At 43.9% G+C, this 288,358-nt stretch overlaps 7 protein-coding genes and 1 pseudogene across 9 annotated transcripts; 2 read left to right on the top strand and 6 right to left on the bottom strand.

Annotated features, from left to right (window-relative positions):
* Positions 1-28,063: 28,063 nt before the first annotated feature.
* Positions 28,064-28,288, bottom strand: LOC101840086 (60S ribosomal protein L38-like). Its single transcript, XM_040729705.1, has one exon. The coding sequence runs from the start codon at positions 28,271-28,273 to the stop codon at positions 28,064-28,066; it is 210 nt and encodes a 69-aa protein (XP_040585639.1). The 5' UTR covers positions 28,274-28,288.
* Positions 28,289-52,492: 24,204 nt separating this feature from the next.
* Positions 52,493-72,236, top strand: Chrnb4 (cholinergic receptor nicotinic beta 4 subunit). Of its 2 annotated transcripts, XM_040730097.1 has the most exons (7): positions 52,503-52,644; positions 56,398-56,489; positions 57,211-57,359; positions 65,290-65,334; positions 65,437-65,546; positions 66,446-67,436; positions 70,855-72,236. In XM_040730097.1, exons 3-7 carry the CDS (start codon positions 57,246-57,248, stop codon positions 70,993-70,995), a joined length of 1,401 nt encoding a protein of 466 aa, XP_040586031.1. In that variant the 5' UTR covers positions 52,503-52,644; positions 56,398-56,489; positions 57,211-57,245; the 3' UTR covers positions 70,996-72,236. The 2 variants fall into 2 exon arrangements, with proteins under 2 accessions (XP_005069365.1, XP_040586031.1); XM_005069308.4 differs by lacking the exon at positions 56,398-56,489 and having other exon boundaries at positions 52,493-52,644.
* Positions 72,237-73,570: 1,334 nt separating this feature from the next.
* On the top strand, positions 73,571-87,729 carry Chrna3 (cholinergic receptor nicotinic alpha 3 subunit). Its single transcript, XM_005069307.4, has 6 exons — positions 73,571-74,026; positions 76,584-76,723; positions 76,829-76,873; positions 77,458-77,567; positions 82,688-83,699; positions 86,317-87,729. Exons 1-6 carry the CDS (start codon positions 73,960-73,962, stop codon positions 86,443-86,445), a joined length of 1,503 nt encoding a protein of 500 aa, XP_005069364.1. The 5' UTR covers positions 73,571-73,959; the 3' UTR covers positions 86,446-87,729.
* Positions 87,730-92,895: 5,166 nt separating this feature from the next.
* Chrna5 (cholinergic receptor nicotinic alpha 5 subunit) lies at positions 92,896-126,950 on the bottom strand. Of its 2 annotated transcripts, XM_040730042.1 has the most exons (7): positions 126,717-126,949; positions 102,764-102,915; positions 99,859-99,903; positions 98,135-98,244; positions 95,726-96,554; positions 93,344-93,496; positions 92,896-93,190 (listed from the first exon to the last, which is right to left on the bottom strand). In XM_040730042.1, the coding sequence occupies exons 1-7, from the start codon at positions 126,820-126,822 to the stop codon at positions 93,185-93,187; spliced, it is 1,401 nt and encodes a 466-aa protein (XP_040585976.1). In that variant the 5' UTR covers positions 126,823-126,949; the 3' UTR covers positions 92,896-93,184. The 2 variants fall into 2 exon arrangements, with proteins under 2 accessions (XP_040585976.1, XP_040585975.1); XM_040730041.1 differs by having other exon boundaries at positions 92,896-93,496; positions 126,717-126,950.
* Positions 126,951-151,564: 24,614 nt separating this feature from the next.
* On the bottom strand, positions 151,565-159,160 carry Psma4 (proteasome 20S subunit alpha 4). The gene is made up of 9 exons (XM_005069561.4): positions 159,025-159,160; positions 157,832-157,857; positions 157,567-157,609; positions 157,158-157,320; positions 154,886-154,963; positions 154,489-154,577; positions 153,344-153,474; positions 152,691-152,814; positions 151,565-151,968 (listed from the first exon to the last, which is right to left on the bottom strand). The coding sequence occupies exons 2-9, from the start codon at positions 157,832-157,834 to the stop codon at positions 151,814-151,816; spliced, it is 786 nt and encodes a 261-aa protein (XP_005069618.1). The 5' UTR covers positions 157,835-157,857; positions 159,025-159,160; the 3' UTR covers positions 151,565-151,813.
* A 1,482-nt stretch (positions 159,161-160,642) lies between these two features.
* Positions 160,643-186,452, bottom strand: Hykk (hydroxylysine kinase). Its single transcript, XM_005069560.4, has 5 exons — positions 186,362-186,452; positions 182,842-183,192; positions 182,050-182,189; positions 173,356-173,539; positions 160,643-163,368 (listed from the first exon to the last, which is right to left on the bottom strand). Exons 2-5 carry the CDS (start codon positions 183,185-183,187, stop codon positions 162,908-162,910), a joined length of 1,131 nt encoding a protein of 376 aa, XP_005069617.1. The 5' UTR covers positions 183,188-183,192; positions 186,362-186,452; the 3' UTR covers positions 160,643-162,907.
* A 2,978-nt stretch (positions 186,453-189,430) lies between these two features.
* On the bottom strand, positions 189,431-236,052 carry Ireb2 (iron responsive element binding protein 2). The gene is made up of 22 exons (XM_040729789.1): positions 235,885-236,052; positions 234,437-234,526; positions 221,713-221,878; positions 220,906-221,043; positions 218,992-219,210; positions 216,419-216,488; positions 215,766-215,949; positions 214,826-214,965; positions 210,931-211,102; positions 209,249-209,346; positions 206,349-206,465; positions 205,200-205,359; positions 203,933-204,068; positions 202,372-202,456; positions 201,750-201,906; positions 201,291-201,415; positions 197,977-198,081; positions 197,752-197,894; positions 195,340-195,487; positions 195,137-195,259; positions 193,006-193,191; positions 189,431-192,316 (listed from the first exon to the last, which is right to left on the bottom strand). Exons 1-22 carry the CDS (start codon positions 235,901-235,903, stop codon positions 192,206-192,208), a joined length of 2,892 nt encoding a protein of 963 aa, XP_040585723.1. The 5' UTR covers positions 235,904-236,052; the 3' UTR covers positions 189,431-192,205.
* A 12,625-nt stretch (positions 236,053-248,677) lies between these two features.
* Positions 248,678-287,178, bottom strand: LOC101839723 (annotated as a pseudogene).
* Between the last annotated feature and the right edge of the window lie 1,180 nt (positions 287,179-288,358).

Below are 288,358 nucleotides of genomic sequence, written 5' to 3'. Positions count from 1 at the left end.
TAGACAAGAGCCATCCCATTACTCCATTCAACCCCGAATTAGCATGCAATTTATCGCTTGTTTCTGAACCCTCTTCAGTTAATAGGCCACAAACATCCATCCACAGCAGAAAGGGTTCAAACTTTCCTCACGTCCATTTTTAGTTGTTTCGTTGCTATCCAAGCAAGGGATTTGTCTGAAGAGTCTTTTGTTGGGAGTCCTGTCCTAGAACTTGTTTTTATAGCTGGATTGTGCTAGTTAATGGTCTCTCTGGCACTCATACGTTGCTACAAATGACCTGGGGTGTCTGTCCTAACATAAATCTAAGTTAGAGTTAATGAGTTTCTCTCAACAACATAGATATGAGAAGCTTCTCATCTAAGAAGGACCTCAGGGTCACTAGCTCATGAGAAGCAAAAAAATGGGCTGTAAATATATAAAATCTAAGGAGAGGCCACATTCAGAGACAAGATTTTTTCTCTTTTTTTCCCCTTTGGTGTGTTTGAGACTGGATAGTGCTAAGCAATCCAAGAATGAACTTAATTTTTTTTTTTCGAGACAGGGTTTCTCTGTGGCTTTGGAGGCTGTCCTGGAACTCGCTTGGTAGTCCAGGCTGGTCTCGAACTCACAGAGATCCGCCTGCCTCTGCCTCCCGAGTGCTGGGATTAAAGGCGTGCACCACCACCGCCCGGCAATGAACTTAATTTGTAACTCAGGCTCACCACCTTACCAACTGCCTTTCCTTTTCAGTAAAATGTCTCTTCTCTCATCTCAGTGTCTGTATTTTCTGAAATTCGTGTTGAAACTTAATCTCTATGTGACGACATTAGGAGACAATTATATTGGTGAGAATAGGAAAGGGTAGGCAGTTTAGGGTTAGAGGGTTAAATCAGGTCCTTGGCTGGAAGCCAGCAACAGCTTGTCCTGAATGGAGGCCAAAAATACCAGAAGGACTCAAGAGCTCTGGCCATTGGTCTGATTCCTGATTGATTTGGGGTCTCAACTCTTGAGGGAGGATGTTACAGGTATCATCAGTCTTGGAAGCCATTGATAGGCCCCACCTTATGTTTTCCTTCTAACTCTAGAAAGGGAAGCCCCTTTCAGGACCTCCTTCACAATTACATGTGAAATCATGGCAGGATACAGATGTTGCTAGGGCTACACAGAGTCTAGGGCTACATAGAGAAACCCTGCCTCAAAAACAAAAAATCAAAAAAAGAAAAGAAAAGAAAACCCAAAAAGAATAGAGCCTAAACTCTGCCCCAGTCCTGGATATGGAGACCTGACATTTTAAGTTACCTATACACACCTGCACAGTAGTGTTCTCTCCTTTTTAAGAGTTAATCCACCTGGCCCTGTCAATCATGTGGCCAAGAGTTCCTCCTCCCCAAAAAAGAAAGCTAATTCACCTAAAAATGTCTTAAGAGCATTAGAGGATTGATTATCTCCTTAACGAGCTCATGCACTCATTCTCCCCGGAACGCTAGGATCCAATAGTTTCTGCTAGCCACTAAAGGCGGCAGGCACACATGGAACACACACACTCACACACACACACACACACTCTCTCTCACACACACACACTCACTCACACACTATCTCTCTCTCACATACACACACTCACACACACACTCTCTCTCACTCACTCACACACACACTCACACACACTATCTCTCACTCACACACACACTCACACACTATCTCTCACACACATACACTCTCACACACACTCTCACACACTCACACACACACTCTCTCACACACACAACACACTCACACACACACTCTCTCACACACACTCTCACACACACTCACACACACTATCTCTCACTCACACACACACTCACACACTATCTCTCACACACACACACACTCACACACACACTCTCTCTCTCACACACACACACTCACACACACTCTCTCTCTCACACACACACACTCTCTCTCACACACACACACACTCTCTCTCTCACACACACACTCTCTCTCTCTCACACACACACTCACACACACTCTCTCTCTCACACACTATCTCTCTCTCACATACACACACTCACACACTCTCTCTCACTCACTCACACACACACTCACACACTATCTCTCACACACACTCTCTCACACACTCACATACACACTCTCTCACACACACAACACACTCACACACACACTCTCTCTCTCTCACACACACACACACCTGTCACTAGTATGGTTGCCTGCTGAGCATCCATCACCCAGCAGCACTGAGTTCTCAGAAAATCACAACTTCTCCCTGTCTTTTTCCTTTGTATGCTGGCCTAAGTCCTAAGTAGGCTCTCCCTGACCCTGGCCTCTCTGAAGCCCTCACCCTCCTGCCATGCAGTCCCTGGATGAACTCTGGGCAGCTTGCTGATCTCCATCGCTGAACCTGCTTGTTTTCCTGGACCATAACTTAAGGAGTTCCATCTCTCCATTGCTCTCCCGCTGGCAGCGGGTGGGATTTCCAGCTGGCTATCCTGGTGTTTTCTCTCAAACCCCAATAAAAATACCTGAAAGCTTCTAAATGTCTAAATTCTCTTATCAAATAGGCTGAGAACCCCAAGAGGGAGTCCCCTATTTGGTAGCAAAATTACGTGGCTGAATGCTCATAGGCGAGATAAACTTCAGTGATGTGGAGAGTCTATGCAGGTCCAGAGGCGAATTACCTTACCTTGGATTAGCTTTAGCCTCCTCGCCCACTTCTGTGTCAGAACTAACATCCTGTCACTAATAGATAAACCTTTTGGAATTTATTAATAGGTTTTCTGCCCCAGCCCCATAATAAGTTTCTCTGCCAACACAGTAAGCCAGATCAAGCCGAATTGAAAAAGTATAACAACAGGTAAACTGAGCAAAGCAAACCAGGACTCAGGATTAAGAGGCAGTCAGATCTCCAGTAGTTCAAGGCCACTCTGAGCTGCACAGAATTGATCCAGTCCTAAAGAGAAACAGCTCACATAAAGGTGAACTCAGCACTTGGCATCACAAGCCAGGACTCATGAGAGGTATTTAAGACAAGAACAGGGTCTCAGAGCTGGCATTCATTCTCCAGCCACATTGAGGATAGGAAGGCCTAGATTCCCCAGCCACGCTGAGGAGAGGCAGCAGTCTGAGGCTTGGTAAGAGCTTTTGCCGCTGAGGATTCATGGAGACAGGCTCGCCATATCAGCTGGGTAGAGGTAAGATCTACTCGCTTGGCTGCTTTGCTTCTCTGATCTTCAGCTTGAAGCTTGAACCCCAATACCTGCATCTTATTTATCATGCTACACCATGGTCACTCAAAGTTAGCTCCAGAATAAACTATCTCTTATTCCCTTGAGATGAGAGCTGTATTCTTTGCGCCAACATACCAAGAGCCCACACAATCTGGTCTCAGACTAGGCCCCTCCTCTTGCCTTGTGTGGTTGCTGGGGATTTAAGAAACCTCTCTTCACTGTGACATCAGGTTAGGCACTTCTGTCATCTGGGTAACAAGTTAGATGTTTACTTATTGTGTGCGCGTGCACACGTGTGTGTATGCATGTGAGTTTGACTGTGGAGGTCAAGGACAACTGGAGGGAGTCAGTGTTTTCCTTCTACCATCTGGGTTCAAGGGATCAAACTTGCCTCGGCATCTCCCTGGGCAGAGACTTACACCAGAAATGGAAATCACAAAAGCAAATGCTTGCCCGGCAGTCATTGTGGTGCCTAGTGTTTTACACACCTGCTGGCTATTGAACCTTCTCATCAGCTCTATGAACAGGATAGCTTTATCAGCAGCACCATCCTTCAGAAGGGGAAACTGAGGCACAGAGGGTGAAGCCAGAATTTGAACCCGCTGTTGTCTGGCTTCAGGGCCTGTGTCTTTCACCACCACGCAGTACTGGGATATTTCAAGTATTTTCTATTAGCCTGGGAGCATTTTGTGCATAATTCAGATCTTATAAATTTTCTTCAAAGAAGGCAACTAAATCAGAATGGGAGATCTAATGTGTGGCATTCATGAATAAATTATAGGGCTCTCTGGTTTTAAATAAAAATGATTTGCTTATCCTGTGAGTGCAATCAGACAGAAATGTGATGTGCCAAGCTTCATTTTCGCTCTCCTCGATGTGAGGAGCTGGACTCAGCATGAGAATAACTCACAGTGAAGCCTCTTCACACTCTGCCTGGCCCTTTGTGGAACAGTGGGGGAGGGGACGTTGTGGAATCTTTGTTTGCTGAGAAAGAGAGAATGCTACTTTATTTTTTATTTTTTATTTATTTATTTTTTTTGGTTTTTCGAGACACGGTTTCTCTGTGGCTTTGGAGGCTGTCCTGGAACTAGCTCTTGTAGACCAGGCTGGTCTCGAACTCACAGAGATCCTCCTGCCTCCGCCTCCCGAGTGCTGGGATTAAAGGCGTGCGCCACCAACGCCCGGCTGAGAGAATGCTACTTTAGTACAGGGAGGGTGTTTAAGAAAGTTTTTCAAGCAGGGTCATTTGAGCTTTGGCCCTTAACTTGGGATCAATGATTTTCTGGTGTGTAGGTGTGTGTGCTCAGGCACATGTGCACACATATGTGGGAGCATGCCAATTCTCTCCTAGGGGTTAAACTTGGGTCATGAGGCTTAGCAGCAAGCACTTTTACCTGCTGAGCCTGCTCATCAGCTCTAGGAAATGAATGTTTCAGCTGAGCTTTATGTCTGAGAGCCAGCAACCTTGAAAAGACCAGATTAGGCCCCTGAAGATCTGTCTTGTTTCCCACCCTTAGCCAGAAGATTTTTTCCGGGAGGGAAACCAATGCGGCCAGTCAATCCACAGTTCAGTCCCACCCGTCTGGCCACGAGGTTGGCTTTGTGGCTGAGAGTCTGCTTTTCCCTCATTAGCATCTCTCTATAGAAGGGAAGCAAGGTGGTGCTTACACCAAGGCTATTTCTCCTGCGTGGCCATTTGAGCAACATCTAGACTTGGGCTAGCTCAAAACAAACAAACCAGTGTGTGTGCAGAGTCTTTCCTACAAAAAAAAAATATGAACATCTCTCTGTGTCACATGGGTGCAGGGGTACATGGAGGCCAGAAGAGGATGCTGAGTCCCCTGGAGAGGCTGTGAGCCATCTGCCATGGATGCTGGGAACCAAACTCAAGTCCTCTGGAAGAGTAGTAAGCACCCTTAACCACCAAGTCTTCTCTCCGGGTCCCCAGAGGTCCCCAAAGGTACTCTTAGAGACTCTGAAGTGTGCCTATCAATATGACTGGGATTCCAGATGAAATTCTCTTCAAGTTTTATTCTGCTGCTTAACTTTTATATATTCCTTTTTTTTTTTTTTTTTTTTTTTGTGACACAAGATCCCTCTACATAGCCCAGAATGGCTTTAAGCTTACCATCCTCCTTCTTTTACTCCTAAGTACGGCAGTCACAGGCATTTGCCACCATGCTTGGCTCTGTGTTTCTTTATTAATGAACTTATTAATCCTTTTTCACTTATTTTCACATTTGATTTCTTGATAAATGGTATGTATATTAGTTCACATTTATGTGTGTATATGTGTGTCTGCATGCATATGTGTCTGTATGTTCATATGCACTGTGTGCCACCATGTGTATGTGGAAGCCAACGGACAATTTTGTGGCATCTGCTCTCCCCTTTTGTGGCATCACCCTCACCTTTATGAGGGTGCCAAGGATAAAACTCAGGTCATTGATGGGTAGTGGCGGTGCACACTTTAATCCCAGCACTCAGGATGCAGGGGCAGCAGAATCTCTGAGTTCAAGGCTAACCTGGTCTACAGAGTGAGTTCCAGGACAACCAGAGCTACACAGAGAAACCCTGTCTTGAAAAACCAAAATAACAACAAATGCCAAACTTGGGTCATCATGAGGCTCGTGTGGTAAGTGCTCTATGCACGGAGACGTCTTCAAAGCACTGCTTCCTCAGTTCCAATTAGACACGTCTCTGCTCGCTGTGCTGTGTCCTTTCCCAAGCTTTGTTTTCTTCCATGTGCAAGATGGCTCACTGAGCGTTTGTCTCTCTTTAGTAGTCTCCCTACAAATATAAACACACACACTCACAAGATGGCTCACTGAGAGTTTGTCTCTCTTTAGTAGTCTCCCTACAAATATAAACACACACACTCACAAGATGGCTCACTGAGAGTTTGTCTCTCTTTAGTAGTCTCCCTACAAATATAAACACACACACTCACAAGATGGCTCACTGAGAGTTTGTCTCTCTTTAGTAGTCTCCCTACAAATATAAACACACACACTCACAAGATGGCTCACTGAGAGTTTGTCTCTCTTTAGTAGTCTCCCTACAAATATAAACACACACACTCACAAGATGGCTCACTGAGAGTTTGTCTCTCTTTAGTAGTCTCCCTACAAATATAAACACACACACTCACAAGATGGCTCACTGAGAGTTTGTCTCTCTTTAGTAGTCTCCCTACAAATATAAACACACACACTCACAAGATGGCTCACTGAGAGTTTGTCTCTCTTTAGTAGTCTCCCTACAAATATAAACACACACACTCACAAGATGGCTCACTGAGAGTTTGTCTCTCTTTAGTAGTCTCCCTACAAATATAAACACACACACTCACAAGATGGCTCACTGAGAGTTTGTCTCTCTTTAGTAGTCTCCCTACAAATATAAACACACACACTCACAAGATGGCTCACTGAGAGTTTGTCTCTCTTTAGTAGTCTCCCTACAAATATAAACACACACACTCACAAGATGGCTCACTGAGAGTTTGTCTCTCTTTAGTAGTCTCCCTACAAATATAAACACACACACTCACAAGATGGCTCACTGAGAGTTTGTCTCTCTTTAGTAGTCTCCCTACAAATATAAACACACACACTCACAAGATGGCTCACTGAGAGTTTGTCTCTCTTTAGTAGTCTCCCTACAAATATAAACACACACACTCACAAGATGGCTCACTGAGAGTTTGTCTCTCTTTAGTAGTCTCCCTACAAATATAAACACACACACTCACAAGATGGCTCACTGAGAGTTTGTCTCTCTTTAGTAGTCTCCCTACAAATATAAACACACACACTCACAAGATGGCTCACTGAGAGTTTGTCTCTCTTTAGTAGTCTCCCTACAAATATAAACACACACACTCACAAGATGGCTCACTGAGAGTTTGTCTCTCTTTAGTAGTCTCCCTACAAATATAAACACACACACTCACAAGATGGCTCACTGAGAGTTTGTCTCTCTTTAGTAGTCTCCCTACAAATATAAACACACACACTCACAAGATGGCTCACTGAGAGTTTGTCTCTCTTTAGTAGTCTCCCTACAAATATAAACACACACACTCACAAGATGGCTCACTGAGAGTTTGTCTCTCTTTAGTAGTCTCCCTACAAATATAAACACACACACTCACAAGATGGCTCACTGAGAGTTTGTCTCTCTTTAGTAGTCTCCCTACAAATATAAACACACACACTCACAAGATTCAGACAACATTCTGTGGCACACACATCAACACCCCCTCCAGTACACACTACCAAGACTCAGACAACGCTCTGTGACATACACATTGACCAACCCACACTTATCTTCTTAGGACTCAGGGCCCTCTAAGAACAGAAACTTGTGTGTGTGTGTGTGTGTGTGTGTGTGAAGTGTCACTCATGCAAGCTTTTTTTTTTTTTTTTTTTTTTTTTTTTTGGTTTTTCCAGACAGGGTTTCTCTGTGGCTTTGGAGGCTGTCCTGGAACTAGCTCTTGTAGACCAGGCTGGCCTTGAACTCACAGAGATCCGCCTGCCTCTGCCTCCCAAGTGCTGGGATTAAAGGCATTCGCCACCAACGCCCGGCTCATGCAACCTTTCCAAATCTCAATTTCCTCATCTATGAAATGAAAGCTAACAACACCACCTGTCTTAGTTAAGATTTCTATTGCTGTGAAGAGACACCATGATCATGGCGACTCTTACAAAGCAAACACATTTACTTGGGGTGGCTTACAGTTCAGAGGTTTAGTCCATTATCATCATGGTGGGACATGGTGGGGTGCGGGCAGACATGGTACTGGAGCAGGAGCTGAGTGTCCTACATCTTGACCCTTGAAGGTAACAGGAAGTGATCTCAGACACTGGACTTGGCTCGAACATATAGGAGACCTCAAAGCCCGCCTCCACAGTGATAAACTTCCTCCAACAAGGCCATACCTACTCCAACAAAGCCACACCTCCTGATGATATGCCACTCCCTTTGGGAGCCATTTTCTTTCAAACCACCACAGCATCTTGAACAACTCAGTTACAGATACTTTGATAATGTGGGAAGGACAGCAAAGTGATGACATGGTGTGTGTATATAACATTTGTTGTTGCTTTTGAAAAGATCTGCCCTTCATTCTCAGTTGCTGGGAGACAATCTCCAATATGTGACACTCCTTTGGAGCATCTGTGTTTCTTGGGGGTCTCATGCCCCAAGGGATCATCTACTAATATACTTTAGATGAGGCTTGGGATTACTGCATGGCTGTGTGGCAGCTTAGGAACCTTCCTGGTTGGTGATCACAGTCACTCATCAAGGCCAGGGGAGTGGTCAATTTGACCACCTTGGAGAAGACAAGAGGAGCTCTGTGTGCAGAGCTGTTCTGGCCCTTGGATGATTTATTCTGTATACTTTCCTGTTATAAATCACAGTGTGACTCTAACAGTTTCCAGTCACTTTAGACATCCTTTATGCCTGTTGAGACCAAAGCTGAACAGCTCCAGTGAATCTTCTAGATTTCCAACTCTTTGTTTAGGAGTTGAGCCCAAGACTGATGACACTCAGTCTGAGCTGAGCCTATCATCCTGAGAGGGATAGTTACTGTGCAGTTCTGTGAGAGAATAACTAGAAGTTGGTGTCTGCTTTCCCCAAAACTTCTGTAGCATGAATTCTAATTGTTCTTAATAATAAAAACTCAGAGACAGATATTGGGGTTAAAACTGAAGACCAGAGAAGGAAAGCAGCCACTAGAGAGTTCTCACCTCTATGCTCAGATCAAAGGGCGATTGTGTCCTCAGACTGCATCTCCAGACTGCACTGTCTCCATCAAACCTCAGACTGCACTGAGCTCCTGTCTCCTCCTGCCTTATATTCCTCTCTAGTGCTGGGATTAAAAGCATGGGAATCCCAAGTGCTGAGATTACCTTTGTGTGAGCTCTGTTTCTCTTTTAGACTGGATCAATTTTGTGTAGCTCAGGGTAGCCTTGAACTAACAGAGATCCATCTGCCCCTGTCTCCTGAGTGCTGGGATTAAAGGTGTGTGCTGTGTGCCTGGCTTCTATGACTGTGGCTCGCTTTGCACTTTGATCTTCAGGCAAGCTTTATTAGATCATAAACAAAATATCACAATTTTCTCATGCCCCTTTCTTCTTGCTGTGGTTTGTTTGTTTGTTTGTTTGAAAAGAGTCTACTGTAGCTCACTTAGTCAAGGGCGGCCTTGAACTTCTGATCTTCTTGTTTTTACCTCCTGAATCTGTACCACCATACTTGGTTCATATGGCACTTGGGGGTGGAACCTAGAACTTCATTGATCAAAGTCCTTTCTCCATAAAATGCAAGTGAGTTCATTTCTCTCCATGTCTATCTCTGCCTCTGTCTGTCTTTCTGTATCTCTCTCTCTCTCTCCCCTCTTTCATTGTGTGTGTGTGTGTGTGTGTGTCCCCATCTACATTTTCACGTAGTTCAGTGTGGTGGTTTAAGCAGAATTATCACTCACATTCTTGTGCATTTGAATTCTTGGTCCCCAGTTGGTGGCCCTATATGGGGGAGGGTTAGGAAGCATGGTTATGCTAGAAGAAGAATGTCAATGAGGAACAGGCTTTGAGAGTTCAAAAAACTCATGCCATTCCAGTGTACTCTCTTCACTTCCTGTTTGTGGTTGGAGGTGTGAGCTCTCAGCTCCTACTCCATCACTATGGATTCTAACCTTCTGGAATCATAAGCTCCCAATAAACTCTTCCTTCTTTAAGTTGCCTTGGTCGTGGCATTTTATCATAGCAGCAGAAATGTAAGGGTGACCTTGAATTTCCCACTCTCCTGCCTCTACCTTCTGAGTGCTGTAGTTGTACACTACCAGTTTTCTATGGTGCTAGGGACCAAATCCAGGTCTTAATGCACATTAGGCAAGCACTTTGCTAATTGAGTTACATGCACATAATTACAGCAGATTGGCAGCTTGCTTTTCAATCCACAGCTTTACTCTGAAGGACCACTCTGGAGCTCTCAAACGATAAGGACTATGCATGCATCAACCACCTAGATTCGAATCATTATCTCCAAAGGCCATTAAGACCATTCGTCTGCCTTTGTGACTGGCAGTGCCAAGTCCTTCTTTCCAGGCCATTTCCTGTCTCTCTGGGGAGCCTCTGCTCTGATCCCGCTGGTACCTGACTGATTGTCTCCATCAGGCCTTGATGATACCACTTCTGAGATCTTCCTGTCTCCAACCTGAGCCTGTACAGACTTATTGTTTTCTAAAAGTTCCCAATGGAGACTTCCCCTGACTGTGACCCCACAGATGAGCCCTGCCCTTGGGTCTCCGGTAGTGTTCACGACCTATTTTACTTTGTCCATTCATGTACTCATTCAAGTTACTGTGTGCTGTGATGTTCTGGGTGCTGTGAGGATCCGCATAGACAGACAGTAAGAGAAGCTCTTATTTGGGCAACCTAGCATATAATCCATGTCCTTCAAGTGAAGAGGGAGAGAGAAAGACACCACATGTTGGCCTCTGGGCTCTAACTTCCCAGTGTGCATGAAGCATTGAGTGTGTGGACAGCAAGGATGGACAGAAGGAAGCCTGGCCCACTGGGCAGCCTGTTGTCCTAGCCATCAGACAGCTATCACAGATTACCACAGACCTGGGGGCTTATACCACAGGCATCGACTTCTCACCATGCTGGAGACTGCAGGTCTGAGATCAGGTCACCAGCATGGTCAAGTTCTGGTGGACAATGATCCCTGTCCCCTCAAACTTGCTTCTTGGAAAGCAAGTCCTCAGGTCTTTTCTTCTTAGGTACTAATCTTTCATGAGAAATGCAGACACCAGGCTCAGAACCCCTGCATTCAGGAAGCCCAGAGGAGCCTGAAACTCCATGGCCTGTCTCTGGACCCCTCCCCACTTCCTCATTGCCTTCCAGTTCTCTACTTTTCCACCGAGACTTTCTTCACAGAAGCAGGAGGAGGTGCCTGAACTGGCCTAAATTGTCCAGATCTGGGAATGGCTTTCAGATCTGGGGCCCCTTGGCCCCTTCGTCCCATGGTTTTGTGGCTGGCTGTGATTAGCTCTCCAGTCTGGACCTTGACCTTGAACACTCTAAGCATTGAAGATGCTTTAGTGCCTCTTCCCAAGGGGATATGTCAAATGAAAACATATCAGTAATTCTGGAAAACATTTCTATTTATGCTTCAAAGACACTGACTGGTTTTTTTCTCCTGAAACTTTCTATTCACAAAAGTCTGAATAAATATTTAGAAGCAGATTATTATTATTATTATTTTTGTGTGTGGAATCAAATGCCCACCACTGAACTCACCTAGAGTCTCCAAAGAACATGTGTTATACTTACTCCATGCTTGCCTTGATTTACTTGTTTGGTGAATCTCCCACCCTGTGGACTTTTGGGACTGCCACACAAGCCAAGGGGTGGGTAGCACAGCTGGAGCCTCTAATGGCTTTTAGTGGGCATGGGCGACACCCAGAGATTCCCAGTGTTATTATTTATCACTTTTCTGCCCCTACCACACCCTAATGGCCCAACAGGTTCACCCAGGGAGGTTCCACCATTTCATCTGGGGTTCACCAGCCTCATTTGCTGACTTGAACCTCTTTGTGTGCTGGAACTGAGCCTGCCTCAGGGAAGATCCAGGCAAACAGAAGCATCCCTGGTGTGGACCCAGAGCTGGAAGGACAATTCTGATCAGCACTGTCCCTACTGTGTGGGCTGCAGGCATCCAGGAGCTCAGACATTATGGAGCTGGTCTGACACTACCCTAAGAACCTCGGAGAGTGGTATCTGGGAAGCAGGGAGAATGAGCCACTAATGCTGCAGCAGAGACAGATAGATGGTACCTGTGGGTACAGTGTGGGATGTCTGGGCAGAGCCACGGCCTAGCACATGGCAAGAACTCAAAAGCTAAGGGTTGAAGCAAATTCCCTCCAAAGAACACATTCAGGGGCACCAAGAACACCCTGATACCCTTTCCTGACACGCTGAAGCTCTGCCTTAGTGACACCAAAGATCTGGGACTACCCGTGGCATGCAGGCAGCAGACCTCTCCTAGCCTTCACCTTGGTGTCCCTTCTAGCCTTGGGCCACATACCACCTCCATGCAACTGCATCTGTCCTGAGAGAACACTGGATATGAATGTGGCCCTAGAAATTGTTGACTGAATTAAAACTCAATCTCAGTACACTGGTGCTACACACACTAACTGTGCAAACTGGGTAAGCTATTTAGTCCTGGGAGCCTTACTCCACAGGCCCTGCTTCATGGAGAGTGACAGTCATCTCTGTTTTCAGAGTGAACACAGCATGGTTGCTTGTCTAGCATATAACAATGTCAAATGTTTTAACATGATCCCAGACACTTGGGAGACTAAAACTAGAGGCCTGCCAAGTAGAGTGATTGCTAAGCTTGTGCAAGACATGGTGTTCAGTCCCCAACAACATGACTTAAGCATGGTGACACACAACCATAATCCCAGCACTCAAGAGGTCGAGGCAGGAGGATTGATGCAAATTTGAAGCCTACATAGGATCTAGAGTAAAGTCTTGTCTCAAAACAAATCAAATCCACAACTTAGGAGACTAAGGCAGAAGAATCATGAATCCCAGATCAGTTTTGGCTACAAAACACACACACACACACACACCAAACAAAAATAAATGCTAAATGTGTATTAATTGGATGTATGAATAGTGGAGGAGGAAAGGAAATGGAATCTGATGCAGAGGAACAGCTCAGAATAGCTTAGCAACCTTGGACACCTGACCCGCATCAAACTGCATGTACCCTCAGCTCCAAACAATGCCATGTGCCTCCTCCCTTGGAATCTCCCCTTTTGTGATCAAGTACATCCTACTATATACCCTGAAATCAAGGGAAATGAGATGCAGCCAGAGCTATTTTTAGGTACCTATACAGAAAGGCAACCTCTGTCCTCAGCAGGAGCTGTCAGGGAAACACCCCCATGTACATTGTATGCCTACACATGGTTACATGTGCCTATGATTAAAATCAGATATTTTGAGGGAAAGGGCATGTGCAACAAATACAGGCTTACATAACCCAAGTCTGCCAATCAAAGCAGGAAATCATCTCTATCCCATCCATAGAAGCGAACTCATCCTCCTGAACCATCAAAAGGAAGTGTTAAGAGGTTATCCCAGGCTCCCTTAAACCTCACTCAGGGCCTGGACTCTGGCAGTATCTGCCTGCATGTCTGCTCAGCTTCTGGCTAAACCCTTACTGTTTGGCTATTTGTATGTACTTCTTCAGTTTCTTGCATTCTTTAAACCCAACACCATGAACGTGAAACCCCCATTCTAGACAGAGACTATCTCGGACATACCTCCCTAAAAAGAGCTGGACCACATTCTCATCACTCAGAATGTTTCAATGGGACAAGGAAAAGAGAATGATGGAAAAGAAGATGTCTCCAGACCAGGAAGAGAGACCTTGAGGGACCCTGGCACCAGGCTGTGAGGACAAGAGGGTTAAAGAGAGCAGCCTCCTGGGACTGAAGGACTTACTATGGGATTTTACTGCAGTTAAAGCTCCATTTGCAATCCAGGTGTTGGTAGCACATGCCTTTAATCCCAGCACTAGGGAGGCAGGGGCAGGTGGATCTCTGTGAGTTCAAAGCCAGCCTGGTCTACAGAGCGAGTTTCAGGACAGGCTCCAAAGCAATTCAGAGAAACCCTGTGTTGAAAAACAAAGCAAACAAACATAAAAAGCAACATGTGGAATTAACATTGGCTTTGAGAAACAATTTATCCTCTCAGTGAAAGACTACCCAAAGCAGAAATACTTGTTAATGTGTAGCACAAACTGTCCCCTTATAAAGTGTCCAACTCTGTACCCATCCCCCTTTGTACTTTTAACTACCTCCCTTTGGGCTGTCTTGCTCATCTTTGTGACTCAGCCTTGGGTACGGACCCCATGTGGAATATGCATTCCACCAAGTGTTTATCGAATCGAAAACATTGACTGGTTTGTGTCAAGAGTGCCTACATTCTGCAGCCCTCTGGGCTCTTTTCATTTGCTGCTTCTATGTGAGAGGAGAATTTGTGAAAACAGTGTGCAGAAGTGTGGGATCTGAATAAGCTTTGAATGGTGGCCAAGGGCCTCTCTCCTAGCATAAAAATGTATCTACTTTGTGACAGCTTCTTGTGGTAGCTCAGAAGCCTGATCAGTGGGGGGAGGACTCAACCCATGGTGGGTGGTGTCATCCCTGGACTGGTGGTCCTGGGTTCTATAAAAAAAGCAGACTGGAGCAAGCCATGAGGAGCAAGTCAGTGAGCAGCATCCTCCATGGCCTCTGCATCAGCTCCTGCCTCCAGGTTCCTGTCCTCTTTGAGTTCCTGTCCTGACTTCCTTCTGTGATGAACAACACTGTGTAAGTGTAAGCTAAATAAAACATTTCCTCCCCAACTTGATTTTTGGTCATGATGTTTTGTCACAGTAATAGAAACCCTAACTAAGACACTTGGCTTGCCAGATCCCGGGAGGTGCGGCTGACATCCTGGAACTTAGGCTTCTCTCACTGGGGGCTTTAGTGAGCATCCCTTTGCCTTTCCCATCACTCAACAAGCATGGGGTGCACATGTGACACCAGGATCTTTGCCCCACATTGAGCAATGCCTCTACTGGGAGCCCCCTGCACTCTACTGCCCCCTACTTGTAATGTGAATCTTGGCACTTGAGTGCCAACTTCTTTCTTTGTGATGCCTACCATCAATGAACACACACACACACACACACACACACACACACACACATCTTTACAGATTCTATAAACCAAATAAGGGGGAAAAAGCCAGGCGTTGGTGACACACGCCTTTAGTCCCAGCACTCAGGAGGCAGAGGCAGGTGGATCTCTGTGAGTTCGAAGCTGGCCTGGTCTACAGAGTGAGTTCCAGGACAGGCTCCAAAGCTACACAGAGAAACCCTGTCTTGAAAGACAAAAAAAAAAAAAAAAAAAAAAAGAGGGGGATGGTGGAATGATGGCCAGTCACCTAAAGCAAAAGGACCATGAGTTTGAAGTCATTTTATTACCCAGTAAGAGTTTATTAAAGAAAAACAATAGATGAGGATATTTATGACACTGAATAACGGAGGGGAAAAAACAATCTACACATGTATTAATAGCAAAATGGATAAATGATGAGTCATTCACCTGGTGGAATTATCTGTAATTGTTGTAGAGCAAGCAAGCCTCAAGATGCTGTTGAGACTATCAGCAGGATGCCAGAACATGTCTGACTTCCCACCCCAGTGTGAACACAAGTTTACAGATATCACATGAACATGTGTAGAGTACCCAGACACCCAGAAGAACCCACAGAATACCAGTAGCTACTGTCATGGGAGGAGAGTTGAGGCACTGAGAGATTTGCTCTGCATGCTATGTCCTCTGTCTTATCTTGGTTTTTGTTGGTGGTTGTTCCTGTGTGTGTGTGTGTGTGTGTGTGTGTGTGTGTGTGTGTGTGTAGGCATGCATATGCATGTGTGTATACCATCTTCAGGATCACTGTCCCTCTCCTCTGAGAGAGGGTCTCTGGTCAGCCTGGAGCTTATCAATTAGACTAGGCTGACTGACTATCAGGTTCCAGATCTGCTGGCCTCTACATCCTCAGTGTTGGGTTGACAGGTAAGTGCCATTACCCCAAGCATTTTTACACAGGTTCTGCTATGAAACGCAGGTCCTCATGCTGGCAAAGTAAGCACTGGATGGATGCTCTGCCTCCCAGCCCCTCCTTTGTCTCATCTGAGTTTTATACTCTGTGTATCTTCTCTATTAACACACAGTGAGGCGTTACTTGGCTTTGAAAAAGAAACCCCGATACACCCTCAATATACATGGGCCTTAAGAACAGCATGCTAATAAAATATGGATCAAGACAGAGAGCTTCCCACTCAGGGGAGGCAAAGAGTTGAACAGTTAATTAGCAGTTGGAGTGGAAGGGAGTGGAGGGTGGGTGCTGAGCTGGAAGTTTCCTTTTGGAATGACGAAAGTTCTGGAACAGGGCAGTGGTGATGGTTGCTTAGCCACTGAACTGCCCTCTTTATAATGTCAAATGGGTCATTTTGTGACTGTTTTATGGTAAAACTGGGATATTTATTTTAAAATGCATATTTCTCAACTTCTTCATCTAATAACCACGGTGTAAAAAAATCTCCCCTCACACCCTCTAAAGAGTGCAACATCTGAGACTGTATCTTTGAAATCTGACTGAACTATGCTGGCTTCTGGCTGTAGCACTTACTAGGTTTATAACCCTTGGCAACCAAAAGAGCTTTCTAGATCAAGGTCAGCAAAGTGTTTTGTGAAGGGCCAGGTGGTAAATGCTGTAGGCTTTATAGTCACACGTGTCAGTTACACGCAACTGCTCAGTGTCAATGCAGCAGCCATGTGTGGCCTGAGTAACTGTGTTCCCACCAGGCAGCCCCAGTGGGTCACCTCATGCTTTACTACAGGCTAAGCCGTCACTTCATTTTCAAAGGTGGAGGACAGATGCTGAACCATGTTGTAGGGCTGCATGGGGATTTAGTGGGGGTAATGAGTCGGGTGTTTTGCTCACTGCCCAATATATGAGAGGGAACCAATAAGTGCTTGCTATTGCTCACAATCTGTCTTTGTCAGTGCTCTCTTGCTCTGAAGAGACACCATGATCATGGCAACTCTTATAAAAGAAAGCATTTTTGTTGTTGTTGTTGCTGTTTTCGAGACAGGGTTTCTCTGTATTGCTTTGGAGGCTGTCCTGGAACTAGGGTGGCCTTGAACTCACAGAGATCCACCTGCCTCTGCCTACCAAGTGCTGGGATTAAAGGTGTGTGCCACCAACACCCGGCAAAAGAAAGCATTTAATTGGGGGCTTTCTTACAGTTTCAGAGGATCAGCCCTTATTATCATGGCAGGGAGCATGACAGCAAACATGATTCTGGAACAGTAACTGAGAGCCACATCCAGATCTGGAGGCAGAGAGACAGAGAGACTGGAGCTGGCATACACTTGTGAAACCAAAGCCCAACCCCAGTGACACATTTTCTCCAACAAGACCACACCTATTCCAACAAAGCTACACCTACTCCAACAAGACCACGCCCACTCCAAGACCACAGCCTTCTAATCCTTTCAAGTTAGTGCCACTCCCTGATGACTAAGCATTTGAATACACAGGTCTATGGGGTCCATTCGTATTCAAGCCGCTACAAGGTTGTTGAGGTAGATGCTGAGAATGGAAAATCAAGTCCCTTTTATTGATTACCAGCTTCATACACAGGCATGTCATAAAGCAATAGTACTTAGCATTGTTTCTGTTACCGGCTTTAAAGGCTTAGAATCTTGTGCTTTTGACCCATCAGCTCATGCCCCATTCATGATTACTCTTTGGGGTAAAATTCCCAGATCTGGAAGCCTTACCTTCAAGTCTACTCTATTAGTGAAAGTAGAGCAAAGCTTGGATCCTCGGGTGACTTACTCCAAATGCCGCATGCTCAGCTTGTGGGCAGCAGAACTGCCCACTGCTTCTCCATCCAATTCCCACCACCACTGTGGGTTTGGAAATATCTGGGGGCCTTAAAATGAGGAGGCACAACTAGAGTTTAGTGGCCAGGGTCCATGAACACTAAAGGCCTCACGGTACCATGCAAACATCTGTAAAAGGTGTGCCAGTGGTGCCCCAGGGAGAAACATTCTCTATAGTGCTGTCAGGTGAGATCCCATAATCAGCTCACAGCTCCAGGGAAGGTGGGTTCCCTGATAGCTAAGTAGGTAGTGTCCAGTGTCTACAGGACACTGGGGTGGGGGGGGGGTGCATGGGATGAAGGTGCTGGTAGCTGTTCTGGGAGGACCGGCTGGGGACAGTTGCTATACACGAACTTTCTACTGTCTTTTTCTCTTCTTGCCTTTCTTTTCGATTCCTTTCTATAGGGTCTCACGTGTCCCAAGTTGGCCTTGAACTCACTCACAGCCCAGGATGATCCTGAAATTCTGATCCCCCTGCTTCTACCTCTCAAGTGCTGGGATTATAGGCCAATGCTACCACATCTGGTTCATAGAGTGCTGGGGATCACATCCAGGTCTTAGTGATGCTGGACAAGCACTCTACCAACTAAGCTATGTCCACAGCCCCTGAGTCTTCCAAACTTTGTGGGAAGGAAGCAGTATGGTGTGTAGGGGGGGGGGGGGGTCTCTGCCAGAGGCTAGAGGCATTGACTTGACTCACTTGATAGTCCCAAGGCACACGCCTGTTCCTTTACAGGCTTGTCTCCAGGGTCAGATGAGCCAACAGAAGGAAAGCACACAGTTCTAAAAGGAAATGGGATGGGGGCTTTGTATTGGGAAACAACTGTCAACAAAGCCTTCCCTTTCCAGTCTTGAAATCGGGCTACAAAGGGCACATGAAAGTTTCTCGGAGCAGCCCAGTGACAGCTTGCCACCACCTGCCCCTTCTGCTCAGCCACCAAGACTTAGCTCTGACTGCCTTTCCAGCCACACAGCCAGTGGGAAAAATGAGCCCCGGAAACAGCACTTCCCCTCAGGAGATGTGTCCCTGGGGTAGACGTGAAGCAAGGCAAGGGACTAAAACAGCTTGGTGGGGTCACCTGCCGGTCAGGCCTGTGGGAGGGGAGGGTTCACAGTTCCTTTATCCAAATGTCTAGTTGGAATTAATCTGTATAAATGTCAAGCCTCCTCTGTATGCGAGCAGCAGATGTTTTTTCTCTGCAAGGCTATGATTTTAGCCGTCAGCCTGGCCTCTGCCTCTTGATATCTCACAGCCTGTAGTTCCCAACTCTGCAATGCCACATGGGCGAGGCCACCCCCAAACTGTCTGCAAGGATCTGGGCAGCCTTTCCTGGTCTTTCCTGTAAGCCTCTGTCCACTCAACCACAACTCTAGGTCCTTCCTCTCCTACAGACAACAGAAAAGAAGGGCAGTTGTGTTGACATACTCCTTCATCCAAGCACTCAGGAAGTCACTTCACCCCTGGCTTCTGCATTTCCAGAAGGCTGCCAATCTTGATATTAAAATGCTCTTGTGAGGACTGAATTAGATTAACCATGTAAATGGCAGGTACACAGTATGTGCCTGTTTCAATTAGAACTCTTTCAGCTGCAAATTGGTTTAAGCAGGAGGAATGTGTAGACTGGCCAATAAAGTCTGGCAACCGCTCAAAGTTTGATTGGGACTTAGGGGGGTGTTTCATGACATCCCCAGGACTTGGCCCTCTTTTGAATAACCATTTACTTTTCTGTCCGGCTTTCCTCACAGTCACACAATGGTGGAAGCTACTTCAGGACTCGGTCCAGCCCCTGTCTCTGTCTCCCTCTTCTTCCTGCTCCTCCTCGTCCTCCTCCTCCTCCTCTGCTGCTCCTCTTCCTGCTCCCCCCCTCCTCCTCCTCTTCTTCTTCTTCCTGTTCCTATTCCCCCTCCTCTTCTCCTTTTTCTTTAAGACAGGGTCTCTCTACATAGCCCCGGCAGTCCTGGAACTCACTGTCTAGACCACTCTGGCTTTGACTCACATTAGGGACATTATGTATACTTTTTTTTGGTTTTACGAGACAGGGTTTCTCTGTATTGTTTTGGAGGCTGTCGGTCCAGCCCAGCCTTGAACTCACAGAGACCTGCCTGCCTCTACCTACCTACTGCTGGGATTAAAGGCGTGCACCACCACACCCAGCTCAGGTCTCAATTTTACCCTCTGTCCTGGCTGATCTTCCAGAAGACCCAGTTTTGATTCCCAGCACTCATATTATAGTGCTGTCTATAACTACGGTTTCTGGGGATCTGACACCCTCTTTGATCTCCACAGGCACCAGGGATGGAAGTAGTGCACAGACATCCATGCAGGCAAACTACCCATACTTATAAAATAAAATTAAATAGTTTTTTTAAATTGCTGTTTAAGCTGGGCATAGTGGTATATTCACAGTACTCAGGAGGCAAAGGCAGGTAGATCTCTGTGAGTTAGAGGCCAGCCTGGTCTAGTAAGTACCAGGTCACACAGGGCTACCTAGTAGGACCCTGCCTCAAACAAACAAACAAACAAAAAACTGCTTAGAAAAATTACTGATTGAGTGGCTAACTTGAATTTCATAAAATATCAAGTGAACTTAGGCTAAGTGTGCCAAGGCAATGACGTGCCAGTGAGGTATGAAAGAATTCAGGAGGACAGAAAAAGACTCAAGGATAGAATTTCTTTGATACACTGTGGCACAGACCTTCTGAGCACCTGTTCTTATGGGACCGGCATGAGGCAGATAATGCAGTCAATTAGCTGATGTTTCCATGTCAGTAGCCTAACTGTTTAGTTCTTACTGGGTGAGATACTTGTGTAGAGCTAATAGCTGGATAATTAGATGGACATTTCACTATTTTGTAGAGGAATAGGTTTTAATTTTTTACGTTTATTTATCGTGTATGTGTGCATTCACATGCCACAGAGTTTGTGTGAGATAAAAGGACAACTTGGGGGAGTAGGTTCTCTCCTTCTGCATGGAGATTGTAACTCAGGCCATCAGACACCTTCACTGAGTGATCTTGCCAATCTAGTAATACTTTTTATACTATGGGTTGTTTCTCCTTGGAACTGGCTATCTGTGTAAGACAGCATGGGCCACTAGGGGTCAAACTCCAGGTAATCTGAACCTGCCTTGTGGAATTCTCTATGGTAGTGGTGTGATGCCCAAAGACAGATCATTGCAAAGGCTTGTAAAGGCAATAATGTCTTTTGGATCTTGCTTATAGAGTACAGCCACCTTGCTCTGAGCCCCTTCTGCATCTGCCCCAGAATAGCTTCAACAATTACAACAGAGTTTCCAGTTTCTGTAATGAGCCTAAACATACTTCTGCCATTTTTGTACTGAATATTTATGTAATGTGGTATTCTCAGCTTTGCAAATTACAGAATCAAAACATCAAAAATGCTCCAAAAATCAAAGATGTTCTGTGTCCTGCAGCATTAGTCAAGATCCAATTCCTTCTATAAAAATAAATAAGCATGTTCATCTCATGTGGTATGCAACTTTGTTTTCATCTCTTATAGCTGTTAAAATTGTCTATATACTAAATATTTGCTTTAAAATAAATTTGTGATTTGTTATCAGTAAATGTTTGATTCATATACCTACATACTCAGGTTGCATAAAAATTCCTCTGAATGAAAAGGGTCCTGGTAGGAAAGAGTTTCAGTCCTGATCTAAAAAAGGTAAACTTGTACTTCCTTTAACTATTAAATGAAACTTTTAGTTTTGGCTCTGATAGAACACTTTAGATCAAGAACCTGCTTCCCAAGTGATCATTAGGGCTGGGAGTATGCCATGCTCTGGTTGGCTTAGGTATAGACTGTAGTGGGTGAGTTTCCTGTATCCTGAGGTACCCCAGTTTCTAGGGTTATCCATGTGGACTTCTGCTTCATACATGATGTAGACACTCGGGAGATACTGGAGTAATATCATTGAGGATTATAAAATCTAAAGTGTGTGTGTGTGTGTGTGTGTGTGTGTGTGTGTGTGTGTGTGTGTATTCATTTTCTAAAGCGGCTGTGCAGTTAGTGGCTATTTCCTAATGAAAGCCAACAAAAACCTTTGCCTTTCCCCAGCAAGCTGCTTGCTTCTTCCAGCATCCTCAATGAAAGCCTCAAGAACCCCCTTGCTAGGCATCACGCTGCATTAGGAGGCTGCCTCGTGTTGGCTTGATGCTGGTCACTTTAGCCAGGGAGCATGAGAATTAAAATTCCAATTTCAGTTTTAGTCATTGAATCCAAAAAGAAGATTAAATTTATCTTGAAGTAGTCTTTTTTATGGAAATGAAACAGAAATTGAGGTTTGAAAGAGCAGGACATTTTTTTTTTAATCTAATGGGTGGGGACTGAGTCCCAGTTTTCCATTCTGAGGAATGTTCTCAGAAGCCAGCACAGAGAGCCTGGCAGACTGTGGGCGCAGAATCCAGGGCAGCAGAACCAGGATGCCTAGCCCCAAACAAGGACACTTGCTTTGCTGTAGGATGGAGAAGCAGAATAGCCGGGTCCCCTCTTCTCTGCCTGGCGTAGGTAGGGTCCAAAGGACTGCAGTGAGTACAAACACCACTCAGCCTCACTGTCCTGCTTCTCCACTGCCATCTTTGAAGAAGGGGACACCTGAACAAGGAGTGGACGGGACCCTCAAGCAAAGAATGTGAGCCTGGGATTCTGACTCACGGGTCTCTCCGGTCAATCCCTGTGTTGCTCCTCAAGCATGCTCTGTGCACACGCAATCCTATCACCTTTCTCAAACCCACTGTAAGGCATTTCCTATTCCAGCCCCCAAACTCCCTAGCAAGCTGTTAGGGCATAATTCTAAACCATTCTCCCCTCAGCTATGGTCACGGTTTATGCGACTGTTGGCTGCACCATCACAACCTCTTTGACAATTTGTGGTGTTCTCTCCCATTCTTCCTAGGCCCCGGTTTGATCTTTCGGGTCTCAGCCCCCCTGGTCTTCTCCCCATGGTGTCTCCAGCTCTGTGCTAACACACATTGCCTCCTCAAGTCTTCAATGACTCTCCATGGCTAGCAGAGGTCTGTGTTCTTCACTAGGTACCTAACGCCCACGATTCTTCTCACTTAATTACATGAGGATCTCCCTTGCAGCAGACGACCCCTGTGTCTGGTCTTCATTTGAGTGGCTTTGGACACTGGGCCCGTCCTGCCTTCCTTTCTCCTCCTTCCTCCTGAGTCCCTGATCCTTCCCCAGGTTCCTGGCTTGTGTGTATGTGACTGTGTCCTCCCTGTGCCCCTTGCTGGTGACTATTTCAGAATATTAGCCATTTTTCCTTCAGCAAGGAAGGCAGTGAGTGTTCTTGAGTAGAACACTAACCAGTGGTCTGTACTGGCTCTGGTGAGGTTATAGACATACACAATTTCATTTAGGCCTCAGCTAAGAGAGGTAACCTACCCCACTTCACAGACAGGAATCCACGGCTCAGAAAGATGTGTGATATGACTTCTTTGGCAGAGTCCATTGAAGCTGCCCTCCACTGTACAGGGTCAGTTCCTGGGATGGGAGGACTCCCTGGAAACACATCTGTTATCAGTTTTATTTAAAGGGCCCTTGAGTTTCAAAGCAGCTGGCAAGACACACTCCCGTGATCACTAATTCATATTTGTCCTACCTCTCAGGCCCCGGCCTCGAAGGCCCACCATGAATCAGGGCCCCAGGTTCATGGCTGAGCAGGTCTGCATAATTTCCTGAATGTCACCAAACCCATCTGTCATCCCCTCAGCTTCCCAAATGCCATCCCTGGAGTACTCAGGAGGCACTGAGCCATATGGCCAGGGAGCCCCACTGTGAAATCCCGTTACTGCTTTCAGCTAATTAGCTTTAAAGCAAGCAAAGTAATTAGGAAGGGGCTGTGGGAAGCACACCACAGGAAGGGCTCTGAACTTCCTGTTTCCTCCCCACTGAGACCTCATGTCTACAAACACCTCCCTTCTCACCCAGGGCCTCCCTGTGCGGAGACAGAGGGATACTCAGAGAAACATCTCCACTCCCACATGCAGATAACAGTTACAGGATTTTGTTCTGACATACTCACTTTTTTTCTCTGCTTCTGTCCTCTCTTTTGTCCCCCAGGCAGGGGCAGCTCACCTCACTGATACGGATGGGGTGGAATATGACAAAGGAGAGGGAGGGAGTTAGGAGCAGGGTGGACCCCTCGCCATAGGCCCAGTGTTTCCTCCCTTGGCCAGCAGCAGTATAGTATATCAAAAACGACCCTAAGCTCCCCCCAGAACAGAAATGATGGATGAAAATAAAGCTGAGAAGAGGGTAAAGGTATCTCTCTCTACTCTACAGCTCCTGAGGTGGTGTTAGACCACAGACTGAAGGTCCAGCTAACTGTCCAGGGAAAAAAGATTTTGTTCCAGAAATGCAAAGGCTTCATTTGAGATCAAAGGTGGGGGCTGGGGAGATGACTTGGTAGGTAAGGATGCTTGTTGAGCAAGCAAGAGGACCTGAAGTCAAACTCTGGGGCCCAGTGCTGTAAACCCAGCACTGGAGTCGGGGGAGCAGACACAGACTGCTGGGGCCTGCCGGTTAGCCAGTCTAGCTTCAGGTTTGATAAGACGTACTGTCTGAAGGAATAAGGCAAAGACCAATAAAGCAGGACATCCAGTGTCCTCCCACTTTTAAGAGTGCGTGGGCATGCACACATGTGCTCTCTCTGTCTCTCTCTGTCTCTGTCTCTGTCTCTGTCTCTCTCTCTCTCTCTCTCTCTCTCTCTCTCACACACACACACACACACACACACAAACACACAAAGTGTGGCCATATCAGCTGTGCACCCAAGTTCTGGGTTTGCATTTCAAGACCCCAGTGAACCTAGTGCAGGGCCACCATTTTGTATCTACTCTCTGGCCTCCCAGCAGCCAACAGAGGAAGACATGGAAGACATTACTGACTCATTTCAGAGGTGGCCAGAGATGAGGTCATAATGAGGTCATTGAGAAAAGAAATAGGCACATTGACTCTGAGACTGAGCTGGGATTAGGCCAAGGACCCCCATCTTCCCAGAAGGCCACATTGGCAGAGCCAGAGCTGCCTGCAATGGACACAGGCACAGAGCCTCCAGTGTTGCCGGAGTAATGGGAGTACTGTAACAGTGGTGCGAGAGAGACCTTGGTGACTGGCAGAACAAACATGCCAGGCAGACACAGACAGAGGTGACTTGGAAAGTTGTATTTGGGGACCGGAGTGGGAAAGGGAAGGGAGAGAAGGGAGAAAGAAAGACAGACAGAGACAGAGAGACAGAGAGACAGTGACCTGCCTCCTCAGAGAAAGAGAGAGTAGAAGTGGGCAGAGTTTGTCCCTTAAAGGGACCTTTGCAACTGCATACAGAGGCAGGGTACTGCTCACCATGAGCAGAGGTGGCACACTTTGCCAGGTCCCCAAGGGGCGGGACCAGGCTTGCCTGGATTACAACATTCCTCCCTTCTTTTTTTATTAAAAAGGTGAGGAGTTAGGCATGGCAGGTTAGGGAATGAGGGTGTTGAGTTCTGAAGACTGCTTCCTGACTATCTTTAGGGGACCTGAGAAAGTTGGGGTATTGCCATGTCCTGGGGTAGCAGGTGGTTTCATTGTGGCCCAGACTCTAAGGAACTCTCTGGCACCTCTTAGACCTGGCAAGATGTTGGCAGAGCAGAGGACAAAGTTAAGTTTAGGGAATTTTTTTCCCTTAGGTCCTGGTGATTGAAAGGGAGGGTGTCAGGACCAGGGAAAGGTGAGGAGGCTTGAGCGGCTCGGGGCCTGGTAATTGAGGGGGGGATGCATCTGACCTGTTTGAGATGAATCCTCCAATTTGACTCCCAGGAACTTACAAGAATTCTTCCGGTTTGTGAAAAGACACATTAGCACCATGGAAGAACTTTTTATACTAAGGACACCTATCCTACTGGTCCTGATAGCCTATCGCTAGCTAGAATCCCATGACGCCACAGAGGGCCAGTGTGCACGAGGGCAGGCAGAGGTGGCATTCCACCTGTTCTCCAGCAGGTGTGCAGGAACCTGGGGCAAAGTGCCGAGGTCCAGGCAGTAGGGGCCTAGCGATAAGGGACAGGAAGGAGGGAGCTGCCTCAGTGGGCAGGGCAGGACCCCATCCGATTTGTCCTTGGCATGGGGTATCTATTCAGGAGACCCTGGACTAGGGAGACTGAGCTCTGGAGGTGACTTGTAAGGTGCCTCCCACTGCAGGCAGGCTTTTAAAATGGTTCACATAACCTGCAAAACAGGAAACATAGTATTTAGCTAAATGGACAGTGATAAAACCTACCAAAAATGTTTCTCTATAATTCAGGTGGAGCCAAGCCAACACACTACCAGAAAAAATAACCAGCCCAAGAGCAAGGGATCTGAGCTGGATCAGAATTTCCCAGTGTCGGTTTCCTGGGGCTCTACAGAGGAGGGGGCTGATGTCATACATCATGCAATCCAACATCCCTCACATCTCCTGGAAGTACTGCTGTCCCCAAGCCTCATCCTTCCAGAAGTATCCAAATCTTTCTCTCTCTTCATTATTTTCACCCAAACTCAACACCCTGCCCAGCCCTGTCTTCTCGTGCTTGCCCTGCCCACCCCTGTGAGCACATCAGCAGAGCACACTCTCTCAGGCCAACCCGTGTCCTCCCCGCTACCCTTCAGTTCCCCTCAAATGGACCGGTTTGGCCTCTCTCAGCTTCTTCTCTGCCCCCTTTCACCACACAACAGTACCTAGGAGGCCAAGAACTGCAAGCAAGGGACCCTCCTTTTGCTGAAGGAGGAGGGGCGGTGACACATATTTGTTTGTGATTTTCTTTTTTTTCCACACTTGTTTACACAAGTAGTGAAAAGTTTCCACACCCCGATAAGTCTCTCCACCGATGTAGCAATCCAAATCAGACCAAATCAAACTGAATTACAAAAAGCCCACATTTAATGGATATAACACTCCTGGATAGCTTTCCAGCCCCCAGAGAGGACATGGGAAAGAGAGACTGGAAAACCACAGAGTCTGTTTTCTTTTTTTTTTTTCTTTTTTTTTTTTTCTTTTTCTTTTTCTTTTTTTTTTTTTTTTGGTTTTTCGAGACAGGGTTTCTCTGTAGCTTTGGAGGCTGTCCTGGCACTCACTTTGTAGACCAGGCTGGCCTCGAACTCACAGAGATCTGCCTCCTGAGTGCTGGGATTAAAGGCGTGCGCCACCAACGCCCGGCCAGAGTCTGTTTTCTGGGGGAAAGTTTAAATACCTTGTGGGAGTGGTCTTGAGCATCTCTGGGGAAGGGGTCATTATTTGGCTGGCTTTCTGAGATGCAGCAGGGTTTGGAGGGATATAGGGGAAGGGGGCTTGGGTGGAACTTCCACCACAACATTCCAGACTCTTTGGGTCTATGGATGCCAGGGGCTGGGGTGAAGCTTCCACCATAGCAGGCAGTACAGAGCTCCTGTGCTAGAAACAGGACAGAGCCCAGTGCCCATGAGCCTAGGCAAGGGGAGCCCAATTGGCTCTGCAATTGATCTGAAAGACTAAACCCCTGGTGAGCACCTGTGTCCCACCCTTCGGTCACCCCTGCCTCGTCCTCTGCATCCCTCCATTGCACAGGCCACCCTGCCCTCAGCTGCCTAGGGAAGCTAGGACTTGAGGCCTTCAGGAGTCTCTCTCATGAGCAGGTCTGCTCCATCTGGCTCAGAGAGACAAGCCAGTAAGCTAACATGGACAGGGCGGGGCTGGCCCTCAGCAGTTCCAGAACCTTACCTTACCTAGCTCCAGGCACCTGGCCCTTGGCCAGTGCACTCACTCCTACTACAGCACAGGGGTCAGGAGGAGGGCTGAGGGTCGTCCATGCAGCCCACATCTGCTTTAAGATGGGGGTGTTGAAGCCCCAAGAGAATCAGACACCTTCATGATAGCTCACAGCTTTGACAGGAGCTCCTGAAAGCCAGGCCTCCTAGGTCTAGGCTGGTGTCTTCTACATGACACAGGGATGAAATCATTCCTAAACTAGTGGAGGGCAGATGGTCTGTGTTGTGGAAATGAATGAAATTGAAAATGCAAATTCTGGATCCTCTATGGTTATTTGCATTTTAAATGAAACACAAACATCAGAACATCTTTCTGTCTCGGGCAAAGCCATAGAGACACTGCCTTGGGGAGGGGACTGGGAGTGACACTACACGGGTTTGGATTTCTTTTGAAATAGTGAGAAGGTTCTGGAGCTAGATGGGGTGATGGCTGCCCAGCGTGGAACATCAGTGGAGTCTACACTGACATGAGTAAACTAGCAAGCTTTGTGTGTATTTTTTTTTTAACTTTTTAGGGTTTTCAATAGTCAAATGCAGGGGTCTGGTTCATTTCAGCTCCTCTACTGCCAAACCAGGGGGCAGGGACTGTTTCAACTTCTCAGCCTTCTCTTTGTCTGTGATGACAAAGGTGTAAAGGTACCTGCATTCAGCCTTGAACTTGATATTATCCTTGTTCTTCTTGATCTTGACAGACTTGGCATCCTTCTGCTGGGATGTGAGCAGAAAGTCCTTGATCACCTCGATTTTCCGAGGCATGGTGATGGGCGCTCAGCGCTGGAGACCACACAGCAGCAAGAAAGGAAGGGAAAAAGAATTGTATTTTACCACAATTAAAAAACGTTGTTGAGCCAAGCTTAATGGTGCATACCTGTAATCCCCTGCACTTGAGAGGCCGAGGCAAGAGGATCCTGAGTCTGAGGTCAGCTGTGGCTACATGGTAAATCCCCAAATGTTCTAGGCCATCCAGTGAGATCCCACTTCACAAACCAACCAGCTGATCATCAAACAAACCCTGCCTGACTTAAACACCCCCACTCCAAGTGAGAGGAAAGGTCAATTTGCTATGTCTTGTTCTTCCTTTCCTTCCTGTCCTCACCAGACCTAGCCTGGAGCTCCAGGTCTAAGGAAGGAACCCTACCACTACACAGGACAAGTACTAAACCAGCCATTCGGGAGTAATGTGCTAAGAAACAACAAAGCAAAATGCCTCAAAGTTTCTGAGAGAGGGGAAGGGGTCCCAGATCAAACTGCTGTTCTATGGCAATAGCTCATAAGATAGGTGCCATTGTCACAGTTCCAGGGAGCAGGAATCAGCAGGGTTGCCAGCCTCTGAAGCTCCCCTGCACCCCTGTCTTTCCCTGCCTCTCTTCCCTGTGAAAGAACTCCTCCAACCTGTGCCACCCCCCACCCCAAGCCTTGCTTTTCTTCATTCTCTTAGTTAGAAGAACATGGAACATGGGGCCAGGATGCTTTGCAAGTATTTACCTGCTTTCTCTAAGGGTTTTAACACCAGGCGACTTCCTACCTGTTTAGTCTTAAAATGGTTATCATCATCATCATCATCATCATCATCATCATCATTGCTTTTAGAAGCAGAGACGGGGTTTCTTCTCCACTACCCCTGGTGAGTTGCTGGCAGGTCTGACACTGCAGACAGTACTGGGGCAGGCGGTGCTTACTGGGGACAGGAGGGCTCAAAGCTGGCAGAAGTTCCTGCCCATTTCCAGAGCCTGATTCTCTTGTAGATGTTAGATGTGTAATGTAAGGTGTGTCTAGAACACAGGGCAATGTCAAGAGCCAGCTGGGAGAGCCACCACAAACAGCCAGAGATTGTCCACCCGTGGGGGACATTCCAGTCATCAACCAGCTCCTTCCTACTCCCTCCTCCCCCAAAGCTCTACTTGGTGCTTCTAGGGTTGTCCAGAGCTCTCAGGGAAAGCTTCGGCTCTAACTTCTCTTCGAAGCATGGGCCACACTGGCCCAGAGCCGTCTGTGCCTCCTCCTCCCTCAGGGCACAGCCTCATCTCATAGTAGCTTCCTGGCAACTGGTTGATGGTCATAACTTGTTTCCCCTCCTTGAATCCATTTTCCTGGGCTAAAATGAAGTAAACTCTCATTCTGTTTAGTGTGCTGTCACTCAGGTGGCCGTTCCCACCTGTGGGAGATTTGCCCGGTGTGTGGCCTTCAGAGACTTACCACTCCTTGTTTCCCTATTGCACCACTACTCTGCCACTGACCCCACTCCTGCCCCTGGGCACAAAATCCTCCAGGGCCCCAGAAGCCTGCCAGGAACCAGAACCAGTGACCTGCTCGCTAATGATACCCTCAGCTGACCACAGGGAAGCTTTTACAAAAGTGAACTTATTCTCCACGAGTCCATCTAGGGAGAGGCCTGACCTTTTTAGTTACATTAGCCGTTAGCTTTGGAGGTCTGGACCTTGCAGGCCTGGGCAATGCTGGAAGGGTAACCAATTCCCCTCTAGAGGCTCTAATTAGCTTTGCCACGGTCTAGCTTCTGGGAACTGACCACATTGGGTATTTCTCTCTGAAAGTAAGAGATTACGAACAGGGGAAGTGAGTGAGACTCGGAAACTGGAGGGAACTTTCAATCCCCTTTGCAGTGGCAGGGACTCTTACCTCAGTACCAGTAGATACTCAGGCCTAAACCCTTGTAGCATTAACTTGGCGCAATTAAGGGCAGAGCCAACTCCTCTGCCTCCCTGGGGGAGGATGTATCAACAGGAGGTAGTGGGCTCCCTGCAGATCCTTTCTATGAGGGACAGAGCAGTCACCCCAGGGGCTAGAGAGAGTAAAGAATGTGGAGATCAGGCGACCCAGAGGCCAGGAGGGTAAAGGGTAGACAAAAGACCAAGTAACTAAATGGTTGGATTACACAGGGAAGGGCAGCTGGGGTAAGCGCAGCCCAGCCCCTGGACTGAAAGTTAGGGTAGGGGTGGGGCATGCCAGCCATACCCTGTAGGGACTTTGGGATGCTGGGAGAACCTGGCAGCCAGGTCCACTTTGATATGTTAAATAGGCACCTCAGTTAGCCTTAAGTTTGAAACCTAACAATTTGCCCACTTCCTCTGGCTGAAAGTGATGGAGGACCAATCAGGACGAACTTTGGCTTGACATGTCAGTCAGTGCTACAGGGATGATGTGCAGGCTTGAGAGCACCTGCCCATCTGATAGGCTCAGAACTGGTCTGGTTCAGGAAGTCTTTGTCAAACTGTGTCACCTACATCAAAATCTGAGATTCTGTGCCCAGGAAATAAAGCAAGTAAGAGGCAGGAAGACAAAATAAGAATGAGAATCCAAGAATAAGGAAATGTTGCTGTTTAAAACCTTTATTACTCTTGATTGAGGCAGGAAGAGGCTTAAAGAATCTTCCAGTCAGGAAGAACATTTTCCTACTGTGCAGCATGAAGCTTGGGGTTCTCCATGCTCAGCACCCCAGGGGCAGAGGTAAGAGTCTCCAGTCACAGAGAGAACATAATGGCTGTGCTGTCTTCCTGTGCGTGGCCTGCTGTGGAATAAGCCTTCTGTGCACTGTGACTATGTGTTACTCTCAAGGGTTAATAAAAAGCAGACAGGCTGGCCGGGCAGCACTCGGGAGGCAGGCGAATCTCTGTGAGTTCGAGACCAGCCTGGACTACCAAGTGAGTTCCAGGACAGCCTCCAAAGCCACAGAGAAACCCTGTCTTGAAAAACCAAAAAAAAAAAAAAAAAAAAAAAAAGCGGACAGGCGGGTAGCCTGTTAAGAGAAGCTTTATCTTTGCTAGCCGCTTTGGTTTATCACCCGCCAGCCACCTGGGCTCTGCCGCGTTGTAGTCCCCAAATAAACACACAAGACGCTATATTAATTATGAAGCTGTTGGCCTTGCTTGTTTCTTACTGGCTAGCTCTGACTAAGTAATTACCCCATAATTGTTAATCTAAGTATTTCTCTTACCGGAGAATGGTTCCGGGTTTCCTACCCCCATGGCATTACATCTTGACTCTCCTGTGTTTCTCCTTCCCAGAATCCTCCTGGATTCCTAGCCCCACCTATCTAGATTCCTATTGGCCAGACAGTGCTTTATTGGCATATACACGGACTTCCCCAACAGTAGCCAGGTGGGAAATATAGACAGACAGCCAAAAACAGAGGACTCTGGGCAGAAGAAGGTAGAGTCAGAGGAGATGCCAGCTAGCTGCTGAGGAAGCAGGGCATGTAGAAAATGAGGTAGCATGCCATGAGTCATGTGGTAAGCATAGATTTAAAACAATGGTAATTTAAGTGTAAGAGTTAGCTAGTAATGAGCCTGAGCTATCAGCCGAATATTTGTAATTAAGCCTCTGAGTTGATTATTTTGGAGCAGGTGGTCAGAATAAGAAAACATCTGCCTACATATGGTATTCCAACATGTGGCTAAAATTTTTATATGAAACCTGACAAAGTTTAAAAAAGGATTCTAGACACACAACAACAGAATCAAACATGACTTCTTGGTAGCTGCATTTTCTTGGGTGGGCTGTTTACTGGCAGTGAGCAGAGGCACAACTGCTTTAAGAGGGAGCTTCCTGACTCAGTACTTGTGGCAAAAACGGGTGGCTCTTTTAAGAAGCCCTGCTACCAAACACATGGAGTTTATGAGCAGCAGGTGGCATACTGCTTGGTGACAGAATGAACTCAGAAACTTCCCAGAGTTGGGGTGGTAAACATTGCTCCCAGAGCTGACAGAAGTCTAGCCTCCCAGGGAAACAAAGGGGAGGAGCCAACCACCTACATGCCATGATTTAAGTTACACAGCAGTATTTTTTTGTGTGTGTGTAATTTTTTTTGCTCATACAGACAAAAAAGGTACAGTTACACAGCAAGGACAGACTCAGACAAAAAGAGCCTCTAAATGGGCCACAGTATGTTTAAAAACTGTACATAGACTTGGGAAAGAGAAGAAAAAGGGCATATACAGTCTTAGATTTTAAAACATAGTTTTAACATAATAAAGTCCTTAAAAAGCAATAGAGTAATAAAAATATAAACCACATAAAGACGGAAAATACAAAGAGAGTCTGGATACTGTATGCTATGGTGTATGTTTTAGTTGCTAGGATACACTGGATTGTGAGAACTGCTAGATTAAACCAAACTATATTTTTAAAAAAATCTTGATTTTAAAATTTAAGTCAAAAGATATGTTACTTTGAGGGAGAGGTTATGCTTTTGTTTCCACAGAAAATGAGAGGCTATGGATTCATTCTGGGTTAAGGAAAATCAGGTTTCATTGAGGGGAAGACTCTTGGAATCTGACTACAGCCAAAACCAAAAACCAAAAACCAAAAAACCACCAAACCTAAAAGAACTACAAGACACATGATGTATATTTTACCTGCTCAAACACAGAACAAAAAAGTCTAACTGACTTGTATACACAATCTATATGTGTGCTAATGCAGATTGTGTATGTTACCTTAAAAGTTTATATAGTTTCACAGCAAGGAGACCAGACACCAATGAAAACAATGGCCCAGATGATCCAACATCCAGAACAGCTTCCAGGCTGCTGGCTGAGGTGGTTCAGCCTCATAGAATACTACAGCCAAGACTTAACCATTATCCTGATTTTCTCAAATCCAATCAACAGGAAATAATCTAAAAAAGTATGCCCACACTCCCCAAAATGAGTTATAGATATTTATTATCATTTGGGGGGGTTGGTTATAAGTTGTTATTGGTAATTGTCAGGAAAAAAGCTAAACAAAGGATTCAGGGATCCCATTCTGAAAAGAAAATCTGGGATATAGAAATGATAGGATAAACAGGTAGATTATTGAATCTACTTTAATCAAAAAATAATTATTAATCTTAAATATTTTACATTGGTATGGATTTTGGTATTTGTAATATTGATAGAAATTGAAAGTTAATTTTGCTAAACTGTATGTACATTTCTACTCTTGTTTGGGGAATTGTGCTTATGCAGTTCACTTAAAAATGTAATGTATAATTAAGAAATACAGATTAATAGTCATCTAGAATAGTCAAACATATAGTCATGTTTTCAAGGTCATATAAAGATATATTTAGATAAATAGATGGTCTTCAAACACTTCAAAGACCTACAGAATAAGGTATTTAATATTTTTAATAACCTAAGGCTTTTCATGACAAGATAACTCTGCTCCCGGCAGCACCAATCTACTTCAGAGATATTGGGCACTGAAGGAACTCAGTATGGAGTTTGCTTTCTTTATAGTAAAAGCTAGTTATGCAGACAAAGAAGCTAGCCTTGCCTCAGTTGCACAAGAAAGGTGACTGCCAAACTTTGCCAAGAGAAAGTAGGACAGTCCTTCAGAAATTCCTGCTTCTGAAAAACATCTGTCAGATATGCTAGACCTGTAGGTCAGAGCTGGATGCCCCAATGTTACAGAGGAACTTTGGGTGACTGTCCAGGCAGAAAGATGTCCCTGTCATTAGGTAACATTTCACCCTTCTGGGGTCTTTGATGGAGTTGAAGACTAGAGAGTTATAGTTATAGTTTTCCTTAGTTATGATAAAAGTTAAATTAGATACAAAACTTTGGATTCACAAAAATAAGATAGATGGTAGACTATTTTCTCTAATTTTGTCAAATACAAATGGACTGGATATTGTAACTGTAATTCTTACTTAATAACTGATAACTGTTTTATATATGTATGCATACATATAGTTTTACTATGTTAAGAACCTTCATTTTTAATTAGATAAGAAGGGTGAATGCTGTGGAATAATCCTTTTGTACACTGCGAATATACATTATTTTCATTGTTAAAAAAAAGCTGGTAGGCAGGTAGGAAGTATGGGCAGGACAGTCAGAAACAGAGGACTCTGGGAAGAAGAAGGTGGAGCCAGAGGAGATTCCAACCAGCTGCTGAGGAAGCAGGACATGTAGAAAATGAGGTAATAGGCTATGAATAATGTGGTAAAACATAGATAAATATGGGTTAGTTTAAGTGTAAGAGTTAACTAGTAATGAGCCTGAGCTTATAATCAAGCATTTATAATTAATATTAAGCCTCTGAGTTGGTTATTTGGTAGCATGTGGTCTGGACAAAGAAACATTTGCTTACTATGACATTACCTACAGCCACCTAAACAGATGTGACCCTTTTGCTCCCAGCTGTGGCTGAGTTCTTCCACCATCCAGGACTTAACCTGCTTCTCCCCCAGAAGCCCCGTCCGCCAGTTCAAGCCCTGCTCTGGGCTCTCTTTTGATTGCTTCCACTTCCGGGTTTCTCTGCCTTCCCGCCTGCGTCCTTTCCTTTGGACTCTCTCTCCCCTTTCTGAGCTGTCCATATCCTTCTTTCTGTCCCACTCGGTTTAGATATCCCTCCACTCCCCTCTCTGATGTCTTTCTTTGCCTGTTCATCTGCTGCCATCTGAGGGTCTGTTTTGCACTCTGTCAAACACTCCCCATCTCCCTTTTTGTCAGCCTCTCCCATCCCATTTTCTGAATCTTTTTTTTATTTTCCTAATAGATTATGACAGGCCTCAGAAACATGAATGCCTGTGCTGAACTGTCACCCACAGCCACTCCTATAGCAATCTAACTGTTGTAGTTTATTTAAAAAAAAAAAAGCATCATGAGAGGAAAAAATGCCATTCAACAGAAAGATCACTTGGGTTTTTTATTATGAGAAGGGAATGGGAAAGGGGGAGGGGAGATCCCCCTCTGGGAATAGGAGCAGCAGAAGAGAAAAGGGGGGTGGACAGAGACAGGCAGAGAGGCAGAGAGGGAGGGAGGGAGGGAGAGAGAGAGGGAGAGGGAGAGGGAGAGAGAGAGAGAGAGAGAGAGAGAGAGAGAGAGAGAGAGAGAGAGAGGAGGGAGGGAGGGAGGGAGGGAGGGAGGGAGGGAGGGAGGGAGGGAGGGAGAGAGAGAGAGAGAGAGAGAGAGAGAGAGAGAGAGAGAGAGAGGAGCATACAGATGAGAAGGATGGGAGGTGGGCGGGGCCCTTTTAGAAGGGAATGTAGTGAATGTGCACAGGAGGTGCTCTTAGAGGCTGCAACTGAGGACATACCCTGTTAGAACTCCAAGGCTAGGCCAGTACAGATGCCTAAATACTAGCTCTAACACCCATGTGGAGAACGGATATTTTCCTAGCCCTCACTGCTACTCACCATTGGTTGTCAGGATTGTCAATGCACTGCTGACAGAGGCCAGATGCCAGACACAGAGCTCCTTGAGTTAGGCCACTCAGAGGGCCCAGTGTACCACAGGGCCATACCCTAGGAGCCAGGGTCACAGGCCTTCAGGCTAGGCTCATGGCTCCAGCCTTCCAACTCTTGTTTCTGGGAAGCCAGATTGAGTTAGCTGCTGAACCCATCTGGCCAGCTCTTGGCCTAATACCTTTTGGCAGCTCATGCCTCAACGCCAACCCCAGCCCCCTGGCCTCAAGGCCAGAAATCCAATTTTCCAGAGCTTAATTGAGCCCTGGACTCCCCAGGGCATTGGCCCTCAGGCCCTGCTGTTCAGCCAGCAGCAGATTTCCTGGTGATTAGTAGAGGAGGGGAAAACGGCAGGAGCCAAGTTAATTTCAATTACCCTCATTTTCTCCCTGGAGCAGTGCAGCTAAGTGCATCTTAGTGTCAGCTGCTTCAGACGCTGATAAGTATTAAGTATTTGGAACTCTGGGTGCTCCAGACACCTCCATCTATCTGCTGGTCCCAGAATGCAAGCTGTGCCTCCCCGCCACCTGTTGGCCCTCCATATTTAGCTTTATTTTACAAAACCCACAGAAGCAGGCTGGGATGCAATCAATGCCCACACCTGCAAAAAAAAAAAAAAAAAAAAAAAAAGTCATGTGTTAACCACCCTTTCAGATAACAGTGGATACTTTTAAATCGACACAAAACTCAACATTGTAAATTCTTCAAGGTTAGTTACAATGTAGAAAGCACATTAGCTGGGCGGTGGTGGTGCACGCCTTTAATCCCAGCACTCGGAAGGCAGAGGCAGGCGGATCTCTGTGAGTTCGAGGCCAGGCTGGACTGACAGCCTCCAAAACCATACAGAGAAACCCTGTCTCGTAAAAAAAAAAAAAAAAAAAAAAAAAGAAAAGAAAAGAAAAGAAAGAAAGCACATTAGTAAGTTGTGTACTCTGCTGCCTTAGCATTCAGGGAGTTCAGAAAGAAATTAGAAGCAAGGCTGAATTTCTATTTCATTCTTTTTTACAGTCTGGTTCAGTTTCCCTCCAGCTTTATAGAAAAGATGAAGTAGGAGTGGTAAGATGGCTCAGTGGGTAAAGGCATTTGCTATGAAGTCTGATGGCCTGAGTTCAGTTTCCACAAGGTAGGAGGAAAGAACAAACTTCTGTATGTTGTCCTCATACCTCCACATGCTTGCTGTGGCATGCATATGTGTATACATTCATACACACAGAGAAAATAACTAAACAAATAAATGTAATACATTTTTTTAATAAAAGATGGAATATGCATGTGTTAACTATGGAAGACCAACCCCTACTTGGGAAGTCACAGAGAGCTTTCTTGACAAGAACAGCTGAAGACCTAGGAAGTGGTGTGTGTAAAATGGGAATCTAGGAGTGTTTTATTAATGAATGTCCCTCTACACACAAGGAAGCAATGAGGATGGAGCATAAAGGTTCCTCCCCCCAATAAATGCCTTGAACTATCAAGGAATAAAGGGAGTGAAAGGGCATTCCACACGGTGGCCAGCATGGGCCAAGACTGGTAGGCCATTAACAAAGTATGGCTCAGTAAGAAACTAGAAAAAGACACAGGCAAAGGCCAGTTCTCCAAAGGCCTGTAATGTCATGCTCAGGGCAGCAGAACTGACTCAGCTTGCTCTAAAGGTCAGGGAAGAACTGAGCATCTGTGCATTTGGAAGGCCTCTGGCTGTGGCTATGTGTGTAGAAAGAAGTCTGGAGGTGGCAGGACCAAAGTGGTCCTGGGCAGGAAAGTGGGGCTGATGGGGTAGCAGCCACTGGAATCAGACTTGGTGGAGGAAAAAAAGCACTGCAAGCTTCCACAGTGAGGAGCAGGAAGGCAGACGCAGAAACCTCAGCTGGTGTAAAGTACCAGTGATTCCACCTTTATCTGGTGCCAGTCCCAGCCATGTGATTACAGGACAAGTGGTAAGTCCTCTTGACAAGCAGGAGCCAAGTCAAGTAATAGACCAGTGGTTTTTCTATTGAAACTTAACAAGAGAGAAGGGGATCGTTCACAAATAAATGGTTCAAAGTAGCTATGACAAACAGGAATGAGACAAAGACCTTAGGAGCAGAACACGGGAGCAGAGACCCAGAAAAGGCACAGGGGAACCTGGAGGTACTGGCCCATTGCCAGCACCAGGGAGTTTCTGGGCTGCGGGGCAGGGACCACAGAGGCAGAGAAAATGAAGATCTAAATGGGGACACCTAATGTTCCCTTCCTTCAGGTCATGGCTGCAGAGGGTCGTACTGTAAGGGAGAAATTCAGGGCTGTCTGTAAAGGGAATGAGCACATTTCCACCTGATGGGAGGAGTGCCATTGGTGTGACACTCAATGAAGTCAAGTCTCCTCCCTGAAGCCTGTGGGGTCCCCATGACTCTGCTTCCTCTTGTGTTTGCTCCCAGCTCTGCTCACAGGTATGTAACTGCAAGTTATATATAAGACCATACACGCAACAGAGACACCTGGTAGCCAGTCATTTGAAAAACACTTTTTTTTTTCAAGACAGCGTTTCTCTGTAGCTTTGGAGTTTGTCCTGGAGCTCGATCTGTAGACCAGGCTGGCCTTGAACTCACAGAGATCCACCTACCTCTGCCTCCCAAGTGCTGGGATTAAAGGTGTGTGCCACCACCGCCCTGCTTGTAAAACATTTTTAACATGATGGTGAAAGAGGTAAGTCCTCAGAGAAAATTCAAAAGAGGAAAAAGAAGAAAGGAAGGTAATTTTTGTTCTTGGGCAATCTCAGGAAAATACTAAATATTACACACACTACAGGAGCATACTGCCACTCCCTGCATATACTTGTGTGTGGTGGCATAGTCCTATGCTCTTGGGAGAATGAAGCAGAAGGGTATCTTGAGTTCAGGAGATCAAAACCAGCCTGGGCAACATAAATACACACGAGCACTTACACACACACACACACACACACACACACACACACACACACACAGAGCCAATAACTTGTCACACAATGACTCTCCATTTTCCCTTACCCTTCGCCTCCTTGCTATCCTAAAAGTAAGAAGCCAGATATTAGAAACCAAAGCAAAGCAGTCAGGTGTGGAGGCAATTCCCTGCAATTCCCACACTGGAGAGGTTGAAGGATGATAACAAATTCATGGCCAGCTTGGGCAACTTCTGGAGACATTGCTAAATAAAAAAGTCCTCATGGAAACAGAAAGTGTTTTCTATTCTTTCTAGACACCTTGGAACAAAACACAGGTAAGTTTAGCAGCCACCTCCTTCTGGTTTTAGGAGAAAGACACTTTCCACTCTCCTGCAAAGCCTAAATCCCTTCCCACCATTGCCACACTAGGGGGTGCTATGAGGCTCAAGGCAGCGAAACCCTTGGATAGGACTCTGTATCGAAATCACTGCTACTCTTACCAAATTTGACTGAAGGACTGGAGTGACCTTGGAGCTGGAGGAGAGATGGTGGGGTTGTGGCTACACATCTGGGCAGTCCCCATTTTCCACGCCCAGAGCCACTGTGATGGGGGCATATTTCTCCTCGTTTTCCACATGCCTGGCCACCTCTATAGGAAACCTTTTTTAGAAATGAGTTTTCTGGTACCAGCAGATGGAAGGGTCTTGGGCTCTGACCCCTAACAGTGACTAAGTGCCAGCAGGATGAGTGCCTCTTATTCAAGTTCTTCCCTCTCCTAATGTCCTTTCTGCATTATTCTTTTGATCTCAGGCAGCTTGGCAGATATAAATGTGTATCTCACCAGTCTGATTGCATGTTTCACAAATGGTTCATATACTTTCTGGTCATTTATACTCATTGTTAGGCCACACATCCATGCTGTCTTAATGTCTGTTTCCTATGGATTAGTACTGCTAAAAACCCTGTGTCCAATATTGTTGAATTCTCCCAATTTACTTTGAGCCTATTATATATATTTTTCGTGCGCAAAAATATTACCAGTCACATTTTCGATCTTTCCTCTATAATTTCTGATTTCTTTGTTAAACTGCAATTGGACAATGATTTTATAAAATGTTATCTAAACTTTGGTCTGTTTGATTGTTTGTAGTTCCTTGAGACAGGATCCCTGCTGTATTCATAGCCCAATCTAACCCTAACGCCAGTCTTCATCCCTCAGCTGGCTTGCTTTTTTCTATTATCTTTTTAGGATCATTTTCTACATTTAGCTCTTCATCTGATTTCAAGTTTATATTAATAGGTTGGTTGCAGAAAAATCAAATTCTGACTTGTTTCATATTCAGTTGATACCCATTTAAAATACTTTATTTTCTTGTATTTATGTTTATTTGTAGTGATGAAGGATGTCATGTGCATGCCATGGGACTTAGTTCTATCTTTCTACCATGTGGACCCTTGGTATCAAAGTTGCTACATAGAAAGCGACTTTACCAGCTGAACCCTCTTGTCAGACCTGATGCCCAGCCTCCATCTCTCTCTCTCTCTCTCTCTCTCTCTCTCTCTCTCTCTCTCTCTCTCTCTCTCTCTCTCTCTCTCTGTGAGTGTAGGCCATGGGTTGTTGAATTTCATACTCTCATTGTTCTCCACCTTATATTTTGAGGGTCTCTCACTGTTCCAGTTTGTCTTCTGTTGCTGTTGCTAAACACCATGAACAAAAGCAACTTGGGGGAAAAGAGATTTATTTCATCTTACAACCTGTCATATCACTGAGGGAAGTCAGGCAGGAATCTAAAAGCTCAGGTCTTCCTAACCAGGGAGGTACCACCCATATTGGGTTAGGTGACAGGACAATCTGATCTAGGCAACTCTTTGAGGTAGCCTTTTTTTTAAAAAAAAAAAAACTCTTTTGTAGCCGGGCAGTGGTGGCGCACGCCTTTAATCCCAGCACTCGGGAGGCAGAGGCAGGCGGATCTCTGTGAGTTCGAGGCCAGGCTGGACCGATAGCCTCCAAAACAACACAGAGAAACCCTGTCTCATAAGAACCAAAAAAAAAAAAAACTCTTTTGTATCCACCATCCAGCTCTCAAATAAATACTTATTTTTTCTTATGAATGCCCAGCCTTACCTTGGCTTCTTTCTAGCCAGCTTTTCTAACTTAAATTATCCCATTTCTCTTTAACTACATTTTGTCTCTGGGCTTTTTACCTTTCTTTATTCTATATGTCTTTCTTTCCTTCTTACTCTGTGGTTGGCTGTATGGCTGGGTGCCTGGCCCCTGGCGTCCTCCTCTCCTTCCCCTTTTCTCGCTCCTTGCTCTTCTTCTCTCAAGCCTAGATTTCTCTTCCTATTTGTTCTCTCAGCCCACCAGCCCCACCTGTTTCTCCCTCCTGCCTAGCTATTGGCTGTTCAGCTCATTATTAGATCAAACAGGTGTTGGGGAAGTCCTGTGTAAATGTCAATAAAGCACTGTTGGCCAATAGGGAAGCAAGATAGGTGGGACTAGGAGTTGAGGAAGACTCTGGGTAGGAGAAACACAGGGAGTCAAGATGTAACCACCATGGGGTAGGAAGCCTGGAAACTTCTCCTGTAAGAGAAATACTTAGATTAACAATTATGGGATAAATACGTAAGTCAGAGCTAGCCAGTAAGAAACAAGCAAGGCAACAGCTTCATAATTAATACAGCGTCTTGTGTGTTATTTGGGGACTACAACGTGGCAGAGCCCAGGCAACTGGCGGGGGATAAACCAAAGCAGCAGAGGACAAGGCTTCTCTTTACAATCAAGTGTTGTAGACAGGCAAAGTAACACAGCTTCACAAAGTTTACAAATGCAACATAAAAGCATACAACACATCTTTGCATCATTAAACAAATATTCTGCAGCATAAACAAATGTAACACATCTTCACCTAATATTCTGCAACACTTTGATTCAGGTTCCTTCTTCCCAGATAACTCTAGGTTGTGTCAAGCTGGCAATAAAGACTAGCTAGCATGCTCACTGAACCTGGATTTGACCTCCCTTTGGCTAGGCTGGCTGTTCAGAAGCCTGGGATCCTCATGTTTTCATTACCCCAGGGCTGGGATCAGCAGCGCATGCTGCCCTGGGTGCTGGGGTTTGAACTCAGCCTCATGCCTGTCTGGCAAGCACTTCACTCACTGAGCCGTCTCCACAGCCCTTTTGTACAGTTTTAAATGTCGATTTGTTGTATCCTAAAAATTAAAGTATATTTGGGATCTCTGAACTTCTATTGGATTATACTGATATATCTTTCTGTAAGTATTATAGCACCTAACCTTTTTTTCATTTTCAGTATTTATTTAGCTATTCTCTCTCATTTACTAGTTTTTTTAAATGTATTTATCCAGATAAGTGTGTGATGACCTTTAGTTCCAGCACTCTGGAGGTAGAGGAGGGTGAATCTCTGTGAGATTGAGTAGCAAATTCCGAGCCAGCCAAGGCTACCTAGTAAGACCCTGTCTTAAAAAAAATGAGCTCCACCCTCTTCCAATTCCTTTGAGACCATGATGAGGATTTACATAAAGATGGTTTAGACCCATCGGGTATGTAGTTGTATCTCCCGTCTTCAGTACACCATAGCATAGTGAGGATGAGGGAGAGTCAAAGCAGAATGCCCAGAAACCTAGCCCTGCCACCAACAAGCCCATTAGGAAGCTGGACTCCTCTGTCCTCATTAACTCCTACACCACACCAGGGCAGGGGCATGCTGGCGAGCAGCTGTCTCCTCTGCAGCAAAAACTGGAGAATTAAGGGAGGGGGAGGGAGAGAGGGAGAGCAAGAGAGAGTTTGCTGGGCTGCATTCTAGGGTCCTTATCGAGTACCCTACCATCAAGGGGCAAGAGCCCAGGGGCCCTGATGCTTCCTGTGCACTGTTGGCGGGGAGCAGTGCTGAGGGAGAATTCCTGAAGACAACTGGCATGGGTAGAAGAGTTAAAAGAGGGAGGTGAGGAAGGTTGTGTGTCTGCTCCCAAAAGGCAGGCGACACAGACCCCCATGCTGTGACCCAGTTGCTTCCTGTTATCTCTGCCTCTCTCCCACTCTGTGACCCGCTATGAGATAGGACCTAGGAGCTTGTTAGAAATTGGAAAGCTGGCTCCCATCCTGTCCCCTCCCCCATCAGAACGGACATTCCAGTCAGTCTTCAGGTGTGCACACCGCTCTCCCTAACAGGGAGGGGAGGTGCCGGGACACAAGGCACCTGGAATGGATGCATCCAACTGCCCAGCCAGAGACCAAGCCCTACTCCAGGTCCCTTCCTCTGGGGGCCCTGGCCTCAGAGGCAGAACCCCTAGGGTCAGGGGACAGCTGACAAATGAGTGTTCCCATCAGCTTCCAGATCCAGTTGGAACCTGCTGTTTTCTGCAGAAGCAGCTGTGTGGAGTATCTTTGACAAGCCTGGGGTCACTAAGACACTCAGGTTCAAGTGGAGATACAGTAGACATGGGCCCCTTCATGGAACCTAGGGCTGAAGAAGTGTCAAGTGGTAAGAAGTATGCCCAGCTCACTGTGTAGTCTTGCAGGGAAGGCAAAGGTGAGGGTCATCAATGCCTGGGGAAAGCCACACTCAATGCAGTGTTCTGTAGGAAGGACCATCCTCTGAGCTGTTTCTACACAAGGCTTTCTCACAGCATTGGGATTTTATCTCAGTGGAGAACCAGGAGGAGTAGGTCACTAACAAATTGATTCAGTGTCTATTGTTTGAACATGACAAGGAGCCTGAACAGTATCTTTCTCTGCACTTCTCGGGGTAGTTGTAAGTTCCACAAAGTAACATAAAGAAAAAGAAGTAGCCAGAGGCACACACCTTTAATACCAACACTCAGGAGGCAAAGGCAGGCAGATCTCTGTGAGTTCAAGGTCAGCCAGGGCCACATGGGACACTGTAAGTATCACATCCAGACCGATAATGCTGGTGGTCCAGGGAGAATCTTGTGAAACTTGGTTTGGGGTCCTTACTTTCAGTGACCAAGAGCTGGCCCAGGACAGGACTCAGAGAAAGGCTTTTATATCATTCCCTCAAATTGTGGGGCTGTCTAAGGACAGCTTTAGTGGCTTCATTCGATCTTGTCTGACCGTGGCACTCAGGAAGCACTTAAGAACTGTGAGTCAGAAGGAAAATGAATCAAAACCTGCATTCAGTTGTCACAACCGTTGTGATAAAGTAATGAAGTCACTGGCCAGGGGACCAAGACAGTGGGGTTTGCACCCCAATGCTGACACTTCCTAGTTAGCTGGTCCCTGAGCCTTAGAATCCTCAATCTAAGAGAGCTGGTATTCAGTCTGTGTGGCTGTTTTGTTCTGGTTTGTGTGAACTGCCCCCCCCCCACGGACTCATCAGCTGAGTGCTAGGACCCAGGGGTCTGCACCCGTAGAGAGATAATGGAAACTTGAGTCTGAGGGGTCTAGCTGGAGGTCAGGGATGGCAGCGGGCTAGCCTCGGAAGGTTGTGCCTGGTTCCCACTTGCCTCCTCCACAGCCCATGGCTATGATGCTCTGTCTCACAGAAGCCCAGAAGCAGTGGCATCAGGACTGTGAATAAAACCTGTGAAGCTGACACATCACTGCCCCAAGCTGTGATCTCAGGTGCTTTGGTCACATTACACAGAAGTAGCTAAAATTCCTCTCTCTTCCCTCCCTCCTACTCGCCCCTCTCCCTCCCAGCTCCCTCTCTTCCACTGTCTAACCTCCTCCTTCCCCCTCCCTCCCTCCCTCCCTCCCTTCCTTCCTCCTAACCTTCTGCTGAGTGTTATTTGCATTCTGATGCTGAACCAAGGCACTAATGATACAGGAATAAATAAAAGGTAGTTATTATAGGTGGGGCATGGTGGTGCATAACTTTAATCCTACCTGGGGAGGCAGAAGCAGGTGGATCTCTGTGAGTGTAAGGCCAGCCTGCGGCTCACTAGTGAGATTTTGTCTCAAAAACAGCAACAACAAAAAGGCAGTCATTGAAGGGAGGGTGTTGATATTACACACCCCAGCACCATTCAGTCCCAGGCCCTTCGTGGCTGCAGTTGGAGTCAGTAAGACCCCAGAGTTCCAGAGTAAAGCAAACTGCTTAGCCTCAGAGTCTCAGGAAACTTTATGAAAACTACTCCAGCATTACGGGAATAGACGCTGAGCATTCAAGCCTGCTCACAAGGGCCAGCTCCCCTCAAAACTTAATGGGACGAGAATCCTTTAGATGTCACAGTCTCCACTTAGCCGCGGGTATTTGCTGAATGTTTTCTCTTCTCCCATAAGGAACTGTGACTGGAGGATGCTTGAGGGAGAGATGTTTCTGGAGACAGTGAGTTTGAAGGCCTCTGGGAGGGGCATGCCTAGAGCTTAGAAAGGATGTCTGGTCTCCAGTACGCAGAAGACTCTGTGTGTGTGTGGGGGGGGTGTGCGCACACGCTACCACAAGTAATTCTACCAAGAGCAGGATGAAGCAAGCAGAGATGTGGGGCAGGGAGTTAGGGATTAGGGGAAGTCAGTCTTAAAAGCCTGAACACACCAAGTCATTGAACTCTGAACCATGGGTGAGTCCCCAGGTCGCTGGACAGCTGTGCCTCACAGAGTCCCTCATCTGGGGTGTGCTGGGTCTTTTTCTTTCCTGCCTGGTCCTGCAGTTGATTTGCCCCAAATAAGCACACAAAGACTTATATTAATTATAGAACTGTTGGCCAATAGTTAGGGCTTCTTATTAGCTAGCTCTCTCTCAATTATTAACCCATTTCTATTAATCTATGTATTTCTGCATGGCCTTATCTTACCAGAGAACACCTGGTGCATCTCATCTTCCTGATCTCTTTGCTGCACCTCTCTCTGCCTACCTTTCCCAGAATTCTCCTCGTCTCCTAGCCCCACCTATCTTCCTGCCTCTATTGGCCAATGTTTTCATTCATCAACCAATAAGAGAAACATATATGCAAAAGGACATCCCCCGTCATTAACTAAAACCAAGAAAGACAACTTGGTTTTCATTTTCAGAGTCTTCAGGTTGAGGTTTGTAGGACCCATTCCTTTAGGCCCGAGCTTAGATGGAATATTGTGGTAGCGGGATTTTGTGAAAGAAGCTGTTCACTTCATGGTAGACAGGGAGGAGAAGAGGCTGGGGAGTAAAAACACACCCAGGAAAAAATAAAGCCACTCCATGACAAGGGTCAGCAACTGGAGGGAGCAGCCAGATACAGGGCAGGGAATGAGAGCAGGCTGGAACCCACTGGTATGTCACATCTATCGCGCTAACGCCACGGCCGATAGTGGCGACCGCCCTTCCACTCTGCCTCACAAATCCCCCATAGTCCTGTTTTAGCCATTTCTTCCTCTCTGGGGCTCCTCCAGGCATATCAGTCATGATAGGAAGGCAGACAAAGTCAGCTCAGAATGAAGATGAAAAGCCAGGCACTTTTAGGCTGGCTTCTGCAATGCCCCTTTTGCCGTGGTTTAAAGACAGGGTTCAGGGCATGAGCTACTGCAATGTCCTGGGGCTGCAGTGCCCCAGGCCCCAGGGAAGCAGAGCTGGATGACTTGTTGGGGACCCCATGGCCCACCATTTTAATGTGTGGACTGAGGCATCAGTCTCTTGCCTCCTTCTGGACACTGTGGCCAACCGGCTGCCAGTCTGTATCCTCAACCAGCACCCCTACAGCCAGGGCCTCAGCTGGCAAGCCCCTGGCTCCTCCCACACCCAGGCAATTGCCAAAAAAAGCATGCCACTATGAGCAGAGCCCTAGGCCGGGACATCAACCTGCCTGTCTGACTATGGAAAACTGCACAGCCTACAGCTGAGGTCAGGCCGGGCCAGCCAGGCACCAGGCACAAGACTGGGAGAGGGAGGGAGCCAGGGCATCTCCTGGGTACTATCACCCAAGGAACTATTTTTTTTGAAAGTGTTTTAACTGTGGTGAAATATTTCAAATTTATATAAATTTGTAGAAATCACATAACCAACACCTGGGTCCCAGTATCAGTGCTACCAGCATTACATGTTTGCCTTTGATCTTCTTGCTTTATGATGCCAATCATTTCAGACAGAGACAGAACCTCTTCCTTGGTCACCCCACTTCCTGATGAATCTAGAGCAATAGCTTAGTTCCACTGCTTACATAGGTATCCCTATGGATGTTTAACATGTCAGCTCATATGTGCATGCCCATATGTGTAACAATGTCTGTGGGATTCGTACCCCTTTATGCTTTTTCCTGTTTTTTTTTTTTTCTCTGTATTGTTTTGGAGGCTGTCCTGGAACTCGCTCTGTAGACCAGGCTGGCCTCGAACTCACAGAGATCCACCTGTCTCTGCCTCCTGAGTGCTGGGATTAAAGGCGTGCGCCACCAACGCCCGGCTTTTTTGCTGATTTTTAAGAATGTGTGCATTCATGTGTGTATGCGTGCACATGCAAGTGCATATGTGCAGAGGACAACCTTGTGTGGCATTCTACCTTGCTTTTGAGACAGGCCCATCATTGGGACCTGGTTCTCGTCAATTAGACTAGGCTAGCTAGCCTGCAAGACCCAGGGATGCTCCTGTGTTTGCTGCCCCAGTGCTGGGATCATGCTCAACCACGCTTGACTTTTTACATGAGTGCTAGGAATCTGACTTGGTCCTGCTTTCGTGGCAAGGACTTTTCCAACTGAGCCATCTCCTCTACCTGTCTCTTAGAAAGACTGGTTGTGTTTTACCTGTGACTCTAGATTAAGGGTCAGCAAACTCCTGTGTGGAAAGTCAGCATGTAAATGCTTGAGGTTTGGCAGGTTACTGGGCTTCTGTGACAGTCTTTGTTTTGTTGCTGTTTGGTTTGTCCAGCTATTTAATAACATAGACAACATTCTTCACAACTGCACAGAAACAGGCTGTTAGGCAGATTTGGTAGATAGGCGGGGTGGGGGTGGGGAAGGTGGGGGTATGCCAGCCCCCACTCAAGGTCTTTCTCTACTGAGTGGATATGACAGGGCTTCACTACGGCCATTCAATCACTTCCCTTGTTTACATATACATAACAATGCCCGTACTGTGTAAGGGTGTGGAACCTATGGGCATGAGCAGACTGAGCAGAAGTCTCAATAGTTAAAGATGTCAAGGCTTAGAACATCATTTTTCTTTTGAGTGCGTCCTTGATATGTCCTTTTTGGCACTGAAGGGACCAGACCTGTAGCACTGGCGCTACAGCACTCCTCACTGATTCAGGCAAGGGCCTGAGGATTGAAATAAAGACAGAAGACAGTAGGTCATTCTTGCAAGGAGAATGCCCTTTATTGCAACAAGAGAGGAGCAATATATACCAGTTAGCGGGCACAGTGGAAAACTACCAAGGTCAAAATTTCACGTTCCCAGGCCACTCTGGCAATAAGGATGGGCAGATAACAGGAACTGCATTCAGGCCTTATTGGAAGGAGGGGAACAAGAAGTATTTGCTAGATAAGTTCCTAGTCACAAGCTGGTCAACAGATCCCTATGGGGGAAGGGTCCAATATGGATTTGAGGAGCATATTCAGGCCATAGTGATATTGGTCATGAAAGAGCAGGCATATTTTTTAAAATATATTCAAAGGTTTTTATCATTAAATACAGTCTATTGTCTGCCACATTTTCTAGTACTTTTATTTTGTTTTAAAGACAGGGCTTCATGTGTCCCAAGCTGCCTTCAGACTTACTATGTACAGAGGATAGCTTTTAACTTCTGATCCTCCTGCCTTCCCCTCTCCAGTGCTAGTATGACAGGTTGAAGCCAAGTTTATGCATCGTTGGGGACACAACCAGGGTTTCATGCATGTCAGGCATGCGCTCCCAGCCTTCTATTACATTTTCTAGTATTATTACAGGTGCACAGGAACACAAATAATTTTTAAAGATTTTATTATTTATGTGTCTGGATATGTGCATTTGCACATGGGTGTGGGAACCGGTGGAGGCCAGGATAGGTTGTTGGATCCCTTGGAGCTGGAGTTACAGGCAGTGGTGAGATGCCTGGTGTGGGTGCTGGGAACCAAACTCTGGTCTCCTGCAAAAGAAGTAGCAAGTGCTCGTAACTGCTGAGACATCTCTCCAGATCCCTGTGGGATACAAATCATCTTTTTAAGTTGATCTCCAAGTACAGCAACCTTCCTAGCTCTCTCACTAGTCCTAATAATTTGTCTGTTTGATAATTTATCTCTTGGATCTACTACAGAGCAATCATATTGTCTACAAATACCGGTAGTTTTTCATCTCCAATTCTTAAAATTTATTACCTTTATCTGCTCCTATTATAGGTTAGATTATATAAATTGCTGATTTGGGGAGCTTGTGACCTAAAAAAAAATTGGCAATTTCATTTACTTTAACTTAACACATTTCCTAAGACCTCCAGTGCAGAGCTAAATAAAAACAGTGATGGAAGATGGCATTGTCTCAGTCTGACTTGAGTGGAAATTGCTGGTAAAATTCTTCCATTTACCATACTCCAGGGTTATTGAGTTAAGGAAGCAGTGTGTATGGGTTGCATCAGATGAATATTTAATTTGTTAAGGTTGCCTATTACATTAATGAATTACCTGACTGAACTTGTCCCTGTATTCTTGGGAGAACGATTACATTTTCATGAAGCGTTATTTCCCCTATATGCTCGACTTCGTATTATCTTACCGAGAATTTTAGAATCTGTGTTCATAATAGACAGTAACAGCTAACATTTATTAAGTTTTATGTGTTCCGGGCCTATTAAGCAGTGTTAAGGTACTTTCCATGACTTATTTCCTTTCATCCTTAGAAGGCCTACTGGGAGGTTACTTCCTCTTCTTAAATATGAAGGAACGAAGGCAGAGAGAAGGTGATTACTTCTTCAAGGTCACATAGGAGATTAGTATGTAGTAAAAAAAAAATCCCAATTATCAGACTCAGGAGGTCTTGCAATCCCTTGGGTTAGAGGCCTACTGTGCACTTTTCTTATACATCCTTGTTGCAACTCAGTGCCAAGGTATACTAGCCCCTAGAAAGTAGCTGGATAGTTCTACCTCTTTTTTTCTTATTAAAAAAAATTCTAAGGGCTGGATAACTCAGCAGTTAAGAGCACTGACTGTTCTAGAGGTCTTGAGCTCAATTCCTAGCAACCACACAATGGCTCACAGCCATCTATAATGAGATCTTGTGCCCTCTTCTGGTGTGCAGGCATATGTGGAGGCAGAATGTTGTATACATAATAAATACATAAATAAGGTTTTAAAAATCTGGTTCCGAGGAATTGGTTCTGTGGGTAGGAGCACTTGCTGCATTAGCATGAGGACCCGAGTTTGGATCTTCAGCACCAAGTAGAAATCTGGGTGTTACATGATCCTGTAATCTCAGTCCTGTGCTGCTTGCTGGCCTCCAGCCAACTCCAAGTATAGAGAGACCCTGTCTCAAAGGAAATCAACGGAGAATTACAGAGCAGGACCTGATAGCCTGCTCTGGTCTCCACATAGATGCATGGTAGCATGTGCATGTAATTGCACACAAATGGCTGCATGTACCACACAGGAGGATCAAGTCTTTGTCAGGCTTCTGTAGGAATATTTTGCCTGGAGTGAATTCACTGGTTCTTATTTTATTGGCTGTCTGCTCACTTAATTTGTTTGTAGCTCTTTGTTTGTAGGTGCATTTTTGCTATTTTATACATCTGAGATTTATAGGCAAACTACAAGTACCACACGAAGAACTTATTTCTTTGTGTCATTAAAAAAAAATCATTCTGGGCCGGGCGGTGGTGGCGCATGCCTTTAATCCCAGCACACAGGAGGCAGAGGCAGGCGGATCTTTGTGAGTTCGAGACCAGCCTGGTCTACAAGAGCTAGTTCCAGGACAGCCTCCAAAGCCACAGAGAAACCCTGTCTCGAAAAACCAAAAAAAAAAAAAAAAAAAAAAAAACAATTGAAAATCAGCCAGATGGTGGTGGTGCACACCTTTAATCCCAGCACTGGGGAGGCAGAGGCAGGCGGATCTCTGTGAGTTTGAGGCCAGCCTAGTCTACAAGAGGTAGTCTGTGAGTTCGAGGCCAGCCTAGTCTACAAGAGCTAGTTCCAGGACAGCCTCCCAAACCACAGAGAAACCCTGTCTCAAAACAAACAAACAAAAATTGAAAATCAGCTACTTAATCACATATGTAAGAAATCCTATGACAGTAAAATGGATGTTTCTTCACTAGAGGGCTTTACTTTCTAAGAAAGTTTACATTTTGTGCCTTTTAAACCTTTTGTATTGGTATATATTATTTTTTAAAATAGGTTTGAGCTAGGTATAGTGGTCCATCCCTTTAATCCCAGCACTCAAGAGGCAGAGGCAGGGGGAATCTCTGAGTTTGAGGCCAGCCTGGCCTACATAACAAGTTCCAGGATGGTCAGGACTACATAGTGAAACCCTATATCCAAAAAAAAAAAAAGTGTTCACTATTACATTGTCATACATATGTAATATATGTATATAATATGCTTTGGTCACTGACCACACCCTCCCAAGTACTCTTTTGTCTCCTTCCGCACCCCTCTGGTCCTTTTTCCTTTCTCCGGAACCCCCATATGCTCTCTCTCCTCTTCTACCCCCCCCATACTGCCGCACAATCCGCCCCATACTGCGGCACATCAGACATAGTACATACCCCAGACAGCCATGGCTGCAGACAACTATTGGCAAGCAGGCTTTCCACCACTTCCCAGCATCCTCTCAAGCACTGGTGTGCACTCTAGCTTTAACCAAGAGTCTGCTAAATCCCCCTTCATGTGGCAGGGCCTATTGCTGCCCTTAGCTTCCAAAACCACACAGGTCCCACGCGTCAGCCCTCTGCATCTCTTTCCTGGGTTTGGTTCAAGGAGATCATGGACTTCCTTTCAGTCCAGTGTGACTTTGGATTCACTTCGTGCATCTCACCTATTATTGCTGCAGTTTAAAGAGCAGAGGATTCACTGACCCGAATCCTCCAAACCATTCCTAAGGGGCATGGCAGTGCATGGCATCGACATTGTTTTGTTTGTTCGTTTGCTCTTGATTTTTGTTTGTTTGTTTCTGTTTTTGTTTTTCGAGACAGGGTTTCTCTATATTGTTTTGGAGCCTGTCGTGGAACTCGATCGGTAGATCAGGCTGGTCTCGAACTCACAGATATCCGCCTGGCTCTGTCTACGGAGTACTGAGATTAAAGGCATGCGCCACCAACGCCCGGCCTGTTGTTTTGTTTTGTTAAAAAAAAAAAAAAAAGGCCCTGGGCCAATATGTCAAGTTATATAGCAAGAAGACATTGGTAACGGCAGACCTCTGTCTTCTTTAGGTAGTGGCTCCTCCTGGCCCTGCTCTGCTCACTCTGTCCCTGAAACTGCTGGCCGTCTCTGAGGAGGAGATGCAGGGCTGGGAGAGCCAGCCTAGGCTTTAGCAAGCCTCCCCGCCTGAGAGGCCCCCTAGACTGGAATTCGAGGTCCTTTTGCACATATTGGTGGGTGAGGGGTTGGGAGGAGGTTCCTTCTGACACTGACACCTGTTTTGTCTTGTCCTCTAACTCTAGAAATTGAGCCGTGGGCCACCTAGGATGGGTGGAAGGTGGTGGTGGGGGAGATTGCTGTTTGCTCCCCTCAGCCACTCAAGTTGCTTCTGGTAAACCCAGGCTAAGACGGTGAGGGGGAAGCAGTCAGCCCACTATGACCCTCCCTCACCCTGTAACTCCACCCTTCCCCAGTCTCCAAGACAAATAAGGAGACAAAAGCTAGTCCACCTTCCCGAAGGCCACGCACTGCCGGGTCCCTGAGTGTGGGAAAGTCTCGGGACCGTCATCCTTAGCCACAGGTCCCCATCGACACACCCAGCCTTAGGTCTCCCCTTAACTCCAGTTCAGTCCCCTGAGTGGGCGGGTCCCACAGCTGCTTTCCGGGCGGGGCGCGAGGACTCCGCTGGGTCCTAGTGCAGCCGTCAGACAGGCTGCCAACCTGCACAGTCGCTCACTCGCAGCTCCAGTGCAGGGTGACCCACAGCCACCGGGCCGGCCATGAGGGGCACGCCCCTGCTCCTCGTCTTTCTGCTTGCCCTGCTTCGGCGGCACGGTGAGTTCTTTTCAGGGAAGGTGGGAGGGACAAGGGTCGCGGTGTGGGAGGAGTGGCCGGACCCGTGTGGAGCGTGGGCGGGGCAAACCCTGTAAGGTTGCCTGAAAGGCCTGGGTGGTGGCCCGGTGAGGTTTGGGGGTCCCTGCCACCTTCTACTGCACTGCCAGGTCACTATAGGTCGTGAGTGTTTTCAGTCTGGGCAGTTCAGCCCAATCCCGGCGCTAAGAGGTCCTTACCAGGCCCCCAGAGAATCTTTTCCTTTCTAGTGAAATGACAGTATTGCCAAGCTGTAAATGTGTGGGAATAAACCTGCTGTTTGGCAAGAGAGGTCACCCCAATAGCACCATCCCACACGTGGAAAGTATTTTTGTACTTTTGCGACGGGTTTTCCAGAAATCACATATGGCAGGCACTGCCTCGTCTGGTTCCTTAACCCTGCTTAGCTGAAGGCAGGTTAGTGATCTGTGGTCTGCAATTCTGAAACCTGCTGTTGACATTGATAGAAAAACCTGCTCAACTCTCATCCCAAGGTTCCTAAATTCCAAGGTCCTGTGTAGCTCCTACCTCTCCCATCTCTCTCTCTCTCTCTCTCTCTCTCTCTCTCTCTCTCTCTCTCTCTCTCTCTCTCTCTCTTACACACACACACACACACACACACACACACACACACACCTGCATCTGGACCAGCTTGTCCTCTGAGCCCCAGGGAACCCTGAGGACAAAGGCTGCATCTTCTGCCCACAGAGACTACCTCCAGAAGGTGCTAGTGCTGGAAACGGTGGGGCAATCAAGATCCCTTCCTCTTATTAAAGATAACATTGGCACAGGGTGCATTATGGCTTTGGTTCCCTGCTGGGTACCCCTATCCCATTACCCCCTCTCAATTTCCCTATCTGTTTCATGGCAACCATCTGCCTTGCCTGTCATCTGGCAAACATTTGCAGTGTTTCTGAAGTGTGGTCCCACTAGACTATCTGCATCTTCTTATACAGACTCCTGGACCCTGGGTTCAAGGGATCTGAATCTCTGGAGATGGAACTTGGGACTCTGCTTTTGTATAGCCAGGTGATTCCTATCTGTGATTGCAGAAGCATTGTTAGTGTATGCAAGTTCCTTCTGAGACAGCGTTTGGAGTTCCTAAGATGCTACCCTTTAACAGGCACACGCCCTCACCTGACAAGCCCTGCCTTTCAGATACATATTTGCCAACGAGATTCTGTTAAACATGACATCCCCAGACAGTAAGATAGCTTTCCACTTCTTGATTGGGCATGCATTCTCAGACTGGACACACCACAAATGTTCACAATTCCACTACAATCTCTATTAGGTCCTTCACCCCTTTAGTGAGGGGAGCCTTCTTGCCATGGAAAATCTACAAAGGCAAGACCCTGGGCAGAGGCCAGTGGGGCCACTTTATATCAACATCATTGTATCATGATGACCTCTAGTGGTGGCTTCTCTGCTCCACCATAGAAAAGTTTGATCCAATGGAAGCCCTACTAGTTAGTTCTTGAGAAGCTGGGGGTGAACCCACCTGTCCCCATCTTCTGTCTGACAGGCTCTGGTGATCACTGAGAATAGATGGCAAACTCTAAACATGTGCTTTTGGGGGCACCCCTCCACTTTGTAGATGAAAAGAGGGGATGCATCCCAGCTGTAACAGCCCTGCTGGTAATCTTTCCATCCCTTGGCCCATCCACAGACTTACCAGCAAGCACACACACCAGAGTCGGCCTCAGCAGGGCAGCCTCCCTCCGGGGGAAGTTAACAGGGGCACTAAATAAATACAGGGGTCAGGGATGGCCTCTGTGTTAAAGAAGCCAGGAGTCCTACATGGTCTAGGGCAGTGATTCTCAACCTTCCTAATGCTGCAGCCTTTTAATGCAGTTCCTCTTGTTATGGTGACTCCCCCCACCATAAAATCATTTTTATTGCTGCTTCATAACTATAATTTTGATAGTTATGTATCACAATGTAAATACCTGATATACAGGATATCTGATATGACCTCTAAAGGGATCATGACCCACAGGTTGAAAACCGCTGGTCTAGAGGAACTCCTAACTCCAGAGTTCATAGCTGGTCCGTGAGATGGGAAGAGTCCCTTGGGTTAGCTGAATACTAAAGAGGACAAGCTGAAGATGACAAAGCTAAGTAGCCCAGGTGGGCTCAGAGCTCAAGCATAAGCACCGCCCCCATCACCTGCTGAGCAGCCTGGAACTTTGGCCCAGTTGCACCTGCCTCCTGGGGCAGCAGAGATGGATCCAACTTCTCTCGGTATTGCAGGACTGGAGGCTGGGAACTGCAGAGCCTACTCCAGTGTTGCCAGAGAACGGCAGCTAGATCTGGACAACTCAGATTCCTCTCCATGAAATAAGAGGTCATCCCAAATAAACGAAAGATTGTAAGAGGGATCCAGGTGTATCATGTGACTGAAGATTGGTCCTAAGGGTATTTAAGCTGGTGGCCTGTAGAGAAGGAATTCAAGATGTAAAGAGCCAAGCTCAAACTCTAGCTCAGACATCCGCTGGACAGCCCTCCTACTCCACCCCCAACTCAGCCTGGGGGAGGGGCAGCAGGAAGCAGGTGTGCCAGGAGCATCTTTCTCAAGGCACTAAATATTGCATTTGTTCTAGATAAGCAATGAATTGGAAAGTGCATGGGGTAGGCAGGGCAGCGGCTGCTCACCATAAACATGTGGCTAGCCCAGCACCCACCCAGAAGTCCTCACATTTGCTAGAGTGGAGTGATTCATGTTCAAAGTACTCTGGCTCCATCCAAAGAAGGGGAATCTGGGGAAGATGTGAAGGCTCTTTAGGAAAGATAGAACCAGACTCCTGGGCTTGGTGAGACAAGCAGCCCCTCATCAGCACCCCACCCCCACCTCTGTAGGCCCCTCCTCCTCTTCTAGCCTTCTACCTGCTCTCCTGCCCCAACAGTGTTTCCTCTGCTCACTCTCATCTCTTTTCCTGCTCCTGGGCATCCTGCTCAAGTGCCCTTGACCTTCCTCTGAGTCTCCTTTCCATGTCCCATCCCCCACCCTATCTGACTGTCTCCTTAATGATACCCAGAGCACAATCAAGTCCTTAAGCTTCCCCTTCACTCCCAGACACAAGCAGCAGATGAAACAAAGACCCAAATACCACTTGGTGAGAAGTCTAGGATGCGCAGGAAGGACAGATCTTGGGCTGCGAATGCTCCAAGGGATGGTGGCTGTCTGGGGCTCCCTGCAAGAGGCTGTGCTGGAGCTGGTCCTGGATGTGGCTTAGAATCAAGAAAACAGCTGCCAGCTGGACCACTCCTTTTGGTGTCTCAAAGAGACCTTGTGTTCTATAGGTGAAAGTCTGGATTCAAAAAAGCCTCCCTTAGCTCAACCCTCTCTTCTTTATTTTCTTATTCTAGAGTGTGTGTGTGTGTGTGTGTGTGTGTGTGTATGCATGTGTGTAGTGTTGCAGACATGTGTATGTGTGTTTATGTAGCATTGTAGACTTGTGTGTGTGTATGTGTGTGTGTGTGTATGTGTGTAGTGTTGCAGACACATATGGGTGTCTTTCCTCCACCTTTATTTTTTGAGACAGGGTCTCCCAATGAACCTTAGGCTTACTACTTTGGGCTAGGCTGGCCAGCCAGTAAGATTCAGGGACCTGCTTTTCTTTGCCCACTCAGGCTATTTTGTGTGGGCTTGGGGATTCAAACCTGGATCCTCCTCTCAGTTCCTCTCAGCTTACTGACAGAGCCCATCTTCTCCAGCCCCAGTTTGGTTTTTTTACCCCTCTGAGAAGATACTACCACAGACCCAGTTGTGCAGACAAGCCCACATTTCAGGAAGTGTCCCTGTTAAGGTATGTACATGCCACCCTTGGGGGCCAGGAAGTGCTCCTGGGTTTGCTCTTATCCCTAGCACACAGCACAGTACCTGGTACAAACTCCACTCACACACTGGTCAGTTTGTGGGCCAGGAATAGTCTTGGCAGAAGAAAGAATATGCACAAAGACCCCGGAAATGAGGTGGGGAAAAGGTTAGCAGTAGGAATGGCCAGAGAATAGAGTCTGGGGTTAGATAGGTGGGAAAGTGAGAGAAAAATGTAAGGTGAGAAAAAGAAGCCATTGCTAAGGGCAAAAGGCCTCAAAGGTCAAGGCAAAGCATTCTTGGTTTAGCTGCCTTCAGCTCTGGGAGGCTGTGGGTGGGGAAGAGCCTCCACCCAGTGTTCTGTAGGAAGACTGCCTGACTATGGAGGGGTAGCTGGGGCAGCTGGGTGTAGAACAGATAGCCTCAGTGGCTCTGTGGGGGCGCTGGGGGGATCCCAGGAAAGAACAAAAGCCCAAGCTTGGGACCAGATGTCTGAAGCATGAAAAGCCATTTCCTGTCCCTGCCAGGAAGAGCAGGAGGAAGTGGCCTCTCCCAGAGGAAAGACTAGCACAGGCAGGCATGCTGGCACCTATGCCCCGCCACAGCCCCAGGGCTCCTGCACTGTGCTTCTTACAGCCCCCTCTCCACTGCCACAGCTGCAGTAGGGTTCCTCCAGACAAGGGCCCAGCGGGCCTGACTGTCCGATTTCCCAGGGGACTGCCGCCTGGCCAATGCCGAGGAGAAGCTGATGGATGACCTCCTGAACAAAACCCGCTACAACAACCTAATCCGCCCAGCCACCAGCGCCTCTCAGCTCATCTCTGTCCAGCTGGAGCTACTACTGTCCCAGCTCATCAGTGTGGTAGGTGCCTGGGCAACTGTGGGTTGAGGTTCAGGAGAAGAGGCAGGGCTTGTTTCCAGTAGCCCTTGGGGCCTTGGGGAAAGCAGTGGATGGCGAAGGCCATCCAGGGCGCAGGGCTGGGAGTTATGTGACTGAAATGTTACTTCTGACCTGACCAGATAGGTGACATCCTCAGACTGCTAATCTTTTCCTCTACTATTTCTTAAAACATATATTAATATATATGTTTGCTAGACACATAGTAATTTTCCTCTGTGAGATGCAGTGTGACATTGAATTTACATATATATAAAGATCACGTCCAGGGTCATTGCCATACCTAGAACTTCAGACATTTATAATTTATGTGAATGTAGGCAGAAGCCTATTTCTTATCTGCTGCTTTGGTTTTTCCCCACCGGTCGCCTGGGCTCTGACGAGTTGTAGTCCCCAAATAACACACAAGACACTGTATTAATTATGAAGCTGTTGGCCTTGCTTGTTTCTTACTGGCTAGCTCTGACTTAAGTATTTATCCCATAATTGTTAATCTAAGTATTTCTCTTACCGGAGAAAAGTTTCCGGGCTTCTTACCCCTAAGGCAGCTACATGGTGACTCCCTGTGTTTCTCCTACCCAGAGTCCTCCTGGACTCCTAGTCCCACCAATCTTGCTTCCCTATTGGCCAAGAGTGCTTTATTGACATATACATAGGACTTCCCCGTCATGTGGGTATATTCAAAATTCTCTCTATTGCTGTTTTCAAATATCCATTTAATACCAACCATCGGTACCAGCTGTGTGTCCTGCTATCCAGCTCCATCCCATGTACATCTTTCCATTCCTCCTCCCTGGCACAGCTTTTTGTAAATGAACGGCCAACACTACTTTTCAGACAATGGAACCTTTCCCCCATATCTATTAATCAAACAATTTACCTACACTATGAACATACTGAGAATCCTTCCAGGTTAGGATTCTTTCATCCAAAAAAATTATTGCCTATACATGTGCTGTTCTTACTGCCTGGGATGTCCTGTCCTGTCTGCAACTCTTGACTCATAGTTGAAGCCATCTAAAAACCCACATTCTCAATAGCAATTAAAATGCTTTGGCATTCAGTAATAGGACGTTCAACCAAGAGTGGCTACAAGAAAATGGGCATCTATCATACCCTATAACCAGGAGCAGGCCAATGCTTGAGTGTTGGCTAACTCTTCAATGATGTCAGGACTCTGGGGTATTGCCAGTTATGCTAATAGCTGTGGAATCTTTTGGATCCTTTTGGGACAACAACAAAACTCTCTCAGAATCCTGCCTTCTTGATACACACTTAATCTCATTGGCCAGGGTTAGTAACTCACATCTAAGTCTAACCAATTATTAGCCAGAGGAATATAATTTCTTTGGCTGGTTTAGATCTTTCAGTATGTGGCAAGAAGACTGGAGAAGATCCATGGTGTTTAGTTGTCAGAGAAGAAGGGGTCATGGAGGACCACTAGGCAGGCATCCTATGGACCCATTATGGACTCTACTCATTGGGTCCTTCAACACTCATGACTCCCAGCTTGCAAGGATGGCCTCCCATATCGCTAATTTGGTGGTGGAAATAGGAACAAGGCCAGGAGAAATGCTGGGTACAGAGGCTCAGGTGTGGGACTGAGAAATGTGGATGAAGGTCTGGACGAGGTGCTTCAGGTGAGGTAAGGAGGGTGACAGCATTCCAGGTTTTGAAAACTGGAGTGAGGCAAGAGGGGGTGCTGAGGAAGATGAAAGCGATTAGAATTTCCTCCCCTGCTCCTGCTCACCACAGCTGTCTCAGAGTAAGGGTGTCTGAAGGAAACATGGTCCCTTGTAAACCTTCCCATGTCCCCGCCCAAGGGTTAGAATCTGGAAGCAGCCTGGAGGAAATGGTCACATAGACGCTGTGTCCAGCCACCAGGAGCTAGCTGAAGGAGCTGGGCCTTCCCTAGGCAGTGTCATCTTCTTCACCCATGTTCCCTACAGCCCATGAGCCCCACATGCTCAGACTCTACCATCCATAGTGCTTACGAAGGCTTTGCCCAAATTGGTCGCTGCCTCTGTCCCTTAGGAGGAAGCCTAGCCCCAGAATGGGGAGTGGCATACCCCTTTTCTCTGCCACGGGAAGCTGAAAGCAGGGAGTGCTTCTGGCCAGGCCAAGCCAAGACTGCTGTCTGAGCAACCCTGGCCACTGAAGAAAGGCCTTGAGCTTAATCAGGCACGGCAGCTATCCACTCTAGCAAGGGCAGACTAGTAGGGAGTTCTGGCCACACTGCTAGACTCAGGCTGCCCCTGCCAGATCTGAGCTGTGGACCCTGTGGAATGATAGAGGTTCCTGGAGCAGAGGGAACACAGCCTCCAGCTTCACCTCTGCAAGCACCCATGTGGGCTGCTGTAGTCCCAAAAGCCGTGTCTAAAGGAAATACTTGACTGTAGGAGGCAGGATTCCTTTCTGGTTTTTTGGAAGGCATTTGGTTTTGAGGAGGGAGTTTAAAGATGGACTGTCTAGGAAATAGACAAGGGGTTTGTGCTGGAGGGGCAAGCAGGCTTTCCCTACTCTTCTTTTTGTGGAGTGCCAGCCAGAGTCCTATACCAATATTCTGTCACACTCAGCAGATACTAGTAGAGTAGGCATTTCTGGAAGATAGAAAAGTCCCATATCTTAAAATGAGGTAAGAGGCTGGGGATCCTGCTCAGAGGAAAACCTCTTTTCCATATAGTGTAAGTACCAGAATTTGGGTCCCCGGAGCCTACTTAAAAGCTGGGTAGACATGGTGTCTACCTACAAACTAAGGACTCAGGAGGCAGAGACAGAGAGTCCCTGGGCAAGCGGGCTACGTAGAATAGTTAGAATGAATGAGTTCCAGGTTCAGCAAGAGACCCTGCCTCAGTAGGTAGAGACGACTTCAGTTTTGAAACCTGCATGTATACCTGCACGTATGTGCACCCACACATGCACACACAAAAACAGAACAAAAACTGCATTTGTGAAAACTGGTCAGGCAGTATCGGGATATCAGTGTGCTCACCAAGGAAATGACGCCTCCACACAAAACAATCTTGTCTAGAGACAAGGTCTATCTATGTTGCTCTGCTTTGACTTTAACTCAAGAGCCTCCTGCCTCAGCTCCCCAGATGCTGGGATTATAGATATGCACTATCATGCCTTGCTTAAAAATATTTTTAAAAGATAAATCAAGGTTTTCAGTTTTCATTGATGGTAGAGATGCTGGAAGATTAGCTTTTCTGGAGAACGTTAAAAGGGCTGGACAAAATGCTGGAGGGCTGGGAGGGCTCTGTTTTAAGGTAATTAGCGGCCTCAGCCAGGACTCGAGTGGCCAGGCTCCAGGAGGCAACCCTGCCAGTCTATGGTGCTTTTGTCCACTCCTGATGACTAGCCAACAGTATCTGGCTAGGAAGCTAAGACCTGGAACCGAGAGAGTGGCAGCTGAGGCGCGGGGAAGCTGGGCTGGTGCTGGGGCCATGACAGGGCTGACAGGATGCACAATGGCAGTCTGGATGTGACAAGGACATCCCAGAAGGGTCACCCTGGTACTGGAAACAAAACAACAACAATAGAAGATCAGTCCTTACAAAAACCAGTGTTCCTTCCAAACTGGCTGAGTCCAGACTAGATTAAGATGATTCCCTTTGCTGCCTGCTGTAGAGCCTATGGAGACAGGTACCAGCAGATGACACCTAGGAGGCATGGGGGATGGGGAGATGGTTCATTTAGCCACACAAGCATGAGGACCTCAGTTTAGATCCTCAAAAAATGTTAAACATTTAAGTTTTATGCTAAGTATATTTTACCATAATTTAAAATAAAAAGACTTTTCTTATAATGAAAATAACTGTCATCAATATGTTCAAGGAGCTGGGTGTTGGTGGCGCACACCTTTAATCCCAGCTCTCGGGAGGGAGAGGCAGGCAGATCTCTGTGAGTTCAAGACTAGCCTGGTCTACAAGAGCTAGTTCCAGAACAGGCTCCAAAGCTACAGAGATACCCTGTCTTGAAAAACCAATAAATAAATAAATAAATATGTTCAAGGAATGATAATGGAAAATTTTAAGAAGAACCAAAAGTGATTTCTAGAACATAAAACATACAAGAACTTTAAAACTCCCTGGGGAAAAAAAACTTATCAAAATGAGACAAGTAACATGCATCTTTCTTCTGCTCCTTCCCGCATAACAGCCTGGGACATGAGTATGATGACTGGAATCCCACTGGCCATCTTGAACTTGTAGATGAGGGCTACACTCTAGTGTGGCATGAGGAGATCTGGAAGGAAGATGAAAGGTTTTGTAGAGCAAATACCTATATATGTGAAGAATGTCGCATCATGTGTCACTCTTTGTCCTGATGTACTTACCTAGTTGAATTGCTTGAGGTTACCATGCTGGAATTGGAGTGTTGGAAGTTAGCTACTGAAGAGGAAGCAGGGGAACGTGTGTAGACAGAGAGCTCAAGATACATTCAAAGAACTAAGGAGGGCTGAGATGGCTGGGGCACAGAATAAAGGAGCCAGGGCAGTAAAATGAGCTGGGGGAGTTACTAATCTAACTCTGTAGAAGAAAAGTAGCATAAATAGATAAGACTGAAGGATGAACAGGAAGTTTTTAGCAAACTCATTCTTGCAGAAGAATGTGAATAATGTGAATAGGGGTGTGTGTGTGTGTGTGTGTGTGTGAGAGAGAGAGAGAGAGAGAGAGAGAGAGAGAGAGAGAGAGAGAGAGAGAGAGAAACACAGAATGGATTTGCATCAATTAGATTGTCCAGTGGTCCAGGTGAAAGACAGACAGTATTGAACTCGATTGTAATAATAAGATAATAGGATTAATTTATTTATCCAAAAATATTTATCAGGTATCCATAACATATCCCTGTTGCTCTAGGGTTTTTTTCTCCTTAGGGTCCTTGGATGCTAGTGGGAGGTAGGGACAGTACACAAATGTCAGATGATGTCCAGGTAGAAATGTTATGAAGACAGCACAGGGTGTGTGTGGTGAGAGCAGGAAGGCAGGAGATTCCTCTGATAGGGTGACATTTCTGAGACTTCAAGAAAGTTAAGTCAAAACTGTGTGAATCTCCAGGGGAGGGAGAGAGTTTATGCAAAGTCAGAGGTAAAGAAACGAGCTTGGCCACTGTGGGGGTTGCAAATGCAGAGGCAGGTGTATTGCAGGCCCTGCGAGGACTTTGGCTTTTACTCGAGTAAGTTTGGGAAATAGTAGATTTCCCAAACACAAAATCATCATCTGAGGAACTGAGATTCAAAAGAATACCTGAATGCCAGCTGGGAAGCTACTGCAGTTGTCCAAGCAACAGATACTAGTAGCAACAGAGATGGAGAGAAGTAGACAATTTTGAGATATAGGAAATGCACCTGAGAGGCTTTGATGAACCAGGAAATGGTGTGCCAGAACTTCCAGGTTTTTTGGGGGGTGGGGTCATGAGCTTTGTCTCCGATGTGCTGGGTGTGAAATATCTTTGAGCTATCTAATCTGGTTGGAATGTGAAATGGTCTCCACAGACGGGCTCACGTGTAAGAACACTTGGTCTCTAGCTAGTGACACTCATTTGAGGAATTGTGAAATGTTTAAATAGTAAGGCCTGGCTGGCAGAAGTAAGTCGCTGAGGGTGGGTGTACAGATGTTAGCCTGGCTCCTGTTGAGGGTGTGAATCCATTTGCCAACTCATCATGACCAGCCACAAGTTTCCACACGTAAGCCGAAGCCCCAGCTGCCAAGCCTCCCTTGCCATGACACTGTGAGCTGGGATTGGGTCTCTGCACTTAGCTACTTGTCACACATTTGGTCGCAGTGATGAATAAAATACCTAATACAGAAAACTGGAACTGGGAAGCAGGGTTGTCGCTGAGATAGACCTGACCAGGTTGTTCATGAGTTAAGCAGGGGGTGGGGGAGGTATATATAGCTACAGAATGAGAGATGCCATAGCACCTGTAATCAGAGTTTAGTGGATCATTTGGGTGAGCTTGTGGGAGACCAGAATGCAGAGAGACAGACAGAGAGAGAGAGAGAGAGAGAGAGAGAGAGAGAGAGAGAGAGAGAGAGAGAGAGAGAGAGAGAGCTGACTTTTCCTGTTAGCTAGGCTCATGAGATTCAGAAGGGAACAAAGACTCAATTGGGAGCTAGACCACAGGCCATTTCTGCTATATTCTGGCCAAAAAAAAAAATCTGGCCCTGTTAAAAGGTTATGGATTAATTTGCTTGGCTGAGGAAATATTAAGGCAATATAGCTTTCATGTTGTGACATGGTTATCGCTTACTGTCCACTTCATAATGAAAATTCCTACCAGGAAGACCTGAGAAACACACCTCGGAAAGGACTGTGTATGTGGCTAAGGTTGAAGGTGGATGGGATTGCTGACAAATTGGCTATAACTGCTAAAAAAAAAAAAAAAGATTGGTGCCATTAAAGGGAAACCAGGCATTGTGCAGGAGAATAAAATGAGGGGTTAGGGTTAGGATGCCTTGGGAGCATGACTCCACCCACTGAAGACCCTGGCAAGTGAATTTAAAGGGAGAGAGCATGAAGTTCAAATGCCACGGCCAGGGTGTTCTGATCAAAACCCACTAACCAGGATGTGTCTTCTCAGAGTCAGCCAAGAACGTGGAGTCTAGAGCAGCTGTGTTAGGAGGGGCACCCTCTTGAGCTGGCATCAGAATTAGCATTGTCCACTTGGCCCTGGTTTCTCAGGTATGAAAGATGTGAGAGGAACGGGGTGATGAAACCTTTTTCAGGGTTTCAGAGAGCTGCCGAGGCAGCCAGCGCATGACAGGATTGGAAGCTCTGCAAGGAGACCCTGAGAAGCCAGTGTGAAGCTGTGAAGGTAATGATTATTTCGCAGGGGAGGCCCTAGGATTTGGGAGAAATGGAGAAACCATGGAACACTCACCAAGGAAAACTGCAGACAACCAAGTGGAGTCATTCTGGGCCACGGAGCTGGAAGGATGGGCCTATCTCCCACCTTTGGAACCCAGAGGATATCACCAAGAGCCCCCACATGCTGGACATGGAGTTACAAAATTTTAGGTTTTCTCTGAAAGGTTTCAGTCTTGCTTTGGTCCAGTCTTGGAAGATTTAGTTTTATTTTATGCATATGGGTATTTTACCTGAATGTTTGTACATGCACCAAAGGAGGGCATGGAATCCTCAGGGACTGGAGTTGCAGTGACTGTGAGCCATCTTGTAGGTGCTGGAAGTCTAACTCAGGTCCTCTGAATGGGCAGCCATTGCTCTCAACCTTTGACGCCTCTCTCCAGCCCCTTTGGCGCCAGTCCTTGCTATGCTCCCGTCTCTTGCTTTTCAAATGGGAATGTTTACGCCATCCTACGTTGGAAGTAACTTATCTTCCGATTTTACAGGGACTTGCAGTTAAGAGAGTGTCTGGGATCTTAGGAAAGACCTCACGCTTTTGCAGTGTTGGAACTATAAGACTATGTAGCCTTCTGAAATGGGATTGAATGCCTGCCTGAATATGGAACGTCTCAAACAGGCTCATGTCTTTAAACACTGCGTCCCCAGGTGGCTACACAGAGAGGCCTTGGACCTGCTGAGAGGAGGAAATAGGTTGTCATGAGCTGGCTTGTAGGTCAAAGCCCAGTCCCAGTTCTAGCTCATCTGTCCCTGCTTTCCACCTGCCCCTATAGTATGACCAGGCACAAGCCCCACGTGAGGGCCACGCCACCCTCACCATGAAAGTGTGAGTGAAAATCGTTTCCTCTTCCTAAGCTTCTTGTCAGGATGTGTTCAGCATTGCAAAAGGTAACATATCACCTAAGAGATATTTCAGGGGTAGCTGGTCACGCAGGCCCGGGGCTCAGAGCCTTTTAGAGGTAAAGTATTGTCCATTTGTGGGAGGCCTTTCTTCCAGATGAACTGATCCCCTCATTTCCCTCCCCAGAATGAGCGAGAACAAATCATGACCACCAACATCTGGCTAAAACAGGTAAGTGCCTTGGAGGGTCCCCAGCCTAGGTGATGTTTCCTCTGGGGCTGCTCTCGGGTCACAGTGGACCTACAGGTGGCACGGCCTTGTCTGTGTACTCAGGAATGGACTGACTACCGTCTGGCCTGGAACAGCTCCTACTATGAAGGGGTGAACATTCTGAGGATCCCCGCAAAGCGTGTCTGGTTGCCTGACATCGTGTTGTATAACAAGTGAGTGATGGGGTGGCTAAAGTTAGTGGGGGTCAGGCCAGAGCAGGAAGCCAGTCTTCAGGGTCATCCATACCCTCCCTCCTCTTCTACACTTCACTCAGACTTGTAGGCCACAGCTAGAGAGACAGAGATGATGGAGACAGAGACTTCTGAGTGGGAGGGTGCGAAGAGAAGCCCAGGGAGGGGAAGCCTTGTCCTGTTCAGCACCGCAGGGACTGGGCCAGCCTTCAGGCCCTCAGGCCAGTGCCCTTATCACTGCTGCCTCACCATTCTGTCTTTTTGTCACTTGGTGGCTTTGTCAGTGTTGGGGGCCTGGAACGTTGACTCGTCATGTGTCAATACCTTGGGTACATTAGTGTGACAGCAGCTATTGGAGAGGATGAGGCAGGAGGATTAGGAACCCAGAGGTCTGAGGTCAGCCCGGGAAAAGAGAGCAAGCATGAGACAGCCAAGGATGGAATAAGACGGGCGTCCGTGTCTCATGTCTACTGCTTACTAGTCTAAGGAGCGTGATAACATCCTCCAGCTTCCCTAAGCCTCACTATCCAAGCTGTAAAATGAGGAACACAATGGATATGGAAACGTTGCCTCCTTGGACTCTTGTGAGCCTGAACTGAGCTAATTCCATGAGAGGCCTTCAGTGCCTCAGGGTAGAGGGTTAGCAGAGAAAAGCAGGCCTGTTTCAGTGAGGAAGGCAGATGACCCCCCAAGAGTCCTCCCAGAGGACCTCAACCGGGCACCCCTGGGGTTTCCTGCTGGGTGGGAGGTGACTGCAGACTTGGGTGTGGCAAGGACCAGGTTCACAAAGTACATGGAATGCCCGTAGACATTGGGTGAGAACAAGCCAGTCTTCCTCTATAGATTTGTGATGTCTTCCTCTATGCCCTACCCCACTCCAGCGCTGATGGGACCTACGAGGTGTCTTTCTATGCCAACGTCATTGTGCGTTCCAATGGCAGCATCCAGTGGCTGCCCCCTGCCATCTACAAGAGCGCCTGCAAGATTGAGGTGAAGCACTTTCCCTTCGACCAACAGAACTGCACCCTCAAATTTCGCTCCTGGACCTATGACCACACAGAGATTGACATGGTCCTTAAATCACCCACAGCCATCATGGATGACTTTACTCCCAGTGGTGAGTGGGACATTGTGGCCCTCCCAGGACGAAGGACAGTGAACCCGCTGGACCCCAGCTATGTGGACGTGACCTATGACTTCATCATCAAGCGCAAGCCGCTCTTCTACACCATCAACCTCATCATTCCCTGCGTGCTCATCACCTCGCTGGCCATCCTGGTCTTCTACCTGCCCTCTGACTGTGGGGAGAAGATGACACTCTGCATCTCCGTGCTGCTGGCACTCACGTTCTTCTTGCTGCTCATCTCCAAGATTGTGCCTCCCACCTCCCTTGACGTACCGCTCATCGGCAAGTACCTCTTGTTCACCATGGTGCTGGTCACCTTTTCCATCGTCACCACTGTGTGTGTCCTCAACGTGCACCACCGCTCACCCAGCACTCACACCATGGCATCCTGGGTCAAGGAATGCTTCCTGCACAAGCTGCCCACCTTCCTCTTCATGAAGCGCCCGGGCCTTAAAGTTACCCCAGCAGGGATCCCGCATCCCAGCCAGCTGCACAGGACCACAGCTGATGCTGCAACCACCTCTGCCTTAGGCCCCGCCAGCCCACCCAATGTCTACGGGCATTCCATGTACTTTGTGAACCCGGTCCTTGCCACACCCAAGTCTGCAGCCAGCCCCCACACAGCAGGCAACCCCAGGGGTGCCCGGCTGAGGTCCTCTGGGAGGTTCCGGCAGGACCTACAGGAAGCTGTAGAGGGTGTCACCTTCATCGCCCAGCATCTGAGGAGTGATGACCAAGATCAGAGTGTAAGTCACCAGCCCTTCCCCCACCACCCGAGTAAGACATGCAAGATGGGAATGTTTTAGTATAGCTTCATAGGTGAGGAAGAGGAAGAAACAACGATCTTCCAGTGCTGGCCCTGGGCTCTCCCAAGCGGAGTCTGGGATGGGGTTTGGGTACAGGTAACTTACTTGTGACGTAACCCTAAGAAGAATACTGAGGATGCAGAGAAAGCAAAATGAAGGGCAAGAGGGCCCTCCTGTAGGGTATCAGTGAGCCTACTGTTATGGGTGCCACATAGAGACCGCCAAGGACCCAGACAACTAGCCTCAGAATCATGTCCTGGATGGAGGATGGAGTATTTATCCCCCCCCCTCACATCCCCCTCCAACTGGCAGTAGCCCTGGGAGGTGATCTTCCATTATGCCCAATTGCCAGAGCAAGCACCCTTTATAGTAGAGAAAACACTGAGGCAGAACAGAGGAATGCCTCATGCCCTGGAGAAGGTTCTCAGTGGATTTGAGTTTGTTAGACACCAAGATTCCTCTTGGGCCTCCAACTCAGCATTTTAACCAGCTCTCTGAGGCCTCCTGGTCCTAGTGTAGCCAGAAGCACAGCCCTGCTGTACTTAATAATGCTAGTCTTGCTTTCATTCCTTCCCCATCTCTTTGTAGCTGAGGCTGGACTTGAACTCACTACATTCACTACATAGCAGGAGGTGACCTTGAACTTAAAAAAATGTTATCAACTCCTTACCCTTAGAACCAGCCTCCTTGTCTGCACCTGATCACTCTGAGCTGCCCTGTGCATGCCATTCCTTCTCGTGCGTATCAAAATTCATACTGAATCTTGAGTTCTGAGTTGCAAGTTTTCAGGTGTCTTCGTTGTACTCCACCACTTCAGTCAAAAGCACACAGAGTGCTAATGGATTTTTTTTGAAATAATGTTTTATGTAACCCAGAATGGCCTCAAACTCACTATGTGGTGGAGGATGACTTCTACCCCTCCTGGCTGTGCCTCCCCAGTGCTGGGATTTCAGGCTTGCCCCCCAACCCAGCTTTTATTTGGTGCCGGGGTTCAAACCCAGGACTTTGTGCATGCTAGACAAACATCTATCACTAAGCCACATCCCAGGACTGACCTTGGACTTGATCTTCCTGCCTCCACTTCCCAAGCGATAGGATTACATCTTTGACTGAGTCAGGTTTTCTGGAGGAAGCTTTAGGAGCCACCTCTTAAACTCCTGTGGGGTCCTGTGCACACCCTGGATGAGAAGCACTGGTCTCCTGCACTCCTGCTTGAGCTAGCCCCCATGCTGAGCTTTTTCTCCTAAGGACCTCACCACCTGCTTGGCACTTGCAGCCCTCGTGAGTTAATTACAAGCCCCGAGAGGGAAGGAGCCAGGTGGACTCAGTGGGTTGCTAACACCTGTGTGCCTGTAGCGCCAGACTTGTATCAGGTGCTCTGGTTGGAGTGTGCAGCCAATCTTAACTCTCCCAGGGATTCCGACAAGTGGCTTTCACTAGAGCCCCTATTTCACAATGGGAAACTGAGGCACAGAATAACCAGACAAGTCACACAGCTGGCACATAACTGCGATCCTTAACCTCTGGGCCCCTTCCGAGGGTCTTGCCCTGTCCTGAACATGTGAAGAGCTTGTTGACAAGTGAGTTTCTCATATGAAGTTAGAGAAATCTGTGTTCCCTCTCGTGGTAGACCCACTACTAAACCATCCTGGGAGCTGTTTCTCATCTACAGCACTTTTGCCCTCCAAAACAACTAGCTGGTCATTGTAAGAAGCATGAAAACAGGAAGAGATGGGGATGAAATTAAGGCTGTCAAAATGAATTCTTCCAACCCTGTGTGTAGAGGTCTGCTTGCCTTCCCAAATCTTAGGAACAAGAACAATCAGTGTTTGAGGGAGTGGAGTTTGATCTGATTTAGGATTATCCTGGAGTATGACACACACCATTGATGAGGCCCTGGAAAATTGGGTCACTGACGTCAGCTTGCCCATTGCTGCCTGCATTTCTAACTCCTGAGTTTCCAAAGAGCCTTTCCAGCCAGGCGGTGGAGGAGGGATGCTGGAATGCTGGGCACATGACCACTCTCTGAGAGTCTCATAGCACCAAGGAGGCGGGCGCATCTAGGGTGCTATCTGGAAGCCAGGCTGGTTTCCACCCGTGTCACACCCCTTGGTTGGGTCTGAGAAGATGAAGTGTGTGCAGAGCCAGAGAGTGGGGATGGAGAGAGCCAGATGATGAGGCCTGAGGAGGCGGAGTCTTGATCATGGAAAGCCGCAGGCACTGCTGTGAATTGAGTGGGACTGATGACGCTGTGGGGTTTCCAGGTGTTCTGCAAGCACTTGTCAAACAGGCAGGCCCTGCATCTCCCTCTCCAAAGCCAGCTGAGACAGAGGGTTTGGGGTAAAAATGAGAAGGAACCTAGCGATCCCTAAGCCACAACCTCCTTTACCCATAGCCAGATTTGACTTTAAAATCGCTGTGTGTGGTATATTTGGGTCTCTGTTTCTGCATCCATGAATTCATCTGACTGAGGGTAAAACAATGGGTAGGAAAGGTGTCTGCACTAACATGTGTACTCTCTTCTTGTCATTAGTCCCCCAAATACAGGACAATGACTACTTATATAGTATTTACATTATGTTAGTTATTCATGTGGTCTAAAGGCATTGTAAATACAGGGGAGGATTTCATGATGTCTTAGGTTTCTATTGCTGTGTTGAACTCTATGACCAAAAGCAACTTGGTATAGAAAATTTGGCTTACATGTCCTGAGTCATAGTTCACTGAGGGAAGCCACTGAGGGAGCTGGAAGCCACTGAGGGAGTTGGAACTTGAGGCAGAACCATAGACAAAGAAACACTGTTCACTTGCTTGCTCCTCATGACTAACTCAGTCTGCATTCTTCTATGACCCAGGACCACCTGCCCAGGAGTAGTACCACCCACAGTGGGCTGGACCCTCTCACATCAATCATTAACCAAGATAATACCCTATATACTTGCCTACAGACTAATATGATAGAGGCATTTTTTTTTCCAATTGAGGTTCCTTCTTTTCAGAGTACTCTTGCTTGTATTAAGTTGACCAAAACCTACCTAGGATGCATGAGCTGTGTGCAAATATTGTACATTTTCTGTGAGGCCCTGAGTGGCATCAGGGTTCGGGTGTTCATAGGCGATCCTAAGGATACTGAGAAACAACTGTACAGCTCAAGTTCCCGTAGCTCTGCTGCTCCCCCACCAACCATGGTCAGGTCAGGTGGGGTTGAAGAACACCAAGAGAAGCCCAGAACTGCCCAGTGGAGGCCAGCTTGGGATTCAGAACCTGCCATGCCAATGTATAGTTCTGAGCCCCTGTGGTTCAGAGGGAGGGTGTACTCTGTGCTTGGCACCTGTAACCAGTTCCTGTCTGTCTGCAGGTCATCGAGGACTGGAAATTCGTAGCGATGGTCGTTGACCGCCTGTTCCTGTGGGTGTTTGTGTTTGTGTGCATCCTGGGCACCGTGGGGCTCTTCCTGCCACCCCTCTTCCAGACCCACGCACCTTCCAAGGGCACCTAGGCTACCCAACATGCCAAGGGCCCCTGGGTTACAGTGAGATGCTATGAGAAGCCCAGTGGGCAGTTTACTGCTTCCTCTAGGTCACAGCTAATGAGGCCCTAAGTAAAGATGTGACCACTGGCAGTCAACCCCATCAACCAGCCACAGCCATGAGAAGGACAAAGATGGGTTGCTTGCACTGTTCCCTCTGAATGCCTTTGGGTAAGTCCCTGAAGAAGAGGACTAGGCTGCCAAGTCCAGCCTGGCCTCCTTCCTTGCCTGTGCCAGGCACTGGAGGCAGACAGTCATAGGAGCCCCGCCCGTGGTGCCGCGCGTGATGCCATCACATCCTCTCCCCGCTCCAGCTGCCCACTGGATCCCCTCACGCTTCCAGACTCTCCCAGCTCAGAGTCTCTGTCTGCTGTAGTTCCTGCCCAAATCCTTAGACTCTTCTTTCCTAAGCTTTTCACATGGCTGCACTAGTCAGGGCTACTCCCATAATCCTCGGCTCCCATGTCATTTCTTGTAGAAGCCTTCCCTAGCTGTGCATTCCAAAGCAGTGTCTCCCCTAACTGAATTAAACCTCCAAGCTCCTTGGGTGTCTCCCGTGGGTACCTATAGTTGCTAGCTGGTGGCACACCAGTCACCTGTACCTTGTCTATGAGAGTGTATGCTCCACAAGGACCAGGGCTCGAGACAGAGCTCTGCACACAGAAGGGTGAAAAATAAATGTTTGTTGAATGAATGAATGAATGGCTCCTGCTTCAAGCTCACATTCTCCCTCTGAGTAGCTCTCTTTGGTCCCCACCTCTAGAAAGAGTGGCCTTCTCTGGGACATCACAGCTCTGGCTGTTTTGGACCTTTGCATCATGGTTGGTTCAGGCCTGTCTCTCTCTCTCACACACTCTCATCCAATCCTCTCACAGTGCTTGCCCCATTGTTGGCACTCAAGATATTTCTGGAATCAAGGAGAATATTTAAAAATTTTAAAAATATTATTTTATGTATATGGATGTTTTGTCTTTGTGTATCTGTGTGTGCCATGTGAATGCCTAGTACTCCTGGGGGCCAGAAAAAGACACTGGAATCCCTGGAACTGGACTTAAGACAGGAGCCACCATGTGGGTGCTGGGAATCAAACCTGGGTCCTCTGGAAGGGCAGCCAGTGCTCTTGACTGCTTAGTCTCTAGCCACTGAAGGAGAATATTTTAAAGAGTTTTGTTGAAATTATCATACAATAAAGCTGGCTTCTTTGTGAACAATCCTTTAAATGTTAATGTAAGTTTATATCTGTATGGCCCTCACTGACAAATGAAGGGTGTTTCTCTCAAGCTCCGTGACTATTCTGTATAGTGCTATGCCCTGCACACTTAACCCCAGCCACTCCTTACCTTTTCTCCATCACTCCAGCTCAGAAGCTTCCAGCCTGCTGCTTAAATGGAATCCTCCAGGGTGTAATTAGAGACTGGCTTCTTTCTGCTGCATCTTTAAAAAGAACTTCATTGGGCCAGTAAGACGGCTCAGTGAGTGAAGGCACTTACCTCTGAGCCAGGCTCCCCGAACTTCATCCCCCAATTCATGTCAAGATGGAAGGCGAGAGCTGGGCGGTGGTGGCACACGCCTTTAATCCCAGCACTCGGGAGGCAGAGGCAGGCAGATCTCTCTGAGTTCGAGGCCAGGCTGGACCGACAGCCTCCAAAACAGTACAGAGAAACCCTATCTCGTAAAACCAAAAAAAAAAAAAAAAAAAAGGAAGGCGAGAACTGACTCCACAAAGTGTCCTCTGGCTTCCATGTGTAGGCTTACTCACACGTGCACATGTGCATTCAGGCACACACATGCACAGTAAATAAAAATCTTAAAGATAAACACTTATTCATAATTTTATATGTAAATTATACATCTAATTTTCAGTGTACAATTCCATGAGTTCCACCCTAACACGGTCCCTAATAACCATCAGGGAAGCCTCCAAGTGCCAAACCATCCCCGGTGGGTGGCCAGAGAGGCCAAGAGACCCCAGGACACCTACCCTGTCACGGCCTATTCCTGGGATACCCAGGCTACCAGGGGGCAGTGGGACAAAGGAGGGTCTACAAGGGTCAGAGTGGAAAGCCAGATTCATTCTCTCTCTCTCTCTCTCTCTCTCTCTCTCTCTCTCTCTCTCTCTCTCTCTCTCTCTCTCTCTCTCTCTCTCCTTTCCTCCCTGCCTCCCTCACCCCTCCCCTCTCTTCTCTGTGTTTCAACCTTACTTATGAAAGTATTTATTTGCTATTCTGGGGATCAAAACCTAGGCCTCAGGTATGCTGGGCAAGCCCTCTCCCGCTGAGCTGTAACCTCCAGCATTGTTCTGTTTTATTAAGGAGCATAGTCTAAATTAAAAAAAAATAGTATAAGACCTCTCAGACGTCTTCACCTACCAATGATAAACTCATCACCAATACTGTTTCGACTCCGACTCCAACCCATCTATTCCCCCTCAACTGGATGGGGTGTGTGTGTGTGTGTGTGTGTGTGTGTGTGTGTGTGTGTGTGTGTGTGTGTATCATGCTGAAAATAGTTACTTTAAGAGTATCAACTTCCATGGCCTCCTTTTGAGTTGCACTAGAGCTGGCACGACCTTGCGGTGGTCCCCCAGCGCTCCTGGGAGCTCCATCTGTCCGGGAAACCCTAGCCAGAGATTTGGCCCTTTTTTCCTGCCATGGTGACAATGGTGACAGTGTCTGCTCCCGTCTGGTCCTTAGCCTAGCGGTTTCCAGACTCCAGGACTGCTCAGGGCGAGGCAGGGACCCGACGCCCCTCCCACCCTCCCACAGCGGGTGCAGCTCCCGCCTTGGCCTCCCCGCCCCGCGGTTGCTCTCAGCGCTTGACTGCCCGGGGTTCGTGCATTTGGGGCGCAAGCCGGGAGGAGCCCCGCGGTTCTTGTGCTCGCACAGCTGGGCGTCGGCGGTCAGCATCGGAGTGGATCCTGCTCTGTCTGCAGACATGGACGCCTTGCCACTCCGGTCGCCGCTGGTGCTGCTGCTGCGGGTGGTGCTGCTGCTACTGCCAGGTACGCGCGGGGAGCGGTCGGGTCAGGAGCCCAGGCGGGCTGCGGCGGGCGGTGGCCGGCGGGTCGCCTTGCGAGGCTGCAGCCCTGGCCTCGGCTTTCCACACGGTTTCGCCCACCAGCCCCTTAGAAGTCTAGGCGCCCACCCGCCTTGGATCTCAGTGTGGTCCCATGGTTCTGACAATGCACGCGCATCCCAGTCTCTACCTCGCTGAGCCCCTTGGGTACTCCTTTGTTCCCAAGCCTCTCAGTTAGCGGAGGCTCATGGCGAGCCCAGAGCGGGCCCTCTGGGTCTGCCTAGGAGTGAGAGGTTTGAGTCCAGGTCCCAAACGTGGCTCTGCTGCAGGGACTCGCAGCCCCACTTCCAGTATCTGCCTCCTGTTCATCGTTTGGTTTTGTGGACCGCGGGAAAACCTGTGGCCAAAGAAGGCTAAAGACTAGTCCAAAACCACTTGGAGGAGAACCGAGTGGTTTGGAGCTGGAGCTGGACCAAGCCTCTGGTCCTGGTCCTCCTGTCTCTGCACAATGATCCGAGTTGCCTAGATACCTTCGACGTGATTGCTCCTCCCAGGCCGTCGCGGAGGCTCTAGAGGAGCCTGTTAGGGGGAAGCCCTTTCCAGAGACCCGAGATGGCTGGTGGATGAGGCAGAAATGCAGCTACGATGTCCCCCGAAGGCATGCAGAGCCTTCAGTTCACCGGGTGGAGGGAGAGGGGGGCTTGCATCACTACAGTCTGCACTCCTGTGAGGGGCCGCCCAAATCACTGCCTGAAGAAGCTGGGTTATGTTTCTACCAAAAGACTGTCCCTCGACTGACCCCAGTACTCTAAATAGGAAGCAGCCGACAGATTGAGCCAAGATGTTTCGATTCGCTGGGGTGGACTTGTGAACAAAAAGGATGCCCAGAGGCCATCGAGACCAGGAACTGGGGTTGGGATGTGAAGACAACACTGGCAGGAATCCGTGGCACCTGGCTCCTAAGACGTCCATAGCCAAACCCTTGCCGACTGTGGGAGGATGGGGGAAGGGGCTGCAGTCTCCCACATACGGGGAAACAGGTCTTCTGGCTTGGGGGGGGACCCTGAGTGGCCCTACCCCTGCCCCAGGGCTGGGTGAGTCATCTTTCCACCCGGGCATCAGGGGTACCTTCCTTGGAGTAACAATAAAGGTTTGAGCCTCTAATAGTTCTTTCATTATTATCTTTTTTTTTTAAAGAAAACAAAGTTGGGTGTCTGATGTAAAGAAAGGTTAGAGTTTTATTAAGAGAAAAGTATCAGGAGGGGAAGTGGTGGTGCACGCCTTTAATCCCAGCACTTGGGAGGCAGAGGCAGGTGGGTCTCTGTGAGTTCGAGGCCAGCCTGGTCTACACAGAGAGTTCCAGGACAAGCTCCAAAGCTACACAGATAAACCCTGTCTCAAAAAAAAAAAAAAAAAAAAAAAAAAAAGAAGGAAGGGAAGAAAGAAGTATCTGGTTCAACTGGTAAACATACTCGCCACCCAATCTAAGTGTAAGGATTCAGGCATTTTGCTGGCTGGCCGCTGTCACCTGCCAAAATGCACGCAGGCAGTTCCCTGGTCTGCCCAGGGTTCCACGTAGTCTGCACGCAGGTGCAAAGGACCCCTTTAACAGAAAGACCCCCGCCCACTCTGGCTCTTTCCCCAGGCCCCTCTCTTCCCTTCTCTCTTTCCTGCTGTTCCCCTGGGCCAGACAGGACTTTCCTGTCTCCCTCTTCTCTTCTGCCCTCTCTGTCTCTGTGTCTCTGCCTCTTTTCTCTTTCCAACCCCTCCCCTTTCTAATAAAACTTCTCACTAAGCTCTGTCTACCTGGCATGATTGTCCCCCGCCTCGGTCACCCTCACCTGCCGTGGAATCCACCAAGGTTCCCCTCTTGCTTTATCTTAACACTCTTGACCTGAGGTCGGTCCCCAGGACCCTCATGGTAGAAGGAGAGAACTGAGTTTTGAAGGCTGCCCTCTGAACCCCACGCACATGCTGTGGCCTGTACCCCTCCCCCATAATGCAATAAAAAATTTAAAGAAGAAAAAACAAGGTAGTCTTTGCTTAAATGTAGGGGAGAGGGAAAGCGAAAGCTCAGAAAATGGCAGTAACACAGACAGGAGGGTGAACATCTGAAGAGTCCCGTCTAGCTGACAGCCGTTCTCGGTCGCCTGCCACAGGCCACCAAGAGAAGCACGTCACTCCCATTTTTGAGGTGCGTTCGTGCATACTCTATACATAGATAGACTAAAATCAAGATCCAGAGAGTTTAAACTATCAGCCTAAGCTCTCACACAGCTTCACATGGTTTGCTGGGCTATACCCCAGACGTACATACCCAACTTCAGAACTCAGGCCTCTAAACCACTGAATGTGCGTGACCTGGTAGAATCCTTGTCCTTCCTGAGCCCCAGTTTCCCAGCTTGTAACTTAAGGGAGCATTATTAGCCTGGAAGCCTGGCCTTGCCGAGTACCCTGGCAGATGGGAATCCGTAGGCAGGATGTCCTTGCAGGGAGAGATAAGTAACCATTTCCCCAGGAACTGACAGGAATGCCTCCCTCAGTGGCCAGTGCCTCAGAAGCCGAACACCGCCTGTTCCAGTATCTGTTCGAAGATTACAACGAGTTCATTCGACCCGTGGCCAACGTGTCCCATCCAGTCATCGTCCAGTTTGAGGTGTCCATGTCCCAGCTGGTGAAGGTGGTAAGTGCAGGAGCCACAAGAAGTGGCCATGGGGTTCTCGAGGAGCCTGCCTGGAGTCAGCCTCGCTGTTGACATTCACCTGTCAACTTCAATCTCCCTTTATAGGATGAAGTGAACCAGATCATGGAGACCAACCTGTGGCTGAAGCAAGTACGTGCGCTGGCTCTGTGTACTGCTGCCCCCTGGTGGCAATCGCTTTATTTGCTGCTGGGAAACAAAGGCGGCTGCAGACTGGATGCTACTCCTGAGGACCCCCAGTCAGGGTCACCTCACATTACAGACAGACAAGCTACAGCCTGGAGAGAGAATTCTCTCCAGATGCCTACTACAGAATTGGACAGGCTGGGTGTGGTGGCTCACATCTTTGATTCCAGCACTCAGAAGGCTGAGGCATGTGGATCTCTGTGAGTTCAAAGCCAGAGGAGAATGAATCCCAGGAGGAGCCTGGCTCCCTAGGCCAATAGAATCATTGAGCTCCAGGTACAGTGAGAAGCCTTGCTTCAGTAAATCATTTGATGACTGATCAAGGAAGATATCCTGTATCAACATCTGACCTCCAAATTCATACACACACATGCATGCACACCCCCACACATGTGCCTACACATATGCACATATATACCACATATGTGGGGCTGGAGATGTAGCTCACTGGGTAGAATGCATACTTAGTAAGCACAATTCCTTGGGCTCGGTCCTAACCACCACATAATCTCCCTACCTTCTTCCACCAGATCTGGAACGACTACAAGCTGAAGTGGAAACCCTCTGACTACCAAGGGGTGGAGTTCATGCACGTCCCCGCGGAGAAGATCTGGAAACCAGACATTGTGCTTTATAACAAGTAAGGAGCTGCCTGTCCCATACTCTTTGGTCTGGCAGTCTGGGCTCTGGGTCCTCCAGCCACTCACTGGCGACCCTTTCCGAGAGGGATTTGTTTACTTGTTCACTCTGCAGGCTCTGGGCGTCAGTTATGTATTGGGTACCACAGTTGCCAGTGAGCCACAGAGTGGCAGGATGTTAACCGATTCCTAAGGAGCGATGTGTGGCTGGAGGAGGGGAAAGACCACCAGAGAAAGCTGCTGGGTGGAAATGTCATTGAAGTGGGCCTTGAAGGTCACCCGGGATCTGGAACAGGGGAACTGCAGCAGAAAGGGTGCAGGGAGGCAGGAGAGTATGTCATGCATAGCCAAAGTGACCTCATTAGCTGCCCTGTGGAGTAGAAGACTGGAGGACCAGGGAGGAGCCCCAGTGTGTGGTGGGGGGATCTGGGATGGCAGGGAGAACCTTGCATGTGGGGGTCTGGGATGGCAGGGGAGGGCCTTGCATGGGCACTAGTTATAGCTCTGTGGCAGGGATGGGAGTAGATGGCTGTCCCGCCCTCTTTAAGAGGAGAAGAGCAGGGCTGGCCAGGATTCATAGATTATCCCATGTTCCCAAGCTAGAGCAGCTTGCTCTTAGCTGCTCTCCATTAAACACACAGCTGCCACGGTTACGCTGTTTTCTTTTCTGTTCTCCCATGTCCTTTCTAAAGTTAGTATGTATAATTGTCTTCTTTGTAAGTGGCTTGCTCTCTAGCATGGCTACCCAACGGGTTTTTACCTGTCCCAATCCATCCCATTTCCTGCGTGGGCAACTCTTTCTGGATGGTTCTGAAAGACAGTTTTGGGGTATGGGGATTGGGTGAAGTGTTGTGAGTTCTGAGATCCCCACATACCTGCGCCAGCCTTGACTCATTTCTCTGTAACCCTGTGTATTCTCACTGTAAAGTTTTATTATTATTATTTTGGTTTTTACGAGACAGGATTTCTCTGTATTGTTTTGGAGGCTATCGGTCCAGCCCGGCCTCGAACTCACAGAGATCCGCCTGCCTCTGCCTCCTGAGTGCTGGGATTAAAGGCGTGCGCCACCACCGCCGGCAAGTTTTATTATTTTATGCTTATTTATTTATTTGTGTGGGGGTGGAGGGAGGTAAAGCAGGAGAGAGGGAAGGGAGGAGGAAGAAAAGAGAGAAAGAGAGAGGGGAGAGAGGGGGGAGAGGGAGAGAGAGAGAGGGAGAGGGAAAGAGAGAGGGAGAGGGAGAGGGAGAGGGCGAGCGCATGTGTGGGGGTCAGAAGACCATTGCGAGTCAGTTCCCTGAATCCACCATGTAGGTTCAGGGGTTTGAGGATAGAACTCTGACCATCAGATTTGGTGGCACCTCTACCAGCTGAACCACAATACCAGCCCTCTGCCATATTTCTAAATACTCAAATGCAAATTGAAACCTCACTGAGGAGTCAATATTGAATCAGGTCTTTGTTATTTTTGCAGAAAGGGTCTCACTGTGTAGCCCAGGCTGGCTTCAAACTCATGATTCTTCTGCTTTGGTGTCTCAAGTGCCAGGATTCTGGGATGTGTGTCACCACCCCTTCTGTGTATGATCCTTTTCTCCGATTTCTTCTGTTTCTGACCCGGGACTAACTCTCAGGGCCCGGGGACCCACTTTCTCCTCCCTAGGTTACCTCCATTCAGCAGGTACCGCATGTGGCCCGCAGGTCTCCTGATGCTCTGGCCCTGTGCTCTCTTACGCTGACATTCATGGGACACTGAGGCCCTCACTGAAGGTGTGGGCAGTGGGCCTGCTCTGCTGTCTGAGCTGCCCTGGTTTTCTGAAGGAATTTCTAGCTTACACAGGGTTCTGCTGTTGTGATTTCCCTCCTACCCTTGCCCCATTTCCACAATCTTCTCTTGTGTGCAAAGACCTTTGTTGATCCTCTATGCTCACGCTGCTTCTCTCATTTTAACCGCCTCACAGTCAGGCAGGAATGCAGCACAGACCCCTCTTGCGGCTGTTGTCCCTTTGTCTCTGCCACCACCCACCCATTTCTTCAACTCCCTCCATGTGTGATGGGTAGAGATTTTCAATTAAATCTTTGGCCATTCATTTGGTCAACAAATAATTACAAGGGCACTGTGTGGCAAAAGCTGTGCCAGATTTTGGTCTTCGGGTGGGCCCTCATGTTCTGTGACTGCTGGTGACAGAGATGTTTTTGACCCCAACCTGCACAGCAAACAGGCCTTCTGGTATGGAAAGATACAACTAGGGGCTTCCATGGCAGTGACAAGTGACCAGGAACTCCAGAAACCACAGGAATGAGTAGTTGGGTCAGGGCTGACGTTTCTCTGGTACTTGTCCATTGGGTACACACACGTTTTGGTGATGCCTCTCTTGGCGACTGAAGTTCTGAGTAGCCAAGGCTGTGCTCACAGGTGTTCCATGGACATTGAGCAAATGAACCCTGCTCTTTGACCTTCAGTGTTCTCTTCAGTAACAGGAAACAGTAGGGCTAGAGCACAGGCACTCGACTCCCTAGAAAGAACAAGCACTAAAATATTTTAACATTTGAGCTGATGCAGTCTGTGTCATGGCTGTTCAACTCTGCCCTTGTAGCCCAAAGCAGCCACTCAGTAGACAACAAACGACAATGACTTTGTTCCAGGAGAAATGTGTGGGCATGGTCCCTGGGAAGATGGACCAGTGATTAAAGCACTTGCCACACAGTCATAAGGATCAGAGTTTGGATTTTCCAGAACCCATGTAAATGCAAGCTATGTGTGACAACCTTGGAAGGCGGAGACAGGGACTCTCCAGAGCAAGCTGGCCAGGGACACCAGCCTCATCCTCACCATAAACTTTATCATCACTCTGGGTTTGATTGAGCAACTCTGGGTAAGCTCTGGGTTTGATTGAGAGACCCTGCCTCAGTGAATAAGGATGAAAGAACAATCAAGGATAATTCCTGACATTGCTTTTGGGCCTCCGCATGCACTGCACACATGGGCACACCCACACATGTGCCCACGTACACATACGCATGTACGCACAACACAAACACACAGAGACAGGAAAAGGAAAGGGGTGTGAACATGGAAGGACAGTGTCTTAGTTAGGGATACTGCTGCTGTGATGAAACACGTGACCAAGGCAACCTGGGGAGGACAGGCTCTGTTTCACTCGCGGTTCCATGTAGCAGTTCCTCATCAAACGCAGGGAGCGCAGGAACTCGCTCAAGGCAGGAACCTGGAGGCAGGAACTGATGTAGTGGCCATGGAGGAGTGCTGCTTCCTGGCTTGCTTCCCAGGGCTTGCTCAGTCTACTTTCATACAGAACCCAGGATTACCAGCCAAGGGGTGGCCCCACCCACCACGGGCTGGGCCCTCCCTCATTAGTCACTAATTAAGAAAACGCTCTACAGGCTTACTTATAGCCTGATCTTATAGAGACATTTTCTCAATGAGGCTCCCTCCTCTCTGATGTCAAGCTGACATAAAACTAGCTAGCACAGGCAGGTTTGTGGTCATAGTTTGCCAAGTAGATCCCTTACTTCTCTGACATTTGTTGATCTTGGATGCTCCAAGTAACACTGTTCAGGAGCCCCTGGGTTCCATAGGGTCTTCAAGGTTCTGATCAGCTCTCATATGGCTCTGAGTCCACATGGAGGTTGTATAGAACTCTGTCCCCCACCCCTCCTTCCTCTGAAGTTATCAGGGATGAAGAATGCAGAAACCCAAGCCAGGCACCTGAACAGACACGGGTAGGGGCTCAGGCATTGAGGTGTCATGTGCAATATCTGTTCTGCTCAACGGAAGCAGAGTAGGTGGGAAGGACAGAGACCAGCACAGAGGAGTGGTCTACACCAGAGCCCTGCTGGCATTCCAATGGCAATGCAAGGTCATCTCTAAGTGTTTAGAATTTTGACTCTCTTTCAGATTTTCACGTAGCAACCAAAAGGGGCATGAAAACCACAAATGTCTCCCACTGCTGCAAGCTAAGAGACCCAGGGGGCTGGCTCCAGAGGTCAAGAGTCTTCAATGAGGGAGGCATTGAATTCCAGCATTCAGGAGGCTAAGGCAGAAGGATAGTGAGTTTGAGTTTAGCCTGAGCTACAATAGCATGTCCTTACCTACAAAGGAAGAAATCCTTTGGTGTAAGGGACATCTGTGAGAGCCAAGTGACCTTGCTTTCAGTGACCTTAGCCACAGAGATGGAATGCTGAATGCAAGCACTACAGGGAACTGAGTGTTATCAGTCCTTCTGTTAAGACCTCAGTCTATAAACATTGCAGGATGAACCTCAGAAAACTGTGTTATTTATACAAAAAGAAGCTGAGTGCACATGACTAAAAGGGAGTGCAAACATGGGGAGTGAGTGAAGACAGACAGGGAGGCAAGTGCAGAGGCTGGCTTGCTGAGTTCGATTTGAACGTGTTCAATGAAATCAGAAAACACGGTTTTTATGGAGAACAGTGTTGGGAGCAGCTGGAGGAAGGGAGCAGCAGTAGAAGTGGGACCTGGGATGGGGGAGGAGGGGCTTCCTTGTAAGGGTTAGTTTCACAGCATCCGCACCTGTGGCTGATCCGTGGAGCCATTTCCAGGTTTGCTGGTGGGTTTCACGCATGTATCAGGCACCCAGTGGAGACTGAATAAAGGGACGCTAACAAGGTCCTGCCTGCTAATATCCCCAAAGGCTGCTGAAGCAAGATGACAACATTCATCTTAAATCATAAACTCAGAGCAGCAGTGGGGCCCGTTTTTGGCTCTTGGGAGTCTCTATAAGTATCAACCTGGGAATTGTACACTGGGGACTATACTGGTGATATTACCAGCATGGCAGAGTGTGTGTGGTGGGGAGGTCCCAGAGGTGGTGAGAATGTACTGGGAGAAGCTGGAGTGGGGGTTCCAAGTATGGCAAATTGTGTTGGGGGGGTGGATAACTAATGTGGCGGAGCATGTGCTGGGGGAGGCCTAGGCCTCAATATCTCCACTGGAAAATGGGGCAGTTGGCTCAGTGGTCCTTTGATCTCTCATATCCCACTGTTTTACAAATCATCACTTGTTATTGTCCTGGTGGTCACATGGGAAGCCAGACTGGTGGCCATATAGTGGTGCTGGTAAGTCGTGTGCCCCTCTGTGTCTTCACAGCGCTGATGGGGATTTCCAGGTTGATGACAAGACCAAAGCTCTACTCAAGTACACAGGAGAAGTGACTTGGATCCCTCCAGCCATCTTTAAGAGCTCATGCAAAATTGATGTGACCTACTTCCCATTCGACTACCAAAATTGCACCATGAAGTTCGGCTTGTGGTCCTATGACAAGGCGAAGATTGACCTGGTCCTCATTGGCTCCTCAATGAACCTCAAGGACTACTGGGAAAGTGGCGAGTGGGCCATCATCAAAGCCCCAGGCTACAAACACGAGATCAAGTACAACTGCTGTGAGGAGATCTACCAAGACGTCACATACTCGCTGTACATCCGCCGCCTGCCCCTGTTTTACACCATCAACCTCATCATCCCCTGCCTGCTTATCTCCTTCCTCACAGTGCTCGTCTTCTACCTGCCCTCTGACTGTGGCGAGAAGGTGACCCTCTGCATCTCTGTGCTCCTCTCCCTGACCGTCTTTCTCCTAGTGATCACCGAGACCATCCCTTCCACCTCGCTGGTCATCCCCCTGATCGGGGAGTACCTCCTCTTCACCATGATTTTCGTCACCTTGTCCATCGTTATCACAGTCTTCGTGCTCAACGTGCACTACAGAACCCCGACCACACACACCATGCCCACTTGGGTCAAGGCTATATTCCTGAACCTGCTCCCCAGGGTCATGTTCATGACTAGACCAACCAGCAGCGAGGGAGAAGCTCAGAAGCCAAGGACCTTCTACAGTGCTGAGCTCTCAAATCTGAACTGCTTCAACCGTGCAGACTCTAAAAGTTGCAAGGAAGGCTATCCGTGCCAAGATGGGACATGCAGCTACTGCCAGCACCGGAGGGTAAAAATCTCAAATTTCAGTGCTAATCTCACGAGAAGCTCAAGTTCTGAGTCTGTCGATGCTGTGTTGTCCCTCTCTGCTCTGTCACCAGAAATCAAGGAAGCCATCCAAAGCGTGAAGTATATTGCTGAAAATATGAAAGCCCAGAATGTAGCCAAAGAGGTAAATATATGGCTTGTATTATGGCTTCCTTGTGCAGGGATGCATAGGACAGAGGTTAGGAAACTAGACTCTTAGGGGCTCAAGAGATGGCCTAACCGTTAAGAGCACTTGTTGCCCTTGGGAAGGATACAAACTTGGTTCCTAGCACCCATATCAAATGCCTCACAATGCCCATAACTCTAACTCCAGGGAATCCAACACCCTCCTTTGGTCTCCTCACATAACACACACACACACACACACACACACACACACACACACACACACACAGAAAGAAAGAAAAATAATTTGAAATTTTTTTAATTTATTATTCTCAGATATGAGAAATTATTTTTTTCAAGAAGAAATTAGACTCAAATCAGCAGCTTATGTTCAGGCCAGTTAGAAGTCCTTGGATATGTTAGTTACCTCCCTTGTAGTCCAGGTTGGTCTTGAACTCACAATTGTACTGCCTCAGCTCACCCAGAAGTGGGATTCCAGGCCTAAATTGTCATCATATCCAGTCTCAGATTTATATAGGGATAAGGGCCACTTCTTAAGTCAGCACTAATATTAAAAGTGTCATTCATTAAGGAGTCTACAGAAGCAACCCCTGAGATTGCACTACCTTTATTCCCATTTTTCAGATGAGGATATTGAGAATGAGGGCAATGAAATTTAGTCAGACTCTTTGTTTTTATTTTTTATTCATTTTATGTACAACGGTGTTTTGCCTGCATGTATATCTGTGTGAGGGTGTCAGATCCCCTGGAACTGTAGTCATAGACAGTTGTGAGCTGCCATGTGGATCCTGGGAATTGAACCCGGAATCCTCTTAACTGCTGAGCCAGCTCTCCATCCCCTTACTCAGATTCTTATACCTAGAAAGGAGCTAGATTACAACCAAAGTTTGTCTCCACCTGTTTTCTACCCGCTGCCTCGAAGAGCCTTGGGAGTGATGCTGTGTGTCCCATAGAGGGGTGGGTAAGTCTCAGGCTGTGAGCTTGAAGTGCTTACAGACAAGAAACATGTCAAACCGGGCATTATGATTCTAACTTTACCATGACTGTGACTTTCATGGTATCACTAAAAGGACACATTTACTCAAGCTCATAATGGGGAAATAAAAACCACATCTCCCAGCCCCATTTCATGTGTTTAATTGAATTATAAAATTACACGCTGCTTCTTCATTATGTGATTATTGCTTCAAGATCAACTGACTCATGGGCTCTCTCTCAACTCAGTTGTGGTTTCTTTGCATTCTGAACTGTCTGGGAGTGTAATTACCATAGATTCTCCTTCCTGTTTCAAGCCTAAATTGAAGCTCATTCTATATAATTATCCTTGCTCTTTCTCCTGTCTTTTACTCTATTGTCAGCCACTATGTCTGCTGTTTAGCCTGTTTGGCCTTGCAGATGAAGATGGCATTTGGTCAGGTGGGCATTTTGAAGGGGAGTGGTGAGAAAGAAAAAATGTCAAGCTCACCCAACATGCTTGTTTCACCTTGGAATAGATGTTAAACAGAAATTAGTATCTAAAATTAGAAATGAGCAAGTGCTTTGAAGCAATGTCAAATGATATTGGATTGTAGTCTCTATTCTAACAAAGACTCTGGATCCTCCCGAAGCGGCATGTACGCTTCAATACTGGAATTCAATTTAGAAAAAATAGGATATATACATACACATGTGTGTATATATTCTATAGTTCTGTATACACATGTATGCATGCACACACACACACACACACACACACACTTCTGAGTGAGTGGTGGTACATACCTGTAATCACAGCCCTTGGGAGGCTATAACAGGATGATCAATAATTTGAGGCCAACCTAAACTGCTTAGACATGAAGACCAGCCCTTGCCTCAAAAGAAAATGCTGGGCGGTGGTGGCGCACGCCTTTAATCCCAATACTCGGGAGGCAGAGGCAGGCGAATCTCTGTGAGTTCGAGGCCAGCCTGGTCTACAGAGCTAGTTCCAGGACAGCCTCCAAAACAATACAGAGAAACCCTGTCTCGTAAAACCAAAAAAAAAAAAAAATCTTATTTGAAACAGAGCCATCATGCCCATGTTTTAACCCGTTTTCTCATACATGACATTAGAGGTGGCCTGCTGTGCCTGAACTTCTTTTGCTGCTGTGACCGTGTGCCTGAGAAGAAGCAACTTGAGGGTGTCTATCCAGGCTTACCGCTCCAGGGAAAACGGTCCCTCACGTGGAGAAGGCGGCAGGAGCATGAGGCGGCTGTCACACCGCACCCACAGTCAGGAAGCAGAGAGATGAACAGCACAGTTCAGTCTACTCTCATTTTTATTCCGCCTAGGACCCTACCCTAGCACATGGCGTGGTTGCCCCCGCAGTTGAGGTGGGCCTTTCCACCTCAATCCATTTGATCCAGACAGCCCCTCACAGTCACCATCAGGGGCTGACATAATTTAGGTCATCCTTCATGAGCATGCCCAGTGGTTTGTCTCCTAGGGGGTTCTAGATCCTGTCAAGTTGACAATCATTATCAGTCATCACCATAGATTTCCTCAACTTGCATCAATAAGATTCCCTGTATATGAAACAAAATGGCTGAAAATACTGAAAACCCACCTCTCCTTCATGCTGTTTCATCCTGTTTTTCAGATTCAAGATGATTGGAAGTATGTTGCCATGGTGATCGACCGAATCTTCCTCTGGGTTTTCATCCTGGTGTGCATTTTAGGGACGGCGGGGTTATTTCTACAGCCCTTGATGGCCAGAGATGACACGTAAATTGTGAACTGAGTTCATGGAGGCTTGCTGGCCTGTGCTGACGCGGGGCCTTCTCCGTAGCACCACACCTTACCCAGCTTTGAGTTTGCTATTTCAGGGTTAGTCATTTTCAAATCATCTTGATTTTTGGCAAAAACAAATGTAGAAGAAAAATGTCTAGTTATTTATTATGGAATAATGAACATTTAGCTAGCCTTGCAGATAGAGCATGTCAAGAGGCTCCTTTTCTTGTGGTTGAAAATTAACTAGATAGAAAAACTTCCCATTCGCAAATACTAAACCCCTTAGCTCGGTGTCTCTATAGATTTCCTCATTTGTTTATCCCACAATCTCCCTGAAATTGTAGACTATTTCAGCAGTGTCCCAGCAATTCTTACTTCTTACTGCCTTTCCAAAGCCCAAGGGCCAGTCTTCTGCTTCAGTATTTGTGTTGCTGTTAAATCACATATTATCATACTTGGAGAAATTACACCTGCTCTCATCCTCACTGTTAATAAACTACTCTCGTCTGTTCACATTGCTAATTTAGGAAAACATCCTGTACAGCCCTGCATGGCTTTAACCCCAGCACTCAGGAAGCAGAGACAGAGGCAGGTGGGATCTCTATGAATCTGAGGCCAGTCTGGTCTAGATAGTGAGTTCCTGACCAGTCAGGGCTGCATAGTGACACACTATCTCAAAACAACAAAAGTCCCCAAAACAGGACAGCTTACTTCTTACAGTCTAGGGGCCTGAGAAGTCTAAGGTCAAGGTGCCATAAGGCTGTCTGGGAGAAGTCTTCATCAGAAAACATACCTTCCAGTTTATCTTCAAGTTTCTGGAAGGGCTGGTCTTCTCAGAGTCTTTGACAAGAGCACTAATTCCATTCAGGGGGGCATGACCCAGGACCTAATAACCTCCTGAGCAGCGTTGCACAAGAGGCTCACATGTGAGCTGTAGGGAGTCACCCCAGACCACAGGAGGAGCTGTCAGAGCAGGGCTTCGCCATCTTAGCACAAGGCTTTGGGCTCCAGAATGCTGCTAGGCATGTGAGACACGGGGAACCTCAGCAACCCTGTGGATGCCAATAGCAAGCCTCCCACCACAGCAGTGGGGACGACACCCCGAATGGAGAAGGACGTCATTGGAACTGGTTATGCTTAAGGAGCTGATCTGAACAAACTGAATTTCCTGTATTACATTTCTGAACCTGTACCACAACCGTTAGAGATAATTCACAGGGACCATTTGAGTATTCTCACTAGTTGTGTTTTCTCTATGCAAAATAAAACCTGACAATTGCAATTCTTTGTGGCTCATATTTCATTCAGTAGGTCGAAAGGAAGAGTTCTGTGAAATTTGTTGGCCTAAAAATATCTTAACAGTAATGGAGATATAATACAAAAAAAAAAAGCTAACAAGCAATTTACACCAAACCAGATTTTATTACTGTTCCCTCCCTATAACAAAATGCCTGAGATAATCAACTTTAAAAGAGGAAACATAGCTGGGTGGTGGTGCACACCTTTGATCCCAGCACTCAGGAGGCAGAGCAGGTGGATCTCTGTGAGTTCGAGTCCAACCTGGTCTACAAAGCGAGTTCCAGGGCAGGCTCCAAAGCAACACAGAGAACTCCTGTCTTGCGGGGGATGAAGAGGAACCATTTATTTGGGGTTTCAGTGCACAGACACTCTCTTGGCCGTTGCTTTGGGGCTTTGTGAAGAGACAACACAGCATGGTGAGAAGCATACGGCTCATCATTCACCTAAAAGCAGCCTGGAAATAAAGAGGATGGGGGAGAAGCTGGCTCCCTGCTCTCTGTGACAGACAAACCCCAAAGACCAGACTCCTCCCCTTGCAACTGTTCTCTCCTCCAAGTAGCGCGAGGACAGGCACGACAGGCTGGTGACCGAGCCTTTAGTACACTGGCCTTTGGCACTTATTCAGACTGTAACATTCTGTCCCTGCACCCAAAGGCTTATGTCCGTTTCATTATTTGTTTCTGCAAGAGTTCCCAAGGTCTTAACTGCTTCAGAGTCATTCACTAGTCCGTGTCAAGCGTGTTCTTTGAGACCCACGGGAAACCCAGCTGAGAAGCTGTAAAAAGTAAAAAGATTACTTACGTTCAGGGAACAATGACACAAGGCAAACACTCCTGTTCCACAGAGGAGGAATAGATGTGTAGAAAGGATCAGATCAAAGACAGACTAAAAGGAAGCAGGGCAAACATTAGACCCTACATCCGGACATCTGGCACACACAGTGGCGGAGTGTGAAATCCCAGGGCTCAGGCAGCCCTGCTCCTCCAGACTCGCTGACTGCAGCCCGTGTGCCCCACACTCGGGGCTGGCTGCATGCACCTCACGAAGTGTCCCTTGGCAGCTCCGTCACCTCTCGCTGGTATCTCCATTGGGTTCTGCTTCTCTCTCACGTTCCCAACACATTGCCAGCTTGAGAGCTGCTGATGGAGACTCTAACTCCACCACACAGTGCTTAGCATCCCAAGCTGACCTCTGATACCTTTGTGGAACTCTCCATGACTCCACAACTCTTGCACTTTGAATGTCTGTAAAACCAGCATGATGTAGATGATGCCAAGGCCTGCCACCAGCACAAGCTGAACTGCGGCTGTATTCATCTTGTGTCTGAACATGAGGAAGGAGTTTCAGGACATTCTCCAGATGGCCCTATGGAAGGAGGCTGCCCTGGGTCTCCTCAGGGAAAATGTCTGAGTCCTCTGCGGTGGTAGTCTGAACGATTCTTGAAGTGTCTTCAAGGAGTTCTATTATCCTGATGCCAAGTACTTGGCTTTGCTTTCTAAATATATTTTTATTCATTCTTTGAGAATTTCATACACACTCTGATAATATTCACCCCTCTTCTAACTCCCTTCCTGACTCACTCAACTTTGTGTCCTTTTAAAAAAATAATAAATACATATATCATGACCAATTTTTGTTGCCCAAACTTTCTTGGGAGATGTGGCCTCCCACTGGAGTGTGGTCAGCTCAACAGGGGCGACACTCAGAGAAATACGACTCTCCTCCCAGCAGCCAACAGCTGTCAACAGCACTCAGCTACGAGTGGAGGGACTTCATGCCCATCATTTCATTTCATGATGAGATTTGATCTGCTTGGGCTTGCACAGGTCTTGTGCATGCTGCACAAATGCTGTGAGCTCATGCATGCAGCTGCCTACTGCCTTCAGGAGAAACTTTCCTTGTTGTCGTTCTCTGGATCTTTCGCTTTTTCCACCCCTCTTCTGAAGTGATCACCAAGCCTTGGGCCCACTTAGGCCTGGGCAGTCTACAGTCTCTCATTCTCTATACCATGGTCAAATGTTAATCAACACCTACTGCACATAGAAGCTTCCCTAATGAGAGCTAAGAGACACATTAATCTATGGGTGTAATGATGAGTTGTTAGGTGTCAGTTTACTATTATGTCCATTTAGCAGAGTAATAGTAATAGGTTCTCTGCTAGAGCCAATGACCTGCCTATGACCTGTCTACCATAGTCTTGGTCTGCCGGTAATGGCAGGTATGGGTTTTATCTTGCGGAGCAGGATTTAAATTCAATCAAAAGGGGTTGGATACTGCCATGATGTTTGCATACAATTGGGCCACAGGATGTGTCTTGCACTCATTATTGTAGCTCATTAGGCTCACAGCCAGCTAAGACCAACAACTTCTTTTCTCCCCTGGTGGCCTGCCTAGCACTTTCCAGCACTATGGAATCTAGACAGTAGGGATGACACTCCCAAGTGGGCACCAGCCTGATTTTTGCATGATCTATGACTCAAGTATGGGTACTTCAGAAATGGGGTCTTGCCCTCAAGTTCTAGAGGGTACCCAGAGCACTGGTAATAGCCTGGGATGTCTGGCCTTGAGTCCTCACAGAAGCACCTGTTAATCCATATTTACACATCCTAAGTTTTCTCTAACCTGTTTCTTCAGACTTTTCCAGAATCCTTCTCCAAATCAATTTCAAAGACTTCAGAGCTACACCATCAGTTGTCACAGTAACTACCCTGTTGAGTGGCTTTCTCGATCAAATTGAAACATTCCCTCCGAGGGGAGATGGATGCTCACCAGATTTATGAAACTCACAAAAGACTTAGCATACTCCAAGGTTCATTCCCAAGTTTATAAAAACAGCAAACAATTGCCTGGGAAGAGGAAACTTCCCACTGTTGTTACCTGCAAGCTGTACAGGGAACCCCAGTGATGCAGCTTTTATTAGCTGTTACCCAGGCTAGGGTGGGCTTCCCATGATGCAGCTTCCCAAGCCATCTATGGCCCTGTAAGAAGCCTATCCCCATGTTCCTATAAGTAGAAAACAGTAAATTCATTGGCTCTCCAAGCTGGATTCAGGTAGAATTGTTTCTTTGTTCTAGTCCCAGGTGATTAGAAATAGACTTCCCAGGAAAGGTCACACAACAGATTCCACTGTAGGGGACTAATATCCTAAGCTGTCTATTCTACAGTAAATTCTTGAGATAACCAAGAGAAAACTTTGCTGTAGCTCATGGCTTCAGAGGCCGTGATTGGGTAGCCACTGCTTTGAGGTCTGTCACAACAGTGTCTAATGCTGGGAACACGAGGTGGAGCAATGCTGTCTACCTCGCAGTGGCTGAGAAGCAAAAGGAAGGGCTAGGGCCCCCATACCCCTCTCAAGGATCCACCCTAGGACCCTAACATTTTTCTGCTAAGCCTACTCCTGAAGATCTCACTGCCTCCCCAAAACACCACAACCAAACTTTCAACAGATGAGCCTGGGGACATCTATCTAAACTAGAGTACAGGCTTTCACTAACTCTCCTATTAGAAAATGCAAACTCAACAGGGTCCATCCTGCCCTCTAGAGAGCGCTTACTTGAATTTAAGCAGTTCATATATTATCAATAAACGAGGATTTTGCTAACTCAACAGCTAAGAGTTCTAAATCAAATACAAGGATTTGGGTTCTAGGTGAGCTGGGCCACTTTGGATGAAGTTTAACCATGATACAGTATATTGTACTGACGATGTCATACCTGGTAATAGGCTAAAATGAGATTATATCTAAAGCATTTTAGCTCTAAGATTTTATGATTATAATTGTTGGGGTGAAAGATAATTGAACCATTATAAGATATAACAATGTGCTCACCTCAACTCAGAAGAGCAATTTTTGTTTGGCTAGCCTTTGAGACCTAGAATTCACAGCAATTCCCCTGCCTCTGCCTCCTGAAAGTACAGATGACAGGTATGAGACACCATGTCCAGCTCAGAATACACCTTTAAGTTTGGAAGATGGTTCTTCCACAAATTATCAAAACAGAGACATGCCATCATCCCATTTTGAGATGGGACCTATGTAACTGCAGTGCCTTATTCTGAGGTCAGAGATAAATAATGCACCTAAATAGCTCTTTTAACCAGAGAGAATGTGGATGAGGGGACTGAAGTCATTACGAAGGATATGCCACTGTGTATCTGAGGGGTTACATGTTGTATGTTTAAAATGGAGGATAGCTGTAAAATTAGTTAACACTAAAGCCATTCCATATAAGCATCTAAAGAATACAATGGGGTTAAGGAGTTTCTGGTCACCATTTTTTGCTTATTAAAAACAAAGAAACAAAGAAACTTGTTAAAGAGCCAGGCAGTGGTGGCACCCGCCTTTAATACCAGAACTTGGGAGGGAGGCAGAGGCAGGCAGATCCTCTGTGAGTTCAAGGTTAGCCTGGTCGACAAAGCAAGTTCCAGGATAGCTAGAGTTCTTACACCGAAAAACCCTGTCTTGAAAAACAAAACAAAACGAAAAAGGAATAACATCATATTATGTATGGTGGTTTGATTAGCAACGGCTCCCATAGACTTATAGATTCAAATGTTTGATCACTAGAGAGTGGCACTATTGGGAGGTGTGGCCCTGTTGGAGGAAGTGTGTCACTGGACGTGGGCTCTGAGGTTTCAGAAGCTCAGCTAGGCCCAGTAGCTCACTCTTATGCCAGCCGATCCAGATGTAGAACTCTGAGCTCCTTCTCCAGCACCATGTCTGCCTGCATGCTGCCATGCTTCCGGCCATGACAATAATGGAGTAAACCTCTGAGCTGTAAGCCAGCCCCAACTCGATGTTTTCCTTTATAAAGAGTTGCTGTCCAGGCTAGAGAGATGGCTCATCAGTTAAGAGTACTGGCTACTCTGCCAGAGGCTCTGAGTTCAATTCCCAGCAACCACATGGTAGCTCACACAACCATCTATAGTGGGATCTGATGCCCTCTTCTGGCATAAATTGGTACATGCCAAAAAGCACTCATACATCAAATAAATAAATAAATAAATCTTAGAACAAAGTTGCTGTGGTCACAGTGTCTCTTCACAGCAATAGAACGTTAACTATGACATTAAGTAATTATTAAACCAAATAATTTGGCTTACTTCATATAGAAGTATGATTATTGCACATCCATAATTACAGGACAGAGAGCATTAAATATATATATGTGTCATGTTGGAATACACCGGTAGTCCCAGCTACTCAGGACACTGAGGCAGAAGGGTCACCTGAGTCCAGGAGTTTGGAGCCAGCCTGGGCACCTGAAAATTCAAAACCACACAAATATATGCTTTTAGTATTTGGGGAAAGTTTTAAATGGTCTTCAAACGTAACTGCGTTTCCCAGCACTCCAAGATGAACTTCGCCACTGATTCCAAGGTTAGTGGGCTCTCACCAGTGCAGCTGGACAACGTTCTGTTGCATTGCAGTTATCTCTTCAGTTCTGGCAGACAACATTAAGCCAAGTTAGAAATTACTAATCTGTTACAGCCTATATCAAATTGCACATAATTTCACATTTTCTTAACTGTATACATGTCCTATGAGACACACAGTTGCTAGCTAAATTCATAGTAATTGCTTGGTTTCACTTAACTGTGTTTCCTATGTGAACCGGGACTACTATATTGGCCCATTTATAAATAACAGGAACAAAAAGCCCTAGCGTCCCAATGACTGAAACCAGAAGAAAAGTCCACAGGAACATCCGATCAAGAACTTGCGCTATAAATTTCCAATCTTCGACAACCTGTTAAAAAAAATTAAATACAAATATCAAAGCTGTAGACGTACTTTAAGATAAAAATGAATTAGAAGATAATCATTTGCTATCTCCAAAGTGTAAGTGATCCTGTGACCAGGTCTCTAAGATAGACTAGTATAATTTATTAAATTCAATTCCAGTCTGACTCATTAGCTAACAAATATTCTTACCTTTTAATATTCCACTAATAGCTTAAACCTTATAATGATAATTTAATTATACTACCACCACACACTACAATCAGCAAGCATTAGTTTGTTAGAAGTAAACTAGGGTCCTGTAGCACATGCATGTAGTACCAGCTACTTGAAGATTGAAGCAGGAGGATATGAAGTTCAAGGCCTGAACAACAGAGTAGGATCATATCTCAAAACAATAACAAAAAGTTGATTCAAAATTGTAACCTGGGCATCGTGGTGTTCGCTGTAATCCCAGCATTCAGCAGGCAGAAGTAAAAGGATTGGTGGTTCAAGGCTAACCTGAGATACACAGTAAAACCCTGTCTTAAAAAAGGGTGTGGGTGGGGGTGGGGGAGGCGGTCATCGTGGTGGCACACATCTTTAATCCCAAAAGGTGGATTTCTGTGAGTTTGAAGCCATCCTGGTCTACATATCAAGTCTCAGGGTAGCCAGGTTATATAGTGAAACCCTGTCTCAACAGGAAAGAAGAAAGGAGGAGGGGAGGGGGAGGGGAGGAGGAGAGGAGGGGAAGAAAGAAGGAAAGAAGAGAGAAAACGAGGGAGGGAGGAAGAGAGGGAGGGAGGAAGAGAGGGAGGGAGGGAGGGAGGGAACAAAGGCTGTTAGGGCAGGGGAAGCTCAGGGAGAAGTTATTCAGAGAGAGAGAGAGAGAATCCTGAGTTCAGACTCTAGTTAAAAAAAGAAAACAGCTATTTTAGCTGGGCGTTGGTGGTACAAGCCTTTAATCCCAGCACTCAGGAGGCAGAAGCAGGTGGATCTCTGCCAATCCGAGGCCAACCTGGGCTACAGAGCAAGTGCCAGGATAGGCTCCAAAGCTACACAGAAAAACCCTGTCTTGAAACCCCCCCCAAAAAAGTTATTTTATCAGATTAATGTCATCTACTACTCACACCTGACAGGAAATGCTCCATTTAAAAAATTTAGAAATTAGAATCTGGTAGTTAGAGATGGCTCAGCACTTAGGAACACTTACAGACCAGGGTTCAGTTCCCAGCACCCATACAACAGCTCTCCACCATCCATAACTCCAGTTCTAGGGGCTCTGAAGCCCTCTTCAGACTTCCTCAGGCCCCAGGGACACATGTGATGCACATACATATAGGCAGGCAAAACATTCATACACATAAGATAAAATAAATCTGAAAAATGATTAATAAAAGGTAAATTAGAATGTACATAATCATAATGAGACCACTAAATGTAAATTCAGTTATAAAATATTAATAGTCATAACTTTAAAACTATTATACAATAGAAATAAGGAAAAATACTGACAATTGAAAATTTGAATTTTGAAAAAACAGTTCAGCACTATAAATTGATAAAACACAGTCCAATATTTGCTTTTCAAAGATTAATTAACCTTTACAAGCCAACCAAATTTATTTTTCTGCAAGGCTTTAAACAAATTTTGTTTTAAGCACATTAGGTACTATTACTGCTTCACATGAAAACCTTGAAGTATAAACATAACACATATAAACAGAACACCTAACTCCTTTTCTTTATTTTTATGTTTTATTTCATTTTGCTTTTATGAGGCATAGTCTCCCTATATAATCCAGGCTGACCTTGAACTTGCCAAGTGGTCCAAGAGATACTTTCTCAATCCTCCTGCCTCATTCCCTGAATGGCAGGATTATATATAGGTATGCACCTTGTTCCTTTCAGTTTTGCTAATATTCTTTTGTAACTGAGCCACAAAAGATGTTTTTCTAGAAAAGTATTTTGGTTGTACTTATAAAGCCTACCTTAGGCTTACTCTTCAAAAAAATTAACTTTTGATAAATTACAATGCCAAAATTCAGAAACAAAGTTACTAAAGATAAATCTAAATCAGTAAATCATTCTGGAGCCAAAAACTATGGCAATATTATGGTTATCTCTTCAAATGCATACTGCTAAATTTTCTTCAGAGACATTCAGGATGATCTGGAGAAATGCAAAGGTCAGATTTGTGTAGACGCCCCATTTTGCAGGGGTTTTAATGGAAACAAATTCAATACTCGCCACGGACCTCACGGACATCATTCTCCTTCATGACATGCCTCGTGATGTAGCGGATACAATCGAGCGCAGCTTCCAAAGTGTTCCTAGACCTAGGTCTGCCACCGCCCTCAGTTTCTTCTCTCTGAGTGGAGTACCTATCTACATGGCTTCGCATGCAAAGCAGTTTGGGAAGCTTGTGGAGAAATATCTTACGAACCCAAGGGGCCATAGCATTGTGTGTTGAGGAAGAGCGGTGGTGGATGTTGATGGCAAAGACAGTCACCATAATGGATAGTGTCACGAAAATCATGGTAAACACCAAGTACTCTCCAATCAGAGGTATGACTTTGGAGGACGAGGGTATGATCTCTTCAATAACCAGAAGGAAGACAGTCAGAGAGACGAGTACTGAGGTGCACAGGCTGATCTTTTCACCTTCATTTGAAGGGAGATAGAAGACAACCACAGTGAGAAACGAGAGCCCGATGCAGGGTATGATAAGAAATAAGGTATAAAAGAGAGGCAGCCGCTTAATCACAAAGGAGTACGTGACGTATGGGTACCAGCAGCAGCTGTCAGTTCTGTTGCCTTTGCTCCCCACCGCACTCATGATTTCCCACTCTCCATTGTCAAAAAAGTCTGTTCTGTCTACATCTTGGTCCTCTAGGATTATATCAACCTGGGATCCATCGTATGTCCAAGAGCCAAATTTCATGGAACAATTTTGGAGATCAAATGGGAAAAATGTGACATCTATAGTACAAGAACTTTTGTAGTTTGCTGGTTGTGCCCAAGCGACAGTGCCGTTGTACCTGACAATTGTTTTCGTACTGGCCCCTTCAAAACGTCCATCTGCACTAAAAGAAACACACAATAATGGCGTTAAAATTAAACAGCCCAAGCACACGTTTATAAGCCTAATATAAAGGAACCTGCAGGTAATAGCATGAAATAAGTTTGAAATTACTATCTGCCCAAATGTCTGCTCAACCCACGGGGACATGCTTTCTAGACATCTTCCTGATGAGTATGATTCTTCTGGAGCTGAACCTACTCTCGCCTTTGTATTGTGACATAGCCAAATCCATGTTTCTCAAAAGTTGAGATTTTATAGTTGAAAAGCCCTCACTTGGCATACAAATAGAATCAGGCTGTTTCTATACCGTGCATGCAGAGAGGCAGAGCCTGGATCTATACCCCCAGACTTCTTCTTCCACCAAAACAATAGACGCTTCCTACCCTAAGAGGAGACGTTGAACCAGGCAAGGACACCTGGACCCTCCTGGGCTACAGAGGCACAGCTGCAGGCAGAAGCCCTAGCTCCGGATTCCCTCACAGCAGTCCTGCTCTGTATGTTCACACGCATGTGCTCTTTTGTACGGTACTGCATAATCTATCTATGGTTAGTATAAAAAATGTTTTCAATTAGAGAGAGCAGTCAATGCTCAGGGACCTGCCCCGTGCTACTTTACAAGCTTTCTTTATCCTTCCATATTGAGGAACACGGAAGTAAAAGGTTCCGAAAGATCATTTTTGCACAGCATTTGCTCTGTCCTTATGCCAAAGCCGTTTTGCAAATAGGACAGAGTACTTTCAGTTACTGAGCGGAAGGTGATGGGCAAGGAGCTGCCTCGTGTTACCTTACAAGCTTTCATATCGAGGAACATGGAAGTGAAAGGTTTCAAAAGATCATTTTTTTGCATAGCATTTGCTTAAAAGCCATTGTGCAAATAAGAGAGAGGGTGCCAGGCATTATGCAAAGTTTCACATTTACTCTGAGATAGCCCTAGGTGGGGAGAATGCAGCTGGTATTGACAATTACTCTCAAAATACTCTGAGATAGGCTGTCCATACACGTGTTAGAAATTAACCCTAAACTCCTCACCATGGAAAAATGGCAATATTGTGCTGTCATGACAGTGTATCCTGTAACCTTAACTAAAAAACAAGTCCCCCCAAACATGGGAGTCTGACTTGAATAAGGAGGTAAATGGGGATGTCACAGTACCTTGGGGTGAAACCTTACTCTGCCACAAGAGAGCTCTGTAATCCTAGCAAAGTGTAACTAGCTTGGGTTCACGTGAGATGGGAGGCACGTCTGCACATAGGCTGCGATGAACACACTGCCAAGCCCATAGAAGTTTCCTGTGTAAGTGAATGAAGAGCGTGACCTTTCTCCCCACTATTCCTTAGTCCTTTCTGTTTGCCAAGTCCTTGTCCTTATTTCAGAAATCAGATAACACTTTTGTGATTAAAAAAAAAACAAGAAAGACAAAGGATCCATAGCACCACACCCATGACACAAACAAGCACAAATTCAAGTCATTTGATTTCCTAGCTAAACAATTTGCAGATGAGAGGAAAAATTACTAGTGCCTAGTATCAATACAAGTTTTCTTTTGGAAACTTTGAAAGTAATATCCAGAATATAACTTACTTATCAAACAAAACGATGTCTGGGATCCATAGCGAGTCTGAAGGGACACGTATCATTTTTATTCCACCATAGTCATCAGGGTTCCATCTTAATTTTACATCTATCCATTCCTTTAAAATGAGAAATTCACCTTCATTTCAATCAATAAACAGTAAGTTAAAAGTATACTTTTCCCATACCCAGAACGTTTAGACATGAATCATTTCTGCCCTAATTCAGAAAACCTTCTCAACTAACAATATCCGGCCCCTCTGAACAGTGACTCCAGCTGGATCCTGATGAGGCACAGGCAAGGACCCACGCTGATGTATTCATGGTTCTCTACTAGGCGGGTATAAATAATCAAAGACAGAAAGAGTAAACAATGGAAAATACTCAACAGCAGCTGGTGGTCCAGAATTAAAAGGCCCTCTATACATTAAAATAATTCATCACAAAGGGATCATTAGGGAATGGGAGGGACACCGGAGGAGGAGGGTGATAACGTAAGGATGGACAGACATGGTTAATGTATGGTGTATGTATGGATGGAACTATCACAGTGAATCCCAATAATGTGTACAGTTAGCATGTTAATAATTATAACAATAAGTAGTTGCATTCCTTTTGCACTCATATTAAAAGCCAAAATCCTGGGCCTAGACAGACGACTCAGTGGTTTAGAGCACTTAAAGCTTTTGTAGACCAGGGTTCAGTTCCCAGCATGCCCATGGCAGCTTACAACCCTCTGTAACACCAGTTCCTGGGGATGCAATGCCCTCTTCTGGCCCCCTTGGGCCCTTCCTGTATGTGTGTATTTATATGCATGCAGACCAAATACTCATACACAAAAACAAATAAATGTTTTTTTAAAAAACTAAAGAATAAAAAGTAAAAGTACAAATCCTTGCTGGGTCCTATAAGCTACTACTCTACTGGCTTCTCATTGCTCCTTTGACCCCATCTCCATATCCACCCCCATGGCTCACACACCTTTACCCACATTGGCTTCCTTACTGGATGCAGTCCAGTCTCTGGACCTTTTACCTGCTGGCCCTCTACCCAGAGCACACTTGGCCCTTAGGTGTCCATAAGGCTTGCCTCATTTCCCCTGAGACTTTGTGTGAACTTTGCCTTTTCAGTCGCATTTCTGTGGTTTGTTTGTTTGGTTCTTTTTGCTTACAAATTCAAACCCCAACACTCTCCCCATCCTCTTTCCCAAGTGGTTCTCTCTCAGACCATCTGTGATGTGAAACATAACCGCTCATTCTCTTCCCATTAGAACGAAGTTCCTGGAGAATGAGTTTTGCCTGTTCTATTCATTGCAGTTTCCCCAGTGCTTAGCACATATCAGACCCCCCCACCATACACACACACACACACACACACACACACACACACACACACACACACACACACACACAAACCCCTACCAACTACAGCCAGACATAGCAGCATTCATCTATGATTCCAGAGCCTGGGAGGATGAAGATGGGAGATTGAAGAAGTTAAGGTCGGCCCTGGTTACATAACAGAACCCTGGTTCAAAACAAATACAGACCTATATATACATACTCGTATAAGCTTCAAAACAAATGTAGACATAGACAACTTGCATGTATAATGAACACAGTAACTCCACCCATTCTCATCTGTGCAGCCTGACAGTCCTCAGAGTCCATACTCACGTTCCTTAAGAGTGGCGCCAGCTCATAGCTGAGTGCCTGTTTGAACAGTATACACACCTGTTTCAACCAGACGTTTGTTGTCATTAGCTGGTTTTTCTCATCCTATCAAAAAAAAAAAAAAAAAAGGAAGGTTGGTTCTTCCTGTTACACAGCAGTAACTCTTTAAGAGTTTTCCACTGTGGCAGTTGCTGATTGGCTGCCTCTGCTAAGCCCAAGTTCAAACAATAAAAGGGAAACTTCCTTCCCGCTGCTTTCTATTTCTTCTTTGAATATCAGTCAAAACCCCAGGCGTGCTTTCCCTCACACTCCAGCTGCCTCAGCGGCTCCGAAGGCCCCGCCCACTTTCTCTGGCTGCATGCAGTCTGCCGACCCTAACTCAAAAGGAGTGGCTTCAGTCTCATCTCCTCCCTCGCTGTATCTGCTGAGATTGCAGCCTGCCGCCCCGTCTTCTCTCTCTCTAATAATATGGTCCTTAAGCTTTAAAAAAATGTACATTTCAATACAAATGCTCCTCTCTATGTAGAAGGAACACTCTGCTGACTAATCTGATTCTCCAGTAAACATGATAAATCTCATATCATTCCTGTAAACATTCTGTAACTTGGGTAAACTACCCTAAAGCATGGTCTGTTTCAAGTACTACATTTCCTCAATTTAAGAGCATCTAAGATATGAGTACAACATTATTCACTTCGCCCTAACAGGAGTGAAGGTGTATGCTGCGTACTCGGACTGCCTTCCTTAAAGGAGGGAGGAATTAGAAGAAAACCTGACAATTTTCTACCAAAGAAATATGAATGCATTTTATGAGTATTTTTAATGTACCTGGAGGGAAAAATCAGTCAGCAAAATTTTATCAAAAACACATTCCAGGGGTTGGAGAGTTGGCTCAATGGTTAGAGCACTTGTTCTTGCAAAGGACCCAGGTTCAGTTCCCAGCACCAACATGGAGGCTTACCACTTCCTTAGGTACCAGCCATGCACACGGTACACAGACATAAATGCAGGCAAAGCACTCATACACACAGAATAAAATAAATCCAAAAATACAAAATAAAAAAGGCCCACACATTCCAAGTTTGCAAAACAGGCACAAAGAAAAAATGGCAAGAAACACAACAAATTGGGGTTTTTGTTTTTATACAGGGTCTCAGTAGCCCAGGCTGGCCTCAGAATCTCTCTTTAGCAGGAGACAACCCAGAATTCCTGATTCTTCTGCTTCTCTTCCCAAGTGCTAAGATTATAGGTGTGCACGCCTCTCCCCAGCAAACAATTGTTAACATTAGTCATCTGTGGATGGTAGGATTAGAATCACTTTTTGTTTTTTTTGTTTTTGGTTTTTTGTTTTTTTTGGTTTTTCGAGACAGGGTTTCTCTGTATTGTTTTGGAGGCTGTCCTGGAACTAGCTCTGTAGACCAGGCTGGCCTCGAACTCACAGAGATCCGCCTGCCTCTGCCTCCCGAGTGCTGGGGTTAAAGGCATGTGCCACCAACGCCCGGCTCACTTTTTGTTTTATCTGTACTTTTTATACTTTAAAAATTCTCTACAAAATCATGTATTGCTTCTGTAATCATTAAAAACGCATGTTATTTTTAATATATATAAATATTTGATCACTATCCTAAAAATAATTATTGGCATGATCAGAACAAGAAGAAATTAGTTTTAAAAGTGTGACTTTCTTGCTGGGCGGTGGTGGCGCATACCTTTAATCCCAGCACTCGGGAGGCAGAGGCAGGCGGATCTCTGTGAGTTCGAGGCCAGGCTGGAGCGACAGCCTCCAAAACAATACAGAGAAACCCTGTCTCATAAAACCAAGAAAAAAAAGTGTGACTTTCTTAAGTTAAACACCAAGAATCAAGAAATTTTCCTGGGGGGGAAGGGGGAAGAGACGTGGTACATACACCTTTAATCCCAGTCCTTGAGAGACACAGACAGGCAGATTCTCTGTGAGTTTGAGGCCAGCCTGGTCTACAGAGTGAGTTCCAGGACACCAGAACTACATGGAGAAACCCTGTCTTGGAAATAAAACAACAAAAAAGAAAGGAAGACATTCTCCTGATGAATGACATGCAGAAAACTCTGAAAAAGAATTTTTATTTATGTGTATAAGTGTCGTTTTGCCTGCATGCATGTATATGCATCATGTGTGTGCTTCGTGCCTGTGGTGGTCAGAAGAGGGCATCAGATCCTCAGAAACTGCAGTTATCAATGGTTGTGAATAAATGTCATGTGGATGCGGAGAAGTCAACATGGGTCCTCTGCAAGAGTTCTTAACCCCTGAGTCGTTTCTCCAGCCCACGATATGTTTAGAGTCTCACCTTGAGATAATCCTGATGCTCAGAATCTATGATTCTACTCTTGGACTATTACACACACCTTACAGTGCATGCTTACATCCACTTATGGGGGACTTCAATATAAAATGTTAGCCAGACGGTGGTGGTGCACGCCTTTAATCCCAGCACTATGAGTTCAATTGAGGCCAACCTGATCTACAGAGTAAGTTCCAGGTCAGTCGAGACTGTTACACAGAGAAACCCTGTCTCAAAAAACCATGAGAGAGTGCAAGAGGGGGAGGGGGAGAGAGGGAGAGGGGAAAGAAAGAGAGAGAGAGAGAGAGAGAGAGAGAGAGAGAGAGAGAGAGAGAGAGAGAGAGGAAGGAAGGAAGAAAAGAAAGGAAGAATGAAAGAGAGAAAGAAGTTTTAATATCTTTGAATCTGATTAAGGATAGACCTAGTATTAGTAAATGAGATAAAACAATTTCTAAACTACACAACAAGGTATAAACATAGTATTTCTATGTCTGTGGCATACTAGTCATTGTTCCCTGGAGAGCTCTTTGAGGCAAAGGGCTATGTTTGTTCACCTTGGTAACCTCTGGTGCCTGACATACATTTGGGGAAAACTCTGATCTTAAAATGGGTGTGAAATGGGAACGAGTAACAGCATACATACTTACCACATCCACTAACTGAGATATTGCAAGGCCAAACTTGATTTTTATTTTGTCACTCAGGTGTTCCACAGGACGAACCCACCTCTCATAGTCTTCAAATAAATCCTTAAAAAGACGGTCTGCATGTTTTGCAGCAGAGGATAGTTCAGGCAATCCTGCATAGCAAACTTGAAGAAATTAGTGTCCTGGCTGCTCTCTCCCCAAATACCTACACTTTAAGAAAATCAACACTATTAATGATTTGATCTAAATTCAAGTTATAGGTTATTTAAGCTTTAGTTTGTTTGTAACAGGCTATCATATAGCCTGGGCTACCCTTGAATTCCCTATGTAACCAAGTATAGCTTCAACTCCTGATCCCCCTGTCTCCGCGTCCCTAGTACTGGGATAATATACATCTACCACCGTATCCATCCAGCTAATTTTTTTTTTGGTTTTTCAAGACAGGGTTTCTCTGTATCGCTTTGGAGCCTATCCTGGCACTGACTCTGTAGGCCAGGCTGGCCTCGAACTCACAGAGATCCACCTGCCTCTGCCTCCCAAGTGCTGGGATTAAAGGCGTGCTCCACCAATGCCCGGCCATCCAACTAATTTTTAAGATTTATTTTTATTTTAAATTGTGTGTGTGTGAGTGAGGTGGGGTATGTGCACTGCATGCACGTAGGTGCTCAAAGAAGTCAGAGGTGCTTATTTAATTAGACAATGGATGCAGAAGGGATGCTTACCATATAAAGACCTTATCATTAAGAGTGGTAACTGGTTTTAATAGCATTTAATACCACTCAGTGTCCTAGGGCATGGGGAAGTCCCCCATCTATAACAACTAGATACCAGTTTGGATATTTTTAGATTTATTTATTGTATTTTATATTTGTGAGTGTTTTGTTTGCATGTATGTATATGTGCCATATTGTGTGCCTAGTGTCCTGGGAAGTCAGAAGTGTCATAGGATCCTCTGGAACTAGAGTTATGGATGGTAGTGACCCACCATGTGAGTGCTGGGAACCGAACCCAGGTCTTCTGCAAGAGCAACAAGTGTTTAACAGCTGAGCCATCTCTCTAGCCCCTGGAGACTACCTTTTATCAGTAGACTTTTTCTAGTCCTGGGGGGAGATTCAGATAGCTTGTGGTAGGTGGGTAACAGCAGAGAAAGTAGGAAATACTTGTATTTGAGAATTCTTAGGGGCAAGGTCAGCAGCATGCTGGTGGATTATGTATAGTGGCAAGAGAGAAAGTGGTGTCAAGTGTAGCTCAGGTTTTAGACTTCAGAACCAGGCAGGTGATGGACCCACTCACTGTGATGGGAAAAACTGATGGGGAGATGTGATTATGCTCTTGGGAATGATCTTGTGGGATTCTCTCTATAAACAGATGAGTAGATGTTTCAGCACTGCTGAAGAGGGTGTCCTTCTGTGTGCTGTGATATGTTTCTCTTATTGGTTGATTAATAAATACTGATTGGCCAGGAGTCAGGCAGGAAGTATAGGTGGGGCTACCAGACTAGGAATACTGGAAGAGAGAGTTGCCAGAGAGATGCCATGTAGCCGCCAAAGGAGTAACATGTCGGAGCCTTAGAGGTAAGCCACAGCCTCGTGGCAATACATGGTTTAATAGAAATGGGTTAATAATTAAGAGAGAGATAGCCAATAAGAAGCCTGACCATGGGCCAAACAGTTTATAATTAACATAAGTCTCTGTGTGTTTTTATTTGGGACTGAAGGGCCATGGGATCGAGCTGGACAGAAACCCCGTCAACAATACCTCAAGAAAGCTATAGGATGACTGCAGCTGATCACTCTGGTTCCTGATGGGGCAACCTTGGGGCTGTTTAAAACAACTTGTGCCAGACTTTTTTGTTTTCATAAGGCTCTAAACCACCCTGCAGCCATTCCCACTTTGGCCAGAAGGGGAGAACTGCCACTGTTACTTTAGCAGAGGGACTTCTGTGGCTGGTGAGATGGCCTGGAAGGTAGGGCACATGCTGCCAAACATAATGACTTGAGCTCCATCCTGGGGTCCTGTGTGGTGGTGGCAGAAGATAGAATCCTGGAAGTTGCCTTCCTGAGGAGCCTCTGCAAGCATCACAAACAGTATCGCTGGAAGTAGGCACCCTGAATGGTCTCAGCAGAGGCCAAGCTGGGGCAGCCAAACAGATCAAGAATGGCCAGGGAAGAGAAAAGAAAGGCAGAAACAGAAATAACGAGAGAATAGAAAGCTGAAATTAAGAATGCAGGCTGTAAGGGGCCAGAGAAGAGAAGTTGCAGGCTCTGGCTGACAGAAGAGGTCCAGAGAGCTGTCAAGTCTGCAGAGCTAAAGATCTCCCAGCCCCTAGGTTGAGAGCTGTAGCCATGACCAAAGGCCAAGAGTTCTGATACCCAAAGCCTGAAGGACGTCATACTAGAGGATGCCACTTGACTACTGCTGCCAAACACTGCCAGAAGTGAAAGCTGGAGGGCTTCCCTGCCTGTCGGAGGCCTCCATCCAGGTAGAGAAAAGAGCCACCTGAGCTGTCACAGAGCCATCTCTACCTTACCTGCTCACCGTGGTTGTTTCTCTGCAGAGACTTGGGCCATCTTCTCAAGTCAAGGACTGACTGATGCTACACATGGGCCTCACAGCCTTCTTGAGCTTTTCAAGGGTCTGTTCTGGCGCCTGCTGGCATTGCTCTCCTTGGATCCAACTGTACTGAAGGATTGATCCGCTCTGCCAGACACATTCCCATCTATGAGGCACATGCCCTCCCTTCCCCTGCCCTGGCCAAGTCACTCGTCCTTCAGACCTCCGCCAACACGGTCTCGCTTAAGTCCTCTTCCCTGTTCTAGTTCACACTGGCATCTCCCACATAGAGCCGTGTTCCTCATCTTTACTGCAGCCATGTGGATCTTGTGTGTATATGATTAAGGTCTCTTCTCATCTCTCTCTCTGGCACTTAGTAACACAGAGACAAATAGTAGCTGTTCAGTCTGTTCAATGAATAAATATGTAACTGAATAAGTGAGTCGGTATTCACTTCTTGCCATATGCTAACCCTCGTTTTTCTCTAATGATTTAGAATGTTATCTTTGGTTATGGAACAACTGGCATGAGAGCTATCTTCATTGTCTCTGAAGTTCACTAGACTCATCTCAAAATTAGAGACCTGTCCTACTCAGATTTGAACATAAAGAGAAATGCAACACAGTCGATAAGAGTTCAAGATTTGAGAACAGCATAGTAGCATGCACCTGTAGTCTCAACTTTCCTATTATTGTGACCCTCTAATACAATTCCTCATATTGTGGTGAGCCCAACCATAAAATTATTTTCATTGCTACCTCATAATTTTGCTACTGTTATGAATGTAAATATTTTATATGCAACCCTGTGAAAGGGTCATTTGATCCCCAAAGGAGTCAAGACCCACAGATTGAGAACTACTGCTCAAGAGGCTGAGACAGGAGGATCACTTGAGGTCAAGAGTTTAAGGCCATCAAGACCCCATCTCAAAAACAATACTTGGAATTTTAAAATGTTCAGGCTAGATTACATTCTGGTTCCTAATATTTACAATGTAACTTCAAGGCAAGTTACTTAACCTGTTTGCATCTAGGTTTCTACACCCATGAAAACAGGTATAGAATAGTAGTACCCACCTTAAAAAGGCTATTGAGAAGGCTATACTTTGTGTGTGTGTGTGTGTGTGTGTGTGTGTGTGTAAGTGCCTGCACCAGCTCACTCTTATTCCACAGACCATTGCTACAGTAGCGAGTTGAAAGCTATAGACCTCCACAGGCAATCACACAAAAACACCACAATGAAAGCAAGCCACCTCTGAAGAGCCTAGCTGAAGCCTACCAATATTCAACAAAGATGGTTTCCAGGCAGTCCAAGGCAACAGAACCTTGCAAAAATACAGGGGAAGAATGTGTCTGTGGCACAAGGCACGCTCGATGTATGATGACAAAGCTTTCTCCAAATCTCGTGGGGGTGAGTGGTTGTTTTGTTTTGTTGTTTTGTTTTGAGTCAGTGTCTTACTCCATAACCTATGGTAGCACCAAATTCTTGCTCTATCTGACTCTATTTCCTGAGTGCTGGGGTTACAGGTATATGCTACCAAAGCCTCTACTCATTAAAGCTAGTAAGTACATTATCAGCGTCCTAATGGCTCATATCCCAGAGAAGAACAGGGAACCAAGCGGTTAAACAGACTGGGGTAAGAGCATAAGCATTTCCTGAAGTTTTTAAAGGAACAATGAAAGAGAAACTAAGCTGAACAGCGAACAAGGGGAAGTGCATGGATCACTGTCATCTTGAAAGACTTACGTTTTTGTTTCATACAATTAGTTCTAACTCTGAATGTCAATGGTCTCAAGAACTGGAATAATGACATTTAAATGTTTTCATAAAGCCAGGGATGGTGGTACCCGTATGTCATCATAGCACTGGGTAGGTAAGGTAGGAATATCAGACGTCCAGTCCAGCACAGGCTACATAGCAGTTCAAGGTCAACCTGGGCTGTCTAAAAACAAAAGCCAAAGTCATGCAATTTAGTAAAACTACATTTATTTTCAAAGAAATCATCTTGCTCCCTAATTTTACTATGGCGAAGAAGAAAGAACACAGGACTGCAGAGCCAAAAGCCTTCATTGAATGCTTGGCGTGCCTCCAAGGCATGCTACAATTTCTAAACCATATAAAATAGGGATATCTCATTGGAAAAATATAATAGTTAATCATGCATGGCAAGAACTCTGAATCCATACTACCTGCTCAAGCTTGCACTCCCCAGGTGTCTATCTACCACCAAGCCACACCCTTAACCCTCCTCTTGCTTCCTGAGACAGGCTCTCAGTGACTTATTCCAGTTGAGCCTTAACTCACTCTGCAGCCCAGGCAGGCCCAGAAACTGTGACCTCCTGCCTAAGTTTCTCATATGGATGATATTACAGGCCTGGGCTACTTAGGACTGACTATGCTGGACCAATTTTTTGTATGCTTTATTTTTTTCATTATTAAACATTAATAAGCTTGATGTGGTGGTACACACCTTAAACTCCAAAATGAGAGAGACTGAGGCAGGAGGATCATGAGTTCAAGGCCAGCCTGGGTTACAATGGAAGTCCCTGCCTCTAAATAAACAAACAAAAAAAGGATAACCTATGTTTAGCTGTTTCACTGTTGTACAGCTCAAATAAAATTAAATAAATTTTCTTCCTCTATCAGGTCTTACTTAAGTAGTTTAAATATTTATTTGTTTATTTTTCCATATGGTTGCCTGAGTGCACAGCTGTGAAACACATGCATGCAGTGCCTAGAAAGGCCACATGAGGGCATTACATCCCCGTAAATTAGAATTACAGACAGCTGTGAGCCACCCTATAGGTGCTGGAAATCAAGTCACAGTCCTCTGGAACAGAACATGTCTAAGAAATTTCCTAAAATTTACATCTTCTCCACTTTTGGTTCTATATAATCAAACAAACCAACAAACAAAAAAGTAGTTAGGATTTAAAAGTCACTCCTATGGATGCTTGATAGTGTTCTCAACTGGCATTTTTTTTTCATAAAGAATTGTTTTCTCATTAGAAAGTAAGAATTCTGGGAAAAGTCACCAAGATGATGGTCTGCAACTAAATATGTGTATTACCATTTTTGTAATCTACAGACAAAAATTAAGACAGCATCTTTTGTAATGTTTAGTTTCTCCCAAAGGTTCTCAAGTCTTCAGCATCTGCTACAACCTGGAAATCCCAAGTTGGTGCCTACCTCATTGTATCCATTCAACAGATCCTGGGTGGCTGTGACCACAGTAGCCTCTGTACTGAGGCAGATCAGAACACAAGGACCGGAACCTGCCCTCCTGGGATGCAAACTCCCACATGCCATGGACAGAAATCTGTGGCCATGCAGAAGGCACCCCACAACGAGAATGCTGCTCCTTGGCACTTGTCCAATGCCTGCAAGCATAAACATGGCTGCAATCTTCTGATCTAAACCTGGGCCTTCTTGACTTGGCTTTACTGACATTCTGAGATGAGGGAATCTTTGTTGCGTGGGAGCTCTCATGGACCTGCACATTTCAGCAGATACACTGTCTCTGTGCCACAACCAGTGGTGCCTTTAGACACTGCCAAACATGTGGTGAGGGGCATAGAACGCCCCTCTGAGGAGCACTGCTCTAACAGCACCTAGTAAGAAGCAGAGACAGGACTAGGCCCCAGATTTGTTGCTGTTATTTTCTCTAGATGATGCTTTCATTACAAAAATAAGGCATGATCACTGTTACAATCCAAATCCAGAAGCTCATTTAATAGGGAATCTTCCTATTCTTCTCTTTTCCTGACCTGGGGGCTAACCATCGGTAAGTTTCAAATGTACAGGTTTTAATTACAAGCACATAAGCACATCACACACTCTCAGAGGACAAACAATCATTGCCCTTGTAAAGTTCTATGGCTTTAGCTTTTCCATTCTAACATGCTAGGGGTTATCCATCTGTCTCTATTCTTTCTTCATAAGCACAAAGTGGTCTGCATTATGGGCACATGTCATACTTTAAACTTTCACAGGTGGACATCTATGCAGTGTTCATTTTGAATTATTTCCAATAATGGCACTGTGGAAAATGCTGTAACATCCTTGAGTGCCTTCTTTCCCTTCTTATGCAGGCACTGACTCTTAGAAGTGGACTGCTGAGTCACGGGTATGCATGCTTTAAACTTTGAGGTATTGCTGACAGCCTTCCCTAACTTCCTCAGAGGCTGCCGTGAGACTGAAATAAATCATGTATCTGAAAAGATTCCGAAGAACCATAGATACACTATAGCCCGGATCCATGATGAGGGCATCTCTGCAGTAGTTAATCCTTTCCTCTAAGTCTCCTTGTATCTTTTTTTTTAAGTTAACAGAAAAGTGACTTTGATACCTTTTTAAACAGTTCTCCTCGATGCAGTCCTAAGAGAGCTATTTTAGGAGACAGCAAGATAAAGCAGTGAACACAACCATTTAGTTAATTCAGGGAAATAAATTCGTACCAACTCAGCGCTTTCAATGTGTCAAATAAGGCAAGTATGCTTACTAATCATTATTTTAGTATTACAGATGAAATGCAGAGGGTTCTATTCTCACTCTATTTCATATTGATTTCTAACACAGAATTACGGCACGAGGCTATACTGTAACTGCTATGCTTTACTAAACTCAATCTTCCAGCTTTCCCTGACTCTCAGAACACGAGAAGCAACACGATGACCTTATGCAGTATTAAATTTAGGCCCAGTCGATAGTTCTCAAGGAGTTTTTAAAAAGTTAAAGCATTATCAAATCAAATAAATGCAGAGGTCACTGTTTTAATTTGGCATCAGAGATCTGTGGACAGGTGATAAATACACATTTAAACTAGTACATTTACAGCGTCAGGAAATAAAACGTGCAATGGCATAAGAAGCTGTAAGCACATATGACCTTGATAAGACCTTTGCAAATTTCTTCCCTAGCACCAAGGTGGGGCACACCCCTGTAATCTCAGCATTTAGGAGGCAGAGGCGGGACAATAAGGAGTGGAAGGTCATTCTTGGCTGCATAGCTGAGACTGGTCTGTGTTTTAGTAGACTTTGCCTCAAAAATATTTTTTCAGTGGCTGGAGAGATGGTTTGGAGGTTAAGAGCATTGGTTGCTCTTCCAGAGGACCTGGGTTCTATTCCCAGCACCCACATGGTGGCTCACAACCATCTGTAACTCTAATCCTAGGAAATCTGACTCCCTCTTCTGGCCTCCACAGACACTGCACATACATGGTGCCTAGACATGCATACAGACAAAGCATCCATAAACATAATAAAATGAAAAATAATACAAAAAGTTTTTAGAATTTTCTAGTTATGAACAAATAATGGCTTAAGGAAACACAAAATGCTGAAGAACCAAACACAAGGCACATACCTATAACCCCAGCACTCGAGGGTCTGAGGCAAGATGATCTTACAGGGTTTTCGTTGTTGTTGTTTTAGAATTTAAATTTTTATGTGTATGAGCATTTTGCATGCATGTATACCACTGGAGTGCCTGGTCCCCTAAGAGGTCAGAAAAGAGAACTGGATTCCCTGGACCTGGAGTTTGAAGGTTGTAAGCTACCATGTGGATGCTGGGAATTGAACCCAGATCCTTCTCAAGAATAACTGCTCTTAACCAATGAGCCATCTCTCCAGCCCCAAGACCTTGATCTTGAGGCTAGCCTTGTCTACCCAGTGAGTTCAAGGCCAGTCTCGGCTACAAAGTCATAGTGAGACCTTGTTTCAAGAAACAAAGAAGAAAAGGAAAGGGGGACAGGTAACTGATTTGTGTGTATAGGGGGCTAATGCTTATTTACTTGGTTTTTATTAGTTCGCTCAGATTTTTTTTTTTTGGTTTTTTGAGACAGGGTTTCTCTGTGGTTTTGGAGGCTGTCCTGGAATTCACTTTGTAGACCAGGCTGGCCTCGAACTCACAGAGATCCGCCTGCCTCTGCCTCCCAAGTGCTGGGATTATAGGCATGCGCCACCAACGCCCGGCAGTTCGCTCAGATTTTTTTTAAACTATGTGTATGTGTGTGCCACGTTGTGACGGGGTCTATAGAGGCCAGAAGTGAGTCCTGGATTTTCTGGAGTTGAAGTTACAAGTGGTTGAACCACCTGATGTGTGGTGCTGGGAACCATATTCAGGTCTTCTGGAAGAGTAGCAAGTACTCTTAACCGATACAACATCTCTCCAGTCCCAAATTTGTCCTAGGTTTGTTTGTTTTTTGATTTTTTTTTTTGAGACAGGGTTTCTCTGTATACCCCTCACCCCAGATTAGGCTGGCCTTGAGTTTACAGAAACCTGTCTCCCGAGTCCATTAAAGGCATGGACTGCCACCAGCCAGCTTAACCCCAGGATTGTATTAGTCTTATGTCATTTAGGCAAAAAGAAAAAAAAAAAAAGACTATCTGTATAATTATTTCATTGGATCCTGAGACTGACACTAATTGACATGAATTAAGAATTGCCTAGATACCTTTCCTGCTAAAGTGTGTTACTTTCAGCTGCAGTGGCTACATATAAAAATTATGTCAACATGGGCTACATGAGACCATGTCTCAAAGACAAGTAAGCAAACAAACAAAACTCAAGTATAGCTAGTACACCATGAATTTCAGACTTCCCTTGGAAGCTTCTGTGACATTGGAACCTCAGGCCTTGCCCCTGACCTTCTGAATCCCCAGGTGTCCTTAACAAAACCCCAAGGGGTCCCTTCACAGAGCCAAGTAGGAGAGGCCCTGCAACAAAATCACAAGTGGGACACTATATGGGTTGGGGAAGAACAATTCCGTCCCATGGAAAACACCTGAAAAATCTCTGGAGATAGTTTTCAGTGGGATGCTGGTAGCAGCTCACAAACAGGGGTCAGGGATGCTGCAAACACACTGGATCACGACCCTTTTCTCCTCCAACTTCTTCCTAAGCTATTCTAACTTCAACATGTTTGTGTCGACTTGCTTATTTAGTTTTAAACTAAAAGTATGATTTAAAGGAATTTAATCCCAACTGTTATAAAAGAAAAACAATGCTACCAGAAGAAAATGCTATGCTGAATTTACTAAAAACTCAGCCTAATTTTTAAAAATTTCTTGATATCATTTGTAATTATGGATCAAAAGGAACCTTCTATTCTGTCAACTAATTGACAACCATATCAGAGTCCCATCAGCAGGTACTTTGATAAACTCAGGCGCAAGCACAGTGAACACAGCTGCAATCCCAGTACTGGGAAGTTAAAGGAAGATGAGCAAGAATTCAAGGTCATCCTGGACTACAGGAAACCTAACTCAATAAACAGACGCAACCAGTGAATTGTGACCCCACCTTCCAGGTGTTCAGACTCCAGGTCATAGTGTATATTCAGCATTCTCAGGAACACAATTATTTTCTTTGAATAAGACAAGGACTATTTAGCCCAAGTTGACCATGAACTTTAAAAAGATCCTTATAGGTGCACAGTCATTGTGCACAGTGATGAGTTTCATGCAAGCATTTTCATCCAAGTGTATCATGTGCCTTGACCATACTCATCTCCCAATCCTTTTCCTCCCTATCTCCTCTTGCTAACCCCTTTCCTTCCCCCAATGTCACTTCTCTTTTCACGTCTGCTTCTGTCTTTCTCTCACACACAATTTTATGTACATTTTATCTATGTAAAGTTTATAATCACAAACGAGAGAAAGCACAGTATTTATCTTTGTGAGTATATTTCATATGCTCTCCGGTTCCATTCATTTTCCTGGAAATGACACACTTTGTTAGTTTTTAAGGCTGAAAAAAACTCCTGTGTGTGTGTGTGTGTGTGTGTGTGTGTGTGTGTGTGTGAGAGAGAGAGAGAGAGAGAGAGAGAGAGAGAGAGAGAGAGAGAGAGAGAGAGAGAGATTTTCTTTTTCCATTCATCTGTTGACTGAACACAGGCTGATTCCATAGTTTAGCTATTGTGAATAGTGCTGGGATAAACCCAAATGTGCAAGTGTCCCTGCGATATGTTGGTGTAGAGTCCTGCAGGTAAACACTTAGGAGTGGTGTATCTGGGTAATATGGCAGTTCTTTTAGCTTTCTTGAGGAATGTCCACAGTGATTTCTACAGTCATTGGACTAATTTACATTCCCATAAAGGTTTCCCCACCATTTTTGACAGCATCTTTAAAGCACGTGTGTGTGTGTGTGTGTGTGTGTGTGTGTGTGTGTGTGTGTGTGTGTGCAAGTACCCGTGGAAGCCAGAAGAAACCATCATATCCTTTGACACAAGAGTTACAGACGGCTGTGAGTTTGCTGGTAACCAAACTCTGGTCCTCTGCAAGACCAGCACTGCTGAGTCGTGTCAGCATTCCAACATTCAATGTTTTCTTAATGACCTCCTTTCTGAACAGAAAGGGTATCAGTGTACTTTTAATTTGTATTTCCCTGATGGTTAGGGATGCGGAACATTTTTGTATGTGTACTGGCCACTTGTTATCTCATCTTTTGAGAACTGTCTGTTCATTACACTAGCTCATTTACCAACAGGGTTGAGTCTCTTTGTATTTACTTTTTAAGTTCTTTATATAGTCTCCGTATTAATCCTCTATCAGATGAATGCTAGCAAAAATGTTTCTTCCATTCTCTATGACCTTGAACTCTTCTTGCCTCTGCCTCCCAAGTTCTTGGAATACAGGTAAGTACCACCAAACTTGGCCAAAAGAATTTTTAATTTCAAAATAAACTGTGCGAAAACTTAGTTATAAACATATGTACATGGGAGGCAGAGGCAGGCGAATCTCTGTGAGTTCGAGACCAGCTTGGTCTACAGAGTGGGTTCCAGGACAGGCTCCAAAACAACACAGAGAAACCTTGTCTCGAAAAACCAAAAAAAAAAAAATCATATGTACAAAAATGACAAAAGTGGCTCCCACCCTACCTGCATCCCCTGGGGTCTCTGCTGAAACCTGGTGCAGACCCTCAGAGCCTTCCCCTCTAGTTCATTCCCATTCCTTTGTCAGTTCCATTCACTGGAGATGGCAACTCTTGATACAGACCCAGGATCCCCTAGCCTTTTCATGTATGTCTCCAGACATATTGTGTCTAATCGTGACCTACTTGCAGGACTCCTTATCTCACACCTCAGATCCTCTGGGGACCCTGTCCTTGGTGTGGACGGGATCCCCTTAGCTCTTTCCCACAGCCCCTCCCAGCCTGCTCTCCTAACCCACCTCTACCCCTTTGCCACCCACCTGCAGAAGCACTCTCTATCAAGGAACTCACAGCCACCACACTTTCCTAAGATCCAGAGACAGCAATAGAAACCAAGAAATGGAACACAAAGAAAGACAATACCAAATATCATTACCTAGAATCACCTCAATCGTGGTAATTCCATGCAAATATGAAAGAAACCTAAATAACAGAAGTTACATCTAGCTGAGATGTTGGACAAGGGGACATCATGGAAATCCCCAACTATCTCAGGCTATTGCCCAGGCTTACCAGTTGTTTTCCACAAACTGCCAGTAAGGCCTGTAGGAGGAAGTCTGATGCCGCCATTAAACATGTGACTTATTAGAGGCGCATACAGATGAGGTAATAAAAGGGTGGTTTACCACACCGCTAACCACACCCACTTTAGGCAGGACTAAAGACGTATACGGCTGGACGTAAAGAAGTATACGTACGTAGGCAGAACTACGTCACTAGCCAGGCCCACTTTTGGGCATGGCTAGGGGCGTTACGGGGGAAGGCATAAAAGACAGCACACAGGAAGTCTCAGTCTCTTTTCCTGGAGTTCGGCTTCCGGTCCGGCCGCTAGCTGAGAACTGTTTGGCTCCTCTGGGTTTGGTATCTTGTGAGTAATTTTCTACATTAAATACTTAGCTTTACTGTCAGTAATTGTGTGTCGCGTATCGTTACAGCGTCCGTTTAGCCTACAGTTTGGTGTCGGGAGCGGGATTGGAATCCGGATCCAGGCGCCCAGAAAAGCGGCTTCTCTCGGCCCGACCAGGCACACGTGGACTCTCCTTTCGCTAAGTTCCTCACCACTTCACTCGGCAAGGCACGATTCCTGCCGCCAGGAACCAGTACCTTCTACCTGCCGGTAAGGTTAGGCGGTATTCCAAGATTTCTCTCGCGGCCACGTGCCATTTTACTGGCGGCCTGCTGACTCTGGCCACGTGCTCTTTCGCTGGCAGCCTGTTGATTTCGGCCTGAATTACTCCATTGGTAACAAACGTAACTGCTTTATACAATGTCAACAGCTAACACTATGATGCAGGATGTTAAGAATTTTCTTGTTTTTTGTATGGATGGGATTTTAGAAAGGGTTGAGGACCTACCTGAAAGGTACTTACTACCCACGATGGTGATTATTAGCTTCATAATCAATATAAATTTGTTAATGAAATGGCTCAAAAATAGGAATAAACTTAAACAGGTCATACAGTCATCGCAGGATAGTTTTGAAATCTTAATACAAAGGATTCAGGAAGTGCAAAATTCATTGCAGGAGAGTAAGAAAGGGTTGGTAGATAATATTCAGGATATTAAAAATGATAATGTAGGTCTGACGAACAGGTTTAAAGAGACGGAACACAAAATTGAATTACTATCAGGAAAAATGTGTTCCACAGATAGAATTGAAAAATTGGAACATAATGTGGAAACATTTAACGAAAAACACGGTTCCATGTTTGATGATTTCACTAGCAAATTACAAAGACTGGAACATAAAATTGAAATGCTAGCAGAAAAGAATTGTTCCATGTCTGAGAGCAATGATAAACTAACTGATAGAATATCATTTGTAGAAGGCAGTTTACATGCTATTGAGGTACTTGCTAAGGATGAGAATATTAGAAATTTGGAATCACATGTAAATAATGAATGTAAAAAAATGAAAGATTCCATGACGTCCTTAGAAAATTATTTGTCCCAAGAACTTCAAGAGCTCAGAGAAACAATGATGAATAGACTGCAGGATTTAGAAGACGCTCAATCTGATACTTCAGAATCAGAAATACAGGTAACAGGTCAGGACAGGAGTTTCCCAAAGCTTCTCAAATGCCGGAATGATTTCCCTAAGGTTGCTATGCGTTCCCCTATGGTTTTTCCAGTATCTGTAACAGAAAAACCAGCAACGAAAAAACAATCAAATGGTCCCATTGCTTATCACTGGGAGCCTATACAGATGAAGGATCTAAAAAATATTAAGGAGGCCATTGTCATGTATGGTCTTCATTCTCCCTTTGTCAAAGAGCTCCTAACCTCATGGGCTACTGTAAATAAAGTAACCCCAAAAGACTGGGCCCAATTAGCCTCTGCAGTGCTCGAAAATTCTTGTCAAATTCAATGGAGAGCTTTATGGAGGCAAGAAGCAAAAGCTATAGAAATTCAGGAATTACAGAACGGTCATGAAGTACCCCAAGACAAGATTCTTGGGGAGGGTCCTTACGCTGACACGCAGGTCCAATCTGCATATGACGAGCACATGTTGTCTTTGTGCCGTACAGCTGCTTTAAATGCCTTGGATAAGGTTTGTGAAACAGGAGAGATAATGCAACCCTACACCAAGGTATTACAGGGCCCAAGGGAAAGGTTCACTGAATTTTTAGAGAGATTATCCAAAGCAGTAGAAGTACAGGTAGCGAACCCAGAATCCAGGTGTCTCCTTATAGAATCTTTGGCGTATGAGAACACGAATCCTCAATGCAGGCAGGTAATTTGGCCATTAAAAATAAGATCAGCGCCATTGGAGGAATGGGTCCTACATACAGCGAACCTGGAATGTAAAAGTCAGGATACAGGAGCTTGGGTAGGTGAAGCTATTTCTACAGGCTTGAGGAGGCACCAGGATGCCAAATATCCTACCTGTGATGATATAGAGGCATGGGTAGGGAAGGCAATCTCAAAGAATTTAAATAGGCGTAAAGACACAACATGCTTTAACTGTGGTAGAATAGGACATCTTAGTAGGAACTGTAGACAACACATTCCTATAAATAATGCTTTTACCAGGAATGCATCAAACAGAAGGCCTAAGCCTCCTGGTCTATGCAGGAGGTGTGGGAAGGGGCGCCATTGGACTGATGAATGCTTTTCCACAATAGACAGACAAGGTAGATCTTTACAGCAGGGAAATGGGCTTCCGGGGCTCAATGGAGCCCCGAAAAGGAAGATTATCTGGTCATTCCCAGTGACAGTGGAGGACAGCCTCTCCCAGGACAATTAGAAGATCCACTGCCCATTGTAAATAATACGGCACTGGATAATACATTAGCTCCAGAGGATGAATCAATTACATCAGGAGGAGATACAAAACATATATTTTGGCAAACTTCTATACAATATCATAGACCCAAACTTCCAGTTAAGGTAAATAATAGGGTGATTTATGGATTACTGGACACCGGAAGTGACGTCACTATCCTTAATCAGCAGTCCTGGCCACACAACTGGGCTTTGAAAGAGGTTAATGTTCAATTCTTAGGGATTGGAACCCTATCTGAAGTTAAACAGAGTGTCAAATGGATTGACTTTATTGGGCCAGAAGGACAGAGAGGAAGGTTAAAGCCATATGTTGCAGATATTGCTATAAACCTCTGGGGTCGTGATCTACTTCAGCAATGGAATACGCAGATTAAAATTCCTCCTGTATCAGCTAGGAATTATAGACAAGCTCTTAGTGGTAGTAAGAATATAGTAAGACAGTACAGAAAACAGATGCCAAATGTACAGGCTGTACAGAAGCAAGATGCTAGTGCCAAACCTACAGAGCAACCGAAAGCTCTACCATTAAAATGGCTGACAGATGAACCTGTCTGGGTGGGTCAATGGCCTATGACATCTGAGAAGTTAGAGGCTTTGGAGAAGTTAGTTCAGGAACAGCTAGATGCTGGACATATTGAGGAATCAACTAGTGCATGGAATTCACCTGTTTTTGTTGTCAAGAAGAAGTCTGGTAAGTGGAGAATGGTTACTGATCTTAGAGCCATCAACAAGGTAATTCAGCCTATGGGGTCTCTACAACCTGGGATGCCGTTACCTTCTCTAATTCCTAAGGATTGGCCAATTATAGTTATAGACTTAAAAGATTGTTTCTTCACCATACCATTACAAGAAAATGACAGAGAAAAGTTCGCCTTCACGGTACCTACCTATAATAATTCCCGTCTGGTACAGAGATTCCAGTGGAAGGTACTACCTCAAGGTATGTTAAACAGTCCAACTTTGTGTCAATATTTTGTGAATAAACCTCTAGAAATAATTCGTAAAAAATTTCCACATTCGTTAATATATAATTATATGGATGACATACTATTGTCTGATTCAAATAAGGATACTTTGGAAAAGATGTTTGAGGCAGTAAAGGAAATTTTGCCTCGCTGGGGATTACAAATTGCCCCAGAAAAAATACAAAGAGGAGATTCTATTAACTATTTAGGTTATAAAATAGATGCTCAGAAAATTAGACCACAAAAAGTACAGATCAGAAGAGATCGTTACCGGACTCTTAATGATCTTCAAAAACTATTAGGAGAAATCTCTCAATTACAGACAATTATTGGTGTAGAAGGGCATGATTTAAAACACCTGAAAATGGCTTTAAAAGGAGATAAAGACCTAAACAGCCCACGAGTACTATCAGCTGAGGCTGAAAAAGAATTAGAATGGGTAGAAAAGAGAATATTAGAAGCACATGTGGACCGTGTGGATCCAAATCTGGACTGTATTCTGGTTATTTTACCATCTAGAGAATACCCTCAGGAATATTAATGCAGAGGGAAGACATCATTCTAGAATGGGTATTTCTGCCACATAAACAAAATAAAAAATTGAAAACCTATATAGAAAAGGTCTCAGATTTGATATTAAAAGGTAAATTAAGGCTTCGTCAACTGACTGGGAAAGACCCAGCTGAAATTATTGTACCTTTAACGAATGAGGAAATTTCCTCCTTATGGAAGGATAATGAGTATTGGCAAATAGCTTGCAGTGACTTTTTGGGAAGTATTAGTAATAACTATCCCAAAACAGAGAGAATCAAATTCATAAAGAAAACAATTTGGATTCTTCCACGTATCGTGAGGCAAACATCTATTTCTGGAGTTCTTACCTTCTACACGGATGCAAACAAATCAGGTAAGGCAGGGTATAAATCAGGAAATATAAGTAAAGTAGTTCAAAGCCCTTACAACTCCGTACAAAAGGCAGAGTTATATGCCATTCTCATGGTACTTAAAGACTTTACAGAGCCCCTCAATATAGTCATGGATTCTCAGTATGCAGAAAGAGTTGTCCTGCACATTGAGACTGCAGAATTTGTTCCTGATAATACAGAATTAACCTCATTGTTTTTACAATTGCAGGAAATCATCAGAAACAGGACTCATCCTATATATATAAAACACACATCAGATCCCATACAGGTCTGCCAGGTCCTCTGGCACAAGGCAATGATGAAATTGATCGTTTATTAGTAGATAATGTGTTGGAAGCTTCAGAATTTCATAAGAAACACCATGTTAACAGCAAAGGTTTAAAGAAGGATTTTTCTATCACCTGGCAACAAGCCAAAGAAATAGTAAGAAATTGTCCCAGTTGCTCATTGTACAATCAAACTCCATTACCAGCAGGTTGTAATCCTAAAGGTGTTCACAGAAATGAACTTTTGCAAATGGATGTATTTCACTTCCCAGAATTTGGCAGTTTGAAATATGTACACCATATTATAGACACATACTCAGGCTTCCAATGGGCTACTGCCCTCAGCTCTGAAAAAGCTGACTCTGTTATTACACACCTCTTAGAGGTAATGGCTGTTATGGGTATACCTAAAACAATAAAAACTGACAATGGTCCAGCATATGTCTCCAGTAAATTGGAACAATTCTTCAAATATTATAATATAAAACATGTAACTGGTATACCTTACAATCCCACAGGACAAGCAATAATTGAAAGATCTAACCGAACCTTAAAAGAGATGCTTCATAAACAGCCAGGGAAAACAAAGACACCTAAACACAGGTTACACAATGCTTTACTAACGTTGAATTTTCTTAATGCTGATGAAAAAGGACAAACTTCAGCAGAAAGACACTGGACTACAGAGAAGACTTCTGAACTGAACCAACCAGTGTATTTTAAGGATGTTATGACCTCAGTCTGGAAATCAGGATATGTGTTACGTTGGGGAAGGGGTTATGCTTTTGTTTCCACAGGAGAAGAAAAGGTTTGGGTTCCATCAAAATTAATTAAAATTCGATCAGAACAGAAAACATCTCAGGAAGAGGAAGATAACAGCCCATCTACAAATTCATAGTCCACCATGGGTAAAGTGACCTCCTAAAAGGAAAGAGAAGTGTTTTGTTTTTTGTATTCACAGGTAAACTCAGCAAAGAATACTGGACTTATGGATTCCTGTAGAAGAATGAATAGCTACCCTGAGGACCATCAAACAAACAGTAACTCACTGTGTGGTAGCAAAGTCTAAATCTCTCTATATTGTTTTTTCATAGTACCCTTTTATCTTTATTTCTTCACATACCTCAGTTCCCATTCATTTAACTGAAGCTGGCTTTGGAGTTGGATTGGCTCTCCTACTCTAAACTCAAGCATATTATTTAAATACAATTCAGAATTTCTGTATTATATCAAAGAGCCATTGATATAAGCCAGAAGAAATAAAATGAGGGACTGTTATCTATGGATTTCTTTTTCTGAACAGTCTAATTTCCTCCAGGTTTTCCATCTTCCCTATTGTCACCTCTTCTATATGCATACATATGAAAGTTAAAATATTTCTTTGTTAACATTAATGTTTGAGTTTTCCAGAGAACAAGGGATTTCCTGACAGCAATCTTCAACTGCTTCCGAAAGAAAATGAGGATCCACTTCCTTGACTTCACCTGATTCGACTGGAGGCATCTGAACTGTCCCACATCATTGACTCCACCTGACAAGCACTATCCTGAAAATGGCTTGAAACTACATCACTCTACACAACTCCGGACCAAGAAACTGAAACGGCACATCTTCTACAATCTGGCCAGAGCTTCAGATGAGAGCTTCAATCAACACTAGAACCCCAGTCAGGAACTTCAATCAAGCATCTCCTGCCATACTGAGACTGTCTGATCTACTGAGATTTTGTTATACTAACATTTTCTTTTCACAGGTCCCCATAAGATTATCATCGTCCCATCTCAGCAGGAAGTAGTTTTGAGAATTCCACGCCCCCTCTCCCTACTATTGATATTATAAGATAGTTTACACCTGTTAGTGTTAGTTTTCAATTATTTTAGAGTTGGGATTGGAAGGAGGTGTTCATATTTAGGTGTTTCTTTCAGATAAGTTTAGGTTTAGATAGAAGTTTGATACATTTTTTTCATGGACACAAGTTAGTTGTCCTTTTTTAGACTAAAAGGGGAATTGTAGGAGGAAGTCTGATGCCGCCATTAAACATGTGACTTATTAGAGGCGCATACAGATGAGGTAATAAAAGGGCGGTTTACCACACCGCTAACCACACCCACTTTAGGCAGGACTAAAGACGTATACGTACGTAGGCGGAACTACGTCACTAGCCAGGCCCACTTTTGGGCATGGCTAGGGGCGTTACGGGGGAAGGCATAAAAGACAGCACACAGGAAGTCTCGGTCTCTTTTCCTGGAGTTCGGCTTCCGGTCCGGCCGCTAGCTGAGAACTGTTTGGCTCCTCTGGGTTTGGTATCTTGTGAGTAATTTTCTACATTAAATACTTAGCTTTACTGTCAGTAATTGTGTGTCGCGTATCGTTACAGCGTCCGTTTAGCCTACAAAGGCCTTACTGCTGAAGACATCGTTTACATAGCTCACTGAACACAGAGAAGTCCAGCTGGTGCCTAGCTAGAGCCTCAACCCTACTGACTAATGTTCATGGTATTGGAAGTTACTCTGCATGTTACCAGAGGAGAAAGAAAACCACAAGCCCTGCAGTCTGATATGCTGGTGTAATAGTGGCACAAACATTGTAGGAGTAACTAATCATTCTCTGATTGGATTTAAGGTCTACTCCACAGAACAGAACCCATGCCTGATACTGCTCAGGCAGCCAAGAACCTGAGACTGAATAGGTCACTGGCCTAAGAGAAAACCAAATAGTATAATTTTGCTAAAGGAACACAGCAATAAACTGGCTCCTAATGACATTCTGCTCTACCCATAGATCATCGTCTTACTCAGCTATCATCAGAGAAGCTTTCTCCTGCAGTAGATACAAACTAACACAGGGATCCACAAACTGGACAGTGTACAGAGACAGAGATTTTGGAACATTCAGTCCAAATCAGCATGGCTTTATCAAGCTCATGGCTTCCATGAGCTCATTGGGAGTGGTACTATTCAGAGGTGTGGTTTTGTTGGAGTAGGTGTGGCCTTGTTGGAGAAGGAAACCACTGTAGGGGTGGGGTTTGGGGTTTCCTATGCTCAAGATATGCCCAGTGTCTCAGACCACTTCCTGTTGCCTGTGGTCAAAATGTAAGAACTCCTAGCTCCTTGTCTGCCTGCATGCTGCCTTGCTTCCTGCCATGACAATAACGAACTAAAACTCTTAATAGTTAAGTGTGCCACTCCACTTAAATGTTTTCTTTATAAGAATTACTGTGGTCATGGTGTCTCTTCACAACAATAGAAACCCCAACTAAGATACCCTTCCCTAAGGTCTCAAGAAACCATACAGAAAGACTGTGAGAGCCAGAGGGATAGAAGACACCAAGAAAACATGCCTTCCAAACACAACAGGACCGACACACATGTGACTCACAGAAACTCTGGCGGCATGCACGGGGTCTGCACAGGTTCGAGACAGAGAGGGTCCCAGCACTGAGAAGGGGAAGTAGACAGGGCTCCCACTCATAACCAAGAAGGTACTTCAAATTAACTTCCTTTAAAAACAATTAGCCTTCTCCAATGGAGTCTCATTGGGTATATTAACCACACCTAAGGGTAGGCCTCGTGCTCAGCAGTTAATGGACAAAACTAAACAAATTTAATGGTATTTTTGTCTCATATTGCTGTGTTTGGATTTTTTAAGCTGCCCTTTTGCTTATATATTATGGTTTCTGAATTAGTGATTTTTGTGTGTGTGTGTGTGTGTATGTGTTTGTTTCTTGTATTTTTTTTTTAATTCTGGTCTGTTTGCCTGTTTTCTAAAGAGAGATTATTTTTCTCAGAAAGGGCATGGGGTAGGGAGGTGGAGAGATGGGAGGATGGAAGGTGGATATGATCTAGAAGAATTTATTATATGCAAAAATTATTTTCATTAAAAAATATATATGAAAAAGTTAACCAGGGCTGGAGATATAGCTTAGTGGTTAAGAGCACTGACTGCTCTTCCAGAGGACCTGGGTTCAATTCCCAGTACCCACATGGCAGCTCACAACTGTCTGTAACTCCAGTTCCAGGGGACTGGACACCCTTAGCCAAACACCAATGCACATAAAGTAAAGATAAATTAATTAATTAATTAACCTCCCCAAATCAAATACCTGTTTTTGCTGCTTCATCTATGCTGACTAATTAAAATCCGAGGTTAGCTGAGAATACTGATTAAAAGCAAAGCCCAGGCTACCCACGCTCAAATCCAGATTCTCTCATTCATTAGCTGTGGCCTAGATCAAATCATATAAATTACTTGTACGTCAGCCTCAGCATTTGTTAAATCAAGCTCTAAAAAGGCAGAGGCTTTGTTTACTGCCACATCACCAGCACGTAAAACCCTGATTTGCCCCCAAATAAATGCTGCAGGATGAGTCAGTGGAAACACTTCACACACGATGGGTTGTTTCATTAAAACATATAAAGCCAGAGCACCCAGAGCATGCTCAATAAATGGCAACACTTGCTTTAAAAAGTGAGTAAATGACAAAGGTAAAGCTGACGGCCGCCGTGAGTGTGTTTCGGTTAGTTTCTGAAAGTGTAAATAAAAACAATGAAAGGTGAGAAGGGGAAAACCTTCAGACCTCAAACTCTATGAATTATTTCATCTTCCTTTGAGGGAAGAACATACACTAACATAAAATGTCACACAGCTAAGAATGACACCTAACTAATGACGGATTAATTTCCATAAATGTCCTCATCACAGGACAGTTCAGAAGACCCATATTATCTTAATGTACTAGTAAATTACATTTCATTGGAGACAAAATTGCCTTCCAGGCTACTTTCCACAGCTCTGTGACCTTCAGTCAGCCAAATAGGTATGGCTGCTGGCTGACTAGACAAGAATTCTTTTTATCTGAGAATTGGTTCACAGGAAACTGTAAGGCTTATGGTGAGAATCTAAGATGAATATGAAAAAACAGTAAAACATAAAACATCTACCTCTACTCTATCATCTTAAAGGGGGAGAGAGAGGGAATCAGTCAAGTTGAATATGCCCCCAAAACAGTCAACTAATAGGTCTCTCAGCTCCACATGGTATTTCAGCCACTGTGAATTCAAAGGTAGTTGAACACAAAGGCATATTAGCATTTAGTTGCAAGTGTACAGCTAAATCATTTCTTATTGTAGTCTTCTTCACAATGCTTACTTGGAATGCACAGAACTTAAGTTTAGAGCTGTACCCAGGAACAGTTAATGGCCTTTTCTTACAAGTGAGAGATTATCCAGGGTGATATTATTGCTCCATTCATTCATTCATAAACATTTACTGGTCTCCTATAATAAACTAGGTACTGAGGACACAAAGATAAACAGTAAAGCACCGCCGCTCTTGGGTGCTGAGAGACAGCTCAGCTGCTTGTGTCACAAACACAAAGACCTGAGTTTGACCCACTGCAAAATGTAAAAGGAGGCCTTTTAATCTGTCACAGCTGCCCAGGTAATCCCAACAAAATTAGGGAGGCGAAGACAGGTGGATTCCTGAAATTTAGCAGGATTCTCAGCTTGCTTATCCTAATCCAGGAAGCCCGGGGAACCAATGAGAGATTGTTATAAATAAAAAGCCAACCAAACTGAATGCCTCCCGAGGAACACTGGCTGACCTCTGGCTTCAAACCACAAAGGTGCTCACATGGGACAAACAAACTGAAAAACTATAATACAACAAGATGGTTATTATTAAAGAAGTGCCACTGAGTGAGAGCCCAAAGGAGAAGGCCATCAAGTTTGGGTAAACACCAAATGCTGCAGAAGAGTAGATGTGTACACCAATGAAGACTCAGCAACAATGGTTTATCTTAAAACCCAGAAATCTGTTCAGATTCCCAGCTCCACCAAAGAGATGGAAGCCACCATTTTCTAGGCTGTCAGACTCTGCCTGGCATTTTATATGTACCAATCAATTCTGAAAATGACTGGGAAAAGTAAGCAGTGTTATCCTTGTTTTTTCAAATAAGGAACGTAGCAGAGAGAATTCTGTCCTAAGGCACTCTGGAGGCATAATTTGAGACCAGGACATCCCTTTCCTTCTCTAAATTGTAATACTCCTTTGCAAAGATTTTATTGCATCAGTAAACCTATCCTGTAACCGGGAATTCTAGTCCACAAAGTTACCACCTCCTAAAGAAATCAGGAATCACTATTAAAGAATCTTAACGAAGCCAGGAAGTGGTGGCATATGCCTTTAATCCCACCACTCAGACGACAGAGGCAGGTGGACCTGGTGGCTCACTGTGAGTTCGAAGCCAGCCTGTTCTGCAGAGAGAGAGTGAGTTCCAGGACTGCCAAGGCTACACAGGGAAACCGTTTCTCAAAAAACCAAAACCAAAACAAACAAACAAATTTAACGAAAGGAAGATAAGATCCTCCAGGCTTCCTCTTCTCACTAAAACTGAGCTTCAGGTGCAGCGACCCTCTGCCACCCTGCTCCAGTATAGAACACACCACAGGTGCTCCAGAAATGGTGACATTTTTCTCCAAAGAACTGAAAGGGCTGACGAATTTATGCTAAAGCACTGGAAATTCCAAGTCCAAGGCTTTGTTTCTATCCCAATCCACAACATCTTGAAACACTAACGAGACATGGGAAGGGGGAGCACCATGCTCCAAAGGAGCAAGGAACCCTTGCAAGTGATGAGTCCTGAAGCCTGGGGTGTGGACTGCCTAGCACTGCTTTTGTAAACGTTTCCATCCTCTGGCAAAAGGAAAGATTTCAGATGCAGCAGAAGTGAGGCAGGAGAGAATGGACTATAGTCTCAAGAGCCCAGTGTCCACACCGTGATCCATAAACGAAGTGGGAAGCCGGATAACAGCGGCACGCTCAAAGGAGAAAGTTGTTGCGAGGCACACCCTACACCAGCCGCCCCAACCAAGCGAACTACCGAACGCCCAAACTGGCATTTTCTTTGCGTTTGGATGAACAGAGCTGGGCGCTAACCTGGAACCTCACCCCGAATTCCCAGAAGAAAGGGAAAGAGAGCGGAGCCCGGCTGCGCGACCCCGAGACCCGCGACCCCGCCCGGGCTCACCTCCCCGCGCGCCCCGCGCAGCCCCGGCCGTCCGCCAGCGCCCCGCCAGCAGCTGCACCATCAAGAGCAGGCGCAGCGCGCGCTGCCGCGACCCCCACGCCGCCATCGCCCGCCCGCCGACGGCCGCCTCGCCGGGCCCGGAGGGACTAAGTCGCCGCGGAACTCCTCTGGTTCCTCGGGAGCCACCCGCCGCTAGCTCTTCAGCTCCAGAACGAAACCCAACTCGCAGAGTGGCAGCCGATCCAAGGCGCCCGAAGGCGGAGCCCGCGGTGCTTGGCCCCGCCCCAATGGTCCGCAGCCCCGCCCTTGGAGGCCGCACCCAGTTATTCTAGGCTCCGCCCCTGGTCCAGCCCCATCAACTCGTAGCTCCACCTTTCCACACCTGACTCTGTTTTGTCAACCGTTCCCCACCGCCAGGCACGAATTCTGACCGGTGTAAAGGCTGTCCTGACTTTTGGTGCGGTTTTGTTTCGTTTTGTACTGTAGTTCAGTCAGACTTCGAACCCACGATAACCCTCTTGCAGCAGTCTGGAGAACGCTGGATTTCTGCGTGAGCCACTGGTGAGCCTCTCGTACTCCTGTTACAGATCTGCAAGGCCACCCTGGTCAAATCATCCTTCATTATGGGTTTATTTTCCCTTCGTTTTATGAGATGGATAATTAGAGTTCTCTGAAGGACAGCTGTGGCTGACAACTCTGACATGCATTCAAGTCATCCAATGAAATAATAGGCAGTCGCTTCCAGAGTAGGGCGTGCTGCCCATGTTGCCGTCACTTAGCATTATAAATATTAGTACCTTTGACTGCCATAGCCTCCTAGCAACTTTGATGGAGCTCGATGCCGACTGTGTCTCAAATCCCTCCAGACCCTTACGCTGTACCTCATTGCTTCTGTTCATAATTGATTAGAAAGCTTCATTTGGTTGAAGAGACTCGGGCAAATTATCTTTAAACTTCAGCTGCAGAGCGTGCCAGATTTTTCACAGAAAATTATGGATTTGGCACCTCTACAATTCATTATAGGCAGAAACCTCACTCTGAGCTCCAGCCTGCCTAAGTCTGTTAAAAGTGAGATCTGGTTGCAAACAATCTCAAAGGCAAAATCCATTTAAGACTTTTTTCCTGTGTACAAGTATAACCAGGGAAGTGGAAACAATATCCAAAGGAGCTAGTCTGTTTAAGCAGGTCAGTGAAGGAGCCAGAAAATAAAAGATGTGTATGGTGCTAACAAGGCCAGTCAGTAATTACACCTCTGCACAGGATCGAGACGGTGTTTAAGCCCCCTGCACTGCACATTTATGCTTGGAAGAATGTATGGGACTTACAGCCACTTGGGCCATTTGTCCTACCCAGTGTTTGGATGACTATAAAGTGTTGGTTCTACTTTTACAGCTAAGGGGTTTGGAGACAGAAGTTGAATAACTGCTGAAGGTCACAATACCTGTCAGTGGTAAGACTGGGATTAAATGGTTATTAGCTCAGCCACAGAGAGCATAATTGGAACTTCTGGACCCAGCCAAAGTGTTACATCCACAATCATGAGAAGACAATTATCTATATAATCTCTGTAATGCACCATTGTCAGTTGAGCAACAGTGTAGCGTGTAATGTCTTGGGCACTTGAAAACCCAGCCAGTAATCACAGGACATAATGCATTTGTCTTGGAAGGTTTCCCCTCTAGGATGGTGTGCCAGGTGGGTGGCTGCACTTAATTGTTGACAGACCTCTCCACACTGCTAGGAGACTCTGGCTGATCAAATGACAGTGAAAGCTGCTGTTGTTGCCACAGCCACCACCAAAGTGCTGACATAGAATCCACCCCTAACTTTCTAGGATTTAGCTAAAGGAACTATTATACAGTTCATTTTTTATTTTGTAATGCTTTCATTTTATTTACATTTATGTCTGTGTGAGTATTCGATTGTGCATATGGATGCCGGAGGAGGCCAAAAGAGGGTGCCGGGTCCCTTAGGAATGGAGTTACAAGCAGTTGTAAGCTGGGAATGGGTTTGGGTGCTGTTGAACTCTAGTCCTCTGGAAGAATAGCAAGTGCTCTTAAGACCTGGGCTTGGATCCCAGAACCATCATAAAAAGCTTGATGTGGCTGCACGATATTCCTAGAATCCCAGTACTATGTGGGATGGAGACAGGAGAGTTGCTGAGGCTTTCTGGACTCTAGCTCTAACTCTGGGTTCAGTGAGAGACTCTGTCTCAAAGGAAAAGGGCAAAGAGTGATAGAGCAGGATATCCTTCTCTGGCTTCTGAACTTTCAAGCATTCACACATATATTCACATGCACATACCCACACCCCAGAAAAGACATAGGGTTTAATAATTATCAGATTGACCCAGCTAAGTATGGAGATGTAATTAGTATTTTTCAAAAATACAAGTTGATTTATTCTTAAGCAAAAAACTAGGGAGGTACTTTTATTGCCCCCCACTTTGTCTTGACTGGCTCTTCATCCTCTCTCATGCCCCTCCCTTTTAGAAGCCCATTGGTGTCGGGGGCCAACAGGCAGCATTGGAGCTCATGGAACAAGGCTGTGTGGTTTGTAAAGCCATGCCTGTGTGAGCCTTGCGGAGGCAAAGCCCTGAGGACTACACATCCTGAGGACCTCATGCTGTTGTTGAGCATGGCTCTGATTATTGCCTTCATGGTCACCACATCCCTCATAATCTATGGGCTTTATGAAAACTCCCAGGGGGTTCTAGCCCTCACTGGGCAGTGTCACTGGTACTTACAATAATAGTGATTGACTTTTCCCAAGCATGGCTGCTGGAGCAGATTAATGATTCAACCACCAACCTTAGAAAGAATATAGACATGTAGAATTGTTAATAAGGTTAGGTTAAGATGCTTTTGTTAATGACTTTGAGATAGCAAATCTTGGGGAACAACTGAAAGTTAAAAAGACACGCTTTTAATAGTTGAACAAGGGACTTGTTGAGGTCGGGGAACAGGAACAATGGTAGCCTGGCTATTGCTGGCTGACATAACTTTCTTGCTAGGATGGGTTGATGATCAATAGGATGATTAATTCCTTGTATCCATTTCTGCCCTCAGCTTCCTGATATAAAAAAAAACAGTTGATGAGTGTGTATGCACTCTGAGGATTAAAATAGAGGTGACTGGTTGTTTTTCATATATAAAAGTTTAGAATTCTGATTCTTTTAAGATTATATGATTACCTTTTGAGATAAATAATAAAGTGATTGATCCTTTCTTTGTAACTGCAAAATGCAGCCTTCCGGGAAAAGAACTGACTGAGAAAGACGCCTTGCTTGCTTCCACTCTGCTAATCTATAACAAGTTGCTTGGACATGAATGTATGTGGCTTTTTGGAGATAATTTGTTTTTCACCTGTAATATGTAAAATGTTTAATCATGTAAGGGATATGGAAAACATGCTGGTTTTTTTTTACTTGCATTCATTGTAATCATTCACTTAAAAAATAGATTGTAACCACATTGTAATTTTTATATTGCTTGAAAGGTTTTGCTGGAGTATATAAACTGTAAGGGAAAAAAGAAAGCCTGACAATATACTTGAAATCATTACTGTTACACATCGCTTACTACATCCCACACTGCCCTTTGCTGTTAGCCTCCTCATCACTAATTGCCCACACTCAGAATCTGGCAATCACCTTCTCCCTCCTCCGGCTTCACTTACTGGGTTACTCTCGACCTTAAGTGCACTAGGAACATCGCAGAAACTAAATCCTAAAGTCCTGCTGCCTTTGATAACTCTCTTTCACCACCTCTCCCGTGTTCGAAGTTCCAGCCACACTGGCTCCTTCAGTTGCTGGAAGAAGCAATCCTGGTGCTGTGGGGGGACTTTCACACATGCTGGTAACTCTTTCTGGACCCCACTCCTCTCATTCTTCCTGATCCCTAGTCCAGCGTCAGCCCGGGCAGTATCTCTCACTCTTTGAAAGACAAGCCAGCCTGTCTAAGTTGCGTCCTTTGTTACTCTCTGCCTGTTAGTCTCCATCATGGTCCCATGTCCACCCTTCGCTACTGTGTGAGTCAGACTGCCACCCTTGTGGGAGGAAGCAAGGAAGGAAGGAAGGAGAGAAGGAAGGAAGGAAGGAGGGAAGGAAGGAAAGAGGGAAGGAAGGAGGGATGGAAGGAAGGAAAGAAGGAGGGAAGGAAGGATGGAAGGAAGGAAGGAAGGAAGGAAGGAAGGAAGGAAGGAAGGAAGGAAGGAAAAGAAAGTCAACTGGAAAGGAGGAAAAGGTTCCTTTTGGCTCAGGGTTTCAGAGGCCTTGACCGTGGCCTCTTGGCCATGATGCTTTGGGTCTGTGACTGCATAGACATCACACTGGGAGCAGGTGGTAGAAGAAAGCTGCTGAGTTCTTGTGGCTGCCAGTGAAGAGCCCCAACAGTTAGCCCCCCAATAGTTGGAAAATTACTAAGCTGTCCTTGGACGTGAGCAGCTGCACTTAAACATCTTCCCCTGGTGGTCCTCAACTACTTGAAAATATTTCCCAGACCTCAGTCCTCAAGGACTTGGGAACATTCCCCAGACCTCAAGGTTCCAGGCTGGTCACAAAGTTCAGCCAGGGCACGGACGTTGCCTGAGACAGATAAAGAGCCAGTCAGCCAGACAGCCACAAGCGTGCGTGTTTGCATGAAGGTCTGGCACCAACGCCCAAACTCCCCTTGTGCCCCCACCACCCCGTTTGCAGCTTTAGGTTTTAAAAACTTGCTTTAGCCTGGCGGTGGTGGCGCACGCCTTTAATCCCAGCACTCGGGAGGCAGAGGCAGGCGGATCTCTGTGAGTTCGAGGCCGGGCTGGACCGACAGCCTCCAAAACAATACAGAGAAACCCTGTCTCGTAAAACAAAACAAAACAAAACAAAACAAAACAAAAAAACCGAACAAACAAAAATCCTTGCTTTAATTTCTGCTCGGGGTTCACTCCTTCCCAAGGCTGCTGAACCCCGGCGCGCCGGCTTAATAAAAATCCTCTTGTGTTTTGCAGCGAACTTTGGCTCCCTGGTGGTCTTTGGGGCGAGAGTCCCGAGAGAAAGACTGAAGGGTCTTTCACCAGCAAACAGAAAGAGAGGAAGGGGCCAGGATCCCAACGCCCTCCACAACAGAACACCCTCAATTAGCTTCCTTTAATAAGGCTTCCTCTCTGAGAAGGTCCACACCTCCCAAGAGCACCACCAAGTAGGGACCAAGCTTTCAAGAGTCTTTGGGAGACATTTAGGACCCAAACCGTGACAACCACATGTGTTAGAATTTGTAATTCTTGAAACTCTTGAGTGTTTGATTTCCCTTGATTTCTCCTGATAGGAAGCAGCTGTGCCTGGCTTAGTCGCCAGCTTATGCCCAGCATATTGAGCACATGCTAGATGTTCCAAATGTTCATTGGATGAATAAATGAATGCTAATTGGTTAATCCACTATTTCAGAGCTGGTGAACTAGAAGGCTGAGTAGCGATTCTGATTCTGGTGACCTGACTTCAAACACTTCACGGTGTGCTGACGTGAACTTGATCTCTCTCCCCCTAAGCCCTGTTAGTAATCTTTAACAGTCCCTTAAAACATGCTCAATGGGATATACAGTCTGTGCCACAGCACCCAGGGGCTCCATGGAGAGTAGCTGTAGTTATTTACGTGACAATTATTTGCAGATGTGCTTTTACACTTAACCAAAACCCCGAGCATAGGGAATTTGATGCTGTGGAGTTAAAACACAGTAAATGAAAAGGAAGTTAAGAGGTAAAAGAATTGCAAACTAAAGCCGGGCGTTGGTGGCGCACGCCTTTAATCCCAGCACTTGGGAGGCAGAGGCAGGCGGATCTCTGTGAGTTCGAGGGCAGCCTGGTCTACAAGAGCTAGTTCTAGGACAGCCTCCAAAACAATACAGAGAAACCCTGTCTCGAAAAACCAAAAAAAAAAAAAAAAAAAGAATTGCAAACTATAAGAAGTCAAAAATAAACATTGTCATCTGCAACTGGTATGACCTAATGAGTTACCTTTTATATTGTTGGCTTTTCCTCTCTGTAACGGGGTCAACTGAGCTAAATTCAGAGCTAAGCAGTGTCCTCAAATCTTCCATTCATTGCTTTCATTACAGCTTGGTGATAAATTTTGCTGTGAGCCTCTAAAATGAGAGCCAGGCTGAAAAGTTAATTAAAGATAAAAATGGATACTGTCAACTTTATTGCTGACAGGAAATGAGTTGTCACAGATTAGAGGAAAGAAAAGCAAGAATTGATAGGATATTAAAATTCAAACCCCCAAAACAAATGCTGTAAGAAGCAAAGGCAAGGGTTATCTCAATATCACAATCAAAATGTTAAGTTCCAAACATAGACTCATGTAGACATCTTGGCTTCATTATATCTATCCTTGGTGTACATGTGTGTTTACCCAGTACACTTGGAAGTCAGAGGACAAATTGCTAGTTTTCTCTTTCTAATATATGGGTCCCAGGGATCAAACTTATACTTTTATTAGGTTTAAATAACTATATTCGATTGTGTTTAATTAAATGATACATAAATATGTTGTATATTCATGTGGTAAATATATATAAATTAAATAAATATATTTAAATATGCATTTTATATATAAACCATTCATAAAATTCAGCTATCCTACTGAAATAATCACATAATGTAGCATAATGCTATAGATTTGACTGCCATTAGAAAGACAAGTGTTAACAAGCAAATGGTAATTTACCTACAAAACAATAAGTTATAATGTATCTTGAACAAAAATCAGCTCTTGTTTACAATAAAGACATTGGGGCTGGGAAGGTAGCTATGTGGGTAGAGAATAAGGAGCTGAGTTTAGGCTTTCTGCCCCCACACAAGAAGCTACACATGGTAGCACACATCTCTAAGCCCTATGCTCAGCAGGTAGAGACAGGCAGATCCCTGGAATAGAGACCCAGGTAGCTGGCCAGACAGTCTAGCCAAAATGTTGAGCTTGAGACAGTGAGAGACCATGTCTCAAAAGAGAGGTTGGAGATAGAGAAGAGAGATCTGACATGAACCTCTGGCCTGTGCTATATAGTGGACATAGATTGACACACACATAACACACACACACACACACAGACACACACACACACACACACACACACGAATGAATGAAGATATTATTCCCACATTAGGAGAGTACGGTATTCCAATATCCTTAAGTGTTAAAATCCTTTAAATTGGCAGCGATGAATCATGCTATGAAAGATTTTTTTCTTTTAAGACCAATTTGGATTTCTGTAGCTGAAGTCTCTCAGCAGATCTGCAGTCGCAGTCATACACTGCTTAATGACAGAAAGCTGTTCCCAGAAACTTGCTATTAGGTGACTTCCTTATTGTGTGAGCATCATAGAGTGTGTTTTCACAAACAAAGGCCGCCATGACACCATTAGCTGATGTCCTCTTGAGAAATTAATATGCCACATGTGAAGACCCTTGCTAACTTGGACATTGCTTTTCTCAGGGTAGGAATGTGTTCAGTATGTAAGAGCTAGATGTTTGTGATTAATAAAAGCAATTTATTACAAATATTTGTTTGTTAAGTGATGGTCCTCCACCGATACTACTGTAAATTTACACAAAGACATCAGGCCATTATTTTAATCTCTATAAGATGCAATTGTAAATATCAGGTCTGTGCCAAGGATAAAATTTAAATATTCTTACCAAGTGTATACCCTATCTCTTTCTCCATCTTGCTGTACTAGGTAGAACATGTATCTATAGCTACTACTACGTGTGATGAGTGAATCCAAAGCAGCTATTATGCTGCGGGTTTGAGCACAGAATTCCAGGTGTTTGCAGTTGCACACCAGAACCGCCATCTCAGGATGTAACTCACTGAACCAGGCATGGTGGGGCATGCCTGCTATCCTAATGTGTGGTAGGCAAGAGGATTAATAACTCAAGGGTCATCCATGACGCTTCAGGGTAGCCTGAGCTACATGAGACCCTCTCCAAAATGAAAGACTTGCCTGCGAGATGGCTTAGTAGGTAAGAGCACAAGCCTGGGAAGCTGAATTTGACCCCCAGGAGCCACACCCGTGTGGAATCTGATGGAGAGAACTGCCTCCTCAAAGCTCTCCAATGACTTCCACGTGCACAGTGGCATACATGCCCCCCCAAACAATAATAAGCAAGAATTTTATATTTTTGGTTGTGAGCCTAGCTTTTAACGGCTGTGCCATCTCTCTAGCCCCAAGAATTTTAAATGAATTCGATTGACTGCCTGCCAATTTAGTTGCTCCCAGAGTATTTCCATGTTATTTATTTACTTCTTGTTTTAATATTTACTGGTGTTTGTCTGTGTTTGTGTGAGTGTGGGCACTCTCTCCTTCCACCTGTTTTGATGCTAGGTCTCTCTTGCTTCTTCAGCAACGCTTGGTTCTCCTGTTTCTGGCTCCCATCCTGCATAGGAGTTGCTGGATTTGCAACACATACAACTGAATCTGGCTTTTTATGAGGGTTTGGGGGATTGAACTCAGGTTGTGAGGCTTGGTGGTTGGCACTTTAACTGGCTGTCTCCCTGGCCCTAAAATCTGATCTTCCAAAGGCCATAAATGTTAAAATCAAAATGACTTCATTTGCATGTGTAAGTTGTAAGCTATCTGCGTCCATTACTCTCTTTGTTGCTCTTACCAGATACAGACAAGGACCACCTGCAATTATGCCCATCCATGAGATACAGCCCAGAGCAACAGGGAATGCTTGGCTGCAGGCAGCCGCACACAGTGAGAGCCCATCTCCGGGTCTGCTCACCTACTCACATTTCAGCAGATCAGGAAACAGGGAGAGCCAAATGCTGGTTCCCTTCAGGCTTTCTCCTTTTTCTATGTATCCTGTTCCTGGCCTCCAGTCTCTGGAATGGCGCCAGCTACGTTTAGGGTGAGTCTTCTGCCCTTAGTTAAACTTCTTTGGAAATGCTAGCGCAGGCACTGTCAGAGATGTCTCCTGGGGGTTGTAATTGTGGTCAGGCTGATGAAGGGTTACTGTCACATCACACGGTAACACTGTCGGGGAAGTCAACAGACAACAAAACCCAGATGTGCTGCCTCGCTAACGTGCTTGACTCTCCTCTCATCCACTCTTCTAATTGATTTAGCCAGGGTTCCCTTCCCATCTAGCGTCATTTCCTGTGGAATAGTAATTAACATCAAAAAGCAAAAGCTCCCTTGAAAGGTTAGAGTAATGGGTGGCATTAATCGTTCCGTTGAATTGATTATCTTTAATCTAATTCAGCCACCTGATCCAACGATCTTAAAATTGGAAATGATTTGGTAATTCCCAGTCCCACAGCTACCTCATGGAAGACAGACTAGTTTCTTGATCGTGTGTTAACATACCCCATTAATTTGAGGTGTTTTACATTGTTTTTTTTTTCTTTTTTGTTTTTGCTCTTTCAAGACCAGGCTGAAAGTCACTGAGATCTGACTGCCTCTGCCTCCAGAATGCTGGGATTAAAGATGTGAGCCACCAATGCCTGGTTTTTTATTTTTTAAAAACTGAAAATTTCTTGAAGTCACCTGTAGGAAGAAGACTATTTTAATCTTTGCTTTTATTTGGTCTTCTCAGTTGTTGGTGAAACAGTAAAAATTTCTTCACACACACACACCCATATCACCCCACACAATCTTATCTATCTATCCATCTTTCCAGTACTCTGGGATAATATATCAGAAAATACAGAATTTTCTTGGAGAATTAGGAACTGTGCAGTCTTTACTCTAATGTTAGATAAATCTGAGAACCTTAACTCTTTCACTTTCATTCATTCATTCAATAAACATTTGAGGATCAACTGCATGACAAATTCCATGGAGGACACAAAAGCAAAACAGAAAATGATTCTGTCTTCATAGGACTTATTGCCTAGAGGAAAACAAACACTATAGTGTCCAAATCTGAAAAGTACTGAGGAAATTCATGGGAAATACTGAAGAGAGAATGGTGCATTGTGGGATGGGGTTAGGGGAGTCTCCCAGAGATCGCAATAAAAAAATGCCTTTCTGACAAGGTGACCTGAGCTAGAACTATAGACAGAGGAAGTGCTGGCCATATAGAATCCAGACAGAGGGAAAGGAAGAAACTTGATAGGAGGGAGCAGAGAGAGGAATCTTGCGATACATGGTTCTGGGATCAGTCAGAATGAAGAGAATGAACTCTAGTCCAAGGACAATGTGGTTCAGGTTTACAAGGAAGATTGTATTATTTGGGGGGTGGTCCCTGGTGTTTGCCTTGTTCTTGTGACAAATATCTGACTGAAGCAATATGGAGAAGGAGGTATTGTGAGGAAGTCACAGCAGCAGGAGAGTAAGACAGCTCGTTACGCTGTGTACACAGTCCTGAAGCAGAGAGAAATGAATGCTGGGTTTTTCCTTTTCATGTGATCCAGAACCCAAGCCCATGTCATGGTACCACCCATGTTTACAACAGGTTCCCACCTCAGTTAACCTAGTAATCTCCTATGGACTTTCCTCAGATTTGTTTCCATAGTGACTCTAGATCCTATGGAAATGACAAGATAAACCATCACATCCTCTTTAAATGAAATATAACAATACAAATAGGAAAGTTCAGGTAAAACTGAATACTTATATAGAATAAAAAGAACTCAACAAATTAGAAAATCTTGTTTTGTTGTTCTTACTTTGTTTTTGTAAAGACAGGGTCTTGATATAGACTCTGGCTGTCCTGGTACGCACTATGTAGACCATGCTGGCCTTCAGCTCAGAGATCTGCCAGCCTCTACCTCCCATGTGCTAAGATTAAAGGCATTTACCACCATGCCCAACAAAAAAAATAGGAATTGTTAAAATACTGACAAACATCATAATATCTAGGAAATTAAAGTTTGACTAATGGCCTAACACACCATAGAGCCTTTCCTCACCTGCCCCCTACTTTTCTTGGCATTGATGAGACTGAATTCTTGGCTTACAATTTTACCCACCTGCCACAGCCTTGATTCCAACTCCATTCATGACCAGCTTTGTTCTCCTCCACCATTCATAAGTGCCCAGTTATGGAGTCCAGAGATGGTGTTCATGTGTTGACACAGCTGTCGTTTAATATATACTTGTGTGTGTGGTGGCTTGAAAGAAAATGGCCCCAAAGGGACTATTAGGAGATGTGGCCTTGTTGGAGGAAGTGTGTCACTATGGAAGTGGGCTTTGCGGTCTCACGTATGCTCAAGCCACACCCAGTGAGACAGTTCACTTCCTGTTGCCTTTGGATCAAGATGTAAGGACTCTCTCAGTCAAGCACCTTGTCTGCTCTCAGGCTGCCTTGCTTCCTGCCACGCTGATAATGGACTAAGCCATTAACTGTAAGCAAGCCACCCCAATTAAATGGTTTTCCTTAACAAGAGTTGCCATGGTCATGGTGTCTCTTCACAGCACTAGAAACCCTAACAAAGGCAGCGCGTAAATTTCCTTTTAATATCTGTGTGTATGAGTATGTCAATCAGAGAATGATTTTTGTGTAGATTCCAGAGATGGGATCCATTTGACTGCCCTATATGACACAGCCACAGTCTTTGCATCTTCTTGTCACAGTCACCAAGGGTGTGAGGGAGGTTGGCATCCTAGGAGCCAATTTCACATGGAGATGGATAACAACAACCTCACTAGATGCAAAAACAACTATAAATAAATATATCCCATTTCACAATGACCACTCCAGTATCTTCCTAAAGGAGAAGTTTGAACAAAAATAGTTCACTTATTAATTGTAGTTAAAAGTTTTATTTCAGGGCCTGAAGAAATGATGATTCAGTGGTTTACTTCATGTTGCTCTTGCAGAGGACTCAAGTTCAGTTCCAAGCATCCTTTGTTGGGTGGCTCACAATTGCCTCTAACTCTAGTTCTAAGGGCTCCAACCCCCTCTTCTGGACTCCACAGGCATCTGAAGTCTTGCATCCACATACCCTCACACATTCCCAGATATATAATTAAAAATAAATCTTAAAAAGGTTTTAGTCTTTAAGCAGTGACTTTTCACTATATTGTCCATGTTGGTCTTGAACTCCCGGATTAAGAGAACCTCCAGATTCAATAGTTTGGATTGGTGTGCACCACAACACTATACTCAGGGAATTCTACTTCTGCAAAATTCATGAAAAATAGATGGGCGGGCTGGAGAGGTGGCTCAGTGGTTAAAAGCATTGACTGCTCTTCCAGAGGTCCTGAGTTCAATGCCCAGCAACCACATGGTGGCTCACAGCCATCTGTAATGAGATCTGGTGCCCTCTTCTGTCATGCAAGGGTACATGCAGGCAGAACACTGTATATATAATAAATAAATAAATCTTTTTAAAAAAGAAAAGTAGATGGGCATAATACACTTCAGGGCTGGATGTTGGTGGCTTGCTCCTTTAATCCCAGCACTGGGGAGGCAGAGGCAAGCAGATCTCTGTGAGTTCGAAGCCAGCCTGGTCTATAGAGTGAGTTCCAGGACATGGCTTGCACGGAAATGGTGTTCCAGGAGTTGCACTGCTTGTCATAGGTCACTGAACCTTTTTGAACTTTGATTTTCTCAGCTACAGGGACACACTGAGTATTCAGAAGGCTGTCAGTAACCGAACACTGTAGTTTTAACTCCTGTTTCACAAGGCTGTGTGAGAATGGCACTAAGAATTTTAAAGTAACTGACACATGTTGTTTACCCAGCAAATGGCAGCTTCTGTACTGTTGTGTGGAGAAACAGGGCTTTCTAAGGAAGCCTAAGAAAAGAGCAGTAAGAAGGAGAAAACACATTTTAAATCTCCTTCAAGACTATCTTTAAGGCCAGGATCGTGGCACACACACACCTTAACCCTAGCACTCTAGAGGCAGAGTTCAAGGTTAGGTTGGTCTACATAGTGAGTTTTAGGCCAGCCAGGGCTACATAATAAGTCACTGAAATAGCTTGCCTACAGTTAGCTGAAGGTTGCCAGGATAATTACTTAGCATGGAAAGAAACTCGATCAGTGAGATAAGTTAACAATGATTATCCCTAGGCAAGATGTGATGGGCAATTCAAATGTTACTCATTTTGTATTTTCCAAAATGATCATATCTTTTTGTTATCATCAGAAAAAAAGTTAATTATTCCAGCCTCCTCAAGCATGGAGGTGCCACAAATGCAGCCTTTGCTGTTTGTCCTTAGGGTAGGAGGGAAGCTCTGGGCAGCAGGACTGTTCACAGTCTTCAAGCACAAATGTCATGCCAGCAAGTAGATGGGCAGCTGGCATCGAGGGCAGGGAGATGTGCAGCAACCTAGAGCTCTCAAGGAACCTGTCCCAGGGTGCCCTGCCTAGCTGCAAGATCACCCAGACTCTGGGCAATAGCAGGGACATAGTTGGTTTTTGTTTTGTTCTCTCTTTGGGGACCTGCCACCCAGCTCCCAAATAAATACACAGAGACTTATTCTTGCTTATGAATACTCAACCTTAGCTTGGCTTGTTTCTAACCAGCTTTTCTAACTTAAATTGTTTTCCTCTGAGCTTTTTGCCTTTCTTTACTCTATATATCTTTCTTTTCTTATTCTGTGGCTGGCTGTGTTGTGTGGCTGGCCCCTGGAGCCCTCTTCTCCTTCTCCTTTTCTTGTTCCTCCCTCTTCTCCCCCCCCCCTTATTCTTTTTGCCTGCCAGCCCCGCCTATCCTTTCTCCTGCCTCACTATTGGCCATGCAGCTCTTTATTAGACCAATCGGATGTTTTAGACAGACACAGTAACACAGCTTCACAGAATTAAATAAATGCAATATAAAAGAATGCAGCACATCTTTGTATCATTAAACAAATATTCCACAGCATAAATGAATGATGAATATACCACTTTTTGTTTTCAAGATTTCTCTGTGAAACAGTCCTGGATGTCCTGGAACTCACGCTGTAGACCAGGCTGGTCTCGAACTCACAGAGATCAACCTGCCTCTGCCTCCCAAGTGCTGGGATTAAAGGTGTGTGCCACCACCGCCCAGCAAATGTACCACATCTTAAACTAATATTCCACAACACAGAATATCTGAGATGAGTCTTGGTGATGGTCTAGTATTTATGGTACTTCAGAAACCAGAAACTTTGAACCAGACCAATGACTTGTTGCAATGAGTATTTCCATGTAAAGCTGTTTAGGCAAAGGAATATACCATGTGACATGCTACAGTTTGCAATGTTACTTTGATGAACAAATATGCGATGGAGGGGTGGGAAAGATGGAGTAACAGTGGTAGGTGCGAGATGGAGAGAGGCAGCTTTAGGGATGCAAGGGTGAGAGGTGTGGGAGCAGGCTGTGGTGGGTGGAGAGCATGCTGTGGCCAAATAGGGACAGTAGAGTGGTGTTCAGCAGCCTGGAGTCCACTAGGGCTCTGCCCTCAAACACACTCTCCAACACATGGTCACCTGACTCTCAGCAACGACAGGCTGGCCAAGGTGGAGAATGGTTCATTTTCTAGACTGGACCTCCACAAAAGACCTTCATGACCCATGCTGCCCCAGAAGCAATGTTAATATCCACAGTCCATGCTACAGTAGGAGGACATGTTGCCTCCCTAGGCCACATTGATGCCAAAGGTCTATGTGGATGTCTGTGCTGCCCCTGAGGCCACATCGATGTCCATGGCCTGTGTTGCCTTTTTGGGCATGTTAGTGACTGTGATTTGTAGTGTCAAAGGGGGCCACGTTGATGTGCGTGGCCTATGCTGCTGCCTGAGGCCATGTTGATGTCCATGACCCAAGTTGTGGTCAAGGACCATGCTGGTGTCCATGATCCTGCTGCTGCCTGAAGTCATGTTGGTGTCCATGGGCCATGCTGCTGTCAGAGGCCACACTGATGTCTGTGCTGCTGCCAGAAACCATGTGGAGTCCATGATCTACACTGCCACTGACTGTAAAGGGCAAGAAGGCTTCTTTTGCAGTGGTATCCATGACCACAGACTAACAGTTGAGAGAGACATAGAAGACTTCTGTGATACGCCCCCCAACTCCCTGTCACACAAAGAAACAGTCTAGACAGGAAGCTATTGAAGAGAAGACTTAAAAACTGTAATAGGGATGCTGAAGTGTAGATCTCCACAGTTGACAGCTTCCCTGGTGGGGTTGGAGAAGGACTCAGTTTTCTTTAAGGGGCTGGCCATTGAGAGTTGGACCATGCTCCAGTGAGAACATGCAACACGAACTGAACTTTCCTTCTTCTTCCTTTATTCTCCCTCCTCCTCCTCTTCTTCCTCCTCCTTGGAGGTCACAACAGCGGAGGTGAGCCTGAGAGGACTGGACAGTGAGTGTGATGGGGTGAACCATGTGAAATTCCCAAATAATCAATAAAAACATTTTGTTGGGAAAAAAGTTAATCATTCTCTTCTTCAGGACTTAGGAGACACATTCCCTTGGGTTCTCCCAGCCGTGTGATTCTGAAAATTTCAGAGAATGTCATTACGTAAGGTTCTGCTACTGAACGACACCCCCAGCTACATGAGGTTCTTCAGTGCAGAGTCAAACACTTGGCTTCCTCTAGTATACAGGAACCCGGAGAAAGGATCCTCCTGCCAGTGTGAAAGGAAGTGTGAATCCTCCCCAGATCTGAGAACTACTCAAAAACTGATAAAACTTAGACACTCAAACCATTTTTACTAGCTATTGTAGGAACAATAGGGGAACACAAAATCATTTTATAAACTGTAACCCTAATATGAGTATAGTATGGATTAAAAATAAACCAAGACAAGCTTGGCATGAAGGCACAGGCCTTTAATTCCAGCACTTGGGTGTTAGGTAGCCAGATCTCTGTGAGTTCAAGGCCAGCCTGGTCTACAGAGTGAGTTCCAGGACAGACAGTGCTATGTTGAGAGACTCTGTCTGGAATAGATAAATAAATAAATAAATAACAATAAACCAAGATGGGCCTGTGAAATGGCTCACCATGCAAAGTTGCTGTTACCAGGTCTCATTATGACTTGAAATAAATCTCTGGGACTCACATGACAGAAGGAGAGAGTTGTCCTCTGAGCTCTGAGTGACACTATGGTACATGCATATATGCCAAAAACACACAATATAAATTAAAATGTAATAAAAATATTAGTAATACCAATATATGACCCCCAAATTCCATCTAGGAATATTCTCCTAGATAAATGAAATATATGTCCACATAAAACTTGCATATTATTCCATCTATATGAAATATCTACAACAGACACATTTGTAAAGACAAACAGTAGATTACTATTTGCTCAGGGTGGGCAGGGATTTGGGATGATGGGCACAAGGTTTCTTTCTGCAGTAAGGAAAACATTCTGAAGTTGGCTATGGTAATACTTACTCAGTTCTGTGAATAAACCAGAAGTGATTGGAGCACACACTTATAAAATTCAGGATATCATATATCCAGTGGCCTTGAACTCCACATGTGGTGTAGGATAACTGTGAGCTTCTGGTCCCCCTATCTCCACCTCCCAAATGCTAGTTATAGTTATGTGCACAACTCTCAATGTTATTCAGTGCTGGGATCAAACTCGGGGTTTTGTCTGTGCTTAGCAAACCATCTGAGCTATCTCTCCAGCCAAAATGTACAATTAGATATTTTTTACATATATCTACATACATGTGCACACTATGCATACAGGTAATAGGAAAACTTGTGAGAGTCAGTTCTCTGCTTCCACCATGAGGTATTCAGGGGTCAGGCATGTGGTCAGGCTTTGTGGCAAATGCCTTTACACACTGATTTGCTTCACCAGTCCATAACACATAATGAAAAAAATTATAACTGGGCATGGTGGCACACACCTTTAATTCTGGCACCTGAGAAGCAGAGGCAGGCAGATCTCTGTGAGTTCAAGGCCAGCCTGGTCTACAGAGTGAGTTCCAGGACAGCCAGAGATGGCTCAGAGGTTAAGAGCACTTGTTTCTCTTTCAGAGGACCTGGATTCATTTCCCAGCACCCACATGGTGACTCACAACCAGTTGTCACTCAAGTTCAAAGGGATCCAATACCATCTTATGACCTCCCAGGGCACCAGGCACACACATGGCCCACATACACACAATCAGGCAAACTACCAATAAAATAAAATATTTATTAAACAAATACAAACATGATTGCCACACATGCTCGTGCAAGTAACTCTAATCAAACCATGTCTGAGTTATTTTTCTATTGCTGTGTTAAAATGCCATGACCAAAGCAACTTATAAAGGAAATTGGGCTTATGTTTTCACAGGGTTAGAATCCATGATGATAGAACAAGTCATGATGCAGGAACAGCTGAGAGATCACATCGTGACCTGCAATCAGGAGTCAGAAAGCACACTGGGAATGGAGCACACTGGGAATGGGAAACCTCAAAGCCTATCCCCAGTGATACACCTCCTACAAGGCCACACCTCCTACTGTTTCCCAAGCAGTTTCATCAAGTGGGAACCAAATATTCAAACATGAGCCCCTTTCATTCAAACCACTATATTCCACTCCCAGGCTCCCACAGGCTCATGCCACATCACGATGCAAAATGCATTTAGTGTAACTTCAAAAGTCCTCATATTCAACTTTTTGTCTTTCAAACCACTATATTCCACTCCCTGGCTCCCACAGGCTCATGCCACATCACAATGCAAAATGCATTTAGTGTAACTTCAAAAGTCCTCATATTCAACTTTTTGTCTTTTTGAGACAGGGTTTCTCTGTATGGCCAGGGATATCCTGGAGCTCACTTGTAGACCAGGCTAGCCTCAAACTCAGAGATCCACCTGTCTTTGCCTCCCAAGTGTTGGTATTAAAGGTGTGTGCCACTACTGCCCAGTTTCAACATTTTTTTAAAGATTTATTTATCACATATACAATATTCTGCCTACATGCCAGAAGAGGGCACCAGATTGAATTGTAGATGCTTGTGAGCCACCATGTGGTTGCTGGGAATTGAACTCAGAACCCCTGGAAGAGCAGTCAGTGCTCTTAACCTCTGAGCCATCTCTCCAGCCCTAGTTTCAACATTTTTAAAGTCCAAAGATTTTTCCGAGATTCAAGGCAACCTCTTAACTATAACTCTCTGTAAAATCAAAAGCAAATTACATATTGTCAACACACAGTGAGGCAGAACATATATTATCATTCCAAAAGGCAAGAACTGGGGCCAGGGAGAAACCACTGAACAAAAGCAAGAGCAAACCCCAGCAAGGCAAACTCCAAATCCCGTAGTTCCAGGCCTTATGTCAAAGAGCTTAGATGGCTCTTCCCTCTGGCTTTACTTAGCAGCATACTTCTCTCTTTGGGGCTGGCTCAACACTGTGTGCAGCTCTTTTTAGTTGATGTCTCACAGCCCTGGAAACCCGACTGACATCCTGGGATCTTCAATGCAACCCAGCTCCACTCAGTGGCCTCTCAGCTCCTTGACCTCACAAGGCTGGTGACCTCAGCAGCTCTTTGAAACCGTGAAGGAAGACTCCACAACCCTTCACTCATGTATCCCTTAGGACTTTAAAGCCACAAGGCTGACACTGCTAAGTTTGACTGCCAACTTCGGGTGAATCTTGACGCCCCTGAATTGCATTTGTAGCAGCTTTGATTTGCCTTTACGTTTTAGGACCTAGAAAGTCCATCTGCCTTTTACAAGTTGGAAGCTTCAGTGGGGTCTTGCCCTGGGTGCACCCTCCCTTAGTCCACTGTTGATCAGGCCTCACCTTAGCATCTCTTTCAGCACAAGCCTTGGCTCCAACAGTAAATTTTCCTGGTGCTCTTTGTCTTCAAGCTGCATTGTGCAAGTTTTCCCTTTTAAGCGAATGCCTCCCACCTATTCGCCTCTTCTTTTTCTTCTCCCTTCTTCCCCCTCCCCTTCCCCTTCCATCTCTGTTCCTGGTTGACAACAGCTTACCCCTCCTTTCCCCAGTAAACTCCACGTCCGTGTCATTGAGTTTTGTGGTTCATGTTTCATCGCCTGCAGCTGCAGCAAACATCACCACCACTTGCGTTTTCTCTGTACGTCTGCCTAAGATTGACCACTAATAAGCACTCAACAGAGCCAATGCTAGGCTGTCTTGAAAACTCCTCGGTAAATAGACTCTTACTTTTCAATCTGCCACAGGCAGATTCTTAGGACAAGGGCAGAGACTAGCCACATTCTTTGCCAAAATATCACAAAAATGAACTACAGCCCAATTGCTGATATTGTTCCCCTCTGAAACTTCTTGAGCTGGGTCTCTACAGTCCACATAGCTCTCAGAAGCACTGTCTTCCAAGTTCCTACTAGGTTGGCCCATTAATCCCTGCGTACAGCAGTCAACTGCTTTTCTAGTTCAACGTCCCAAAGTTCTCCACATTCCTCAAAAGACAGGAAGGAAAGAAGGAAGGAAGGAAGGAAGGAAGGAAGGAAGGAAGGAAGGAAGGAAGGAAGGAAGGAAGGAAGGAAGGAAGGAAGGAAGGGAGAAAAAAGAAAAACAAAAAACCCCAGCATGATCAAGCCTGTAACAGCAATAGTCCAGTCTCTGGTACCAGCTTCTGTTGCTGTAACGACATTATGATCAAGGCAACTTATAAAGAAAGTGTCTAATTTGGATCTTATAGGGTCAGAGCGTTAGAGTCCATGATGACAGAGCATTCCATAGTGACATGAACAGCTGAGAGCTTATATCTTTTAAGATTTATTTATTTATTTATTATGTATACAGCATTCTGTCTGCATACAGCCTGCAGGACAGAAGAGGGCACCAGATTCCATTACAGATGGCTTTTTTTTTTTTTCTTGGTTTTTCGAGACAGGGTTTCTCTGTGGCTTTGGAGGCTGTCCTGGAACTCACTTGGTACTCCAGGCTGGTCTTGAACTCACAGAGATCCGCCTGCCTCTGCCTCCCAAGTGCTGGGATTAAAGGCGTGCGCCACCAATGCCCGGCCATTACAGATGTTTTTGAGCCACCATATGGTTGCTGGGAATTGAACTCAGGACCTCAGGAAGAGCAGCCAGTGCTCTTAACCTCTGAGCTATCTCTCCAGCCCCGAGAGCTTATATCTTGATCTACAAACACGAGGCAAAATGAACACACTAGGCAAGGGGCAAGTCTTTGGAACTTCAAAACCTACCCCCAATAGCAACTTCCTGTAATGAGTCCACATTTCCTACTTCCCAAACAGTTCCACCAACTGAGGATCAAGATTTCAAACACACAAACAATGTGGTCCATTCTCATTCAAACCACATAAACACACACAAAAGAGACATGAAAGTAGGAAGGGGACCTCTCAGAAAAAAGAACAGTATCAGAGGAAGTGGAGAAAGAGAGGCAACGTGAGTGCAAATGACTAAAGCTCATTTGTGTGTGTGTGTGTGTGTGTGTGTGTGTGTGTGTGTGTGTGTGTGTTCAACTTGACAAAAGCTAAGGTCACCTGAGAGGAGGGAACCTCAATTAAGAAAATAGCTCCATAAGATAGAGCTGTAGGCAAACCTATAGGGCATTTCTTAAGTAGTGATGATTCGGGAGGGTCCAGTCTATTGTGGAAGGTTCTACCCCTGGGCTGGTGGTCCTGGGTTCTATAAGGAAGCAGATTGAGAAAGACATGAACTGTCAGTAAAGCAGCAATGTCCATGGCCTCAGCATCAGCTCTTGCCTCCAGGTTCCTGCCCTGTGTGGGTTCCTCTCCTGATTTCCTTTCATGATGAACAATGACAAGGAAATGTAAGTCAAATAAACCCTGTCCTCCTCAACTTGCTTTTTGGTTCATCATAGCAATAGAAACCCTAACTAAGACAATGTGTATGAAACTGTCAAAAAATAATTAAAAAAAAAACTTCAAATTATTGAGTCTTGTCTATATGAGCAAACAAAAACCAGTATAACAGTATATGAAATTAAAATGCAAAAGAAGCTAGCATAGGAAAATAGTTGTAACACAGATGACAAAAGGGTATACTTTAAAAAAACCTGCAAATGGCGCTCACTTCAGTAGCAGGCATTCTATAGCTGTGATAGACAGAAGATTAGCACGGCCCTGCCCAAGGATGATGGGCAAATCCATCAAGCCTTACATACTTCTATAAGGGAAATGTGCTCAATATTCACAATGGACTTTCAGCCATAAAGGAAAATCATGACATATGCAGGAAATGGATGGAATGGAACTAGTTTATCAGGTTAAGCAAATTAAACCAGACTCAGAACAACACATTCAGTATTTTTCTCTCCTGTCTAGAATCTAGATGTAGGTGCATATGTGCCATTTCTGAGACTGCAAACTAAGACTGAAAGGCTATTTACTACTCATGCACATATAATCTGTTACTGAAAATTAGCCAGAAATGTACTTGTTCAATTACTTAGTTTCCCCCAGTGTGAGACCATTTTTTAAAAGATTTATTTTTTATTTTATGTAGATACATGTATACACGCATGAGCCATGTGTGTGCTGTGGCCATGGAAACCAGGAGTCAGAGTTCATGGAACTAGAGTTATGGATAGCTATAGGCCACCCAAGTGGGTGCTGGGAATTGAACCTGGGTTCTCTGTAAGAGCAAGAAGTGCTCTTAACCACTGAGCCATCACCTCTCCAGACCAAGGGGATTTTTCTCTCTCGATTTCTTTTTCTTGTTTTTCCCTGCTAAAAACAAATGCTTACATGGAACTTTCAAAGTGCTAGACTGTAGAAGTTCTAGAGACTTGTTTCTGATTGAGAAAACACCAGAAGTGAAATTATACACAGAAGCACACAAGTTACCACCACATCGCTATTTTTAAAAGCATGATCTGAAACTCTCTAAAGTGAAGTCAAGACTTTTGATTTGAAAGTTTGACTGAGAATTTAAACCTGAGCTCCCTTTGAGTTCCTGTTTGTCTCAGAGGGCTGTTGAGGTGGAGGTACCCTGTGAGAACTATCCAATTCTGCACAGATGAGAGAATCCAATGGTTGCTACGGGCGAAGGATGCCCGTTAGGATGAGGGCAGCTAAGGCTACAATTGGCATGCATCAGACAACATCCTAGAACCAGAAAGCTCTGCAACTGGGATAAAAATATGCCACAGAGCAGCAGAAAAGGAGGTTGGGTGAGATTCTAGACTAGCTAATCCCAAAGTAGGGAAAAGCAACTCAGCTATAGGGTGGCCTTAGCTGACCCTATAACTTCCCAATGTAAACTCATGAGAGTGCTGAAAACTGCCATTGTCTTCCCCACTCTGAAGACTAGTTCCTAAGACAGTAAGTGGCAAAGTACCCTGGGCTCTTTCATACCCTAGTTCTGAGGTGTCCTTCTGGGGTGTGACAGGTGTGGTAAGGACATGGAAAACCCACCCGTTCTACTACATAAATGGAAAAGGTTTTCAGAATTTTACACAGCATATTCAGAAGGGGCACTATTTATCCATTCACCAGGGTTTGTTTCTTGCTTTGAATGTGCAGTTCCTGTTTATGGATATGGCTAGGAAATGGTTACTGAAAGAAAACAAAGTCCCTTGTCTGGAAATGTATTCCAGGAGATGAACAACAAGTATTATAGCTGGCGAAGTGTTTGGAGAAAAACTCAGCAGGACAAAGGGCTTAGAGAACGGACAGCAGATTGCTCTTCTGCAGGCGCCAAATGAAAAGACATTTAAACAAAGCAGAGATGAGGAGCAGAGACAGATACCAGGAGAGGGGGTGTTCCCAAGGCAGAGGAATTGGCAAATCTATGAGCCATGAGACGAGGCTTGGTGTATCCAAGGACTGCCAGGAGACCATTCGGATGAATGTGGAGGGGGATGCAGGGAAAAGCAGCAGAGGCCAGAGCACAGTGTGCTTTCATGGGCAGTGTAGAGAACTGGACTTCTACAGAGGCAGCTGACTATGGGAAAGGAAACCAGTTGAGGGCTGATGAAATCCAAGTGAGAGATCATGGTGTCTCAGCCCAGACCACTTCTGATCCCTACAGTGCTAACTAGTTGGATTCTAGGCATACATTAGAGATACAGCCAAGACAACTTATTCTCTACCCACTCTTTCAAGTGTAACAAGATTGAACCGGATCATTTGAGGATATATAGCCAATCCTATTAAGATTTGGGGGCTTGTCAACTCTCAAACATGTACTTAATGACTCCAGTGTGTGGCTAGTTTTCTAACAATTTGACACAAGCTAGAGTCATTTGAAACGGGGGGGGAAGGGGGACCTTTCAAATAGAAAATGCTACTCTAAGATCAGGTTATAAGCAGACCTGTTGGGCATCTTCTTAGTGATTGATGTGGGAGGGACCAGCCCATTGTGGGTGGTGGTACCCTGGTCCTGTGTTCTTTAAGAAAATCAGGCTGAGAAAACCATACGGAACAAGCCAGTGAGCAGCACCCCTCCATGGCCTCTGCATCAGCTCCCAGTACCCCCAGATTCCTGCCGACTTCCCTCAGTGATGGATTGTTACCTCAAAGTGTAAGATAAAATTAACCCTTTATACCCCAAGGGGCTTCCAGTCATGGCGTTTTATTGTCAAATAGAAACCGAACTAAAACACAATATTTTCACTGCTATTTGTGTAGCCTGTTTTTATATGTTCTAGATGAGGTCTAACAGGATGACCCTTGACCTTCTCTATCAGCTCTCATACTGAGCTTACTATCCATCTTCCATCATGTTTTCATGCACAAGTGCTGTTGCTGATTTTTGGTTTGATCTTCAGGCATAGTGCTTGCTCATCACCATTCCTAAGCACAAGGTAATCATGTGCCATGAGAAAAAAGCATTTACCCCCACTAATGCTGTTGGTTGGGCCTCTTAAAACTGTGCATAGTGCACACACCTGTTGTTACTTCAGCATGTAGAAAACTGAAGCAGTGCCGGGCGTTGGTGGCGCACACCTTTAATCACAACACTCGGGAGGCATAGGCAGGCGGATCTCTGTGAGTTCGAGGCCAGCCTGGTCTACAGAACCTGTTCCAGGATAGCCTCCAAAACAATACAGAGGAAACCCAGTCTCGAAAAAAAAACAAAAAAAACAAAAAAAAAAAGAAAGAAAGAAACAAAAAGAAAAGCCATCCAGGTGATTCTAGAGTGCAAAACTTACTTCTCCAACTTTAGCAAGCATAAGAATGCCAATCTTTGGCTTGTTAAATCAGGTGGGGAATCTTTGTGCTCAGTTGTCAGCTTTCCACACCCAAGACTCTAGATCCAGTGCCCTGGGGTGGATGCAAGTACGTGGACAACAGAATAGGGCTGGGCTCTAACTCCAGAGATTTGAATTCAGAAATCTGGGGTGTAAACACCCCAATTTCTAACCCTGTATCTATTCTTGCTGGTAGTCCAGGAACCACATTTTTAACAACTGCACTCCATTACTTCTGCCAAGTCACAGAACCCCAAGTGGACAGGCTGAGCCAAACCTAGCAACGAGCCACCTTCAACCTCACTGCAGCAGCTCTTCCTTGTGGGTCTCACTTCTCAGGCTGGATCTCCTCCCACAGCATCTTCTATGAAGCTGGGGACGACTGTGGGCAGCCTCAGTCCCAGTGTCAGAACTCTCAGCATTGCTTACAGACACAGTCACAGCCAATTCTGGCCCTGCTCAATCTGACTGATCAGTTTCAAACCAAGCTCTGGAGACAGCAGGTGACCTGTCTACTTTGTGATCTAGGTAAGCCACAGTATACATACCTCACAAAAAGAAGGCAATAATCACCCTAGCAACCCTGATGTCCTTTTGTTTACTCATTTCTAGTGATGTGTGTATCTGTGTGTCAGTATGTGCATGCCCCCAGGAGATTAAGTTGTGGTTGTGACCCACCCAATATGGGTGCTGGGAACAGGTCTTCTGTAAGAGCAGTGTGTGCACCCTTAATGACTGAGCTATCTCTCTCCAGCCACAACTGTGGTATATTCAACAATTATTGCTACAGAGAAATTTTTCCTTCACCATAACCAATCTTTCCAAGTTTTATTCCAAAAAATTATGTGTTGAGATTAAGATGTCTATAAAGATGTCCATCATTACAATAAAGCATCCAACTGGACAGAAACAACAAGGACCCAATTCAGTATGTAATGTCCTATTTCCCCGATGAGCAAGTTTGAGAAGAAAAAACAACAAAAAAATCTTTCCGGGGTGGAAGGCCAGGACAGCTTCTAACTGAATTGGAGCCTCTACGGAGCTGTAAAATCCACAATTTTGTCTATTTGTCCTTTTCCTTCTGTTCTTTTTCCTTCTTCTCCCGCTCTGCTTTAGCTTCCTCCTCCTCATGCTTTTTGATCAACTGTTCTACTTCCTTCTGCTTGAGGACTCTGATCATGGTCTTTCCATTCTCTCTTGTTAGTGTGGCGATTTCCACTAGAAACACAAACACACACTGGTGTCAGAGGCAGAAGCACTCAGTAAACAGACGTCAGTATGGCTTACTCTCTCTCTTTCCCCTAGTCTTGGCCTTTGTCTAGATTTCCCATGTTTTACTCTTAATGATACACTCACATTTTTATGGGACCAAAATACCTTTGATCTTGTGATACTCTGACTACTGTTTTACCTAAAGATCTTTTCTTTACCCAGTAACTTTCTTAGCAACCATTTGTGTCACTCAGTGAAGCAGGGTCAACAGTTGTTCTGACCCACAAGCTGTGTTGATCAAAAGGAACAAGCAAGGATATTCAAACAAACACTTCTCAATGGTCTTTCTAATTTCTTTTTAAAACACTGACCTAAAAAGCATTCCCTCAGATATGGTGGTGCATACCCTAATCCCATCACTCTGGAGGAACAGGCAGGGATCACTGCTAGCTTAAGGCCACCTTTGGTTTAACAGTGAGGCCAAGGCCAGTCAGAAGTACAGGATCTCCAAACGAGCACATTCAGGCTCAAATCCTTAAATCTGCGCTATGGTAAGGACTGTGGCTCTACAATTCATCAAGGCTGATCTTAGTCATTTAAGAGCATGGAGTCCCCAGTGTCCCCTAAGGTGGCTGCTTCAATGAACTAAAAACGCATTAAAGACCTAAGGCTATAGCTACTCAATGAGTCCCCTCACTTGATTAGACAAACCAGAGGACATGGATTACCTTTCTCAGCTGACAGCTTACTGACATCCATTGTCTTATTTAGCACCTTGATAGCAAGAGCAAGTGCTGACTTCAGAGTCATTTCTCCTTCTTTGTAGTCTTGTTTCAACATTGACACAGCTGCCTAAAAAAACAAACAAACAAAAAACCAAAACAAAAAAGAATCAACACAGAGTTTCCTTCCAACCTGTGCATTTGAAGGGAGAATATAAATTGGTCTGGAAATTCAATTGCCTGAATTCATATTGGCATTGCAACCAATATGCAACAATCTTGACAGCAGGGGAGGATGACACAAGATGAGGAAGGGAAGAGGGAGACAATGTCCTGAAGGGTCCTTACCCTGGGGCCTCGGTCCCAAGAGAATCATCCTTAAGAGTTCAGGTGTGAATTAATACACGAGAAAAAAAAATGTTTCTACAACTTATAGCTGAAAACTAGCTCTTAGCTACAAATATCATCAACCAACTCCAGCATATAGCAGCAGACATCACAGGTGTTTCCTCCACATTGAGGCTGTTGTGAAATTGTTTTAATAAATGCTATGTTAAACACTCTTACTTAAACTAAACACTCTTAAACTCATCGCTATTTCAATATTACAGGTCTTCTTACCCTTTTGCTGAAATTTACAATGTCACAAAAACACTCACAGCACTGTTGTTTCCAATACATGTGGCTTTCCATCCTCCGTAATTTCCACTTGGGTCACTCTGATACAGCTGAAAGCCATAGTGCTTATCCCAGCCAATGTACAGCAAAGAAACACCAAAGGGGCGCTTTCCTTTAACAAAGAAAAAAAAATCAATCTAAATTTTAAAAACCAACAATCTCAATTTAGAGCTGTTAGTGGATTTGGCCCAAGCCTGTCTGTGAAGTTAAGCATGCATACATTGTTTTGTGCTCTGGCCACCACAGAAGGCCAGTGCTGAATTTCATTATTACGTAAAAAGAATCTGTTTCCAGACTTGAAAACGTTACTTTGGCTGTGCAGCATCCTGCCGTTACATGTGGAAGCAGATTTGTTCATGCAGCAGGCGCTATCGGTACCCCAGTGTTCAGGAGGCCGTGAGCTCCAGGTAAGTCTAGGCTACACTGTGTGATGTCTCACAAGCAAAACCAAGGGAGGAGAATAAGAGACTTCAGAGTGCTTAGTTCTAAATGGGACAGCTATATCACTCCTCCAACACCCAGGGATCACGGAAGAAGAAGAAACAGGATACTGTAAGAGTCACAGGTGGTGGATGGCAGGAGAGTGCTTTCCAGATACAACAGGGCAGTCACAAATATGAGCTCAAAGCACATGTGACAACATGCCCGAGACGCACACCAGACAAAACCCCAGCACAGAGGGAAGGTAGGCATGACGTCCCACCTCCAGCTGATGAGTTCCTAGCAGTTGGTAGCTTCTGGGAGGGTAAGTGAGTTTTTTATGGGTGTGACCCTTGGTAGAGTGACAGACCAAGTGTAGATCCCATAGTCAAGAGCATTTATTTAGCACAAATTGAACTGCAGGGTTTAAAAGAAGGAAGTGGGGAGGAACAAAAGAACATGAAGTTGGGTGGGTTGAGAGTGAGGGACAGATGTGGAAGGAAATGGTGGGTGAATACTTTCAAAATCCATTGTATGAAATTCTCCGAGAATAAAAATGTATTTTAGAACCTCCAAACCAAAAAGAAACCTAACAAAAACAAAGTAACAACCTCAAAAAACCTTAATGCAAAACAAAACAAAGCAAAAAGTTTATTCCTTATAAAATGTTTTAAGTATTCAGAGTATTTCCAAAGAAACTCAGTACCTCCAAACTGTGTATAAGCCTGTTTGATATCGCACAATGCTGTAACCAACTGTTCACATGGAATTGGCTCCTGGTACTGCAATAAATACCTAAGGTAAAGAGATTGACATATTAACAGGCTTCTTGAAAATATATACAATGCAAGGAAATGCCCTCTGAAAAGAAATACATATAATGGGAGTTAATGGAGCATCATTTATAATTTGAAGAGGAAGGAGAAGGTAAAAACATCAGCATCCTAGTATTCTACAGTATACACAGTATTTTATAAGTTTGATTAGGAAGAATATACTGTTCAATTAATGAATTTTTAAAACAACTTTAAACTCTGCAAAAGCAAGCTTTCCTTAGAGACATCTGACCCATGAGCTGTGTGTTACATTATTTCCATCCATACCTTTGGGCAATGAGCCTTAGTTCATTAGTCAGAACGTTAGCATCAGACGTGATGCCTGCCACGCTGCAAGCCATGTCCCTTGAAGGAAAAAAAAAAAGACAATGTAAGAGGGAAAGATGCTCACTAGAGCATTTCTAAGTGTTAGGAAGTATCTATTAGGTATTCACCAAGTTTGTTTCACAGGACTACCCTCTCAGGGAAAAGCCTATAAAGTATGATCTTCTCAGGAGAAGATCTAATGTCACTAACGTTACCTAATGTCACTCAGCACAAATGATAAACAAATGCAGTCTCAATTTTTCAACAGATATATTTATAATTGGCTCTCTGGAAACAGGACAAGAAAGGAACACTAAGTAGCTAAAGTAAATAAAGGAACCAAAGAAAAAGGCTTTGTGGGTAGACAGACCACTTGCACACTTTGGAGTGTAACTCCCAATGCCTGGCCTGACAGGGGTAGGGATGAGGGGACACAAGAGTGGGGGAGTTCCCAGGTTGCCTAGGCATGCACTCCCTTTTCTGCCTCTTCCCCAAAGCTTTCCCTGGCTCTCTACAGTCTAGGAATCCACTGTGACTATGCCTAGACAAGCCCACAAGTTATTGAGTAGAGTCTAAAAAGGTACTATGTCAAGTGAGTGTGCCAAAAGGCCACATGGGAGGTATTAGGCCCAAGCAGGGAATGTATTTCTGATGACTATTTAACCTGACACAGAACCCAACTGCGTTCTAAACACCTATACCTTTACTCTTAAACAAAAGTGGATCCCAGCCTTAATCAGAGAAGCCTCAACTTACAATGAATGCTGGCAAGTGCGGAGACTCATGGTGCCCACGATACAGGAGATAAGTGGCAGTTGTGGGACAGCTCTAAAGGCACTTAGACCACTCCCTCTCTAAGGCATATGGGAAAGAGTAGAAAGAGGACGAGACGGGTTGCAAAGCAGCACTCTCCAGACTAGACTGAAACCATGGATTCACAACTGCCTTGGGCACAGGCAAGCCCAGCTGTTGAGGGATTTTGCACACTATGAAGATGTGTTACTGTGGCTGGTGTAATAAAGAGCTGAACGGCCAATAGCGAGGCAGGAGGTGTAGGCGGGGATTTCCAAGGAGACCCCAGGAGAGATGGAGAGGAAACAAGAGGTGCAAGATGGAAGAGAATTAACACCACGTGACAGAATGTAGACTAATATAAATGGGGTACTTTAAGTTACAGGAGCTAGTTAGGAACAAGCCTAAGCTGTAGGCCAAGCTTCCATAATTAATAAGAAGTCTCTGTGTCATTATTTGGGATCTGGCTGGTGGGACAGACTTGCTACAACCTTACCAATAATCAGTCAAAAGGGGGCTCATAGAACCCTACCTTTATATTGGAACTCATGGTTATTGAGATTCTGGAAAAGGAAGAATCACTGTCCTTGGTTATATACCCACTGCTGAGCCCACCAGACAGTTCTCAATCCATGATCACACGGGTAGTCATGGTAATGTCAGTGAATCAAAACGGACAGACATAAATGTAAGAAAGAGATTGTGGGGAGGGAGAAGGAAGACAGGAATGCCAGGGATAGGATGTGAGAGTGGTCAGAATGCATGGAATTGTAATAAGTAACTAGATACGCCCCAGTGACAAGTATTCATCAGGCCTACCCGAGGCAAAGTCTCTATGCAGCACAGCCAGACCCTCCACTAACAACAAAATTCCAAGTACTCAAACTGAACAGAAACTAGACTGTACTGTGCCTGGATCTCCAGACACCTTGTTCTCTGGTAAAGCGTCAGTATAATCCCACAGAATTCCTATACAGTCAGTCATTCTAACCAATGCCTTTAGAGCCTGCTTTATGCTAGGCATTGCGTTAGTTTATCTCACTCATTTATTGTTTTCATCAGATTTCTACAACCACTCTGAGTTCCCAAGAGTTAAATAACTGGTGCAACAGCACATTTTGTACTGACTGACTTTGAATTTTAAACCAAATTTGTGTGACTAGTAAGTTCATGTCTTTATCACTGCACAACACTACTTTGCACTAAGTGTTTAGCTTTGCACTCAAAGTGAACTACATACATACTGGACATCCCGAGACACAGCACAATAAATGGGCTTCAAGGAGGCTTCAAGAAAAATAAAGCAAACACACAAATTTTCACAAGAAAAAAATAAACCTCTTCAATTCTATCTCACATAGAAGACTCCTTTCCCTATTTGCAAATCCCACTTATGTTGAAAAGTAAAATAGTTCGAACTCTTCCCCAAGACCTCACTTACTCATTAAGTTTATAAATTTTTTCAGAAAAAAAGACTTCGTCAAGAAGTTTGTGGATGTTGCGCCTCTCTGCTGCAAGAAGAACTCCATCATTGGCTAAAATCCCCAGACAGGTGCCCGCATGTCCAATGGCTTCCATGGCGTACTCCACTTGGTACAAACGACCTACAAAACAGTGAAACACCAACATCCCTCTGTGCTCTTATACCACCAGTCCAAGAGAAACAGTCAACAGCCCTACTTTTACCATTCAACGACGTTTGCTGTGATCAACCTAGTGAGAACGGTTATTTCAAAATACAAAAGAATGAACACCAAAATACACGTGAGGCTCCCCCCACATTAAAATCATAACATTTAAAAAAAAAAAACAGAAAATTTCTTTGGAGCAGGTTAAATTTTCTAATTTACCTTCTGGAGAAAATATTGTGGTCCTGGAGTCATATCTTCGAGACTACAAAGGAAAAACAGAGATGTTGCCTATGGTTGAAATAAGCCAACTTCTGGAAGCCCACAAACCCACAGCTGCATCCTGGTGCTGAGTTCAGTGGAGAAAGGCAGACAGCGTTCCACTCCCCAACCTGCTTCTGCTTCCCGTCTCAAGTCAGTCTGACAGCTGCCAACAAGCCATAGCCGTCAGCAGGCAAAAGTTAAATGAAATGTATCATCAACTCACCATGGCTTCTGAACTTTATGTAACTCCTGCGAAAAGAAAATAGGATCATTAAAATAAATAATCATAATTTAAGAAGTATCTTCCACCTTTTAAGCTGTTCGATCCACACCATCATGCAACTAACACATGTACCAGGCAACCGTCAGGAACGATATATACTAGATGCCAGAACACTACAATAAAGGTGAAAGTCAAGTCTGAAGAACTTGGAATCTAGCAGCTGGAGCAGAGGGACAGAGATTATAAAGTAACTGGAAGAGGGCGGGGTGGGAAAGGGGGATGGACAACAGTAAGTTTTTGAGAAACAAACAGAGAATGAGAGTAAACCAAATGGGCAAGGCAAAAATAAGTTGAAAAGCCTCAAGTCGAAGAAGAAAAATTGGGGAAGAGTGAAGGAAGGACATTCCAAGTAGAGCAGGCTGAGAAAAGGTCAACAGATAAGGGACAAATTGCTTAAACTGATATGGTCCTAAATTTGGGGGTGTAGGGGCAGGTGGTAAACCTCACTTCTTCGACAGAGTGCAATAGAAGCTCTGTCTTAGTGGGAAAATGACACCCCAGAGTCCAATTCCTATATTGCCAGATAATGGGGTATGAGGCTGGAAAGCCAAACAGAAGGGTCTGCGTGCTCAGGTGCAAAGTGAACTTTATCTCTTATTCATGACGGCTCCATCGAATGACTGGGCGCAAGGACCATAGGAACTGGTTGGTTGACGTTATAAAGTCGTCAGGTCGAAGAGAGGCTGAGGGCAAGCTAACCTGCCGGGAGTCGACTCCAACATGCAGGAAAAACAGAAAGGTGGCCCCGAGCAGGGCAGCCAGGCCACGGCGGGTTTCGGATTAGGCTGTGAACACAGCTACCTCCACGCCTGGCGCCGGCGCCACTTTGGACTTCTCCCCGCAGCTCCACTTTCCCGAAAGGACTCGCAGGGCCGCAAGCCGCCCCTACCCCTCGCATCCACCCGGTGGGTCCCAGAGCCCGGGCCCGCCACCCAGGCCGCGCCGGGATGCCCGACGGCGGCCGGCGGGGGCCAGTCCCTGGCAGGCCGGTCACCGAGGAGGCGGGTGCAAAGTCATCGTACCCGCGGCTCCTCGGCGGCGGCCGCGGGCCTGGGCCGTGGTCTCCACGCAGATGGCCCCCGCCCAGGGGACAGCGACCTCGCTTCCGCGGGCCCTCGGGGACTGAGCCTCACCGGAGGAAGACAGTGAGGGGTGCAGATCAGCGCCGCTTTACTCAGCTGGAGAAGCACCAACCCGGATGGCCAAGCACCCGCCACAAATATGGCTCCCGAGCGTGCGCAGAACTGCCAGGGGGGCGGGACGCCGAGGACGCGGAAGTCCTCCTGGTCGGGGGGCGGGGACCGTCCGCCCACGTGGACAGTGGAGGCGCACTACCTCGGTTTTAGGATTGGGTCGGTGGTAGAGGAGGTGAATTGGAGGAAGGAGTTCCTAGTCTGCGGAAAGTGGATCAGATTCCTCGTACACTTTGCGTCCCACTTTCACTTTCTCTTCTGTACCATTAACGAAGCCCAGAGTAGCAACTGTGGACAGAACCAAATCGCTTACTTTTCCTGCCGTGGCCCTTAACAGTTTTCTCTTCGTCCTTCTCTTTAGCCTCATATTTTCCTTCCTCATATCCTGCTTGGGAAAATTCATCTTCATCCATCTCTTCTTTCTTCCTTTCTTCCTTTCTTCCTCTCTCTCTCTCTCTCTCTCTCTCTCTCTCTCTCTCTCTCTCTCTCTCTCTCTCTCTCTCTCTCTCTCTCTCTCTCTCTCTCTCTCTCTCCCTCTCTCTCTCCTCTCTCTCTCCCTCTCTCTCTCTCCCTCTCTCTCTCTCCCTCTCTCTCTCTCTCTCTCTCTCTCTCTCTCTCCCTCTCTCTCCCTCTCTCTCTCTCTCTCTCTCTCTCCCTCTCTCTCCCTCTCTCTCCCTCCTTCTCTCTTTTTGGTTTTTTGAGACAGGGTTTCTCTGTGGCTTTGGAGCCTGTCCTGGAACTCGCTCTTGTAGAGCAGGCTGGTCCCGAACTTACAGAGATCCACCTGACTCTGCCTCCTGAGTGCTGTGATTAAAGGTGTGCGCCACCACCGCCCAGCCCATCTCTTCTTTCTTATCTTACCTGGTTTCTGTGCCTATGTTGGGGTTTGAAGAACTGGTGGGTTGACCGTGCTTGGTTTAATATTATAGTCATCTTAGCCCACTGGACATGGCCTTTATCTTCTGTGTGAGATGCAAAAGTATTTGGATCTGGGTTTTTTAAAGGGGGAAGCTTAGAAATTAGTGACATGTAGGCTGGCCCTGACCAGTACTGAGGAGGCAGCGGAGGAGTGTTCTTGCAAGTTCAGGGCCAAGCTGGTTTGCCCTGTGAATTCCAAGCCAGTCAAGGCTACATAGGAAGACTGTCTCAAAAATGAGAGAAACAAAACAACAAAGAATAAAATATCCATACAATGTAGTATATATTTAATATCATTACAGAAATCAGCAATATTTGCATTAGGAATTTAGTAAAGGGAATCCCTGTTAGCAAGTACAATCAAGAGAGAACCCTGAAGGGTTCCTCTGTATAACAGGAGGAACGCTGATCTGGAGTGAAATTGAAGTTTCAGTCCATTTTTCTGGTCCCTAGTTTCTTGATTAGCCAAGTTAAACAAAAACCTTAAATGTGAGAATCTTAAGTATTTCACATGTGAACCATCTCATTTGTGTGTGTGTGTGTGTGTGTGTGTGTGTGTGTGTATAAGAAAAGGAAAGCAAGCTGGGCATTGGTGGCGCTGCCTTTAATCCCAGCACTCGGGAGGCAGAGGCAGGTGGATGTCTGTGAGTTCGAGGACAGCCTGGTCTACAGAGTGACCAGGCTCCAAAACAATACAGAGAGACTCTGTCTTGAAAAAAAAAAAAGAAAGAAAGAAAGAAAAGGAAAGCAGAGGCAGAAGAAGCAGTGTGGGGCTATATAGTGATTAGGAGCAGAGGTCACAGCCCAGACACCTAATTTAAGATCTAAACCCAAGCTCTCTTCTGAGTCAATTAATTCAGCTTTTAAAGGCTCTATTCCTTTCTTCCTTCCTTCCTTTTTTTTTTCTTCTCAAGACAGGATTTCTCTGTGTAACAGCCCTGGCTGTCCTATAACTTGCTTTGTAGACTGGGCTGGCCTTGAACTCACTGAGATCCACCTGCCTCTGCCTCCCAAGTGCTGGGATTAAAGGCGTGTGCCACCACCAGGTTAAGGGTCTATTTCTTTATCTAAAAATGGAGATTAATAATCAGAATATTTATATGAGTCTGCTCTGGATTAAATAACATTCAATAAACATTGGGTTATAGTATATCTAAAAGAATTAATGAAGCAGGAAAGACAGGGCTGCTCCAGATTGCTGACCTAAAGTCCTGATTTGTTAAAGCAGCAGGGTTCAGTGACTGAATATGAGAAAGGCAAGCAGCATGTCACACCATTATTTTGAGCTTGGGTAACCCATTATTACTTAGTAACAATTTATTGTGCTGCCACTATGTGCCAGAGTCTATGCTAAGAGGTTACCATGATCCCTTATGAAACCCTCACAACTGACACTCTGGGATAGGTACAACCATTATCTTGATTTTACAAAAAGGAAATAGAGACACTGAGAAGTTAAAAATGAATCCTACAAGTTACCTTGGAGAAATGCCTAGTTTGGGAAATTTAGGCAGGTAGATAGGCAGGCAGACAGACAGACAAGCAGTTTTGGTATCAGGGCCTACTCACATAGAATACTGACAATGTGAGTGAATAACCAGGGTTCTGGACCTGAGCCATCTGTAGAAAGTGTGTGGGTAAACCACAAGAATGGACGAGTGTGATGCACATGCCTACAGTCCCAGCTACTTGGTTGCATGAGGCATGATTATCACTTGAGCCCAGGAGTTTGCATGCTTAATTCCAGTACAGACAACACAGTGGAATCCAGTCTTAAAACAGAAAAAAAGCCCACTCAACAAGAATAAGTAAATAGCTACTTACATTAAAGAGACATGAAAAGGAATCAGTAAAGGAAATACTGGGGTAAAACTTAAGACAAATATGCAATGGTCTTCATTTCACTAACTTCACAGATTCCTATAAAAAAGGCAATCAGGTATAGAGTATGAAGAACATCTGGTATAGGGCTATGGCCCCACACTGGGAGGCTGCACTGGAGGACTGTGGGAACCAATGAGTTGAAGACCAGAGTGAGCAGTGTAGTGAGCCCCTACCTGCTGAAGAACCTGGCTGATGTCAGGGCTAATGACCTTGCCTGGATGTCTACCTTTGCTTCCATGAAGTTCCACTGCTGTCTAATGTCTGTCTCTGGAGTTCCAGTTGAGCTACTCTCTCCATGTTCTTAAATGTTTTTCTCATGATTCCTACCCATGTTTTCCCATCTTTCCTTTTACATGCATTCATTTTATAAATGTGTCCAGAGACTTTTCTGTGGGAAAGGCACTATCACAGGTGCAAGAAGAGACACACAGACACGCGTTCTCATGGTCTGTCCCATGGTCAAATTTACAGGCTAGATAACTGCACAACCATGAGCAGGTGAGACAGTGAAATGCCATGAAAAAGACAGAATGCAATGGATTCTAGAGATGTGAGGTCAGAAAAGAGCACATAGAATTAATGTTATGTAGGCTAGGTGGTTAAAATATATATAGTATGTGAATAACTATATGCATTATTCTTTTTGCAATTTAAAAGTTGTTGATTTAAGGACTGGAATAGACTTTGAGACACTGATTACAAATCACACATCATCATATGTGGTTCTTAGAAACAAGACCTGCAGAAAGACATGCTTAGTTGTGCATGTGTTTTCCTTTTCTGTAATGCTGAGGGTGAGCCCAGGGCTTTGCACACTAGAAAAGTGTCCTTAATGTAGTACTTTCTTAAGAGTAAACTGTGGTCCAAAGATTGCTGTAAAAACTAGACCTGTTTTTGCCTCTTCATATTTAGAGTGGGTCTGTTTTACCATTTCATTTTTAATCTGCAAGAAAATTCTTCATGAATTTGATCTGAATCATAACTGAGTTTTGATTACCAAGGAAATACAAATTTTTCCTGGTCACATAGAGATCCTAGACTCATAGGACTTGGCAGTTTCAAACCAGATTTCCTCTACTGCCTTCTGGCCCATGTCGAACAGCTGCTGTAGATGCTTCCATCCAGTCTTCGCTGTAATCATGAGGTACTCTTTGTTCTCTGGGTACAGCTGGCAGGAGTGTGCAGCCATGACAAGTGACTGACTAAATCGACTGCATACAAGCAAAAATAAAGCACTCCTTTCCACAGCGGTCAGAGGGATCACACTTTCAAACCCTGCGAGGATGTGACCTCCTACTTGTATAGGATCCGTGCTTTCAATCATCATGTACATGATGGTGATTGCCACTTCAAACACATAGTAGCCATAGCTCATGTCACCGAAGTCTAAAATCCCAGAGACTTGATACACGGCATCTCCAGAGGCTGACTTGTTGCAGTCTACTAAGATGTTATGGTCGTTAAGATCACCATGATTGATACCTAAAATTAGAAAAATCATGTTAAAAATTAATAGCAACTCATTCTCTTTCTGTCTAAAGAAAAGCCATCTAATTTGATGAGCAAATATAAGAGATAAAAGAACAAACTATTCTCTTAAAGCCATTTTCCCTGGAAAGGACACTGGCAGAGTTTTGGCTCCTTTGCTCTTGCTTCTCACCAGTGCAGAGGTGGAGACTGTAGTATTTACAAACACCCAAACTGGAGAACTGCTCAAAAGGGGATGTTCAAAAGGAACAGAATCTCATTCATATCATTATAGGAAGGAGAGTCTTACATGGAACACACGTACCTTTATTTATATCTAGGCTTAACAAGTTCTGATAGGCCTGGTATGATGATGCACACCTTTTGTCCCAGACTCAGGAGGCAGAGGCAGGCAAATCTCTGTAAGTTCAAGACCAGCCTGGTCTACATAGAGAATTCTAGGCTAGCCAGGGCTAGAGAGAGAGAGAGAGAGAGAGACAGAGACAGAGACAGAGACAGAGAGAGACAGAGACACAGAAAGAGAGACACACAGAGACAAAGAGAAAAAGAAAGACCCTGTTTCAAAATCAAAACTAAACCAGAAACTGAGAGTGTTTAGAAAATGTTATAGCAGGTTGGAGAGATGGCTCAGTGGTTAAGATCACTGGCTGCTCTTCTAAAGGTCCTGAGTTCAACTCCCCACACCCATATGGTGGCTCATAAACATCCGTAATTCAATCTGGTGCCCTCTTCTGCCCTGCAGGTAGAACAATGTATACATAATAAATAAATAAATCTTAAAAACAAACAAATATTTAAACAAACAAAAAAGAAAATGTTATAGCAACTTGACATCCAAGAGCATGATATATGGCCTTGCCTGGTTGGTCAGAGAATAGATCAAGTGGAGTTATGTCTAGTGTAGTTAGTTGCATTTGGTACAAGCTATGAACCAAGCATGCCCAGTAGATCCATACATCAAATTGTAATAGGTTGGGAGAAAAGAAAACCCCAAACTTGTCTTTGTCACTGGCAATCTGAAAAATACCGATTTAAACTACTGTCTAGAATTCAGACACTATTAGTTTGTTCACAAGCAACAAACCACTGACAGTCACATATCTTATAATAACTAGGTGATATAGAACATGTCTTTTTAACTTATAAACTTATTCTTGAAGCAGGATCTGACTCGGTAGCCCAAACTGATCTATATCTCATCACAAACTTTCTGTCTCAGTCTCCCATGTGCGGGGAGTAGAGGTGTGAGCCACCATGCTCAGCTTAACTTCTATATGATTAGGTTGTCTAAATTATGCTTAATTAATTTGTACCACAGTGAGTGATACCAACGAACATAATTGTAAATCATACATTTTAAATTATGCATTTCTGAAACAGGAATGTAGCATAGAGTTAATTCAAAATATATACAGCAAAATTAGACAGAAATACAAGGAAAAAACAGAAAATACACATCTCAGTAGGAGATTAAAGTATGCTTTACTCAGTTGTTAGAACAAAGTTATCACTAAAAGATATGGAAAATTTCAACAACATGTTTGACAAACTAATTTTTACAAAAATGTAACAAAAATCACATCATAAAGATTTGAGTATTAGCCGGGCGTTGGTGGCGCACGCCTTTAATCCCAGCACTCGGGAGGCAGAGGCAGGCGGATCTCTGTGAGTTCAAGGCCAGCCTGGTCTACAGAGTGAGTTCCAGGACAGCCTCCAAAACAATACAGAGAAACCCTGTCTCAAAAAACCAAAAAAAAAAAAAAAGATTTGAGTATTAGAAAATAAATGTCAATGACTGAGATCATAAAGACCTGTACTGTTCAAACTCATAGCTACTAACCATAGGTGGCTACTCCAATTCATTAAGAATTGAGGCTGGAGAGATGGCTCTTCCGGAGAACCTGGGTTCAATTCCCAGCATCCACATGGCAGCTCATAACTGTAACTCCAGTTTCAGGAAATCTAATACTCTCATACAGACATATATACAGACAATACCAATGCACATGAAATAAGACCAAATAATCATTAAAAAAATTAAATTATATGGAATGGCCCAGTTCCTTTGTTGCACAAGTCATATTTCAAGTATTCACTAGTCACATGATAACTGTTTCACTGGAAAATACAGATACACAACATTTACTTTATGGAATCCTATTGGACAACAGTGATAAAGAGTATGTTTCATTTTTGTTGTTTGTTTGGAACAGAGTCTCTCTACGTAGTCCTTGCTGTCCTAGAATTCTCTATGTTGATCAGGCTGGCCTCAAAATCACATAGATCCTCCTGCCTTTGCCTCCCAAGTGCTCAGATTAAAGGTGTATGCCACCATGCCTGGCTAATGTATGTTTCTTAACCAAAATGCAATTACAGCAGAACTCAACAATGAAATGATAACTAAAAAGTTCCTCGTATTATGGAGGAAATAATCTATATCTCTAAATATGATGAAAAGAAGATAGTGTAAAATGAGTTACAAAATATCTAAAACTAAATGAAAATTTGTACTAGGACTTGGTGTGCAATTTCTCTTATAGCTGTAGATAGCTATACTTCCAAAAACAGTGCTTCAAATAGTAGCTGGCTAAGACATCTAGGCAAGCTGACGAGAACAGGTTCAGCAATAATGGAGAGCACATAATGGTAGCAGCACCAAACAAACAGAAACAATAAGAGACAAAGCAGGAGGAATAATCTAATACCACCTCCCTGCTTGGACAGAAAATGAGTCAAATAAAAACTGACTCCCACATTTTCTAATTTAAAAGCAATAAAACTGACTACTACAGGGTACAAGGTTCCTCATTGAGGAAATGAAATGTTCTAAAATTAGATACTCAGTGCCTGCACAACCCAATGGATAGATAAAATCATGGAATTTTAAAAGTAAATGGATACATTGTGTCTTCTGTGAGTTATATCCTAATTAAGCTGTAAAATAATAATGGGATATATTATCTTCAATTAAAAAAACTAACAACATATTCTTTGATAAATAATAAATATCTCAGAACAGAATAAATTTTGTTTTGCTTTTTTTTTTTTTTTTTTTGGTTTTTCGAGACAGGGTTTCTCTGTGGCTTTGGAGGCTGTCCTGGAAGTCGCTCTGTAGACCAGGCTGGCCTCGAACTCACAGAGATCCGCCTGCCTCTGCCTCCCGAGTGCTGGGATTAAAGGCGTGCGCCACCAACGCCCGGCCTTGTTTTGCTTTTTGAAACATGCTCTTGCCATGTATCCCAGGCTAGCTTCAAATTCCCTATCTATCTTCCCATCTCAGCCTTTCAAGGGCTGGGATTGTGCCCTGTCCCACTATCCCTAGTTGGAATAGGTTTTTATAAAATCTTAAGTCAAATAGTACCTTTTCCCAAACAAACAAACTTTAAATTTGAATATCAGAAAAAGAAAGAACTGGTCATGGTAGAGCACTGGAACACAGGCAGATGGGTCTCCATGAGCTTGATAGGAGTAATTTAAGATGCAATAAAGAGCCGGGCGGTGGTGGGGCATGCCTTTAATCTCAGCACTCTGGAGGCAAAGGCAGGCAGATCTCTGTGAGTTCGAGGCTGGGCTGGACCGACAGCCTCCAAAACAATACAGAGAAACCCTGTCTCGTAAAAACCAAAAAAAAAAAAAAAAAAAAAAAAAAAGATGCAATAAAGAGGGGGCCTTGAAAATGCCCTTCCCCAAAGGATGGATCTGTGATAAGAACTACTGGAAAAATCCAAGAAAGGCTAGTAATCTGCATTCAGAACAAAAGGACAGATATCACTAAAGACCTGATGGTATTAGAAAATAAGTAAGTAGGTTGGAAAAATGGCTCAGGGGCCAAGGACACTGGCTGCTCTTCCAGTGACCCCAGGTTCCATTCCCAGCACCCACATGGTAGCTCCCAACTGGTTACAACTCCAGTTTCAGAGGATCAACTATCCTCTTCTGGTTTTCTTGGGGACTGCATGCATGTAGTACACAGACATATACGTAAGCAAAACACTTATACATATAAAGTAAAAATAAAATCTAAAAAAGTAGGTAATAATAAATACAATTTTAAAAATATGTTAAAAGCAAGCCGGGTGTTGGTGGCGCACGCCTTTAATCCCAGCACTCGGGAGGCAGAGGCAGGCGGATCTCTGTGAGTTCGAGGCCAGCCTGGTCTACAGAGCGAGTTCCAGGACAGCCTCCAAAGCCACAGAGAAACCCTGTCTCGAGAAACCAAAATAAATAAATAAATATGGCAAAATCAGTCGGGTGGTGGTGGTGCACACCTTTAATCACAGCACTTGGGATGCAGAGGCAGGCGGATCTCTGTGAGTTCAAGACCAGTCTGGTCTACAAGATCTAGTTCCAGGACAGCCTCCAAAGCCACAGAGAAACTCTGTCTCGAAAAACAAAACAAAACAATATTTGTTTTGTTTTATGGCAAAATCTAAATAGTCATATATATATATATACATATATATATAAAGTCATATATATGTATACATATATATGGAATCAAATTGCTAATTTTAATAATTTCTGGGACTTTTTGTTTGAGACAAGGACTCATGTAGCTAAGCTGGTCTTGAACTAGATATACAGCTGAAGATAAGCCCAAACTCCATATCCTTTTGCCTTTACCGCTCAAGTGCTAGGATTACAGGTGGGTGTCATCAAGCTCAGTTTGCTAATTTTAATACTTCCCTAAAGAAAGATACAGTACTAAATTGACTCAGTGGAAAATTACTTTAAGTAGTACAAAAAGAAAATGTTGTCATATATATTAAATTTGTATTTGAGAGTGTGTACACCACACATGTGTAGGTGAATGCACAGGCCAGAAGAGGGCAGTGGATTTCCTGGAGCTTGAGCAACAAGATGTTGTGAGCCACCTACCAGCAAGTGCTCTTAATAGCTGAGCCATCTTGCCAGACCTACTCTAACCTTATAATCACTAAGATAGAAAGACTCCTTAAATAATTTGTAAGTCTAAGCCCATACAAGGATATTATAAAGGGAAAATGGTAAGGAGATGTTTTTTAGGAATGTAGATGTGAGCCATAATAAAAGATTAGCAAACTGAAATAGATAATATATAATAAAAAGAGAGAAATGGAAACACTTCAATGACCATATTGGTTTAAATTAGGAATGCAATGTTGATTGAATGTTACATACAACTAAAATAATTTGACACAATTACAGATGTAAGGAGAAATAGGCATCCATTTTTATATAGATTCTTAATGAGCCAGGAATACAGGGAAGCATCCTTAACCATATAAAAGATGTTAACAACAAACTAAAACAACATCACACTTAACAGTTTCTCTATGTAGCCCTGGCTGTCCTGGAACTTGTTATGTAGACCAGGCTGGCCTGAAACTCACAGAAGTACCTCTGTCTCCTGAGTGCTGGGATTAAGGGTGTGTGCCTCCTGCCTGGCTATCACAGGCCTGAAACTCACAGAAGCACCTCTGTCTCCTGAGTGCTAGGATTAAGGATGTGTGCCTCCTGCCTGGCTATCACAGTTAAACACTGAGGCTTGGCAAGAAGGCTTGCTGGGTAAAAAGTGCTCTTGATATCCTGAGTTCTGGGAGGACAGACCACTTTCAAAAGCTGTCCTATGACTTTCACTTAACATACTCCAGCACATGCATGTCTGAAAACACACAGGCACATGTGTGCACAAGCACAGTAAATACATAACTGAACACTGAAAGAGTTTCCTTGCTTAGATATGCAAGAATGCTTGGTGAGATAAAACAAATACAAGGTCTGTCTCACCTGGCCTGGTTTTACGTAATTGTAACCTGAGTTTGGTAGACTGAACCAAGAGAAATGTGGGTTCGAGACCAGACTGGTCTGTATGGAAAGACTGTACTTGAGAAAAAAAATTTCTTCCTTTATAGAACATTTCAGATGATTTTGTTGTACACATATAAATTCTGAAGCATTTTCAGATACATTAATTAAGTGATGTGCTTGAATTTGAGCATTTGAGAGATAGCTTAGTGGTTAAAAGCTCTTCCTGCCTCTTCCACAGGACCCGAGTTCAGCTCCCAGTATCCACATGGAGTGGGTACTCTATCTACAGGGTATCTAATACCCTCTTATGGCCTCCATGGGTACCTGAATCACTCACTCACACACACATACACATAAATATAAATAAAAATGTAAAATAAAATGTATGAGTGTATTGGGAGCACAGCACAAAGACCCTTGTGCCCATAGATCTCCAGAGAAACCAGGAATGTTAAGCATGCAGGACTGTTTTTCCAATGGGAAAGATATGAAACCTGTTCTTCCATCCAGAAGGCTGGGAATTAGAAGTGTTTAAGCAGGTGATGTACATTATCTGTGGGGCCAGGCCATATCAACCAGGACTAGAGGTGGCTAGTAATCTAAATGAGCCTTACAGCCATCTCACCCCTGCAACAAAGTTCCTACAACCAGGACCAGGGATATCTAACATATTACATTATCTAATAATTACATCGTCTGTATAGCCAGAGGCTCCCGCAGGCTCCCACAACCAGCACCACAGATGGCTGGCTAATAGCTCACATGACTTCTACGCTATCCGTATGACTGAGACCAGACCAGAGCCTTCCTTAGGCCCTTAAGCTAGTACAGGTAGCCTATGTCTAGAACCCATCTTCTTGGAAGAAATGACATGTACTCTGAGTTGAATTTTGATGTAATTATGCTTCCTTGTCACAAGGGATAGTATTACACTAGGAAACTTATTCCCAAATTATACTATTATACTTTGTTTAAATATACCAGCAATAAACTGTCATCAGACTCTCTCTCTCTTAGGTTTGATCCAGGTTGACAAAGTCAATCTGAACCAAGTTCTCTCTCTCTCTCTCTCTCTCTCTCTCTCTTCCTGTTTTTTGTTTTGTTTTGTTTTGTTTTCTGAGACAGGGTTTCTCTATAGCTTTGGAACAACTCACTCTGTAGACCAGGTTGGTCTTGAATTCACAGAGATCTGCCTGCCTCTGCCTCCTGAGTGCTGGCATTATAGGTGTGCGCCACTACCGCCCAGCTCTGAACTGAGTTTTCATTCTCACCTATTTTGACTCATTTCCTTGCCCAACACCTAAAGAGACCCCCTCATGGATGCAACAAAGTATCACTTTGAAATATCAGCAACAAACAAAAAGTGGAACATGAAATAAAATATTAGTATTTTTTTAATCAAACGTGTTAAATGAAGAAAAGGGTATTGAAGCATAGACTTGAGATACAGGAGTGGTAGAGTACTTGTCCAGCATGTGCAAAGTCCTGTAATTGATCTGCAGCACTGTCAAAAAATATATACAGGGCCAGTGAGCTGGCTCAGTGGGTAAAGACGCTTGATGTCACACCTGAAAAGCTGAGTTCAACCCAGGGACTCACAAAGGAGGAGAGAAAAACCCCTTCAAGTTGTCCTCTGACCTCCACATATGTGCTATAGCTTGTGTATCCCAAAATAAATAATAAAAATTTAAATGCCTATGTAATTCCTCATTAGGAACATTTCTAAAACCCACTGCTATGTGTTTACTTGTCTATCTACATCTTAGGGATAAAGGTCTCTTATGGGTATATGTAAATGGGACATTGACTTTGTTCATAGATTAGACTAGTTTTATAAATATAAGCATACTATAATAACCATTTTCTTCAAATTTAACTACAAAGCAATCGAAATCCAAAGTATCAACGGACTTTTTAAAAAAAAACCTATGGCTTGCTGATCCTAAAACTGATATGGAAATGCAAATGGAAAAATCGCCAATATCCTTGCTTTGTTTTGTTTTTTGAGACAGGGTTTTTCTGTGTAGCCCTGGCAATCCTGGAACTCGCTCTGTAGACAAAGCTGACTTCGAACTCAGAGATCCACCTGCCTCTGCCTCCACACTTGGTAGTTAAGATTCGTATAAAAGAACAAGATGGGAAGGTATTTTCTATTCTATTCAAAAACTAGAGTGCAAAAAATTAATATTGTGTAGTAATATTTAGGGCACTCACAAGTTCTCCAGTCTAAGAATATGCTTTTTTTTTTAAAAAAAAAGGTAGTGTGGTTTGTTATCTTTCTTGTTTATTGACATGTGAAGTTTCAAAGCAGAAACTTCAAAACCAGTGTACACAAAAGTATAATCCAGGTCTATTGCTGAACTATTCAAATAGCTAGGAAATGGGACCACCATGGATATCCATTAACAGAAAAATGGATAAATAAAAAATGGTACACATGAATAATGGAATTTTATTTGTCCATAAATAAAAATGTAATCATGATACTTGCTAGGAAATGAATGCACTGGAGATTGTTATGTTAAAGTGAAATAAACAAGACTCAAAAAGACAATACTGCATTATTCTCTCATGTAGACTCGAGATTTAGTTTGTATGTGTATGTGTTTGTTGCAGGATATGAACCCAGGAGAAAGCCCAAGAAAGGGAAGAGGAGATCTTAAGAAGAGTATATGGGAAAGAGAGGGATTTATTTTTCATGGAAGCAGAAGGTGAGCTATTTGGAAGGGGGAAGGGCATCAGGAAGAATGGATCAGGGATATAAACTAAACTGAAATTTATTGTATGGGTGTCGAGATAGACAACTAGACCAGAAGAATAAAATAATCCAAATCACATTTGGTTTATAGCAGAGGTGGTATTGCAAAACAGAGAAGAAAAAAAAATGTGTCTTCAATTCACAATGGTGGGAAAAATTATCACCTATAATACAAATTCATATTGCATATAAAACCCATATAGATTATAGATATGATGTAAAAAGCAAAAACTATAAAACTTAGGATGATAAAATATGTTACTGACCATATGTAAAATTAAAATTTTTGGAATCATTAAAATTGGCCAAAGCCAGCCGGGCATTGGTGGCGCACGCATTTAATCCCAGCACTCGGGAGGCAGAGGCAGGCGGATCTCTGTGAGTTCGAGGCCAGCCTGGTCTACAAAGTGAGTTCCAGGACAGCCTCCAAAGCCACAGAGAAACCCTGTCTCGAAAAACCAAAAAAAAAAAAAAATTGGCCAAAGCCAGGCGTTGGTGGAGCATGCCTTTAATCCCAGCACTCGGGAGGCAGAGGCAGGCAGATCTCTGTGAATTTGAGGCTAGCCTGGTCTACAGAGCGAGTTGAGGACAGCTTCCAAAGCCACAGAGAAACCCTGTTCAAAAAATAAATAAATAAATAAATAAATTGGCCACAGAGTGAGGTGGTGGTGGCGCGCGCCTTTAATCCCAGCACTCGGGAGGCAGAGGCAGGTGGATCTCTGTGAGTTGGAGACCTGCCTGGCCTACAAGAGCTAGTTCCAGGACAACCTCCAAAATCACATAGAAACCCTGTCTCAAAAAACAAAACAAAAAACCCAAAACCAAAAAAAAATTTTTCAAAAAAAAATTGGCTACAGAATGGGAGAAATATTCATACACATATAGCTATTAATTACAAAGGATTCATTTGGAGCATGTTTAGAACTTTGGTCAATCAATTAATGAGACAAAAAATACTAACAGAAAAAGAGGCAAACGACTTGAATAGGCATGTCACAATGGCCAACTAAATAGAGAATGTATTTTAAAACCACAATGAGAAACTAGACTATGAAAATGAGACAGAAAAATATGTGTCAGAAGTTAAGATGATAGTGCAATGAGGATGTCTACACCCTTGGAATAGCAGTGTTAATTCATATAACCTCTTTTGGAAACTGACATTATTTGGTCAAGTTGATATAAGATTGACGCAGGAGGGTTTCTGTGAATTCAAGACCAGCCCAGACTACACAGGCCAAACAACAACAAAAACAAACTTCAAATATAGAAATTTTAAGAATAGTAAAGACACTATTCTTGTGAAAATAATAGGAACAAAACATCTTATGATTTGATAAATCAAAGTTGTACCTCCATGTTTTCCTGACAATATGAAATTTGCCAATTTAAAGGGTGAGAAAAGTACATACTTTGGTTGGGACAATACTCACATTCTCGAAAATGGCTTAATTTGGTCATTACTTCTTCCCTGAACAGCTGAATGACTTGCTCTACAATCTCCCGGTTTCGATTTTGGCTTAGGGCACCCAAGTATTTCTCTAGAAGAGGAATGTTTTTCAGATTCCAAATGAAGTTCTCTCGACGAAGAAGGTTTAACTTTGGATGACGGAATTCCTAAATGAAAAGCAAGAAACAGGAGAGGATGCAGTGGAGTACTTAGCATGGACAACACCCAGTGATAAAACTAGAAACGGCACCATATGTCCATAAGCCCAGAACTTGAGAGATGAATACAGGCAGATCAGAAGTTCAAAATCAGGCCAGGCAGAGGTGGCACACACCTTTAATCCCAGCATTTAGGAGACAGGCAGATTTCTGTGAGTTTGAGGCCAGTCTGGTCTATAGTTAGTTCTAGAACAGCCAAGGCTAGACAAAGAAACCCTGTCTTGAAAATTAAAAAAAAAAAAAGCAGTAGTTCAAAATCATCTTTGGCTACATAGTGAGTCTTGGCTTGCCTAAAAAAAAATAAATATTTTTTAAAGCAAGAAACAGCCTCTTGACACCATCTATCTCTATGGAGAGGTCTTTCTTTTGCCACTACAAGAGGCAGATGGCATTTTGCACTGTCTTATGGCAGCTGTCTTGCCTCATTTATGGTGACCCAGAAAGCAAGATGGATAAAGTGACACATGTCTGAATACCCAGTCCTTGGAAGGCTGAGGTAAGAGGATCTTTCCTTCAAGGCTAGCGTTTCTCTTACTTTAAAAATCCACAAAAATTGTAAGTTGCTTTCTATTTGATCAAGGCCTTATAGTTTTGGGAGTATAGTCTCATCTTACTTGATCTTCATTGGTGTGAAGACAGGAATTTTTTTTCTGCTTTTAAGTTTTTTGAGACAGGGTCATACATTGCCCACTCTGACCTTGGACTCCCTATGTATGCAAGGATGACTTTGAACTCCTGATCCTCCTGCCCTCCCCTCCTAAATGTGCCAGAATTAGAAGCATATGTCACTGTGTCAGGCTCGTAGACAGGGATTGCTAACTAGCACTTACAAAAGGAACTGGAGACTGTTCTTAAGAGCACGGTGGCTTACATGTGCAATCCTAGCATTCAGGAGACTGAGACAAGAGGATCACTGCAAGTTCAAGGCCAGCCTGGGTGGATGTGATAATTTAGATAAAAATGGCCCCCATAGGCCCATAGGGAGTGGCTCTCTTAGGAGGTGTGGCCTTGTTGGAGGAAGTGTGTCACTGGGGAGTGGGCTTTGAGGTTTCAGAAGCTCAAGCCAGGTCTAGAGGCCCCCTGTCTCTTCCTGCAGCCTGCTGATTGAGATGTAGAACTCTCGGCTCCTTCTCCAGCACCATGTCTGCCTGTGTGCCACCATGCTTCCCACAATGACAATAATGGACTAAACCTCTGAACTGTAAGCCAGCCTCAATAACACATTTTCCTTGATAGAGCTGCTGTGGTCACAATAGCTCTTCACAGCAACAGAACCCCAACTAAGATACTAAGACAGTGGACCACAGTGAATTCCAGGCCAGCTTGGGCTACAGTGTGAAAGTCTGTCTCAAAAACAAAAACAAAAAACCGGACTGGTAAGATTACTGGGTACGTCCACATGCTTGTTAATGGGTCCAAAGACCTGAGTTTTGATGCCTCCATCCCACCAGGTATGACACAAAGTGTCTCATTGGTCTGGAGCTTGCCAATTAGGCTAAGCCAAAGCTTCAGACATCCTCCTGCCTCTACCTCCACAGCACCAGGATTATAAGCCTGCCACCTTGCCTGGTTTTTTATGTGAGCTCTGGGGAGACAACTCAGGTCTTCACGTTCTTCATGAAGCATGGAGTAGTTCTTCACTTACTGAACTCTTTCCAGCCTCTACTTTTCTTATTTTTAATAGTCTGTATGCATATGTGTGTATATGTGTGAATGCAGGTGCCCACAGAGTCCACGGGCAGTTGTGAACCACCCATGTGGGTGTTGGAAACTGAACTTGGGTCCTCAGGAACAACATATGTGCTTAAGCACTGAGCCACCTCTCAAGTTTTTTTTTTTTAAAGCAAATATAACAGAGCCATGCTTTTAATCCTAACACTTTTGGGGCAGAGGCAGGTGGATCTATGCGTATTCCAGGACAGTCTGGTTTACATAGTGAGTTCTAGGACAGTCAGAGCTACATACTGAGACCTTGTCTTTAAAAAAAAAAAAGTACTTGCCGGGCGTTGGTGGCACACGCCTTTAATCCCAGCACTCGGGAGGCAGAGGCAGGCGGATCTCTGTGAGTTCGAGGCCAGCCTGGTTTACAGAGTGAGTTCCAGGACAGCCTCCAAAAACAATACAGAGAAACCCTGTCTCGAAAAACCAAAAAAAAAAAAAAAAAAAAGTACTTAGAGCTGGTGAGATAACTCACCAGTTAAGAGCACTGACTGTTCTTCCAGAGGTTCTGAGTTCAATTCCACAACCACTAATAATGGGATCTGATGCCCTCTTCAGGCCTGCAGGTGTACATGCAGATAGAGCACTCATACCTTTTTTGAAAAAGGACTTAAAATAAATAAAATATAATACTCTTGTTGGCTTTTCAGCTACAGTATACTCAGGTAAGGTTTAGGGTGAGCTCCCACATGCTGGCACTGTCATCCCCCACATGCACATGACATTATCTCAGCTCTCAAGGCAACAGTGGGAAGGACACTGGACTGAGTCACGCAGGTCATAGTTCCAACTCCCTCTTCTACTTACAAACAGGTCAACATCTCAGATCTTAGATTCCCCAGCAGAAAAATCAAGATGTCAGCCATTCATGGATAGACCGAGCCAGGAAAAGCAACCCTCTACATGTTGGGGCTCCACACGAGCCTTGTTTTTAGTTTGTCTGTTTTGTGGTGCTGGAGATAACCCAGGGTCTTCCACACATTGCACAAGCACCCTGTCTCTGAGTTATGCCCTCAGTCCAAAAGTTTGAATGTTCAAAAATATGAATTTTGTGCCTAATCACCCTGACTTCTCTGGCCTTTCTTTCCTTTTGGCTCCTTGCATACCAATCTGAACTGGTGGCAGTTGACTAATTCATGTCAGCCTACCTCCCATTTATCATCCTCACTCTGTCCCTCACCAGAGCTCCCATTTCCTAGGACCTTTGCTTCCTCTAGTTCAGAACTCAGATCACAATCATAATCACGGGTTGCTCTCTGTTTCCTTCTTCCCCACACTGGAATCTCCTGAGCCCAACACCCAAACCATCTGTCAATCAAGCTGCAACCAAATTCCAGTATTATTTGGTCCTGTGACTTATGAATGTCTCAGTTTTGGTTCCTATGATGTCAGGGCTCCTGTCTACACTGGATTCCCTAGGCCTGGAAATTGCTGGAATCCTCAGTGACCCAATGACATCCTCCACAGAGTAGTCACAGCCTCTGCCACAGGGACAGGACCGAAAAAGCACATTTTAGCAGTGTCATAGACACGGTAGCTCAGTACACACAGGAAGGTTAAGGGACTCTGCCTGTCATAGCTTGGTGGGAAGTCAGTGAGGGCACGGGCAGTGGGGTTAAGTATGTCAGAAGGTACTGTAATGCCAAGCAGAGAGCCATTCTCTGTGTCCCCCAGAGCTCCCCTGTTCTCCACATGACAACTTAAGACAGGTGGCACAAGCACAGCTGCGGGTGACCAATTGAACAGCTGAGTACTCGTCACGTGGAGATGTCTCCTCTGAGACTGCATTTGCCATCTCAGACAGAGGAAGAGGATCTGAAGCTTCAGGAGGAAGAGGTATGTGAGTGAACCCATAAACAGGCTGAGAGGAGATAGCAGGGATAAACGAGTTGATGAAAACCTGGTCAAAATCCCAATAACATTCTTTACAAAAATAGAAAAAAAAACTTAAGATCTGTATAAAACCATGAAAGACTCCAAATATTCAGAGTGATTCTGAGGAGAAAAGCAAAGTTAGATGAATTTAATCTGATTTAAGATTATATTACAATGTTATCATAACACAAACAGCATGAGTATTAAGGGTATATGTCAGAGGTAGAGCATATACTTAGTATGAAAGTTGCCCTGGGTTTAATACCCAGCATCAGAAAACAAATAGAAGCAAAAATAGCATTTTACTGGTATAAAAGCAGACACAAGAACTCGGGGGACAGTGCGGAGAATCCATAAATAACCCCTAAAAACCCAGTACCAAGTAGTGTCCAACAAGAGCACCACACAGACACCATGGGGAAGGATAAGGTTCTTGAGTGCAGTTCTGGGAAAACTGAATTTCAACATGAAAAACAATGATATTGGACACGTATCTTATATCATATACAAAAATCAACCCCAGATAGACAAAAGATCCAAATGTCAAGATGATAAAACTCCTTGACAATGGTTTTGTGAATGGTGTCTTGCCTGTCATATCCAGAGAAAATATAGACAGATGGGATTACATCAACCTAAAAACTTCAGCATAGAAAAAACCGCAACAATCAATCCCCTGGGGCTGGGGAACTGCTCAGCCAGTGCAGTGATCTGATAATAGGCACTATAGCAGCTATCTTACAGTATGTGTATCTTATAACATGTTGTATACCTTATTATATCACATTACATTTATGTTTAAATGATAAAGGAGAAAGATGTAAGAGGCACTTATTGAAACAGCACATTTGGGAAATATTTGAAGGCTATTGTAGAGACAACATAGATATAATACAGAGTATTATAACCACTATAAAGTTTCTTCTGAATAAAATTAACATATGAAGAAAAATCTTCTAAAAATACACTTAAGCCAGGTATGATGGCCTACACATCATCCCAGTAATCAGGAGGCAGAGGCAGGAGGATTGCCACAAGTTTAAGGCCAACCCAGGCTACACAGTGGGTTTCAGGTCAGCCAGGGACATAACGACCCTGTCACAGAGGCTGGAGACATGGCTCAGTGGTTGAGAACACTCGATGTTCCTGCGGAAGACTGGAGTTCCATTCTCAGCATCCGCACACTGGCTCACAGCCATCCGTAACTCTAGTTCCAGGGGGAGCACCCTCTTCTGGCCTCCTTGGGTACCTGACAGTACACTTACACAGATGCAGGCAAAACACTCATATACATATATATAATAAATAAATCTTTTTCAAAAAGACCCTGTCATAAGCAAATAAAAGTAAAATAATTAAATTCCAAATATATTGATATTCATAAGTGGGTATTGTGTGTGTGTGTGTGTGTGTGTGTGTGTTCATGTTCATGCACACATGTGCATACCTGGAGGCCAGAGGTCCACACTGGGCATCTTCCTCTTCATTTTATCTTACTTTTGAAAATTATTTATGTACACGTGTATGTGTGTGCACATGTGTGCATGGATATATGTTGCACACACACATGAGGACATTTGTGTATGTATGTGTGCTGTGGCATTAGTGTGGTGGTTAGAGGAGAGCTTGTGAGAGTGAATCCTTTCCTTTCACCATGTGGGGCTCAAGCTTGGTGGCAACAATCTTCACTGCTTAGCCATTTTTCCAGACCCTCAGCCTTATTTTTTGAGACAAGGTCTCCAACTGACCCTGGGACTTCCCAATTTGGCTAGACTGGCTGTCAGAAAGCATCCCTCCCCCCGCCCCCCGTCTCTGCCTCCCCCGGTGCTTCGAGATACGCTGCCATTTTTTTCTGTGGGTATTGGGATCCTAATTCACATCTTTGTGTTTGTGCCAATGGAATCATCTTTGTACTCCCTTCAATGGACATTTTAATGAACATCCACAAATGGATTTGTTCAAACTTAATTAAAAGTGTTCCGACTGAAATGCTTAATGTTTACTACCCAAAGCTATATGCAATACAATTTGTTGAATACATGAACAGAGTGTAGTAGAGAAAAGTTTATAAACATTTATTGAACATCAATTCCAGAGGATGGGATTACTGATAACTTTTGATTTGTCTTTGCATTTTTACTGGCTTTTCTTAAATAATGAGTTACTAAAGCGTTTTTGCTTAACCAGAAAGGAAATGAGTTACTTCTATTTTTGAAATATCAGGGTAAATTAGTACTGTGTAGATGGTCACAATGACCTTGACATTCTGGCCAAGAGGAGTAACAAACTTGGTATGCCCAGTTATAAAAGTTAAACCACTGAATAAAATTTAAGTCATTGGCATTAAGTAATGAAGACAGACAAGTAAAATGAGTTTGTTCCCACTCACTACCTTGACAGAGGACTCAGAGTGCAGAGGGAGAACACAGGAAGAGCCCAGAATGCTCAATTGAGTTGAAGACAGAGCTGAGAGTCCAGGAAGACCAAGGCGGCTAGAGGTTGTAGGACAGACGCCCAAGGTCAGAGCTGCAGAGAGAACAGCAAGTCCTTCTTGAGAATATGATGCATCAGTATATGCCCCACATATTAAGTCTGAGGAAAGGACCATCTGAAATGTCTGGAAGGGGTTAGACGGGGCACATACAAGAGGCTGGGGACAGTGTCCATGGCTACTGACAACTCTGGGAAACATCCAACTTATAGGATGTTGGACAGAGAACTCAGAAGGGGTTTTGCATTACACCTGGCCCCACCTATGAGAGGTTACAAGCAAGACACAAAAGAGTCAAATGGCCTCCAATCGCCTGAACTGTGTCTACTCCAGGAAGTTCAGTGGGTATCAAACACAAGAAACATGTGGGAGATGGACATGGTCACACATACCCAACAGGAAAAAAAAATAAAGTAGCCTAAATATGTCAATTAAATGACAAAGACTCCCAATTTCTTTTTTTTTTTTTTCAGTTTTTCGAGACAGGGTTTCTCTGTGGCTTTGGAGGCTGTCCTGGAACTCGCTCTGTAGACCAGGCTGGTCACAAACTCACAGAGATCCGCCTGCCTCTGCCTCCCAAGTGCTGGGATTAAAGGCGTGCGCCACCAACGCCCAGCTTCCTGATTTCTTTCTTTCTTCCTTCCTTCCTTTCTTTCTTTCTCTTTCTTCCTTCCTTCCTCCCTCCCTTCCTCCCCGCTTTCTGTCTCTCTCCCCACACCTCTCTCTCTCTCTCTTTCATCATGGAGTCAGAATATAGCCAAAGCTGGACTTGAATTTTCAGCAATCCTCCTCCCTTAGTTTCCTAAGAGCTGGGACTATGGACATACACCTCCATGTCTCATAAACACAGTCAGATTGCATAAAAAAACAAACAACAACAATAAACAAAACAAAAATAAGACCCTAAAAATTCTTCCTCTAAGAAATATTTCAAGTATAATGATTGCCACATAGATCAGCGTTGTTTTCTTTTTGTTAATTTCTAGCAGACTACAAATATGTTTCTGAGAATGAATGAGCCCCACCCCTTTCCTCTCTTACTTAATTGCTTCTTGCTTTAGAATGGGACTGTATCCCAATAAGCTTGGGTTAGAATACATGCCTTGCTCAAGTCTTCCCTGACCATGAACTTAACACTAAAACAACCACCAAATACGTTTGCATTGTCTTCTAAACCCCTTGAAACTTTAAAATTGTTTGCTTGTTTATTGTAAGACAGAGTCTAGTCACAGAGCCCTGAACTCACTATGTAGACCAGACTGGCTTTGTGGTGATCCTCTTGCTTCTGCCTCCTGAGTACTAGGATTGAAGGTGTGTACCACCACATCCAACCTTTCCCTAACTCAGGCACTTACTGGGTTTTTACTAACTATTGATTATCTGATGGCTGAGTTAGCTTCCTAGATGTTTTCCGTCTTTCTGGCTCTCAGAGTGCTATAATTAGATTTTACCCATTAATAAAAAAAACTTCCCAAGGATCCCTACTGACTGGAAGATACAGTCCAGTCCTTACTTTGGAGAGTGGGAGGGCAGGGTCTTACAATGTAGTCTAGGTGGCACAAACTGAAGAGATTCCTGCATTAGACTCCCAGTGTTAGGGACAAACCGACTTCTTGCTGCCATAGAATGAGTATCTTATTATCTGACTCCACCTTATAGTTTCAGTTTTATCTCTTGTCTGCCTCATTTATAACCCTTATATATAGGCAGCCATAATAAATTACCCAGAGGTTCCTGAATATGGTCCTCCATTGTCCTTCATGTGCTCTGTCCTTCACCTGGAATGTCCTCCTTCCTCAATTTCTTTCTAACCAATGTGCTCCTAACTTTAGAACCAGTTAGGTATTACTTTTGAACAATTAAGTCTCCCAAGGTGTCACATGTACAGTGCTAGACATCAAGAATAAAAGATGGATGAATATGCCGGGGAGGCAACACAGTTGGTGGAGTGCTTATCCAGCATGTATGAAGCTCAATCCCAGGACCATGTAAACTAGGCGTGGTGGTACATGCCTATAATTCTAGTACTCAGGAGACAGAGGCAGGAGGATCAGAAATTCAAGGTAATCTTTGACTATGCAGTGAGTTTGGGGTCACCCGGTACTGTAAGAGACCTGTCTCAGAGAAAATGGATAAATAAAGCATATTGTTTCACAAGATTCTCATGGCTAGCCAGACATGGTGGTGCATGTCTTTAACCCTTTAGCGCAGCACTTTCAAGGCAGAGGCAGGTGGATCTCTGTGGTCAGCTTGATCTACATAGTGAGTTCCAGGCTAGCCAGGGCTACCCAGTGAGATTCTATCTCAAAGCAAACAAAACAAAAAGTAAACAAACAAAAATCCCTTACAAACAAAATAAGACCCCAAATCTTACCTCCAATGTTTTATCCAACTGGGCTGCTAGCCTTCCTATTTCATATAATTGCTGGTGGCTGATGGCAACCTCAGCTATGGGTTTTCCTGGGAGGTAAGTGAGCATTCTCACCAAGTAGCTTTTGACTTCAGATCCACTGTCTAGATTGAAGGGATGACACATCCTGTCAATCATTCTTGAAAAAACAGTAGAGGCCATTGCACATGTTAGGCAAGCACTCAGCAAAATCACTTCTCCAGCCTCAAGTATGTGTTTTTATTTATTAGACTGGCTGCATATGCTGGTACTGTCATGTAGAAGAACGAACATGAAGCAAGCAACTGGGCATTTTAAACCGGTGTGTCACTACTATGTATGTGACCTCAGGCACAGCACTTGAAAGCAAGGCTGCAGGTTCTCATCTGTGGGACTCGAGCCTTTTCCTTTAAAGAGTGCTGAGATGTGCCTCAGCAAGCAGCAGCTTGAGATCAGTTTCTGGGAATTTTTTTAAAAGTGTGAGGTCTTCACCATCTTCTTTTCTCTTGTTTATCTTTTTAGGAGCAATGCAAATTTAAAAAAGGCTTGAGTCCCACAGATGAGAGCCTGCATGTGCAAGGATCTGGGTTCGATGTCTAGCAATCTTTTTGTGTTAAGAAAGAACAGAAACGTTCTCCTGATTTTCACAGGTCCCTCAGTTACTATTTATCGGGACATTTATAAACAGAAAATTTAAATTTATACTAGATCGCAACTCAAGCCATTTCCAAACCTATAGCCAAAATGCAGTACTATGATGGTATAGGGATCTCTTACCAATGGACATGAGCGAGATCGTGTTGTCCCCTTTAGTTCGGCACACAGAGGCTGTTGGAAATCCAGCTGCTCTCAGAAACGTGATGATATTGTTCTGCATTTCAATCAGGTCTGGAGTTTGGCTAGACTCCGTGTTGCTTATTTTGAGGACATATTCGACGGGGTCATCTGTTGTGTCTTTGGTTCTTGAAATGTGAACATGAAAGTTTTGGTCATCATAGCTAGGCAGTGACTGGATCTTAGAAACTTTGAACCCAAATACTGATTCTACTAGTGCAGAGGCTTGTATCTCAGTAAAAGCGGGCTTGCTGGAAGCCTGTGACTGCCAGTCATCTCCACTTGACATTATGTCTAGGGGAAAAAATAACAGCCAGAAGAGAGACATATTACAATGACAGATATTTATTTGAATGATTATTCTAAAGACAGACCACTGTTTCTCTATATTGAGTCTATGCTTCTAGATTTTTATTTATAAAGTTAAAAAAATCAGATTAGTGAATGAGATCATGAAGCTGTCCCAGGACTGGAGAGGTGGCTCCACAGTTAAGAGCACTTATTGCTCTTTCAGGAGACCTGAGTTTGGTCTCCAGCACTCACAGTGAGTGGCTCATATCCGGTTCCAGGGGGCATCTGACACCCTTTTTTAGACTCTGTAGGCATCTGCAGTTACACATGCACCATAGCTATGCAGAGACACTTAAAATGAAAATAATCTTTAAAAGAAAAACAAGTTGATGTTCAATTAGAGCATAATGGCCCATGTGTATAATCCCAGCACTTGGAAGGCAGAGGCTGGAGGACTGTTTTGAGTCCAGGCCAGCTTGGTCTGCCTAGGGTGGCCAGGCTATATGGGGAGACCTTGTCTCAAATAAAACAAACAAAACAGAAGCAGATACGTTGGCAATTGAATCCTTGTGTCACAAATTATTTTTAAATTTCCCTCCCAAACTGAAGGTAAAGTTCTGAGGACAAACTCGATCACAGAGACATTTTGTTATCATCTAATTCAGTCCTTCCTCTTGTCTGCCAACTTTAGATGGGAATGTAGGTCCAAAGAAATGAAGAGATGCCGGGCGGTGGTGGTGCACGCCTTTAATCCCAGCACTCGGGAGGCAGAGGCAGGCGGATCTCTGTGAGTTCGAGGCCGTGCTGGACCGACAGCCTCCAAAACAATGCAGAGAAACCCTGTCTAGCAAAAAAAAAAAAATGAAATGAAGAGATGTGTCCAAAACCAGTATTAAGTTCCATTGAGAGCTCAGCTCTGGGGGCTTGGAAGGTGGCTCACAGGGTAAGGTGACCAATATGAGAGCATGAGGTTTGCATCCATAGCAAGCATAAAAAGCCAGGCTTGGTGGTATGTGCCTGTAATTCTAAATTGTTGCATTTTTTTATGTTTTTGTTTTTTTGAGACAAGTTTCATGGAGTATAGGGTAGCCTTGAACTCATCATATAGCCTTGATCTTCTGATCCTCCTGCCTTTACCTCCCAAATGTGTACTGCTGTTTTGCTTATTTGGTGCTGGGGATCAGACTCAGGATCTCATACATGTTAGGCAAGCATCCTACCAAGTGAACCAAGTCCCCAGCCAAGTTGTTGTGTTTTTGTTGTTGTGTTTTTTATTTTATTTATTTATTTTTTGGGGGACAGGGTTTGTCTGTGTAGCTTTGGAGCCTGTCCTGGAACTTGCTCTATAGACCAGGCTGGCCTCAAACTCACAGAGATCTGACGACTGCCTTTGGCTCCCGAGTGCTAGGATTAAAGGCGTGTATTCTTGCCAATCCCTTCTCACTTCTCATGTTTACCCTCTTACCATAGTATTTGCTTTCAGAAAGCAAATTAAGCTCTTCAGGTTTTGTTCACTAAACATATTGTCACCAAGACTAAACAGGGTTTCAAAACAATCTTTGCACCTGAAACTTCTGGAAACTAATACATCCTGTTACACTGTTTTTGGCCTTTAGACTTTACAAGGAATTTTAAACATTCCTTATGCACATATATAAAACGAGACCAGTGTTCATAATGTAATGGGAACTGAAGCCTTAACTCCAAGATGAAATCTTCTCAACTCTCAAGTATTTAAGGGTATTAAAACAGTGTTGAACTTGATAGGAATTTGATAGGGAGCTGGGTGCGGCGGAGCACATCTGTTGTCTCACCAATCCAGAGACAGGGACAGAAAGACTGCTGCTTGCTGAAGTTCAGTCTGGAATACCTACTGAATTCCAGTCTAATCCTGGCTACAGCAAAAGAATTGTCTCAAAAAGAAAAGGTTCTTAAGGTTGAAAAGACTGTTAAAGGCAATTAGTGAAGGCCAATCTCCAGAAAACGTTCCTATGATCTTAAGTGGGGTTTGTGAAGCATCCTTCTACAGAGCCTCGTTTGCTAAAATAGGACAAGGTATTACTGGCAGGTCTGGCCACAAGACAACCTGGTGCGCTAAACAGGTGCTGAGCTGCAGACAGCTGTTCCAGCGTCAGCTGGGCTACCAATCTCTGAAACTTCAGTCACGCGGCCTCTAAGAGTTCAACCATGCCATCTCTAAACGTCCCTTCTAGCACCAATATCTAAGCCGTTAAAAGTTCTCGTTTACGCTTATATTTGTCTTTTCCTTGTACACACGAAGAACTCAAAATCATGAGAGAAAAGGCACACATTGAAACCCGCTACTGAAAGTAAATACACACAAAATGTTTCTACCAGAGATTTCCATTTTAACCAAACGTGTGTGGAGAGGATTGAGGGCGAATCCAAATCCTATATAGGTGTTAGTGTACTTCTTGCCAACAATATTTATCTCCCGACAAATCCCTCAAACAGTAAGGGCTTCTAACCTGGAGGTTGGCACCACACTCCATAATCTTTGCTGAACGAAAGTGCAATGAAGTGGGAGTGAACTTTACACTCTGCACTTTGTGCAGGGAACACCAGAAAAGAAAACAACCAGCAAACCCCCAGAAACCAGCCTTTCCTCTCATCCTCTCCTAAAGTGTCACAAAGTCTCGTGAACTCTGCGCCAGCACTTCTTCCAAGTCAGTCTTCAGCGACCCTTATGCTATGAGCTCCCAAGGCTGGGAAGCAGGCACTTATTCCCTGCATCTATTTGGTGAGCCAATGGTTGCCACCACTCACAGTTCACAGGCTGCAGGGACTCTACACAGTAGTTTCCCAAGGGCGATTAAAAGCAGCACTTCCCGCTGCTCCAGTGGGTCTAGCTGCAGAGAAAAGACAACGATGGAAGGGAGGGGATCCACAGCCGGGTTCCCGGCCTTGTGTCGGTCAGGTCCAGGGGAGCCTCTGGGATGGCTTCCACCCCGCACCGTGCAGGCCCAAGCAGGGTGGGACCCTCGGATTGCGCTCTGAGATTCCAGCCCGCCTGGGGCTGGACAGTGAGCTGCCCCGTCAACAAGCAGCGAGTGTGAGGAGCGCAAGGACAGCAGGAGCCCGTCGCCCGCTCTTAGGGACGTCCCGTCACGGAGACCCCGGGCTCATCTCAGCCTCCCCCATCTCGGCTCACCCGCCGCGACTGGACCTCCCAAAGCAGACCCGCAGTCTTCACTCTGCAAGCCAGATGCTGCGGTGCTGGAGGTGGGGCCCGGCCCGCGGCCGTCAGCCCCGCCCTTCCATGGCCCCGCCCACATTCCGCCGACCAGTCAGCGTACGCTACTGACCGCCCATACCCAGCCCTTCCTCCGCCCCCAACAGAGTTCAGAGATCCAGCTTCTGATTGGCTGTCTGCAACCCAACGACCCAGTCAGTTTCGGCTCTCTAGTCAGGATTCAGAATTCTTGTTTCTGATTGGCCCTGGAGTAGCCATTTAATAGGTTTGGGGCCTTTGAGCGGCACCTGTCAATTCTGACCCGGTCGGCTTCTGAGCATGTCTGTCAGAAAGCTGCCTCCTGAGAGCTCGCATCTTGGCTTTCTCTCCTTACTCCTTCCCGCTCTTTCTGGAAGCGCATATCCTGGAAGCCATCTACATAAAGCGCGGCCAGGGTTGCTTTCTCCCCAGGAGGGAATCCTGGTCCCGAAACCGCAAGGGTCAGTACCCCTTTCTGAGGGAACGGGCTCGCTATCTAGGTACTGGAATGCTTCAACCCAAAACGACTGCATAAACAGGCTTACACTGTCTGTGCTGGCGGGAAAACTGAACTCTAGAGTGCACAGAGCAACCTGACCGTGGTTACCAACTCCCAGTTCAAAACCTTGGCCACAGCACCGGTTTTCAAGCTAGGTATGCGTCCATGCACACACACCGATGAAAAGGATGTGGTGTCCTTTCTGGTAACTGATCTTTGTTTTATTCCCCTGAGGAAGGGTCTTTCACTCGGAGCTCATTATTTTCTCAGTTAGACTGGCAGTCAGAAAGCTCCAGTGATCCTTTCATTCCATCACTCCCTGGCGCAGCACGAGGGTTGCAGAAATGCACAGTAATGTCTGGCTTTTTACATGGTTCTGGGGATCCGAACACAGGTCTTCAAGCTTGGGTAGCAAAGACTCTTACTACTGAGCCATCTCCTGGGATATTCAGAATATCACTGGTATAGTGATGGGTGTTAATTGTAGCATATGAGAACTTGAGACAGGATTCTGAGCTCAAGGCAGCTAAGCTGGACTACATAAGGAGACCCTGCTGCAGAGGAGAAAAACCAGGGACAAATGCTTTCTGCAACTTGCCATTTTCACTTAAGTAGACATTTCCCCATTTTTAAGGGTATCTTTATTCATACAATTTTTGTGCATCTAAAGGTTTTGGTTGAGACAATCTCATGTAGCCCAGGCTGGATTCCTGTTGCCACCTCCAAGTGCTGAGATGCTAGGTGTGCACCACCTTGCCGTTTTATGTACTCCAAATTGTCTTTAGGATGAACTATTCAGTCTTTTAAGATTCCTAATGTATGCTTCCAAATCATTTTCCCCTCAACACTGGAGATTTTATACACATATGTGTGTGATAACACACACACCCCTCCAATGTGAAACAAAAACAACTTGCAGAGATTACATGATTTTGTATTGTTTGACTCAATGTCACAGCTCAGTATTTAGCCATGTATAATGCTTTGGGTCCAACAGAAAATGTGTCTTAGAGAACCTAATTTTGTAGTTTAAAAAATATATGGAAGCTGGGCATGATAGCACACACTTTTAATCCCAGCACTAGGGAGACAGAGGCAGATGGATCTCTGAGTTTGAGGAGAGCCTGGTCTACAAAGCAGGTTTCAGGACAACTAGGGCGGTTATACAAAGAAACCCTGTCTGGAGAAAAAACAATGCTTGCGTGTGCGTGTGCATGTGGTCATAGGCAATCTTGTGGAGTCAGTTTTTTCCTTCACCTTTGCATGGCTCTGGAGATAGAATTTGTGTGACCAGGCTTCTCCAGCCAGCACCTTTTACCCCCTGAGCCATCTCACTGGTGCAGTTTTGTAATTCCTTTACACAATAGACAAAGTTTAGTGCCAACACAGTGAATACACACAATTCAATGTTCATATGAGCAGAATATGAGGTTTACATAAACATCTACTTTTGCAATAGATGATTCATTTTTCAGGTACTGTTACTGATGGGGCATGTTCTGAGAAATGCATCCTTAGGTGACCTCATTGTGCAAATGTCAATGTAATCACACAAAATGAAACTGGGTGCCCCGTTTTATGAACCAGTTACATGTGGTCTGTCATTGACTGAAATGTTATTATGTGGCCCAAACATATCCTGAACACCAGTGTGTAGTCTAGCAGCTGTAAAACTTATCCAAATAATTCTCATCAAAACAGCAAGACAAGCAGTAGTTGGTAATTAGGAAGCAAAACTGGTATCAAGTGATAAGTGCACCAAGGTTGTTGCTTCCATGAAACTATCAGGATATACTTATGTTGGTATTTGCTTTTGTGACACTATCCTCGAATTGTGACTATTTTAGCCTTTGGATATCAAGATTATTTATTATAATGTTCTGCTGCATGCATGCCAGAAGAGAGCACCAGACCTTATGATAGATGGTTGTGAGTTGCTGGGAACTGAACTTAGGACCTCTGAAGAGCAGCCAGTGCTTTCAGTCTCTGAGCCATCAATGTAGTGATATTTTGTTTGTAATCTAAAACACCTTTAATCCTAGCACTCGGGAGACAGAGGCAGATAGATCTCTGAGTCCAAGGCTACCCTCTCTGGGCTACATGACAGTGATCAGTTGAAAAAGAAACAGCTCACACCTTTGACACTTGGGATGACAGGGCTTTAATCCCAGCACTAGAGAGTCAAGGTTTGGTGGGGGAGCATTGCAGCCTGCAGTCACTCTGGAACAGGATCTCCCCTCTTTGATCTGAGCCTTGGTAGTGGTAAGAACTCTCCAGTGGTTAGCTGCTTTGCTTTTCTGATCTTCAGTTTGAATCACAATATCTTTCTCTGGGTTTTTATTAATCATGCTACACATCTCTCCAGCCCTGGATGCCGTTTTAATTAATCACTTAGGTTGCTACGAACAGTGGGAGGAGGGGCTTTTGGGGGAGGCAACACAGGTTTGAATCCAATTTCATGTTCTAAGTCATGATGTTTTACTCTAAGTTACTACAACATGAGTCAAGTGTGATAATACAATTTTTCTTTATTAAAAATAATTTACAGCATCAGTAACATATACACAATTTCATTAACTGAACTTTACCTTCAATATATTTCTATACAATACTTAACATTATTGAACTTAAAACTTACACTATTTTGTTGGCTTTAAATAACAATGATTTGTAGTTACTTAAGAGATAATATGGTTTTATAGCCACATATTAGGCGTAAAATTGATAAAAACAAAATGAAAAGACCACATCAGCACAGTCACAGTCCCCCTTGAAGGGGAAAAAAATTCCATTGAAAAAAGTCAAAGTCCACTTCCTTTCCCTGTTTCCCCCCCCAAATCAAATATAGTATCATTATCCAATATCTTAGTATCTTTTCCCTAGACTCAAAGGCAAAAAGGAAGGTGGTTTTTCAACCCTTGAAAACTGTCAATTTTTCTCATCCTGTCATCACTGAGAAGAGGAATGCACACTACATTGTTATCGAATATGCAAATAACCGACTCTGGCTGAGCTCTTTGCTTTACAGGTTTTAGTTCAATACCAGTGAAAATCCAAATAGTCTGGTGAAGAGATGCCTCTCATCCAAGTGCTAACACAGAGAAAGAGGTACCTGCTGGAAACCTTTCCTTTCCTTCATTTGTATGAGCAGCATAACTAAGGCACACACAGCATGGAACACAATGTTCTTGAGACTAAAATGCTGCTGTTGGTAACTACTCTACATTCACAATACTGATTTGCTTTTTGTGTTCACTTCCTTTGCCAAATATTGGTAATGTTTAGAAAATAACAAAAATACTAAAAATAGTCAATAAAGGAAGTGACACATTAAAAACAGGCATTATTTTTTATAACATTTGGCTGGAGGCAGAATTACAAAATACACGCATTGAGACATGCACTTAATTTTCCTCCCCCATTTAAAATCGTGCCTATCGAGATTTTAGTTCATTGTTTCTAAGCAAGAGATTAAGAGAACCTTGATTTTGTTCCCAAAATACAATTTTTATACCATTACTGGACTAGGGGGACTAGAAATGTAAAAATTTGATTCATATCTGTTTATCATCTCTCAGATGTTTATGTCCACACCTTTAACTCAGACTATCAACAGAGTATGCTTTCAAAATAAGTCATTTCCCCCATATATACATCCTGAATTATCATTTCTTTAAAGCAAGTACCAGTATTTTAATACTCAACTTGTAACTTCTCCATTCCTAACTCAGGTTTCTATGTAGATTAATACATATGCAGACATACAAGACAGACACATGGCTTCTACCAGTATACAATATAATTTCAAAGTAGCAAAAACCAAACAAACAAACAAAAAAGAACCCCACTTAGTACAGAGACTTTTTTTTTGTGAAACTCTAGTTCAATTAAGTACATATTTGAAAAATATTCTCAACAGACTGTATGACCGATTATGTGCAAAGTTCTCAGTGCTCTTCACCCACTGGTTTGGTAGTTCCTGAATTTTAGCATAAAACAAGTACTTATTCTTTTGTGCTATGCACAAAACCAAATCAGATAAAGAAAACATTTAAAAAATCATTACATTTAACATCTGTTGCTATGTTTTATTTCTTAATTAAAATGTTATAGGAACTTCTAAAACTAATTTCCAACCCTTTAAAAAAAAGATTTTAAACACAGACAAAGCATGTGCTGTAACAGATATAAATGCAACTAGGAACACATGACATGCAGACAGCAATGATCACCAAGAGTCTTATCCTTATGGTCAGTTTTGATTTAAAAACAAACAAGTTATAATGAAATGAACAGACTGATAATATCCTAAAGAAAGACTCAAACAGCAGTAAGTCAACTTTAAGGACTGTAAAAAATAACATTAAAGAATACTTAGGGGTGCATATCCATATAATTTTGGGTAGGTAATTTATTTGTAAGTTTAGGGGAAATCTAGAGTTGATTGACTCAAGTTGTTTCCAGCATTTAGAAAAGGAAGGTGGAATGTCAGTTGATAATACCTAATTGAGGTTACAGAAGTTACAGTATCATGTAAAATGAGCAAAATCTAGTCCAAATTAATACACCAGCATTTGAGGCTTGCCAGAGAGTCACAGTGGCAAATTATTGAAAAATTACAGGGCTGTTCCACAGGAGGTATTTTTTTTTTAACTAATACATGATACCATACAATCATCTATATTTTGCAATTATTTATCCTCAGACATGGTGTAAACTTTGGCTGGATTGGTCAGAGGGACTGTGATCTGGGGCAGGTTCTATTATTCAGCATACTGAGACTAAGGGTAAACTTGACTTACATTACAAATTGGGAATGCCAACTATGTCCAATTCAATCCTGGAAAGGAATACACTTAAAATAGGGACTAATCTGGATTCTTGTATTTCAACTTGCTATTCTTAAACCAACAAACAGTAGTCCAATTTTATAGGGCAAAACAAAACAAACTGCTTCAGAAACGCTACTCATATAAATCTTCAACACAAGTTCAAATTCTCTCTTTATTTACAAAATGTTCTGATAAAATATAACCCCCATACTTACAGGTCTCTTCCACAACACACTTCACACGTTGATTTTAGCAATGTTAATAGCACCATTCGTATATTATTTAAAATCAAGATTTCATTTCAGTCACTACATTGATTCATAATCATTTACATCCATGGATGACATAAACAAATGTACTGGAATTATCTGCAGCTCCATGGCAAAGGTTCCTGGATCCAGCACAAAAGGCTCTGCAGTTGCCAGTCACAAAAGATACCATGGTAAGTAGATACTATGAGAATCTTCGAGCCACAAAGTTTAATAAGCCTCCATGTTTGTACAAAGTTATCTCCACATCATTTTCAAATGATGCAATCACGCTGAATTCTTTTCCAGTACTTGTCTTTAAACAAACAAAAAGATATGTGAGTGTCAGAGCTTCAAAGTGTTACTTGAATAAGATCATTTGTATTCATATCCACTAACTACCCGATTTGTTGCTTCATTTTCCTGGTTCTAAATTCCTACATTTTGATTGCCCCCAAACCTTTCCATTATTTAAAAACAATGAGCTAAGTAGAAAAACAAGTATTTTGATCTCTAATTCTAAAGGACAAGGATTGGACTGCAATTCTATAGCATGACTTAGATTTTGCTTCCATTATGAAAGTTATCACTCACTATTTACACTTAACTATACAGTAAGTGTCCATTACATACAATGTCTCCTACCCTTTTCTTTCTTTCCTTAGTTATAAAGGCTTACTCTAACCTTGAATGCTGAACTTTTGCTTCTCTTTGGAATGGATTATTGCCTGGGTCAAATTTAGATCAAAACAGAAAGAGCTGAAAACCTGGCATAAGCAACTGAGCCTCAATTCTCTACCAGGCATCTTTTCCTAGGCTAAGCAACCAGTTCCTTCCACTGTTCCTCAGATAACATGAGCTCTATTAATAACACAGATTAACAGGAAAGAGCTGCAGCTTACATGTACTGACATTAGAATGCAATTAGAAACAATTCTTACTCAACTTACAAACACCAATTTGAGTACTGGGTACACAATTATGTATTTGGAAATCTTCAAATACCTTCATATTTAATGTAATTCCAGGAGAGAGTTCTTCAGGAAATGATAAAGAAAATAGTTCTCTACCAGAGAGTCCCAAGGAGTCTGCATTTTCTCCTGGGAGAAACTCAAGTGGAGCTATGCCAATTCCAACCAAATGATCTTTGTGGATTTTTTCATAACTTTCAGCCAAAACAGCCTTTACACCCTGTAACAGACATTCATTTCATTGTATCACTTTTATTTTTATTTATTATCATCATCATCATTATAATTATTAGTTTTGAGACAGATCTTGGTTTGTAGCCTAAATTGGATTCAAACTTATGGCAATCTTCCTGCTTTCTGCCTCTGGGGTGCTGAGTTTGCAGGATATATCATCATATCTACCTTACAGTTGAGTATTTTAAAGGGAAAAATAACTACTTTGGGCTTTGTATAGTTATCTTTGATATACTATACCATTACCGAGATTGGTGTTGCATAAGGTATCTACAGAAACCTTTTATAGATTGTTCAAAAACAAACAAAACACCTGTCTCGAAAAACAAAACAAAACAAAAAAACCTCCTTATATTATTTTGACCACCAACCCAACTCCAGGGTTAATATTTTGACTCTAAGTAGAGCTCTGGGGTACTTTGGAGAGGTAAAGGAAGGTGTATCTCTGTGAGTCCCAGGCCAGCCAGCGTTACACAGAAAGACTCTGTCTTAAAAATAGTAACAATGAAAAGGTTTGGCAGACTGACAGACTAGAATTAAGACAGTGCTATCAGCATTAAGGTCTGAGTCAATCTGCAAATAGAACCCAGGAGTTATGAGATATAGAACTAATAATGCAGCAAGACTTCTAATCTAGCTCTAGCCCTACTTTGAGCAAATGAACTAGAGTGATAGTTCTCACCCTGTGGGTTCTCAATCTCTGGGTCATGACCTCTTTGGAGTTGAATGACCCTTTCACAGGAGTCTCATATCTGGTATTTACATTATGATTCATAACAGTAGCAAAATTACAGTTATGAAGTAGCAATGAAAATAGTTTTATGGGGTTACCACAACATAAGAAACTATATTAAATGGTCGCAGCATTAGAAAGATTGAAAACCACTAAGCTAGAGGTTCCTGGTTTCTTCACTTTAAAAAACAAAGTGACTAAAGCCTTTTAGGACATTTCCCTCCTTAATCATGCATTCTTTACCCTCTTTGTTCCAAAATTCAAATCTCACAAATGTGCTGTATACTTGTTCAAGTATTGTATATATACCTTGTACTTATACATAACTTTTTATTTTGTTTGAGATGGGCTTTCTACATAGCCCTGGCTGTCCTGGAATTCACTTTGTAGATTAGGCTGGCCTCAAACTCAGAGATCTTCTTGCCTCTGCTGGGATTAAAGGCATGATTACCATGCCTACCTCAAGAACAACATTTTAAAAACAAAACAAATAAAAAAAGAGGCACACTGGAGTGTTGGGGTGCATATGACATGAGACACAAGACAGGGATGACAGATGACCTGGTAATACCAGATAGAAAACAAGAGAAGGTGCTAACCTGTGACTCCTGTATAAATCACTGTCCTTGAAGAAAATGAATACCTCACAGAAAATATAGACAGGTTTCTTACTTAGTCAAGGAGTATGATTATTTGGCTACCTGAGTCTCTTCAAAGAAATGAAGTGAAAGGGAGGTATTACACATGATAGTTTAAGATAAACTTCTCTTTCCTCTTTACTGCTCCCATACAGATTTTCTTACATAAAAAGATTTGATATTTAATCAAATTCAGACTAGCAAAATAAAGGTAGAAATATATCACCTAAGATCACCAAAAACAAAACAAAAAACAAATGTAAGATCTAAATAAGCATATTAAAAATTCAAATAAACCAAATAAACTTTGAAAAGATGTTACTGAGAAAAGAAATACTTAAAAGTTCTTTAAGTTGGGGTGGAGAGATGGCTCAGAGGTCAAGAGCACCGACTGTTCTTCCAGTCCTGAGTTCAATTCCCAGCAACCACATGGTGGCTCACAACCATCTATAATGAGATCTGGTGCTCTCTTCTCAAACATACATGCAGGCAGAATACTGTATGAATAATAAATAAATAAATACTTAAAGTTTAAGAATATAAAATTTAAGAATCAGTACCAGCAAATAGGGTCCTTTGGCAGCCCAGTCTCTTGAATTTCCTGAACCATATTTTTTCCCTGCTAAAATTATCAGTGGGATACCTTCTTTCTGGTACAGTTCTGCAGCTTCAAATACATCAAGCTGTAGATTAAACAGAATAATATTTAATATAGAAGCTGATCCAGTGAGCAATGGCTGAGGTACTTTGGGTACATTCTTACCGTCTGTCCTGATGGAAAATGAATGGTTTTGGGAGCTGGTTTCCCAATAAACTTATTAAAAAGCTTGATGTTTGCAAATGTGCCTCTTGTCATCACAGCATCATTACCTCTTCGGGCTCCATAAGAGTTGAATTCTCGAGGAGTAAGGCTACAAGGAAATTATGAAAGACAGATTTCATGCCAGACAGAAAATAACATTACTGAGTTGTAAAAACCTGTTAAAGGCTATTGTCTACCTCCCCAAACCTGAAAAGATCTCAAGCTAGTTTAAAACTTAAAAAGATCTCATGAGTTTATCACCGATCTATAAACTCACAGTTTCCTAGGTAATTGCCCCCACTAACCTGAAGCAAATCTCAGATCTTACTTTTTTTTTAAAAGGCAAGGTCTTAGGTATGTAGCCCAGGTTGGTTTCAAACTTATAATTCTCTGGCCCACAACACAGTCACCACATCCAGCAGTTTTAGAGGCCAGAAACTACTGAACAAAAATATCTCAGTAATCAACAACTGATTATTATCAACCTCTGATTTGATCTGTTATACAGAAGCATCAACACTCTGAACTTGTAAAAAAAAACAAAAACAAAAAAATTTTTTTTGAGGTAGGGTTTTACTGTGTATCCCTGGCTGTCCTGGAACTCACTCTGTAGACCAGGCTGGCCTCAAACTCAGAGATCTGCCTGTCTCTGCCTCCTAAGTGCTGGGATTAAAGATGTGTGCCACCACTGCCCACCTTAAAAAAACTTACTTCAGGATAAAATGGTGTAGCAGTCCTCAACCTTCCTAATGCTATAGCCCTTTAATACTGTTCCTCATGTTGTGGTGAACCCAACCATAAAATTATTTCGTTGCTACTTGATAACTAATTTTGCTGTTATGAATCATAATGTAGATAATCTATTTTTTTCTGATGTTCTTAGGTGACCCCCACGAAAGGGTTGTGTCACCTCCAAAGTTGAGAAGAGCTGGTGTAGATTTTGGGTGTCATATTTTCAGAAAATTCTAAAGTGATGAGAACTACAAGATTAAAAGAAATAATACAATACTATATATTTAAAAGAAGTGAAAAATACATCATCATTATGACCAGGATGGAAATCACAACAACAACAAAAAAGACAACTTAAAATAGGCCAGCAAGATGGCCTAGCAGGTAAAGGCACTTGCTGCCAATCCTGACAAGAGTATGGATTCCCAGGGTAAATGGAAGAGAACCAATTTGCACATTTACATACACATATATATTAAATTAAATGCAGTAAAAAGTATTAGGAAAAAACTTTGTAATAAAAGCTATAGTATTATTCTGTCAAATCAGGCTTCATAGCTCCAATTTTTATCAAGTATTTCAATGAAAAACACTTGAATTGCTCAAGCAACAAATAATGTTCAAAAGCCAATAACACAGCAAATAAACTTTCTGACACCAAAACAGTTCTTTAGTGAGAGCAACTCTACATTATTACTCTTCCAGAAATGAAACAAGACCTTTCTAGTCTTAACTTTGTATCTCTTTGGTTCAGTAGTTAAAATTGCTTGTTCATACAGAGGACCTGAGTTCAGTTTCCAGAGCCCATGTCAGGCAGCTCACAGCTGCAGCTTACAATGCCAGCTCCAAGGGATTCAGAGAATCCTCCTGCTGACTCCACTGGTGCACGCATGTGCGTACTCACACAATCAGACTATTCAAATTTGATCCCGTCAGTCTTTTTTTTTTTTTTTTGGTTTTACGAGACAGGGTTTCTCTGTATTGTTTTGGAGGCTGTCGGTCCAGCCTGGCCTCGAACTCACAGAGATCCGCCTGCCTCTGCCTCCCGAGTGCTGGGATTAAAGGCGTGCACCACCACCGCCTGGCCCCGTCAGTCTTCTTTGATATTGATACACATTAATCCTAGTCTCACTAATACATATTTTATAAGCACGTATTTGTTACATTTTAATGATGGGAAGCTGTTTAGAACCAAACAGTCAGGATCCATTTGATATGTCAAACTAAGTTTGATTATTGTTTCTAATCAGTTATTTCTTTAGACTATAAAGGCTTTGTTTGAGTAAGGGCTCAGTTAAAAATAGTGACTTCAATTTCTAACATTATAAGGAAAGATGGTCTGGCTGCCTGTTCTTACAGAAGGTTCTGAGTTCAATTCTCAGGAACCACATGGTGTCTCACAACCATCTTTAACACTGCATACATAATAAATACATCTTTAAAAAATAAGATATAAACACACACACACACGAAAGAGGGTCAACGGATGCCATTCAGTTCTTGCTGAAGACAAATATGCTAACAATGAGAGCCCTAAGATAGTATGTATTTATTAGACATAGGAATATGACCAAAAGAAAAGCCTTTTATTAACTGAGGAGGAAGGCAAAGCAACACCCTGGAACGTGGACTCATACATACCCTCTGTGTGTCAAATACTTAGCGGCAGCACTACTCCTAGCAATACTTCCAGCAGGTGATATATGATCTGTAGTAACAGAGTCTCCCAAATACAGTAAGACATGTGCATTTTCAATAGGCTGGAGTACAGCTGGCTCTTTGGTCTACAAAGAAAAAAAAAAACACTGAACTCTTCTTCTAAATTGTAACAATCTTTAAAAGATCAAGCAGTAAGCTAGTACTTACAAGCTTATCAAAAAATGAAGGGCATCTGATGTAAGTAGACTTCACGTCCCACGGAAACAGCACTGACTCTGGTGCTTCTAAGGAATTCCATCGTTTATTTCCCATCTGCAAATGAAGTTTGGATGAATGGCCCAAAATAGAGTCAGAAAAATAGACTTTATAAATATCCATAATAAAAAATAATACTTAGATAAGATTGAGAGGAAAAGACGCCTTACTCACTTGAAAAATCATGATAATTTTGGACAGAATAAATAGGCTAGCTTTAAAACTTTCAACTCACCAAATTTTCAGAAGCAATTTTGAGAGTTAAGTTTCAATGTAAACAAATATAGATATCATAGAGCCACCCATACTCAAATTTAAGAACACATAAAGACATGTATATACATAGACACACTAAAAAATTTAGTATGTAAGATATATCATCAATCTTTAGAAATATCGCAAAGAAACATGTTTTATTTTTTCCAATATATTTGTCCAACATCACCACCAGTTAGTCTTGCCTTTAAACCCCATTTCTCATCAATCTCCACTACTACCTCAATGGTCCATTCAACCAATAGCTTTGACTATTAGACTTGAACTTTCTGGTTCTACCTTCCTTATCCAACTCTCTCTTTCAAAATAGTAGGCTTGAGTGGTCTGGAGAGACAATTCAGAGGCTAAGGACCCAGGTTCAATTCCAAGCACCTACATGGCAACTCACAACCATCTGTAATTTAAGTTCCAGGAGTTCTGAGCTCCATCTTCTGGCCTTTGCAAGCACCAGGCATATACACGGTGCACAAACATATACACAGGCAAATAGTCATACATATAAAGAAGTAAAACTAAATAAATGCCATCTTTTCAACTTCTTGTATAAAATAGCAATGACAGCAAGACACAGTGTATTCCAGCACTCAGGAAGTTACAGTGGGTTACTGAATTTAATACCGGTCTGGTGTACAAAGGTAAAGTCTTCAAAAACAAAACAAAATACCTTCCCAGCATGCTCCCCCAAATTTGCACAACTAACCCTTCTCATCCCAATTTCCTTTTCTCTGTATACATTTAGCATAATATGAAATTTACATAATTCTTTCTTTTTTTTTTTTTGAGACAGGGTTTTGCTATGCAGTCTTGGCTGACCTGTAACTAACTCCCTATAAAGAGTAAGATGGCCTCAGACTAATAGTGACCACCTGTCCCTGGTCCAATATTGTAATTAGAGGTGTAATTCCTGTACCTGGGAGGCAGAGGCAGGCAGATCTCTATGAGTTCAAGGCCAGCCTGGTCTACAGAGTTAGTTCTAGGACACCTGAGGCTACACAAAGAAACCCCGTCTCAACAAAACAAACAAATAAACCAGTGGATATCATTACACCCAGTTTTCTTTTTGAGACAGTCTCACAGTGTAGCCCAGTTTGGCCTGTAACTAACTCATGATGTAGGCCAAGCCAGTCTTGAACTTGTGGTTATCCTCCTGCCTTAGCTTCCTGAGTGCTAGGATTATTTTTTCTACAGTTCACTGCCTCTCTGCAGGAGAATTCTTTTCTTTGTTCAATGATGTATCTAATACCTAGAAGAGTAGCTGCCACACAGTAAGGCATTTTCTGAATGTTCAAGTTTATATGCTACTTTGAACATAAAAGTCTATATAAATGTATTTGCTCATTTGTGCACAAATGCAAGTCTGGGGGGGGGGATAAAAGACATTGCGCTCTGTCCTATGGAGGTAAAGCAATGGCCAGCATTTTAGTGACAGCAAGTGTTCAATATTTGCTCTTACTGATTTTTTGAACCATTTGATGGGAATGACAAACACTTCAGTAACTCAAAATCAAATAGAATAGTCTAGGTCTTTCTTTTCATAGTTAGCAATTCCAGGCATAAAATAGCATTCCAAACTACAAATCCATGTCTATGCTTACTGAAACAACAGTAGCCTGTATATAGAACCAGCCTGGATGACTATCAACAGATAAAGAAGAAAATATCCTTTATATAACAGTGGTGTTTTTATTCAGACATTAAAAAAAATTGTTAATTGTGGGGAAAATGGATGGGCTAGTGATCATCATTTTAAGTGCAATAAGCCAGGCTCAGAATATAACTATCAGAAGTCCTCTTACATGGAAAATCTAGACTCAAGTAAGTAATAGGAAGAAGACTTTGTGGAGCAGGTAAATTAGAGATGGTAAGATGAGAGTAAAATAAAAATAAATACCACACATGTACAACCTAAGGGGTATGTGTGTATGTGTGTATGTGTGTGTGTGTGTGAGAGAGAGGCGGGGGAGGGAGATTAACATTTTAAGAAAGTGAAATTAGAGACCATCATGTTAAGAAAAATAAGCCAGATTCAGAAATAAAAATGTTGCATATTTTTCTCTTGTGTGGAACCTAGATTTGAAAATATGATATATATGCTAAATGTATGATATTCAGCCTAGTTGAGGGGTTCATCAGACAGAAAAACATGTTATATTGTCCATGTTTAAAGCTCTAAGAGAGAAGGTAGAGGTAAGAGTAGAAGATAGATTAATAGGTAAACCACTGGATCCCCAGAAGTCAATTAAAGCAGGACACAGGCAGCAATCCCATCAGTCTTATGGATAAAATGGGAGGTGAAGACAAGAGAACCCTTAGCTTGTGGGTCAGCTAGGATGGCAGAGGCAGTGGCAAACCAAGAGCTTTTCTCCAACATGGTAGAAGGTGAGGACTAACACCCAAGGCTGTTCTCTAACCTCCACAGGCCACAGGAGGCACAGGCCTAGATTCATACACATGAAGAAATAATTACCATTCACATGTGAAGATTTTGAAGTGTCTGCATGAACACACACACATATGAAAGTAGAAGAAGCACTATTTGGGAGGAGGAAGGAGCCCAACAGGATAGTGGGGACAAGAGTAATAAGTAAGTAAAGTACAATGATACAAACAGGAAAATGTCATAAAGAACGTCACCCCTGTTCCCTATAAAGCAGAATCTCACTGTGCAGGATACTCAGAGCTTCTCTGCCCTTGTCTCCTGAGTGCTGGGATTAAAGGCCTGTGCCACTGCCATTGTTTTTAATGGTTTTACACATGCACACATACGTTTAAAAAAACCAATCATAAAAGATGTAAACTCAAAATGTAAAACATTGTGTTTAGAAGACAAGGACACATGGCTCATGCCTATAATCCCAGCACTGAGAAGGCCGAGGATTGCTGAGTTCACAGGTTAGCGTGGGCTGTAAAGAGTGAGTTCCCAGGTATGAGTCAGTGAGACCTTCAAAATAAAGAACAAAACTAAAAACAAAGCCCCACGAGACTCTTACCTCTACCTTCTCTTTTAGAGCTTTAAACATGGATAATACAACATGTTCTTCTTCTATCTGATGAACTTCTTCTCGACTAGGCCAAATGTCATTCAGATAAATTTCCTTGCCCGTAGAGTCAGTACCTGCTCAAGATTTTAACATGGTATTCAGTACACACATTAAAACATCAACACAAAACCAATACCTCAAAGTATTTCTATTTTTCAAAGACAAGTTACAGCTATCCAGTAGCTGATTTAGCAAGGGTGTACTTCAAGGTTAAATCTTGAGAACTGATGCCATGTACAGCTTAGGGTCTTCACATCGAGATATGCATGAATAACATAAGAATGGCTGTGTAAGGAAGTAACGAGTGCTGCATGCTTTCTTCACATCAAGGATCTAATTTTAACAACTCTGGGAGGAAGTATGCACAGTATACATATAGACACACAGATAATATGTAGGAAAACACACCTAAAGGCTCTGTCTGGAAATCTATATTCACTGTGCCTGCTATGGCATAAGCCACCACTAAGGGTGGAGAGGCAAGATAATTGGCACGAACACAATCACAAAGTCGACCTTCAAAATTTTTGTTTCCAGATAAAACTCCACAGGTAACCAAATCACCCTGAGGGGAAAAACAAATATACTTGTTTCAAGAGCTTATATACACTCATACAATTATAAAATCTGTTTATTGTATAGTTCTGAGAGCCAGACAACCAAAAAACATAGTTTTAAGTACACAACTACAAGTCCTATAAACTTTAATGGTTCCTTACATTACTAAAGAATTATTTTAAGAACGTAGAAGTAATTCTTTGTATCATTTTAAGGTTCACAAGTTATTCATCCCAAGAGTTGCAAGTGTAAATATCAACACACACACATATCGATGTACACTCTCTGTAATTTACTAACAAGATATAGTTAAAACAAGTTGGGGCAACTCTCAAAAAAGCTCCCACCTCTGTTCTAAGTGTGTCTTATTTCTTTTTGAACCAGCACCTCTTTCTTAACCTTGGTGCTTAAGCAGACATTAAAGTATCTTTATTAAAAAACAAATAATAAAAAAAGCTAATCCACATTTTACCTGCTTTACTGCATTCAAAACAGCTTCTGATAAAGGTGCTGTATTTCCCACACAGGTTGAACATCCATAGCCAACTATTTCAAATCTGCATTTAAAAAGTGAAACATAACTGGAGAGCATATCGTAATTGTAAAGAAAGAACAAGAGTACTCAAAAATCATTTGTAGCACAAGAATTAACCATCAACACATCAAATTTCACATTTTGAACATTCAGTCCTCACTGTTGTATGTTCTTTGTACTGAATGCAAGTCTTAGAAGAGCCCATATATCTACAATATCTGTACTAGATCAAAAGTACTTATCATACAGCACCAGACCTCTGCTATAACTAGAACCATAAATATTTAAATCACATTGTTTTTCCACTCAAAAGGCATATTTAAACCTCTAAAATATCAAGATGACCTCACTACAATAGGTTCATCGAAGGCCCCAAAGTGTAAGGAGGCACTCTAGTAGGAGTAAATTAATCAACTCTCAATCAATTACACCTAAAAAGAATACCTGACTGTAATTCCAATATTAAGATTACAAACATAATCCAAAGAATTCTTCATTTTGCAAATTTATTTGCAAAATAAAAATATCTAAAATTTATGAGGCTTTAAAAAGGACTAATAATTTACATAAGAATACTATGTTCCAAAATTAGACTACTGTCAATTTTTTAACTATGGAAGAAACATAAATACTAAGTTTCTCTTAAAGTTCACAGACAAATTAACCCACAATAGACTACGTTGGCCTCAAACTTGGAGATTCGCCTGTCCTGCTGAGATTAAAGGCATGGGCCACCACCACCTGGAGACAATATGCTCAATTAAATCAATGCAACTTGTTTTATTTTACTCTTTTCTGAACTTTACATTATTCATGAGAATTAGGTACTCCTTCACAGGACTCTAACAGTACTCCTCACTGTGACTTGGTTTCCCCAGTTCTGAAGCTACAGACCATGTGCCTGACTTTCAAGTGCCTTGCTCACCAAATAGTCCCAGTAAGCATCTAAGTGGTGGGCATGAGACTGTGAAAATGGCAAGACATAAAGTGAAGGGCTCTAGCAGGCCAAGCATGGCAAACACGACACCGACAGGTTTTGCCTTTCCTTCTCTCTCTTGCTAACACCATTAGAGTGCATTCTAAAAAGTAGTTTCCAAGATCTGTTCCCTTATACAGCACTGATTCATTCCTAAACACCAAAGTCCAACAATCAAAATTAATTATTTATCTAATATGCCTAACCAACGCACACTAGGCACAGACTCTACCCTCTCCTTAAAAACCCACTCTCTCAAAAACAAAACAGAACAAAAAACACAACAACAACAACAACAAAAAAAATCTGCTTACTGCTGCCTTTACAGGTCCCATTCCCAGGGCTTGCCCCTCCAGGTAATAATCTCCTTCATGCCAAGACCTTGGAGTTCGGGTGTGCCCTGTGCCTACTCAAAGAGCCCATCAGCTCTTACAATAATATTTTTTGTCTTTATCTTCTCTCTTTGTTTCTTAACAAATAACATTTAATACCTGCTGAACACCAATAGTAAATGTCACTTACCCTAGTTTGCTAAGATAGGGTAACACTCCACTTGAACTGAGGTAATGTGTAACCATCCCACTGCCTGGAGATAAACTTGTTCTTATGTAAGGTTTAACTCGTAGACCAGTTTCAACAGCCTTCTTAGCCAAAAGACCTGTAAAATCAACAAATACTGATTATGACAAAGTACCCTTCTCCCAGTTCACATTAGAATAAAAAGCAAGAAAAAGGTGTGCTTAACATCACAAACTACAATTTTTAGTAAAAAAAAAAACCTCAAACTCATAAACTTTCTATCATTACTACTGTGCATTTTAATCTATTGATTCAGTTCACTGAAACCAAATTGAAATTTTTAGTAGATAAAGAAGTCATCAAGCTGCAAATTATTAGGGTATAGACTGACATCTTGGCATCACACAAACAGAAAAAAAGAACATTCACATACAGCTACTGACTGAATCATAAATGCCATAATCATAGTAAACAAAGAGCAATTAAACATCAATTATACATAGTTTCACTAACATTAAGAACCCTCACCACAACCTGGGCACTGGTGGCCCACACTTTTAATCCCAGCACTATGGAGGCAGAGGCGGGTGAATCTCTGAGTTTGAGGCCAGCCTGGTCTACAGAGTTCCAGGACAGGCTCCAAAGCTACAGAGAAACCCTGTCTTGAAAATAAGAATTGTTGTTGGGCGGTGGTGGCGCACATCTTTAATACCAGCATTAGGGAGACAGAGGAAGGCAGATCTCTGTGAGTTCGAGACCAGCCTGGTCTACAAAAGCTAGTTCCAGGACAGCCTCCAAAGCCAAAGGGAAACCCTGCCTCGAAAGCCCCCGACCCCCACATGCACAGCAAAAAAAGGAAAAAAAAATCGTAAGAATTGTTACGCTGTATACAAACTGACATTGTATACACTTGTTCATGATCCCTCACTTGCACAACTATAAGTGGGACCTAGTATACTGTGGTATTATGTAAGCTGGTGGGAAAAACTCCAAGCAATACCTGCTGATTAGTGATACTTCTAAATTTACTGAAGGCAGATACAATTTAAAATTAATAGATATGTAAACGACATTGTTTTTCAAAAGCTACCTTCTGTGTAATAAAAATACTATAGATCAAACTCAAGGTACTAACAAACTTAATTAAAAATTTCAGTGCCTCTCAATATGAAATACAATATGGATCTATCAATTAAGGAAGAGAAACGAATATAACAGAAAAGCAAACAGTAATTTACATGAGAGAATATACGGTTATAAATGAACCTACCTGCAGCAAGCATGACAGATGGATTGCAATTATTGGTACAACTGATGACTGCAGCAATGACCACGGATCCATGGGACAGTTTATATTCACTTCCATCATAATGAATAGAGACAGTATCACTTTGTTTTTCTGCTGCAACTTGAAAACCTTTAAATCCAACCTATAAATTTGCATGTAAATATTATAACTTTGTAAAGACTGATAGAAAACACAGCTTGCACACCTGACCCCTCATCATTTAACAGTTCAAGTTCTACTGTGACACAAAAGGTTTACACCATTCAGAAGTCCAATTCATCTTAAGAGTGATTTCAATAGTTAAAAGAGGAATTCAGTGATGTTCGGAAGCAACATTCATATATTATGTAAATGACTGCAGCCAACCTTCCAGAATCAGACCTAACTCCGATGTTCCCTATTCATTCCTGCTTAGAGGAACTCTCAAAGCATGGTAGAAACTCTTCCTATTCTAAAGATCTGCACCAAATGACTCAAGTGTGTGCGTGCAGAAGAGATGAGCAAGATTTGCTGAGTTAGGAAGTGCCGATGTTGCCGGACAGGTAACAGCAACGCAGAGACCTTTCTTCTGAATAAGTTTAGTATTTTGCAAATAAAAAGAAACTATAAAACAAGGCTTGGGAGACAAGGCCAGCTCTGACTTTCCCTAATAAAACAGAGCAAGTGCCAAGAATAAAGCCATACTCTCAAAACAAAAACTAGAAACTTCCAAAGCCAAGTTTTTGTTGTTGTTGTTTTGATCAATTTTTATGGGAATAATTACACAGTATAGTGATTTCTTCCTAGTGGTAAGTCAAGAAGTCTGTGATGATGCTGCCCAGACATCCTTCACTGATAAAAGATGCTCAGTCTGTGCTGTCAGATCCAAGAGCAGGCCACATGTAGCTGATTAACATTGAAAGGAAACCACTGTTACTAAGAAACTTAATTTTATTAACCTTTGATTACTTTCAATAAAATAGAATCCAAACTCTGACCCTCAGAGGAAAAAGCTCACCAAATGACTGACAGAAGAAAAAAAGAGGCTGTTGGCACATGCCATAATGTACACTCAATTTATGAAACAATCCGAAATCCTATGGCTCTTTACTACTTAACACACAGCATAAAACAAACAATGAAATAATTTACCTTTTCATTTAAGCAAGCCTGAAAATCACTTTTCATATCTGTTACAGCAACTCTATCCTGAGGCCTTTTTGGACCACTGACAGATGCAACTATTGAATTCAGATTAATCTGTATCACCTAGGAAAACAGAGTGGAGAGAGAAGAGGTCAGAATTTCTAAGTAGAGATATAAAAGCAAACATTACTTTTTAAAGCAGAATGAGTACATTTATATTTTTTTAACTACAGCTTATGAAAATCATGGCTCCTCAATTTTTTTCCCTCTAGATCTAAATGCTTTCAAAGCGGCTGGGGATGCCGCGTAGCTGCTGGAGGGCTTGCCTAGCATGCATGAGGCCCTGGATCCCACCCTGTACACCACACGAGATCAGACTAGATGGTGCATTGCCTGTAATCCCAGCACTCCTAAATTCAAAGTCATCCTCAACCACACAGTGCACCTGCCTTGGCTACATAAGACTGTCCTAAAACAACCAAACCAAAACCACTGTCACAACAGAAGCCTGCACAATGGAGCAGAAGAAGCTCTGCTAATCAACTCACCGCCTCATGCTGAGATCACAAAGTTAATGGTGAGAAAACATTTCACCCCAGTCACCTCACATGTGATACTCGTCAACATAGTGTATGCAGGATTACAGGGTTTCTTTCTCTTTCTGGTTCTAGATGAGTAGGCTTTTATTCCGTGGTTTAAAAGTCATTATTTTTGTTGAAATTTCAGTTCCCAATTAGCTATTTTTTCTCCAAATATTTATCATTTCTTTTGTGCATTTTAACTGATCATAGTCTTTTTCCTAAGTAAACACTGAATGAATTTATTATTTTTTAGAGATTTAGTTTTATTTTATATGTATGACTATTTTCCTGCATTGTATGTATGTGAACCAAATGTGTGTCTGGTACCTGCAGAGGCCAGTAGAGGTGTCAGAGCCCTTGGAACTGGAGTTAGTTATGAGACATCATATGACTGCAGGGAACCCACCTGGGTCCTCTTATAAGAGTAGTAAATGCACTAAGTCATCTCTCCAGTCCCAAGAATTCCTTTGAAATCAACAACTTGGTAGATTTTAATTTTATTTCCAAGATTTTATTTTGCGTTTTATAATGTTTCTTTTTAAACATGGGCATCCTATGTAGCCCAGGCTGGCCTTGAACTACATAGCCCAAATTGGCTTTGAATTTACAGTCCTCCTGCTATAGCTTCCAGGGTCCTGAGATTCCAAGTGTGAACCACTATCCTTGGCACAGCAAGGGTTTTTTTTTATTTGTTTGAGGTATGGTTTTGTGTGTTGGCTGACCTGAAGCTTACAACAGAGCTGAGATGGCCTTGAATTTCTGAAGACAAAACCCAGGGCTTCATGCATAAGCTCTAGACCAACTGAGCTACATCTTGCCTTTGGCTAGAGTGCTTGTTTGTTTTGTTTTTTAAGACAGGGTTTTTCTGTGAAACAGTCCTGGATGTACTGGAACTCACTCTGCAGACCAGGCTGGCCTTGAACTCACACAGATCTGCCTGCCTCTGCCTTCTCAGTGTTGGCACCCACTGGGATGATTTTTTTCTTTTTTTTTTTTAGTAAGCAATCAATTCAATTTTACTCTACCATTCGTTTTTAAAAACTGGACAATGCAGAGAAACCCTGTCTCGTAAAAACCAAAAAAAAAAAAAAAAAAAAAAAAAAAACCTGGACAATGCACTAGATCCAACAAAAATCAAAGGGGAAAAAATGGTAAGAGGAGTTAAAAGATTTTTTCCAGAATCTCGAAAATTCAATGTCTAAGACTTCACTCTGGCTTTCAAGACTGTTCTCTAAAAAAAGCCAGCTGTGGTGGCTTATACCTGTAATCCCAACATTCAAGAGACTGAGGGAGCAGGACAGCCTCGAATTCCAGAATAACCCGGGCAATTAGTGAATTCCGGGTCAGTCCAGAGGGAGACCCTACTATAAACAAATGAACTCTCCCATGTACGTTCTCACATTCTGCCCAGCCCCCATCTGTCTCTGTCCCTCTCTCAGTTCTACAAACTAGAAATATATATTAAAATCAAGTTCCTGCCTTCACAGAACTTACTGTGTTCTAGTTAGGGGAAAGGCAGATACATAAGTATTCAAATTAGTAGATTATGTGAGATAGGAACATGCTAGCAAGAAAACAAGGCTGGGTGAAAAAGAACCCCTCCCTGGGGAGGGCAAAACCATAATTCCAAATTGTTATAAATCCTTGATGTATTGTCCTAGAATACAGTTTTATTAAAATTAACTTTCCTGAATGTGAATTCTACCTATGGCACCAAATATATCCAATAGAGCATAGTTGTAATCTTTAACATTTAAAACCATATAACAATAGAAGAGTCCAAAATAGTCATCAATTAGACATAGACAGGATAAAAATTGAAATTGGTTGAACAGTGGGAATATCACAGTGCTCATCATAAAGCCAAAATAAATAGAATTAAGAATTGATATTTAAATACATAAAAAGCTAGATTGGGAGGCAGAGGCAGGCAGATCTCTGTGAGTTCCAGGCCAGCCTGGTCTACAGAGTGAGCTCCAGGACAGCCAGGGTTACATAGAAAAACTCCAAAAACAAAATAACAAACAAAAAAAAAGAAGCTAGACTGGGAGCTGGGGAGCTGGTTCGGTGGTTAAGAGCATATACTGCTCTTTTGTAAGACCGGAGTTCTGTTCCCAGGACCATGGAACAGTTAGCAGTTGCTCATTAAGCACTTACTACATGGTTGGAACTGTTCTACAAGTCTGCATTTAATCTAAGACCTCTAAGGGGCACACTGCCCAGTTACCTAGCTAGCTAGTAAGTACTTACAACTAGGATTCAAACATAAGTGGTTACGCACAAGCACTCATCCTTATTACTCCTAGGTGAGTTACTTGCATATACCTGAGAATATTCAGGTTCTGAAGAATTCTCATCATTTCGAAACAATTTCACAGCTTTAAGGTATTTTTCCATTGACTCAAGTTTGGTTTTGTCAAAACCTAAAAGAGAGGAACAGCAAAATAAAATGTAGTAAGGAATTCTGAGACCCTAAAGATAGGAGTGTGAAACTACAGTGGTGAGCAAGAGCCACTCACTCACATGTTTACTTAAGCTTGTCTTCTGCTCTACTTACCAGAGTCTAGACAGTAGTAGACATTGTACTGGACTGCCCTTGGGGTTCTGACAGGATACACCCTTAGCTGCAGCCACTAAGAGACCACCTGTGCCTATTCACTATGTTCCCTTTAAATGGGTCCTGCCCACCTCCCACCCCCTTTTTCTCTCCCTCTGTCGTGTCCTTGTCGTGTGCCCCCTGCCCTTTCCTCTCTCCTACTGCTCCTGTCCCTGGATGCTGCTCTCCTCACTCTCCTTTCCCCTTTTTATGATCTCTTCTCCCAATAAAAAAACCCCTCTGCTTGAACTCTCACATGGCGGCTTTCTCTCTTGCCACTTTTAAAATTTATAACACAGACCATGTGAGGAAACCATATGGGCATACCTCACTGATACATATGAATGGATGTGCTGACAACCCTCCCTGAGCCCAGAGCTGACATTCATTTAAGTACAGTATTCAGGATTCCAAGCTGTAGCTTGTGAGTTGGGCAGTTGAGGTCCTAGACAAAAAGCAACAACGAGTTCTTCCTGGTGTGCCCTGTCTGAAATCCTTGACCTACTAAAACCATGAGGCAATAAATGATTATTGATAGGTTTGTTTTTGATTGGCCAGGACCTTGCAGTATAAGACAAGTGCTCTACCAGAGCAAAACAGCCCTACCACTGTTTTTTTACCACTACATTTTAGGCTACTATGCTACATAGTTAAAACACCACCACCAAAAACACTAGTATGTTAACTCGTATCAGTATATGAATAATGAAGTGAAACAGAGCAGGGGTCCAATAAAGACAGTGTAACACAGACAAGAGTTAAAGGAGATGGGCTCCCAAGAACACAGCTGAGAGCAGGAGTACCGTCTTCTCAATAAACACTGTCTTTCTCGTGAATGCTCTACCACCAAATCCTGATAAAAGTTTCACATTTTACAGAAAACACTCTTTTCAAGGGCTTAATTTAAACAACTGTTTATTTGCTGCTTGATTCACTCACTGTATCATTTTGAAGATGGCTTCTATAGTGATCAGAGTTATCAAAGACCCTAGTCAATAACGCAACACAAAGATCTTGAACCTGGAACCCTACACTACTTTTTGCTCAAAAAACTCTTATCTGGTTGCTCCTCTACATACATACATACACACACACACACACACACATACATACATACATACATACATACACACACACACACACACACACACATATATATGTATATACATACATATGTAGAAAGGCTGTTCTTTGTGGGAGAAAGGTAAAATGAGTACCAGTGGTTTAAGTAATTCACTATATATGTTGTCAGAGGATCACAAGGGACTAGCGTTTGAGGACTCCTAGAGGCATCTATTAATATATGAGAGTTACTGTTTCATCAATATCACTAGCACATGTGGCACAGTTTGCTATAAAGTAGTGTCAAGCAGCTACAGTGGAAATATACAATCATTTTATGTTCTCTTACCTGTATGTTCTAAATGTCGTAGTGTCACATTGTCAACAGGGAAAAAGCTGAGGATAGCACCATATTCTGGACACATGTTTGCTATAGTAGTTCGATCAGCAATAGATAATTGTGAAACTCCACTTCCAAAAAACTCAACAAATTTTCCAGCCACTCCTACTTGCCTGAGGTGCTTTTAGGGATATGAAGAAAACACAAAATCAGCAATGATAAAATTAGCATTGATTTCTAACCAATATTAATAATAAGGTCTTTTATTGTATGAAACAAACTCAAATTCCAGTTTTACTGGTATTTTAGAATAAGCAGTAAATGGAAGACTGGTCTGTGCTAGTTAGGGTTCAAAAAAAAAGAAAAGAAAAAGAAAAAAAAAGAGCTGGGTGTGGGCACACAACTTGAATTCCAGCTCCTGGGAGGTAGAGGCAGGAATGTCTGCATTGCTGGCAGCATTTTTTTCCATAAGAGCACAAGAAACAATGGTGTTCTAACCACTGTTGGCGTCCTATAAATGTATGAAATACTAATATACTTACGAGAGACTCCATACTTAAAATTACATGCTGCTATACAAAATTCTTCAAATTATTAGTATTGGCTCAAATATTTATAGTAACATTATTATTGATGGGTAAATTCATTTTGGTCAGATTTAACATGTGGTTTAAAATTGAATTCCTCCAAAAGTTATTCTTCATTACTACTGAGTAACTAAAACAAATTCAAATCTTAGGGCTTGTTTTTATTATTTATTTTATTTTTACTTTACATTTATTGATATTTTTGCCTGAATGTATGTTTATGAATCACATTCATGCCCACTGACTGCAGAAGCCAGAAGAGGGTGTTGGATCTCCTGTAACTGAATTCTAGGCCTCTGATCTTAGTTTTTAAAAAGAAAAAGAAAAATAGGGGAGCTGAAGAGATGACTCAATGGTAAGAGTATGTACTTCTCTTCCAAAAGATCTGACATGTTAGATGGTTTACAATGGCCTTTTATCTACAACTTCAGACAATCTGACAGCCTTTCCCAGCCAGTGTGGCACTGCATTTTGTATTCATGAGGACAAATGCAGACATGGATATAGACACATACATAATTAAAATAATATAAAAAACATAAACTTTGAAAAAGAAAAATAAATTAGGTTAAATTGCTGCTGTCATCAAAGTCACAAAGTGCCATAATATGTACTTGGGAAAATAAGATGGCTAATTCTATAAAAGCCCTAAGAAGAACCAAACCTCAACAGAGAAATAATATATCCAATAAATACTCGTAATAGATAAAGATTCTCTCACAATAAGCTGTCAACCACATGAACAGTGATACTGTCAAGCAAGAACAGCCAGACATCTGAAAAGTAGTGTTTTGGGGACCTCTGAAGAACTAGTTTCTTTTCTTTTCTATCTTTTTTTTTTCCGAGACAGGGTTTCTCTGTGGCTTTGGGAGGCTGTCCTGGAACTAGCTGTTGTAGTCCAGGTTGGCCTTGAACTCACAGAGATCCACCTGCTTCTGCCTCCCCAAGTACTGGGATTAAAAGTGTTCACCACCACCGCATGGCAGAACTAGTTTCTTTAAAATAAAAATAGAACATCTCTGTCCCTTTAGGAATAAATTGTACACTTCTAATTTAGAGAAAAAGAATAATTATTATTCCTGAGAAGGTAATACTGTCTTACCTTGTGGAGTATCTAAAGTCATCATACCAGTAATTTAATCAAAACTGTTGAGAAGCAACCCACACTCTAATTATGTATGATGTATGTTTCAAGTGCAACCATGTTAAGTGGAACTTAAAAGTTAGTGAAAACTAGAAAAATTAGATTGCAATATTAAAACTTATTATTCACTAGACTAGACATATACAGCCAGTATTACCTCAAAGTAATGTTAAAACAGACAATGGAGAAGTCTCACTATCACATTTCTACCCCTGAATGTTTCAAAGTATTCCCTAGTAACGTTTGTTTTGGGCTTTCTTTTTTTCTTTTTTATTGTAAAAAAAAATTGGGGAGGAAGGTCTGATGGTTCAGAGTGTTGCCACCAAACCTGATGACCTGAGTTTGGTTCCCAAGACTCACATGGTAGAAAAAAAAACCAACTCCCTAAAGTTGTCTCCAGACCTCCACATGTAAGTCATAGCATCCACATGCATCCTTCCATCCATCCATGTATATATATACATACACACACACACACACACACACAAAACAAAAATGTAAGTATAATAAAAATGCTTTTTAAAACTGGGGATAGTACTGGGCATTGGTGGTGCATGCCTTTAATCCCAGCACTTGGGAGGCAGAGGCAGGTGGATCGGTGAGTTCAAGGTCAGCCTGGTCTACAAAGCGAGTTCTAGGACAGCCACAGTGGTTACACAGAGAAACCCTGTCTCAAAAAACTTTTTAAAAAATGTATATATAAGTATTTATATATATTAAAAAACAAAACAAAAACTGGGGATAAGGTCTAGAGAAATAGCAATTGGTAAAGTGGCAAAGCTGTTGGCCTTGTAAGCATAAGGGCCTCAGTTTCATACCCAGAACTTAGTTCAAAAAGTCAAGCATGGCAGCATGTACTATGACCGTAGTGCTGGGAAGTCAGACAGGTGGATTCCTAGCCAGCACAGCCTGCTTAGAGCAGTCCAGGCCAATGAGAGCTTCTGTCTCAAAGAAAGGCACCAACAGAACAACTATGGGTGTTGCCTCCACCCACACTTGCAAAAGCATGAACACAGATATACACACATACAAAAACTATTTTTTGAAGGCTGGCCTCTTTTATGATCCTCCTGTCTCAGCCTCTTGAGTGCTGGGATTATAGGCATGTGCCACCACACCTGGCTTTGAAGAGACCAGTCCCCTGTAGTAGCAGCCATGACAGGCTGCAGAAAAGACTCAACTTGTGCTTGCCTGACCTTGCCCCTCAGGTCAGATATTCTCCTCATGTCAAGGAACTAATCATAAGTTAGCTGGTGGGGCTGTGCTTTATTATAGTACAAGTGCACAACATGATTTGCAGAGCATAGCAACCGTCCTGGGAGGGCCTGTAGGCTATAACAACAACCAGTTGGCCAATCAACACAGGACAGGTTTTTCAAGGCCCGAAGTGCACCAATCCTGAGACTGTTGTGTACCCCTAGGCACTCCCTTTGCCCTACCCAATATCATACCCCCCACCCCCGTCCTTCTCCAGTCACCAGCAATGATGAAGGGACAAAGGGCCTGAGCTCATTAAACAATAAAAGACTCTTTGCTTTTGCATCAGAATGGGTCTCTTGGTGATTTTGGGGATTCCGAATTTGGGCACAACAGCTTCTTAATTAAATTCAGTAAGTATCACATTTTGTTGTTTTGAGATATGGTCTCTCTATGTAGTCCTAATTGTCTGGAACTTGCTATATTGAACAAGTTACCCTCCAACTCAGAAATTTGCCTCCCAAGTGTTGGGATTAAAAGCCTATGCCACTACCATCTGGCTTAAATATAACATTTAAAAAATCTACATGTCAACAAGTTATATATTGAGGCAATAGTGCATAACTATTAAGGGTATGGACTCCTGGGTCTGAAGCCTTGGTCTACTACTTAGTATTCAGTCCTGTACTCCTTTGATAAATTATTAGGCTGTGTGTATTTTCTTCTCAATTAAAATAATTACAATAGTCAAAAGTTTATAAGGTTATTTTAATAAATGTGTTGACAGGTAACAAGTACCCAATGACTATTTTTTGTACTTACAAGTATATATTATATGAAAACTTTATGATATAGCTAATAACGTGAGAACTAAGGATGGAGGCATAAATTCAAATCTGGGCTCTTGTGGGGCTGCTGCTCTACTTAGGTAAAGATGTTCAGTAAATAACATGGAACAATTAATATTTGTGCTTACCTTTGTAATGCCAAGGACAATATCTATGGATGTGACAAAAGCATTGGATGATCCAGTTAGCTCACATCCAACCACCTCTGGTAAAGTAAGAGTTACTGGCAGGCCAAGCATAACTGCTTCTGTTTCAATGCCTCCAACTCCTGTTGAGAAGGACAAGTGTACCAACAAAGGACATTTAACAACAATTCAAATTAGTTATATTCCGTTTTAAAATCTCCCATGCTTCATGAACATGACCCAACTAGCATCTTACAAGGAGCTGCCACATTACTTTCACTGTGGGCATTGAACCTGAACACTTTATAAAGTTTGACTCTACTTATGTGAGAAAACTGGCATTTTCACCTTTATATTAAATTTAATCAGCATTTTCTGAGCATCTTATATATTCTTCAATGACTAACAAACACCTGGATGTGAATATAACCCAGTCTGTGTTTATCTTAGTCTCATGAATTGAATCTAAGAAAAAAACCTAATAGTTATAATATTCCATTACAAAAAAAATTTACGTACAAAGTGGGATACTCTTAGATTGATAGGAAGGATTAGGGATTTCAAGAAGCAACTGTGTTTAATCTTGAAACAGTTGTAAATAGGGGTTATGGGCAAGGCTGTGTGACCCAAGAGACCATGAAGAACTGGATCTCTAAAGGCAGAAGGAGATGTGGAAGGGTTCTGAGAGTGACACCACAGCCATCAACACTGCCACAGACCTCGCCATCACCCACACCAGTAACTGCCTGCTGACAGTGTGCAATGCTGGCAGTGTGCAACTGTTTTTCCATAAATCTTCTTTACTATACAATTCACAAACTCTTAAGTCTATTCCTCTGTTGCTATGAGAAAAATGCCTCAAAGAGGTTCTATGTCCTCTGATAATATTCTTGGTATCCCCTCTTAAAAGTAAACCAAATTACATACGGAGGCATTTACTTACCCCACCCAAGAATTCCCAATCCATTCACCATGGTTATATGAGAGTCTGTGCCAACTACACTGTCTGGGAAGAACAGGTCCTTTTCTTCAAAAACTACTCTTGATAAATATTCTAAGTTCACTTGATGAGCCATTCCAGTTCCAGGAGGGATGACCGCCACATTCTTAAAAGCTCCTGAGCTCCACTACATTTGTTTGGATTTAAGAGAAAGAAGTGTTAGTGCATTTTGTAACTTTGTATTCATAATAAAGATATAAGTAACAGTGACACTAAAATGTTAGCCAATGTTCAATATGGCCAACTCCAAATTCACAATAAATACTAACAATACAGATACTGAGTCTATGCATTCTGAAGATCATTAAAGCCAAATCATCCCAGCATTTGGGAAGATGGAGGCAGCATTTAGGAAGTTTAAGGCCAGGGCCTGTGCTCTAAGACTCCAGGAATGTCAATGAACAGGATTGTCCATGGCTCACTTAAAACTCATTATTTTTTATTATTGCTTAAATATGCCATATGAGGGTTTCCAATAATACAGTACAAGAAAGTTCCACGACTATAAAGCTTTCGTTAATCACAAGTCTATTACAAATTGTACTCTATTAGTATTTTATATACATTAATCAAGAATTCCCTCACATCATTTATACCTTAAAAAATTGAAGCCTCTCCCGATTTCTGCCGAATTCTACTTCTTGATTTTTTAACACTGTCTCAGGTCTAAAAGGATGAAAAGCTGGTATTACATACACGTATTAGTAAAAAATCATTTGCCTTATGTCTAAGTCTTCATTCTCATACATTAAAAAACCCCATAGGAATTTTCAGTTCCCTTTTTTCAGATTATTTTTTCTCAACAAGAAAGCTCTTTCCGCCTCACACAGCACACAAGACAGCTACAGAATTATTATTTTACTGAGTACAACAGGCAGCTTTCACATCAGTGCTCAGGACTCTGCTCAGACTGCTGTGGGAAGCCAGTCAGATCAGGATGAAAGGAAACTAAGCTGTGTTGAAAGGAAACAGAGCAGTAAAAAGAGTGCACATTTTCATCCCCTTGGCTCTTATGTAGATGGGAATTAATACTGTTGACATATGAACACAGTCTTGTAGTTGAAAAAGATCTTTTCACAAGTCTTTAATTCAATTCACCTAAAACAGAAAGTTCTGTTTTATGTTTAAGTAGATTACAAGGATTATCAATATAATTTACATGAATTCTTTAAAGTAAAACAATTCACTTCTAGATAGTAAACAATACCACTTTAACAAATTTTTAAAAATCTAATGGGCATTAAAAAAAACTACTCAAGTTGTTTACTTTGATTTTATCAGAGTATCAGTAAAAGTATATTTTTTATGTCATCTAGGTTCTAAAAATAGTCTCTTATGAACTTTTTAAAAACCAAAGATTATTTTAATAATTCACACCAAGTGACTTTTGCAGCCACAGCACACTATGGAGATTTTACCCAGTCCTTAGGGACAGTACTCTAAAGTCACTCCTATTATTCTACTTTCCACAGCACTTGGTGCTACAAAACGTCTATGTGTTGGATCATAATATGACTTCAAGGGCCAAACGGTAAACTCTCAACCACCTCACTCCTCCATTTTGTCTTCAAATTTACAATTAGTACTTTATTGATGCAATTACAGAAATTGATTCACTATTTTTATACAAGCAGAAACTACAATGTAATATTCTGAAATTTAAAACCAAATTTGAGTTTAAATGTTATACCCAGTTACATCTTTAGAAATAAAAATACCAAACTAACACTTTATTCTGCAGTTATACAGAGGCAACTTTAAAAAAAAATCAGTATTTTGGGAGCTGGAGAAATAGCTCAGCGGTTAAGAGCACTGGCTGTTCTTCCAAGAGGTCCTGAGTTCAACTCCCCCAGCAACCACATGGTGGCTCATAGCCATCTATAATGAAGATCTGGTGCTCTCTTCTGGTGTGCAGGCAGAATACTGCACATATAATGTAACAGCAGTCCTAGGGAATCTGATGCCCTTTTGCTGGCTTCCAAAGGCTCCTGCATGCACGTGGGGCATTTAACCTCATGCAGGCATACACCTCACATACAAAATAAAATAAATAGAATTTTTTTATATCAGTCATTTTGAATCAGTAAGCATTGTCAGAATGTTACTTTGTGTATAAAAGGTGATACTCTCTCAAGTCAATACACTCTAGTAATCAGGGGGAATGGGTATTAAGAATAAGGAATTATTACATAAAATTATTGGAACCACACAGCAAAGGAGTCAGAGTACATCTAATCCCTAGGAAGGGTATAGGATATCACTATAACCTAAAGCTTTGTAAAAATACTAAAGTGAGATTTTAGAACTAGATAGAACTTGAGATTCAATTCAAAGAAGACAAAAATCACTGCATCATTTGACATTTATCATGCATACATGTAAACACTTTTCTCAGCTACTTAAAACACGTTTTAATACGTCTTAAACCAAAAGTATCTTAGTTTACTATATTTGTTTTTATTTTACTTTTATATGTATGTGGGTGAATATATGTCTGTGTACCACATTCATGAGGAGCCCATGCCCTGAAATTGGAAGTTACAAATAGAGGTAAACAACTGTGGGTTCTGGTAATCAAATCTCAGTCCTCTGCAAGAGCAACAAGTGCTCTTAACCATTAAACCATTGTTTCTCCAGCCCTGTTTACTAATTTTTTAAAAAGTTAATAATTAACAAAGAGCAATGAAATAACTTTGCAACTTTATAGCAGGTAAGAATGGTGGCACACATTTTTTGTTGTTGTTTTTTGAGACAGGGTTTCTCTATGTATCTTTTGGTTGTCCTGGAACTCAAGATCTACCTGTCTCTAAGTCACTTTTTTTGTTTTTTTTTTGGTTTTTTTGGTTTTTACAAGTCAGGGTTTCTCTGTATTGTTTGGAGGCTATGGGTCCAGCCTGGCCTCGAACTCACAGAGATCCGCCTGCTTCTGCCTCCCAAGTGCTGGGATTAAAGGCGTGCGCCACCACCGCCCGGCAAGTCACATTTTTAATGACAACACCTGGAAGGCTGAGACAGGAAGAATGCCTAGAGCTCCAGACCAGCCTGGCTTTAGAAAGCAAATTAGAACATAAGCTGTGAGGGCAACAACAGGAATCAGACATGAGAAATACGATTTTCTTAACTAAAAAATAACCTGGCACTGAAAATATTAACAGAGGCAATGTCATACTCAGGCACTGGTTGCAAATGAAAAGGACACAGGATGGGCGTATTCTCAATCTGTGAAGAAAATGTTCCTGAGCTTCGGCTTAGTTCTCCAGAATCACACGATCCTCGGCAGGTAGTCTGGCCTCGGCATGGAAACTTCTTAGGCTGCACTTTAAGTGGGGAGAGCTTTCCTGCTTTCTGCAGGTCACCACCTCCAGGATTTGGTGCATTCTGTATTGCACTATTATTTAAAAAAGGAAACAAAATAATAATTTACAAGTGAAAGAAACTTTAGCTTAAAAAAATTCACATAAGCAACACTATCTGAAGTGAATGATGTCCAAAGGCTGTGTGGTAGTTTGAATGTAACTGGCCCCAATAATTTCACAGGGACTGCCACTATTAGGTATGGCTTTGTTGGAGTGGGTACGGCCTTGTTGTAGAAGTGTGCCACTATGGTGGTGGGCTTTGAAGTTTCCTATGCTCAAGATACTGCCCAGTGTCTCAGCCAACTTCCTGATGCCTGCTGTAGGATTCTCAGTTACTACTCTAGCACCATGTCTGCCATGTTCCCCACCATGATAATGTGCCAAATCTCTGAAACTGTAAACAAGCCACCCCAATTAAATGTTTGACTTATACGAATTGCTATGGTCATGGTGTCTTTGCAAGTAATAGAAACCCTAAGTAAGAGACACTTACATTTAACTTGATGTTAAAAGAGTACTTCAGGTTATAAAAGAGAAAAATTTAATAATAAGGTAGGATAGTGGCACAGGAATTCAAGGCTAACTTTGACTATACAATAAGACACTGTCTCAACTCTTTCAACCCTCCCCCCAATTGAAGTAGTTTATGCTCATGAAGGTAAAAACATAATGCCCCATACCTCCTATTATAACCACATACCTCCCCCACTGCCCCAGACAAGGTAAGGGGAGGAAGAGCAGATGGAAATTTCTTCCAATTTGACATACTAGAGAAGGAGAGAGGAGTTTTTTGAGACAAAAATCTCATTATGTAGTCTTGGCAGGCTACATAACTGGAACTCCCAATGTAGACTAAGTTAGCCTAGGACTCAGAGATCCACCTGTCTGACTCCTGAGTGCTATGATTAAAGTTACATCTGGCATAATCATTTTTTAATATTCTGTACCAATATGAACAGCTTTGAGCAAGTACAAGATACTTTTTTCACATAACAACTTAAAGAACATATAGTTTTAATACATGGTATTGATTTTTCTCAAGAGATAAATTTCAGTATTATTCCATTATTCTATGGAATGTAAAAGGAAGACTAATGGCTAGAGAATGCTTCTCTAGCCTTCCCTTGGTCAAAGCTGCCTTAGAAATATATAACACTTACTTCAGTGGAAGGAAAAAGAGCTTTAGTGGACTCAGTATTTTCAATCACCAGTTAAAAGGCAAATCTTTGGATTCTCTCTAAAAGATAAGTACACTAAAATTCAAAATGAAACTGAAGCTGGCTGTGGTAGTGCATGCCTATGATCCAACCGCCTGGGAGAGAAAGAGGTGGGAGTCTGAGGCCAGCCTGGTTTATAAATAGGGTTCATGGCCTATCAGCACTAAATAGCAAGATCCTGACTCAAAAAACAAAACAGAGGGGAGAAGGGAGAAGGGAGAGGGGGGGAGGGGGAGGAGGGAGGGGAGAGGGGAAAGGGGAGAGGGGGAGAGGGAGGGGAAGAGGGAAAGGTTAATTTAGATATCCTTTCCAAAAGGCAAGTTATAAACAAAAACACGTCTATGAAACATGGTAACAGAAACACGCAAATATGAAAATCACTTAAACTCAGAGTACTAAGTATGATGGAGTCCCAGTGGGCTCAGCACAAGCAGCTTTGCTCTGTGCCAGGGCCACTCTTCTCTACCTCCACACTACCCACTCCCAGTCTGCTCGTCTGTACTGCAGTACCATTTACTGAAGTCCATCTGCAAAGAATGGTCAACTGTGAGATCTGTCGGACAGGCAGGGTGGACTTTCTTAGGGTCACCTCCAAGACTTTTCACTGCCTCCCTCATTGCAGCAAAATCCACCATTGCCGGTATTCCACTAAAAATAAAGAACAATCAAAGTATAGGTTCAATTCCTTAATACACGCTTGTTTCCATTTTAAAAAACTATTTCTTTTGACAATGACTTATGATCTAAAGTTAAATGTGCCCCTTGGTTTAATGAGAATCAACCCAAATGGTATCTGAGAACTTCAGGAGTAGAACTACCAACAACAGAAGAGATGACTTTTGGAAGCTTAAGTGAACACCAGAATTGGCTATGCAACTTTCTCCTCTAGGCCCTTACCCGACAGCCCTTGAATTATCTCAAAGCTATTCATACTAGCTTTACCATTTTATATTTATCCACGTGCACGTGTGTGCTGTGAGCTCACGTGTGTGCGTGTGCATATGCGCTATTCTTCAAGAGGACCCAAGTTCAACTCCCAGCACCCACATGGCAGCTTACAACTGTCTGTAACTTCAGTTCCAGAAGATCTGATACCTTCATATCAATGCATATAAAGTTAAATAAAGAATCCTATGAAAAAAAATCTATTTTATTCTGAGATGGAAGGCTGCATATATGGAGGAATGAATGATATGACTTAAGAATTTTAATCAAGTCATCCCATACTGAGAATTCCACATGTGGGAGGTAAGGCCATCAAGCTAGAGACAACTGTATTTGCAATACAAGTAATATAAGAATGAGGCTGTCACTCACGTAAAATCTTGAAGAACAACACGGGCAGGGAAAAAGGGCACTTCAACATTGCTTTGTTTTGTTTTCCAGTCCAAAATGTTCATAACATCTTCCTTTTTCATTAAAAAGCCATCACAATTTCGTACAGCAGCTTCCAACAGGACCCGTATTGAATAAGGCAGAATATCTGATTCAAGACAAGAATATTACTATAACCAAGAGAGTCATATCTACACAGTGAAAAATTACAATAGCAAAATCTCTAGTATAAATACTGAAAAGGCTGGAGTCTCAACTGAAGACAATTATGAAGATACCCCTGTTGTCCCAGTTAGTCGTAATTGTGAACTTGACATATATACTGGGGTATACATGGAGGGACTGTCTGGATTATCAATTCATGTAGGAGGGCTTAGATCAGTTCGAGGGCAGTTCGAGGCCCAGGGGTCCAGGCAGGCAGTCCTGGGTTGGAGAATAAACTGAACAAGAGTGCAACCAGAAAGCAGCTTCTCTCCATGGTTTGTGCTCCAAGCTCCTGCTTGGGTTCCCATCCTGTCTTCCCTCAAATGTGGGCTGTGACCTGGAATAAAGATAAAACAAACCCTTTTCTCCCTAAGTTACTTTCAGGCATAGCATTTTTCACATCAATAGAATAAAACTAGAACACCTATTACATATTTCAATGCTGGCACCAAGCAGACAAAGTGAACTGAAAAGAAGGGCGAGGCTACAACCTCCCTAAAGAGTGATAATACCAAGTATTCAAACACCTGAGACTATGGGAGACATTTCTCATTCAAGCCATCACTGCACACATAAAATAAATACATGAATAGATACAGTTTGTAAAAATTACAGTGTTTATAATCCACAAAAGCCAATGGCAAGGAGTCAACATAATTTTGAACAGTATGACCTCTGCACAAATGCCTGGTCATGGGCTAAGCAGACCAAGCACCTGAAACACATTAGCAATCAGGACTGCCTGAAGTCTCTTAGTGGGCACAGAAGAAGCTGGACAACTAGCAACACTTCAAAATTCCAAGTCCTGAAATGTATAAAAGGTGAACAATCAATACATTCATTTTATTTCCCAGGTATCTTTCTTTCTTAAGAAGCTTGTGGAAGACATGCTCCATAAAACAAATATAAACAAAAATTAGAAAACCGTAAGATCTAGAAAATAGTCTCCAATACAGGAAGAAGGGTGAAGAGAATCTCAGGACAATGGTTGATAGACAGTGTAACCAGTATCACTCAGCTGGAGTGATGATGAAGTCTAGATGTGGTGCTGCTAAGAAAGGGGATGCAGGGATAACAGCAAATTACTTGATTATCCCATCAGGAGCATAGACCTTTTGGAGACCAGACATACTAATTATGGGTAAAGACACGTAAAACTTAGGAAACTGAAAAAGGCAATCATTAATTCCAGGCAAAATGCCTCCCCAGATCCCTTTGCTCTTTAATCCAATAAAAAACATCGATCCTGATGTTATATTATCTCCAAATAGAAACACTGCCTCCTTGAAGGAAAATGGGGGCTAAAAAGAACTAGGAAGCTTATGAGATTCTTACTAAGCTGGGTCTATTGGTTGCCCTGTCCGGGCAAATTGGCATGTTTCTCATGTCTCTCCATGAAAAGTCACACAATGATATTGATGTCAGAACAGGACCAGGGCTGACAAAACCAGGGCTGACAAAACCAAAGATGAGTTGGTAAGGAACTGCTGCATCTGAGTGATAAGAAATGCAACAAAGACGGACATTTCAGACATTCTAAATTCAATCTGCAATTCCAATATGGCTTTGTCTATATGGTACAGGACAGCTCTTTCTCTATCTGGTACAATATGCTCATTGCTATAGTGGCAGTTGCAAGTTCTCTACTATGTGTGATAAGGCATGCAACCAAAGCTAAGCAGACTGAGCTTGAGGCATACTTGGACAAAATTCCAAGATGAGTGGCTTTCTCTACATGTTGTATAAGAGCATGCCTTCTCGATAAATCTGAAAAAGTGCAGGGACGTCCTCAAATGGCTGACCAACTACAGAAGACAATTCAGTCCCTGAAAACACTGAGATGAACTGATAAGCAGATTGTCACAGGAGTTACAGGCCTTAGCACCTCAAGTTCAATTGTCTGCCATGAAAGAATTTGACCATTTACAGGAAACATTTAAGTAGAAAAAAAAAAAAAAGACATTTAGATACTATTAGCCACATTAGCCAGATTTAAAATGGGGGGAAAAATGGAGGATGAGATGGAGTATTGGCATACCATTTCTTAAAACTGGCAAGTAAGTAGTATAAGAAAAGAAGAATACAATTAAGATCTGTGCTAATAAGAACCCTTTATGGGATCCCAAGACCTGGAACCCATGAGAAGAATCAGTCACTCAGTGAGGAGGGAGAGAATGAGACAGAAATTAAGACAGCACCCCTCAGGTTTGACCTTTAATGTCAAGGAAGGAAAATCCATGATTTAATGTGCAGACAACAGCCTTAATAATGGCCACTGTAGAAGAAACTATGATAATCAGGGAATACTTAGCCTCTGTATTGCTTGTATTAAGACAGTCTTTTTAGGAGATAGAAGGATGGTTCAGTGATTAAGAAAGACTTTTTAAGCAAATGAAAGAATTCCTCACTGCCTGCCTCATAAGGCTGTGGGACATGGATGTGGCTGGGAATCTGAGTATCAGGAAAGCAAAGCTGAGTAATAAAACTACTCTTCCCTTCTTGAAACAAAAGCTGCATAACCTGAGGCATAAGGAAAATCAGTCCCAGAACCATGAAGGACACTAATACACTGTGATATTCCAGTACCATGCTTAGCTACCCCTGAAGACAATAAGGAACGGACAGCCATTACCGAGGAATCGGTAAGCAGCAGTTCATGATGCTCTCAGCTCAATGGGCCTGGTATAATTGTGCAGATAGTTAAGAAGTTTTAGTGGCTTTGCTGAACCCTGATAAGAAGAGGCTCTAGAATGACTTAGAATAACATGCAAATCAGGTTTATATAATGCTAAAGCAATCAAGAGGATGACAGGTTAAAGCAGATAAAGGGCTACTTTACCTTAAAAGCAAATGTGCCCAGCTTCATACAGAGCTGGTATTCTAGGGGGAAAACTGACAAGACCCAAACAGTACTTGTGAGCCTCTGGAAGACTGTAAAACTCAACAACAGTGGGGGTACAGGTGAAAAGATTCATTTCATGCGAGGAGCACACTTAAATCATTTAAGTTGGCTGTACAACATATTAGGGTGGAGACTGCTCAAGAGTCCAACTGTAGCAGACAGCGTAGTAGACAATAAAAGTTCCACTCTCCCTTTTCCTGGGCAGGATAAACAGCAAAAGACAACGCCTAGTTCATGAGGGATGGGGTGATACAGTAGCCCAATGACAACATCCAAGATGAGACAGAAGGATGGCTCATAAAGAAAAAAATGGATTACAGGAAGCCAAACAAGGTGCTTCTCATCCATCATGCTGTACCCAAGACTGCTGTCTTGAGGAAACAATGGATAGAAATAATGGGGGTATTTCCATGGGATACCAGAATTTGCTTATGTGTTTTGTGTCTCTTTAGCTGCTGAATCTAGAAGCAAATTGTCAATTTCTTGGAAAGATATAGGGAGGTCTTCAGAGATCCCATCCAGTCTTTAAAAAAAAATCATTACACAATGCTAATATCTTACAGTTTCAGAAAAGCATCAGGAAAGACAGTCTAATCAGCAGTTACAGAGTTTGAAGAAACTCTGTGGGTGGAAAAATGAATGTCCAGAAGCCATATTTAAAAATATGCCACAGGCAGGTTACCTCCCTATAAGCTGTTAGACAGGCCCAAGTCATAAAAACTATTACACTACTGTTTGTTACATGCCAGAAATAGACGGTAAGTCCTGTTGCTGCTTTAACTGCAGGACATGAAGAAATAAAGCTGGAGTTGAAACAAATGTTCTGTCCCTCTCTGGCACTATGTAGGCTGCTGTGGAAACTGTCACTGACATATACCTACGTGAGTGTAGACCCTGAACACTGTACAACCAACATGTGACTAGTAAACAGTGGCATTCTGTAGTGAGAGATCCATCCAGCTGCACCTTTGGCGCTGACCACGCCCAAAGGGGCGTGATCAAAGGTGCACACGTGACGTGAGTCTGTGGGATTTGGTCTGGGGTCTGGGATAGGCTTGCTCTCTCTTGGTACCAGTCAAGTCATGGAGAGCAGCCTGGATGTGGATCCTCGGAGCTGGAACTTGCGGGTCATTTGTTTCTTATGTAAGTGACTTCTCCACAAATAAAATTAACCTATATTTAACCAAGTCCCATGTATCTTAATCTGTGCCGCCACAGCATTCATTGCCACTGACTGCTGATTTGATTTAAAACCCACTCCAGAGGAGAGGGCCTCTGTTTAGTTTGTAAGCCGGAGCAAAGATCTCCGGCTGTGGAGGCCATATGCCCTGATGGGAGGCGGCTGCTACTGTTTTCTTAAACAGATGTTATATGCCAGTCAAACTGCCTCCTAGACATTTGTATTTATTCCAGTACTTACTATTGCTGTCAGCTGTAGAGGGACTCTTAATTTTTTGCAGTGGGTGGTAGTTACTGTATAGACTCAACCAGTCAAACTCCTGAGAGCAAGTGACTATTCCTATAGTATAGTGGCCCAATGCTAAGCTATAAATGCCAGAAACTGAAATATACATATTACACCCTCCATTTCCATCCAAGACTCAGGGAATAGTGCTACAGAGGGTATAGAAGAAATGTAAGAGGAGGAGGAGGAGGAGGAGATGGAGTGTTATGTAGCTGTATCTTTCATATTGAAACATTCTCTCCTGTAAAATGGAGGGAGGCTGAGAGGATTCAGGAAGGGAACTCAACTCACAAGAGTCACAAGGCCTTTCCCATAAGCAGTAAACAATTGCCATGAAAGTGGAGGCTCGTCAGTCTATCAGCTTTTAGAAACATCCCTGTAAGTAACTCAGATTACCCCCTGGTTCACCAAATGGGACTGGAGTGGTCTCTTTGGTCTGTTGCCAGTGCCCTATCTGGAGTGAAGATGAATTTGTTTAAGTTTCTCCAAGAAAAGCCACACAATACTTAGTTTTTCTGCATTTTTAGTTAGCCTGTATCACTTCCCTAATTCAAGAACTGCTTTTTAGAAAAATAATTAAATTGAGACATATTTTGCATATCTTATATTTTACCCTTTCCAAGTGAACAATATTTTTTAGTAAAAATTTTGCAATTAGCATCACAATGCATTTTAGAACATTTTCATAAATTCAACAATTTTCTTCATGCTCATTTACTGTTAATCCTCACACTTTAGTCTCCAACTCCAGGATTCCCTACCAGGAAATCTTTGTCTGTCTAACATGCTCAAGGTCATAGGTTCAATTCCCAGTACAAGTTTTTTTTTTTTTTTTTTTTTTTAAGAAGCATTGTTCTTTTCTTTTTAGTTTTTCAAGACAGGGTTTCCCTGTATAGCCCTGGCTATCTAGGAACTCACTTTGTAGACCAGTGACCTCAAACTCACTGAGATCCCCCTGCCTCTGCCTCCTGAGTACTGGGATTAAAGGTGTGCGCCACCACACCTGGCTTTGAAACAATGTTCCTGACACATCTTTTTTTCTATCACCACTGGTAGTTCAAACACCCATTACAAATTGTCAAACTTCATGCTGGATCCACACTAGTATTTTCAAAATGTGATCCCAGGGCTCCTGAGTTCTGAAACCCTTTCAAACAACCTATGAGGTCAACTGAGAACATTGTTTTTTTCTTCCCTTGTAAACATTTTGACCTTTCCAGTGATTTTTTTTTTTAATTTATTTCGGTGGACAGAGGGTTTATGTGCCACAGTATGATTATGGAGAACAGAAGACAACTTGTGAGAGCTGGTTTTCTCTTTCTACCATGTGGGACCCAGGGACCAAATTGAGGTCATTAGCTTGGCAGCAGGTACCTTAACATATTTTGCCTGCCCTCCAATGATAGTTTAAAACCAACAGTGAAGCTAGGCTTAACAACTCAAGCCTATCATCCCAGCACTCAGGAAACTGAAGAAGGATTTTCTTGAGTTCAAAGCTGGCTTAGATTAGATTAAGACCCCATCTCAAAACAGCAACAGAACAAAAGCCCAAACTGCGTGCTTGATGACTCGAGGCAGCAGCATCAAATTGTACTAGTGTTTGTGTGGCTTATCGCACAAAGACCAATGTCATTTAAGAATGTCACTGAATGTAATGTAAAAAATAAATTAATAGAAAATTTGTAAACAGTGGAAGGAGAAAACAAACACAAAAGACTGTCATTGAAGCAGAGTGTTGATTTCTTAAAATTTAGCTGCTAAAATCTTTTTAGTTCTGTGTGACAAAGTCCATATGGAGTCTTTCTACTTCACATCAAAGTACAATGGCTTTTCAAATGTAGGCATTTAGCAGACATTTCTCAAAAACATACACCTTCAGTCCCAGCACTTGGGAGGCAGAAGCAGGCAGATCTCTGTTGAGTTCAAGGTCAGCCTGGTCTATACCTCATTGGTATAATGACTGGGCCCCTGTACATTTACTGCTCTGGCCCTTTCTCTGAGGCTCTCCTTCGGCTTGTTTTTAGTTTTTCAAGACTCTGTGTAGCCCTGGCTGTCCTGGCTCTCAATCTGTAGACCAGGCTGGACACCAACTCAAGAGATCCTCTTGCCTCCAGAGTGCAAACATTAAAGGTGTGATGAGTCTCAGGACAGCCAGAGCTACAGTGAGACCCCCTATAAAAAACAACAACAAAATAAACATAACTATTAATTGTCTAGTGCTACACTGTCTGGTCATTATGTTTATTCATCTTTGAGATATTAAGGTTACAGTGAGTTATGCAGATTATGGTGGTCTGAATAAGAATGACCCCCATAGGCTCATATATTTGAAGGCTTAAGTCAATGGGAAGTAGCCTATCTGAAACATTAGAAGGATTAGGAGGTTTGACCTTATTGAAGGAAATCACTGAGGGTGGAATTTAAGATTTCAAAAGCCCATGCCAGACCCAGTGCCTGTTTGTGCCTATGGATCAAGATGTAGAACTCACAGCTACTTCTCCAGCAACATATGTGTCTGCACACTGCCACACTCCCCACCATGATAATGGACTAAACCCCTGAAACTGTAAGCAAGCTCACACTTAAATGACTTCTTTTATAAGAGTTGCCTTGGTTATGGTATTTCTTCATAGCAGTAGAACAGTGACTAAGACAAAGATCTATCCAACGTATTACACAACTTATTAAAACAACAAAAACATAGATGTCGATTTCACCATGGCCTTCTCTCCATGGGAACTGGAGCCTCTCAGTGACACTCAAATGCCTCAGAAATTTGGTCAGCACCTGGACCTTATCAATAAAGCATCCTTATCAATAAAGCATCTCATTCCTATGCTAGAGACCACACTCCACCTGGAAGCTTCCCGGACATGTTACATGTTAAGTTCCATTTTTCTCCAAAACCTAAGTGGCCCATGAGCTCTGAAAGGACTCTTGCCTCTACCAGCACCTACACTCCTAAAGCAGGTCCGCATCACTGACTACTAACTGCTTGGTCATGCACCCCAGAGGGTGGACTATAGTCTAGAACAGAAGTCTATCACCCTCCTAATGCTGGACCCCATTAATACAACTCCTCATGTTGTGGTGATCCCAACCATAAAATTATTTTCGTTGCTACCTAACTGTAATTTTGCTACTATCATGAATTGTAATATAAATATTTGTGTTTTCTAGTCATCTTAGGTAACCCCTGTAAAAATGTCATTTGACTCCCAAAGGAGTCTCGACCCACAGGTTAAGAACCACTGGGCTAACACCTCCCAACCTGCATCAATCAGCTGGCTGAAACCAGGAATATACAGAACCATATATATATATACATATGTATATATATATATGTTTTTTAAAGAGTTCTGAGTTTCTTCTAAGTTGGGCATTTTCTCTTAGCCCTAGATTACTATATAGTTTTCTGATTTCTTAATAGTTACCATAGTCAGTAATTTTTAAGAAAACAAATCTCTGGTTGAACTTTCTACCTCTTGATTGAACCCAGTCTGTTATACTAAAGCCCTTGGAATAACCTTCCCATATATTTTCCATGTATGTTCCATGACAATTATGCTTTCTTTAGCACAAACATGCTATCTTGGCTATCATTCGCCAGAACAATGTGAGTACTCAATAAATGTAAGCTAGACAAAAGAAACAGGGTATTTAAGAGACAGGTGTACTTTGCTTCTCAGTGGGAATTTCTACAATTCTATGAGCCTACAAAGTTTTAAAGACCTTGGTAATTTGAGCTAAGAAAGCATGATAATTTATCACTCTTGTGAAATAAACTCAGGAACCATAATACTCCTATGAGTGATAACTTTAGGTCTAGTTTTGAAAGCTCATTATTGTACATGAAAGGAAGTTGATGAGAGACAAACCCAGGCTTCCAGGACAAAGCTAAACAGTTACTACAAGCCTGGGCAATATAAGGTTGAGGATGTGGCTCAGCCATAGTTGACAGCATGCTTGCCTGGCATGCACAAATCTTGGGCTTCATCTCCAGTGCCATACAAACAGCATGCCTATAATCCTAGCACTAAGATGTAGACGCAGGAGGATCAGAAGTTCAAAGTTATTTTCAGCTAAATAAAGAGTTCAAGGTCTTCCTGAGCTGAATGTAATCCATCCTAGGAAGGAAAAAAAAAACAACAAAAACCTAAGCTAAGGACTGAGATTTCTTATTTGGGATTTAGGCTATGTAGCACACACAGAAGGCTTGTCTTCAATCATGTGGTTTGAGTAGAAGGGATAGAAATATGAAGTCCCTGGGAGAAAAACAAAGAATACCATCAGTACTAGCTCACTGACTATTTTCTTGACATATAGCCAGATTAATTGGCCTGGGAGTTGTATACCATCACAATAATACTTCGGCCAAGCTACTAAGTGTCATTTTCTTATAATCAAAGAGTTTAATCAAGAACAGAAAATGAAAAGCAAAACTAAAGTCAAACTATTGAACACAATAATGTGCCAGGCTAAATGTGTAATTGTACCTGGCATCTACAGAATAACATTATGTGACCTTTAGAAATATATATACTATATATATTGATTACCCAACCCACAGCCCTTTCCAGAGTCCAAGGAAGATACAAGATTAGACAATGCACGCTTACCCTTCCAACAGGATAACTTGATTAGCAAAGGAAACCAACAAGTCCAGTAGTTAATGCAATAGGTGAAAGTCACCCAGAGATATCACCTTAGCTGGATGGCATGCCATTTATAAGACACTAAGAACAGTTCAGTGGTCATATTGGGAATTATTCAAAGTGAGTACAGTGAGATGTACAGACAGAAGACTTAGACAATAAAAAACAAACAGAAATAATGAGATCAGGCAGCCTTCAATGGCAAACAGCCTCTGCCTGGTTTTGATAAAACTTTATTTTTTCTCTGCTATCTTTGCATGTCTGGAAACTATTTTCTACAAAAGTATTTGTTCTTTATAGCCCATGATAGAGACTGGAACAGCATATACTAAGAACATAAAAATAGAAGTGTATGATGAAGGTGGAAGTAATAGCACCTAACAATACTATGTATCAACAGCTTGAATTTAAAGTGTGTGTTTGTGTCTGTGTCTATATTAGAAGCCAGGGATGTAGACCATTTGCCTACCATGTATTAAGGCCCTGAGTTCCATCTGCAAGGGAAGAGGGGACAAAGTAATCATATAGAGAAGTTAGTAACAACTTTTTTATGTAGCTAAGTACAGAGCCCTTTCTACTGGGACTCCTGCTCCCTGACTCAGAAACCAAGCAGATTCAGATAGCAGGAATACTTGTATTGAATGACATGGAAAAATGTGCATAATATATTAGGTGAAGAAAAGGTCACAAACCAATACACATTGCATTTTCATTGTAAGAATACTCATGTTTTATATATGTACATAAAATGTGACTTTCTATTTTATCTGTGAATGCCTTATATTGTCTGCAATATTTTTTATTGTTGTTTTTTTCAAGACAGGGTTTCTCCATGGCTTTGGAGGCTGTCCTGGAACTAGCTCTTGTAGACCAGGCTAATCTTGAACTCACAGAAATCCCCCTGCCTCTGCCTCCCAAATGCTGGGATTAAAGGTGGGTGCCACTGCCAGGCTGTTTGCAATTCTTATAAACCACAAAAACTCTCCGAAAATGTTACACATTTTCTTTCAGAAATTGCAATGTAGGAGTTGGTTTCTGTTTTGTTTTTTCTAGTGCTGGAGATCCAATCCAGGGTTTTGTGCATGCTATACCATTGAGCTACACACTCAGTCCTTATATTTGGAGACAGAATCTATGTAGTTCAAGTTGGCCTTGAACCCATGATCTCTTAATACTGAATGACAGACAAGTGCCACCATGCCAGGCTACAAGGTATGTATGAACATAGTGCTGGATATATTTCTATTTACTATATTTAAGAAAGTATGTAGTCAGGAAGGAAAAAAGAAGATAATGATATAACCTGAAATAAAGTGTCTGAGGCTTCATACAAGCTAAAAATGTAAACTCCACCCTAGCCAGGCTCTTCACTGGCTCCCCATTCCTAACTACTTCCTTGGTGCTTCTCTAAGGCTGCTTGCTTTATTCTGAGGCTGACTGCCCCCCATCTGCCTTTTGTTCAATGGCAATTTAACTGCTTCAGAATGCACTCTGCTACAAGCAACAGACTGTTCTCTGCCATGGGAGTATGTATATTCTCAATTCAGGGAAGACAGTAACCAAGCTCTCTTAACTTTCCAGTTAGTGTACTAAAAAAGTACCAAAGAGGCAATATAGAACTTTTAAAAAGCAGGTATTTTGGAAAAAGAGTTTATAAAGAAAACCTATTCATTCATGTATGTATGTATGTATATATGTATGTGTGTATGTAATATATATATATGTGTGATATATGCCTGCCTGTGCATATGTGTACAACAGAGATCAATGTTGGATTCGCTATTGCTTTCCACCTTCTTTTCTTTTCTTTTCTTTTCTTTTCTTTTTTTTTGGTGTTTCGAGACAGGGTTTCTCTGTGGCTTTGGAGGCTGTCCTGGAAGTCACTTTGTAGACCAGGCTGGCCTCGAACTCACAGAGATCCGCCTGCCTCTGCCTTCCACCTTATTTTCAAAGAGACAGGGTCTCTCTCCTAGAGTGCTTGCATTTTGGCTAGACTGGCTGGGCAAGTGAGCCCCAAGGACCTGCCTGTTTGCCTCCCCAGAGCAGGAACTACAAATACTCATGACTATGCTGAGCTTTGTATGTGGGTTCTGGAGAGCTGAACTCAGGTCCTCGGGCCTATGTGGCAAGCACTTTACCCACTGAGCCATCTCCCCATGGTAAACAATTTTCTAAAACCAATGCAAAAGCATCAGTTAAGGGATAAAATAAATGAAAGACACGAAGTATAAGGAAATAACCAACCTCTCTTATCTACAAATTACAAAAACAGAATGTATAAAGGCTACTACTATCATTTTGGAGTTAGTTATTTTGAAGAACAATTTAATTCTAAGATGGGAAATCTTCTAAGATATTAAAAAATATCTACATTGTACATAACAATGTAGAATATTTAAATTCATAAAATCTACATTACTTATAAAGGAGGAATAAAACAGGATTAAAGAAAATCTGCAAACTGTGTGAGGCTGGTCATGTATTTTTTTTTTCATAAAGCCTTAACATAAAAGTCCACCAGCAACCATTCTTCCTAACAGGTCTCTGGACTGGTTGCAAAGTTACTCAACTTCCAACTAAGTCAAAAGCTAGGCTTGGTGGGGCATTCCTTCAATTCCAGCACTTGGGAGGCCAAGACAGGAATGGACAAACAGTTCAAGGCCAACCTGGGCCATGTATGAGTCCCTGCCTCAAAACAAAACATAACTAAAAATCAAAGTCAAGACTCCATTTATCCAATAGCTAAGAGTTTAACCACATTCATTCTTCTGAGAACCCAATGAAAGGTTTGATCCCGATTAGGAATGTGCAAATGTTTACCCAACTATCAGAGAACCACACTTGGTAGTAAAGAACAATTCAAACCAGGGGACTCAATTGATGATCCTATGTAAAGCGGGTATAGTGAATAATCAGAGGCTCTGAGCAGTGGTGACACATGCATTTGAGCTCAGCGGTTGGGAGGCAGAGGCAGGTGGATCTCTGAGTTCAAGGCCAGCCTGATTTACAAAACCAAGTTCCAGGACAGCCAACTTCTACAGATAAACCCTGTCTTGGGGGGGGTGGAAAAACAAAACAAAAAAAACAAAGAAATAAAGAATAAACCGAGGCACTTGAAAAAGTTAACACATGCTTTAAGTCACTGTAGAATATTATTAATGTTTTCTTTTAAGACAGATTAACAGGCTGGAGGGATAGCTCAGTCATTAAAGGTTAGGCTCACAACCAAAAATAAGACAGATTCACTTCTTGGAAGGCATATCCATTTAATTAACTAAAAATTTTAAAAGGGAAACTAAGGTATGGATTTCCATTTTCCTCAACCATAAGTCCCAAGGGAAGGTTTGTAACTAAGAGATATGGATAGGTGTACCTGTTAACCACATGGTGGAAATAAATACAAAATGTCTTCAGTTCTGATTGACCAGTGCATTATAATTACTAGAAACTAAAGCCCAAGAAAATATAAAGCAACATTACCATACTTGGTGCCTCCAAGTTTAGGTACATTGAAGAACTTCTTATGTGGAGTGTCACTTAATGTTTCAATAAGGTACTCAAAGGTGTATCCTGGAAGAGGAAAAAAAGAGCAAACTCCTCATTAAATAGTTACCAGGTATCTTATCCAAAGAGAAAACATCCAAAATTTTGCTCAGAAGAACTCTGTGCAGTGATGAAAATGTTATATTTGCATTACCCTGTGAGACCAAAGTGGCTTTAACTATGGCTGCAGTGATGGAGGGGCTGACCATTCCACACTATAGACACAGGTTAGTATGTCTCCACCACACTGGGATAGTACAATTCTAAACTGTGGCTCTATTTTGTCCGTTGAGACAGGGTATGCCACTGTAGCCCAGACTGAACTTAGCTCACTGGGCAATCCACAAGCGCCTCCAATTAGAGACAATCATCTTTTCTCTACCTCCTGAGTGCTGGTATTATAGGCATGAGCACCATGCCCACTTAGTGGCTTTTCAATCTTAAAAATATGCTAAATGTCCAGGAGACAATAAGAATGGTTTAAACGGTGAATTCAGAAGACATGCCCTAAAAAATTGATTAAGTACAGACAGAATGCATTGAGAAAACCATTATGATAGGTTTTCAAAATAATCAAAAGACAATTAACAATCAAACAATAGTTAGAACACTAAAGATTTTTTTAAAGCAACCATCAAAACATCTAGATAAACTGGTACATTACATTCTCCTAAGAGATATGCCCTTATGGTCATGCACTGATTGAATATGCCCCCACTCTGTGTTATGGGGAAGGGTGAGGCAACCTTGGGGTTGAAAAGATTCATTGTGCAGACTCATTACGTGGATGGGCGGGACCCCTAAGCACTGCTATTATCTTCTTCCAAAAAGAGAAAAGATAAGCACAGTCCACTCGGAACGGACAGTGTTTTTCTTTGGTAGGAGGAGGTGGATGGGGGAGGAGATTCGGCGCTGCAATAAATAATATGGGAACCGGTTGACTAACGTTCAGCCTCGACAGCCCCTCACTCCACTTCCAGGAGCAAAGAAAGAGGGAGGAACTGACTTCAGGCTCCTGAGTGCGATGAACAACCAGCAGCGAGAAACCCAAACGAGGAGACCCAGGTCTCCCCCACCTCAACGCTCACAAAAGGGGAGCGGGGAGAGGAAGACGTGGGCTTGTCTCTGCCCCAGGAGTTACTCCCGGGGACCTGCAGGCTGCCGACACCAAGCAGCGGCCCTGCCAGTGGCAGAATTACCGCCCCACTGAAGAGCGAGACGCGGGTGGGGAGGCCTAGCTGTCGTGGCCTCGGCCCCGAAGGGGGAACGACCAAGCCCCAAGAGCCATGGGAGCCCCCGGTGACCGTAAAAAGAAAGCAAGGGCCAGGACGGACGGCGGCGCACGCCTCCAGCCGCCAGCGCTACAGCGGCGGCCAGGAACTGACCTGCACTTGGGGAGTCCATCGCCGGAGACCATATTATCCCTACGGGGAGGGGGCCGGCGGGGGAAGGAGGGGAAGGCCGGGCCGGGAGGACAAGGAAGAAGGCAGGCAGGCGGACTGGCAGGGGAAGGAGGAAGGAAGCAGCCTCGCGCAAACACCGCGAGAACCGCAGAGCAGGCCCGGGGTCTGCGCTCGCGCGATTTGCCGGCCAACTCTCGCGAGATCTTCGGGCCGGAGGAAACAAAGAAAGAGAAGGGTGGAGCCAGCAAGTAGGCGTGTCCCTGCGTCGTCTCCAGCAGTTCTTCCCAGCGGGAGTGGGCGGTGGGGGGCGGAGCCTTGGGAGTTAGTAGGTTAGGGTACGGGGTGCTGTAGCGTCCATTACTTTGGTATAACCAATGAGTGAGGTTTAGAGGCCCTGCGATGGCTTCAGGGTGTCTTTTGAAGGAAAGCGTCAAGCCTGGAACGCTTAGGAAGAACAGCTTAAGTAGAACCAGTTCTACTCCTACGGTAAAGCCTTGCGTTAAGCCGTGATGTATGTGGGCGCTCACTGCGGATTCTCAAGAGAAGATGGCCCGGCTGATGGGACACATCAGCCACCAACTAATTGAATGAATTAAAATTTCCTTATTCTCCTATAACTTCAGTCTTTCTCTTCCCAGTAGCAGTTAATCATGATGGTGTCCTAAGCCCCACTGCCCCAGCCAGGGAGAGTCTTCACATCTTCCCCCACTCCCAGTGCTCCCCAGACTGGGTTTCACTTCCAAGAATTCCACACATTGCTTTTCCTTTGTTGAGATTTACTCCATCAGCTCAGGCGTCTGCCAGGGCCTTTCTCTGCCCAGCCACCAAATGTACTGGCGTTAACTCTATCTCAGATGTTTTGCTCCAGATCTCATTTTCTCCGGCTTCACTTACACCTCTCCATTGGCTTCAGTTTTTCATTCTTACGTTGATGCTTCCTAACCTACACATAACTCAAACCCATCCCCTAGGTCTAGAGGAGAATACCCTAATATTGTTTACCACAAGCCCCTCATGTGCAAAGCCTCTCCACAACCATCACCACCACCATCCTCCGGTGATTCCTTTTTGTTGCCTGAACCAGTGAATGACACTGCCCAAGTACACACCAATATCTTGTCCTTGACTCCCCCTTCTTCCACTAATGATTGACAGACATCCACTTGATCTATTTGCTTTCTGATTTCCCTTGGTACCACCTTGGTCTAGACAACTGTGACAATCTCCTCAAAAAGTCTCTGGGGCATGGCTATTCTAACCATTTCCACAACACCGAAATACACTTAGAGAGCCTGGCAACTGAAGTCAAATACCAAGAAACTGACTTGAGGTTTGAACTCCATTCGGATGGGAGCAAGGCTCATGTTTAACTTAGATGTTCATGATCTGGTGTCTCACACCTATGGTTTATACCTTGACCTGCTGAACTTCAGGCTGAATTGTCTAGTACCTCTAGAATATCTCAGTTTCCTTTTTTCTTGGAACACTTCTGTGCACTGTAGGCTAACCCTTACTCGTTCTTTAAGACTCAATTGGGTTTTTCTTTTTCTCTTTTTATTTTATTTTATTTTATTTTGTTTTTACGAGGCAGGGTTTCTCTGTATTGTTTTGGAGGCTGTTGGTCCAGCCTGGCCTCAAACTCACAGAGATCCGCCCGCCTGCCTCTGCCTCCCGAGTGCTGGGATTAAAGGCCACCACCGCCAGGCTTTTTCTCTTTTTAAAATGATATATTTCTATTTTTTATGTACATCAGTGTTTTGCCTGCATTGGTGTGTCTGTGTGAGGGTATTGGACTCCCTGGAACTGGAGCTACAGACAGGTGTGAGCTGCTATGTGAGTGCTGGGAATTGTACCTGGGTCCTCTGGAAGTGCAATCAATGCTCTTAACGGCTAAGCCATCCTTCCAACCCCTTTTTTTCTTATGATTTAGTTATGTGCGTATCTATGTTCTACATGTTATGCTACGATTGTACGTACATCATATGTACAGGTGCCCAAGGACGCCAGAAGATGGTGTTGGATCATCAAGAGAGACAGCTGTGGGCAGCAAGCGTTCTTAATTACCAACCCATCTCTCAAATCCCATGGTTTTTATTATTTAGTTTGGGCTTTTAAAAAATTGTTTGTTGTGGTCCTGGGGATTGAACTGAGGTCTTCTACAAGAGCAGAAAGTGCTCTTAACTGCTGAGCCATCTCTCCAGGTCCAGTACAGTCTCTTTCTTATACAATCACACTACAACAATTAAATTCAAGAAATTTAGCATTGATACAGTATCATGAATATTTACACTTTATGTATTTGAATAATCAAACATTATTAATATTCTATAATCAAACATTGATATAGTTTACAACCAATACTCAAATTTTGCCAATTGTTTTATTTTTATTTTGTTTATTTGTTTTGAGATACAATCTTGCTATGTAGCACTGGCTGATTGGTATTACCACATAGCCCAGGCTAGCCTCAAACTCATGGCAGTCTTCCTGCCTCAAAGACTTGTGACACCATGCCTACTAATACTGTTTTTCTATAAAAAAAATTTGCTCAAAATCCAATCCTGTCTAGTCTATAACTTAGAACAATTTCTTAGCTGTTTATTTTCCTTGGCGCTATTGGTATTTTTCAAAGCACACTAGCCAGTTCTTTCGCAAAATGTTCATTAATTGGAGCTTGCCCAATTGTTTCTTCATGATGAGGTTTATTAGGTGAGTCCAACCTTTTGACATTGTGTCACAGCATTGTCATTACAAAGTTCATGAAAGTTTATGCAATCAAGTTAACAAAAAAATCAATTTTATTTACAATTTTTAATTTTTTTAATGGCAAAGAATGTAAACTGGCACCACCACGAAGGCCACTGGAATGACGTCTACTAAGTGTGTCTTAGCAATGCCACTGGTGACTCTGTGTATATGAAGATGTTTGTAGGAAAAGCACTAGATCATTGCTTCTAATGAAATGTGAAGCAGCTTCAATGCCTACCCAAGGAGCATGAGTGAAAAGCACAGAACACTTGCATAAAGGTATTCTACAAGACGTCACAGTCATGCATTAACATACAGATTAAAATGATACATTTTGCTTTTAAATTTATTTTTGACAATTTTATACCTGTGTATAATGTTTATCTCTCGTATGTCCCCAGCTTCCTCTGAAATAGTTCCCAACACGTCTCTCCCTCTAACTTCCACCCATCCTTTCATAATCCAGTGAGGTTAATTAGAGTTGCTTGCGTGTACTTGAGGGTGGGCTTATGTACAGGATCATGGACAACATACCTGTGGCTATATCCCTGAAGAAAAATAGCCAGCCCCTCCCCTAGCAGCCATTATTCATAATGCCTTTACAGCTTTGTGTTGGGTCACATTCCTAGCCATCCTTGGCCACATGTAGCCCAAAGACTTTGGGTTGGACTCACCTGAGAAATGAGGCATTTGGAGCAGGAATGTTATGCCAACAATGCTGTGATGCTGCACACTCTCTAGAAGTAAGAGGAGATCTGAGGTTTAGTAGGGGTGAGGCTGGAAGCTCTCTTAGCCTTTGGAAACGTAGTACGACGGTAGTGGCTGAGCCCTGAGATCTGTCATGATCAATCAATGTACAGTTTAGTTCCATTGACAAAGCCTGTTTGATTGTTGATGCTTCTAAAATAAGTAGTATATAATAAGGAAATAAAAAGCAGGATAAACACAAGTACCTGCCATTCTGTGGATCACTTTTGAAGCCACTGCTAAATCTGACCATGGGTAAGATAGGAACAACTGGTTTCCAGCCCTTGTTGTGTGAAATCAAAGAGAACCATTGTGTAACCAAAACAGGTGACTGTGTGTTCTGCCAATCTAGCAGAAGAAATGCAAATTCAGGTTTTTTCTCTTTACTAATAATAGATAACTGGTTATTGTTATTATTATTATTTTAGAAAATAGGAAAAATACAAAATGAAATCTTTAAGCCTTTAGAAATGGAGGTTGCTAGGATTGCGCTTGGGAGGCTGAGGAAGGAAGAAGGCCCTGAGTTCCAGTCTAACCTGAGCTATAGAGTGAGAACTTTTCTTTAAAATAAAAGGGGGGTTGGAAAGTCACTGAAATCTCTGCTGAGAGCAGGTGATAAAGAATGTTGATGCAGGGTTACAGTGAAGAATACCTCCCTGGGAAGTGTTCTAAGATACAAGACAAAAGCAAAAGAGTACAACAAAAAATAGAAGAGATTTTTATTCCCAGGCTCCTATGACTTTTACTCCTCTTTCTAAGAGAAACAAAACAAAACACAAACCTGCTATTAGTAAAAAGAGTAAGAACTTAAGATGCAAAAATACCGTTATGTAAACAAGGAGCTAGGGACGCTCGGTTGGAAGAGTTTGCTCACTCCCCAGCACCATATGTAAAAGGCATGGTGGCACACACCTGTAGTCCTGGGACTAAGGCACATGCCCCTGTACACAAGTGCTCAAACATGTGCATGCATAAACACACGAATAATATACATCTTTTTAAAAAATTCAGGATTATCTGCTGCCAGAGACCTGGAATACACGAAACTCTGCCAAAACAATGACAGCAAGCCCCACCCTTATGGATTTCATCTCACGGCCCCCAGTTCCTCCTAATCCCTTGGGTTGTTGCAGGTTTGATAACCTGCTGGAACAGGATGGATCATAACAAGAAACGAAATGATCCATGTCACTGTAATATTTGCACTCAAAAGTGGAGGCAGGAGCAGGAGAATTTTGAGTTCAAAACCTGACTGGCCTGGTATCAAGACCTCCCCCTTCCCTCTTAAAATAAAACAAGAGAAAGAGAAGAGAAGGTGCAGGAAGGGAGGAGAAAGCAAGCATGTAGGCACAGAGGGAACATAGCCCTGTGAAGACACAGATGCCTAGAGTGAGAAAAGAGCATGAGACGAGGTGATCATCCTGCAAGCAAGGGTAGGCCTGACTAAATCCTTCCTGCAGCCTTTACCGGGAACCAGCCCTGCCAATCTCCATCTAGGCTACTAGCCTCCAGAACTATGTGAACTTCTGTTGTTTTTGCCACGCACTTCGTGGCACAGAAATCCCTAATATCTTCTTTGATTAGCTGGGGTATAGCAAAGACAGTAGAGTCAAAAGACCCAGGGTTAATGACTGCTTGGGGCTGAACATAGGCATGCTCTTGGGTAATAGTCATGCTATCACATTTGGCTGAGAATTCTTTTGAGATGACGTCTGAGTTTTTATGTTGACACATCAGTACTGGCGAAAGCAGATAAAGGAGATATAATTAATCATTGTGGCTACACTGGGCAGGAAAGATAAAGAGATTCAGTGCCCCTGGCATGTTTAGGGCACTGATATGAGCTTAGGTAGCGGAGTAATTAAGGCAGGGGGAGAGCTATGCTTAATTAAGCAGGCTTGGTCAAGCTGTGTGTGCTCTGGTTATCGAAGTTTTAGTTCAGCTTGGCTTCCCAAGACATTGCTTTCCACTTGAGAGAAAGTAGGTTGATTCCCACAAAGATCATCACTCCTACTCCAGGTTGGAGTCTCACCATCATAGATTAATGTCCTCATGACATTTAGGTTATTTTTTTGGAAGTCTGGAACAGGACACTGTATAAGCTAACAGTAATGACTGGGCAGGGATAAAGGTACGGAAGAGACTATCAGACTTTTGAAACAATGGATATTTCCCCAAGAGTCTCATGCTGAAAAAATGAAAAGGTAGAAGTCTGATACCAGCCAGAAGAGGACTTGTCTCTTGGAAAGAGAGTTTATAGTTCTTTCTTGTCAGACCACCTTTCAGGAGAGACTGAAACAGAGACAGGAATGTGTCACTGATGGCTGAGACCATAACTTGACCAAGAATGCTTGTTTATGCATACTTCTCACTCTCTATTTAAAAACCTATACTTGCCAGGTGGTGGCGTCGCATGCCTTAAATCCCAGCATTTGGGAGGCAGAGGCAAGTGGATCTCTGTGAGTTCGAGGCCAGACTGGTCTACAAAGCTACGCAGAGATACCCAGTCTTGAAAAAACAAAAACAAAACAAAAAACCCTAAACTTTATATCAGGACCAAAGACAGACCGGAGAGATGTGATGGTTAGTGCTAATTGTCACTTTCATAGGATCTGGAATTACCTAGCATCTGTAAAGGCATGCCTGAAGGGATAACTTGGTTTGGTTCACTGAGATGGGAATACCCACTCACTGTGAGTGGAGCCTTTCACTGGGATGGGATCCTGTACTGTATAAAAGGCAGAAAGTAAGCTGAGCATAAACATTCACGGCTCTCTGCTTACCAACTGTGAATGCAATATGACCAGCTGTTTCAAGCCCCTGCTGCCTCAACTTCCCAGCCATTATTAGTGTGTACTCTGGAACAGCAAGCTGAAATCAGCCCTTTGTCCTCTGAGTTGCTTTTGTCAGAGTACTTTATCAGAGCAGCAGGAAAAGAAACTAAGACAAGGGGGTCACTGGGCCTCTTTATTTGCTCTTCTCAATGTGGCCACATAGTTTTTACCATTACATGTCTGCATATTTGCCAATTTATGGGTGGCTCAGCCTGGTTTTCTGGGCATCTAGGGTCTTACCTTACAATGACTAAAGAAGACAGATGCAAAGCTAAGGCAGAAGTGACAGACTTTTAGCCATTTCTGAAACAGACACTTCAAAGTTGCTTCCCCTAGCTTGAACCGGAGAGGCAGATGAAGGCAAAGTGACATTACTGCCTTCATTTTGTGTCTCCTTTATTTTGGCTGAAGGCATGGAGATAAATAGTGGTCCTAAATCAACAGTCATTTTGGGTCCCAGGAAGAGCAAAGCCTATCAGAACAGGCCACCTCCCACTCCCCTAGTAGCCCATTATCCTGGAGCAGAAGGATGCCCTCTGGAGCAGAAGCAATCCCTTCCTGAGAGCCACCTCATCCTTCAATCACTAAGGACTTCTTAGGACCACCTTCCAGGGTGAGAGCTGAGGCCACCAATGATGCATGTGACCTCACCTTGACCAGGGCTGCTTATTTACGCATATGTCTCACTCCATGCTCCAATTTATCCTCTAAAATTCACGTCAGTGTCTTAAAGATGAACTTAGGGTCACTGTGTCATCATTGCCTTGATCTGGACTTTGTGATCACTATCAAAAGAACTGGAGATGAGGCACATAAAGAAGTAGGATAAAAGACAAACTGAACTGGAACACTTTCCAATCCAGTGGAGAAGGACCAAATGGCTGAAGAGAACATTGTGTGACATACATTTTATTATTTCTAAAGTCTCTAAACCAGAAGAGCATTTTCCTGTCCAGGTGATTGACTAGTTCACTTGGATTAACTCTTGGAGAAAAGGGACAACAATGGTATGTCTTTGTTCTTTATTAGGAAGCCTCTGGCTAGAAAATAATTTTATCATAGCCTTCTGGGCAGTTCAGAGTGACATGTCTCCATGGAAAGCCAAACATACTTAGTTCAGACCAGTAAGCAGAGCCCTGCAGTTTGGCTTCTTGATTTCATAAGCTGTTGATATCCCTATATCCTTCAACCCTGCTAATATTTAAATAGCCACCTAGCAATCATCCTTCAAGACCCTTTGATCACTTTTCAAGCATGTCCAACCTACATCAAACCTAATAGGAAGTGGGTGTTGAGTCAAGCTAATTGTTTCTGGACAAAATGAGGTGGAAAAAGATTTAGGGTCTTCATTATTCCTAATTTCCAGGCCTCATATGATGATCAAAGGGACCAAGACAGATGGAGTTAAGCTGCCTTCTATCCCTTACTTAGCTAAGTACATAAAGTTCAAAGACTAATAGGATCATCCCATCTCAACCATGAAAATCCAGAGGCTATAGCCAGATGTGGTGGTTCCCCTACCCCCAAACCCTAGCTAGGTGTAGGAAACTGGGCATAGGAAACTTATTTCGCTCTATGTAGTAGGCCATTGATGGGAGTCTCATGAGGGTCCTAGTGACAGTTTTAGTGACTTCTTTCTAATTTCTGGAACAAATTGTATGATCATTTGTCCTAGAAGATTGTACCTCTAAAAGCAAAGGAATCAGTAAGACTGGATAGTTGAATGACTTCAAGTTGCTATAAAAAGGCAGCAGGATGTTTATTAGGTCCCTGGTCTATAGTCGCCAGCTTTGCATGACTTACAAGTTGTACTTCAGTCCTTCGAGTTCACAGATATTAAAAGGAAGGCATTCCTGGGTACTTGGAGATACTAGGTGCATTAAGCCTATCATGGAAAATATGCTATGGGCTACTTAGGCTCTATCATGTATAACTCATTGTATATAACCTTTCTTTAAATCATTAAAATTATCTCAGACTCACAGATGAGGTCAAAGTTGCCTATTGAGATGGTACATGTTTTCCTATAGGCATCTCAATGAAAGATATTTAAGACAAATGAAGTGTGCTTGTTTAGGGCCAAAATGATCTATAACCCTCATTCTTAAATTTAAACAATACACTTCATAAACCCACCTTATAACATTGTAAAATAAAACTCGTGTGTGTGTGTGTGTGTGTGTGTGTGTGTGTGTGTGTGTGTGTGTGTGTGTGTGTTTGATAGTTGTTCTAAGAAAGGGCCTCTCACTGTACTTGGCGCTCACTGATTGGCAGACTGGCTGGCTAGAGAGCTCCGGGAATCCTCCTGTTTCCACCTCCCTGCCCTGAGATGGCAGGTACACATTGCCACTGGATCCAAACTCAGTTCTGTCGTGCTTTCACAGCATGTTACCCACTGAGCCCTCTCCCCGTTCTTGCAAAGGAAAAGTCTTTAACCTTTATACCCTGTTGTAAATTACACCCTCTAAGAAAGCCACAGGAGCACACACTGTCATTATAAAGATAATAAGGCACAGCTTTCCCTTAAGACGCCCATACTCATGTGTGGGTGTGACTAAGTCTCTCCCTGAGCATCTCTTTCTATTAATCCTTCTGTTCAAGATGCATATTAATGAGTCTGTTAATAAACCCTGGCCCTGCTACATACTGGGTTCCCTGAAAGGCAAGAATCCCGGGCATGCCCTAATGGTGCTCCTTGAGGAGAACGGAACTCTCCAAGCTGCTGTGGGTGACACCGGGAGCAGTGTTGTGCTTCTGCTCTTGCCACTGCTTGCAAACATACCACTTGGGGTAGGTGAAGGGTAGCACTGTTAATCCCTTCAACTCAACACAAGCATGCAAGAGGGACACATGAAAAATGTTACACGAGCATAGTCACCTTCCTTTGAGAAAGACCCCTGGGTTAGGTTAGCAAGGGTGCAGCAGGAGATGGGAGTATACAAGAGGAGGAAGAGGAAGTGACACAAGGCATATAATTCTGAAAATAAAGGAAATCCCATAGTCAAAGGAAGTTGTACCTGTAAAGGAACAGGAAATCCCATGATTTAAACCCAAAGAAGGGAAGCCCCCACCTTATCCTGATGAAGATGAGGAAATAGGGCTGCAATCAAGCAGGAATACCAGATGTTAGATTATTAAGGCAGCTGTAAGGAGACAGGAGGATAGAAAGAGAGGTCTTTGTCTGATCTTAGGCAGGACCATGTTTATACACAGCAAGGGGGCATGTTGTTATCCACCCGTGTGAATGAGCAAAATGCCCACAGAAGAATGGAAATTATGACTACACTAAATTATGTTTATTCCTGTATTCCCTCCCTTCCAGAGCTACCCTGCCTGGCTGCAAGGAAAGCTGGGAAGCGTAGTCTTTTCGCAGGAAACTTTATTATTTTGTTTTATACAGTGTTATAGCTGCTTCTACTAAGGAGAACCTTTGTCAGAGGGAGTAGTTCTGAGTCCGTGGAAGAGGGGATCCTCTAGTCATATAGTAGGAGGAAGAGTCTTAACTTGATCAGCTGCAATGGGTCAGGTGATTGCCATCCTGTATTCCCAAAGACTTGGAGAATTGTCATTAGAGGGCTGTAAGCAGATGATTTGGTTACAGAGTAAAAACTGAGATACTCCCCAGGAAGGTTGAAGGAAAGGGAGGAACAGAGGTGGAGAGACGAATGAGGCCGTGAGAAGAAGTGGGCACAGAGTTGATTCAGGGTGACAGTGCCTGGAATGCTGCACCAAAATGAGCGAGCAGAAATAGCAGGTAGCTACGGAGCATCAGAGGAGGGGGTGGGGAACCAGAGGACTAATGTAAAGAATTGCATCTGGTCTGGAGTGAAGGGGATGACAGCCCCTTTTAGTTTTTCCACAGCATCTAAAAGGTCTGTTGGCAGATGTATCAGGAGCAAATGGAGCTACTGTAGGATGAGAGCCACTAGAGGAGCTTATGTGGGACATTTTGTTCAGGTATACAGTGAAGTTCAGTAAGCCCAATAGGCAGGAACATTCGGGCTGCTGAGTGACGTGACAGGCTGAGTGACGTGACAGGAGTACTTGTCTGGAGTCCGTTTGGCCTGTGATGGGTAGATTCAAGTGGTGACTACACGAATTTTTAATTTACAAAAGGAGATGAAAGTTTTGGATATATGAGTATTACCACTGTAGTCTTTACTGAAATCTGCATTGTAGCAAAAGCAGCTAGCAGCTGGAGTAGACTCCTGCCGTTGGGACATAGCAAGAGCTGTGCCTTTGAGTTAAGAAGCACTCTTTTCTCTGTCCAGAGCGCTGGGTATACACATTGGACAGAGATGGTTTTGGCTTGATATGCAGTACTTTTAAGACTGTGTATCTTGAGCTTCTGACTGATAACAGCAGCCGGTGCTTTGCCAGTTTATCAGAACTCCATTGATCAGTGTTAACACTCAGAACTTTCGAAAATCTTAGTAGAAGGGGAAAGGAATCTGAAATATTTCTCACTTCCCACATACCTAAATCACTTCCTTCGAACTTCAGAACTTAGTTAACTTTCATGTAAATTAGATCCTTGTAACTTTAAACTTTTAGCCTTTCTATCTAATCATTCACCATAAGACACAAGTGGTCAGTTACTGAGAGCAGCTGTTGCAAAGCAAGTTCTTTTAAGTAAAGGAATAGTAAAAAGTTACAGCTGAAGCCTGTTTATCCTTTAATATGAAGCCTGTTAGCAAGACAGACGTGTCTGCCTTTCTCAGCAGGAGATCCAGGAGCTCCGAAAAAAGCAAGGCCTAATTGGTATGTATGAAATGAACTAACATGGTAGCTGTAGCCCCAGGGGAGAAGCTGGGAGTCTGACAGTTGCCACAGTGACAAAGTTACTGTTAGCTGTCATCATTATTAGAGATCTGAGGAGGATAAATTATAGCAGGAAGTATAAACCAAATGACCGCTGTATCAGTTGAAATGGAAACTACCTGGAATCCTGTGGTCTTGATGGCTTCATTGAGGGGCAGAGGTCATAGGTCTTTGGCTATTACACAAAATAGCATTGTGTCCTCTGCTGCTGCACAGGACAGCATAGGCCTTGGGCTGCCAGACCCAGGTCTGGGAGATTTTCCTGTAGATGAGGAACTTGGGGAAATTGGCATACCTTGACTTAGGTAGAGTAGGGCAGTCAACCCAACACTGTCCACAATTTGTTCAGGGCCCTGGAAGCAAGTGAAGCATGGGGCAGTTGTGCCTAGTGGTTAACATCACCACAGTCCAGGTCTGTTTCCTATCTGTCTTCTTTGGAGACCTTAGGATGGCCACTAGACTCTGGCGTTTCTATCACAGGAAGCTTTTTCCTGTAAACATTTTAAATGCCATATTCAGTAGATCTCTGAAGAGCTTTGAGGACCATTAAGTATACCTGATTTTAAACGAACTTTGTTTTTAGTTATTTGCTTTAGGCTTAACATTGAAAACATATACAGGAGGATAAATAAAGTTTATTCCTGTGATTAATTACATTAGTACTTAGAATGACCACAAATTCTGAACATGACTACTATTGTTCTGAACACATTAGAGAATTAGATCATTTATAAGGTGATTATTAACTTGCATATCTTAATCATCTTTAGCTGTTTACAATAAGTTAGTATCTTTTATAAGATTAGGATTTTGTCCCTGTTAGGGTTAACCCTAAAAAAATAACAATTTCTGAATTGAAGCTTGCTTAGTATAAAAATAATACATTATATATAGTCCAGGGGTGTTGTAGAGTATTACTTTAACTATGTAAAGATGGGTTGCATTTGTTGATGCTACATTTGTTTTTTTTTATGTAAAATTGTGTTTCTGTTTCACCTTGCCTGCCTAAGGCACCCTATTGGTCTAATAAAAAGCTGAACAACCAATAGCTAGGCAGTAGAGGGATAGGTGGGATTGGTGGGCAGAGAGAATAAGAGTAGGAGAAATCTAGGATTGAAAGGAAGGAGAATGAGGAAGGAAGAGAAGGAGATGCCTGGGGCAGCCAGCCAGGCAGCTGAAAGACAGACAGACATGGAAGAAGCAGGGAAAGTAAGACAAAGAAAATGAAAGAAAGGTAAAAAGCCCTGAGGCAAAACATAGATGAAGAGAAGCAGGTTAAATGAGTTATAAAAGCTAGTATGGCAAGCATAAACTAAGGCAGAACATTCATAATTAATAAGTCTCTGTGTCTTTATTTGGGAGCTGGTTGGTGGCCCAAAGAAAGCTATACAGGGGAGAACGGCAACTTTACTTTCCTGGACCTTCCACAGTGCACCTTTACAGTATATCACAGTTTCTTGTATGATTCAGCTTATCAAAATAGCTTACGCTTAACAAAGTTAGTAAAGACAAGGAGGCTAGACATACTTTTTTTTTTACATTTCAATTTTTTTTTCTTGAAAAGGAATGAGCTGTGTACAGGGGGCTTAAATGCTTTATAGAAAAAAAACTGCTCTAGAACCAACTCATTCATCATCCTCTTCTTCCTCTCCTTCCTTTTCTTCATCCTCCTCTTCCTCCTCCTCATCTTCCTCTTCTTTCTTTTTCTTGCTCTTTTCTCCCTTTTCCGCTGCATTGGGTTGTCCTTTAGCTCTGTAAGCAGCAGTGTCCTCTCCGTGCTTCTCCTTCAGCGTGGCAGCCTTCCTTCCGTAGGGCTGCTTGCCGTCTGCAGCAGTGCTGGTCCACATCTCTCCCCGTTTCTTTGCAACATCACCAATGGACATGCCTGGGTGTTCTCCTTTGATTTTTGGGTGATACTCAGAACAGAACAAGAAGAAGGTCAAAGGAGGCCTCTTGGGTACATTGGGGTCCTTGAACTTCTTTTTGCTCTCCCCTTTGGGGGGATGTAGTTTTCATTTCTCTTTCATAACAAGCCTAGTCAGTCTTTGCCATGTCTTCAAATTTCCCCTTTTCTTTAGCAGACGTGGTCTTCCACCTTTCTGAGCACTTCTTCGAGAACTCTGACAAGTTGACAGAGCATCCGGTGCTTCTTGTGTTCCTCCAGGCAAGTTTGCACAAAGAATGCACATGAGGACATTTTGCCTCTCGGCTTCTTAGGATCTCCCTTGCCCACGTTTAGTTGATTTTTGCCTGCGAGGCACAAAGTCACCCAGTGCCCTTCTGGCTTGCCCCGGTGCTGTCTCTATGGAGCTCAATGTATTGCAATGGCTGTGAGAGCGGGAGCCCTCAGACGCCAAGACATACTTTCTTAATTCAGTAACTTTTAGCCTGGAAAGACTTTAAGTAAGGAAGAGACATTCTATAGACTCTTTGCCAGGCTGCTTGGGTCATTGTCTTGCTGTATCATAAGACAGGAATATCTCAGTTTCTAGTGTTTAGTGTTTGGTGCTCATAGCTGTACCCCTAATTCTTTAGCTTTTTATTTATTTCCTATATTATATTAATTAATATTAATAAAGACATAATATAAACATTTTAAAATGTCCCATACCTTTATAAACTTAAATATTTAAAGAAAATGTCCAGTTTTTTATTTAAATTTTTTGTAAAACTCTAAAATTTATATTTAAAAAAAGTTTAAAATCTCTGCAATATCAAAAATAAATTAAGTACCATTTTTACTTCAAGAGAGAAGAAATGGGGTCCAACCACAGTCTGGACAAGGCAAAACCAAATTCCAATGGTGCAAACAACTCAATGCTCAGCATCTGGGACTCACTCACATGCTCTGGGCTACCCTAAGGGGCTTGGATCGTCTACGACTTACAAGGAGAGGCTTGTGTAAATGTTTGTTGCTTTCTTCAGCCTGGCAGTTCATTCTGATAGTTCACAAAACTGAGGGCACACCTCACTCAGAGCCTTGGATTGCCTTAAGGCGCTCATCTCCAGAGGCAGCCCTTAAGGTGTACACCTCCACAAGTGGCCCTTCAGCCCCAGAGCCCAGCTTTAGAATTTGGGTGAGTGGTCTGATCTCTGTGGGGTCTCCAGAAATGTTAATCCAACTGGGCGACAATGAGATCACTGTTGGAACCCTGACACTATGCTGACCCCGCACCCTGACAATGGGCGGGACATGAATATCTGTAGTCAGGCAGATATGTCATAGCTATGGAGCTGCTTAAGGACTCAGTATGCAAGTGCAAGCTTCCCCTTTTAAGCAAGCACCTCCACCTGCTTGCCCCCTTTCTTCTTCTCTTCTTCCTTCTTTCCCCCTTTTCCCTTCCTCCCCTCACCCCTTCTCCACATAGGTTTCTTGAGTCTCATGGTTCATGTTCCATTTGCCTGCTGCTGAAGCAAAAGATCAACAATCACTGCATTCAAGAATAAGACTGCTGCCACAAGTTTTGAGCCAAATTTGAAGCAAGCTTTATTGAATATACAGTCCAGGGCAACTGACACTGGCCAGGTTCATACCTGGAATTCCTAGTTCATGACACCAAAATACGTTAGTCAGGGGCTTACAAAGGCAAATCCTACAAGGCTATGTACTTCCTGCCTTCATCCAACCAAGGGTTAGCATACATCCTGATGTACTTCCTGTCTATGTACCTCCCACCTACATGTGATCTAGTATATCCTGTGCAGCTGGGGCAACCAAACTTGTTTATAGAAGCAAAAACACATGGATTGTTATTTTACATGAACAACAGCCCCCAGCATTCTAGGAAGTCATCTGTCCTTGGGCAAGTGGTCTTACAGGTTAGAGGTGGGGTTTTTTTGTTTGTTTATTTGTTTGCTTGCTTTTGTTTTTTAATAGATCTCTTAAGCACAGTAATTTAAACTTAAAACATAATTTTAGCCAGCACAGGGTCCCTCTGCAGTGTCCTCTGGGCCTGTTAATATCTAACTAGACACTGAACAACCAGAGCTCTTTATCTGTTCCTCTTCCCAGTGTGGCTAAGTTGAATCAATCTTCTTTTGTAAACGTCCTGTAGGAATGAAGATATTCTAAAGAGACACCTATGCCCCTTTGCTTGGTTATTGCTGTTGAAACAATGGGCCCCAAGAAATTAAATTTTCTTCAGGAATCTCATGCTGAAAGAAAGAAAAAGCTAAAGCTTGCTATCAGCCAGAAGGGAGCCTGTCTCCTAAAAAGACATTTCACACAGTTCTGACTTTTCATAGTCCTGATAACTTGCAGGAGAGACTGTGGCCTAGACAAAGATGACAGGAGGGACCACACTTTAACCAGCACTGTGTAGTTATGCACACTTTTTTGTTTTGTTTTTGTTCTTGGCTTTTCAAGACAGGGTTTCTTTGTGTAGCTTTGGAGCCTGTCCTGGAACTAGCTCTTGTAGACCAGGCTGGTCTCTAACTCAGAGATCTGCCTGTCTCTGCCTCCCAAGTGCTGGGATTAAAGGCGTGCACCATCACCAGGCTGAGTTACACCCTCTGTTTAAATCTAAACCTCATGTGAGGACCTCAGAACTTGAGAAAGTGTAAGAAATATCAAATATGAGTCTTTTCTATCAAATACCATAAAACTTGTGTTTAGGACAAGGACTTAGAATCTTTTTATCTCTCTCACTTTTAAGACTTTCATATAAATGTTTTAATCCCCTCACTCAGTAGAAGCTTTGTTTACACAAAGGTCCAGTGTTCTGTTCTAGAAACTTGATGGAGCAGCGACCACTTTCCCCTAGGAGCAGTAACCTCTTTCCCCTTCCTCCTTTATTTCCCTTGCACCAAATATTTTTAGACTAGCCAATTGAATAAGATTGTGAGGTCAGACCCCAACCAATGGGGGAAGACACAGCCAGCACCTGAATTACAATAAAAGCCAAAGGTACTTCCTGCCTCCCTCTTGCCAAGCACACTCTTTTGATCAACATCTCATGACTCTTGTGAAATTCTGAACTTTCCTGAGGCTTGGCCTGTCACATCTAATGCTTTGCACAGGTTATGAATTAACCGATTGGGTCAGATTGTGAGCCTCAGGCCCCACCAAAGAGATGAGACATAGTCCGCACCGCGCTAAATAAAGACTGAGTGAACCCTCTGCTCCCGAGTGCTTGCTTTATCACTTTGGAGCGGCGCACCCTCCCGCACAGGAGAGGATTGCTTGTCACATCTCTCTTTATTCACAGGTTTGCACAACACAGGAAGTATTCTTATCAGGCACTTGTGAATTTGAAAATATCTTTAATTTTAAAAGTTCAGCTGGCAGGGCCAGTCATGGTAGGTCAGACGTGTAATCCCCACACTTGGAGGCCACTTTAATAAACTCAGGTAAGAGTCAAGCTTGGTGCTGCCCACTTGCTGTCTCAGCACTTGGGAGACAGAGGCTGGAGCATCAGGAGCATGAGGCCTACCCTGGCTGCATATTGAGTTTGAGGCCAGTTTTGGCAACAAGACAGCATGTCTCAGAATGAAACAAAATACAATTCAGCTGATAGACACTTGATTCTTGAGAAGCGGCAATCCTCACATTTTGGATCGATTCATTCCATTTATCATCTACAACTGTCATGAGCATCCTATGGCAGAAACAGATTGTGCCTTCCCATAATGTCAGAATTTATTGAGTAATAACTAGTCCACAATGTACAAAGGTCTTGTTGGCAGCAATTTGCCTGGTAGTACCTCTTTCTTTGATAATGAACAAAGCAAATGCATTTTTAAAATTCCAATCTTAATTACTAATAGTAACCCTCGGATATCTTACACAGTAAGTAGCTCTGTATGGCTCCCTATATGTGCAGGTTATTAAACAGCCATGAAGTGTTAAAGAGGCCATGGCAGTGTTCAAGGCATTTCAGTTCCTAGAAGCTGGAAAGCTGATAGAAATGCAAAAAGAACCCTCAGCTGAGGTCAGGCCTGCCACTGTGCAGTCACAGAGTTCAGCTACAGAAGTGAAGTGAAGTCTGCAGAGGTGGGGGACAGGACTGGTCCAGGCAAACAAACGGCCTGATGGATGGATAGCAGGTCCAGCGGGGACCAACAGGTGGCTAGATAGATGGCAATTTGATAGGTTGTGTCAACCGTGGAGACTGAGCCAAACTGAAGCCCCTGGGATGGTCAAGAATTCTCTGTCAGTCTTCTTACACACACACCAGGTGTCAGGTGGGGGCGATCAGCATCCCAGTGCTGGATGTCTCCTTCTCTGAGATACAAGTGAAGCGTTGTCCCTTCCCCCAGTCTGCTACGCCAGATTGGTTCTTTGGCCTGGTTTTCCTGGGGTGATTTCAGAACTTCCATGAGCTCCTACAGCCCCAGTTCACTTGGGTGGTACCCATTCTACTTATATCCACCATGGTGCACATTCATCTTCCATTCTCCAAATGGGAGAAAAAGCTCCTCGTAAAATGCAATCTCTCAGGGCAAGGCCCAGTCTGAAGACTCACCATTTTACATAGTATAGGGCACTTTGGGGCAGCGTGATCTAAATAACATTCTAGAACCACTGGAGCCCTTGAGGGTCTCCGAAGTAAACAAGGCTAGTGTACATGATAATAAACACAATAGGAAATACTGGTTAAAGCTCATTAAATACTTTACACACATTGTCTCATTTGAAGTCTTGCTTTTAAAAGGAATCATACCCAGTGAGGATGTGCTCAGCTATAAAAACAAAAACAAAAAGATGCAATTATGGCACTGGAGAGATGGCTCACTGACTAAGAGCACTTGATGTTCATGTAGAAGGCCTGGGTACAGTTCCAAGCATCTACAACTATCTGCAACTCCAGTTCCAGGGAATCCAATGTCATCTTTTGTCCTCTGCAGGCCCCAGACATGCATGTACTGTACTGACATGCAGTAAAACCACCACCACCACCACCACCAAACACACAGCATTGGACATGGTGGTACAGGACCGTAATTCCATGTACTTGGGAGGCTGAGGCAAGTTCAAGGACTGAATGTATCAAAGAATAAGTTCAAGGCCAGCCTAGGCAACTTAGTGAGAATCTGTGTAAAAAAGCACAATGCAGTAGGTGAAAGTGAGCAGGGCTAGGGATATGACTGAGTGACAGAGTACTTGCCTACCTTAATTCAACCACTAATTTTTTAACTGAAGTAGTCAGCCTCCATACCCAGAGACTGAAATTATTTGGGGAAAAATTTCATTTGTACTAAACATGTACAATTTTCTCTTACCATTATTATTATTATTTGCTTATCAACATGTTTGTTAACTTTTGATATCCAATTCCCTGTGTCTCCTGCCCAAACTACTTTGCATTTTTCATTTAAAATCGTTTCCCATTCTCACTCACAGGTCCACTAATGGACACAGGCTTTGGCTCAGGATTTGGGGCAATAACCTAAACAAACTCAACAAGTTGTGACAAAGCTCACTGAGGCTGCTGGAAAAGGGTCCAGGCCTTTTCCCTCTGCAACCTACAACAGGAGCCAGAGGCCCTTGATTATACCACAGTGCTGAGTCTGGAGCAGTGGGGACCCCATCATACCAGGAACAGTGGAGACTGGAGGAGACAGATAAGCCAGAGAAACTAGGGTTTCACGTGTCAGCTTTTGGCTTCTGAATCCAGCCTTGCCTGTTCTCTGTAGGAGCTGCTGCTTCTTGTTATATGAGCCAACAAACTCTCTTTATAGTGTTGAATAAAAGCGTTCTCCCTCGAGGGCACAGCAGGTAAAGGCGCTTGCTGCCAAGCCGTGCCAGGACCCACATGGTGGACGGAGGGAATCATCTCCTGTTGTCCTCTGACCTCCATATGTGGGTGGAGGCATGCTTTTGCCTTCATACCCACTTAAGTAAGTATGTAATAATGTTAATAATAAACTACGTGAGGCTACTTGTTTAGGCTCTGCACTATGTTAAATAGACCAAACCAAAGTGACATTACTCACCTTGAAGTTCCAGACCACCATGCCAAAACTAAATTATTTGACCGTCTAAGAAATCAGGCTCTGGTGAGAGTTGACAAAAATCACCAAAAGGCCACTTTTGGTTGTGATGGTGAGAAGTGGCCCCTCAGCTTCAAGTTTATAAGGAAAGCAATTTTCTTCAACTTCTCTAACTATAAAACCAAAAGGCTCCACTTGTCATTAAAACACTCATTTATTATTATTGTTGTTGCTGTTTGTTTTGAGGCGGGGTTTCTATATATATCCCTAACTGTCCTGAGATTTACTATGTAGACCACACTAGCCTAGAATTCGTCTGCCTTGCCTCCTGAGTGTAGGGATTAAAGGCGTTCATCACCACACCTGGCTTATTTTGTTTTTAAAGAATGAGGTATTGTCAAATTTATTCTAGAATCACAAACAAATTTATTATAGAAAAGTCATTTAGGTCTTTAAAAGTGCTGCAATTATGTTTTGACAACAGTAAACCAATTTATGGCCTCCCCCCTGTTTTTCTTAGTCAGGGTTTCTCTGTGTAGTCCTGGCTATCCTGGAACTCGCTCTGTAGACCAGGTTGGCCTGGAACTCACAGAGATCTGCCTGCCTCTGCCTCCCCAGTGTTAGGATTAAAGGTGTGCACCACCACACTTTCTTCCTTCTTTTCTTACTGCCTATTTTGGCCTTGAAATCACAGTGATCCTCCTGCCTCCACGTTTCAATGCTGAGGTTACAGACTTATGCCAAAATGTCTGGCTCAGTTTGAAAGTATGTGTGTGTGAATGTGTATGTATGAGTGTGTGTGTGTGTGCGCGCGCGCGCGTGTGCGTGTGCATGAGTATGTGTGTATACATAAGTGTGTACATGCATGAGTGTGTGTGTTTTCAGTGTCAGGGATTGACCCCATGGCCTTGTGTATGCTGGTTAAATGCTCTACTATTGAGCTTCATCCCCACCCTGTGTTTTGTTTGTTATAATTTGCATCAAATTATAACTGCTACTGATTAGGGCTGGAGGGATGACCCAGTAGTTAAGAGCACTGGCTGCTCTGATGGAGGACCCAGGTTCAATCCCCAGTACCTACAAGTGGTGGTTTACAGCCATTTGTAATTCCAGCCCAGGGGATCCAATGCCACCCTCTTCTAGCCTCTATGGGCACTGCATGCATGGGATGCACAGACTTACACGAAGGCAAGCCACCTATCCTATACATGTGTAAATTAAACCACCTACCCTATACATGTGTAAATTAAACCACCTATCCTATACATGTGTAAATTAAACCACCCTATACATGTATAAATTAAACCACTTATCCTATACATGTGTAAATTAAGCCACCTACCCTATACATGTGTAAATTAAACCCCCTACCCTATACATGTGTAAATTAACCCCCTATCCTATACATGTGTAAATTAAACCACCTATCCTATACATGTATAAATTAAAAGAATGTAACGATACTTTTGATAATTAATATTGATACTTTTAATAGTGATTTAATAATTAAATAATATTAAATAGTTTAGACATTTTTCTAGAGCAGTGGTTCTTAACCTTCCTAATGCTTCGACCCTTTAATACCCATGTTGTGGTGACCCCAATCAGAAAATTATTTTTGTTGTTACTTCATAACTGTAATTTTGCTACTGTTATGAATCATAATGTAAATATTTTTGGAAATATAGGTTTGCCTTGAGGTCTTGACCCACAGGTTGAGAACCACTTTTCTAGATGGTTTGGGTAAAATATTTGTATACTTGAAATAACCTTAAAAGACAAATGTGATTATTAGCCAAGATATACAGCTAGAGTCCCCTCCCCCACCATTGGCACTCATCAGTTGGTAGAACGAGAAGTCTTTTTCTTTTTGAATGTATGTATGTATTTACTTTTTGGTTTTTACATCTAGAAGTGAGCCTTAATGAAATATGAAGAAGATTAAAACCACTAAAGTCAGCTCCTGAAGGCATGGAAAGCCCAGGAAAGACCTTGAATTGTGATTTTCCAGAACGGTCAGAGGACTGTGCCCAGGCAGCAATGTAGGGTATTTGGTGAGAATGAGAGAAGCCTGGAAGGAATTGGGGTGAGATGGAGTCTGCTAACTTTAATTTACAGATTTCATGAAGACTGAAATGTCAGTGCAAGGAGACCTCAGGAATGGAGAGATATGCTTGTGATTCCAACACCAGAGAGCCTATGGCTGAAGGATTGACATGAGTTTGAAGCCAGCCTGAGTTACATAGGGAACACCCAACTAACTATAACTACAGAGTGAGACCATGCCTAAAAAAAAGAAGAGAGAATGGAGAGGGCCCCCACCCCCAAAATTCCATAGTCACCCCCAGAGATGATGGCAGAGCAGGAAGGGAAGGTTGGATTATTCAACCCCCACATCACCTCTGGGAATGCAGGCCAGTATCCAGATTAGGCAGAAACTGCATCATCTCAATTCTCTTAGGGCTTTTCTATGGGTTTCTTCAGGCCAGAGCCACTCCTATTTACCTCTCCAGGAGTTACAGTGTAGGCTGTTATTAGGCACAATGGCCTCTGGGGGGCAGCAGCACGAAGCATTTGCCTTTGGAGAGCTACAGGCAGTAGGTATTGTGTCTAGCTTCGAAATCAGTGTTTAATGAAATAATTGGGGAATAATATTGGCATAAAGTTCTCAACTGTACCTTATAGATTTGCAAGAAATTAAAATAGTCCTTCCAAAGACACTGCCTCAGACCCAGCATGGTGATGCATGTGTGTAATCCCAGAATTTGAGAGGTGGAGGCAGATCTAAGAAACGTGACCCTGTCTCAAAACCCCAAAATACAAAACTGCAAACAACAAAAAATAACAAAGCAGCCTTATCACAAATGAGATGCCCTTGCTCTAAACACTGTAAGTGAGCCAGTGAAATAGTGTTGTATGACAAAACTTTTCCTGAGGGGACACAACACACTTCTATTCAACCCAGACAGGGAGACTACAAGAGATCCAAGTATAGGTACACCAAAGTCCAACTTTGGAGTTTTACTGGAGTTGCTTACAGGAGTATGAGTGAGGGGGCTACTTACTTACAGGAGCAGAAATAACTCAAAGACGGATGTGTCACCGAAGCCCACCCCAGCATGGTGACAGCTCACAAAAGCTGAGGGCCTGGAGCTCACCACACAGCCTGTAGGCAGCTCAATGGGTTGGAGGGCATCCTCTTCACTCGTGGTTGGTATTAAGCCTCTTCTAGGCAGCTCAGTTGGTCTGCTTGTGGAGTCTTCTTTGCAGCTCTGCTAGTCTGAGAGGGACTCTCAGCTCTTATTACCTACTCAATAAAGTGGTGTGGCGGCTAGTGAATCTGGTCAGTTTCAAGGACTTCCTGAAGCCATTTGAATTGTTTATCTTTCTGTTCAGGAGCTTCCCATTGGATAGAATGTTTCACTCCTGAAGGAAACTGTTACATAACAGATGGCTCAGCGGGTAAAGTGTCTATTGCCAAGCCTGATGACCTGACCTGAGTTCAATCCCTATCTATGATCCATATGGTAGAAGAAGAGACCCAACTCCTGACCTCCACATGTCCACATGTGCACCACTGCACCTGCACAGGCTTGTACACACACACACACACACACACACACACACACACACACACACACACACACACACGAATAATTAAGGTAATAAATTTACATACCCGAGGGGTCACACTTAGTGGAAGCCCCAGCTTTGGGAAGTCTGTTCATTGAAAACCATTGAGATTAAAATCTGACTGTCTCTGGTACCCTGAGCCTATCTGCTAAGACTAACAAGACATACCATCCTAGGCTAGCACAGTGATGCTTTTCTCTATTCCCAGAAATCTGGAGGATGACGAGGAGGAGGAGGAAGAGGAGAAGGAGGAGGAAGAAGAAAGATGCTTGTAGCCTGGAAGCATCCAACCTGGGCAATACAGAGAGACTGCGACCTTAAAAAAAAAAAGGGAGCCACTATCATTTTTTTGTACTGAATAAAAGAAGCCTTCTAGCTAGTCTCTACACCGCCCCCAGATGGATCCTACTAGGGTGTAAGCCAGTGCCACTCCTCTGTTTAGAATGTCACAGAGGCTGTGCCACTCAGGTAACAGCCATGGTCCTCCCCAGGTCCTCTTTGCTCTGGACCAGCCTCACTCTGCTCTTTGCAGCTCCTTGAGCAATAAGCACAGTCTGTTCTCTAGGTCTTTTCACATGCAGTGGTCTGCCTGGAACATTCCTCCCCAAAACACAAGGGCTTCCTCCTTCACTCAGACTGGATTTGTGCTCCAAATTGCCCTGCCCAGGGTCACCTTCTCGGAATACCTAGCATATATGGCACAGCCCAGCTCTCCTGCACATTCCAGCTTCCTTCTTCCTGACATCACTTACCACGATGGAGTGCAGCACACATCCGACTCACCTGCCTGATGTCTATTTATTGTTGCAATGTGGGCTGTAAGGGTGAGGGCTCGGTTGCATTGTTCACTGCAGTTCCCCCAGTGTTGAGAGTTAGTGTGTTTGATTTGGGTCAAGTTCCCCAAAGGCTCAAAGAGATTTAACTTGCCTCTTTGTATCACTGCAAGGAAATCCCTGTTTATTCTTGATGGGGATGTCCTGTGTATATGTCAATAAAGCACTGTTGGCCAATAGGCAAGCAAGATAGGTGGGACTAGGAGTTGAAGAGGATTCTGGGAAAGAGAGACACAGGCAGAGATATCATGTAGCCACCATAGAAGTAAGAGGTCCAGACCCTTTCTCCGGTAAGAGAAATACTTAGATTAACAATTATGAGTTAAATACTTAAGTCAGAGCTAGCCAGTAAGAAACAAGCAAGTGGCCAACAGCTTTATAATTAACATAGCTTCCTGTGTGTTCATTTTGGACTGATATGGCTCTGGAACCAGACTGGCAGGGGAAAACCCAAAGCAGCAGGCAAGGAGAAGACTTCACTCTACACATTCTGGTCACATTGGCCTCTATGGCTGTAAAGTGACTACTTAATTGTCCACAGTGAAGGTCTTTCCCTGGTGTGACCATGACTACGCTGCTGGCAGCAGTGATGATGGGAATTGTTTATGCAGAGCAAAAGTGGAATCCAGCGAGCAGCAGATCCTCAAATTTCCAAGGCAGAGAGCTCTGTGGTTCTGGGATGGCATCTCATCCTGTGGCCAGATGCCACGTCACCTCCTGATTTTCCTTTATAACCCAGAGTGTCTTTGTGCATCATTACAGCAAGAAGCATGTTTGAGGAATGTGATGACAGTCCTGACATGCAGAGAGAACTCTAGGAAATTTCGTACCACGTTTCATAGAAGGAACTGAAGTTTACTTTCCTGATCCTGAGACTTAGAGCAGTCTAGACTGTTCCCTTGTCTCTTGACTGGCACTCCCTCTGCACTCCACTGCCCAGCTAGTTTCTGGAAACACCAACTGTAATTCCAGACACTTTCCTGCCCCAAATGTCTAGTCCGTGCACTAGAGGAAAGTCCAAACTCTCTTGCTTGATATGTGAGCTTCCTGGACCTCTGAGTTACTTATTTCCATTCGGTTGGCTTCTCAACTCCCCAGGCCCTTTGTGTCATCTAACTTAGTCATCCAACAGGTTCTGAGCTCCCAGAGTCAATGACAAAATGCCACTCCCATTTCCTCCAGCTATATAAACTTGCCCATCTATTACCCAGTACCCTGCTTGCCCTGAAGTCTTTCATGTTTTGCAAATCCCCACAGCACCGTCTCTCTCTGCACACAGATGATGTCAGTCTTTGCCTCTTCCTGTCACCAGCCCTTGTAGACCCAGGAAAAGCCTGAGCAGGGAATCTGGGTTGGAGAGACTCACTTGGGCTTTAAGGACCCTTCAGCAGCACTGCTCCACACCAGCTGCATCTCCCAGCGCCTCTTCCTGCTCACCTCTGACCTGTTGGAGCTCTAGCCTACTCATTTCATCTGTTCTTTGTGTCATGGTTGGCACCCTGCTCTTGGTTTTGTCTCTGAGCCCCTCTCCTTTTAGCATTGGCTTGAGACCCTGGGTCTGTCTGTGCACTGAAACATTTTTATTTCTTCTTCCTTCTCCTTTTTTTTTGTTTTTGAGACAGGGTTTCTGTGTAGCCCTGGCTGTCCCACAACTTCATCTGAAGATCAGGCTGGCCTTGAACTCAGAGAGCTGTCAACACAACCTAAACCCAAGTCTGCTACTATCTAGAGCAGTTACAGCTTCATGATCTGCTTTTTCTTTTTCTTTAGGTGGTTAGTGATTGGGCAATGTGATTAAGTTAATAACTTAGAAGCTGCTTGTATTAGGGTTCTCTAGAGGAACAGAACTTATAGAACAAATATGTATGTATATATGTATGTAAGGTGGTTAATGATTGGGCAATATGATTAAGTCAATAACTTAGAAGATGCTTGTATTAGGGTTCTCTAGAGGAACAGAACTTATAGAACAAATATGTATGTATATATGTATGTATGTAAGTATGTATGTATCTACCTACCTACCTACCTACCTACCTACCTACCTATATAAAGGGCTTTATTAGAAGAGCTTACAAGCTGTGACCCAGCTAGTTCAACAATGGCTGTCTATCAACAGAAGGCTCAAGAATCCAGTAGTTTTTGAGCCCACAAGACTGGCTATCTCAGTTGGTCTTCAGTAGATGCTGGAATCACCAAGAATTAGGCTCCAATGCCAGTGACAGAATTGACCTGCCAATGAGAGTGATGGCAAGCAGGCAAAGAGAACTTCCTTCTTCACGTGGGTTTCCAGCCGAAGGTATGGTCCAAATTAAAGGTGGATCTTCACACTTAAAATGATTTAGTTTAGCAAAACAAAACAAAACAAAACAAAACAAACCAACCAACCAACCAACCAAACCATCCTTCTCAGATGTTCCCAGCCACTTATTTTAGTTAACTCTAGATATGGTCAAGTTGACAACCAAGAATAGCCATCACATCACTTTTGCTAAAAAGCATAGACTCCTCACCCAAGTCCACAAAGTAAATGAAAGCCTGACATCTGTCCTTATTCTGTACCTGTAGGCTTTACATTAGCTTAGACCTCTGTTTGATTGGTCTACCAAACCTACCTCCAACCCCCTCCAGGTTGAAGACACAGAGACAAGTTGTTGACCTAAATCTGCATTCACTTTGCATTCCAGGAAGAACAGCAGTCTCAGGTGAGAGCAGTTATCCATGGGGGTGAGGCCAGACACTGGAACAGAAACAACATCCCCCTAGAGCCAGGTTGTCCCTACAATCAACGAGGACCTCTGCAGACCCCTTGAAGGCCCAAAGCTGAGACAATGATCAACAGCACACCTAGCCCAGAACTGATTATGTAAAAACCTCTTCTTCTTGCTCCAATTCTTTCTCTACTAAAAATCAATGCTCATGCCAGTACCCTGAAGGTGGACCCGGGGGAACTGTACCCTTTATCTGTTGCTCTTACCCATGAGGCACAACCAACCAACCAACCAATCAATCAATCATCAATCACCAATCAATATGTGTGTCTGTCTGTCTGCTTTTGTACATTACCAGTGCCTTTAATTGGCACATTAGGGGCTAGGGGCAGAGCCTAGCCTGTTAGAGTTGTCACAGCCCTGGCTTTTGCCCTAAAATCTCCAACAACACCACTATTACCATTCATTTCTGTTTCAGTTGATTAGAGGAGAGTCAGATGAGTACAAACCAGTAGCTCTGACCCACACAGGTTCTGCTAACTAGTTGCTCATCACCTCCAGATGGGACCTACTCTAGTGGATGGCAGTTTATGTAGAAGTTTTCTTTCACTTGGACCTGAAGCTGTGTTCATCTGGCTCTCACCTGTCCCAGTTTCGCTTTCTGGAACCAAACTGAGTGAGTCCAGTACTGCTCCATCTAAATGCACTTCGGAGATCTGAGAATGGTGTTTGACATGTTACTAAAACTCTGCCTATGAGCAGCCTTTAATCCCAGCATTCGGGAGACAGAGGCAGTCAGGGCTCTGTGACTTCGAGACCAGTTTGATCTACAAGAGCTAGTTCCAGGACAGCCTCCAAAGCCACAGAGAAACTCTATCTTGAAACCTCCCCCCCCCCGGCAAAACTCTGCCTATCAGCTCTGAGAACTATGGCTTTCAACTGAAAAAAACCATAAGAACAGATGACCAAGCACTCACACACAAGTGAGAGAGCCAGGGTTAAAGAGATGTCGGGGCATCTGGTCATTGTCTCTTATTGAAAGAAGAAAATAGGGCTGGAGATGTGGCTTCATGGTCAAGAACAGATACTGTTCTTGCTAAGGACCTAAGTTCAGTTCTCAGCGCCTAAGCTGGGTGGCTCACAAGCATCTATAACTCCAGTTCCAAGAGTTTCGATGTCCTCTTTTGGCCTCTGTGGGAATCTGGACACAAGTGATACATTATGCACACACACACACACACACACACACTAAAATAAAATAAGAAAAGGTGCAAGCTTTTAATCCCGGCACAGGAGGCTGAGAGAGGTCTCTGTGAGTCTCAGGTTAACTAGAAGGAAAGAAAGAAAGGAAGGAAGGAAGGAAGGAAGGAAAGAAGGAAGGGAGGGAGGGAGGGAGGGAGGAAGGAAGGAAGGAAGGCAAAAACCATACCTAGTCTACAATTCCTAGGCAACTGAGAGGCTATAGAAGTCAATTAATTCAAAACCATACCGCGTGTTAAATCGGTCACCAGAGGCAGTCTAGATATAATGGCATCTTCGGTTACAACTGTATCAAGAGTTTGCCTTTAAAGAGCTTTCGTCTCCTCTCCTAGCACCTCACCACCACTTTATTAATTAATGCCCAGGGCCTCAGTGAGCTAGGCAGGTGGCCAGATTCATTATCCTACTTTTAAAAGAGGCCAAGTGACTTTTCATATCATGGCAATTAAAGCCTTCTGAGACTGTTATTTGTAAGTTCATGCCTTCTTAAAAGCTTATCAGGGGTTTCAAGAACCCAGTTCATTTACTGACTGGTTTGACACTCTCAGTAAGAAGAATTAAAATTCAACAGATGGGAGGCAGTTTTGTCCTCATTGTGGTTATGTTTGAAGATAAAATAATTTGATTAAAAAGTTAATTTACTCCCAGAAACAGGATTTATTTATTCACATACTTGTTGGCTTCCTGTCATGGGTGAGTATTGTGAACCATATAAAAAGGGGAGGGCTAGAGGAAGATAGGGCCATTTTTGGCTGGGGTGATGTTGGAAGCATCTCATAAAGGCTGGCAGAGGAAAGACCAAATGTGGACAGAATGTGTTCTTTTCCTCTGGTGGAGCATCCTGCTGGGTTCCCTGATCTCTGTCCTGCCTCCTGCTCTGTCCCTAGATTTTCCCAGATGCTGGGTTCCCTGATCTCTCTGTCCTGCCTCCTGCCCTGTCCCTAGCTTTTCTCCAGATGCTGGGTTCCCTGATCTCTGTCCTGCCTCCTGCCCTGTCCCTAGCTTTTCTCCAGATGCTGGGTTCCCTGATTTCTGTCCTGCCTCCTGCCCTGTCCCTAGCTTTTCTCCAGATGCTGGGTTCCCTGATCTCTCTGTCCTGCCTCCTGCCCTGTCCCTAGCTTTTCTCCAGATGCTGGCACAAGCCCCACCCTCACCTCTCCACATCTTGTTACTTCTCGAGAGCTTATGGTTATTTAAAAACAAACCTTTGAAAAGTGCGTTGTTATTTGTGCAACTGGTATAGGCAATGTCTGAATAATCACCACTATACTGTGTGGGGCTGGAAAGTTCCAGAGGCAGGAAGAAAAGGGGGAGAACACCAGAGGTTGGAGCTGAGTCTAAGCACCCTGCAGAGATGGGAGCGGTAGAGATGTGAGGGACATCCAGAAGTCTGAGGCAGAATCTACTGAACTCAGTGTAATAGGCATCAGGGGCAGACAAGGCAGGAGGGAGAGGAAGGAATGAAAGAAAGGCACAGTGGGTGAAAACATGAGAAACAGTCTCCTGTCATGGGCCCCTGTTGACCCGTTTGTGTTTACATGTGGTATGATATATGGCGTTTTGGCCCTAATTGAAAGGTGCTGGGGGAGAGGCAAAATGACAATGACAGAGTCCGATGGGGCCTGCATTCATAGACAGTGGCTTCCAATACCGTCTTCAAACAATCAAAGGGCTGCTTTGTACAAGGCAGGGCTGTTGAGACCAGGCTACGCCCTATTCTAAGCTACTCTGATTGTTTTTCCAGACTGTGCCTTGCCCTAGGAGACTGACTCCATTTTACAGTCAGCTTTTGGCTCCATTTGGAGGAAAAGAATGACTGTAGCCTTGTGGTAAACCCAGAAACTGCACTATCCATGGAGAATATATACTTACTCCTGTGAATAGAAAAGGAGCCACCCTATAAATGCATTGGGGTGGTTAAAACTATAGGGGCACATGGGTATATTAAGATCGTATCAGGGGACCCAGTCCTAGCCAAGGAAAGAGTGAACTCACTCACTTGGGCCCCAGAAAGTGACAGACACTTAACACTGTCACCATACCAACCAATCATTGGATACCTGTGGTGTGTGCATCAGGGACCCTAACCCCAACTGTTCTCGGAGCTTTGATTTCCCTACTGTTGATGTGGCCTCCCTGACTTTCTGCCAGTCCGTCTGTTCACCTGTCTGGATCTGTACCCTGTCTCTCACTTCAGACCGGTTTCCTGCTCTCAGAACCTAGTTCCATCTAGCTTTGGTCTTTGTCTCACAGCTGGGACATCTTTGCTCTCTGACCCCAGCAGCTCCCTCCAGTCACTGGTCTTGCCTGTTGTCTCATCAATACCAACTATCAACTCCTCAAGCCTCCTGGACCCTGCTGCATCTTTAATTGGTGATCATTCTATATCATGCATACAGATATTGTTACTGTGTGCTGTGTGGTACAATTTATAGCATTAATTAAGGTTTGAGTGAAGAAAACTGGAGATGTGGCTTAGTGGTTCAGAGCACTTGCTGAGGTTTAGTTCCCAGCACCCACATGGTGGCTCATAACCATCTGTAACTCTAGTTTCAGGAGATCTGATGTCTTCTGGACTTTGCAGGCACCAGGCACACATGTAGTATACATACAACATGTAGGCAAACACTCATACACAGAAAGTCAATATAAATACATCTTTTGAATAACTGGAATAAAATAATCAGCATTTGTCTCAGCTAAGTTACCAAGGTAAGAGAGATTATATGAAAAATGGATGCGATTGAAACTGATAAGCCTTGTGAATTTATTGTTACTCAATAAATTCTGGCATTGTGGAAAGACACAGATGTGCTCCTCTCTGTTTCAGGCATAGTATGCTCCCAATGGACCTTTTGGATAAGGGCACTGATGTTCTCCTTGAAGATTCTGCTGTGTGGTCTGACCACTTCCCCTGCTATGCAAAATAGTGACATGTGTCTGTAAAATGAATTTGCCAAGGGAATAATAAGGCAGAATTTGTTGAAAGGCACAGCAAAGAGGCAGTTGGTGAGTTCCCAGAAAGGGGGTCACTCAGTTGAGAGGGATGGGAACTCTTTTGTAAGAGTTGAGGAAGATAGTTGGTTTTATCTCACTGACCAGTCATTCTGGCCTCACAGTTGGGTAGACAGACAAGCAGCTCCCTGTTGTTTTAAGTGGTAACAAAAAGAGCTGATGCCAATACCCCCCAAATTCTTCCATAAAATAGCCCGGAAAAGAACAGTACCAAACTCATTCTACAAAGCCAATATTCCAACACCACAACCAGGTAAGGTCCAAACAAATAAACAAACAAAAACTATAGATCAATTCCCTGAGGACTAGAGATTATTTTTTCCAACAAAATACTTGCAAACTAAATTCAATAACCCATGGAGAGGATCATGTACCATGATCATCTTAGTTTCAACCCAGGGAGGCCAAGTTGGGTCAATGTAACACAAAAATGTAATAGAACATGTAAATAGACTTGAGGACACAAACCACGTGATCAAATCAATAGACAAAGGAAAGATTTTTGACAAAGTTTTACATCTCTTCCTCATCAAAGCCCTGAAGAAACTAGAAATTAGAGTTTGTAGGGTTTTGGCCCCAGAAGTGTGGTTGGAAGAAAATTGCTTAGTATCTTATATTATGATTAGCCAGGGATCCCTGGGATTTGCAACCATCCATCCCTCTGGAGAGGCTCTGAAGTCCTGATATATAAGTATGAATAATTTTTATTACATGAATGCTTGCATGTGTATCTGTGTACCACGTGCATACACTGCCTACAGAGGCCAGAAAATGGCATCAGATCCCCTGGAACTGGAGTTACAGATACTTGTGAGATATCAAATGGGTACTGGGAACCAAACCTGGGTCCTCTGGAAGAACAGTCAATGTTCTTAATCACTGAGCCATCTCTGCAGCCCAAAGCTCCAGTCTAAAGTCTATTAAGTTTCCTGAGAGATAGACTGTGGATGTGGGAGTGTGGAACAAGGAACTAAGGCAGCCAAGCAGAAGCAGAGTGGCTTGCTTAGACTATTGTCTTTCATGGTTGTTCCCCTGAGAAATACTGGGGTGGTCTTTTGGATGGGCCTTGAAATATATAATGGCTACCTTGGTTGGAAGCCAGATAACTTCTGGTAGGACCCAAATCTCAGGGTCATTTTTGTTTTGTTTTGAGACAGGGTTTCACTATGTAGTTCAAGCTGTCCTAGAACTTAACTATGTAGATCAAGCTGGTTTTGAACTCAGTGTACCACCTGTGTCTGGCTCCCAAGCACTGGGATTAAATGTGGGTGCCACTATGCCTGGCTCAGGGTCATGTTTCATTAGGGGTATTATTATAATGAGGAGTCCCTTCTCACCTGCATGGACATTCGTCACAAGGAAAGCATAGGCTGCACCTGTACAAATGATAAATCTCATTTCTGCCCCTAAGCTGCAGATCCCTGGTGTTGGTCATTAGTTTGACCTTTGGAGTTGAAATGGAATTCACTGGATGAGACCTGCATTGTAGGATCTCTGTAAGACTAATTAGTGCACACCACTAACCCAAATATCCTAGTACCATAAGACTGCTACCATCTATAAACCAGGTAGCCTCAGGTTGGGGACTGGTGAATCTGTTAGATTTGATCTGGCACTGTGGGTGAGGTCAATTGTCTCCACACAAGAAGGTTGCAAAGAGTAGGATCTGGCAGGGTTTAGAGGCTGATAAGGTTTTATAGTAAGTTTTATAGTTTGTAGGGAAAGAGTGAGATTCTTTTTTTATTCTGCTATACAAGGTCCAATAGAAGGCTCCCAGAGTTGAGAGTCTCAAGGACTTGGTGGGGCATGTAAGCCATTAAACTGTGTCCCAGGGTTAATTTGGAGGCCAAGGAGAAGAACCACAATTGCCAGTTCCCCAAGGCAGAGGAGCCAACCCATGCCACCAGATCTGGTGGATTGGAAAGATAAGCAGTTGGGGGGAGGCCTTACACTATCCATTAAAGCCTGCAGTGCTACTTTCCCTTTGTTCAAGTCAGTACAGATGAAGGGAAGCTGACGCTGGTGCAAAGCTGGGTGCTGTTTTAGGGCATCTAGGGCTGTATCACCTCAAGGATCTTATCTAATGACTCTTTTCTGGCCCCATTATAGCCTCACAGTGGAGATTAGCTACAAGGTCAAGTTGGGGCACTCCAGTTTCTCAAAAGCAAGCCATACCCAGGAAGGTCCTTGGCTGCTATATAATGGCTATAATTCTCTCAGTTAAGATGAGATTCTTAGGTAGGTGTGGTGGCTCACACCTGTTCTCACAGCACTGGGAGACTGGAGCTAGGGGATCATCACGGATTCTAAGCCAACCCAGGCTGGAGTGAGACCCTGTCTCAACATAAAAATTGATAAATAAGTGAATAGATAAATAAATAAGTAAACAAATAAAGTTCTAGAAATGCTTGCTGTATCCAGGGTTAGTATAAGCCTCAGAAGCTAAACCTTTTTATAGGGAGATTTGGATTCTTGAAAATAAAAAACCATAACCACATAAGGCCAGCTTTTGAAGATTTGGAGCAGTATTTTGATTTCAAGTGGGCTTGCCTGGGCTATAGATTAATAAATCATCTATTTACAGAAAGTCTTATCTCAGGGGGAAATATAAAAGAGGCTAAGTCTTTGGTTATGACCTACCTACAGAAGTAGAGGCTATCCTGGAAGCCCTGAGGCAAGACAGCCCAGATGAGATATTGAGTCATTTGGATGAACGGCTCCTGCCATTTGAAGAACATAGGAACTGAGAGGTCATAGTGGGGAAGAATGTCAAAGGAAGAAGAATCCTTAAAGACCTAAGATGGTGAACTAGGAGGTATAGGAGGAAATTTGTTGCAAAAGGCCACAAAACTACAGGGACTATGGAGTAAAAATGCTTATTCATGGCTCTCAGGTACTTTGCCACTCTGATGTAATGACTACTCAATGGAATTTAATGAGAGAACATCTAAGCCTGAGGTTCAAGGTTTATGGGATGGAAGTAGGGTGTTGTAGAATATTATTTATTTTTGGTTTTTCGAGGCAGGGTTTTCCTGTGTAGCTTTGGAGTCTGTCCTGGAACTACCTCTTGCAGACCAGGCTGTTTTTGAACTCAGAGATCTACCTGCCTCTGCCTCCCAAGTGCTGGGATTAAATGTGTACACCACCACTGCCTGGCTTGTGGAATATTATTTTAACTAGACAAAGATGTGTTACATTTGTTTAATTATGTGTTACATTTCTTTCACCTTGGCTGCCTAAGGCACCTGATTGGTCTAATAAAAATCTGAATGGCCAATAACTAGGAAAAGAAAAGATAGGCAGAGCTGGCAGGGAGAGAGAATAAATAGGAGGAGAAATCTAGCCTTGAGACAAGGAGGAGGAACGAGAGAAAGGAAGGAGAGATTGAGGGACACACCCCGGGGCAAGAAGCCAGGTAGACATAGAGAAGCAGTGAAAGTAAGACATACAGAAGGGTAATAAGCTCTGAGGCAAAACACAGATAAAGAGAATCAGCTTAAGTTAAAAGAACTAGCCAGAAATGTACCTAAGCTAGGCCAAGCATTCAAAACTAATAATAAGTCTCTGTGTCATGATTTGGGAGCTGGTTGGTGTCTGATATAGTCAGGCTTCTTTTTTAGGGTTCTTAAGGGTTGTTGTGACAGGAGTGGCTGTGAGTGAGCATTTGGAAATGAGATGTCCCAAACTGTGTGTGTGTGAACTTGTTGTCTAATAAAGGTATAGCTAATAGAGACCATAGGGAGGTGGTTTTTTTGGTGGGGGGATGTCAGTAGTCCCAAGCCTTTGCAGGACCAGGGGTTGTATGTTGGGAATATCTTAAAGACCTCTGGAATTGCAAAATATCATAGATGGCTTTGGAGTGTGGCTATTATGTCCCTACCCAGGGGAAACTGGGAAGCTGAAAGACCAGAAAGGAATGAGTGAGAATGTATCTGCCTCTCATATAGGTTAAGAGGAGGATGTAACACCATCAGTGTCATCAGGAGGCTCAAAGACTGGATGATAAAAGAGGAATGACAACCCAGAAAGGGTGGTCTGGACAGGAAAAGTTGCTTCCTGTTGATAAGGAGCATAATCTTGGTCCCTGACACATCTAGATCCACCCAAGGTTCATGCATAAAGCTAGAGAATGTGTGAACCTACAAGACACCTATACTCCATCAATCACCAAAACATAAAAAACATCTTTCCTCATCAGGTTCTTCATGATCCAGGAACAAAGTTAATGGCATCTGTCCATCCTTAGGTTTGAACGGACAAGGAGATCCTTGGATAGTGGGTGGTCTACTTACAAGAAGTGGACAATTGTACTTCTGGTGGCTCTTCATTTTCAGTTTGGACCTGATCCCGTGGGGGCTTATAGCCTGGTGTCTTTAGGCACTCCTGACTTAAATGTCCTGGCTGGCCACAAGAGTAGCCAGAGAGGATCTTTCATGCTAAGGCCATTGTCTTATTTAGACTGAGAAAGGAAGCCTCTAGATGGAGCTCTAGTCTTTATCAAGATAGGCAAAGGCTGGACAACTGTGAGGGCCATGTATTTGAGCCTAATGGGTGTCCTTTTTGTCTTTGTCAATTTGGCTTTCATCTTGATAATTAAAGACCTTGAAAACCACATCTAATAAAGTGAGGGAAGGAGTTTGGGGATCCCTGCTCTAATTTTTGATGCCTTTGTCTAACAGATGGAGAGGACTGGTTTGAAAAATGTGCAGCCAGCATAGTTTGGCTCTATCTCAGAGTCCAGACTAGTGGTATATTTGCACATGGTTTAGTAAGGCTGGACTGAAAAAGAGCAGAGTTTTCAGAGAGTCTCTTTCTGTCTCTCGTAACTCATTATAGTTAGCTGGTTTGATAAGAGCCCTTTTCCTTCCTTCTGGGACACAGGTGTTCATGTAGTCCCAGTGAGTCTCTCCCTCACTGTCTCCTCCATCGTTGCATCTGGCCAGACTGGACCTCAAAAGGAAACACAAAACTGAACTCAGAGTACATCGGTGATGAGAGGAAGGGAGAGACGTTTGTCCTAGAGAAGAAAAAGCCTGGAGACCTGTAAGTCTCTCTGACTAAACAGACTGATTGAGAAGGGCAGGCATGCAAATGCCCAATACAGGTGTGCTGTGCTGTAGCCCCGTGTATTGAGAGGGAAAAAGGTTTAGTCAGGTAGGTGCAGATGCTGACCTCACAGAATCTGCTTCCTCCCTATGCAGGGCGGGGGACGGGGGGGCGATGGGGATAAATCCTCATAATATGTGTGGTTTCACTCTGCATGAGCCTGGAATTGAGAGAGGATCCCCAGAAAGAAGAATAGGTGCCTACAGTGACGGACAGGTCAAGATGTCCTTTCCTGATGCCTTGAGGCATCACCAAGGAGTTGCCCTAGTCAGAGATGTTCAGTTGCAAATAGAAGGTAAGGGTTTCCCCTGTTGGACCAGAGGAAAATGCCATCATTTGTACCCTGATGGATGACTGTGGTCTGGAGTCACAGCCAGGGGCCTTTGGGTCTCAGTGGAGTGCACTCCCAGCTAGAGACATTGTTATTCATGGGTCACTCTGCTGACCACAATCACCAGAATGAAGAGAGGACAAGAGAGGCAAGGAGAGAGTCCTTCTATAGGTCACCAAATTACCATGCAAACAGGTCCCTCATAGGAGGGGAATTGGGCAGTTGAAGGACAAAAAATGGATGAGTGAAAAGGTGTCTGCATATAGGTGGTTAAAAGAATTTACCAAGGGCAGGAGAGAGGACTTATTTATTGAAACACTGGGTCGGTTCCCAGAAGGGTCCTGCAGATATAAGGGAGTGGAATTTGTTTTTTATAAATGTTAAGTGGGGAGCTGGTGGGCAGTTTGTTCAGGCATCTCACTATCTTCTTAGGCCATATTCTTTACAGAACAATTGTCTTTCTTGAGATTGTTCCTTTGGGTAGGGCACCAGGGTCATTAGGAGTGAAGCTCTAAATGTTTGTATAAGACATCACAAATCATGGGGTCAGGCAGGCTTCAAGTAATCATGGCTAGATCATGTGGGCATTTTGCTTTTATTCTGGGCCTTTTGTCTCCACGAGACCACCTACACAATGACATTGTATGAATTTTAGTGCTATGCACAAGTTAGCAGAGCAGACAAGAAGAACAAGAAACAGGTAAACAAGAGAAAAGAAACTGTGGCTGCTTACCAGCCATATCCCAGGCCTCATGTGGGCTTCATTTAATTCTTATATCACCCTCCATGTTGGGTGGCAACATCTTCAGCCTACAGATGGATCAAAGAAGCAAGCTTGAGAGACAGCTCCACAGTTAAGAGCACTGTCTGCTCTTCCAGAGGACCAGGATCTTATTCCCAGAACCCACACAGCAGCTCAGAACTGTCTATAACTCCAGTTGTAGGGGGACCCAATGCCCTTTCTGGCCTCTGCAGACACCAGGCATGTGCATGGTATATAGACATACATACAGGCAAAACGCCCATACCCATAAAGTAAAAATAAAAGAAGCCCAAAGAAGCAAAATGACAACTTAGATGACACAGCTTCAAGAGGCAGACGTGCTTTAATGTTAGTTCCTGGCCGCAGGACTCTGGTCCACTCTTAGCCAGGCCTCTTCCCTGTCTCCAATTCTACCAGCACAGCTTGTTAGATGGTTTCTGTAAATACCACCATATTGTCTGACCCACACTCCCAACCCTTTCTAAGTGAAGCTGCCTCTGCTCACATCCCTTTGAGCAGCTGTGACATACATATGTGACACACATATAGCACAGGACTTGTCCCTTCCAGCCACAGCTGACTGGGTCCTGGGTCAAGTATCTGTAGTTCTTAGCATGGAAGCTGTGCTGCTGGACAGTGGGCGCCCTCTCCACGGCACCCTTTGATTCCATCCACTTTCAGCCTTTTTGATCTTTAGTGATTCCAGGTTCTTCAAAACTCAGCTTTCTTTGAGGTATTTACTTACTTGCTGGAATTTCGAGACAGGGTCTCATGCAGTCCAACTTATTACATAGTTGAGGTTGACCTTCTTGAGGAACTCCTTATCCTTCCAAATGCTGGGATTACATGCAGATGCCACGGCACCCCACCCCACCCACCGTGACCCCATCCTTTTATTCTAGACAACCGAAAGGTCCAATGAGGGAAACCTCAGTGCTTCCTGTTGTTAGCTCAGGCTGGTCTGAAACATATGGCAATCCTCCTGCCTCAGCTATCTGAGATTACAGGAGTAAGCCACCACACTCAGGGAGGTTTGTTTGTGAGACCCAGGTGGTTCTGATTCCTACCTTGCTTGGTGTCTTATGTGAGTATCAGGTCCTCCTTAGTTCAGGGCAGCAACATCCTCTCCATCTCCATCTAGACTCCTCTTGGGTCCTTACTAGTTTAAGCTCCAAACTGTGTGAGGCTTATGTATGTTTTTCTGTTCACTGCACATGATAATTCTATGTGATGATTATCATCTCCATTCTAAACACGAGATGCTGAGGAGGTGCAGTGAGTTTCAAGTCTGCACTACAAAAATCTTCTGAGTCCCTCACTCCTGTTGTTGAATTGGTGTCAGATCATCAGGACTCACATTTCAGCCCAGTCATCAGTCGCTGAGGGACTTCGAGGAAATCCACCGTTTCTTTCTGTGTCTGTGTGATGACTGCCTGGGTGGCTGGGCGGGGAATAACCAGGATTCTCTACACTGTGGGGTTTTCTGGGTTCCTCAGTAAGTGAGCACCAAAGCAGAGGGGACACAAACAAAGAATGGTACATTCTTTCATTCCTGATACTGGGGAAGAGGGGGGAGATGGAGAGAGGTCCAGATTCCAGGCAGCTGTGCAGGCAAAGGGCAGGCTTAGCCTCAAGTCTGAGGCTCCTCTTGTCCCAGGAACAAGTCGCTGCAGCAGTCAAAGTGGTATTCCATATGAAGAGAACAGGACCCAGCAACTTGCTCAAAAGGGCCGGAAAGATGATGATAATAAAAACCCATATGCAGCCGGGCGTTGGTGGCACATGCCTTTAATACCAGCACTCGGGAGGTGGATCTCTGTGAGTTTGAGGCCAGCCTGGTCTACAGAGTAAGTTCCAGGACAGCTTCCCAAACAATACAGAGAAACCCTGTCTAAAAAAAAAAGCAAAAACCAAACCAAACCAAAACAAAAAACCCAGATGGTATAGGGCTAAGATGGGAAGGAAACTAGGGCTCCTGTTGAAGTTTTAGGAACTGGGGTGCAGATTTTACAGGAAGGGGTGATGAGGCATAGACAGTCAAGTGACTTGTTCGAGGGCACACAAAGCTTTACATCTTGAACACAGGTCCCTTGGCCCTCTAGGGTTGCTTCCCCTCCCCCACAGCCAGTCAATCTGCCTTACCTCATTAGCCACCTGGCAGAAAGGCCCTAGAAGGCCCTGATGCTACAGAAGCCACAGTAGGTTGGATTAAAGTCTTGATGACACTAATAGGATCCATCTGCTGGGCTTCCTAATTTAATTGTGCTTTTTTATTATTTGCATACGTTTACCTTGGGTGTTTGGTTAAAATGACTCTGTGTGCTCCACAGTTTTATGGACTTGCAGACAGAGCTCTACTATGAAGGGGATAAACGACTAATTCCAAAAGTGTGTTTCAGCCTGGGAACACATTCCCCTCCCCCCAAAGCTTATTATAAAATTGTCCCATCCTTTTAAGTCCCTCTCAGATGTCAGGGCACATGAACTGGATTTCCTTAGGGAAGCCGGGAAGTGGCCTGCAGCCTCTCAGGTGCGGTACTCAGTGTTGATCACAGTTCTGGTCACACTGCTACTGAGCAGGGCAGATAAACGGTGATGGGGAAACCCAGTGGCGCTGGGAAACCAGAAGGCAGTGGGGAGGAAAGCCCACAGGCTGCTGTGCATCTCAGCTGCCTTTTGTCATTACATGCGTGTCCTAGCTGCAACATAACTCAGTTGGTTGAGTGCTTGCCTAGCATGGATGAATCCCTAAGCTCTATCCTTAACATCAAATAAACTAAAACAAACAAATAAAAATACAAGCAAATAAAACAAGTGTGGTAGCACACACTTATAATCCTAGCACTTGAGAAACTGAGGCAGGAGGACCAGAAGTCCAAAGTCATCTCCAAGTATACAGTGAGCTTGAGACCAGACTAGTCTAATATATATTATGTATATATATACATATATATGTAATATACTGCATATATTATATGGTACCATATAGCTATGTATGTATTGTAATAGTAGTGGAGATTGAACCTAGGGTTTTGTGCATCTTAGGCAAGCACTCTACCACAGAACACCAAGTTGTAGCCATCAGGCCAGGCTTTCAACAGTACATTAAAAGTGGTGGGTTTTTTGCATTTATTTAGCGTGTGTATGTGTATGCACCACACACATGCACTTGCAAATCACAGTGCACATATGCATACTACAGAGTACATGTAGATGGCAGAGGACAACTTTACAGAGACAGCTCTCTCCTTCCACCATGTGGACTCTGGGCATTGAACTCAGGTCATCAGGCTTTGCAGGCAAGTGCCTTTTTCCCCCTGCTGAGCAAGCTTGCTAGCCCTAGCGGTATGTTTTTGAAGTCTCTCTATAATGACACATTTGGGTTTTGGGGTTGGAGCCTGAACATAGCTTTCACGCTTGCTAGATGCAAGCGCCACCCTCAGGCCCACACATAGCTTTAATTCCTTATGATTATGACACGTTTCGTTTTGCCACTTTCCTATTGGATACCTGAGTGATTTCTACTTTTGCATAGTCACTGAAGCCCTTCAGGGACAAACACTTGAATGTGTTTGTTTTTGCACAGTGAGCTTTTCCTAAGAATGTCCCAACAGGTGGAATTTCAGGCTTCCCGGGAACACAATTGAAGTGCAGTGTTCTGTAAACCATGGTGGCTTCTGCCTGTAATTTCAGCACTTGGGAGATTGAGGCAGGAGGATTGCCAGTTGATGACCAGCTTAGGCTACAGTGTGAGACCCTGCCTCAAAAAAAAAGTCCCAATTCATCCGACTGTCAGATTGTTCTCTGTTGGGTTTATATCAATTTACCCATTTATCCCTCACCAGTAACACAAAAGCTAGCTGTTGGATTTTCCCACACACTTCCCAGTGTTATTGTTCTTTAAAATATTTGCCTGTTTGGGGGAACCTATACACTCGGGAGTGAGCCAAGCATGTGTGAATAAACATTGTCAGTTATGTATGCCTTAGAGGGAAAGGCTTGAGTCAGTGGTCTGTGAGAACAGGCCACAGCCATCACTCATAGATTGAAAAGTTGATGATGAATTGCCTAGGAATGCCTCCTGGTGATGCACCTTAAGCAGTGAAACACAATCCATTCTTAAAACACAGCAGTCATCAAATTAACTGCTCTGATGAAAACGCTTCCCTGTGGACTTTCAGTGTGGTCTGTGGGCCTGTGCTCAGCAGTTCCCTTCCACATGGCTCTTTACATGACCTGGAGCTCTGGGACTTCCCCAGTGTCTGCTGGAGAACTGGCGGAGAAAGTGGCTGGAAGTCTGAAGTCTGGGTGGCGGTTGGTCGGACTGCCTCAGGAGGTGAACTCTGCAGTTTCCACCCCCACATTATGGGGACACCTGCTTGCCTAAGTCTTTTGGACCTTCCTAAGCTGACTTGTCCCCTTATAGCCATACACACTGTCCACCAGAGTGGCACACTTCATAGCATTAGAAAACACAGCAGGGGGCGGGGAATCCCTTCCACTGGGGTTTCTTGGGGCTCCTGTGAGGCATGCATCCAGACTCAGGAGGTGTTTGTAACCTTTTTAGTTGCTTGTTGCTGTGACCAGGGTTTCTTTGGCCTCACATTTTAAGAAGGGATATAGTCCATCATGGCTGGAAAGGCATTGACCCCTAGGCGTGAAGGAGGTGGTCATATTGAATTTGATCTAACTCTGCAGAGTAGACAGGAAGTGCCAGGCTATAAACATGAAGACCCACCCCTTAGTGACCCACTTCCTGTAGAAGGCAATGTCTCCTAGAGGCTTCATACATTTTCAAATCAGCACCACCAGCTGAGGACTAAGTGTTCACACACATAAGTCTGTGGGTGTCCTTTTATATTCAAACATATTGAAAACATGATAGATACTGTCAGGTGCCATTGCTAAGTAGGAAGCGTGTGGCTCAGTAGACGGGACTGTCTGTCCAGTGTCCTAGTCACTGCCACTTAAGTTGGTGAGGACCTTCTGGAAGTCTCCATCTCTTTCCAGCCTTCAGTTTACTCATCTATAAAACCAGAGTACTGGGTTTGAATAACACTTTGAAAACAGTACTCCACAAACTTTCAAGATAACCCATGGAAAAGATATCCCACTGTGTATTTCATAGGGAAAGACTGACTCTGAAAAGTACACCAGAGATTGGAAACTCTGAGCTGGTCCAGGGAGTTGGCTCAGTCCAGAGTGCCAATCATATATACAAAAGGGCTTAGTTTTGTAGTTCCTGCACCCACAAAGAAGCCACTTGCAGCATTGCATGTCTGTAACTCCAATGCTGAAAGTTGAGAAGGTAAAGATAGGCAGACTCCTAGAGCTCATTGGCTAGCCAGTCTAGCTGAATCAGTGAGAGACCCTGTCTCAAAAAAATAAGATGGAGAGTACCTGATATGGACCTCTGGTATAAGCACACAAATCACACAAGTGCCCACCCATCCACACAAACAGGTACATGCAACACACACACACACACACATACACACACACACACACAATTTCTGAGTGGCCTAGGGGGTGTATAACATGTACCAGGCCTTGGTTTCCATCTCTAGAACCATAAATGCATGTATGTATGTTCTGAGATACCTCACTGGAAAGAAACTCAAACACCTTTGGCATTGGAACACCTATCCCTGTTGAGTGAAGAAACCATTTAATATTCTTGAAATCAGAGATGTGTCTCATTGGTTTGAATGCAAATGGCCCCCATGGTCATATGTTTGAATGCTTGGTCTTTGGTTGGTGGAACTGTTTAGGAAGGATCAGAAGGTGTGGCTTCTTTGGAGGAAATGTGTCACTGGGGCTGAGCTTGGCAGTTTTCAAAGCTCGCTCTGCTCCATTTCCCATCTATGTAGCCCACACTCCTCTGCCTTGTGCTTATGGAGCAGATATAAGCTCTCAACTACTTTTCTAGTATCATGCCTGCTTGCCTGCTATCACACTTCCTGCCTCGGTAACTATTGATTCACCCTCTAAAACTGTAAGCACCCATTAAATGCTCTCTTCTATGAGTAGCCTTGGTCATGGTGTGTTATCACAGCAACAGAAAAGTAACTAAGACATTGATATATCAACTGTGTTGAGTGTCCAGTAGATATTGGCACTGTATTTAACTTAGTATTATATTCAATATTTCCAGCCCTGGTATCAAGGGTGAACTGCTATTCTCATTTTGCAAATGAAGTAACCACTCGGGATCTCACCTTGATAAATAGTGATGATGTCACTTGCCATTCAGAATATTCTTGATGTGGGATGACATTTCCCAAACTTCAACATTAACAAATGCACACTTTTCTGTTTCTCGTTCTCTCTCACACTCCTCCAAACTTGATTGCCTCCATTGGGGGTCCTAACATCCTGTTTCCCAGGGGAAATCTGAAGCCCATTCCCACTGGAGCACCCCCACATCCTTACACAAAAGAATAGGACACACTTAGGACCAGGTATGTCTTTCAGGCCAAATCCTGGAAGATCCTTGCTAAGCATGTATAATTGTGGCCAGTGAGATGACTGCAAGTAAAGGCGCTTGCTGCCAAGTCCGTTGACCTAAGTTTGACCTGGGACTCACATGGTAGAAGGAGGAAATTGACCTCTCCAAAGTGTCCTCTGGCTACTCCCCTCATGAAATAAATAAATAAATGTAATTTTTAAAGATGTATAGTCTGTAGCCTGGAGTGGAGCTCAGTGACAAAGTACTTGTCTAGCATGATAGAAACCACAGGTTTCATCCCTAGCATCTCTCTCTGCCTCTCTCTGTCTCTGTCTCTCTTTGTCTCTGTCTGTCTGTCTGTCTGTCTGTCTGTCTGTCTGTCTCTGTCCATTCCCTCTGCCTTGCTAAAAGCCATTTAGATTATATCCCTAAAGATAGTCAGCAAGGCTTATTTTTATTTGGCCCTTCTTCCTCCTGAGACTGACTACCAAAGTCCAGCAGTCAGAAACCCCCTTTGGTTCACCTAGTTAACATGCCCAATTAAAATTAAATACCTCATCCTAACACGGGGTTTCCCACTTAACCTTTATAAGCCACTGTTCTCATGTGCCACGTCTGTCTCCTCTCTATCCAGAGGCAGTCCTTTGTCACTCTGGGAGAAATATCCCTGCCCCTTTCCCTTGTCCCCTCCCCCCTCCCCCTCATCCCCTCTCTCCTTTATCAGTGTCCTAGCCCATTCTCACACAGACCTCCCTTTCTTCTCCTCTTACGGATGACTCCTGCAGGGTCATCTGCTGCTGGTTTCTGCCTAAGTCAGAAAGCAGCCACTTTAACTTTTCTTCTAAGGATCTCTCTGTGAAAACAAGTGTTTGGGTGTGGTTTGTGCCGGGGTCCAGGAGGAAGCCCCACTGTACGTGGGTCTCCTTCAATGCTTATGACATTTAATAAACAATTGCGTTGTTAATATCTATAGCAGTGAGACCTACGTCTTAGACTTGTGAAAGGGTTAAATGAACAAACTTACACGTAAGATTCTAGCTGGAGCCTCGCGTGGAGCAAGGCATCCCTTCGTTTTCTCAGCGGTTCTGATGAGATGGAATAAGACAGGCAGTCTGAAGGAATCACCTATCAGGAGGGTAAACGTGGTTCTTAGTCAGTCTTTGGGCTCCCTGAGGGAAGTCCTCCTCCTGCCATTCATCAGTGAATTCATCATGTCTCTCCCTGGACAGAGACCCAAGTTATGCTGGACAGTTGTGTGGAGAAGTCACAGGTTCATAGGTCTTGCCTCCTGTCTCAGCAGTGCTGTCTTCCCAGAAGGGTTTCTGCAGGTTTTATTTGCCTGCTGCCGCCGCCAACCACTTCCTAAATCATCCTGCATTGCAGAGTGCTGGGAGCCTGCATGCGTCTAGGGGCTCCAGCTGTCTCCTGTGGAATATGAATGGTGCCTGTCAGGCTGTTTGTCTCTTTTCGCCTTTGCAATCTGCTTTCTGCACGCCATCTAGGTTGAGCATGTTGCAGCCTTGATGAGACCATTATTTTTATGGACGACATTTTTCTGGGAACAGGCTGGATTCATCAATGCTGAGGAAAGCACTTGTCTGGAACTGTGTGGCCCATTTCCTCCTATCGTCTGCATCTATTTGCTACTGGCCCTAGGGGGCAGTCCTGTCTCCTCTCAAACCAAAGAATGCCAGGGCATGAGAGGTCAGGCATAACTCTTGTCAAATGTAAGGCACACTGAGCTCTCTAAGGCCTTGGTGAACTTCAGAGAGGAAGTGGGGTGAGGCCTGAGACTCTTAAAACATTTTCAGGTAATCCGATAGTTGGTCTGAAGTCTAAAGTGGGGCTTAATATTCTGTGTGCATGTGTGTGTGCATGTTTGTGTAGGTGCTATGTATGCACATGTGTGTGGAAGCCAGAGGATAACTTTGGCTGTCACTCCTCATCAGGAGGCAGCATCCACCTTATTTTCTTAGACATGATCTCTCATTGGCCTAGGGGTCTCCCTGATAAGCTAGGCTGGCTAGCCAATAAGCCCCAGGGATCCACTTATCTCTGTCTCCCCAGAACTGAAATTACAAGCATGAACCATGATTCCACACTTTTCTTCCCCTACGTGGTACTGAGCTCCCCAGTCCTAATAATCTGCATTTCTTTGTGTGTATGTGTGTGTGTGTGTGTTCAAGCCTGTGTATCCCAGGGCCTGTGCTTCCCATGGCGTGTGTGTGGACATTAGAGGAGTCTTGGGTATCAGCCCTCAGCTCCCACTTTAAGGTCAGGGTCAGGCTGGCAAGAGTGGCATAGAAGGTAGAGGCACTTGTCACACAAACCTGACAGCCTGAGATTGATCCCCAGACCCCATGGTGGAAGGAAAGAACCCCTGAAAGCTGTCTTCTGATTTGCACATGTGTGCAGCGACACATGTATGCCTGCACTCACACGTACATCACACACAATAATTATAATTAAACAAACAGGCAGGTCTGGTCTCTTTTCCTGCTGTTCACTGCTGTGTATTCCATGCTAGTTGGCCCACAAGCTTCCAGGGATTCTGTATCTTTGTCCATTCCCACCACAAGAGCACTGGGATTACTGATTTGTGCTATCACTAGGCTTGGCTTTTTCATAGGTTTGGTGGATTCAAACTCAGGTCTTACACCTGCATATCAGAGTCTACCCATTGAGTCATCTCCCCAGCTCTGTCAATCTGAGTTTCTGAGAAGTTCCCTGGTAGTAGCAAAGTTGTTGATCCAGGAACCACATTGAACCAAGCTATTGTGCCTTCCCAACCTCCCATCATATGTATTTTGTTTTTATTCATTCTAGGTCTTTTCCTTGTGTTCTCCAGTCCTAATGCACTGGTACAATTCAGTCCTGCTGGGGGCTTTCCCTGTCCCCTTTCCATAACTGACAACACCCCCCCCCTTGGCTGATGACTCTCATTGATGACTCCTTTGCATCCTTTCTGCACTGACTGAACTAGCCACCTTGTCTCATCCCATAGACCTGCTAGGCTGTTTCTTCACTTTCAGACTGGCCTGGGCCTTTGGACCTGAACCTAACACGGTACTTCCAACCTTGGTCTCAGTATTTCCTCCGCAGGCCCCGGCTACTTAACCCGGCTGCTTTGTACCAGTTTTCTTGTCACCCTAAACTATACCCCAGAGCCTCTTTTGTTTGCCTGGCTTCTCTGGGGACAACAGGCAGCAGCCAGGGGTGGGGCCTGGGAAGCCATGCCCAGGGGAAGCAGGAACGCAGAGTTAATTAAATCAACATGGACACAAGGCCCCGGAACTCAGGCGCCTGCCTTCTCTTGTTGCCTCCAACCAGAGCCCCATAGAGGCTGGAATGAGTTAGCTTGACCTTCTGGGTTAATGCATTTAACGGGACGGTTGTGTAATGCTTTAACAGGACTGGTTTCCAGTCTAGGCCAGGGCTGAGCAGGACTCTGGCAGCTCCCAGGGGCCAGTCCTGCCTGCCCTCTTGAGTCTCACCCTGGCCAGTGTCCCCTAGAGGCCTGGATCTGTATATTGTTTCTGATTTCCCTGGGTCTCCCTGCCTCCTCTGAGGGACCTGTGGACAATTCCTCGGACCATCCCTTGCCAGTCATATGGCTGGGAAACTCTCACAAGCTGGCATTTCCTGTGTGGAAAGCCATGTTTATAGACAGAGTTGGAAAGATGGTGCTTGAAGGTTCTGCCCATGGCAATTCAGTGAGGAACCAGGCTGTATCCCTCTAACCCCTGTGACCCTAGTCCACTGACTACTCTCTGCATCAGAGCAGAGGGAGGACAGCCTTCTGTGCTGGGGTGGGAGGACAGCCTTGTGTGAGCATGCGGAGGTGCTGGGGTTGGCTCTGAACTTCAAGGAAATGCTGCCCTCTCCCCAGCATCCAAACCCAAAATGCAGCTCCAGGGCCATCCTTCCGCACCCACTCTCAGCACAGATCCCTACACCCCACCTTTGTCCCTGCGCTGCCATCAAGTGCAGAGTCCTGGTGCCTGAAGAGGACCCTCACAAGAAAGAGCAGCGGAAGCCTCCAGGGCTTGGCTGTGGTCACTCCCCAGCAGGCGGGAGTCACTTTCCCTGCATATATCAGCTCCTCACATAAAATCCAAGCTAGAGGCCCCCTCGTGCTCGCCCCTGCAGGGTGCTCCAGTGCCCTGGGCTCATCACCTTCTGAGGCTTCCGCCTCTCTGGGCTCTGGGTGGAGTGTCTGGATTCAGCAGAACCCTGTCATGTGGTGAGGGCCAAGATGAAAAGGCGACACACTTGGGAAAATCTATTTTCCAACTGTTAATGGCAGCGAATGTGCACTGGGAATGGGCTCGACATCTCATTCTCCGTTCGTGTCACTCTTCCTTCCAGGAAGGCGAGCCAGGTACCTCCTGTGAACCCAAGGGTGCGGAGTGGGAGCTGTCAACCTCCATATTAGGCCTGCCCTTACACATCCCGACAGAGGGTCTACCCTGGCATCCTCTCCGGGACTGGGTCATACTCTGTAGCTCAAGCTGACCTCAAACTCCTCATCTTCCCATGTCTACCGACTGAGTGCTGGAGTTACAGGCACAAGCCCCAACCTCCAGCTTGTACTTGGTACACATGTCTTCTCACACAGAAACAACCTTATGTGAAACATGCTGTATTCAAAACTTTGATGGGGCAGGAACTGTGTGAACTTATGGTTTACAGGAAGGGTAGCTGTCAACACAGAGTTCCCACAAGTTTTCCTGGAGAAGTCTAGGAGTCGTGCTGGGAAGGGAGAAGGGAATCCCACAGTGAAAGGAAAGCAGGGGACGAGGGGTGCTGGAATCATGTGGAAGCCCACGGCAAGGCTGAGGACCCGAGTTCTAGCCCCAGAAGGCACACAATGGAAGGAGAGAACGGACTCCTGAAAGTCGTCCTCTGACCTCCGCATGTATGCCATGGCATGCACACACATGGAAGAAATAAAGGTATGGAAAACCAGGAGTTAGACATAACAGTGCACACTTGAGCACTTGGGAGGCTGAGGCAAGAGCACTGTCCTGAGTTTGAGGCAATGTGTTAAGTTCCAGGCCAGCCAGAGCTGTTTAGCAAGACTCTGTCTCAAAACAACAAACAACAAACATCAAACAAGAAGAGATTGGCCTCTTCTACTGAACAGCTGTGTGTTCTTGGCTAAGACACATAACCTTTCTGTGCTTTTGGGCTGTCTTTGGCAACTGTTACAAAGGAAAACATTTAACTGAGGTGGCAGCTTATAGATTCAGAGGTTTACTCCATTATCATCATGTTGGGGAGCATGGTGGCGGGCAGGCAGACACGGTGCTGGCTACATCTTAACTGGAAGGCAACAGGAAGTGGGCAGTGGCAAAGTCCACCTCTACATGACACACTCCATTCAACAAGGCTATACTTTCCAATAGTTCCACTCCCTTTCTCCCTGCCTCCTTTTCTTTCATGACAAATGGAGAGGATCATATCCTTTCCCTGAAGGAGCTAGGAGGAAGAGAGACAGTAAATGATAAATAGGATGAGTAGCCATAAATGTTTTGGAGAAAATGGGGAAGGAGGTGTGGGAAACATTCTAAAGTAGGTTGGTCATGGAACGGTTGACTGATCAGATGGCGAATGATTAACTGTTGGAAGCTCTATGGATAACTATACATCCTCTGAGCACAAGGAATAGCATGTGCAAAGGCCCTGGGGTGATTGCAAGCCTCTAAGGTGCAGCAAGAGAGAATGAAGTAAATCACCATGGAAGTCCCACTGTGTAAACAGAAATAACAGGACCTCTCTTACTCCTGGCATTAGCAGCTGACCGAGTGCCTGGGGTGTCCAGTGCACCATGCTTGGCTGGGCCGGTTGACTGTGATACAGTTACTTTGAGGATTTGCAGTAGTGTCTCCTTTGACACACAAGACCTTGCAGTTCTCTTTGAGCTTAGCAGGGTACTGCATGGAGCTGGTCCCGCACTGCAGTCCCGCGCCTCTGGTGCTAACACTGCCACCAGCCTTGTGCAGAGTCCTCAGTTAAGGGTGATGATACGTCTGACACTTTAGTTCCCTCTAACATTTCCTCTGCCCTAGCCTCAGTGGCCACCCTTCCCTGATTCTACCAGCCCCAAGACTATTCCCTTGAACTTGAGCGGCGGAATGACACAGCAGAGCTCTGAGGACAGGCAGCATTGTGGCTCTGGAGTCTTGAGTGCGAGGTTCTGCAGACAGGTACTTACTGATTGAGGCCTGAGGGCAAGTGTGGGTGGGACTCTCAGTTCCCCAGAGGGGAACGATCCTGGGAAGGAGACTAGGGGCTATGGACTCTAGGCCAGTGGCAGGAACTTATCCAAACTGTATCCAAACACCTTTGGTACAGCTTGAAAGTGCTTCCTTTGGGTCCTATGTGATCAAGAATGGTTTGGGTGTGGCCCCTGTGTCCTCAGGGCCCCAGAAAGACAAGCCACTGGACTGAGAAAGGGAGCTATACTGCTGCTGCTGCTGCTGGGTGGAGGGAATCATCTTTACAGTATACAACATTGCTTCCTGTGTGTGTGTGTGTGTGTGTGTGTGTGTGTGTGTGTGTGCGCGCGCGCGCGCTCGCGCCCGTGCGCCGGTGCGTGTGTGTGCATGACTATGCAGTATATAACATTGCTCTGTGTGTGTGTGTGTGTGTGTGTGTGCCTGTGTATGCGCGTGCGTGTGCATGCCTATGCATGTGTGGGTGGGGGACATCAGGTGTCCTGCGCTAGCACTCTCCTCCACCTTATTCCCTTGAGACAGGATCTCTAGGTTGGCAGTAAGCAAGCCCCAGATATCTTTCTGTCTCTGTCTTTGCGGTCCTGGAGTTGCAGGCATGTGCAGCCATACCCTGGCTTTTTAGGGGATTTTGCTGGGGACTTGGGTCTTCATGCTTGCACAGCAAGTTCTCTTATCCACTGAGTCATCTCCCAGGCCCAGTGAGAAGCATGAGTAAGCTGGGTAAGCAGTCAGTCCAAAACCTAATTTCCTCACAACCCTGGAGTTCAGCACAATCCAGGGTAGAACAGCACCAGACCCACCAAGATTAAGTTCTTCCCACCTTCTACAATGGGGCGCCCCGGCTAAACGGAGTCCACTCGGGATTATCGACGAGTGTGTGTGGACTTAGATTCTCCTAACGTGGTGATTGCTCAGTACTAAAGAAATACTGTCATTGTTTCTTCTCTAGTCACTATCGTGAGGTCACCAAGCTGCCACACCCAGACAGAACCAAGATGTACAGGAATGGGCTTGGGTGGGAGGGGGTGTCCTCCTCTCTCAGCCTGAGGCTGGACGCTCCCCCCCTGACCCCTCCAAGGCTCCTTGGATTGGCTGCCGATCAGTCACCCCATTCCTCCATCCTGCTAGGCCTGCTGGTCTAGCCTCATCTGGAAAGAATAAAGGCAGAAAAGACAAGACCATGGTCCCCCTAATGCAAACCACTTGTGCAGTCAGAGGCAAATGGATGTGATTCACAGGGATGTGGCAGGAAAGAGGCAGCTTGGGTTCAATCTCCCCTGGGCTTCCTGAACCTCCCTGGAAGCTGCTTTTCGGATGCTCTCAATTCCTTGCAGCTGGACTGTGTATACGTTGAGAGGTGGGTGGTTTGTAAAAATTCCAACTGGACAAGTTTGACACCGTCTTAATTTCATATAGGCCATGGTCCAAGATGCAATAATAAACTTGACACACCCAAGAATATTAACAGGAAACTCACTAGTTATCCTGTTGGGGTGAATCATAAGCTCCTTGAGGCTGGAGGCATATATAATTGGTTTGGCCTGTATAACCCAGCACACAGTTTTAACTCAACTCCTTTCTAGGCGCTCCTCTTGCCACATGTTACTTGATTCCATCATCCAGACCCACTGATCCTCTTTCTAACTCTGGCTGCCAAGTTCTGTCTTGCCACAGAGCCTTTGCACGAGCTGTTTCTGAAGCCCAGGCGGTTGTCCTCGTTTATCTGCCAAGTGAACCCACAACACTTCTGAGCTTTTAGCTCAACTGTGCTATGCTCAGGGAGGTCTGCCTCATTAAATGAGTTCCTCTGCTGCAGAGTCTCATTTCGTTCTGTGGTTGAGTCTGTCATTGTCATTTTGCGCTTTCTCGTGTGACTCACTGACTAGTATCTGTCTTCCTGCCCACACAGTCCACTTTCTGAGGACAGGAACTGTGTCACCATATGACCAGTGCTATCTAGTGAATATGGAAGGGCTATATCAACATTGATTGAGCACCAGGTACAGACAGGTAAACACACACACACACACACACACACACAGAGCATCTATTATGTTACCTAAAAGGTTACATAAAGGTAAACCGAGGCCCAGAGAGGTCAGGAGACTGGCTCAGAGTCACGAGCTCATGAGACTTTGATTCCAGCTCCTCCTGCTTCTGTCTCAATGCTCTTCCATCCAAACTGCAGCTGTGGATCCACTGTTGGAGTCCATGCTGACTTAGTGAGTGACAGCATCACCGCTGCTTGTAGTCTAGGCCACAGGTTTGCTGCGAATTAGTGCCAGCCCAGCAGCTCCACACCTGACAGTGAGCTGTCCTTGGGGCCAATCCTACCCTGCTGGGCCATGAACTGAAGAGCCAGGCTTGCCAGGGCCTGCCCTCCTGGCCGTGGTCATGCCCCTGCCTCTCAGTTATGTGCTTTCTAAAGCTAGCCACATGCACAGCAACTGTGCTTTGGGAAATTGCCCCCAGGCCCTGGTTCACAGAATTGCTGGGAAAATGACAGCTCTGGGTCCACATGAAAGGCATTCTTGGAAAATCTCTCTCCCGCCTCCCTGCTTCCCCAGCTGGCGAACTTTTTGCTATGAGTTGTTGCAGCAATTGCAGGGCCTCCGATCCGTTTAAGAGTGAGCTGGGCCTGGTTTCTTGATTGCTCCAGTGTGTGCAGAGCTGACTTAGTTCTCTGGCAGTTTCCCTGCCCCCATCCCCCGGTGGTGGAATGACTCTGGTGGCAGTTACTCACTAAGCTTGGAGTAAATGGATGTGAATAAGGAAATGGAGATTGGTTTTAGATTGAGCACTTCCCGTACACCTGATGCTGTATTGCACTGGTATGTTTCTATTGGGTGGAGTTTTGCTGTTCTTATTTTTTTGTGGGGGAGGGGAGATTGAGACAAAGTCTCATGAAACTAGCTGAAGATGACCTTGAACTCCTGACCCTCCTGCCTCCACTTTCTTTTTTTTAAATTTATTTTTATTTTTAAATTTAAATTTAAATTAGAAACAAGGTTGCTTCACATGTCAATCCCAGGTCC

This window comes from Mesocricetus auratus, unplaced genomic scaffold, assembly GCF_017639785.1.
Source record: "Mesocricetus auratus isolate SY011 unplaced genomic scaffold, BCM_Maur_2.0 Super-Scaffold_100022, whole genome shotgun sequence".
NCBI lineage: Eukaryota > Metazoa > Chordata > Mammalia > Rodentia > Cricetidae > Mesocricetus > Mesocricetus auratus.
This window is presented reverse-complemented; position numbering and strand designations above follow the sequence as displayed.

Coding starts and splice junctions, on each gene's coding strand:
- LOC101840086 (XM_040729705.1), bottom strand. CDS start 28,273: ATGCCTCGGAAAATCGAGGTGATCAAGGACTTTCTGCTCACATCCCAG.
- Chrnb4 (XM_005069308.4), top strand. CDS start 52,590: ATGAGGGGCACGCCCCTGCTCCTCGTCTTTCTGCTTGCCCTGCTTCGG. Junction 57,360..65,289: donor TGTCCCAGCTCATCAGTGTG/GTAGGTGCCTGG, acceptor TTCCCTCCCCAG/AATGAGCGAGAACAAATCAT. Junction 67,437..70,854: donor GTGATGACCAAGATCAGAGT/GTAAGTCACCAG, acceptor GTCTGTCTGCAG/GTCATCGAGGACTGGAAATT.
- Chrna3 (XM_005069307.4), top strand. CDS start 73,960: ATGGACGCCTTGCCACTCCGGTCGCCGCTGGTGCTGCTGCTGCGGGTG. Junction 76,724..76,828: donor TGTCCCAGCTGGTGAAGGTG/GTAAGTGCAGGA, acceptor CTCCCTTTATAG/GATGAAGTGAACCAGATCAT. Junction 77,568..82,687: donor GACATTGTGCTTTATAACAA/GTAAGGAGCTGC, acceptor GTGTCTTCACAG/CGCTGATGGGGATTTCCAGG.
- Chrna5 (XM_040730041.1), bottom strand. CDS start 126,822: ATGGCGGCGTGGGGGTCGCGGCAGCGCGCGCTGCGCCTGCTCTTGATG. Junction 102,916..126,716: donor TGCGCGGGGCGCGCGGGGAG/GTGAGCCCGGGC, acceptor TTTGCTATGCAG/GATTGCCTGAACTATCCTCT. Junction 93,497..95,725: donor AGGAGAATGATGTCCGTGAG/GTCCGTGGCGAG, acceptor TTTTTTTAACAG/GTTGTCGAAGATTGGAAATT.
- Psma4 (XM_005069561.4), bottom strand. Junction 157,321..157,566: donor CACAATATTTTCTCCAGAAG/GTAAATTAGAAA, acceptor ACTGTTTTGTAG/GTCGTTTGTACCAAGTGGAG. Junction 154,964..157,157: donor AAAATTTATAAACTTAATGA/GTAAGTGAGGTC, acceptor TTTTCCTTCAAG/GGACATGGCTTGCAGCGTGG.
- Hykk (XM_005069560.4), bottom strand. CDS start 183,187: ATGTCAAGTGGAGATGACTGGCAGTCACAGGCTTCCAGCAAGCCCGCT. Junction 173,540..182,049: donor AGTTGGATAAAACATTGGAG/GTAAGATTTGGG, acceptor CTTTTCATTTAG/GAATTCCGTCATCCAAAGTT. Junction 163,369..173,355: donor ATTAAGCCATTTTCGAGAAT/GTGAGTATTGTC, acceptor TTCTAATTTTAG/GTATCAATCATGGTGATCTT.
- Ireb2 (XM_040729789.1), bottom strand. Junction 211,103..214,825: donor TTGTCCTTGGCATTACAAAG/GTAAGCACAAAT, acceptor TATCCCTAAAAG/CACCTCAGGCAAGTAGGAGT. Junction 204,069..205,199: donor ATCTGTCATGCTTGCTGCAG/GTAGGTTCATTT, acceptor TTGATTTTACAG/GTCTTTTGGCTAAGAAGGCT.